Source organism: Mus musculus, chromosome 3 (genome assembly GCF_000001635.26).
Source record: "Mus musculus strain C57BL/6J chromosome 3, GRCm38.p6 C57BL/6J".
In the NCBI taxonomy this organism is placed as follows: Eukaryota; Metazoa; Chordata; class Mammalia; order Rodentia; family Muridae; genus Mus; species Mus musculus.
In genome coordinates this window covers 144,392,132-144,680,489 of record NC_000069.6, presented here as the reverse complement: position 1 = coordinate 144,680,489, position 288,358 = coordinate 144,392,132, and the positions used below count along the sequence as shown (strand labels likewise).

Here is a 288,358-nt window from a genome sequence, read left to right as displayed (position 1 = left end):
CCAAGCTGAATAAGAATTCCCTGCTATATCGTCACTGCATAGATGTGAGGAGTGGGAATGGGTTCAGAGAAATCGAAGGGGCTCCCAGAATGCCTTGCGGTTCTTGATTGGCTGCACTATCAATTTTTAGGCACATTATATATAGATTCAGAAGATTTTGGTGCATGCACCTGGGCGCCTCACCAGCATTTGGAGTTTATGAATGTGCTCTGTGTTTTAAGAAATCTTCTCTCAAGAGACCCTGCCCGAGCTGCTAAGCTGGGCTAGGCATAGTAGAGAGGAGAGTTTCCAGTTCCTATACTGAAGGTTCAGCTAGGAGCGGTCCCGCTTAACTGTGGCAGGTCCCAGAGGGAACAAATACAAGGTAAGGTAAGGAACAAGGGGAAAGGGAGCTGGCTTCTTGGAGAAGCACCCTGGACCTCAGACAGCAGGCGGCGCGGGTGTTAGTGCCTGCGTGCCTTGTCTGTTCAGTTGCCCTGTGGGGGCTGCCGAAGGGATTAGTCACTGGCCCTGTCCATTCTAAACCTCACAGACTGATCTAATGGTCCACCGGGAGCAAGGCCTTGGGAATGGGGAGTCTCTGGCCAGAGCCCAGGCTCTCCCAGGCTGTGTAAGTTAGAGCCTTCATTTCTCCTTCCGTCGAGCACAGAGAAGAGGGATACTCCCATGGGGGCCAAGGGGATGTGGGTGGAACTCACTTGCAGCACAGCACCACTCTGCCCTCCATGCTTCAGTCACTGTGGCTATCAGAATTTCCTTTCTCTAACCTTGCAAGGTTTCTGCCAAGGAGCCTTTTGGGGAAAGGGGTAGGGAAGAGAGACAAAGGAAGTCCTGGACAGACACGCCGACCCTTCCTGTGGTTCTTGTGGGCAAATAAAGCTACTGACGACAAAAGCTAATGTCAGCCTGTTGGCTTCCTAGTGTGGACGCAGGTCTGGCAAGAGTTTGGGGAGTTCCTGGGTTAGTATTATTTGTTCCCTACAACACTAAAGAAAGCTTTTAAAGAGCTTTTGGGGACTAGGGTTATAAATTAATAGTCATGTGCCTTGCCCTAAAAAGCAAAGCAAAACAAACCCTACAAAACTTTGAACGTCTCTGGAAATCAGGGAGGTGACTCAATCGGCTCAGATGACTTCTGCTGAGCAAGGAGGAGGACCCAAGTTAAAATCCCCAGAGCCTACACACAAAGCTGGGTGTGGTAACTTGTGTCTGTAACTCTAGCACTGTGGGAGGACGGAGACAGGAGGATTCTGGCACTCACTGGCCATTAGTTATCTCCAGGTTCAGTGAAAGACCCTGTCTCAGTGGAACAAGACAGAGTATGATAGATGGGACACTAGAGGCCGTCTTCTGGTCTCTACACACTTACACACACGTGCCCATAAGCAGACATACACACATACACACACTCCAAATAAATCAATAAAATGAAAAGCATTTGCATTAGAATGTACGATCATTTGTAGGTAGATGTTCTCTGATCCAGATATCATCAATGGTCTTTCCAGCGTGGAATTAGTGAGCAGATGATTTCTCTGAGTTCAACAAACTCTGTAGTACAGCATTGCTGGGCTAGGAGGACTTTGCTATTCCAACAAAATAAACCAACCAGTGTGATGGCTCACCGGGCAGAAGCACTTGCCAGGCAGGACTGATGATCTGAGATCAGTTACCTGGGAAGGATGAGAATCAAGACCTGAAAGTTGTCCTCTAGTCTCTACAGGTGCAGTGTGGGGCACTCATGCACACATGGCCTGTACATGACTCCATACACACCACACGCACGCGTGCGCACACGCACACACACACACACACACACACAAAAATGAGGATTAAACTTTAAAAAAAAATTTGAACCTACAAAGTCTGTCCAGCTCAAATTTAGTAATTGAATGAGTTCTGTGCTAAGTGTTATGTAGATGAAGCAGAAACGGTAAGCTATTTGCACATCTGACCACAGTTGGCTAGATTTTCCTCTTGCCTGATCGTACCTTCTACTGTCTTCTTTTCTAGGTGTTCTCTGCTGAAGTCAGTTCTGCTGTTGAGCCCTTCCAACTTCTTATTAAGTCACCCTTCTATGCCACTGCTTCTCTTTCTTTCCTCTCAAGGACGTTTTTGTCCCTTAGTCCCCGTGCATCCTTGAGTCTTAGCAAGCTCTCCTTAGGGCAGCTCTCTGGACATTGGTGAGCTCAAGTTTGTAGGAATTAAGGTTAAAGTTAGGGTGGGTGCAGTGTTGGTAGTTAAAGGAGCAGTGGGAGTGGCCACGAAGGGAGGTCTACAGCCATGGCAGTGCATCTGACAACCCACGGGCAAACGGGTGGAGCTCCACTAAGGTCGAGTGGGGTCCAAGAGCCCACATCGTGAAGGAAGGCAGATCACGGGACCCCAGGAGGTTGTAAGGAATACAGGTGGGCAGGTAAGACATTCTTCGTTCACAGCACACGGACTGCTAGGCAGGCAGATGCTGGCAGCCACCTAGACACACGCCTGCTGGCTGGCACATAGGCAGACATGCAGCCAGCCCTACACAGACTAGCAAAGGCAAAAAGTGACCTCAAGGACACATTTATACGGAATCACACAGAGGCAGCATGTTAGCAGGAATGGGTGTGTAACAGATCATGTCACTGTTTACTGCTGGGTCCTCCAGACACAAGATGTCAATCATTTTACACTCACCTATAATCCCAAGGTGCCTAGCATCTGTCATCTTAGTCCATTCTAGATAGCCATATCAGTGTGCTGCTGTCTAAACATCTTCTAGCTTGACTACCCCGCTGTTCCCTTCAGAGAGTGAAGAGGGTGATGCTCTTCACGTGAGCTTCGGAAGAGGAAGCGGTCAGTGCACAAGAAGGGTCAATTGGGGAATTGCCGCAAGGAATGATGGGACTTCTTCCACTAGAGAGCAAGCTTCCTTCTTGAGGCTTCTCCTGCTCCGCTGGCAGGACTCCTGGATAAACAGGGACTATGCAAATTCCCTCTTCCAGACCACTTGTGGCAATGAAATGAGATAGATGTCTGAGGCACTTTGTTCTGTCTGGTACCCTCCCCTTGAGCATGTGATTGTCCTTACACACACATGTGTACACACACACACACACACACACACACACACACACAAACCACAAGAAAACCCCTCTCAGCTGGCATGACCATAGCAAGTTGGAGGGAAGAAACTATTTTTGCTTCTGAACTTGGAGGTAGAATGTCCCCTTGCTTCTGTTAATCCCAAAGATGGGAGGAAAAAGACCACCACCCCAAATCATCATGGCCAAATTCTTTAAATGGAGCTTTTTTATTTGTATACATGAGCTGCCTCCCCCTAAGGTGGGGTTGGAAAGGTCAGCCTTGGATGTGACAGAGACCAGGCTTTTATAGAGCTCAGGGGTAGAGGGGGGGTCCCAAATAGGGGATAATAAGCCAGGTTACAGGAGCAGAACGTAACAGGTGGTCAAAACAAAGTGACCACAAGGGAGTCACAGCAAGCTAGGCATAGGAGGGTCTTAGAACCTTTGAAACAAAGGTAGGTTTGCAAGATGGTTATAAATAATGAAGCAAAGGCATGATCGTCATTCCTGGAACAGAAAGGACAGAACCATTTGCAGTTGAAGCTGAGGGCGGGGGGGAGGGGTGGGGGGAGGCAATAGCCCAGTCCTGGAGAAATAGGTTTGATCATAAACAGGAATGAACCTAGTTTGTCTTTCCTATAAGGTGGCTTTTAAGCCTAAGATGGAGGCAGGTTGGTTCTTCACCTCCACTAATGAAGACAGCAATTCCAGGCCCCTTCTCAGCAACCCTTTTGCGGGCATCACCAATGAGAGACAAATCAAAGGGACTCAGCCCCTGCTCTTGTTTCTGCTTTGGTAAACTGAGAAGTTTAGGCTCAGAAGTTGCGAAATGGAGGGAAGAAGATTGCCTAAGGAAAACACAGGCTCCGAGTGAGTAAAACTGAGAGCGGGCCACAATTTACAGTGAGACCATCTCTCATGGGGCTGGGGAGAGGGCCTAGGACGAAACCAAAACAAACCAGAGGAACTAAGACAGATGCCTTTCCAAAGTTCTCATCAAAAACCTAATGGGCCGTGCTCTGTGGACGCGATGGTGCTTTACAAACTAGACGACAGTCCTTCATGATGTCTAGCTGCAGAGCCAGACCCCTCTTCTCCACCCACAGCCAAGAGAAGCGCTGCTGTCTATGCACCACTGATGTTTCTCTTTGATTGTTTTTTTTTTAAATAGATCCAAGAGGAATAGACATTTGGTGTCATCCTCCCCTGATATATAGAAGCTACAGAGGCTTTTAGAAGATACAACAGACAGATTATATGTAAATCAATAACAATTTTTCTTTTGTTGCTCAAACCATGAATACCGACTAGCTAGGTTTCATGATATCCCAATAAGGTAAGTGAGTTTTATGATTCTGCTCCAATCCAATTATTCTTTAGTGTTTTAATTAGCCTAAATGATTTTCTTTCCCTCTACAGAATTTTTTTTTCCAAATCCCTACGTTTTCATCAAATTGTCTTGCCACAGCTGAGTACAAGCAGCAGAGACAGCTAAGTGCGGTGCAATTAGTCAGACAAAAGTGGAGAAGCATGGGAAGACAGCATTGGCGAGGACTGGCAGGCATAGCTGAAGAGTAGCTGAAGGGACCAACCCAGATGGACGTGTGGGGGAACACCCAGTCAGGTACAACAGAGAAAGGCAACCGACTGATAAATGGGGGCACTTGGTAGCAGTTACAATAGCTGAGGATATCCTGAAGCCAGCTGACATACTAGATTTCTCCCAGAGGGAACATGTGTACCCCTCCCTTGTCTGTATCAGAAGAGTGTTCTCTGCCTGGTGGGTGTGGGCTTGTCCATGCAACCTTCTTTGTACATGAAATGTTAAATGCATTAGGCTTGCTTTCACCGCATACCTTACAATGAGGGCCAGGGGCCTCTCATCCCTCTACCCTCCCAACACCACGTTCTTTCTCTCTTTCTCAGAATAAATCAGAACTAAACTAAAAGCTAAAAAGCAAAAGACAGAAAATAACAAAAACAAAACAAAAACAAAAACAAAAAAACACACAAAACATCAAGTCTATTTGATGTTTGTTGGCCAACTACTCTTGAGCATGGAGCCTGCTCTGGAATGTGGCCAGAATACCCAGTGTCATTCCATTGGAGAAATTTAACTTTCCCTCCCTCGGTAGGTATAAACTGCAAATAGCCTCTTGATTAGGAGTGGGACCTGGTGTTCACTTCTCCTTCCTTGCTCTGGGACTCTGTCTGACTTGAACCTGTGAGGTCCTGTGCCTGCTGCCACAGTCTCTGTGAGTTCATGTGTGACTCAGTCCCACTGAATCTGCAAGGCACTGTTTCCTTGGATTTATCCACCACCTCTGACTCTAAGAATCCATCTCCTCTTCCACGTAGATCCCTGAGCCTTAGTGGGAGGGGTTTGATTTAAAAAAAAAAATCCCATTTAGGACTGCGAGCTACATAGCCCATACCTAAACCACAGCAACAGACTGATGAGCAGGGGTTTGTAGTGTGTTGGTGCCATTAAGCTATGCCTTTGAGGCTTCTGACAAAACGAAGAGAAGACCTGGCCCTGGTAACGCCAGTCCAAACAAGGTGAAAAACAGAACAGACCCGGATTGCATCCACTGCTCAGAGCAAGGCTGAACAAGATTATTCCACCTAGAAAGTTCTTTCTGGCTTCAAGGCCCCACTAAAGCAGCTTCTTACGTGACCGTCTTCCCAATGCCAGTGGTTTTCCGGTCTTCAAGTGGGAGCCTGCATGTCGCTGTCTTAGGGGGTCCTGCCCTGACTGTGCTCCTGTCAAACGTATGCCTACTTTTTTTTTCTCATTTTTTTCTAAATGCACCCAGCTCTTTTTCATCAGAGTTTGATTGTATGTCTTGTTTGTCTCTCCCATTATTCAGTATTCCCTGAGATCCATGACTATAATGGAAGCTTTGCTTAACTCTAGCGTAGTCCTTTCTGTGTAGCAGACATTTAGCACACACGTTTGGAATGAGAGTTAATAAATCTCCCCCTGGTGTATGAGTGGATGATTACTACCCTGATGGCCTGGGGGAGATTTGCATCAACAATGGTAGACTTGCACCCACTACCCAGTGTCAGAAGAATGCAATGACGGTGTCTATGGGTAGGCTTGACCTGAGAGACAGGCATATTATCTTCAAAGCAAAGTAGGACAAAATTTAGTATCTTAACAATTTGCTCTCAAAGTTTTTGTTTATTAAGAACTTGGGAAGAGTTGGGCTGGGTATTTTTGGCTTAGATGTCTGTGATGAGGCTGGAGACTGGTGGTAACGGGAGAAGCTAGGACTAGCAGCCAGATGCATCTCTGTACCTAATAGCCTCAAGGCTATGTGATATTGCTGCACAAATTTGGGCATGGCAAGTGATGGAGATGTACCTCAGTATCTCACCTCATCACAAGAGAAGTCTCAGAGTCACCTGTGTTTCTCACAGGCTTGGCTCAGGTCCTTCTTGGCCTGAACCCCTCCTCCTAACTACAGCTACAGCCATTAAGGAGTTTCAAGCGTGCACTCCTTGCTCTTTTATCTGGTGACTTTCTGCAGAACTGCAGTCAGTCCACAGATCCTACAATCCTGTTGAGGCTTGGTCTTGCTGTCTATTATAACACTAAGTGGGGGAAGCGTACGAGGGCAGGTTGCTGGTGGCAAGACCTAGAGTCTGCACATAGACCCAAGTGACCCTGCCCCCAAATTACTTCTGACTGTTAAATAAAGATGGCAACAGGCAATAGTTGGACAGAAGAGATATAGGTAGGGTTTAGCTTTCCCAGGCTTGGGGAAAGGAGAATGGGGAAGAAGGTGGGAGAGGGAGGAGAAGCTGCCATGGGTTAGGTGAGCCATAAAAACATGGCCCTGAAGTTCAAAGCAGCATAGATGAAACCTAGTAAGGAATAATTCAGGGCTATCGATAGGAAAGTAGATTCTAGTAGCATAGAAGGTAGATATCTGCCCAGCTCTAGTGCTGATTAAGGCTTGTTGTAAATATAAGCCTAATATGTGTGTCTTTTATCCTGGAACTAAATGGTCAAAGGTGGTGTAGAAACCCCAAACTGGGATTTAAAAATGTCTACAACACACAGGGTCATCCAGGAAAAGGGAGTGGCTAAAATCTCCAGGGATAATCTTAGTCTACAGTACATGGGAGCCACTGGACAAATGCCCTAGGGATGGACTGCTCCGGTACCATCATGAAAGACTCGGTGGCACCATCGTCTAAAGCAGGGAGTCCAAAGAGGTGGCCCCATCGATTATATTCTTCCTTCTCCCTGTCCCTTCACACGAGCTTCAGGTCACCTTACAAAGAACGCTATCCCTCCGCACAGCCCTGTCATGAATGCTGCTTTGGGAGAAATTTAACTAAGAGATGAATGTATTGGTGAGGTAACAAAATCCCAAACATGTCTTCTTAGTCATGCAAAATTACTGGCAGGTGCAGGTGCAGAAGGCAGGTTAATGGCAATTCGAGCATCGGTAGACGTGCGCTTTGGTTTGTTGTTGGGAGCTCATAAAGAGGAGGAGTAGGTACTGTCTATGTCTCCTAGGGGAAGGAATTCTCATAATAGACATGATGAATCTGAATATGACTCCCACACACACCGAGAGAGAGAGAGAGAGAGAGAGAGAGAGAGAGAGAGAGAGAGAGAGAGAGAGAGAGAGATGAAGGTCTCCCGGATAGATGGTAAGACACCGAGCTCATAAAACAGAGATTGTTATTCACATGTCTGTAACATCTGCACTCTAGGCTCAAGATGGAACCTGGACAAGTTTTACTCACAGAACGAGTGAGATGCAAAAGTGGTCTGTCCTGCAGACTCATGGAGAAAGCAAAACAGTTAGGGCAAAGACTAGGGCCAGGATGAACATCCTTAGAATTTCAAGAACATAGGCATGCTCGACCCAGAAGCTTGAGCAAGCCCTCCAGTGCGGTCCCTCACACTTGGTTTTGAACACAGTGCCAGCTTCAGACATGAGGAAACAGGTAACCTAGTAACTGCTGTGCCACTGTCCTTGTCCCTTCACTTTCTGGGGTTGTGAGGGCTTCAGCAGGACCCAATGCCTTCCTCCTTCTCCTCCCAGAATGCAGCCGTTTTCCCTCATGACCACGATCACCCCTGGCCTAAAACTACCCTTCACCTCATTTCCCTCCAAAACGTAATCTCACAAATTTCCGTCTCCTTAGGCTTAGCCCACTCTCCAGCAAACCAGATGGATGCATCTGGCATTCAGGGCTGATGATAAGTTACCCTGTTAAGGACCATTTGTATCGTAATAGCACTGTCTACGCCTCAAGCCCTCGAGACCAAGCATATGCTAAGCCCTCGATAGAAAACCCACAGGAGTACTTTGGAATATTTTTAAAATTCCAAGGGAAACACAGAGGCATCTGTCAGATTGTGCACAAATTACTACTATTAAGTTATTTGGATTTACCTACTTAATAAGCACAAACTGTTAGAAATTTGTTCACAGAAGCCGTGGGGACGAAAGTAAATGTTCTGTGAACAGAACGTTTGGAGACGTAAACCTCAAACCTAAGCAGGGGGTGGGGCGGGGCGGGGTGGGGCGGGGGCCGGCGGCCTGTGAGGTTACTTAAATGTTCTCAGGAAAGAGTCTGCAGAAGTACCCAGTCCACAGCCTGGTGATTCCATCCTTCCAGCTGGTCAAGGTCCCTAGCTTTGTCACCAGACTCCTACATCTTCCTAGAGAGTGACTTCAAGACTATCTATTCTAAAGCACTTCCTGACCATGGCCCCAGGGAGAGAGAGAGATACTCAGGGATCATGAGGTTCTGTGGTAGACCTCCATGTGGGGAAAGAGCAGAAAGCAGCTAGGTCCACAGGTTCACGTCTGTAAAATATTACAATTAAACTTATTCTTGTTTAGCTTCAAATGAATGAGACTTAAAACTATGATTTTTATTTATTAAACTCTGCACAATTAATGGGGAATCACCCCCAATCTCTATCACTAGTCTGACTACTACCTCATCTGTGCTCCCCAAATTCTTACTGTTGGAACCTCTCCGGGTTATTTCTGTCTCAGCAGTCTGGAGTCCTGGGGAGACATTTTACTCTGACATATGCTGCTGGTCCATCACAACTAATGGAGACCTCCTGTTCTCTCCATCTTCTCTGAGTGTTCTCTCTCTCTCTCTCTCTCTCTCTCTCTCTCTCTCTCTCTCTCTCTCTCTCTCTCCCACACCCTCCCTCCCTCCCTCTCCCACTTGTGGTGCCTACCTGTGACCCCAAGTCTGGTAACTCAAATCTGCCTCTCTGTATTCCCCCCACTAATTGGCTGTCACCAGTTTCACTTAACCAGTAGTTTTAAATTAGGAAGCACGTCTTACACAGCAAAGGCTGGTGGTATACTTGAGGATCCTCTCATCTTGAAGCAACCAGATCTTGGGGCACAGAATTTAGCATCTGAGTACCAGCAGCACCAGACCACCCACCCACCCACCCACCACCACCCACCCCCGCACGTTTCCATAGAGTCACACTCTTCACTCTTCCAAATCATTTAGTTTGGTCCCATCTTTTCTTCAACGTCTAAGGATAGTCATACTGAATCTACATTAGAATGTAAGTTCCACTGAAGCATGGTGGCATATGTACACTACTGTGCAACCAGTACCTGCTTTACAAGAGTGCCTGTTCTATAACGGGCGCTCAATAAATATGCTGAGTGAACAGAGTTTCACAGAAGAACTAAGCCCTAGCACCCTATGAAATATCTCCTCTCCTATGCATCAAGAATGACGCACGTTAACTCAGAGAAGGAAAGGCTGAGTTCGCGAGCCAATGAGTGGTTGAAGAATTCCTACTCCTCTCAGTAGCCTGTTTTGACTCCCAACCCATGCTTTTTTGCCTCCACTAAATACTCCAGGGATGGAAACAGTTAAGAGCCCAAAGCTCCTGCTTCTAGTGGTGAGCCCTTAGGAGGGCTGCCCAGTCAACCCTGGAAGGTGGGTCGTGGGACCTAACAGCTCTGTAAGCAGATCCGGCCTTTTAAAGGTCTCATGAAAGCAGATGCACACCGTTGAGGCTGCAGTCTGGGTGCTGTCTGGTACTGATAAGGCTGCCTGGGAACGCCCCGTCCTATCCCTACCTCGATCCAAAGGCTCTTTGAGAGGCGGCCAAGCATGTGAGTCCAGCCAAGCAGCCCTAAGTGCATTATCTTGTCTAAGCAAAGCATGAGAAGTAAATTAAGATGCTCGCTGACATCACTGACTTAACAGTTAAAAAAGAAGAAGAAAACAAGCAAACCCCCCCCCTGCTTTTACCTAATGCATGACCACTGCCCTAAAGAAAAAACTCTCCCTTCCCTTAAAGTTGTATTTAACTTAAGAGGAAAAAAAAAAACCTGGGTGCTTCTGCCATCTCATTCTGTAAAGAGCCTTTTAGGTCATCTTCTCTGGCCACTTCTGAACCATTCACTAGAAAGGGATTGGCATTACCTTAATTAACTTAGACCCACAAGATCTATCCTACCCCTAGAAGCTAAGGGTGCAGACCCCTAGGTTTAGGAGGGAAAAGTAGATAACAGAAAGGGAAATGGGGATTCTCTTAGCTGAGAAACCAAGAAGAGGCACCAGTGTGCACCCGCAGTGTGTGTGGCGAAGTACTTCACAGCTCGCATGGACACTGACAGGGGCAATAGCTGCGTTAAATGTTACTATTGTCGGACCGATGTCTCAGACATCCTCCAGCAGCTGCAATGGCCAAATGGCTTAAAGAAAATCAAAAGACACCACGCAAGTAGCTGTTTCCTGAAAGCACTGCTTCACCACTCCTATATGCCATTTGTGAGTGAGTCACACAGATGAGACATGCTGGAAACCACCTCGGGACATGCTGGAAACCCACAGAAGATCCCACAGCGGGGAGAAAATGATAAGCTGTGAGCAAAGCCTGAGGCTGGCCGTTGAACGGGTGTTCCTCCAGTTCCAGGGGATACTCAACAGACTCCACTAAGTGGAACTGGGGCTGAGCTTTGAAAACAGGCCCATCAGCGGGGCTGGGAAGCATTCAGAGAGAGTTGAAAGAATCTGTTGGTTTTTCTCTTGCTCTGTAGCAAGTGACCATAAATTTGGTGGCTTAAAAAATACAACCTCTCCAATAGTTCAGTAGGTCAGAAGTCTGACATGCATTGTACTGAGCTAACAATGACTGGCAGGGCTAGTCCATTGCTGAAAGCCCTAAAGGGGAAACAGTAGCCTCTGCTCACAGGCTTGTGCTGGCATCGCTCACATCCTCTCTTCCTTTATCCCAAGCAGCAAGAGTGGCTTGAAGCCTTTTCATGATGCCATCTTGGTTCCATTTCAAAAGACTCACGTGACTAGACTGGACCCTGGACAATCTGGCATGATTTTCCCATCTCAAATCCTCAGCCTTAAGAATGCCTGCAAAATGCTTCTGCTACAGAAAGATACTCTGTTCTCAAAGTAGATTAGACATGGAAATTGTAGGGTGGGTAATGCTGCCTAACACAGAAAAAAAAGAATCAGACAGCTCACACTGCTCCAGCTGAGAGACCAGGCATGGAGAGGGAGGCAGAGGTAATCTCTATATTTATGACAATTCTAGGTCTAATGTTTTTGAATAATGGATTTTTTTTCTGTATTCTCCATTCATAGTTGTTTCTTCCCATAGATCTTACTAGCCAACAGCATCTTCAAAACCTGAATGAGAACAGTGTGTTGCCCCTTTCTAACTTGGTGACAATACTATCATCTCTCAGTTAGGCTAGGATACATTTTGCTGCGACAATCAGTAAGCCCCAACTCTCAAATGCTTACGAGAGTTTCTCTCTTGATCATCATACGTGTTCACCAGAGGTTGGCTAAGGAGCCCTGCCCCAAATCCCCTCTCTTCAGAGCTCAGACACACAGGAAAACGGTAACCTAAACCTTCCCAGATTCCACACAAAAAGAATGAATTTAAATGGTCTCACACCAGACATTACACACTCCAGCCTAAAAGAGGCACTAGTCCATTCTACCCCCAGTTCATTGGCCGGAGCTCTTCGCACAAGCCCACCTGCACAGATCAGGCAGAGAAGCCCCCTCCCCCACCCCCCAGTGACCACTAGTGAATAGATGGAAATGTGTGAGCCGACTGACAAACGGGTACTTCAGTTTTGCAGGAGTTGTCCCGATGGATATCCTTCAATATCTTCTGTGCTGAGTCATGGAGATCTGTGGCTTTAGCCAATCAGACATCAAGTCTCTCTTACTCTTGCTTCTCACTGTCCTGCAGCTCTCCATTGACCTTGCTTGCCTTGCCACCATGCAACAAAATGGGCTCCGGTGTTTCCAAAACTTGCTTCACTGTGTTTGTTAGACGTCCGCTTCTCATTCAGAACTAATACAAATACACGTTTTTACCTGTGTATACACACCTTTACCTGTGTATACACACGTGTGCACAGTAACTGCAGTCACTCTTATTCACCCTCCCTCCATCTTCTCACTGCGATGACGCTATCCCATTGAGCTGGCTTCATGAACTCCTAAGCTTGACGACCTAGCGTCCCTGGCACCTAAGAAGATGCTCTTTCCTCCTGCCAGCCCTCTCAGTTTTCCTCTTAGATTTCTTTTGTTCATCCCTTCATCATTAATCAAAACTTTATTAAGATCTTGTCACTCCGAGGCAAGATGCGCTAGGGGCTGAAATTACAAAGATGGATAAGGCAGAGCCAGAGTTCTTGAAGAGTTTATAGATTATAAGAGACTGACATACAAATGAAGAGTTGTCGTGGCATGGGAGACATCCTATAACTAAGGATGGAAATATTTTCATGAGGATTCAGAGGAGGAGCAACTTATGCTACTTAAAACCACCAAGAGATTCCTTCCTGGGGGTACAGTCCTCTCTTTAAAGCCTCTTTACCACCCGTTCAGCTGTCCAATTGGCCCTCCCTCAGCTTCTGAACAAAGAATTATCTCTAGGCTTCAATAGGTGCCTAAGTTAATGCCCTTGACATGTTATCTCTGCTTGTCCCAAGATGAGGCTGGAAATCACACTGCCACCCCAGGTTACAACACTGGTACAACCTTAAAGTTCTTGCACATGTTGTTGACACTGGACAGTGTCCTCTTTCCACCTTTTGTTTTTATTTTGTTTTTTTGTTTGGGTGGGTTTTTTTTTTCTGATGATAAATCAATCCTATTCTTTAATTCTAGCTTCAATCCTGCTACTTCAGGAACCTCCCTCAAGTTGTTTCAGCCTAGCTTACTCTCTTACAAAAACCCTAGAACACTTTTTATCAAATTTTATTTTGTACATTCTTTTAATTTACTTTTAGAACTAAGCTTTGTGCACTATACAGAATGTTTCACGTACATCTAAAAGTGTTCCTTCTAAGTTTAATTTTCAATGTATTTTATAGTCCTATTGGCTCAGAATTTTTTAAAAATGTTATATATATATATATATTAGATATATTAGATATTCAATTTATACAGGATGTCTACTATATACTTGGCAAATTCATTTCTCATTGTAAACCAATCCTCAAAACCAGATTTATTTTCAGTCGGGAAGTCTGACTTCTTTTTTTGCAATTCAGATGAGCGTGTGAATGTCCATCCTGAAGATGATGGTCTTGCTTTTCAATTCTAATTCAAAAATGGTTGGATGGGTACCTCACTGGCATGTCCTCATTGGACCTTGCTAAGAGTTTACCTTTGAAATGACATAGGGGAGGCTCCCATCCATTCTTCTGATAGCATTGGTCCTGCAAGGCACACTATAATTGCCTCTATGTTTGCTGCCCTGGAGCAATCCACAGTTTGTGGAAGAGAGATTGTTCTTCACCAAGGGGGATTTAAGAGACAGTGGGAAGAATCAGATAACCATACGCTTGATGTATCATACCAGTTTTAGGAAAGGGCACAGTCAGAATTGAGACTCTAGAAATTAATTCCCTTAAAATTAACTCAGGGATTCATAGAAAGCCATTGTTTTCCCTCCAAGGGGCCAGCATTCCATTTGCACTGAAGACCCCATGTGGAGTCCCTAGGAACCTATGACTCCCTCCTCAATTGGATGGGTGTTACCAGCTCTCTGGTACCCAGTTCAGTTTTAAGCTATTCCCTTGAGATCATCAACTCAGTTCTTCTCATGAAGATCCAAGCTGACCCCAAGAACTCACATGAAAAGCTGCCATGTGTGGTACAGGCTTATAATTCTAGCCCTGGGGACACAGGGACAAGGAGGATCTGTGTGGCTCATTGGCCAAGTTGCCTGGCCTAATCCATAAGGCGCAGGTCCAAGTAAGAGAGCGGGGGATCCTATCTCAAAAACACATGGAGGACGGCTATTATGAGTAACAAGCCCAAGGTTGTTACATCTGGCCTCCACATGTAAACACACACACACACACACACACACACACACACACACACACACACTGTAAAGAGAAGGATGAATAAACAATATTCCATTCCCATCCAAATACACGTTTTCGGGGACACAGTTTCAGTGTCAGAGCATCTGGCTGCAGACACAGGTTTTTAAAAGTGCTATAGTCACAGTGCAAAGATTAACAGATCAGCCTTTGTGCGCACAAATATCACATGTCTGAAATATCACATGTCTGAAATATCACATGTCTGAAATATCACATGTCTGAACCCAGAAGGGCTGACCTCCGATGACTCAGGACCTTAGTTTCTTTTCTTGTGGATGTTTTTGTTTAACTTTCTGATAGACATCTCAAGGTAAATCTTATCTGATTCAAAACAAAACAAAACAAAACACAACAGCATCCCCCAGCCCCCACCTCCGTGCTTCCCAGCAAATATATTAGCCCTCCACCAAAGTCAGTCTAACAATAGAAATGGGGTTTTGCCTATTCTTTGAAAACAAATGTGAATCTAAGGAGAAACATTGAAACATTTTCTAAACCAGCCCAGCAGGCTAAGAAAGAGCCAAGTGAGAGCCCCGCTTCTGTCCCCTCTTCCTAGCCTCTATACCTGACCCAGCATCTCTCCCCTCTCTCCCCCATTTAAAAAAATACCAAAAACATTGCTATGATTAATGGCTAAGGAGCGAGGCAGAAATGTAAGTTATCTATTTTAGGTGTAGACCAGATTGACTTTCCAACTATTCCCTTTTTAAAGCCACACTTGTCTCCCAGTGACAACCACGGGCTCCTTCCATTTTCCTTCCCAGGCACACTCTTGAAAACTCGTGCTCTCTCCCAGGGACCCCCTACGGAGGGATTCAAGCCTGGCTGGCTTCCTGTGGCAGAACTGGATCCACTGCAGCTTCTGCAGGAGCAGCTGCCCTGCCAAGCCCAGTGGCCCGGCTCACCAGGTCACATACTGCTGCACATTCCCGGGCAATATTTCAGAAGCTTACTCACCGTGCCACCCGCTTCCCCCACCCCTGCTCCCAAACAAGACATTAGGAAGGAAACATGAGAGATTGTACTTTAGCCTAATTGAACAATAGCCCTTATTTCATCCTGAGTAAGATAAATGGGCTGTCGGACCTCACTTCTCACTTTATCTGTAATGAGGTTTCTCTCTCAACTGTTTACTGAAGTATTAAAAAGCACTTTGCCGCGCCTGCTGGTATATTCCATCAGAGAGAGTCAATAGAGCAGATGAAGACGTATGAGAAAGCCAGGGAGATAAGGTGCCTTTTATGAAACTTCAGATTCTAAACCCATTAGAAAGAACAACCTCCCCGTGATGAATTCAGAGGGAAAAACAGACGGTTTCTCCCGCAGCAAAGTGACTGTTTTATATGGCAGGACATCGGACAGGCTTTCTCAGGGTCAGACCATGGTGGATAACTAATCGTAGTCATTAACAAGGTAAGAAGGTGCCAGAACTGTGGGGTCCTAATAGGCCATTAGTGCCTGAGAGGAGCACACACTTCTCGGGACCATTAGCATCTCTGCAGCGGAGGCACTTCAGTGGATTCTTCTCAGAGTGATGCCCTACGTCAGTTCTTGCTCAGGCTCTGTGTGTGACTGTCCGTGGGCCACGCTCACATGTTGAACGCTACAAAAGTGAGCACAGGGGATTTTAAGCCTGGGTGTGATGAACTTATATAAGTCACTCACCTTCACTGCAGCCTGGTGTCTTTCTTCCCTTACATCTGTTTGATGGATTGAAATTGTATGGATGAATTAAGCGTGGATTCTTTTGCATTGTATTCTGTAAATGTTTTTTTTTTCCCCACGATGGAAACATCCCATCCTGCTGGAAAGTTCCTTAAGCAGGAAAGTAAACAACTCAAAATAGCTTAGGGAAGTCCCTGAAACTGAGCAGATTCACTAAGCCCCTCCCTGCCTGGGTAAGCCATGTCCCTCTGAGCCTAGGGGAACAGAGTGGCTAAGACATCTCTCGGAGGAGAAAAGCTGCAGATACTCTGAGAGCAGACCAGCTGCCTGGAAGAGGTTTAGTGCAGAGTCAACGGAAGAGAACACTCTCTAACCTGTTGAGCTGCCTGCAGGCTGGGCAATGAGCTCCAGGTTTCCCGGGTTTTATGAACTGTCACTCATGCTAGGGGAGCCTTTGGTGATGCTGCTGTCTTTGAGTCATTTCTGCTCCTGTAAGTAACCTCTCACCCACATTCCTTTAAGTAACCCCAATAAAACTCACCGATTTACCAGTTGCACTTTGGTATCTGTATTTGGGTCTGTCATGAGTTCTTTATCTGGGGTGAATTAGATACACACCTTCCTGTTTTGTCAGGCAACACATTGTAGTGGGCATTTAGAAACTGCTGCTACGAAAGAGCGTTGAATCATCGTTTGGGCTCCTGAGAGTTTAGGCTCCTGAGATTCAAGTTTGGAAGCTCTGTCTCCATCTTGAGGGTCTCTTTCAGTTCTACTATGGTATCTCTGCTGTCTGAGTCAGCTTGTTAGTCACACAAGGAGTGTCTGTCTACCTTGCCTTATCTCCTCCCTCCTTCAAGGCTAAAGGCACAAGACAGATAAGCCAGGAACCTGTGGTCAGTTACATAGGATTCCAGGAAGAGCACTGCCAGCCATTGCAGACTCCCTCCTCAGAGGATGTTAACTATTTATGAAAGCAGAGTTGCCAGCTGGTGCAAGGGTAGGCAGGTCCTGAGAAGCACACCATCTCCTCCAGCAATAAGAACAACTATATATACCATCTTGCAGAATCAGAAGTGTGGCCGCAGTGAACACCCCCTATCTTGATTTTTCTCCATTTATTGTCTCTATAATTGGTGTGTTGATACAGGTGTTGATGCCTACCCCTGTTGGAGATTGGTTCAACTGCTTTGATTCAATTGGGAATCTGTCCACAGGCTAAAGGTCCTTGTACCAAATGGATCAATCAATAAAGATGCCAGCGGCCAATGGTTGGACATGGGGCCGGACCCTTAGAGGTGTGTGGGTTAAGACTCAGAAAAGAATGAGGCAGAATTGCCATGACATGTGGAAGAAGAATGGGATGGATGTAGGAGCTGCAGGAGATAGAGCCAACCAGCCATGTGAGATTTCAAGTAAGTGGCCACTGGCCACTTCCCTAATTGGGCCTGGGGTAGCAGAAGAAGGTTTAGGAGTGCCCAGCCTTTGTGGTAGCTAAGGCATTTTAAAAGTAAGCTAATGTGTGTGTGTGTGTGTGTGTGTGTGTGTGTGTGTGTGTGTGTGTGTGTGCCTTTCATTCGAGGATCCAAAGATATAGCTCCTGGGTGAGTGCACACATGAGATCCTCCTGGAGCACAAAGCAGTGTAGCCCAAACTCACTGCTACAAACCATGTTGGGGCACTGCCCAGTAAAGCAGACTCCCTCCTCAGATGGTGTTAATTATTCACGATGATGAAGTTGCCTGCTGGAGCAAGTATAGGCAGCTCCCAAGAAGCAGACCATCTCCTCAAACAGTAAGGACTAGCTGCCAGAGCCCAGGCTGTGGTCCTGACACTTTGGCTACAGTTCCATTCAACAGTCTGCAGGCCCAGTGTGTCCGTTCACGTAGTGGAGAGGACAGGACCCGACCCGCAGATAAGAACTGAAATGGGTGTGGCTCTTTAGGAGGAAAAGTCAAATATCCTTGGGTCAAGCCCACACTGACTGTTCTTGCCTGCTTCCAGTATCATGCACAAACCGTCGTTCTGAGGCAGATTAAAGTAGTTACCCCCTTGTCCTGTCATCTGCTTTTCTGTCTGGTCTCTTAGATGCTCAGTGTCTAAAGCATGGGGCCAGGTTCTGTTCATGTCTTTGTGATCTTTCCGGAACTGCTTCTGATATACACTTGGTATAATGCAACATTTATGTTCAGCAAATTAAATGGGTGAATAAATAAGTATAAAATATACATAATAAGCTGGGAAAATGGACAGCATAATGAGAAGATCCCTAGATTAGGGACCATATTAGGAAAGAAATTGTTATTATTATTCTGTAAAAGTCTTATAGTGAGCAATGTCTGTTCAATCATTTAGGGTTGGGTTCACGTTGGTAGCTACCGCATTATGCTCTAGGTTCAAACTGAGTCTGTGATGTGAACTAAAACAACTCTACTTGTCTTTCAGTGTAAACTGAGTCAGAAGCTAACAACCTGCACATCTAATGGATTATTTAAGCCTAAGCCAACGTACAATTTGGAACGAACTGACTCTGGTCTGTCAAAACTTGCTATTGATTCAGACATCCAACCTTTTAGGCCTCTCAGATTTTGTCACCTAAAAACATGATTGATGTCCTTGTGTCCCTGTGATGGTTTGAATGAAACTGACCCCCACAGGCTCATAGGGAGTGGCACTGTTAGGGGGTGCGGTCTTGTTGGAGTAGGTGTGGCTTTGTTGGAAGAAGGCTTTGAGGTTTCAGTAGCTCAAGCCAGGCCTGCTGGCTTATTTTATCTTCCTGCCGCCTATGAACCCAGATGTAAGAACTACCAGCTACCTCTCTAGCATCACATCTACTTGCATGCCACTCTGCATCCCACTATCACAACACAATGAACTAAACCTCAGAACTGTAAGCCTGCCTCAAATATTTCCTTTATAAGAGTTACCGTGATCATGGCGTCTCTTCACAGCAATAGAAACCCTAACTAAGAGAGTCCCTATATTATCAGTTTTCTTCTAAGGCGGAATAAAATTACACTACAAATAGAAACAGTGAAGTGTTCCTTAATCTTCCTATAACCAGGGTGCAAAGTCTCCTTTGCACATTCTTGGTCTAATTTATAAAATAATATTCTCGGTCTCACTGATAAAGTAATTTAAAAACAGACACAGAAAAGACCTAGAGGACAATTTACTAGAACTAGAGAATAAACATGTTTTAAGAATCAGGATAAGGAGTTTAGGAAAGGAGAGAAAGAAGGGACAGTCACACTTCTATAGAGTCAAAGTGATCCACCATAGAGAGACAAGTCGGGCACTCTGGAAAGAGAAAGAACAAAGTACTCAGAGCCTTTCTTCTTCTTCTTCTTCTTCTTCTTCTTCTTCTTCTTCTTCTTCTTCTTCTTCTCCTCCTCCTCCTCCTCCTCCTCCTCCTCCTCCTCCTCCTCCTCCTTCTCCTTCTCCTTCTTCTCCTTCTTCTCTTTATTTCTTCTCCTCCTCCTCCTTCTCCTTCCTCTTCCTTTTACTCTCCCTCCTTCTCTCCCTCCTCCTCCTCCTCTTCTTTTTATTTTTTTTTCTTTCCATTTTTTATTAGGTATTTAGCTCATTTACATTTCCAATGCTATACCAAAAGTCCCCCATACCCACCCACCCCCACTCCCCTACCCGCCCACTCCCCCTTTTTGGCCCTGGCGTTCCCCTGTTCTGGGGCATATAAAGTTTGTGTGTCCAATGGGCCTCTCTTTCCAGTGATGGCCGACTAGGCCATCTTTTGATACATATGCAGCTAGAGTCAAGAGCTCCGGGGTACTGGTTAGTTCATAATGTTGATCCACCTATAGGGTTGCAGATCCCTTTAGCTCCTTGGGTACTTTCTCTAGCTCTTCCATTGGGAGCCCTGTAATCCATCCATTAGCTGACTGTGGGCATCCATTTCTGTGTTTGCTAGGCCCCGGCATAGTCTCACAAGAGACAGCTACATCTGGGTCCTTTCGATAAAATCTTGCTAGTGTATGCAATGGTGTCAGCGTTTGGATGCTGATTATGGGGTGGATCCCTGGATAAGGCAGTCTCTACATGGTCCATCCTTTCATCTCAGCTCCAAACTTTGTCTATGTAACTCCTTCCAAGGGTGTTTTGTTCCCACTTCTAAGGAGGGGCATAGTGTCCACACTTCAGTCTTCATTTTTCTTGAGTTTCATGTGTTTAGGAAATTGTATCTTATATCTTGGGTATCCTAGGTTTTGGGCTAATATCCACTTATCAGTGAGTACATATTGTGTGAGTTCCTTTGTGAATGTGTTACCTCACTCAGGATGATGCCCTCCAGGTCCATCCATTTGGCTAGGAATTTCATAAATTCATTCTTTTTAATAGCTGAGTAGTACTCCATTGTGTAGATGTACCACATTTTCTGTATCCATTCCTCTGTTGAGGGGCATCTGGGTTCTTTCCAGCTTCTGGCTATTATAAATAAGGCTGCTATGAACATAGTGGAGCATGTGTCCTTCTTACCAGTTGGGGCATCTTCTGGATATATGCCCAGGAGAGGTATTGCTGGATCCTCCGGTAGTACTATGTCCAATTTTCTGAGGAACCGCCAGACGGATTTCCAGAGTGGTTGTACAAGCCTGCAATCCCACCAACAATGGAGGAGTGTTCCTCTTTCTCCACATCCTCGCCAGCATCTGCTGTCACCTGAATTTTTGATCTTAGACATTCTGACTGGTGTGAGGTGGAATCTCAGGGTTGTTTTGATTTGCATTTCCCTGATGATTAAGGATGTTGAACATTTTTTCAGGTGCTTCTCTGCCATTCGGTATTCCTCAGGTGAGAATTCTTTGTTCAGTTCTGAGCCCCATTTTTTAATGGGGTTGTTTGATTTTCTGAAGTCCACCTTCTTGAGTTCTTTATATATGTTGGATATTAGTCCCCTATCTGATTTAGGATAGGTAAAGATCCTTTCCCAATCTGTTGGTGGTCTCTTTGTCTTATTGACGGTGTCTTTTGCCTTGCAGAAACTTTGGAGTTTCATTAGGACCCATTTGTCAATTCTCGATCTTACAGCACAAGCCATTGCTGTTCTGTTCAGGAATTTTTCCCCTGTGCCCATATCTTCAAGGCTTTTCCCCACTTTCTCCTCTATAAGTTTCAGTGTCTCTGGTTTTATGTGAAGTTCTTTGATCCATTTAGATTTGACCTTAGTACAAGGAGATAAGTATGGATCGATTCGCATTCTTCTACATGATAACAACCAGTTGTGCCAGCACCATTTGTTGAAAATGCTGTCTTTCTTCCACTGGATGGTTTTAGCTCCCTTGTCGAAGATCAAGTGACCATAGGTGTGTGGGTTCATTTCTGGGTCTTCAATTCTATTCCATTGGTCTACTTGTCTGTCTCTATACCAGTACCATGCAGTTTTTACCACAATTGCTCTGTAGTAAAGCTTTAGGTCAGGCATGGTGATTCCACCAGAGGTTCTTTTATCCTTGAGAAGAGTTTTTGCTATCCTAGGTTTTTTGTTATTCCAGATGAATTTGCAAATTGCTCCTTCTAATTCGTTGAAGAATTGAGTTGGAATTTTGATGGGGATTGCATTGAATCTGTAGATTGCTTTTGGAAAGATAGCCATTTTTACAATATTGATCCTGCCAATCCATGAGCATGGGAGATCTTTCCATCTTCTGAGATCATCTTTAATTTCTTTCTTCAGAGACTTGAAGTTTTTATCATACAGATCTTTCACTTCCTTAGTTAGAGTCACGCCGAGATATTTTATATTATTTGTGACTATTGAGAAGGGTGTTGTTTCCCTAATTTCTTTCTCAGCCTGTTTATTCTTTGTGTAGAGAAAGGCCATTGACTTGTTTGAGTTAATTTTATATCCAGCTACTTCACCGAAGCTGTTTATCAGGTTTAGGAGTTCTCTGGTGGGAATTTTAGGGTCACTTATATATACTATCATATCATCTGCAAAAAGTGATATTTTGACTTCCTCCTTTCCAATTTGTATCCCCTTGATCTCCTTTTGTTGTCGAATTGCTCTGGCTAATACTTCAAGTACTATGTTGAAAAGGTAGGGAGAAAGTGGGCAGCCTTGTCTAGTCCCTGATTTTAGTGGGATTGCTTCCAGCTTCTCTCCATTTACTTTGATGTTGGCTACTGGTTTGCTGTAGATTGCTTTTATCATGTTTAGGTATGGGCCTTGAATTCCTGATCTTTCCAGAACTTTTATCATGAATGGGTGTTGGATCTTGTCAAATGCTTTTTCTGCATCCAACGAGATGATCATGTGGTTTTTGTCTTTGAGTTTGTTTATATAGTGGATTACATTGATGGATTTTCGTATATTAAACCATCCCTGCATTCCTGGAATAAAACCTACTTGGTCAGGATGGATGATTGCTTTAATGTGTTCTTGGATTCGGTTAGCGAGAATTTTATTGAGGATTTTTGCATCGATATTCATAAGAGAAATTGGTCTGAAGTTCTCTATCTTTGTTGGATCTTTCTGTGGTTTAGGTATCAGAGTAATAGTGGCTTCAAAAAATGAGTTGGGTAGAGTACTTTCTACTTCTATCTTGTGAAAAAGTTTGTGCAGAACTGGAATTAGATCTTCTTTGAAGGTCTGATAGAACTCTGCACTAAACCCGTCTGGTCCTCGGCTTTTTTTGGCTGGGAGACTATTTATAACTGCTTCTATTTCTTTAGGGGATATGGGACTGTTTAGAAGGTCAACTTGATCCTGATTCAACTTTGGTACCTGGTATCTGTCCAGAAATTTGTCCATTTCATCCAGGTTTTCCAGTTTTGTTGAGTATAGCCTTTTGTAGAAGGATCTGATGGTGTTTTGGATTTCTTCAGGATCTGTTGTTATGTCTCCCTTTTCAGTTCTGATTTTGTTAATTAGGATTTTGTCTCTGTGCCCTCTAGTGAGTCTAGCTAAGGGTTTATCTATCTTGTTGATTTTCTCAAAGAACCAACTCCTCGTTTGGTTAATTCTTTGAATAGTTCTTCTTGTTTCCACTTGGTTGATTTCACCCCTGAGTTTGATTATTTCCTGCCGTCTACTCCTCTGGGTGAATTTGCTTCCTTTTTTTCTAGAGCTTTTAGATGTGTTGTCAAGCTGCTAGTATGTGCTCTCTCCCGTTTCTTCATGGAGGCACTCAGAGCTATGAGTTTCCCTCTTAGAAATGCTTTCATTGTGTCCCAAAGGTTTGGGTACGTTGTGGCTTCATTTTCATTAAACTCTAAAAAGTCTTTAATTTCTTTCTTTATTTCTTCCTTGACCAAGGTATCATTGAGAAGAGTGTTGTTCAGTTTCCACGTGAGTGTTGGCTTTCTGTTATTTTTTTTGTTATTGAAGATCAGCCTTAGTGCATGGTGATCTGATAGGATACATGGGACAATTTCAATATTTTTGAATCTGTTGAGGCCTGTTTTGTGACCTATTATGTGGTCAATTTTGGAGAAGGTACCATGAGGTGCTGAGAAGAAGGTATATCCTTTTGTTTTAGGATAAAATGTTCTGTAGATATCTGTCAGATCCATTTGTTTCATCACTTCTGTTAGTTTCAGTGTGTCCCTGTTTAGTTTCTGTTTCCATGATCTGTCCATTGGTGAAAGTGGTGTGTTGAAGTCTCCCACTATTATTGTGTGAGGTGCAATGTGTGCTTTGAGCTTTACTAAAGTTTCTTTAATGAATGTGGCTGCCCTTGTATTTGGCGCATAGATATTCAGAATTGAGAGTTCCTCTTGGAGGATTTTACCTTTGATGAGAACAAAGTGCCCCTCCTTGTCTTTTTTGATGACTTTGGGTTGGAAGTCAATCTTATCAGATATTAGGATGGCTACTACAGCTTGTTTCTTCATACCATTTGCTTGGAAAATTGTTTTCCAGCCTTTTATTCTGAGGTAGTGTCTATCTTTTTCTCTGAGATGTGTCTCCTGTAAACAGCAAAATGTTGGGTCTTGTTTGTGTAGCCAGTTTGTTAGTCTATGTCTTTTTATTGGGGAGTTGAGACCATTGATGTTAAGAGATATTAAGGAAAAGTAATTGTTGCTTCCTGTTATTTTTGTTGTTAAAGTTGGCATTCTGTTCTTGTGGCTGTCTTCTTTTTGGTTTGTTGAGGGATTACCTTCTTGTTTTTTCTAGGGCATTGTTCCCATTCTTGTATTGGTTTTTTTCTGTTATTAACCTTTGAAGGGCTGGATTCGTGGAGAGATAATGTGAGAATTTGGTTTTGTCGTGGAATACTTTGGATTCTCCATCTATGGTAATTGAGAGTTTGGCTGGGTATAGTAGCCTGGGCTGGAATTTGTGTTCTCTTAGTGTCTGTACAACATCTGTCCAGGCTCTTCTGGCTTTCATAGTCTCTGGTGAAAAATCTGGTGTAATTCTGATAGGCTTGCCTTTGTATGTTACTTGACCTTTTTCCCTTACCGCTTTTAGTATTCTATCTTTATTTAGTGCATTTGTTGTTCTGATTATTATGTGTCGGGAGGAATTTCTTTTCTGGTCCAGTCTATTTGGAGTTCTGTAGGCTTCTTGTATGTTCATAGGTATCTCTTTCTTTATATTTGGGAAGTTTTCTTCAATAATTTTGTTGAAGATGTTTGCTGGTCCTTTGAGTTGAAAATCTTCATTCTCATCCACTCCTATTATCCGTAGGTTTGGTCTTCTCATTGTGTCCTGGATTTCCTGGATATTTTGAGTTAGGATCTTTTTGCATTTTCCATTTTCTTTGATTGTTGTGCCGATGTTCTCTATGGAATCTTCTGCACCTGAGATTCTCTCTTCCATCTCTTGTATTCTGTTGCTGATGCTCAAATCTATGGTTCCAGATTTCTTTCCTAGGGTTTCTATCTCCAGTGTTGCCTCACTTTGATTTTCTTTATTGTTTCTACTTCCCTTTTTAGGTCTAGTATGGTTTTGTTCATTTCCATCACCTGTTTGTATGTTTTTTCCTCTTTTTCTGTAAGGACTTCTACCTGTTTGATTGTGTCTTCCTGTTTTTCTTTAAGGACTTGTAACTCTTTAGCAGTGTTCTCCTGTATTTCTTTAAGTGAGTTATTAAAGTCCTTCTTGATGTCCTCTACCATCATCATGAGATATGCTTTTAAATCTAGGTCTAGGTTTTCGGGTGTGTTGGGGTGCCCTGGACTGGGCGAAGTGGGAGTGCTGGGTTCTGATGATGGTGAGTGGTCTTGGTTCCTGTTAGTAGGATTCCTACATTTACCTTTCGCCATCTGGTAATCTCTGGAGTTAGTAGTTATAGTTGACTCTGTTTAGAGATTGTTCTTCTGGTGATTCTGTTACCGTCTCTCAGCAGACCTGGGAGACAGATTCTCTCCTCTGAGTTTCAGTGCTCAGAGCACTCTCTGCTGGCAAGCTCTCTTACAGGGAAGGTGCGCAGATATCTTGTTTTTGGACCTCCTCCTGGTCGAAGAAGAAGGCCCAAAACAGGGCCTCTCTCAGAAGCTGTGTTGCTTTGGCAGTTCCCAGAAGCTGTCAGCTTCTGTGGTGCAGACTCTCACCTGTGCAGACTAAAATCCTAAGTTCCAGGGAGTCCTGGAACCAAGATGGTGACCGCTGCTGCTGAGGCTGAGGCCACCTCCCAAGCCAGGCGGACACCTGTCCTCTGGTCCGGATGGTGGCCGGTTGTCTGCGGCCCGCCCAGGCTGCTGCCTCAGCGGCTCTGTGCTTCTGCCCGTCCCAGAAGCTGTCCGGTTCTCTGGCGCACCCTCTAACCTGTTCAGACTAATTTCCTAAGTTCTGCTGAGTCCCGGAACCAAGATGGTGACCGCTGCTGCTGAGGCTGAGGCCGCCTCCCAAGCCAGGCAGACACCTGTCCTCTGGTCCGGATGGTGGCCGGTTGTCTGCGGCCCGCCCAGGCTGCTGCCTCAGTGGCTCTGTGCTTCCGCCCGTCCCAGAAGCTGTCCGGTTCTCTGGCCTTCTTTTTATTTTTTAATTTTTTTGGAGTTTTTATTGTCAGTAAGAGCATAAGGTGGTCCTCCTCAGAGAATGGCATAGGCCTTAAACACAAAAGCAGCACTCCACCCTTTTGGTGAACAAGGAGAAAATGTTTAACTTTAATATTATTTAATTTACCACTGTATTCGGCTAGGAACTACTCTGGGTAGATTCGAACTCTGGGAAACTCTACTGTAGGACAGAGTGACAGAATCTGTTGATTCTGTCATTTAACCGTGTAGCTTTTTAGCCAAAGGAGAGTTCGCTGTGTTTCTGTCACCAGGGTACCTTGTAGTTCAGTGTCCAGTTTAAGGCTCCTGTCACTCATTTGTCTTTAACTTGATTTTAGTTATAAGCAGCTCATGTGTCAGTACTAATTACTGAAAGACCAAGACTAGCTGATATTTAATCCAACAACGGAAGCCCAGTATTTGAAAACCAGTTATAAGCAGCCTGGGGATGGGGGTGGAGATCCATCTGAGCACTTGGAATCTGCCTCATCCTTGATCTTCTAACACCATACCTACTCCCTCTCACCCAATAGGTCTGCAGGCAGCTGCCTCTAGGGGTCAAGTTTTAGTGTTTATGAACTGCATATGTCATTAATTTGTGGTTCTCACTGTCTCCTTGTTCATGGCTTCGTTCTGTTTCCCTTTTATCTTTAATCTGACAGTTATGTTGTGAAGCAGATTTTCTCATTAACACAGACAAGGCCCTGCTCCAAAGGCAGTCCCCACTTATTTGGTCCAGACACGGAAGGCACTTACCATGCAGGTCTCTCTATTTTTGTGAAGAGCGCTACTGACCACTGAGCATGCCATTTGTCTCAGTAGAAAACAAGATGCTGGTATTCATGTATCTAAAATGGTACCCTGGAAGCTACAGGGGGCTACTTTATTCCCTATCAATCTCATGTGCTATACTTTTAAAGATTCATTTATTTATGCATATTAACACTTTATTTGCATGTATGCCATGTGACAGAAAGGAGCACCAGACAAAGAGGGCATCAGGTTACATCATAGATGGTTGTGAGGCACCATGTTGTTGCTAGGAATTGAACTTGGGACCTCTGGATGAGCAGCCAGTGCTCTTAACCACTGAGCCACCTCTCCAGTCCCAACTGCTGTATTTTTAACTTGGAGAATAAATATCAATAATAACCCACTAAGTCAAGAACTCCCCGAGGGCAAGAACAGTGCCTGTGTATCTTTGCCTTGAGTATCCAACCAGGGCCTGGAAGACCATTGTATCTGTCCCATATTTCTCTCACCATGTTCTTTAAGAATCCAGTTCTCTAAAGATGACTGACCAGGCTGCAACTGCTCGAGGTCTCTGATTTTACAACCAATCTTTTTAGGGAAGACCTGTATTCCTACCATACTCCTCCACTCTCAGTGAAGCATCACTTCTTACTTTTTTTTTCCCTCAGTTTTAATAGATTATCTGCTTAAAAAACCATTGCAGAATGCTGCTACTTAGTCACTTTTCCTGAAGAATCTTGAAATAAAACCTATACACCCCAGATATGGCACAATGATAGACCAAAGTAAGGAATGCACCCAAATCTAGTTTGCCAAATCCATGAATGCAATTGGAGTTATTTATGGCTCATGAGTAAGGTGTTATTTACAAGAACATGAGAAATGTATGGACAACTACACCTCCAAAGAGCATCTCCTCTGAACACTACAGATATTGCCCACTTATACATCCTAGAGATTGAGAGTGGCCTCTGAATTGCCTTATACACTGTCTAGTATGCTGCTAGTAAGCCCTACCTCACCTTCACATGTTAGTGGGTCTAAACCTTTGACAATAATATATATTTATGTGAATAATCACAGCTGTTCTGAGTTCAAGATGGCAATGGTGAAGTAATGCCTTAAGTAATCATTCAAAAATAGACAGCTTCTTCCAGCTCTTCTGTACTTTCCTGTCTATTCTCCATGTTGTTCTCAGAGTCTTAGAGGGGGTGACACTGGTTAATTATTTTCTCCCATTCTCAGATTTGACAGCCTAAGAGTCCCCAAGGCAAAAGAAGCCACCCTGACCGAGGACAAGTGCAGCAATAATATATGAGCATACACAACACAATTTTTGTAAAAATAAATAAATAAATAAATAAATAAATAAATAAAGCCAATTTTGTAGACACATTGTATCCATGTACCAGAACAATAACAGTAGCTCAATCTTCCCAGCTACAAGGTTTATCTGCAGTAACAATCATAGAGCCCTCCTGTGCAGCTGGCCTTAAATCTGATCCCAAGTCAGTTGGTTGCACTCATTACCATAGTGCCACTATGACATCGGTGGGCACACTTTTACCTGGCATGTTGATAGTGCAGTATGCAGGACCTACAATTGAGCAGGCCTTTTGGTGACAATTCTTCTCCAGAAGACTACATAGGACCTTCTAGCACTGCTAAAGCTCCCAGCTCAATCCCAGCTTGATGTCTCCATATTCTGCAACTAAAGATGATAACGTCCTCAGCAATGGGGCTTTATTCTCTAGCTCTTACTTGTGAACAATAGTGGTAATACCCTTATGGTCTGTAGGACTTCAGGGGCCTCCTAGTCAACAATTTACCAGTTGGTAGGGAAGTAATTTACCCTGGCAGTGGGATTATATTTAATAACCTATGACTTCTGAGCATGCCTTTTCCTATATATTGAATGCTCCTTCTATGTCTAAAATCCTTGTCTTAGTTAGGGTACTATTTCTATGATGAAATGCCATTACCAAAAAGCAAGTTGAGGAGAAAAGTGCTTATTTAGCTTATACACCCATATCGCTCTTTATCATTGAAGGAAGTCAGGGCAGGAACTCAAACAGTGCAGGAACCTGGAGGCAGGGGCTGATGCAGAGGCCATGGAGGGGTGCTGCTTACTCACTTGCTCCCCATGGCTTGTTCAGCTGCTTTCTTATAGCACCCAGGACCACCAACCCAGATGACACCACCCACAATGGGGAGGCAGAAGGCCTAGACAAAGCTTGAAATAGTGACACAATACCAAGATCTTAAGAAGCAGAAAGACCATCCTTGGTAATATGAGACCCAGTCTCAAAATAACTATAAATACAAGAAAAAGTCCACCCCCCCCCAAAAAAAATTGGGTCGGTGGTGGCACATGCCTTTAATCCCAGCACTCAGGAACCAGAGGCAGGCAGATTGAGTTCGAGGCCAGTCTGGTCTACAAAGTGAGTTCCAGGACAGCCAGAGCTACACAGAGAAACCATCTCGAAAAACCAAAAAAAAAAAAAAAAAAAAAAAAAAAAAAAAAAAAAGCCCAACAACTTCAGCAACATCATTAATAGCACTGATACATGCATATGGAAGTTCCAGAAGTAGAATAGAAAGGAGCAGGACATATTTGAAAACATAACTCCAATCCTTCCAAATTTTAGAAAGAAAGTGGGGCTGTACATTCCAGGCTCTCAAAAGCTCAAAGTACTGCAGTTACAATGAATGCAAAAACATGACAATGAATGCTCACATGACACTCACACTGTAACAAGAGTATGGAGAGCCAGGACAATGGTTTCTGAAGAGAAAAGTCTTACCAAAAAGAACCAAAAACTTTGTCAAAGCTATAAGGAAGATAACTTGACGACATTGAAGAAGTTAGACAGTTTCTTCACACACACACACAGAGAGAGAGGGAGGGAGAGAGAGAGAGAGAGAGAGAGAGAGAGAGAGGGAGGAAGGAAGGGAGAGAGAGAAAGGCACGCTTGAGAATATGAAAGAATAAACTTATTTGACAAGGTTCGTTTGAAGAGTTTGCTTTGAGAAGAAAGCACAGCTAGGACAGCCTTTTAAAAAAATATTTATTTATTTATTTTATATGTGTGAGTACATTGTTGCTCTCTTCAGACATACTGGAAGAGGGCGTCATATCCCATTACAGATGGTTGTGAGCCACCATGTGGTTGCTGAGAATTGAACTCAGGACCTCTGGAAGAGCAGTCGGTGCTCTTAACTGCTGAACCATCTCTCCATCCCAGTAGAACCTATTTCTAACTTCATTCTAAGCCATCTTTATAGCCGATAAGTATGGCTCTCACCCCTCATCAAAGAAGCACCTTCTGCAGAGATGGAGACCATCACAGAAATCCACAAGTCAGAGAACAAAAGATATACATACAATACAACCCCCACGTCTCAGGCTGAGGAAATGGCTTGGAAGAGGTGTTTAGAAGATTGCTGGATCACATATTGACTGTGATACTCTAGTGGACTAATACGTATGTCCACGCTTTATCATTTCACCATGCACACCACCTCCAATCATCGGATTAACTGAGAGAACAAAGGTTACTGTAGAAATCAATTGTCAAGATTAACTGAAGCTTGGCCACTAGTTCTAAGCTTAAGATTTATCCTTTCTGTGAAACGTCACATTCCTTCCTTTAAAATATTTACTAGGTTCTATAAAAATAGAGAAAAGGCCATGTGAGACAGCTCTTGCTAAAAGGAGACTATTTATATTAAGATAAAGAATTTTAGGGCTGGAGAGATGACTCAGCAGTTAAGAGCACCGACTGCTCTTCCAGAGGTCCTGAGTTCAATTCCCAGCAACCACATGGTGGCTCATAACCATCTGTCATGGGATCTCATGCCCTCTTCTGGTGTCTGAAGACAGCTACAGTGTACTCACAAACATTAAATAAATAACTCATTTTTAAAAAACAGAAAAGAATTTTAAAAAGTAATGAGAACTAAAACTGGCTACAGGGCATTTCCACAACAAGCTACTGGGTGATTTCATCAAGTTTGACTGACAACATATCAAAAGGACCCTGTAAGATAAACATTTCCAACCACCTCCTTTGCTACAAAACATCATAAGACATGCTCTTGAATTTGTGTTTCTCATCTCAGACTAGTGCCACCTTCTTCAGAAGACGTATTCCTGGGGACGTCAGGAAAGCTGGGAGGTTCCTCAATTGTCACCTGCATAAGCAACTGAGTGCCCAAGTCGCTACACTCAAAACCCTCTGACGTTCATAACGCTCACTCATTTATATTTCTTAAATGTTTTTATATCTTGGTCTTTTGGAATTCGTCTAAAATATTAGTGATTTACCTTGGTATAGTTTTCAATTTGATAAAAACCTACGCTGGCCCTGGTTTCACTGAGTCTGAAATGAAGACGCTAACAGGGCATCCTCTCCTCAGCCACGCTGTCCTATGACTGCCTTCGGCCCCGCTTTCTTTACACCAGGTCTTTATGCCTCAAAAGATTCAAGGTTTTCACGAATCTCATGGGAAAAAAAAAAAAAAAACAAGCAAGCAATAACAACAAAACAACCTCTTTTCTTATTCAATACAATGTAGATAAAGGAACATCCCAGACTACAAACCATTAATACTATTTTAAATCTTCCTTTTAAGAAGACTCAATATTTAGTTTTAATTGGTGTGTGTGTGTGTGTGTGTGTGTGTGTGTGTGCGCGCGCGCGCGCATGTGCACACATGTGGATTTGTGCACATAAGTACAGTGTCTATGGAGGTCAGGAGAGGATGTTTGGATCCTCTGCAACTGGAGTTACAGGCTTCCTTATGTGCTGCTGGGAATGGAACTCAGCGCCTGTACAAGGACATTGTATACTCTTCAACTCTGAGCCATCTCTCCGGCCTCTAAATTCTCCTTTTGGTGAGGGAAGGGAGAATTTTTATTTTAGATGCAAACTCATGGAACCAAAAAAAAAAAAAAAAGTACATCTAACCAGTTACATCACTGTATTACTGCTGATAATATAATTGTTGAAATGTACATACTGGCACGAGGCCTAAAAGACTCTGGGAAGCACCACAGTATCTTCAAAGCTCTGCCAACCTCGAGGTAACTTTGACTTTGTTGATTTTTATAAAAGATACCCCAAAAACGGGAGTTGGGTTCTTTAATCTAAGTTATATAAAAGAAAGTCTCCAATGACAAGGACATTCATGGTGGGGTTTTTTGTTTGTTTGTATTTGTTGTTCTTTTGTTTTATTTTGTTATCTGTTTTTTTGTTTTGTTTTATTTTTTAATCAAAATTGGTAAAAATGGGACCATTGAGATGGCCCAGTGGATAAAGACACTTGCCTCCAAGCCGAACAGCCTGAGTTTGATCCCTGGAACCCATATGGTATAAGAAGGGAATCAACTCCCACAGTTGTCCTCAGACCCACAGACATGTTCCATGGCACATGCATGCCCCCCCCACACACACAAAATAAATTAACTAAAAAATGTAATTTAAAATTTTGGGTAATGGGCCAAGTGTTAGAGCTAAAAGAGACCTCTTGGATGGTATATATAGAGATTAGGAATTTTAACACAGACTACATTTGCTAAAAATAATGTTTAAGGCATATCTTAATTTGAAAGGCTTCTTATTCAAAAATAGGACATGTAAAAATAGTGTTATTTTAACAAGATGGAATTTGCAACCTAAAAGACCATGCCTCAAAAGCTCATGTTTACTGACTAAATAGGTCTTCAAGGTACCCCAAAGTAAAGTTACCTTGAATTTAAAAAAAAATACTAAACACTGAATTTTGCCAATGAGAAATAAATAGGCAATATTATAAAGTAGCTAAGACTTCTAAAGTGATGTCTTCCCCTATTTAATTATGAAAATTAAAAAAAAATTGTTTTGTACACACACACATACACACATACAGGTCTCTGGAATCGAGGGGCTGAGGAGATGGTTCAAACTGTGATTGACTCCCGCATAACTGTAAAGATCTGAGCTTGGATCCCTAAAACCCGTGTAAAAGCCAGCAGCAGAAATGCTTGTTTGTAGCCCCAGTTCTTGTTCTAAGATGGGAAGTGGAGGCAGGAGAGTTCCCCAAAACTTGAGGGCTGGTTGGCCTGGCCTGTGTAATGTACCACTCAAACAAGAAAGAGACCCTCTAACTCACACAAGATGAAGCGTGAGGATCGACCCAGAAAAGGGCGTCCATCCTCCGACCTCCACCCCACCCCCATCTATGGAATCACAATTTCTCATAAGTCTGACATTTTGTTACTATACCAGCCATGAATGGCATATTAGGAGGAAAAGCCAGTTTTGTTAGGAAAAGATTTTAAGTGGTACTGTACTGGCTGGTTTTGTGTGTCAACTTGACACAGGCCATCGTTATCACAGAGAAAGGAGCCTCCCTTGAGGAAATGCCTCCATGAGATTCAGCTGTAAGGCATTTTTTTAATTAGTGATCAAGGATGGGAAGGTGCCCTATGGTTGGTGCCAACCCTGGGCTGGTGGTCCTGGGGTCTATAAGAAAGCAAGCTGAGCAAGCCAGGGGAAGCAAGTCAATAAATAACATCCCTCCATGGGCTCTGTGTCAGCTCCTGCTTCCTGACCTGCTTGAGTTCCAGTCCTGACTTCCTTTGGTGATGAACAGCAGCATGGAAGTGTAAGCTGAATAAACCCTTTCCTCCCCAACTGCTTCTTGGTCATGATGTTTGTGCAGTGCAGGGATAGAAGCCTTAACTAAGACAAGCACCTTACTAATACTTGTTTTCTTACATAATGTGACTTTGTTTCTTTAAACTAAAGCCTGATGTAATACCAAAACAATAGGCCAAATGAAATGAATGGTAAGAAAAGAGTTAAAATAGCTTAGATATTAAAAACCAATCCTTTTAAATATTAGAGCCAGTCCCTCCACATGAGGTCATAACTATGGAACAAACTGGCCAAAAGAAAATGTAATATAAAACAATAAGTTATTCAAAATATGCTAAATACCAAATTCCACATATCTATGAAATGAAATATATCATAGAGTACAAAGACAGTAGACATAAGGTGTGGAGAGCCGTGCCACGAGCAATCGCGTGCGTGCCGTGAGCAATCCCCATTATAAGATGACGCTGGCTTCCACTGCACTTAACTAGTAAACAAGCCTTATGCGCAAGTGCAAGAGTGAACTCACGCCTAGTCACTGCCCATCTCTGCGTAGTAATGGGGTGATGGGCTAGCAAAGAATCAAGAGCTGTCACGCCACATCAGGTGCTGAAACGTCACGCTGCTGGCTATATAAGCAGCGCCATTTTCCTGGTTCGGGGTCTTCCCTCCTGATAAGTAAGCAATAAAAGCTTTGCCGCAGAAGATTCCGGTTGTCCTGAGTGTGTTCTTGCCGGCGGGGACAAAAGCTCGGGATAATAAGGAGAAAACATGCAGTCAGTCTGGGAAGAAGCATTCACACACAGAATTTCTTCTTGGTTAGGGTGTCCACTTTCCTCATCCTTTGCCTAGGTCATACTGTGGTCTTGATCATTTTAAGTAAAATACTCCTATTCATGTTTCTGTTAGATGCAGAAAAAAAGCAATAGAGAAATAATTAGACCTGGATCATGATGGTTAATGATACTGATAAGGTTTGGGTACCTTTCCCTTAATTGCTTGAACGAGTATTTCTTATCCCAGAAGGCTACTGTGCTGCCTAATCAGCCACATCTTTATCAGATCCTAGAAATGAGCCTTCCTAGTACCATGGAGCAAAATATTTGGACTCTGCCTGCACAAAGATAAGATGTAGACATGAAGCATTATAAGATAAACTTCCTGGGGAAAGGAATCCATCTACTTTTGTAGGCTTAAGCAAAAGAACTCAGCTGGGTGTGATCTCCTGTGATCACCACTCCCTAAATCTTCTTATTCCTTCCTTAGTAATTTTCTGACAAGTTAGCTCACAGCACAGCTGCTTTTGTTCTGTTAGATTCATGAAGCCCCTCATATAATTCATAGTGCATCCTTAATTTTTTGCATAGTTGAGAAATTATATATTTTCTAACTCATGTATTTAGAGCTCTTTCCCACAGCCTTAAGGGCTGTCCTGAAGGTCCCAGCGTTTACCATTTTGCTGAGACATAGCCATGCCCTCGACTCCTGGACTCTGTTTCTAATTATCATGGAGTCACTAACATTAACAAGGAAGATGTTCCTCAGAAGGAGTCCTCCACGCTAGTATTGGTTCCAGAAAGTATGTACATTATTACACAGACAAGCCTTCTGACCACAGTAGCCATGGAAATTCACGGTGGCTCACACTGAGGAGCCCTGTCCTAGGGTCAGGAACTATGTCATTCTGTCCCCACCAAGGCTACACTGGGCTCAGCAGATCCACATGGTGAAAAAAGAGAATCAAGTCCTGCACATTGTCTTCTGACCTCCACCCACGCACGGTGGTGCATGTTCCCAGGAAAGGCACATGCACAAGATAAAAATGTAATTAGAAGGATTGTTTGCAGATCCAAAACCAGGTTACCTACAGTGGTTCTACTTACCCTCACTGGCGTTAACGGCCTTCCATGTCCAGGCCTTTGGCTATCAGGTATAGGAGTTGAGATGCATTCATGTGGCTCAGTGATTAAGACCACATATAGCCTAGTCTATAGCGAGTTCCAGGCTGTACGCAGAAACCCTGTTCTCAGTTACTGCTGAGGAACCTGGTTTACTTCCTGCCACACACATAAGGCTCACAACCATCTGTAATTCCAGTTCCAGGCCACTCTTGTGGCCTCCATGAGCACCAGGCATGCAGGTGCTACACATAATTACATAATACAAATATATATGTAGACAAATACTCATATACATAAAAATAAACAAATACATCTTAAAATAAATCTTTACAAACAAAAAAATTATTCTTATCAGACACTAGCTTCCATGGATCCATATGCTACAAGCATCCTCAGACAGCATATAAAACCTACAACAGAGTGTTTCGTTTCTCTGCAATCAGCCTGCCTGGGATCACCAGTAACATATTTGGTAAGTTCATTGATTAATGACTTTCTATATTTTTTAAACTAATAAAATACCTTGTAACTGCCCTCACGGTGTGTTTTGTAACTAATAAAATATCACCTATCTGCTTGCACAGTGGAACCTATCTTTCTTAGCAACCTGACTCTGTGTTCCCGGGCCATGGAATTCACGTTTGGCTCGAGAACAAGGTCTCTCTTCTTCCCTTTGAGATGAGAGCAGTGCTTTGAATTAACAGTGTCGCCTGGGATGGAGAGAGCTGGGTGTTCAGCAGTGGCCATTCCTTTTACACTGGGATTACAAAACATGAAAAGGAAGCTTTGGGGAGCTGTAATCCTGACTGAATTAGTACCACATTTTTATTAGACCTTAAAACAAACAAACAAATCAGGTTTTATATTTAGCACAGTTTCAGATTCCCATAAAAAAAAAAAAGTCCAAAGATGTCTATACACACATGAATGACTCCCCCATTTAACCATGTCCCCCGACTCAAGAATGTGTGTCACACAGCATCCTGGTGACAAATTCTTCACAAGCTTGTAGAGCCATCAGAACTTGTCAAACTGTACTCTTTAACCATATTTAGCTCACTGGATGCCAAATACAAAGATGATTTTTTAAAAAATTATCAGGGGTATAACACCATTTCAAAAGTAGAATGGAAGTCTTTTTGTTTTCCTTAGCACTCCATCTTCTGCCTGAAATCTGACTTACTATGCACCCCAGACAAACATCAGCCCCCTGTGCTATGTTCCTGCTATTGACCTCTGTGGCCAGTGACCAGTATTCTAGACATCTGCTTCCACCCTCAGAATACAGCTCAACAGCTGCTAGTAGGTGGAGCCCATCCAGACCCAAGAGCAACTGTTCCAACAGCTGAGGAATGCTGGAGGGGTGGGCAGAAGTCTGAGAGCCGCTGGCTGGAAGGATAACACACAGCTGCCACAGGAAACCTGGCTGACACCCAGTCCTCACTTGGGGTCAGAAAAAGGATGGCTTAAACAGGATAATAACGTCTGGTGTTGTCTCTGCCCCTAATCTCTGTCCTGTTGACCCTCCAGGCTGTAAAGAAGCTAGCTGCATTGTCTGTCTGTCATTATCTTAAACTATACTTAGAGACATGGGCTATTTAGCAAGCCTGTGCCTGTCTTCCTAAAAGCTGGGAGAATCTTTGACCCTGGCTTCTAAGCACAGTAAACAAGGGCTCCCTTGGTTGCCAGCAAGCTCAAAGTGCTCATTAAGCAAGAAGGTTTCTGGCCAGTGGCTGGAATGACATCATGCTTCCTCCTGGAATCCAACTAGAGGTAAAAATCAGGTCATTCCATTTACAAGGAGACAATGCTCCCTTCCACTGCCTGTTTCTGGGCTTGCTGGCCTTCCAAGAGATCAGTGAGAGAGAGAGGGCTATTTGAACTCGTGCTTTGAGAACATCTCTTAAACCACCTGTCTTCATTCCCCGTGATACATAATGTCATCTCGCTCTGAGTGGCTATGTTAGAGAGCAAGGTGACCCTCACTTAACCATTCCAGACTTTTCAAAGTGTGCACTTGACAAGACATGGCAGCGGCAGCTAGGCCTTGTTAGTTAATGCGGAGACAGCCCTTCACACTCATTAACACAGTACAAGAGGAAGGAAGGAAATGTTCTTTTTTAATCTCTTAATACCGTTGATCGCTTTGATGAGAGGGAGAGAAAGATACTAGAGTCTTAAAAGAGGTCCACTCAAATTTCTTTAAGGTGAAACACAAATGAACAGTTTTCAGAAAGCACTGATCTACAGTCTGCTCTTTTTCTTTTCCTCTTCTTCCTAAAGCTCTCTTCAGAGTTCTTTAGGATTTAACATTATTCAACTCAGAGACCCAGATCTTTTCTGAGTCTATAAAATTTTAGTTTATGTTATGGTATTTGTTCCTGTGATAACATAACTTATCAAACTTAACAATTGTGTTCGTCAGTTTTCTGTTACCGTAACAAACAACCTGAGATGGTCAGCTTTTAAAAGAGTGAAGTTTGGAAGGTTTCTGCCCCTGGTGGGTTGGTTGGTCCTTTTGCACGGGGACCGTAAAGGGAACACATATCCATTTTCTATTGTGTCTAGGAAGCAAGGACCCCACAATAACATTTTAGGGCACATGCCCAGTGACAAAGACCTCTGTGACGGTTAATCTAGTCAACGTCACTGCATCTGGACTCAACTATGAGAAACATCTCTAGAAGCATCTGTGGGGCTGTCTGCACAAAGGTTTAACCAAGCAGAGACACTTTACCCTCAATTTGAGCTGGGCCGTCCTATTGGCTGCCATCCCAGACTGGACAACAAAGAACAGAGTTGGAGGCCAGGGTTCTTCACTCTCTGTTTCCTGACTGAGAACGGCTGTGGTCAGCTGCCTCAGAGTCTTACCACTGAGCCTTCCCCACCAGCTGGACTGTATCCCCTCAAACTGTGAGCCAAATAAACTATTCCCATAAGGCACTACTCAAAAGGAGTTTGAGAAAGCCCAGAGCAATAAGAAAAGTACCTAGTACAGCCTTCACTCCAGCCATTACTTCCCAGTGGCACAGGAGCAGAAGGGAAGCCTTTGTGTACCTTTGGGGTACATTCAGATCCAAACCATAGCAACGATGCTATCGCCTTATAGATTATCCTTCCCCCACCAACTGTGTACATTGAATCACCTACCAATTCTCTCATAAATGATTTGAATAAGACCTTAGCATGTGCCACCTGCTTATTTGAGAATTATCTTCTTAGTTGTTTAGACATTGTGCTTTGACACTCTCCCTGCATTTAACCAAGCTAGAAATAGCAGATGATTCCCCATCTTGAGAAAAAAATGGACCAATATTAGTTTGGTTTCCCTGGAAGTAAATCCTAAGACACGGATTTGAGAGCACTATTGTATTTTGGCAGTTCAGAGACTCCTAGAAAAGATATGAGAAAGTGACAAAGGAACGGAAGGCAGCTAGCCTCCTGTCACTGTAGGCAGCAACAGAGTTCAGAACCACAGCTAAACTGCAACTGTTAAACATACAGAAAACTGGAATACTCAACTACTGCATAAAAATAAGGATGTGACCACCCCAAAGTTTGGAGAAGGTTTTTATTGTAGATACGAGGGAGAGTACAGCCAGAGGTGATGGAACTAGGCGGCTGATTCCAACAAAATCACACACACACACACACACACACACACACACACACACACACACGGGTCTCACGTGGGAGGTTTATAAAAAGGAAGGGGCGAGGGGATGCAGAGGCTGCCTCTGGGGAGAGAAATTGAAGATAAAAGGGTGGGGGGAGGGAAAATGTGGCTCTTTATAAGGACCACAGCACATGCTCAAAGGGGGACATACGACAGAGACAACAACGGGAATATACCACTTCTGGGCAGCAAATGACGATACATCTTATTGTTGCTGGCTTGTCTAATGTTCCTATCATTGCCATGTGGGACTGGCCATGGAGGTTGCCTGATTGCCAACAAGAAGCATCTGGAAAGTCCAGAGCAGGGAGAGAAAGCAGTAGACTGAACAGGAGAGGACAGAAGGGGAGGGCTGGAGAGGAAGAGAAGAGAGTGCAGAGAAAGGAGAGAAGGGGGAGGTGGAGGGAAGAGGAGGGAGAGGAAGAGAGGATACCAATGGCCAAAAATAAAATAAGAGGGAGAGAAGAGGACCAAGATGGCACATGGTCACAAGGGTAGAGTTATCTAGGAATGAGAAGCTGGAGGTAGGGAAGGCCAAGAGCTGGAGAAGGTTAGGGTAGGGCTGGGGCGTGAAGAGCCAGCGGGCACTCTAACTGGCACTTATGGTGCAGAGAGAGCCTGGAGGCCACACTGGCTTTGGTATGCTAATGGGCACCCCAGTCAGCCGTTGGTCCTGAGTTTCTTTTGGACCTGACACACTACCAATTGTGCAGTCCCTCTCTAAGGACTGCTCCTGAGTGGTTCAAATCTTCCAGCACTTTCTGCCAGGTTAATGCTAGCTCTTCCCAGGGCTAGATTACCTTCTAAAACTGCAGGCCACAGGCAACTGCCAAGCCTGGAGATTACCGAGGGCTCAAGGGGTGTAGGCAAGGTGCTGAAGATCTATTTAAAAATCAAACAAAACAAAATGTTCCCATTTCTTAGGAAATAATGTCATCCTTGAGGCAGCAGAATGTAACGTGTGTGCAACGACTTCCACATAGGACAGAGAAACTCTTTCCCTGCAGTAAATATCTATATTCCAATCTTCTCCCCAAGGGCTATTTCTTCTAAAGTAGTCACAAATGCAGGGTACATAAAGTCAGCTTTCTAAAAGAAGCATCTATCTGCTAGCTTTGGGAGGTTCCTGTACAGTACATTTGCCACCAGAAACCAGCAGAGGATGGTAAAGGGCCATCTGCAACATGAGTGGAAATTTATGGTCAAATATTTCAACATCAGGGGCTTGTCATATCTGAACTTTCTTACAATTAAGCAATTATAATTTGTCTTTTGCAAAGTTACAAATTTTCCTCAGTTACTACAAGACCACACAATCCACCAGGTTTGTTAAGAAGAAATTCTAAATGCTCTGGTTTTTACAGAACACTGCTGTGAGCCTAGAGAGTGTCAGCAGTGACCCAGCGCTCTTGTGGCGCTCTGAGGCACCTGGGGACATCTTGGGGCCACACAGGTACCGTCATATGGTGTCTTGAGGACCCAGAAAATGAACACAAACATGGGACAGAAAATGTTTGCACTGTGAATTTTCCTTTGTTCTCTTTACACAAGATTACTCTAAAAACCATTCGTTCTCCCTGCAACTAGAATGCCAGTGCTGTTTGCAAGTGTCCAAAGTACAAGGGCATGAATTTTTATCCAACACCTCCTGCTAATGAACATACACACATACATACACACACACACACACACACACACACACACACACACACACGAGGTGGGATTAAGCTTTTCCCCTTAATTCTTTTGCTTCTGTTTCCTGGTATTTCTAAAAGGGGAAAATCGCCAACAGGCACTCATAGCAGTTGCCATGATGTTTCTTCCAGCTCCATTCCCACCCAACACCTGCTCCTATGAGCAGATGTCAGCGGGCCTTCACCTCTCATCTGAGTCTCATAGAGACTAAACAATAACTCCTTAGATTTCTTTTTCAGCTCAGGGCCAACTAGGGTGGAGAGTTATACTTCCATTATTCTTCTTCCTCCCTCCTCCTCCCTCCTCCTCTTCCTCCTCCTCCTCCTCCTCTTGCTCCTCTTCCTCCTCCTCCTCCCTCCTCTTGCTCCTCTTCCTCCTCCTCCTCCTCCCTCCTCTTGCTCCTCTTCCTCCTCCTCTTCCTCCTCTTACTTCTTTGACGTGCTCTCTCCCATAACTCTTCTCTTCTTTTTGCGATACCTAGTGAATGTTCCCTGACACATCAAGAGATGCAAACAGCTGCAAGCAGCCATGGAAGAAAATGCGGTCAGCACCCGAGGCACTGACCTGCAGCTGGAGTTTCCCAACCTTTCCCCTCTACTGACACCACTGATCACTAAAGCAGCCAGAAACACACCAGTCAGTACCTGGGCTACATACTAGTGCATCTGGCTTCTGTGCTATCATTCAACAAAGCATCCTAAATAAAGCATGCTCTGTGCTAAGGCTGGAGGGAGTCCTACACAATGTTTTCCTGATTTCTCACGTCAGTTCTGGCCACCATCACTCCACTTAAGAGACCCTAATGATCGATTTTCCAGCCCCAGAAATTCTTCATGTTTTGATAGAATAAAACTTCTAACACAACACTCCATCCTAACCCTCATTTCTCTTTAAAAATCTTTAGTGTATGGAGCTGGGGAGATGGCTCAGTTAAATGCTTGCTTTGCAAGCACCTGAGATTGAGCCCAGAACCCACATACATCTGTAAAAATGCACAGTGCTGAAGAGGTGGAGACAGACATTCCCAGGCCCACTCACTGGTCACCCAGTCTAGACTAACTGCAAGTTCCAGGCTGGTGAGAGAAACCCTGTGTAAAGTAGGAAAGAAAGAGGGAGGGAGGGAAGAAGGCAGGGAGGGAAGGAGGGAGGGAAGGAGGGGATAGGCATCTTAGAAACAATGACCAAGGTTTCTGTCTGGCTTTCACATGCAACATATTCATGTGGATACACACACACACACACACACACACACACACACACACACACACACACTGTTTTAATAATTTCCCTAAAAACCCAGCATGTAGCACAAACACGACAAGCCTCTGAGAACGTACTGTCTGCCCATTTGCTCAGGCTTGTCTCCTCGCTGGCTTCCCTAACATCTCCAAAAATGCCACACTCTATGTCTCTGTTCCAAGAGTACTCCCTTCCTGTCCACCTGTTCACTCTTGTTACTCTTCAAAGTTTCAATGATATCTTAGGGTGTGTCCTCTCACATCTAGCTAGGCGAGATTTTTTTGCTTTAAAATACAAAGTTACATCTCCTTTGGGGTTCTCTGATCAACACATGAGATTCACTGTTTGGGGAACCAAGGCTCATTTGCTCCTTTCAGTGGGGCCCCTACACCCCGCCAGACCCACATTTTTTCTATGACCATGTCAGGCTGAGCAGGGACAAGCCAAGGAGATCACCACTCAAGAAAGCTAATTTGCCTCCCTTCACTGGGAAGGCTGGCATAAAGAGTTGAAGATAGCCATCTAGCTTCTCGATCAATGAAGAAGCTAGGGAGCTATAGGGTAGTCATATTCCCTTAGGGGTGGCTTGGGGGCCACAGAGAGCAAAAGAAAGAGCAGCCAAAGAGCAACCAAAGGATTTCTGAGGCTCTCAAGAGGCGTCTGGTTCTTGGTTTTAGCCTCATTCTGACATGTCTCTTTATCCTTATTTTTCTAAATCTTTCTCTTAGGAGATCCCGATTATCTTTGTTTCTGATAACCAAAGGCCAGAGGATGACACTGAGTGTCCCGTTCTCTCACTCTCCACCATGTTCCTTTGAGGCAGAGACCCTCACTGAACCAGGAACAGACCAGTGGCCAGCAAGCGCCACTGACCCTCCCGTCTCCTCCTTCTGTCTAGCACTGATGTTGTAGGTGCACACAGCCATGCCCAGCTTTGATTTACGTGGGTGCCTAGGATTTGAACTTGGGTCCTCACGCTTGCACTGTATGCATTCTTTCCCAGTGAGCCATCTCCCCAACCCAGAATGTCATTAATGCTTATGCTGAAAGGTCCAAAGCTTTCCGGTAAGACTTGAGTCATGACTCGACAATACCATCAGAGTCCCCGTTTCTTTTCTTTTTCCCATCTCTGTTTTTCTCCTAAAGATGGCTTCTGTAAAAGCAGACCCAAAGTATCTGCCAAGAGAAATCCAGGCCTTTCTTCCTGTGTGATTTCTAGCAGGATAGAGAGCACATTTCTGTTTTAATATCCTTAGCAAATTCCTGTGTCTCCCCCTAAAATAATGTGCCGAATAACCACTGAGTCAGTTGCTATGGTAGTGTGTGCATGTGCAGTGAGTCTATGTGGAATCAAAGTGTTAGGCTCCCTGCTGGCTCACATGGAACGAGCCTTTAAAGTCATGTGAGGTGTCCAAGCCTAAATGGGCGTTGTTGACAAGAGGGTCAGAGAACCGCAGGAAGAGACTTTGGAAATTGACTTTGCTCAGGGAGGTCTCACCTCCTTGTCTTTCTGTTGGAATAAGACATTGGCCAGAAGAACTGAGGGGAAGGGAAGGTTTATTTGGCTCACAGTTTATAGTTCATTGTCAAGAGAAGCCAAGGCAGGAACTTAGTAAAACCAGGAGGCAGGAACTAAAGCAAGACTGTTGCTCCCTGGCTTGCTCCCATCCTCGCTGTCAACTACCTTTCTTATACAGCCCAGACTCGCCTGCCCACAGTAAGCTGGGTCCACCTGCATCAGTTAGCAGTCAAGAAAACATCTACAGGCATGGCCATGGCCAATGTGATGGAGCCAACTGTTCAACTGAGCTTCCCTTTTCCCAAGGGTGTCAAATGGGCAACCCAATTCACTCCTAAACCAGACATTTCATGGGGGCAACTCAGCCTTTTAGAATATCAACACCTAAATTTCAATCTCAACCCTGGTGGGAACTTCCAACTCCTGGTACAAGTTTCCTGGACCAGCATTCCCACTTCTCCTTGAGAATCCATTTCAGTGTGGAGCACTGCTGTCCTGCTGTCCTGCTGTCCTGCTGATTCTTAATGGTTCTGAGTAACCACAGCATTGCTGTTGGAAACTAACATGTCCCCTGCAGGCTCATGAACACCTGTACCCTACCTGCCAGTGCTACTTTGGGTGATTGTGGAGGTACCGTCTGGCTGACAGAAATACAGAACTAAGGACTGATCTTTGAAGATTATAGCCTGGCCATGGATCCCTGACAAAACCATGCTTTCTTGTATGCACTAGGTAAATTTTCTCCACCACAAACTCTGCCTGCTGCCAGATGAAATCCCTCTGAAACCCTGAGTCAAACTAAATCTTCCAAACTAATTTTTCATTGTTTCTGGCTGCTCAGAAAACCCCAGGAAGGTTAAATATTAGGGCTCCTCAGACCCCTGTCCCCCAGAATGGGCTTCCATAATGCTCCTTCTCTAAGCCCTATGCTCCACGCAGACAGTGCTCTGCGCCTTGGCCTTTCAATGGGAACTGGGCTTTGGTGACAATTCGGCTTTTGAATTCACAACCTGAATAGTTTGTTTCTTCAGGAAACATGTTCTTCAGAAAGTTCTAGCACCTAAGTTCGAGTGGAAAGTTGGGTAGGTTTCCAGTTTCTGAGTTTTCCTAATAGCACAATGTCACTTTGTTGGCTTCACCAAGCACCTTCAGTCACTGTTCCAGGGCGCTGAGTCTCCACTTCTGCCCTAGCGCCTTTAGCATCAGGGCCACCGGGCTACCTCTCCTTTCTCTTCATTTCTTCTCATAAAGTCACTCTCCTCAAGGGTGCTAAGATTCCTGAGCATTCTATGGACTAGTCATAGCTGGGGCCTTCCACTCCCATGTCTGTGAGGGAGAGACTTACTCTCATCCCAGATAAAGAAAGTTTCTGTGTTCCCCCAGAATCTCAGAGCGAGTGCCCACATGTTTTCCCAGCAGGTTTCGGCTCAGGGCTCCTCTCTCCTGCTTGCTCAAGGGAGGAGAAACAGTTAGCTTCTCATTTACCATGGCTGGCTGAGACCCGGTTTGTCATTAGCTGAGTGTGAATAGATGCTGAGGAACACTGTTCACAGTGTTGGCCAAATGTTAGGCTGCAGTGTTGGAGCATAGACGAGTGGCCTAACCAGCAAACATTCACCTGTCAGGGTTTGAAAGGCTGCAGGTCCCGGGACTGTCATAAACACTGTAGAGCCCACCACTGTTTTGTACACAGGATTTGTTATAGCTTCACACAAGAGGTAGGTGACAGAAACTGTCATGTCTCATTATTACCGTCATTATTATTACTTTTTGAGAATGGCTGGCCTTGAACTCACAGCCCTTCAGCTTCAGTTTCTCAAGTGTTGGTATAAAAGTGCCATTATTATATGGAAGCATAATGTCTCTTCTCACAAAGGGACTAATCTCATTCATGGTGATTCCTCTGTAAGTGCACAGTCTACAACACTGTTTAATAATATCTTGTAACTCATTTCCTTATCAACTCAACTTGACAAGCTCTTATACGCCTATTAACACCAGCCTACTCTAGTCTGACCCACAGATAACGATAATACATCTTGGCAAGTCACATCTCCAATCTTCACTTTCTCAGTTGATCCAGTAATAGAAATGGCTCTCAAGTCATATAAAGAAAGTGTGTGCATGTGTGTGCATGTGTGTAAAGGTACAATTTAAGAAGTAGTTCCCACACCATTGCATACACTAGCAAGCGTTTGCTGAAAGGACCCTGATATAGCTGTCTCTTGTGAGACTAGGCCAGGGCCTAGCAAACACAGAAGTGGATGCACACAGTCAGCTATTGGATGGAGCATAGGGCTCCCAATGGTGGAGCTAGAGAAAGTACCCAAGGAGCTAAAGGGATCTGCAACCCTATAGGTGGAACAACATTATGAACTAACCAGTACCCCGGAGCTCTTGACTCTAGCTGCATATGTATCAAAAGATGGCCTAGTCGGCCATCACTGGAAAGAGAGGCCCATTGGACACGCAAACTTTATATGCCCCAGTACAGGGGAACGCCAGGGCCAAAAAGTGGGAATGGGTGGGTAGGGGAGTGGGGGGGAGGGTATGGAGGACTTTTGGGATAGCATTGGAAATGTAATTGAGGAAAATATGTAATAAAAAAAATATTTAAAATTAAAAAAAGAAAACAATGTACAATCAACCTTACTTGCCTTGGATTTCTCATATAATAAACTTTTACAACCTCAAAAAAAAAAAAAAAAGTAGTTCCCATGGGTCACACCTGTGGCTTTCAGTTAATGTCTGTCCCTGAGGTAGTTGTCATTGTTCCCTTTAGTGGAAGAGGATCCAGAGGCTCAGGAGTGTTGTCTTGCTCAAGGTCACTCAACTGAACTGGATAGAGAGCACCCTGACAAACAGACCTGAGGCAATCTGCTCCAAAGCCATGGCTCCCAAGCCCTGCTTGCTACCACAGCACAAGCGGCAGTGACCAGCCCCATCAGAGTGGCAGGTAACAAAAGCCAATGATCAAAGAGAATTTACCAGACACAAAAGGCTGGCCGACCGCATGCTGAAGATCAGATCCTGAAGAAAACATTTGTCCCATACAAAACTACAACAGGACTTTTCTGAATATTAAGCCTTGTGCAAAGAGCTTTGTGACATTGATGACCAATAGAAAATGCACTTACTCAAGGAACAGGCAGGAAGTTAATCATTTTAAAGAGGCTTTTTTGGTTTGTTTGTTTGTTTGTTTGATACAGGGTTTCTCTGTGTAGCCTTGGCTGTCCTGTAAGTCTCTCTGTAGATCAGGCTGGCCTTGAACTCAGAGAGATCTGTCTCCTCTACCTCCTGAGCACTGAAATTAAAGGTGTGGGCCACCATACCCAGCTGAGGCTTTTTTTTTCTTCTTCTGATGGTTCAGAATTGTTTTATGAATATTAAAGAAATATTATCTCTGATGTGAACAATTAAAAGGAAGCCAGTATTGAAAAAAAACAAATTAAAGCTTTATAATATCTACGCAGTTATGAGCAGGGGGAACTGCTAAATCTGAAATGACAAAAGGGAAACCATCACTTCAGAAAAGGAAAGATCTAGAAACTAGACTTGTACAAGTGAAATGCTCTTCACTGGAATAAGTCTGGGGAACATTTTAAACCTCAGGACTAGGTGTTTGGAAAGCCTTGTAGTGAGAGCCTTATGGCTCTGTGGTTAGTACGAGACAAAGCTGTTTAACCAGGACAATGGCTTCGTATTTCTTCTTTCTCCTCCTCCTCCTTCTCTCCCTCCTCCTCCTCTCCCTCCTCTTCCTCCTTCTCTTCCTCCTCCTCCTCCTCCTCCTCTTCCTCCTCCTCTCCCTCCTCCTCCTCCTCCTGCTCCTGCTCCTGCTCCTCCTGCTCCTCCTCCTCCTCCTCCTCTTCCTCCTCCTCTCCCTCTTCCTCCTCTTCCTCCTGCTCCTCCTTTTCCTCCTCCTCTTCCTCCTCCTCCTCCTCCTCTCTCTTCTTTCTATCCATGTAGTGTGCACTACCCCCCACAAGCACCAAGGGCTTCTCCCTGTGCATAATCACTGTTTTCCAAGACCACTCCCTCTGAGGTTCCTGCTTTTGAATCTCAGAGCTCCAGTGAAACAGACTGACAGCAATGCATGCTGGGTGGTAGGGCAGGTGATAAAGTCAGCCTAGAAAACGGTCTAACCCAGTGTCTGTGCTGTTTTTATTGTTGTTTGTTTTTTGTTTTCCAATTTGTCACAAACCTAGACCAGCCTGGGAAGAGGGAATTGTAGTTACGGGGTGGCCTACATCAGATCAGGGCATGTCTGGTGCATGCAGACATGTTTGTTTTTTGATTGCAACTTAATGTAGGAGAGCTGGACCCACCGTGGGTGTGGGGGAGGGGTGTACCAATCCTGGGTGGGTGGGCCTGGGCTGTGAGGAAGCAGGCTGAGCAAGCCAGAGGAAGCTAATAAGCAGCACTCCTCTGTGGTCTCTGGTTCAGTTCCTGCCTCCAGATTCCCACTTTGGGTTCCTGTCCTAGCATCCCTCGATGATGAACTGTAACCTGTAAGCTGAAATAAAGCCCTTCTCCCTCAGATTGCTGTTGGCCATGGTGATGATCCTAAGCACGGAGAGCAAACCCGGCCAGTATCTATCTTCTCGGTTTGTAGCTAAGCTTACCCTGAACAAATACCAATGATGTCAAGAAATTCATTCCAGAAAAATATATTTCATCTCATACAGAACAGAAAAACAAAAACAGAAGAAACCACCTCCAAACATTCATGTTTCACAGTGAAGAGCAAAAACTTATAATTTTGGGTCTTATAGCATTGTGGTATCTAAGAATTCAGGGCTGAAGAATAGACCCAGGCGGGTCCAGGCACAGCCAAACCCACCCTGTAGCTAAGAATGTCCGGCCATAAAAGATAAAAAAGAGAGTGCAGGAACTAGCCAGGGCTATTAGGACGGACCAAATGGCCATCTGGCAGGATGGCACCTCCGGGTGGCGCCTCCCTATAGCCCACCATAAATCATACATTGACCAGGTGTCCTGCTGACCTCGAGAAGTCCAAGCCCTTGTGCCTCCCTACACCTTAGCCGGCACATACTGCCCTGTTAATTTGTAATCACACCCCCCCACACACACATTTAAATAAGCCAACCATGTTTAACCCCGCAAATTCTTTCGGCTCCCCCCTTTTGGTTTGTGGTTTTTGCCTTTATAAGCCTGTAAGAAGTTTGGGCAGGGGTCGAACTCCTCTGCCCCCTGTGCGGTGCATGAGTTTCACCCCAGCATGCTGGCTTGAGCGCTCCTTTGTTGTTTGTGTGTTTGTGTGCCATTAAAGCCTCGTGTACTTACAGCGAGATCGGTCTCAGCGTCCTACTGGGTGTGCGCGCCTTCCTGAGGTGGGATTCCCGCCGGGGTCTTTCAACAGGAAACCATCGAGGGTTCAACCACAGTCCTGAACTCAGGGGGGAGGAGCAAGGTGCCACAGGCGTTCATTAGGAGTCATTGTTTCTTTTGATCGAATGCTTATTCATCACGAAGATGAATTTAGTCAAGTGTTTGAGGAAACAGAAATGGAGGTGGTACAGGATGGAAGATGATGTGAAGGCCAATCAGAGAGCTGGCAGGCTGGCATCCACCTGTCCCAAGTTCAAGTTCAAGCCTGGGGCGGTTCACGGGGGAGTGTTTGAGATTCACTCCATTGTCAGCTTTTCCTTTTCCCTCCTGGCCATCTCTGAAATCAGGCCCTGAGCAGTTTTAGGGGAATGTTCTGCAAATTATGATCTATCTATATCCTATGACGGATGCTATTAAAATATGGTCTAGTTTTTAGTGCCTTTTGCATCATGGTTTCGAATGCTTAAAACTTCCTTAAGAACCTTATATCATAGAGGGCCCTGAAGGTCTCGTGGAGTTCTAGAGGGTGTTTGGGTGACTGTGTTTATGTTCCCTTGGGCACTGTAGACTAGATCTGTCCGTATCACAATCTCTGAATCTAGTAACAACTACATCGTACATCAGAACGCAACTGACACTTACACGTGGGCAGTGGGGTTAAAGGTCATTTTTATTCCTGAAATACTTTTTCTCTTTTAAGACTGTCCACAACTCTTTTTAATGAAAAAGAGCAAAATATTTAATTTGTAAAAAAAAAAAAAAAACACACACACACACACAAGGAAGCTCAGAAGAAATAGAGTGCTTGTTTCTGACATTTATTGGAGAACTAATAAAAGAATTCATCACTTTGGGGCTAACTAGGAACAAACAGAGAGTAACAAGAGAGAGAAATCTGGTCTTTCTGTGTCTGAAGGTCTGTGATCTCATTTCTATCACCCAGAGATGCCAGTGTAAATAGATGTATATTTTAACTCTGCCCTGAACAGCCAGCAGGACTCCTTAACTGAGCATGCTCAGTAGTAGTCCGACCCATAAGGAACTTTCCCTCACGAATACACACAGGCTCCCAGAGTGAAACCGCGAGGTTTCTTTTGTTCTGGAAGGACGCTGCCTTGGGAATCACTCTCATACTCTCATTACTGGAGACGAGAGCCCTTTCTCCCTGTTATTGTGCTAGGCTGTGTTTATTCTGGCTTTGCCCTCACTGAGATGGTCCCGTTCTGTTCAGTGACAGGGATCCAACCAGAGCCCTAAACACTGTGCATAGCAGCACAGATCTATAATCTCAGAACTCAGGGGACTGAGGCAGGAGAATCAGATGCTCACATCCATCCTGGATCACACTGTGAATCCAAGGCCCTTCTAGGCTACCTATTAGAATCCTATTTTTTTTTTTTTAATGTAAAAACTTTTATTGAACTTTTGAGTAACAGTCGTATTTTTCAAAAGTACTTGGGAGACAAATAGTGAGATAGTGTGCACACTTACTTGCTAAATTTCTTCTGCTAGATTCTTTCTAAGGTGAGTGTGTGTGTGTGTGTGTGTGTGTGTGTGTGTGTGTGTTTATTCATTTGTTTTGCTCTGTGGTCTCACTGTATAGTCTAGGCTAGCCTTGAGAACTTACGGTCCTCCTGCCTCTCCCTCCTGACTGCCGGGATCATAGGTGTGTGCTACCATGCCTGGCAAGTCTTTCATTACTTTTAAAGATTTCAATTTTTAAACTTAAGTGTGTGTGTGTGTGTGTGTGTGTGTGTGTGTGTGTGTGTGTGTGCCTCTGTATTTGTATGCCTATGCCTCTTGTGTGTGTGTACCCTCAGGGGCCAGAAGAGGGCTCTAGAGCCCCTGGAGATGGAGTCGTAGGGCATTGTGAGGAGTTCATTGTGGGTTCTGGAAACTAAGCTTGGGTCATCAGCAAGTGCTCTTAATGGTCCAGCTACATTTCTACCCCTGATTTTTTTGTTGTTGTTGTTTTGAAAACCAGGATAATAAAAAAACCCTGAATAGCAGGGTTCCCTCACAAGCTTGCTGTAAGGGTTAACAGAGATCAAATTGATAGAGCACAAGCCAGCATTCCATGATGTGTGCCTGTATGAAAGCATCAAATGATAGGTGATGGTGATGATGGTGATGATGGTGATGGTGACGGTGATGATGATGTGTCCGATATTTGGATTCTTGAGGGAGGTAGTGACATAGACTAAAAGGAACCCTGAGATCATCCAGGAGCTATTGCTCAACTTTTGCCATGTGAAAAGACTGGGTACAAGGCAGGATCCCAGCAAGACAGGTGATGCGCTCTGTTCCAAGAATGAACTTGAAAGGGCTTGATCAGCAGATCGCTTACTGAGGGGTAGGGAATTAAGCTCCTGTCTCTGTGAGACCCCAGCTCATAAAGAAGAAAGACTATTTTGGCTCACAAGGCCAGAGGCTTCCGTCGTGGAGCCTGAGGAAAAGCAGGTCACCATGACAAAGAATGACCGTGAGTGCAAAGCTACTCACCTTTTGGCAACCAGGAATCAGAGGAGGACAGGAAGTAGTTAGGGTTCCCATACTATACTTAAGGACACACCCCATAACCTAACTTCCTCCAACTAAGTACTAGCCTCTTCAAAGCTCTGTCTCAGCATCACAGACTATCAAACCTTCAGGATATGGGCTTTGGGGAAACATCCATGCTTCAAACCATAGCATGCTGACAGAGCTAAGGGAGCCATCAACAGACGGGGAGGCATCAATAACTTGTGACTGCAAGCCACTGTCAACCACCACTCCTGCCTGTGACGGTCAAGGGCAGGGAGTGATGTCACCCAAACTCAGTAGTGGCTGGAGTCCGGGAAGAGAAGCCAGACCACAGGAACTGTGCTAGCAGAGGAAGTCAGGCAAAACCCCAAATGCCAGCATGGTGAGAAGAAGCAAGACAACAATTCTGAGGGTCTTCTCTTAAGAGAGAAACCTTCTCAACTCATTTTCCCCCTTTGTGTCTGTCAAAAACCAAAGCACAAAACTGAGCCTGGGTAACAATAACACAGATTTGTTAGTGGCTGAAGAAAGAAGTGGGAGCCTCGTCTTGAGAAGTAGCTCACAAGTCGGCTTCTCGGGACAGAAGGAGGTAAAGAGGAATGGGGGAAGGGCAGGCCAGTGAAGGGGAGGAACATTTATAGTCTTCCTGAAATAAGCAGGGCTTTCCCAGAACACTTTCATGGTCTGGGGTTTCCTGCAATGGTGGCTGGTGGCATGTCACTTAGCATGAAATTGGAGAATGATGAAGACTGTGGTCTTCTAGAAATCATTTGAGTGGCCATTTTGGATACGGGTGGTTTCACCTTGAGATCATGAAGAGCAACGTCTGCCCTCCAGGCGTCCTGTTCTCAAAGATAAACACAGACAGGGTGGTAGGCAGCTAGGCAGGCTGTGCAGATAGCAGACTGGGTGTTGGAATAAGTTTCAGCTCCTCTCTCCTCCTGACCACATATTTCCTGCTGGTGTGCTGCTAGCTAAAGTTCGCCAGAATTCATGCTGCAAGGAAGCCAGTGTACCACACAGGGCTGTGAAGGAGAGGGGCAGAGGAACCAGCCCAGCAAAATTGTAACCGCAAATGTTTCCAAAGCTTTGCCTCTTCCCTGGGCGGGTCCGCCTGGATGGAAGTTGTGTGAGGAAGGGCAGTCACTTGGTGATAGCACCCAAACTCCTTTCAGGAAAAAAAGGGGATGAATGAAAAAAGAAAAGATAAAGAAAGGACAAGACTGCTCCTAGGTATGGTGGAGGAGAAGGTTTATTATAGATAAAAGGAAGAGCATGGCCAGAGGCAGACACATTTGGGGGAGGCCAGAGAAGACATGACCCTGTGCCTAGCCACCAGGGGAGAGGGGACTGGGGAACAGAGGGAAGAGAGAAGGGAGGAGAGGAGAGAGGGGAGGGGTCAGAGAGGAATAGAGGGGAGAGGGGAATAGAAGAGAGAGGGGAGAGGGGAAGAAGGAGAGGGAGAAGGGAGAGGAGAAAGGAAGGGGAGAAGAAGGAAGAGGGAGAGGCCAGAAGGGTAAAGGGTAAAGTCAAAGGGGCTAGGTCATCAGAATGGCTGATTATACAGGGAAGAGCCACTGGGGAAAGGGCAGACCAGCCCCTGAGCTCGAGTAGTTTAGGGTAGCGTTGGGGTGTGCCAGCCATATTCTGTAACAGGTAGGAACCAGGGGATGCTGGGGGAACCTGGTGGACAGGTCTGCCTTGATGGTTTAAGTAGACACCGCAGCCATTTGTCCCAGGTTTGAGAGCTAACAGGGGAGCCTATTGATGGAAAACAGAGACCTACCCACGCCAGGCGATCCTTGTGATGTGAAGGGTTCTAAGAATTGGGGAAGCAGATTCTAGCGAGCATGAGCCACCCACACGCAATGGTGTTCTCCTGTGAAGGCACCCGGGAGGCTCACCTTGTTTCAAAAGCCTTTCAAAGCTTAAAAGAAGAAATGAACCCCTTGCCTTTATTAGGATTTCTATTGCTGCAATAAAATACCACAGTCAAACGGCAACTTGGAGAACGTCATTCAGCTTACACTTCCACATTGCTGTTCATTATCGAAAGAAGTCAGACAGGAATTCAAACAGGGTAGGATCCTGGAGGCAGGAGCTGATGCAGAAGCCATGAAGGGGTGCTGCTTACTGGCTTGCTCTTCATGGCTTGCTCAGCCCACTTTCTTACAGAATTCAAGACCACCAGCCCAGGGGCTGTACCACCTACAGTGGGCTGGACCCTGCCCCATGACACTAATAAGAAAATGCCTTATAGCTGGGTCTTATGGAAGCATTTTCTCAATTGAGGCTCCTTTGTCTCTGAGGACTCTAGCTTTTGTCCAGTTAGCATAAAACCAGTAAATCCCCAGACTACAAAGCAGGCTGATGGTCCAGCTGATGTAACAGGCTGAAGGAACTGAGTACAGAGTCAGAATTCTGGGAAGAGAAAGTGAGACACCTTGGTGATCAGGTTGCAGAGGGAGTTTGGAATGAAAGCCTGAGGGAGAGATGGACTCTGCCAGATATTAGGATGTCTCCCAAGAGCTCTATAAATAGAGCTCTATAAATGTTTAAGGCTGATGTGTTTCCGGTGTGAAATGGCATATTGTAATTGTTTCATTCATTCATTCATTCATTCATTCATTCATTTTGTTCTTCTCTGTGCCAGATACGGTGCTGGGTACTAAGGACAGAACAAGGGGACACTCTGCAGAGATGTGTCTTTCTGGTCGGCGAGTGCTTCATGAGACTGAGAATAAATTGGTAAGATTACCCATTATAGAAGGGTCAATAGGATTCTAAGGGAGGAAGACTTCTCCACCTTACAAGATTAGAAAGTAGAGACTTAAATGGAGCGAAGCAGTTTTTGTTGCTTCAGAACCTATCATAGCCATTAATAGCCTGGAAACCTTTACCTACCTGGGGCTTCATCCCTCTGTATTTATTGATTCTATTTGACACTGCACACAATCACACCGGAAGCACACACATATATTTATATTTCTTATACAAGTGTTTCTCAGAACAGTGTTACTCTAAGAAGAGGCCACAGACCAACATACGTTCACAAACTGACAGCAAAGCCAGTGTTGTGTGACAAAACCTTCCCTGGAAAGGACATTCTCTCTTTGCCCCATCTACTGTGAGAATGAAGAACATTCTCTGAAATCAGACTGTCGACATTCCAGAAGATGTCGACATCACTCTGAAAGGGCACACAGCCTCAGGGGAACTCTGCAGAGGGACTTCAATCACATCAATGTAGAGCTGAGTCTTCTGGAAAGAAAAAGAAAAGGCTCCGAGTTGACAAATGGTGTGGTAACAGAAAGGAACTGGCCACTGTCAGAACCATCTGCAGTCATGTTCAGAACATGATCAAGGCTGTTACACTGGGCTTCCGTTACAAGATGAGGTCTGTGTATGCTCACTTCTCCATCAACGTCGTTATCCAGGAGAATGGGTCCTTGGGTGAAAGCCGAAATTTCTTGGGTGAGAAATCCATCCGCAGGGTTCGGATGAGGACAGGTGTTGCTTGTTCTGTCAAGCTCAGAAGGATGAATTAATCCTTGAAGGAAATGATATTGAACTTGTTTCAGATTCAGGGGCTCTTATTCAGCAAGCTACAACAGTTAAAAACAAGAATATCAGAAAGTTTAAGGAGGGCATCTCTATGTCTGAGAAGGGGACCATGCAGCAGGCTGACGAGTGAGACCTCAGTTTCCTGGCTCCAGAAACAAGATCCTGATCACAAGTACAATTTGAGCTCTTTGAGGAAAATATAGGATTTATATATTGGTAAAAAATCCTCCCCTGGGGAAACACGACACACTTCTATTCACCTAGATAGAAAGTCCCATGACAGCCCCAACAGACCAAAGTGCCAAAGTCCTACTTGGTTAACGAATGAATTTCACTGGGGTTACTTACAGGAGCACAAATGAATCAAAAAATAGCTGCATCACCAAGCCCACCCCAGCATGGGTGACAGCTCAAAACTGGGAAAACCTGGAGCACACTGTACAGTCTGCAGGCAGCTCAATAGGTTGAAATGTGTCCTTTCCAGATATCTCAGCTGGTTTCTGCTTCTTCCAGGCGACTGGTTTGGTCTAAATCTTTGCAGCTTTGCTTCTCTGAGAAGGACTCTTAGCTTTTAAAGCTTAACTCTGCCAGGGAGGGGACTGGTGAATCTAGTCAGTTTCAGGGACTTCCTGAAGCTATTTTGAGTTGTTTACCTTTCTGCTTAAGGAGTTTCCCTGTAGGATGGAATGTTTCGCTCTTGAGGAAACTGTTACACAGCACATAGAGATAAGGAGTGGACCTTTTCATGTCAATCTTGTGTCTTTGAATCTAATAATGAAAATATCTACATTTGTATTTTGTAGGTCTGCTTTGTTATCACGTTTTCCTGGTGACACTAATTGTATTTTATAAAAGTCTTGGTCAGTAAATCATGAATGATTAAAAAGAAGAAAGTCAGAGCCAGGCGTGGCACATGCCTTTAATCCCAGCAGAGGCAGTCGGATTTCTGAGTTCGAGGCCAGCCTGGTCTACAAAGTGAGTTCCAGGACAGCCAGGGCTACAGAGAAACCCTGTCTCAAAAAAAAAAAAAAAAAAAAAAAAAAGCACTATAAGAAGTTTAAAAGGCATCACCTGGAAGATGCTTTAAAAATGTGATAGTTCATGGCTGGGGGGTGGGGGTGGGGTTACCAAGTCATCCATCCATCCATCCATCCATCCATCCATTTAATCATTCTTTTTGGTGGTTGACACAAGGTCTTACTATTTAGCTAAGATCAGTCTTCAAACTCCTGATCTTTTTGCTGCAGCCTTCCTAGCTCTGGAATTACAGGAGAGCACCACCATAGCAGGCTTTTGGTGGCCCATTTAAAATCAACTGAAGAGTGTTTTGCTTTGTTTTTTAAAAGCCCCTGGGCAACACTCCAGGTGGTGACGACGTTTCTTCTCTGTCCAGTACGCAGGCAATAAGATCTTAGAAGATCCATAGGTGCTTCTGGTGTGACCCTGGATGAAACCAGGGTATGGTGGGCTCTGAACTCATAGAGAGTAGGGATGGTGGGCTCCAGCTGCACAGAGGATGGACTGGTGGGCTCTGGCTGCACAGAGGGCTCACCAGGATGCCTTTGAATGGACCACCTGACCACGTAAACTTGAATCTAAATCTTTGGTGGTGGTTCCTGGGCAATGATATTTTCATTAAAATGGTTCTAGATTATTTCCAGAGGGTTGGAAAGAAAAACCAGCTGAGGATGAGGTGGATACAAAAGAGGGAGTCAGTTCAGTGCCTTTTCTAGGAGTCAGAAACAGCTCTTCTGAGATTCCACACCTCTTTCCCATCATGGAGCTACAGGGATAGCCGTGGCTGAAGCTGGAGGTCCCTGGTTAAGAAAGCTGGGTCCTGTAGCAATCACTCTGGGCCTCTTCACAGGATCTAGTGAGAAGCAGAGAGGCTCTGGCCACTGCTACTTATGAAGGCTTGGCCAGCCAGGTGCCACGACTCCAGTAGGCAGAACAAAAAGCGGCACCTTGACTCTTTCCCTTAGAAGCGCTGTGACTCTGCAGACAGGGTTTCGGAGGGAGGGGAAGGCTGGTGGAGGTTTGTGCTTGGAGCCCTTTGTGCTGAGCAAACACTTTCATCCTAGCAGCAGCTGCACTACCGAGCGCTCCATCACTTCCTAATGGATCCTCTGAAAGGGTCCAGCTGTTCCTTTCCATCAGGTCCTGAAAGCATGCCTTTCATTTGAAGAAAGCACACATGCATTAGGACTCGATGGTATGAGGGGGTTTCGGAGTGGAGGAAGGCAGTAGACGAGTGTTGACATTTGCTGCTAGCAATTGGGGCCAAATAATTATACCTATTAGAAAAAAGAAAAAAACATGTTAGCGCAGGAGCCATGAGGCCAGCCTGGAAGCAGGCTGCCAGATACAGTGGCAGCTCTCTTGTCACAAAGCTCAGAGATACTTCGTTTTTCTGCCGGTGTAACTGCTAGGGTCTGAGTGGTTGTTCTGTTGAAATCTAATCCTCAGTGTGGTGGCACCAAGAGGTGAGCCAGATAGCCTAATGGTTAGGAGCTCTTTGCAGAGGGCCCTGGTTTGGTTCTGAGTACCCCCCCCCCGTGGTGGTTCACAACCACCTGTAACTCTGGTTCCAATATATCCTATGACGTCTCTAGCTTCCATGGGTTGTTGTAAGCATGTGGTATTAATATATATACTCAGGCACACATACACATAAAATAATAAGAAAAAAATTAAAGGCCTTTGCTCTCATGAAGAGAATTAGTACCTTTATAAGAAAACTGGGAGGGCTTCCTTGCTTGACTCTTCCGTTTTATGAGGCGATACCTAGAAAGTGCTGTCTATAGAGCAGAGTGCCCATATCAGACACAGAATCCGTTGGAAGACCAGTCTTACTTTCCAGTCTCTACATCACAAAATACATAAACAAACCCCCTGATGCACATGTAGAACTATAAATGATAAATAACTTCCGGGCTGGAGCAATAGCTCATTGGTGTGAGGTCTTACACGCGTTCTCACGACCGGCCAGGAAAGACACAACAAACCAGAATCTTTTGCGGCAAAACTTTATTGCTTACATCTTTAGGAGCAAGAGTGTAAAACTTAAACCCAAAAACGAAAGCGAAACCCCGTCCCTATTTAGGAGAGTTATCCTTTGCCTAGGACGTATCACTCCCTGATTGGCTGCAGCCCATGGCCGAGTTGTTGCCACGGGGAAGGCAGAGTACATGGGGTGGAGAAATACCCTTGGCACATGCGCAGATTATTTGTTTACCACTTAGAACACAGCTGTCAGCGCCATCTTGTGACGGCGAATATGGGGGCGGCTTCCCACAGTTCCCCCTTTTCTATTAATAAGAGCAATAGGCCACCCATATTAATGAGAGTGGAGATAGAGGTCAAATCCCCAGTGTGCAGGTAAAGGAGCCATGTACAGGATTAGCTCTTAGGCTCACAGGCTTTTACCCAGAGCAACCCTGACCTGCTCCCATGTCGTTTTACCTGGAGAGAAGGACACTTGGACACTCAACCTTCTTGAAAGATGACATGTCTCCCTAGAATAGGCTCATATATGCCGCAGAGCCCTTCTACTGCAGTGCTTAGCCGTGTAACTCTCTCGGGCTGCTGAAGCACACTCACTCTATCCCGTGCAATGAGACTAGCCTCGTGGTGTGCAAGAGCTGAGTGGCCAGCGATCTATTGCTTAAGCATAGATAACCATAAATCAGGGGAAGCACCATGTTCTAGTCCTGTAAGCGCCTGGGCAATAACCACCTTGTCTCTCCTAGTTTGGGCCTTAAGCTTACAGACCAACCAAAGAAGCAACACTAATCCACAGCAAAGTGTATCTCCAAATAATATCAATCCCACCCATTCTTTAAAGAAGGAAAATGCTGAGGAGATCCAATTGGGTAATCCTTTGGTCAGGGACAGGTCCAAGCGCGTGGAGTTGACCTGAAGTCTCAATTCCCGAAGGATCTGTTCAAATTTAGCCGTCCAATTCTGTAACATATACTGAGAAAGACTTTTTGACAAATTAGCTGTCCTAGTAAATTTCTCATACTGAATGGAAGTAACACACAATCCCGGAAACTTTTGTTCACATCCCAGCTGAGCTATTTGCCATAATACATCTAGTTGTTTCTGGACAAGATCTATGAGTTGATTAACCAGCATGAGACCACCCTGTATCATGACATTAGCTGAGGCCTGTTTATCTATGACTGTAGTCACTGAGGCTGACAAAGTGTTAATAGTGTCAGTCGTCTGGACCTGTCTAGACAGAGCCAAGGCTGTCTGAATCAAGGCCAAACCCAGTTCCTAGTTAGTGGTAAAAAAGCAGGGGAATATTTGAGCATTATACATCACCGGCATTGGGAGTGGAAATGTTGACATTATCCCCCAACGCTGCTCTCTCTTTATTATTGACGCCCTGGACATCACCAAGACGAGGGACATCAGTATTCCCTTGGTCAGTCTGGATTTTTCGGGTGAGTCTTTCTGGTATCCAAAATGGGTTGTCATCATTCTGTGGGAAAACACAAATAGCTCCCCTGGATCTTATCAAAATAGGATCCGGGCCATACCATTTATTATTAAGGACATTTTTCCATTTAACCATCTCATTGGGCCTATCTGGCTCTGAACAATGACGTTTAGCCGCAGTATGGCCATGAGCATCAATATTTTAAAAATTGAGTGTAAAGAGTGCCATAGACACAGACACTCTTGGTACTCGGGGTAGAGTCTCGATTCCCCTCTTCTGTTTTATTAGATAGGCTTTGAGGGTGCGATGCGCACGCTCAACAATACCCTGTCCTTGAGGGTTGTATGGAAGTCCAGTCAGGTGGGTCACGTCCATCTGACGGCAGAACTGCTGGAATTTTTGAGATGTATAAGCTGGTCTATTATCAGTCTTAAGGAGTTTGGGTTTCCCCCAAGCACTCCATGCCTCAAGACAATGTTGAATCACATGTGAGGCTTTTTCACCTGTTAAAGGTGTGGCAAACATTACACCAGAGCAGGTGTCAATAGAAACATGTAAATATTGATTTCTCCCAAAGGAGGAAATATGCGTGACATCCATTTGTCAGACCTGTAATGGCCTGGCATGAGTAGATAAAATTTGACAACAATCTAAAGGCATTATTAAGTAATCAGAATCACTTTCAGTAGAACCAATCCCTCTGGCAGCTCAAGGAATACCAGAGGAAGGAAAACAGCCATGTAGGCTTGGCAAAATTATTAGTTGAGCTATTCTGTCCCTTTGTGATATAGAAAAGACAACTTGAGGACAAGAACAGAGAACCTGAAGTTCCCCTTTATAATCCTGATTTACAACTCCAGGGTGGACAATAAGACTTTGTAGGCTGCAAGAGCCTGCCTCTGTTATTTTGGCCACAAAATCTGAGAAGGACTCCTGAGGTCCCTGGACGATCTTTGTTAGTTGTCTAGTGGCTTTACCTGCTCGGGAGAGCGCCTTTCAGGCCCTAATAGCCTTTTCATCTGATTCAGAACTACTAAGAACTGGCTCCTTGAGCTCATCTAGTGATGAGTATAGGTTCCTTCTCCTAGAAACCTCCGCTAATTGATCTTTTTTCTTTTCTTTTTCCTTTTCCTTTCTTCTAATCTCTCCCCAGGTATTCTTACCTGACCTTAACTTTTTCTCGGGTTCAAGACCCTTGGAAAGGCCTGTATACTTATTTTGTGTACCATATTTCCTCTTTGCTCCTACTCTCTCTCCCGCTTTACTTCTGATAGATTGCCCTGAATTTCATCCAGAATTTTTAGCCCTGCCTTAACCACTTGATAACATGTGAAAAGGAACAAAAAGGCTCCTAACACTAGAAAAAGTTCAAGGCCAAACATACCTTGTAAAGCTATTTCCTACTTTACTTCTGATAGACTGTCTTGAATTTCGTTAGAAAGTTCAAGACCAGACTTACCTTGTAAAGCTATTTCCCACTTTACTTCTGATAGACTGTCTTGAATTTCGTTAGAAAGTTCAAGACCAGACTTACCTTGTAAAGCTATACTTACGGGTACCCTGTTCCCCAGCTGAAGAGTTCTGAATTCACGCAGTTGAATCCTTCTCAACAGTCTGTTTTACGGGAACCTTTATGACCGTGACCCGCAGTTCTGGTTCCGGAATGAGGGATCTTCCTTGCGCCAGTGATGGTTAATTCCCGTCCCGAGTTTTTTTGTTCCGGGTTTTTTCTTCCCGGATTTTCTCGTCCCGGGTTTCGGCACCAACTCTTACACGCGTTCTCACGACCGGCCAGGAAAGACACAACAAACCAGAATCTTCTGCGGCAAAACTTTATTGCTTACATCTTCAGGAGCAAGAGTGCAAAACTCAAACCCAAAAACGAAAGCGAAACCCCGTCCCTATTTAGGAGAGTTATCCTTCGCCTAGGACGTATCACTCCCTGATTGGCTGCAGCCCATGGCCGAGTTGTTGCCACGGGGAAGGCAGAGTACATGGGGTGGAGAAATACCCTTGGCACATGCGCAGATTATTTGTTTACCACTTAGAACACAGCTGTCAGCGCCATCTTGTGACGGCGAATGTGGGGGCGGCTTCCCACAGTGAGGGTCTCAGTTCAGCTCTGAGAACCCACACAAAAGCCAGGCTCTGCGGACCTGATGCTGTGGTTGGGAAGACAGGAAGTAGTGCAGCAGCCATTGCATTAGGCCCTGGAGCTACAATCCACGATGAGCCACGGTCATTGTCTTCTCGAGGTGGACATGTCTGTGGAGATCGTACCTCCAGTAATCCATGGTATTAATTGTATGTCACATGATCGACAATAGTGGCAAGAATGGGCACATTTTTCTATTCTCTTTTTTTTTTCTTGGTTTTTCGGGACAGGGTTTCTCTGTGTAGCCCTGGCTGTCCTGGAACTCACTCTGTAGACCAGGCTGGCCTCAAACTCAGAAATCTGCCTGCCTCTGCCTCTCAAGTGCTGGGATTAAAGGCGTGTGTCACCACACCCGGCATCCTTTTTCTATTCTTAAAACACAGTATTTTTTTCATTTTCTCCCTTTTACCCCCTCCCCTAACTGTCTGAAAAAGGTATCAGGCGAGGCCAAGCAGAAGAGGCAGTGGTCCAGCAGGGCCACGAGCTATGGCAAGACTAACATCCTAGTTAGTTTTATCCGTTAGCTTTAAGTAGTTAGCTCTGACACACCCTAGAGTCAGCTGAGAGGAACTCTCACCCAAGGACCTGGAGGATTGCTCTGTATTGGACTGACCTAGGGGCATGTCTGTAGGGTATGATCTTAATTGTTAGTTGAAGTTGGAGAGCCCACTGTTTGAGACACCATTCCCCTGGCACGTGGTAGTCCTGCACTGTATTATAAAAACCAAGCTGATGGGGCCAGGAGATGACTCAGTGGTCAAGAGCACCGGCTGTTCTTCCAGATGACCCAAGTTCAATTCCAGGCACCCACACAGTGGCTCACAACCATGTGTAGCTCCAGTTCCAGGGGACTGACAACTTCCTCTGACCTCCTAGGGTGCCATTCACAGACATACACACAGACAATCACATCAAAGTGATCCAAAGCCATACCACAGGAAACAGCGTGGGTCACCAGAGTCAGTGCCGTGAAATGACTGGTTAACGTGTTAACGTGTTAGCTGATAATGCATAAGCTGACTAGCCAGCATCAGACGGACTGAAGGCACTCTACAGCTCTGGCTGGAACTGCTTACAATGTCAGCATCTATCCCGAAGTCTAAAATAGAAGCAGAAGTCAGGAATGTTCCAAATGAGGAAGACGTTGAGACTCATGGGAAGCAGAAAAAATGTGTGATCCTGGCTTGAATCCTCTGCTTATAAAAAGCTGCCGATTCCACCGGAAAATCTTAAGTGGACTTGGCTGGAAGAAGGATGTAGGGCAATTCTTTGTAACTATTCTTGTAACTTTTCCACAGGAAACTATTTGAAAAAAAATTAAGTAGTATGATTGCTGTGGCAATACAGCTTATTTGAGCTACTGGTGTGGCTGAGAGAATAACAGGGTGCTGTTGGGTGGGAGATGGGTTGGGGATAACAAACAGGTGGCTCTGAGCAAGAAAGCGTGTTTGTCAGAGGGAAGGAGGATTCATGGTTTGAGCTTCCCTCGTTTGAGCTGTGAGTTTCTTCTTCCCAGCCATGTTGGCCCAAGCACCTTACCTCGAAACTCTCTGTTGCCCTCCCTGCTAGCACTGTCTGTCTACCAGATGCCCCCTGAAAGCACTGTCTACCAGAGGATCCTGAAGATACTGGGAAGCCGAAAGAAGGCTCCTTCAGACACTTAGGAGATATCAGTGCAGTGACATCATATGGCCAGCAGATGGCAGCAGGCAATTCTGGGAAAGAAGAGCCTACTGGAGCAGGGAGGGAGGGCTGGTGAGGCCAGGGCCTGGCTGGCTCCAGCTGTTGGCTCTCTGTGAATTACAGCCTCCTGCCAGGCAACAGAGCCTCCTACAACCCAACCTTGCTCTCTGGAAATAATGGGGGAAAGAGAAGGAGGGCTGAGAGAAAAGTCTTCATTGTGTTTTTGAAGAAAGATGCTTTTATTTCTTCCAATAATGCAGGAGAGAAAAGGAGAAGCCATCATTTCGCAGAACTTGAATGAAATGCCTCAGAGTCCTGGGAGTTAATAGAAAGAGTTGGATTCACTGGTGAGAGGGCGGGACACACCCTCAGTACTCAGGACAAAGGAAGAATACAGACTCAGTTCACTTGTAGTGTGGAGGCAGGGGCTTGAGAATCAGATGAGCCAATCTGTGCATTACAGGGTGTGGTTAAGTATTCGAAAAATCGCTGCAATTGTTGCTACTTATTGGACACTTATTGAGGGCCAGCAAATAACACCCGGCACCAACCCAAGTGTTCGGTGTGTGCTCTATCATGAAATCTCTTCCAGAGTTATGTGTGTGTATGTATTTTGCATATTTCACATTTAAAATTTCAGGCTTAGAGATTGTAACTCATTAATATAAGTTTGTGAGGGTGTTTTACTGTGTGCCTACTGGGGACATACTGACAAGACCAGGGTTGAGGACAAACATGATCCTTCTCTTTTTGTAACTTACTGTCTAGCTGTGAATCCTAGGGTTGAGAACAGAGCCAGGACTTGATTTCAGGTTGGTCAGATACAAACGACTTCTGCTGCCGTTCTAATAACAATAATCGCAATAAAGCTGCACCATTGCTTGCTGTTTAGCACCCCGCTTCCTCCGAGCAGGCCTTTATTAAACCTCTCATTTGTAAAGTAGAAGTTAAAAACACCTAGTTTATAGTTGTCTGGAGAATAAATAAGATAATTCTAATTAAATGCTTACTGTAGTCTGGCATCAAAACTCATCAATAACAGGTCATTGTCATTACTAGGACTGCCTTGGGGTCTGAGATCACACACACACACACAAGTCTCATTAACACATCCTGAGAACTGTCCAAGATTAGACTGTGTCCAGCCTTGAGGTGGAGGAGAGGTTTCATCCCGGAGATGCTAGTTGCTGTTGTTGTTGTTTTGCCTTTGGGAGGGTCACTCCATCATTCTCTCTCCATGTGTCCTGGATGTGGCTGGCCCCAACCCCACCAGGGCTAGACAGATAACTCAGAGCAAGCCGTGTGGGATAATTCCTCCTCCCTGTTGATCATCAATCGAAGGATGAGTATCTCATCCAAATAGCCAATGAGAGTCACTTCAAGGGCTTTTCAAAGAGTTACCAGAAAAGAAATGATCTTTCAACTGAGGCTATTTGCAGGAAGGAATATCAGAACTGAAAGAAGCTGAGAGCAAGGTCACCCGGGAGAAAGACTGTATGTAGTCAATGGATGGCTTGAGAATCCTGATGACATCATCCGAGCCCTGGAGCCAGGGGCTGGCAAGCTTTTACTGGAAAAGGCAGGATCATAAATATATCAGATCATTCCTGCGAGGACCCAACGCATTATGGCTTGAGAGCGGCCTTAGACACTGTGTAAAGAAGTTACGTGGCTTCGTGCCACTAAAACTATTTACAGGAGCACTTGATGGGGCCCGGAGAGATGGCTCAGGGCGGAATGCTTTTCCATAGGGCCTGGGTTCAGTTCCCAGAACCCACATCAGGAAGTTGATAATCCCATATCCAAGGAATACTGCACCCTTTCTGGCCTCTGCAGGTACCCACATACATGTGGGAGACACACATTCATAAGTAAAAATAAAAATTAATCTTATAAAAAAGTCAGGCAATGGGCTAATGATCTCTCTTCTCTGAGGCTGTATGGAAAGCCAGACACCACTGGACTCTTCAGTTAGGGCTGCTGCTCACTTCCTTTCCGGATTAGGCCAGTTTGAGATTTATATCACAACATTGGAAAGGGCTCTGATACAAGCTTCAATTTGATAAAATATGACCTTAATTAATCTGGCATGTTACAGATTACCTAATGGTAAAGAGACTAATTTATCACTCCTATCACCAAGTGGAAACTTTCGGGGCAGCCATTCTTGCTCTAAGTCTATTCTGCAGTGGCTCGTGTTTGAGGGCGCGTGATCCTGCCAAGGAAGTTGAAACATAACTGCCACTAAATCTCCCCAGAGAAGCAGAGCAGGCGTGGGGTAGGGTGCACCTGCAAAGTCTTGAGCAGGCCGTCCAACAAGGGACTACAGTAAATCACCACAGATGAAAGGATCCCAGAAGCTGTCACTGGGCAGAATCTTCTCCAGTGATTATAAAATGAGGGGCTGGGGGTGGGGGTGTTCTGACAGGGGAAGGTCGGGATCTGTGGAAGAGACGGGGCCCAAATGTTCCCGTCCGTGGGATTTATCACCCTTCTTAGGAAATGACTTTGCTGTATGGAAGATTTTGTGTTCTTTGGATCAAGGCTGCTTGTTCTAGCTCTCTAATTTCCTGCAGCTACTCAGACTTTCCTGGAATTAGGCTGATTTATTTGAAAGCCGAATACCGCAGTCCTCATCCTTAGCGCTCAGCAGAGCTCCTGATGGCAAGTTGCAGATATCAGATTTAAGTACCTGCTTCTAAAGAGCGACATGTTTACAGAGCAAGCAGATGTCCTAGGAGTGGCAGAGGATAGCCACCAGCATCTTTACCAGAAGATGGAAAGAACATCACTGGTGTGGGGTCTAATGGGGTGCTAAGTTACACAGCACAGATCTGGAATTCTGTATTCATTACAAGACGGGGGCTGATGTGGGTGAGAGGCATCGAGCAGGCCCCTGGAGGGTGAAGAGTAAGGAAACTTCAACTGGAAAGGATTACTGGGACAATGATCTGGTCCTGAGGATGAACAAGTCATTGCGTTAGATAAGTGTTTATAAAGCTCCTTTGTGCTAGACACTGCACCGGGTCCCACAGACACAGCAGTAGCTAGAACAGTGTTCAGCCTTTGTGACACCTGCAGTTTAACAGGCGATGCAGGCGACACCAAATAAGAAGGAAGACATATTTGCAGCCATTGTGAGAGGTTAGTTAGATGGAAGGGCAGGGGGGTGAGCTGGAAGAAGATGGAGATGGTGCAGTTTATTATGGCACAGCCTGGCGTGGGATGCACAGCACATTCGAATGTGGTCCGTGGGAGGGATCAGAGATGGAAACTGAGAAGTGGTGGCCAGGGAGTATGGGAGTGTGTCAGGGAAAGGTAAACTGCAGGCTTTGGTTATCAGCCCTTGTGTGTCTGCCTGATGCCCTAACAACCTGTGACCTCACTTATTCAACCCAGGTCCATGTCCCTGCTAGATGAAAATCAGTAGGTCTTGTTCTAGATGACATTTTATTTATTTATCATGGGAGGTGGGGACTACAGGTACCATAGGATGTGAGGTCAGACGGTAACTTAATTTTCTCCTAAGAGTCCCAGGGATTCGACCCAGGCTGTCAGGTTTGGTGCAAGCACCTTTACCTGCCGAGCCATCCCACTGACCTAAGAGTGAGTCGTTCTTGAACCAAACCGAACTGGCCCTATTAACAACACATAAAAACAAAGCAAAGAGTGAGGTCTTGCTAATCTCTGTCCCCTATCACTCCTCTGTTGTCGGCTTTAGCAGACCTGAGACTGCTATGGAATGCTTCTCAGGGACTTTATCAGGAACACATGCTCCCGGGCTGGAGAGATGGGTCAGTGGTTAAGAGCACTGACTACTCTTCCAGAGGTCCCGAGTTCAATTCCCAGCAACCACATAGTGGCTCACAACCATCTGTAATGGAATCCAATGCCCTCTTCTGGTGTGTCTGAAGACATCGACAGTGTACTCATATACATAAAACAAATAAATCTTTAAAAAAAAAAAAAGAAGAACACACACTCCTAATGATCAACACTCAGGATGCTGAGACAGGAGGATTACAAGTTCAAGGCCAGAATAGGGTATTTGATGAGATGCCGTCTCAAACAAACAAAAATGGAGCCGAAAGCCAAATCACCCCCACCCCAAAGCATCCCAAGGTCTCTGTGAAGAAAGTGAGTTTTCCTGTCATTTGAGCTCTGACAGTCCCTTCAAGCCACAGACGAATAAAGGCCATAGTAAACTCAGAGTAGATGGCACGTAGCAGAGACCTCTGGAAGGCATGGAGGGGACACAAATGATATAAAATGAAAAGCACTCCCTGGAAAAGTTTGATGGTAAAAGCAATGTCACTTTGTACAAGGAAGTTTGTATGATGCTAATAAGCAGACGAGAGGCTCCAGGGAAACACTCTTTCTAGACTGAAAGCAAATCGTGTCTAACTAACGTTCCTAACTAAGACCTCTGAGCTCAGTCAGGAACATCTATCATTTCGTTATGATGGGACTGAGTGTATACCACACGCCGTGTAAGTGAAGCCCAGTCCATGAAAGGATTAAACGATCAGGGCAATGCTTAAAGTCTTTCAAATAATGGTTTCTTCACACAAGGAGGGTCTTTTCTCTTTGCCAAAGTCCCATCATCACATTCCGTTCGTTCTAGCTGGCTGACCTGACATTGCTGCCCTTTGATTGCTGGTATTTGGACAGATAGGACTTTGAACAGTGAGTTAACCTTTGTGGCAACTGCAGTATCAGTGGGTGGGCCCAGAAGGAGTGTGTTGTGTTTTATAAAAAAGATAAGGAGTGAAGCGATATGTCTGGTGGATGTGTAGTCAGGTGTGGGGGAAGGGGGTGTCTTCATGGGCCCATGCTGGGGTATCCCTTCCCTGTAAGGTACCAGCCACACAACTGACCGTATAGTATAGAATAGAGTCTATTCAGGGCATGGAGAGGGGTGTTGAGAGGGTAGTAGAGACAGAGAAAGGCAGAGAGAGAGCCGAGGAATACAAGCTGGCCATGAGCACGGAGAGAGAGGGAGGAGGGGAAGGGGAGGAGGGGCAGGGGAGGAAGGGAAGGGATGAGAGGACAGAGGGAGAGCAAGAAGGCATGAGAGAGTGGAGGGGGCGAGCAGCCCCTTTTATAGTGAGTCAGGCACACCTACTGTTGCCAGGTAACTGTGGGACAGAGCCTGGACAAAGTGCTAACAGAGTGGACAGTAAGGTCATCAGGAGACTGGGAAAATGGAGCCTAGGTAAACAAGATGCTTCAGCACAGGGGCGGCAGTGGTGCCACAAGTTTACACTGAGTGAAAATGAAGGGTTAGTAATCACCCACAGAAGAAGGGAGGCAAAGCCGCAACAGAAACCAGAGTACAGTTGGGTCAAGCAGTGAAGAGTGGAAAACAGGACTAACAACGCAGTTTTCATTGCATAATTGTGATGCAGACTGGGAAGCCGGCCCACCCTCCCACCGACAAATAGCAAGCATCCCAGACTTAAACATTGCCAGAAAAAAAAAAATAAGCTTTCAGTAATGAACTGTAGCTAAGTTGTAATCCTGGCTCTGGGGCTGATGGGAGCATGTTAACCAAGGCCCTGGGGAATGTCAGAGACGTAAGCTGAAATCATGTTAATTCCTGGGTGTTCCAGAAGCCTCTGTGCATCGACATGATTGTTTGATTTCATGAAACCCTGACTCGTCACTTCTACACAATAAGAAGCAAAGACTGGTCTCAATTTCCTGCCAAGCAGTTTTTAGGTCACCCCTGGCCAGAAACATGTCTGTTTAGGGCTATTTTAATTTGGAAGTGTACTGGTATGTGCCTGATTTATGCTCTTTGAGGAAAAATCAGTATTGTTCGGGATGCGCTGTAGTAGTTAAGACTCAAGGAGCAACGTGGCACTCAGGTCTGGAATGGGGAGACACGGAGAAGGCTGAGTTTTACCCTACCCTCTGTTTTAACTCATCTGGGATTGCTATGACAAAACACCTAACTGAGGCAACCCAGAGAGTGGCGATTCTCAACCTGTGGGTCATGACCCCCGGGGGGGGGTTGCCTAACAGGTATCCTGCATATTAGATACTTAATTAGGATTCAGAACAGTAGCAAAATTACAGTTACAAAGTAGCAAGGCAGTAACTTTATGGTTGGAAGGGGGCCACCGGCATCAGGAAGGCTGAGAAGCACTGTGATAGACATTTACTGGGAGCTTAGAGTTTCAGAGGGTGGATTCATGACCATCACGGCAGGGAGCCCGGCAGCAGACATGCAGGTATGGGGGTGGAGCTGGAGCGGCAGCTGGGTGCTTATGTACTGAGCTTTGAGCTTTTGAAACCTCAGAGCCCACCCCAGTGACACACCTCCTTTAACAAGGCTATACCTTCTTATCCTTTTCAAACATTCCCAGAAACAGTCAACCATAAGAGCCTAAGGGGCCATTCTTATTCAAACCACCCCATCCTCCCTCTGTGTGGCTCTGCTCTTGCCAATCCCTCTCCTCCAGACTCTCGCTCCTGTGTTTGCAGCCATGCTTCTCTATGGCTCTGACCCATGAGCTCTCGCTCATACTGACTTCTGCCTCACTGGCCATCTCTGCCTCCTCCCCCTCCTCCTCTTGCTCATCCTCTTCCTTCTCTTATTCTTCCTCCTTTCCATCTCCTCCTCTTCCTCCTCCTCGTTTGTAAGTACCCTCAGTCTTCCTTTTGGATAAGCCACACCTTCTTTGGCTTTACAGCCAATCTAGCTCTTTCCTAGAATTGTTCTCATTTCTCCAAAAAAAACCCGTTCCACTCTTCCCTCCACCCAATTTCTTTTCAGCTCACGTCTCTGTCACCCTCTTGGATCCTACTGTGTGGCACTGTCGTGGGTTGAATTGTAATATTCATTAGTCCTAAACCCTAGTACCCAGCATATGACTGCATTTGGAGACTTGAGAGAGAGAATTAAATTAAAATCCAGTCATTATGGTGAAACATAATCAATACGATCAGTGTGTTATAAAAAGGCATAATTTGGATATCTTTTTATGCCCAAAGGGGAGACTATATGGTCCAGGAAGTAATCTATGATAGCACACTATCAGTTTATCAAGCACATAGCAAGCAAAAGAAAAAGAACAAACAGCAGCTGACAGAAACAGCAGTCAGAGAGCAAAGTATTTTCAAAACAGAAGTTGAGAACATCTGACAGAGACGAGTGGAAAGGCTAAGACCATCACCGAGGGCTTCAGCATCCTGCAGAAACTGACCGTGAAGTTGAGGTGGTCAGCCGAGATGGAGGGTCTCCCGGTGAATGAGCTTCTTATGGCAGAGCTTCCAGTTTCTCCACCACTGTGGGCATTGTTACAAAGGAGAGTTCAGCATACTGGAAGTAGCTTACCTTCTAGTTGTTCTCAAGGACACAGTGCCTTTTCTCTTGTTTTACTGTTATTTTCCCTCACAGAATTGTGGGGATTGCCCATCCCCAGATGAAGAGCCTTAAAGGACACTTTGAGACCAGTAAATATTTTTGGATCTGAAGTCTGTGTGTGTGTGTGTGGGGGGGGGGGGGGCAACACTTCTTCCAGAACTAGTTGCTCAGTTAGCTCAAACAGCACACGGTAATAGTCACACGTACACACTACCACACTGGACTTGTGAACACACAGAGTGTACAGACTCGAGCTCACCTCCAAGTAAGAAAAGAGGTCTCAGAAGAAACTGAACCAACTAACTTTGATCTCTGATGGCTGGTTTCCTGCTGTGAAAATAAGAAGTTTTGTAAGACAACCAGTCAGTGGTACTTTGTTCTGACAGCCACAGAAAAGCTAATAATGGAGGCAGTCCGAAGGTGCTCTTACCAAGGTCACCTTGTATTAGTTATTTTTCTGTTGCTGCGGTAAAATAACAAAAAGCAACTTAAGGAAGAAAGAAAGTTTATTTTAGCTTACAGTCCCAGGAGGCTCGAGTCCGCAATTGCAGGGATGGCAGCAGGGGCAGGAAGTTGACTGATCACCCTTCATCCACACACAGGAAGAGGAAAGATGGGGGGGGGGAAGAGAGAGAGAGAGACAGAGACAGAGAGAGACACAGAGAGAGAGACAGAGAGAGATAGAGAGAGACAGAGAGAGACAGAGAGACAGACAGAGTCAGACAGAGACAGACAGAGAGAGACAGACAGAGACAGACAGAGGGAGACAGAGAGAGACAGAGACAGAGAGAGAGACAGAGAGAAACAGAGACAGAGAGAGAGAGAGACAGAGAGAGAGAGACAGAGAGAACTAGAATCCTAAAGTCCATTCTAGTGATGTATGACCACCATCAAGGCTGTACTTCCTAAAGGTTTTGTAATCTCCTCAAACAGATGGGGATGAAGTGTTCAAATACACCCTTCCTATGGTTTTCTCTCACTGAGATCAAATAGACAGAACCTTCTATAATCAATGTGGGGGTAGGGGATAGCTAAATGATAAGGAGGGGATATTTTTCACTCAATTCTCAGTTCTCTCTCTCTCTCTCTCTCTCTCTCTCTCTCTCTCTCTCTCTCTCTCTCTCTCACACACACACACACACACACACACACGGTTTAGGTAGAGCCCAGGGTAGGCTCTAACTTGTTTTTTAGCCAAGGCCGTTTAGCTGTGAACTCTTGGCCCATCTTCTGCCTCCACCACCCAAGTCTTAGGATTACACCTGGGACTTTCCAGTTTATGAAGTAAGGGATTAACCCCTGCCTTTCTGTGCTCCTCCCCTGGGGCTCTAGGAAGAGAATATAGGAATATTCTTGCTTCCTTTCTTCCTCACTGGCCTCTCATTCCTTGCTGTCCCTCTCCGACAGGATGGATCCAGTGCTGTAGTACTTCCCCCATCACTACAATCCTCCTTAGGATGCCCTCACTCCTTATGGTTTCATACAGTGAGATCCAATGGATGGAGCCTCTATAGTATCTGTGTGTGTGAGAGAGAGGGGGTGGGGCGGGAGGAAAGGGAGAGGGAGAGGGAAAGAGAGAGATAAGAAGTAACCTATGAGCAATCCAATGTAATAAGGAAACCAGTCAGCATGGCACAGTGTGTATACTAAAGTTTATCCTTGAAAATGCCTTGGGAGAGCACCTAGAACCAGGCATGGCAGGAGAAGTTGCGTATTCACTAGTGTGAGAACTGAGACAGAATGACGATGATGGGCATTTCCCCTCTCACCTACTTCGGGTGGATACACAACTCTACTCACACACCCTCTCTAGTGTGCCAAGTGTGCATGGTTGTGTTTGGACCATTAGATGTATGGATGGTGAGTTGTATTGTTCTAGCAGTTTGGTAAGGATTCTAACCCTTTCCTTTTCAGAGCCCCTTCTGAGCTTCAAACATACACAGCCCAGTCCACCTGAGCATCTCTCCCATCTCAGTTACTTCTTTAACGGGCATGTGTGAGTGCCTGCATGCTCTGTATGAGTGTGCACCACCGATGTGCCTGGTGCCAATGGAGGCCAGAGGTGTCCCAGATTCTGTGGAATTGGAAGTAAAACTGGTTGTGAGTCTCCACTGTGGCGTCTGGGGACTGAAGCTGGGTCCTCTGTAAAAGCAGTCAGTGCCCTTAACCACAGCCATGTCTTTGGCCCCCACCTCTCCTCCTGAACCCAAGGTCAGAGGGATTGTTTTTAATTTCCTCTTCACTGGATAGTTCTGAATGGTTTCAGCATCTGTGGCCCGGTCAAGTCTTCCTTGCACCTGGTCCTATTTCCTCTCCATCCTGAGATTTGGGGGACAGTTGTAGTGGCACACATCTTTAGTCCCATCACTCAGGAGGCAGAGGCAGGTGGATCTCTGTGAGTTCAAGGCCAGCCTGGTCTACATAGTAAGTTCCAGGACAGCCAGAGCTACATAGTGAGATCATGTCTGTGGCTGGGGGTTGGGGGGCTGGTGCTTTGGGTCAAACTCATCTGTGGCCCTAAAATCACATTGGCTTCTATTGAGTCTGGAGAAGAAAAGGAAATTGGTTGCCACTATGTGAAAAATGAGGAAGTTTCACATTTAAAATTCCAATGTCTTATTCTCTTGAGAAACTGTTTGGTAATAGTCTATCTATGCTCAGGCATAGAAAGGCACGAGCTACAGAGAGAGCAGCTATTTTCCTTAGATGGCACATATTCTGCATATGTGGCACTATTAGAGACATTCAACTTCTTGTACCAGCTTCCATGGCTATTGTAACTGGGAACTTCCAATTCATTTTATACACATGTACTAATTACATTATTACATTAATATTTTACTTACTAATGCCGTGCTCTAATTCCGTCACTGCTCTCAGGCTGTTTAAAAAAAAAACCCACACGAGTATTTCTTGTTATTAATCTGGAGCAGCACCTATTGAAGATTCTCGTGCTTTGCTGAGTACCTGACAAGCTGGCTATCCTCACAGCCAAAGTTACTTAAAACACGCATATATGATGGTGTGAAAATGCTGAACATTTGCTCAAGATCCTGCACAGGGCAGTCCTGCAATGTGTTACTTTGTAGTGATTGTTAACAGTCTAGTTAGTTACAGGGGCTTGAGAGAAGGCTCAGCTGTTAAGAGCACGGGCTACCTTTTCAGAGGACCCAGGTTTGATTCCCAGGACCCACACAGTGGCTCCAATCCCCAGGGATCTAGCGCCCTCTTCTGGCCTCCACAGTCACAGTGGCCCAATTGTGCATGGATAGATACACGTGCTGGCAAAACACTCGTATACATTAAGTTAATGTATATGTACAGGGGAAGTGGGGCTGAGAGGGTGAGGGAAGTTTAGTTTCATGCTCTGTACTTTGTAGCAACTTCCAGTGGGAAGTCTAATATACTCTAAATTCTGAGAATCATGGATCTCTAGGGGTAAAGCTAAACATTTCTTTATTACTTTATTAATTATTAATAATATTAATTAATTAGCTCTTAAAAAGTTGTTTGTTTAACTAAACTTTTGTGAACTATGCCATAATTTAAATATGCCTTGGCTTGCAAAGATGACATATCCTTCCATAAAGAGTCTCTCTCTCTCTCAAGCCGGGCGTGGTGGCACACGCCTTTAATCCCAGCACTTGAGAGGCAGAGGCAGGCGGATTTCTGAGTTCGAGGCCAGCCTGGTCTACAAAGTGAGTTCTAGGACAGCCAGAGCTATACAGAGAAACCCTGTCTCGGAAAACAAAACAACAGAGTCTCTCTCTCTTTTTCTTTTAAAGATTTATTTATTTCATGTATGTGAGTACACTGTTGCTCTCTTCAGGTACCAGAAGAGGGCATCAGATCCCATTACAGATGGCTGTGAGCCACCACGTGGTTGCTGAGGACTGAACAGACAGTGCTCTTAACCACTGAGCCATCTCTCAAGTCGGAGAGTCTCTTAAGAATGTAACAACGAAGCTCAGCCTGGCGTGCTCACACCTTTAATCCCAGCACTCGGGAGGCAGGTGTAGGTGGATTACTGTGAGTTCAAGGCCAGTCTGGTCTACAGATTGAGTTCCAGAACAGCCAGGGCCATACAGAGCAGCCCTGTCTCAAAGTAAAAGAAAATGTAACTCCTTTCTAGTTTCTTTGTTTAAAGTGTGTGCGGTGATGGTAATGTGCCACTGACTAACAGCAACAGAGCATCACTCAGGATAACAGAAAAGTCCAGAGAAATCTTTCAGCTCCATCTTAGAGAAGCTTTTAAGGGTTTTCTCTGAGGGTATAGGGAGACAAAGCACTAATGTCCTTTTGAAAATCACCATGTAGCAGATACTAGCCTGGATGGCAGAGGGGTGCCCTGTGTGGATGGTTGGTAACAAGTGTGAACCTCGAGCAAATTTCTAGTCTATTCCAGAAAGGGCAGGGCAGGAAGCAACAAACTCAAGCATAGGCCTGGTTGTGGTGGTGCACGTCTTTAATCCCAGCACGCGGGAGGACGAGGCAGAATCTGTCTGAGTTCCAGACCAGCTAGCACTATGTAATGAGACCCTCTCAGACACAACTGAGAATATAGCAGTAGCAGACACACCAGTGGGGAAATGAGTAAGTATAACAATTCTTCATGGCTGACATCCTCATCTCTCCTCCTGGCTGACTCTAGCCACAGCCACGTCATAATGGAGGCCTGGAGGTACCACTTGCTTGGTTTATGTTGATAGTGATCTAGTGAAAGTTACTGAGAACAAATTTCCCAGCATTCTCAAATGTGTCTACATAAGAACCGAGGTGTTAGATCATGGGTTTGGTTTTTTTTTTTTTTCCCCTAGTTTACTAACTCTGTAATGTCAGGCAGAATAAAATACCTAGCTACACTGAAGACACGTTACATCTATCACTTCCTTCTGTTCTAACACAATAACTCTGTTGAAAAAATTACTTTAATTCAAAAAAAAAAAAAAGAAAAGAAAAGGCTCATTTATTACCCAGTAACTTTTCCATGTCTGTTTGCAAATCAACCAGAAGACATATTTTACAACCACTGTGCGACTTACAGAAACTTCTGAGCCAACTGACATTACTGTTTTCAAACAAAAGATGACTTCCTTTTAAAAAATAATCTGTTGCCTTCCCTTGTAAAGTGTTCAGTGATTGTCTTCTAATTAGCTGTCAGAACATTCTATGTGCAGCCAAACATAAACACAACCCCATGTGTTATTCCTAATGAGGAAAACACAAACGTGGTAAGATACCTTGGGTAGGTGGCTTTGAGGAAGAGCTGAAGTCACAGATGGCCAATCTTGGAACACAGACTGCACACGGAACCTACTGTAATAGTTTAGATGTGCGCTGTGCTTTTCTCTGTAAACCCTTGTACTTGAAGGCTAGTCCATCGGCATAACGTGGCAGGCGTGAGTCAGTATCCTCTGGAGAACCAGAAACAATGGGACATATTATGTAAATTCTATGGACTTCTTTTCTATTTTAAGGAACTGACTCATGTAGCTGGAGGGGTCGGGACGTCTGAAGTCTACTGCAAGCAGGGCAGCCTAGCAGAACAATATTGCTGTCTTAAGTCAGGTATTTACAGAGGAGACTAGTAGTCTAGAAACCCAGGAATGCTGCAGACTTAACACAGAATTCTGTCTGTGTAGAGAAAGAAGCCTTCACCTTTGTTCTAAGGCTATCAAGCATTCTTAAGGTCATTCCCTACATTACAGAGGTCATTTTATAAATGCTAATCACATCCAGAAAGGACCTCAGTGGCTACTTCTAATGTTTGAAGAAAGTAGGTACTGTAGCCTAGCCAAGTTGATACATTAGAAGAGATGTTCAATTGCTACATGTAGATTGTATCCTGAAAATGCTCATTGATAGGAATTACAGAAAAAGTGACCAGACAAGCACAGTTACTGACTTGTGCAAGGGTTAGTGAGTGTCCCACAACACTTGCTCTGCTCTAAGGCTGAGGGCCTTGTACTGAGCTTCAGAGGTATTCATGTTACTCTCTTTAGTAGTTTACTCTCTTTAGAGTTTCTTTAGCAGTTCATAGCTGATTAGGTTGCTTTGCTTACATCAGATCTCTGAAAGATGATTTCTGTTCCTTCTTGCGTCATCAGAGTGCCTAACAAGTGGACTGATCTGGGCTTGCATGTTAGTGACTTGGAGTTTCTCAAGTTCCCCATGGGAGACAAATCCTGAGAGCAAAACCAAACCAAACAATCACGCTGTCCACCCCCAATGTAGTGCTGGCCGGGAGATGAGCAGTGTTTATCTTTTAAAGTGTTCTTGATGGCCCAGAGAGACAGATGTTTCCAGCACCTATATTGAGCAGTTCATGACTACCTGTAACTCCACTTGGAAGATCTGACACTCTCATTTGGTCTCCATGAGCTTCTACACGCGTAGGGTGAACATAGAGCCATACACAAACACATAAAAAGAAAACTACCTTACAGCTGGAGAGATGGCTCAGTGGTTGAGGTCTCACTGATCTTGCAGTGGACCCGTTAGGTTCTTAGCACCCATCTGACAGCTCACAACCCCCTATAATTTCAGTTCCAGGGGATCCAACATCCTCTTCTGACTCTGATGTGCCACATTCCTGTCCATATATATTCATAATTAAGAAAAAAAAATCTTTAAAACCTGCAAAATTTGGCATCCGCTGTACCGTTTGGATCTTGAATGTCCAAAGTCCCAATGCTGAAGGCTGTTTTGTGACGTGTGATGCTCTTGGGAGGTGGTGGAGCCTTTAGGTGAGGCCTGGAGGTAATAAGTTAGATCATTGGCTGCACGCCTGGAAAGGAATGCTGGGATACCAGGCTTCCTTTTTTCTTTCCCTCCCAGCAACCACGAGATGAGCAGCACTTTGCTGGGTGTTTCCTGCCATGATACACTGCTGTGTCAGACTCTAAAGCCACAGGCCAAACACTGTGGTTCACAACACGGGAAACCGTGAGCCAAAGTCTCTTTCCTCCTAGAAGTAGAGCATCTCAGGGATTTTGTTACAGTGCAGAATGCTAATAATCATGCTTCGTCAATAAGTCCCTGCTCTTTCCCTTGAAGCTGGGCTTTGTAACCCTCTGGGGAGATGTGGAATTTCCGGCCCCATGCATTAAAGAAGGGCAGTGGCCTACAAAATAACGTGTTTATTTTGGGAGCCCACTCGACAACCTGGGAGGAAACTCAGGCTGCCTAATGGAAAGACTGATAGCTGTATGGGTTAAGGTTCTCTCTCTGAAGAGGGGCCTCATAAAACAGAGGTGATCTGCTCTCACAGGGCACTCTCACAGGACAGATAGGTGAGCATGACAATCATTTTGAGTAGGTTTTGGAGTTACTGCTTGTAGTGGTTTGAATAAGTTTGACCCCCATAGACTCATGGGTTTGAACGCTTGGCCCACAGTGAATAACACTATTAGGAGGTGTGACCTTGCTGGAATAGGTGTGGCCTTGTTGGAGTGAGGATGTCACTGTGTAGGTGGCCTTGGAGGGCTCCTGTGTCCAAGCTTTGCCCAGTGTGCAAGAGACCCTCCTCCTGGCTGCCTTCAGATCAAGATGTAGAACTCTTCTAGTGAGATGTCTGCCTGAATATTGCCATACTTCCCACCATGATGAAAATGAACTGAACCCCTGAAACTATAAACCAGCCCCAATTAAATGTTTTCTTTTATAAGAATTGCCTTGAAGTACAACCAATTTGAGTTTATCCTCGACAAGCTTAAAAATAAATGAGGCTCAGACTACTGTTATTTCATTTGGCTTTGACAATTACTAGGGAGAGGGGGTAACCCCTAATCTATTCTTCTAACTGCTGGCCTGGCTGCCTCCTCAGCACTGTACCCCAGATAACTTGCTGTTTCTCCTGGCCACGTGCTCACGGTCCATCTCCCCTCGTGGCGGCTTCCTCCTCTCCTCTCATTCTACCTCCTCCTTCTGGTCTCTCCTCACTCCTCTGGCTTTTCCACTCCCAGCCAGGTAACTCAAAACCCACCTGCCTTCAAATCCCTCCAGTAATTGGCTATAGCCAACTTTATTTAACCAATAATTTTAGATCAAGGAACAAGGTTTGCACAACAAAATCTTGTAAATGTGAGAATTCACTTATTAGCCTTTGGGTAGAGAATTTAGCATTGCAATCCATAGCGACAGACCAAACCTCAACAGTGTTTCTTCACAGCAATGGAAACCCTAACTAAGATGCTGCTGCAACAGAAACTTGGCTGTAGAGGGTTTGGCTAGGGATTCAAGTCATTGTTTATAAGCTCACATTGGGCAGGGAGAGGCAGGAAAGCCCTTCAGTCTGGGCTGTAGCCATTTTGGAGATGCTCAAGCCAGGAAGAAAGGGACCAGAATGCAGTGCGGCCAGAAGAGATCTCAGATGTGGGATGGTAAAGAAAGGGGTTCATGATTTAGATCAGACATGACCTGGGATCCTGGGTCGGAACACTGGCTGGGTGGTAGATGAGACGACTGGTGCACGCTTGTAACCAGCACCCAAGAGGCTGAGAGATTCCAAGTTCTAGGTCAGCCTGGGCTACAGATCTTCTATGGAGATCTAGATTTGAGATTCATGTTGGTGAGATGTCAAATGTCTGGAGTGACTCAGGAGGCAGTTGCAGAAAGATCAGTTGACCCCAGAAATTCAAAACCCGCCTGAACAACAAAGGGAGACCCTATCAAAAGAGCAGAGGGCCCAAGGAAGAGGGGGAACAGGCGAAATTCCCTGTTTCACAAGCTAGTAAGTATTCCAAGGGTTGCGCTTATACAAATGAACCCTGGAAACTCAATTTAACATTGATGCTTAGGTTTGTTTTCCTGCAAAGGAAACTGAGTAGTTTTAAAAAGCAAATTGGAAAAAGGATGTGCAGGACATTTGAGGATCTTAACTGAAGAGATTACCTTCCAGGCTTCTGTGATCAATGATTGAGCTTCAGTGATCAATGACTGAGCGGCAGTGATGATACCCGCTGCCTGTCCATGACCCTTATACTGAACTTGCTTTGTCATTGCCTTACTTAAGGCTTCTTGTTTTGAGAACTGGAATACAGCTAAATTGTTACCATGGCACGCACCGTCACCTTTGCCTCCTCTCCAAGGTCATTTCCCATCACTTTTCTTTCTGGGCTGTCAGACATGGTGACCGTCTTTAGGGTATGGGAAAGGCTAGACTTGGGCTGAGGAGACTGCTCAGTTGTTAAAGCACTGGCAAGCACAGGGGCCTGAGCTGGATGCCAAGTAACCTTAAAAACCAAACCAAACCAAACACCAGAAAAAAAACCCCAAAACCAAACCCAGCCAAACAAACAAAAACAGAAACAAAAAAATAAAAACCCAAACAACCCAAAAATCCTGGATGTGGTGGTGGTGTGGTTGCAAGCCCAGTGAGGGGCTACACAGGCCAGTCAGTTCACAGCAAGTGAGGCTCTGTTTCTATAAACAAAAGGTTAGGGACAAAAGGTGGGGTGGGGAAAGGTGACCTCTGGTCTGTACCAGCATCCACTTATGCACATGCATGCACACACACACACACACACACACACACACACACACACACACACTCACACTCACACTCTTACTCCCAGGTCAGAGGGGTTGTTTGTTTGTGCTGACCAGAGGGTATTTTCCATTTACTTTTTCTTGACAGCTTTTGTTTATTCTTTTAGGCTTCAGTTTGCCACCTTCTCAAAGATCCCCAGCCATATCTGTCTCCTTTGTACTTTTCTTCTATTAACTTTATTATTTTAACCGTAATTGTGTGCTTTGATTTGGGCTGTTTACAGGTTGCCTCTGAGCAGAGAGTGAATGCAATCCGTGCAGTCTCACGACTGAAGCTGGGGTCAAGGAAAAGAACAGAGTGCAGAAAAGGGGACCGCAAGATGTAAAGAAAGCCATCTTTACATCTTTACCATAGAGTGGGAAGGAAGGTCTTAACTCAACCATGGGTCCTGGTGCTGTGACCATACAATAAGGAGTATTTCCTTCAAGAAATGCCTGGAAGCTAGGCAAGTCTTAGAACTTGGAAGGTGAGGCAGGCGGATCTCTGAGTTCAAGGCCAGCCTGGCCTGGAGTGAGATTCCGAACAGCCAGGGCTACACTGAGAAACCCAGACTTGAAACAGACCCCCCACCTCCCCCACCTCAGGACATGCAGGAATTGCTGCCTTTCCAGCCGGGAATGCAAAATGGAAACAAGCCACACTGGGAATGCTAACACTTCCTCAACAAGTCAACATCAGGCCAGGAGGCTGGAGTTACATTTTGATGTTAGGGGACTTGCCTAGCATATGCAAAGCCCTGGGTTATAGCCTCAAGCAGTAATAGAGACAAACACATTTCTACTCTCATACTTACGTAAGAAAAATAAAACCCGTCACGCTCAGAACCTAACAGTATATGGTGGAGCACATACAGATTCTATCTGGTTATAAAGACACAAGACTGTTCTTGCACAGATGAACCCTGATGGGACACTGGAGTGGTGTGTGGATGGTGGAGCAGGCATGGGGAATGACTGGTAATGGGACAGGATTTCCTTCTGGAGTGTTGAAATGCAGACAATCCACCCATGGTTGTGCAGTTCTGAACATGTTAAGAGGTCACAGGATTGTGCACTGTAATGGGTGCACTTTATTAAGGGAGTTCCATTTCAGTGAAACTGCCTAGAAGCCCAGCTGACTCCCGTGTTCTGCAGTGTCAGTGAGAAGCGCCTCAGGCCTCACATCTATCAGCCTATGCACACACACCCGTCTACTCTGAGAGCACAGGGCCTCACGTCTATCAGCCTATGCACACAGGTCTACTCAGAGAGCACAGGGCCTCAGGTCTATCAGCCTATGCACACCCGTCTACTCAGAGAGCACAGGGCCTCACGTCTATCAGCCTATGCACACAGGTCTACTCAGAGAGCACAGGGCCTCACGTCTATCAGCCTATGCACACCCGTCTACTCAGAGAGCACAGGGCCTCACGTCTATCAGCCTATGCACACCCGTCTACTCAGAGAGCACAGGGCCTCACGTCTATCAGCCTATGCACACCTGTCTACTCAGAGAGCACAGGGCCTCACGTCTATCAGCCTATGCACACAGGTCTACTCAGAGAGCACAGGGCCTCACGTCTATCAGCCTATGCACACCCGTCTACTCAGAGAGCACAGGGCCTCACGTCTATCAGCCTATGCACACCCGTCTACTCAGAGAGCACAGTGCTTTTGAGTTTAGAATCGCCTTTCAGCTCCAATCTTCTCAACAGGATAAGGCAGATCTTGCTCAGAGGTCCTTATTAAAAATCTCTGCCTAATTTGGGGAGATAACAAAACAGTTAAAGTTAGCAGTAACAAAATTTTAACAGGGAGAAGAGTCACAAATATCTGTGAACTTGAATAAGCTCAACCACACACCAGGAACTGGCTATAAAACGGTGCTTTTTAGAATACAAACTCCTTAGTAATCAGTTTCTTTCTTAAAAAAGCCATTCCTTGATTTTAACTGGCCAAACCCACTTTGAACTGGCCAACTTGAAACTTGTAATTACCATGTAGGACTAAGCAGATACCCATCAGCCACAGCTCCTGGGAGGCTTGAAGCTCAGATACTGTGGGTTCAGCTTCTGTGATCTTTCTACACTTGAAGACAACAGACTTCTCAGGCCTCTTTTCAGCAATTCTCCCCCCTCGGCCCTTGCCCAGTCAGATATTCATTTAACTGGCTCTTCCTGCCCGGAAACCAGTCCAATTTATTTTCTATGTCAATGCCAGACGTTCTTTTTTGAAGTTTCATTCTTCAATACCTCTATTCTTCTGTCTGTGGTGGCAAAGTCTCTGTCCACAACCGGCTTAATCTCCCTCTTGTTCTAAAATAGCAATAACCACCGAGGAGAGGGCACATTCACCAGGACTGGAGCTGTCAAAGCGCCGCCCTCGGCATTACCGCACTGATCAAAAGGAGCGGCTTCTGCCAGAATTTCTTACTCTCTTCTCAGGAGCGTAATCATGCAGGTTTATATGCACTCTCTTACTGACTTTATAAAGACTTGATTTTAGATGTCACAGGACAAAGGACAGCTGATAATTAACAACCAACCTCTGCTTATAACAGACGGTATTAAGTTCCAAACAGTACAGCCATTTTTGTATTTTGGCTTAAAAAAGAGCTTGTATGAAAATGAAGAACATATCAAGAAACACGAAAGGACAAAGCAGACTAATTTAAAATCAAACATATTTGAAAGTTTTTATTTATATTTTGGTCCTATAAGTGAACATTCTTAAATGGAACTCTTCTGTAAGAATACTTTTAAAATAAAAATTTGCCAATTATCAGATCTACACAAGTCCTTAACAAAGGTTTTCTGTGTAATCCTCATTAATGCAAACCTTTATAAGTATTAAATTCGTACTGCAGATCTTCAGTCTGTTCCATAATAATAAGCTACAAAACCTGTATGTGGCACATTCATTACAAACTACAAATACTTGTACTGAAAAGAAAGCTGGGCATGCCAAGAGGCTCTGGGGTGGGTGCTGCTGAGGCGCAGGGCATCCTACGTGTTTGTAGTTTTCTGTCAATTACTTTCAAAGAGCACACAGCAAGGGAGGTGTCTCCTTTATCCACTTCCTCTATTTAAAATTCTGTTGTTTGTAGAACTGGAGCAATTATCACAAACTTATTTGCATAATTACCCAGATGCCTCCTTACAAAGCGTTTCACTGGTGAGAGCAACAAGTGTAGAAGAAGAGAAATTTCTAAGAGCTGGGTTCCTTAAGCTTGCCAGATCCTGATATATTATGGACTGTGGTGCTACTTCAGCTTCTTGTCAGAAGATTAATGATGTACATAAAAAGGATGACCAATGTAAGCATGCAAAACTAAGTTATTGTCTAGGTGCTGTGATAATTCATTTGATTAGTATAAAAACTACTAAGCATGTTTATATGCGTTCCAACTTCTCGCTCAGGAACTCTTCCACACTGTCTGTGTTCCACTTGAGGATGCTTAGTTCTTCAGCAATGTTCCCGTTGTCGTCCAAAAGCTTTAGTACAGGGTCTGAGCCTCGAACATACTACAAAGACCAGAGATAGCAACATCACTGTCTGCTTAGAACGAGGATTTTCACTCTTACCCAAGATCAAAATACTAGATTAATTGTGCTAATAATTTAAGTTTTTACACATATTACAGTCAACAGTCTTTTTCAGCAAAGACCCAAATGTGATTTCATAAAGGACAACAATGAAGAAAACGCCATGTTACTTCAGAGAGAAGAGCATGTGCTGGTACAGGGAAGATTTAAGCTGACTTAAGGCCCATTGTTGGATATGGCTCTCTCAGTTCCAGTAAACTTAACGGCAGTGACAGACAATACAGAACAATGTATTACAATAAACTGAACACACTTAGTGAGATCAAATCTGTTTCCAAATTATGTAACACAACTAAAACGCAGTAATGATGAGTAAGTTCCTAAAGCCCCTTCCAGCTACTATGCTTCTGTTTCTAAATAGTTGCTGAATTATTTTGTTTTTTTGGGGGGTGGGATGGGGGTTTCCAGACAGGGTTTCCCTGTATAGCCTGGCTATCCTGGAACTCTGTAGACCAGGCTGGCCTCACTCAGATATCCACCCGCCTCTGCCTCCCAAGTGCTAGGATTAAAGACATGTGCCATCACTGCCCGGCCTTACTTATTTTGTGTAGTGTATGGGTGAGCGCATGCCATGTCTGGGCAGTGCTTCCGGAGGGCAGAGGAGGACATTGAATTCCCTGGAGCTGCAGTTACAGGTGGATGAGAGCGGCTATGCAGGTGTTATGAACTGAGCCCGGGTCCTCCGCAACAGCAGAGTGAGTGCTCCTAACTGTGGAGCCACTCTCTAGTCCCCACATGCTTCAGTTTCTAAAGCTGTAGCTCTAGGCATGACGTGAGTTCTGGTATTATCATCGTCTTACTTTCTGTGGTACGAGAGCCTTGCAGGTGCTAAGCCCTTTGCTTATTTCCAGTTATTTGTGGGGTTTTGACTCGAGTCAATACTAACAATATTGAGAATAATGCCTAAACATTTCTGATTAGGCTACTATAAACTACTTCTAAAGTTTTAAATATTTATTCTAAGTTAGTCTTTGTCCAACCCTCCAACTAAGTTAGCTAGACTATAATTCAGTTACTGAATTTCTTAACAAAATTATTAGTGGGCTCAAACCAGTAAGGTGTGAGGAACTAGGACTGCTGCCTGCTTAGCACATGCACGGCTGGTATAAATAACACTTGGAAATAATTTGTACACCCCCTTACGATAAACAGGGAAGACAGAAGAACCACAACAGACACACAAAAAGCATTTGACAAAACAGAAACAGAACCCACCTGACTGCCCCCTCCAGAAAAAAGACCAAAAACCAAATGCAGCAACGTTAAGCATAGACCGGCTTCTTCCCCTCAGTCACCAGGCCTGGCTTCTGAGGTCAGAGATGGGAGCTGACTGCTGGGGCGTGTGCATGTGGCTCAGCTACTTCAGAACACAGCTACAACTTGTGACCAGTTCCATGTGAAGGCAATGTGTTTGCTGAGGCTCAGGGTTGTAATCATTGTCTGACTGTCTTTAAAAGCAGACTTAATTTTAAATATCACATGACAAAAACTGTGGGTAAAGATTAATGATCAATTTATTGCCAACAGCAAGAAGTTGTAAGCTTAAAGCCATCTAGCCACTTCCATATTTTGGCTAAAGCAAGCTTATAATGAAAAATGAAAATGTGCCACAAAATAGCATTTCTAAAGCAGCACAAAATGGTGCTTTTTTCAATTTCCGACAATGTACACTCACTCTGCTGTACAACCCACCGTGGTATAGTGAGAAACTTAGTGTGGGAGCACAGGCTCACAGTCTAGGGAAACATGTGACTTCAGCTTTCTCGTGAGGACCCCAGCATGGCCCCTTACCTTGATCTGTAGACCTCTGAAGAGTTTGGGTTTATCACTTCTGACAAAAGCTTAAAAGAGAAAAATATACAAATGGGTCATGTCTAAATCCAAGCTTGCTATGAAATAAAGCAAACATGTCTACTTGAAAACCAAGGGAATTTAAACAGAGATAATAGATGTAGAGGCATCCCTATCTAAACATTTAAGACACTGTTTCAAATTAACCAGCAGCCCAAATCTCAATGGCAGTTTGTGGGCTTGACAGAATGACGGCAAAGCTCGCTGTGAAGAGCTCAAACAGTTCAAAAGGAACACGAGAGATCAGTTTACCAGTGCATGCCCCGCATCCTACAACTGTTACATTAAATCAGAAATCCCAACAGAATAGCTGTATGTGATGAAGGTACCAAGCAAAGAAGTAAGAGTGGAGTGATGGGATGTGCACTGGAGGGACACGTGCACTGGAGGGATGTGCCTGTGTGCGTTATTCAGAGGGAACTGTCAAGTACTTAGAAAGAAACAGGACCTATATTGTCGTATATTTAAATATATTACAGATGAAATGACAATTTAAATTTGCAAAGATATTTATTGGATACTTTCTATGTGGCACACAGCAAAGGCAAAGATACAGAAACATATAATTCCCACCTTATAAAATTTCTAACCTAGTGTAGGAAAAAAAAAGGCAGTAAACCAATTCCCAAGACTCTGGCTAAAAAGGAGGCTTAGAACACTAAAAAGGAGGGGCTTAGAACACTAAAAAGGAGGGGCTTAGAACACTAAAAAGGAGGGCTTAGAACACTAAAAAGGAGGCTTAGAACACTAAAAAGGAGACTTAGAACACTAAAAAGGAGGGCTTAGAACACTAAAAAGGAGGGCTTAGAACACTAAAAAGGAGGGCTTAGAACACTATCAAAGTTTATAATACAAAGAACGCAATGAATGTGAAATATAAAATTCTTCTTTGCATGGTCCTAAAGCAAATGTTTTAGATAGGTTTACATAAAAATAGGAATTTCAGGGCAACAAAGCACTGCCATTAACAAAACTCAAGAGTAAAAATGAAAAAAAAAAATTAAGAGAGATCTTACAGATAAAGAGAAAAGCCAAGTAGATGGAAAATAAGATGTGATATGGCCAATAAACACTGTTTCTTACTCTGGACTGCTTAATCTTATTTGAAAGTCTGCAAAACACTCCCAGCTATTCAAGCCACTTTTCAACTGTGTAAGAAACCACTGTGGCAAACGGACTATCTAAAATCTGCCCTATACACCCAGCAGAGCTATGAGTACATCTAATAGTTCCATTCATTCAAATGTCTTTTAATGGCTGGACTGAGTGAACAGGCTTAAAGGGAATGCCATGACGAATCACTAATGACCAATCCAACCAAGTTTTCTCTTGTGCTGCACATATCCAGAAGCGTAATTCTGAAAGAGGAGAGCATTGTAACAGGCCAGTCATGCGTCACAGGCAGTAAATGAAGCTTTCAACAATCATTTGAGAATTTATATATATGCTGCATTGCACAGACTATATGACAGCATAAGCTTTTTAAGAACAAGAAAGCTATGACTTTCTTAGATCTCCAAGAAATAAAAACCAATCACATTAACTGGATTGATTAGTTGGCCTGCCTCAGGGAGACAGACACTGTTCGCTTGCTTACTCTGGTTCCTAGATTTTGTAGGTAAAACATAACTGAGTCTGGACAGGACACGGAAGTAGAAGGAAAGCTGTCGAGGGGAACCAAGGGAGCACTGGGAGGGGCAGAGGGCATAGGGCGGGGCTGGGTGTGCTCTATGTTCTACATCAGTATGAAAATGCTACGCAGTGCTGTGTGCAAGGAAAATTTAAAAAGAGCAAACAAACCCATGTTGCAGGGTTAAGACTTAGTTCCCAGCACCAAGACAAATAAATGTTAATATTCTCATTCTCTCTGTCCACCCCACCTGTCTGAAGCTGGGGTGAAACCCAGCATGACCCCAGGCTGGCAGTCTGGGTTACCATTCTACTATTAAACTGCACCTCAGCCCAAACGCTGTTAAATTAATATGTAAAATGCACTTTTGAGTTCAGAGAAAGATTTTACTATGTTGAAGTGACAAAAATATGTGTAAAAAAATGGAACTAAAGAACTCAAAAATTTTCTTAAAGATTTATTTATTTATTTTATACATATACATTGCTCTCTTCAGACACACCAGAAGACAAACCCTATTACAGATGGTTGTAAGCCACCATGTGGTTGCTGGGAATTGAACTCAGGAACTCTGGAAGAGCAGTCGGCGCTCTTAACCACTGAGCCATCTCTCCAGCCCAGAACTCAAAATTTAAAGATCAACTTGAAGATAAAATGTCTTTTTTTTAGCATAAATATATATTTTTAAATTTAACCTTTTGTTTTGATTGTTCATGAATTTCCCATCAGGCACCCAATCCTACCCATTTCCCTGAGCTCTGTACTTGCCCTCCACCTTGCCAGCTCCCCACCAAAAGAAAAATAACAAATAAAGTTTCCAAAGGACTTTTCTCATGTCAAACAATTCATTACTAAAGTCTGCCATTTAGTAACAGTCAAAGCTGCTGGGATGGGAAGAAAACTGACCAGATACACTGACTGCGTGCTGACTGTGTGCTGAGGGGTGCAAGACACAGCTCAGCCACAGAGTGTGGCCACAGCATGTGCAGGGCCTGAGCCCCAGCCTTGGCACAGACAAAAAAGTCTGCTAAAAAAGGCAACAGATGTTAGCCCGCAGTCAGCCAGGAATAAAAATGACAGTTTATCAAGTCCAATGCTCTCTGCTCTGAATGCAGTCATGTACTTAATCCACCAATATAAAATATATAAAACATAAAAAAGTGCCTGGTCAGTCAGGAGTAAGGAAAGTCTTACGATGCTTTGCAAGTTACAGGCGAAATTCTGACAGTGAGTTTTTATAAAGGTTGGCATTTGGAAGTGACCTTGTTATCTGCTGTACCCTCTGGGTTGATCACTGCACATCACAATCACGTGTTGTGTGCTGTGTGTTAGATGCACAGGAAGCAGGTGAAGCAGGAAAAGGACGGAACAACAGGAACCTTTTAAGCAGATTTTTATTTTTTGGATTCTGGAAGAAGACATCTAATATCTTATCTTTTAGGATACCAGGAAAACACTAGTGGCCACCACTTTCCCCCTGAGATCAGGGAGCCTACTTTGTACTTTTAAGGCAGTTTCATGATAAATCTTGTAGTAATGAAGGGCAACTGAGAGATGCTACACAAACTTACACACCAGGCATGAACACTGTAAGCTCTGCACTCAGGAGGCTGAGATAGGTGCTGAAGACTTTGAATTTGTGTCAAAACTCAAATCAGATTAGGTGTACAAAAAGAACAGATATGTATTTCAACTTAAAAGGAAAGCTACCTGTGACCTCAACTCTACAACCTCACACAGGAACTACCCAGCCACTAAAAAGGCTACTGTGAGACCTATCAACCAAAAAGGAGTTGTTTGAAAAGGATTCCATTTCATAAGCCTGATTTTCTTTTGTTCCTCTGTGTGTGTGTGTTTGTTGTGTGTTTGAAACATGGTCTCAACAGGTAGTTTTGGCTGTCCTAGAACTCACTTTTGTAGACCAGGGTGGCCTTGAACTCACAGTGACCTTCCTGGTTCTGCTTTTCAAGTGGTAAGAGTCAATTCAAGTACCACCATCCCTGCACATCATAAAGCTGACTCTCAAGGCAAGCATGCAAGGATAAGAGGAAACCCTTAGTGAAGGCAGGCTTCCTGGAGACCTGAGGCTCCATCACGGTTTGATGGCTAACTGCAAGATCAGATTTTGAGAATTACCTTTTAAACATAATTATCACTAAAATTCCCTGTGATGACACACATTGCATGACTCTAAATTCTGTGTTAATTAATTCTCTTCTTGTAGCTTGTCAAGCTACATAGGCCTTAGGTCAATGTTCTGTAACTGACAGTAAAGAAGTCTATTAGAATGTGCTAGAGGAATTCTACTTCTATCTGCTACAAGAAAAGCCTTCCTAAAATTTATACCCAACAGGAGTAAAAGAATGATTTCATGCTCTTTATTTTACATCTAACTTTCATATGTTGTATTTGTTTATAACAAATAAAGTGTGTGTATCAATTCCTACTAAGACTCTACCTCCTGAAAAAAGAATTGGAAAACATTCATATATACTGTTACAGAGTATGTCCTGAAAATCCATATTCCTGGGAATATTTAGTAAAATTATTCTTATAAATGATGACTGTAAATGATTGCTACATACCTTGGACTTGAGGGAACCTCCCCAATTTTCATCCGCAGACTTCAAGGATGGCTCCTGCATACAGCTGTAAAATGGAAACCAGGAAGGTTACAAATTGGAAAGTCGTCATGGAGCTGGAAGATAAGGCTCAGGGAAGACAACCCTTGTCAAGCTTGTGTTTCTCTGGGTTTCACCTCAGGCAGGACTGTGAAGAAGCACACAGTGCAAACCTTGGAGTAAAGCAGCAAAGCAGCTGTATAGAACTCCTTACCAAAAAAAAAAAAAAAAAAGCCAAAGCGCAGTAAGATGGTACAGCTCCAGACCAAGGAGAAGCCATGCTAGAGTTTAGATGCCCCGTAATCAATGGTTTCAGTTATCCTGGCCAAATGCATCCTGAAAATATAAACACAAAATTCCAGAAACAAATGTTTAAAATTAGGTATGCTCTGGCAGCATGCTGAAATACTACGCCACCCTGCACAGGACATGAAACCGCTTGTCCATGGTATCCATGTTACATGTGCTGTCCACTCCTTAGTCACTCAGGAGCTGTCCACAATACAGACAAGCACAAGCTTGTGACCAGCTAACACATGCTCTAGAATTAGGTTACACTTAGTGAATCCCACTAAGAGTCTTGGAATGTACCCCTTATAATAAAAACGAGGCAGATAAACTGTATACTGAATGGCAGAGGAACATCAGCTGTATTTGGAATAGACTGAGACAGTAGGTTGACATTGAGCATGACAAGATAATGACATTTCTTAAAACCTTTTTACTGATTCGTTGTGAGTTTCACACCATGCATCTCTGTCCCCTGGTATCCACCCTCTGCCCTTGCAATCTCCCTCAAAGAGAATAAAACACGTGTGTGGGCACACACACACCCCCAAAGCGAAGCACAAAGAGCATCTGGTCATGGGAGCTGTAGTGTGTCACACACAGTGTGGGCCACAGCATTCCCCTCTGCCCACACACCTCCACTTGCACATCTTGACTGCATGAGTCGCTGGTCTAGTTTGAGGTCTCTAGTTCCTGTTACAATTTAATTAGATGCTTTAGGAAGGCCGTTCAATGCCTTTAGATTGCTCGTAACATTATGTGACAAATGGCTGAGAATTAAAAGTCAAACAGTCAATGTTTTCAGACAGACAGTGTATCTGAGTGTCTGTCACATATATGCAGGTGGCCATGGAAACCAGAAAAAGCCATCTGAAATGCAGGAGCTGGGGTCCCAGCATGGTGAGAGCTGCCTGATGTGGGAGCTGGGGTCCCAGCAAACTGAGATCCTCTAAGGAGCAGTGGCTGCTCTTCTCTCTCCAGCCCCACCCCCATCTTTGAAAGGTACTGACTACAGGCTGTACTGTATAGACACAGGGAAAGTCACTATAGGAGTCACGCAAGTTGTTTTTTTTTTAAAATGAAATTAAACTTTAGCTGACTCAGTGGGCGATGTTACTTCCTCAGATGCAGAAGCTGCACGCTCTCTTTGTAGTAAGAGCTCATCATAGCACGCAACAGATCACTGCTGTGAATAAGGAGATAGAGCCAAAGGGAGACATCACTTTTTCGAAGCAGTCAAAGCCTAGCCATTGTTTTCTAAGATTTATTTTATGGGCAAAAGCGTTTTATGCTATCTTGACATAAACTAGTCATTTAGAAGGAGAACCTTAGTTGAGAAAATGTCCCCATCAGACTGTCTTGTGGATAAGCCTGTGGTGTCTCTTCCTGATTGATGACTGATGTGGGAGGGCCCAGGCCATTATGCGCAGTGCCCCTCTTGAACTGGTGGTTTGGGTACTTAAGAAGGCAGGCTGAGGAAGCCACCAGGAGCAAGCCAGTAAGTAGCACTACTCCATGGCCTCTGCATTGCTTCCTGCCTGTAGGTTCCTGCCCTTACTTTCTTCAATGATGGACTGTGGTGTGGAAGTGTAAGCAAAATCAACCCTTTCCTCCCCAGGCTGCTTTTGGCTATGTTTTATCACAGCTATGGAGACTGAAGCCAGCTGATGCATATGCATATAAACCATATCAGTGCTTAGTGCTCTCAGGTCAGAAGAGGACATCAGACTCCCCAGAACTGAACTTAGGGATGGTTGTGAGCCACCGTGTGGGTGCTGGGAATTGAACTTGGGCCCTCTGTCACAGCAGTGAGTGCTTTTAACCACTGAGCATCTCTCCAGCACCTCAATTATTCTCTTCATAGGCATCACATTGGAAATATAGGGGTCCTAAGAGAAAGATAGCAAACTTAAGACTATATATCACATCCATTTTATTTCTTCTTAGTTTGTAGATTTATTTTTTTATGGTCATCCAAGAATCAAATATAGATTTTATTGTTAAAGCTCTAAATTAGTACCTACTTAAGTTTTTTTTTTTAAAGAAATCATGTAGACACAGCTAAAGGTAATTAGCATTTCCATGATTCTGGGTCGTATTAAAAGTCCTTATATTTTGGGTTATCCCAGGCCCTTGAGACACTGAGGGGCTTTGTTGTGGGAAGCCACATGTGCCGTTGCTGAGTGGCACTGACTACTGCTGGCCACCACGCATAAGATTGGACAAACAACCAATGTGTACATATGCAGTAAAGTTTTTTGCAAAGACACTGCCTGGCCTGGGCATGATAATGAGGTTCTGTAAGGTACTGAGAGAGAGTAGCCAATCAGATGAGGAACATGCAAATGAGGCTTAGTGCATAACCAATCCGGGTGTGAGACACGCCCCTCCTAGGCCTATAAAAGCAGCACCAGTTCTGGGCTGGGGGTCTTTTCGCCTCTACAATCAAGCTCTCCCAATAAACGTGTGCAGAAGGATCCTGTTGCAGCGTCGTTCTTCCTGGCCAGTCGAGTGCGCGCAAGACTTTGTGTAAGCTGTTTATGAATTCTCAAACCACTGATGGATTTTAAATGAAGAATCTGGATGATCTCTCTGGTTCTTTCAATCAATAAAACATTCAAGATTAATCGGATCTAAGTTTATAAAATGCATTTAAAACACAATTGGCTTAATGCTGGTTAGGAATATGGGCTGTATTACTAACAAGGCGGTGAGCAGGCAGGCAGGAAAGGAGCATCAGCAGCAAGGAGACAGCACTGTCCTGTGAGCACGGCTACTGCCAAGAAGCAGGAAAACAGCAGTGGCTGAGATGGTGAAGAATTGAAGCAGTGTGCACAGCTGCTATGTATGGAAACCTAACAGTGGTGTCCAAAACTTACAAGCATTGTCACCATGACTGGAGACTTTACTTTCAGGTGTTTAATCAAAGAGGAGAGAAGAGATACAAGGGTTAATTGTACACTGATCATAGCATCTATGATGGAGGTGACTCAAGTGTCCACAGACATCTCAGATGAAGGCATGATGGAAATGTGGTGTCACATTACTACTCAGCTTTCAAAAGAAGCTCTAATACACGTGGCAAGAGGAATAAACCTTGAGAGAAAAACTGAAGGCAAGCACAAAGAAAAACATCATGTGACCCACAGAGAGTGAAGTTCGGGGAGGCAAGGCTGGACGGCAAGTGCCTGGCGAGTGGTGGGATGTCCCTGTGTAACTAACGGGTATGGGGGGCTCAGTGTGAGAAGATCAGAATGTTAGGGAGAAAGGGAGGCTCCCCAGAAGTATGTACAAGATCCTGTCAGTTGGGAAAACAAGCTAATTAACAAATGGGGAGGGAGCATAGATTTTCCAAAGTCAGAAGTCTGGGTGAAACCCACACATGCAGCAAGCCAAACACTGGCTCTGAATCAAGACGAGCAGTTTGCTGAAGTGGTTGATTTCAAGCTGAGGCCTAAGGAATGTCTTGGAATTTCCACTGCAGAAGTTCTAGAACGTAACGCTTGATTCACTGGAGAGAAGCATCTGGCCAAAGAGAAAGCCAACAAAAGACAAGGCAGGGCACTATCGCTGTGCTCACTGGATTTAATGGCGAGCTGATGCGTGGTCCCTGTGTCCCCTCAAGCCTGGTCTTGTCACTTGGCAGTTTTTCTGTCAGAGAACACACAAGGCTTGACTTCATAGCTTCAAATCCTTGTATGAAATTTAAGACTTAGTCCAATACAGCTTAAATAATTAGTTTATTTCAAGGTTTCTTACAGTTGTGTTCATTGCCATAGTTACTGCCACTACAAAACAATGTTTCCACCACGCATACTGTTTTACATTTTACTTCATTGCTCATTCCAACATTCCCCTCTCCCTTTTTTTTTTTTTTTTTTTTTGCAATTCTGAACAATAAGCTAGTCATACATGGACAAATAATAAAGGCACTATTCTTGAATGCAATAGAAACTTGTTAAGGTTGTACATTTATGCCACAAAACACACTGAAAATATGTACCCCACATCTGTTGACACAGGATCAAGGGAGAGAAGCTGGGCTGCGATTTTAGCAAATCACTTAGCAAAGTGGCCAAACAGCCTTCTATTTCTATACCTGTAAATTAACTACGTGCATCTTAACTATCTGCTGAATTCTTTCCGTTTAAGGAAGCTCATGAAGTTTAGAGCACTGCCCGACACTGAGCAAACACTGTTTCCTTCTGTGTCTTCAGGCCCTGTATTGGGATTGAGAGGCTAACATTGACCTTAAGTTAGGCTCTAGAGGAAGAACTGTCCTAAATGGTAAAATCAATACTACACTACAAAGCTCAATAAAACTAACAGAACATGTTCTCTCATTGCATTTTAACTATGAAAGCTATGGGGACGAGGCCTAGGTTCCTTCAATACTTTGATGAGTAGGATTTATAGAAACATGAACAGAATTTCCCTGTAAATCTACAAGAATGCACAATGGCTAATGGTGATTCTATTAACTTGACAGAACCTAGAGTCCATGGAAGTATACGTCTGTGATGGGTGACTTACATGGGTGGTTAACTGAGGCAGGAAGCGACAACTTCAATGTGGGTGAGATTATTCCACAGTTGGGGTGTGGGACTCCATGAGGAGACTAGCTGAGTACTATCATGGCTTCTACTTGCTTTCCGACTCCCTGCCTCTGTGCCGCCTGTGGTTGCCACTCTTCTGGAAGAGTCCTCTTAAATAGTAATAAGTTATGGGATATAAGTAGCCCTTGTTATGAAGTGTCTGTGTGTGCCATTAGTCAGTACCTCTTGAGCAGTGGTTACACGGATCTGAACTGATTAGTGTTGCCACCACTAGTCAGTACTACCTTACTTTGGTTACAGGGAATCTGAACTGTTGCCACGCATTGCTCCCATTTTAAAATTCCTTTCAGAAGAATGCTTTTATGTAGCACTGAGAATCATCTGCTAAAGATACTTGTGTTTCCTTTGAAGAAGGCAGTTTCAGTGGAGGCTCTGGATGGTAGAAAAGTGAAGCTATTTTAAGCAGCATGAAATTTCTTTAGAGATTACAATGTCATACAGTTAGCTTAGCTTCCTCTTCAGCCTTCTGTTTTCTCCACTGTAGCGGCACTGTGTCTCTGACAGGTCAGCACTTAAACTTGCCACTTAGACAATGTTGTTCAAATGGACTTCTGCAGCATGGCGAAATTGCCTTATAAACCTAAGAGTTATTTTGATGTACTTCTTCCCAAATTAATAAAAAATACCTCATTTATTTAAAAGCTTTTGTTTGGACCTTAGCTAAAGTAAGGACAGGTAATATAGTTTTGAAAAACCATCAAAAGTAACAGGCGTCAGTCACACTGTGGTAAAGAGAGATGGAGATTAGGGAACAGAAACTGCCATTACATTAACTCGTCTTCTTAACTGAAGGTTCAACAGGGGCCTTAAGAAGGGCATCTGGCCTTTCATGTTTAAATCATTCAATCTTTTTACAGAAGCTCTGTGTGGCAAGATTTAATATTAGTATTTTCTAGACGACATCAAACAGTGTTCTGGTTTAAAACTTTAGGATTGCCAGTCAAACTGGGATGGATGAGTCTGGCTCTGGCACCTAAACGCCCTACAACTTTTGGGCAGCCTGTGATCTAATTTGTTTTGTTTGTTTGTTTGTCAAACTTTTCAAGTGCATTACAGGCTTTTTCTGAGGACTAAACCAACAGTGTAGAGAACACACATTAGATACACATTCTCAGGCGAGAGTATATAAAAATAATCATGACAAAACTGAAGAACCTGGGATAATAATGTGCTGCTCAAAGTCACAGTCAGTACAGAGAAAGAGAGAAAGGCGGGAGAGAGGAGGGAGGGAGGAGTGAGGGAGGAGGGAGGGACCTTCAATTCTCTCAAAACCCTATCACACAGAGGGAGGGGATAACAGGTATATGGCAGCTGAGTACTATCATGGCTTTCTACTCCGTCTTGTCTCTGGTCTGCTTAGGATGCATGTAACTCTCGAGGTAGAATATATGCACACCTGGTGAGCTGAAGTTAGTCCAATCACAAAAGCACAGTGAAGCAGACAGAAGTGGACATTCAACTACATTCACAGACGTATTTACTATATACAATATAGTCTACACAGATATTAAAGTGAAAATAAAGCCCTTTATCAGACATTTGAGTGGCTGAGCTATGTTCCAGACAGGAGACAGGTAGGCTCAGGAGCTGGCTATGAGGTTTTACTAGAGTTGCGAACCACAACGAGATCTTTCTCCCAAGCTCACACAGAAGGACTCTACCTCACCTTAACCAGTAAAGTCTTCTTTCAAATGAGTGACTAAATAAACAACACGTCACTCATTAAACAATGCTCTACCGAGTCGCTGTTGAGGCTGGAGATTTAGATCAATACTTGAATGTGTGTTTATGCAAAGACCTGGGATGGTCCCCAGGACAGGAAAGGGAAAGGAGACAAAAGGAGGGGGGAAAGCAAAAAGAAAAGAGAAAAAGAACATAAAAAAGACAACCACAAAATGTCACAAAACAAAACAAAAATGTCCCTCCCCTTAAACAAAAAAGGGATTCAAATTATTCTTAGACCGCTAAAATCTGTTACCAAGTATATTAAAAAATAGCAAGAAAAATTAGACACTGTGGTTAGTTTGATTTCTTTTATTGTTAACTAGTTATTTTTGCTTTGTGATCATATACCTAAATTTGTGATTAGTTTAACTTCTTTTATTGTAAACTAATTGTTTTTGCATTGTGATTATAAACCTAAATTTATTTTTTTTGTGCAAAATGTCACTTGTAGTTTTAAAAAAAGAGTTCTCACCTATTTTGCCATTTGAAAGTATTTGAAAACAGTGTTTTATTTAAAACTGAACTCAATTTCAATTTTCAAAGTATGTTTGTCCTCTAAAGATTAGGCTTTGTGCTGAGGCTGTAGGTTACAATGGAGCTGGCCTAGTGAGTTTGGCTATGCAGTCCAGGTTTTTGCTGTTGCTTGTTTTAAAATCAGGCTGGGTGGTGGTGGTGGTGGTGCACCTCTTCAACCCCAGTACTTGGGAGGCAGAGGCAGGCAGATCTCTAAACTGAGTTCAAGGACAGCCTGCTGATGAATTCCAAGAGAGCCAAGGCTACTCAGAAAAACCCTGTTTTGAAAAATCCAAACCCAAACCAACCAACCTATCAACCAACTAAAAAAGAAAGGAAGGAAGGCAGACAGACAGACAGACAGACAGACAGAAAAGCATAGGGCTAGAGAAGAAGGTTGGAGGTTAAGAACCAGAGGACCCATCACACTGGACAGCTACCAATGTGTACCTTCAGCTTCAGGGAATCTGACTCCCTCTTCTGACCACTTTAGACACTTGGACACATTTGCATATACCCATACAGACACATACACAAAAAAGGATAAACCTTCAAAAAGAAAAATCAAATAGCAATACTGACTCCCAGAGCATCAGCTTAAGAAACTTTCCTAGCAGCACCTGACAATCTTTCATACCAGATCTCAAGTGATCCAAGTGATTCAAAGTTCAAACCATATCATACTCTTTACTGACATCTAAACAACTGGGACGACAGAGAGCATTGAGCTCTCGGTCTGGTAACATTTACACACACGATCTGTTCCACACTGTAGGAGACGCTGAGGTCTTTGAGCTCACAGATGAGCACTAAGGGAACCAGGAATGTTACACACACACAGGTTGATCCTTCCAAGAAATAACCTGTTACCCTCCCGGAAGGCTGGGAGCAGACAGTTAAGAGCCTGCTGAGCCTTTTGCTGTCTGTGTGGTGGGGACAACACCAGATCCTCCCCTAAACCCTTACCGTAAGCTTATCAGTTACTCTCTAGAACCCATCTTTATGGACGGTGTCACATGTCACCAATCTAAAGAACCCATCTTTATGGATGATGTCACATGTGCTTTACAAAAAGTTTCAACGTAGTCAAGTCCAATCTTTATGTAGCTCACTTTGTTCCTCAAAGAGATTTATGTGTGCTTTATTGTGTACACAGCAAAGTTTTCACTGAATTGTGTTGTGCTTAAATATGCCTAAAATAAATGACTTGGGGTCAGACCCCAAAGTTTCAACCTGCCAGGCCCCCAGTCATGTTGCGCTGCCTTCCTGCCTGTGCACTGTGACTCTGCTGGCTGTGGTGGTTGTAGAGAAGCCCCCCACCCCAACACAGCCAGCACACCAAGCGGCTGCAAACACTACTTTGTTATCATAATCTATTCCTTCCTGAAACAACTGATAGAGGAGTTGGAAGGAGAACATGAGAACACCCCGTTGCAAATTTTTATCATTAGCCCATCTAACACTTCATGTTATAGCTATCTATTTCCTGTACTCTGCCAACAGCAATCATTGCTGTGGTATTTCCTGAGTCCTCCACATTTTCTACTGTTTCCTTGCTTACTTAAACACCAAATATGTCCCTTTTAGAATATGCTGCTAGTGTTTTAGCACTATGTATCTGGCAACTGTCTGCAGATCAAATCCAACCCATTCAGTCCTGAAGCAGGAATTAGCCCACAGAGAGAGGGAAGCAACGCGATCAGGTTCAGCTGAGGGCCGACCGACCGCAGCAACCTGGTGCTAGACGAGGGTCTTGACAACTAAGCTCCCTTTAAGATCAATCAAGACAGAACACACAGCAGATGAGTTTAAAACAATCTGTGCATTGTTTATGAGTAATTTAGCTAAGCATACCCTAGTTTTTAGAAGGGTCTCTGAATTGCTAGGTATGGCTTCTGGAGTAACAAAAGATGGAATGCAAGAGTAAACTGAAAGGAGTAAGGTGCTAAAACTGGGGAGCCAAAATTATTTAAAGAAAGAAGAAAACCATGCTTTAAAACTTCAGCAAACCTCAGGGCAGGCCACTGAGGGCTGCACAGGCTCCGCAGCACACCGCGTGGGAAGCTGAGTGGCTGCTAAAGCGCTGAGCTGAGAATGAAGATGGAAGCCCAGCAGGAGAAAGATGAAAACTGATTTAAAAACAATTGATTTTTATAAATCTTAGAAACAAATAAATTTTATAAATCCTAGAGTACACAATAATATTAATAATGATAATAATAACAACAATAAGACACTTGATTTGTATTTATCCTCAGGATAGTCCAAAAAATTTTTATACAAATTATTTTTAATCAAATCATTTAATATACCGGATTATTTTTAAATCTGATGCTCATGTTCACTTTCAAAATAACCTTGGCTGGAATGGTGGTGCCTGTCTGCAATCCTATGGCTCAGGTGTCTAAGGTGGTGGACTATGTATGAATTTAAGGACAGCCTGAGTCAAGGCTCCCCCAACAAATCAAAGCGCTATCAATGAGACTGATGGTCAGCAAACTGTGCTAAATAATTAACACACTTATTTCTGATATAGCCTTAAAAATAAACTATAGAAATGAGAAATTTGTAGTTGTGGCTAACAGTACCAAAGGTTTGCTCTGGGCAACTACTACCACAGAAATAAGTTTCTGTTTCTTTTAAAGCTTTTACTATTTTTCAGAGTATGGAAATAAACGTATTTTTAAAACTATTAAGCAATTTTAAGGTAAGGCTCTATTGTATTTTTAACTTCTAGTATCTTCAAAGGCAGTGTACCACTATATATTTTAGGCTGGCTTCAAACTCAGTCCTCCTGAATTAGGCTCCCAAGTACAGAAATCTAAGGCCTGTGCTACTTTCAATTATTTTTAAAGTAATTGAAAAAAAAATGCTCCGTATCCAATTTGTTCTTGGTGAAAAGGCCTCACTGGAGTGCAGAGACCCGTGCAACTGTTCTGAAGGCTGGGGTTAGAAATACACCATCACCTAGAGTGCAAGGAGCTCAACTTCCTGGCAGACCAAAGGGCAAAACAAGCCGGACAGTAAGTCCACGAATATGCAGAACACACTAGGAGGGGCATAGGGGATATGACGACGGGACAGGGACAAGACAGGACAGGGGACGGGGGCAGGATAACACAGACCACTAACCTGACAAGAGTAGACAAGGGAGGGAGTTGAGCTAAATCCTTTTAAAGGACAGCTCTAGAAAAAGTGGTTTACTGTAAAAATGGGGAACACCAGTGGGACTTATTTAGTATCGTATCCTGCTCTCTCCAGTCTCTGAAAAATGTCTCATTTATATCATCCCTGGTTGGCCTCAAACCCCAAGCAATCCTGTTGCCTCAGCCTGAGCACTACAACCCAAGTGTGTCCCATGCTACCCAGCTCTACCTCGGGTCTTTACCCGAGACAACTCCATCTGTTGCTTTTCAACACACTGTTCCCCACGGCCACCTTGGCAGCCAACGGCTTCTTTCATTATGTCACCACCCCAGTCAATACTGAAAGTGGGGCTGGAGCGATGGCACTGTTGCTCTTCTAGAGGGGCCAAGGTCCTATTTTCAGCAGCACATGGTGGCTAACAACTGACCTAATCTCTGTTCCAGGGGATCTGATATGCATTTTGGCCTCCTCAGCCTGTGTACATGTGGTACAGACAAACATGAATTTAGATAAGTCTTTCCTTAAACTAGCCCAGTGATAGGAACCCAGAAGAACTAGCTGTTTCTCGCGGAAGGAGCTGTAGGTGCCAAACTCAGGCATGGACAGGCACTGCGCTTCCCTACCTCAAGGGAAGTTACCAGTGAGAGTAAAACCAGGAGAGCTAACATGGACAAGTGAAGACAGAAGAGAGCAACTCCCATCCATGATTTCTGTATGACACCCCACATACTCCCCACACTGTTACTACTTAACTGGGGAGTTCATGACTAAAACAAACAAATAAACCCCAAAACTTCACTCCTTTCTTACCTGGCAGGCAAGACTATTGGCTAAGGAAATTCAAATAAAACACCAATGGGAAGAACTTAACTCAGTGGAAAAACGTATTTTCAGTACCTTTCCTTCCTCCTTAAGATTCTCTATGTAAAGCTAAAGTCATTTGTATTGCTTACTAAACACTAATTGCACAAAACACCACTAAAATTCAAGTTATTTTTCTTTTACTACTTTACTTTTTTGTTCTTAAGCACTGACATATGCGCTGATTTGTATTTTAGAATTATTTTATATCAATAAAAGGGCAGGATCTCTCAATTTACCCATAATCACAAAGGGGGCTTGTGGGAGAAATACTGTCACTTGCAATCACCCCTTCTTATCCATCTTTCTAAGTTTGGAGCATTTGTGAATAATCTTTTCTGGATGCACAGTGGATGATGAAGAGATGACTCATCCGATTCCTTCAGCAATCTGTCCTTTGTGAATATCTCACCATAAAGGCAGGAGTCAGAGCAAACCAGTTAAACCTGGCCTTAAACCTCGTTCAATCAAATCAAGTTTTTAAAACTTGTTGCTTAGATTTTTACATACACAAGGCCTACCTCATGGGACTCTAAACATAAACGCACTGTGGGCTTATGCCAACCAAGAAAGTAAAAAGGATGGTGGGCTCTGTAAGCTCATCAGGGTCGCTGGGAACTCAGGGCACTGCACTGTGAGATCATGTGTGAAAGCTAGCTATCACAAGTAGTAGACTTAAAAATGTGCTTCTTCTAAAACGTATAAAGATGTACTTGGTGTTAGAAATAGACTTTATCTAGTCACAGAAAAGCATTACTATTTGAAAGTTTTACAAATAGCAACACATCAAACAACTCAGCGCAGACAAGTGAGGGAGGAAGAAAAGGGAGCCGAGCAAAGGTCTGTGAGATGGTTTCTGAAGCCCCGCTAGGTCTCTCAATAGCACCCATCTTGCTGTCGGTGGGGAGGGCTGATCACAGAACCCGTACATACTAGGTGAGTGTTCTGTTACTGAGCTGCACCTCAGCCCCTCCGATACTTTTATTGGAGAGTACAAGTACTCGTCTCGGGTACTTTACAATGCAGAAGAGAAATCTAAGGGTGTTACTGAAAAACAAAGACGGGGTAAGTTCAGGCCAAGTGGTACACACCTGTAACCTCAGCACCAAAGAGGCGGAGGCAAGAGGGGTGTGAGGTAAGTGCATGGTGGTCCATGGTCATGGCAAGTTCTACAGTGAGACCCTGCCTCCAGATAGTCCACTCACCCTCCCAGCCAAGCAACCCTCCCAGCACTCATTTCGACAGTCGGTTTAAAAAGCAGATTTTATTGGCACAACTACTTTCCCTTGACTTACTTCCCAGATAGGAAAGGCAAAGGTTATAGGTAACAGGAATTTCCAGTTACAGATCTATAAATCGACAGCTCTGCTAATCACATTTATGCCCAATATTATGTACCATGCTATCACAATATTATATATCTTTGCACAACTGGCTTATTACTACAAATACACCAAAGAGTAATTAGTTGCCGTTATTTGGCCAGATACCAGGAAGCCTAGGGCAATGGTGATCCTGTGGTGTGGTCCTGACTTGCCCTTCCCTTGCTGGACAGCCTCAGTGGAATGAATCCTGGTATGCAAACACACTTTCCTTTGATTCATCTAGCAGCCAGGCAAGCACGTGACCTGGATTTTACTGAAACTCGTAAAGTCAGAGACTACTGGTCTAACTGATTAAGCAGCCTGTATTTTACCTATCTCAACTATGAGAAATATACAGAAAAAAAACATTACCTTTTTGGTTTCAAATTGTGCTTCTTCCTGACAGCACCCTCTGCAAACAGGATCCAGTGGGAGCAGATTAAACTGTCCAAGAAGATCGCAAGAGCTGCAGAGCAAGTTGCTGGAGAAACCCAACTCTCTGCATGCCTCTGACGCAAACTCTGCCCCCAGAGCAGACGCCTGAAAATGAAAACCAGGAATGAAACAGGGCCAGGATTACACAAATCTTCCTAAAAGAGACAAACTCTTAGGTACTTTTGAACTTATCTATTTGGTTTATTGTTGATGCTTTGCTTTCTGAGACAGTCTTATCAGGTCCAGGCTGGCCCTGAACTAGCTCTGTGCTGGAGACGACCTCACCCTGATTCTCCTGTCCAGTTCAGGGTTGGGCTTACAGGCATGTGTCACAATACTGGACCCGACAGCTTTTACTTTAGTGAAAATGTGGATCAACAATAAAAGTACAAAATATAATTTTAATGATATGTGTATTACACATCTCTTATTAGCACCCAGTAGCTTACTAAAAAGGAACTTTCTTATAAGGAAGAAATTCTTACTGTAAGAACTTGGTACCTATTTCTATAGATCAATAGAAAGCATTAGCTTATCTGCAAACACACCCCTGCAGGAGGGTAGGAAAATGGATGGGACCAGGGGGTCAAAGGAGACCCCAGAAACCAAACTTTGGTTTTAAGTATCAGCTCCACCATTTACCAGATGTGTGATGGTGAAGTTAGCCTTCGCAAGCTTTAATATCAGACTGACTGTATCTGGTTGGTTTTCTAGAACAAGGAAGGGTCTGTAAGCTTCAAATGGCCTGAAAGGAATTATGTTTTAGTAGTAAAATGGTTTCTCTTACTAATATTCAACTCAGCCACTGCCACACAAAAGCAGTCACAGACAATACAGAAATGAATGTTCCAATGACAGGGTTGGCATACCAACTCTAGTCTGTGAACTTTCTCTTAAACTCATCAGTAAGACTAAAAACCATTGACATTATTAGTACATTTCCACAAAGTCCTGACCACCTCAATGGTCTTTATCAATCAATGCTTTAATCTGGTATCTCATACATTTGACTTTTATCTTCAAGACCAATCAACTATGCCAACTAAGTGCGAGGGACCTATGAGTTTATTGGTGAGTTTTCTTATAGTTTAGCTATAAGACACTTGCAACTTCCCATCAGGAAAGTGACCTATAAGACCTAATATTACACTGGGTAGCTTGAAATTAGGGACAGCAATATGGCAGACTGGGGAAAACTGCATTAATAATGTACATATTACCCCACATCTTATTTCAATGTGACTGGCAGTGCTCCAACATGGAGTAAGTGTGTGTATGTGTGCATGCGTGTGTGTGTGTGTGTGTGTTTGGGGGTATCTTCCTGCTGCACCTCCAACACAGAGCATCAACTTTGGAACTTGGTCACCATGCTGCAAAAAAGCCCAAGTTAGAGGTACAGCATGGACAGAACCATGCAGAGAGTAACTGAGGCCCCCAGCTGACATCATCATGAGCTGCCAAACAGGTGAGCAAAAAAACCTTCAGATTTCAGACTCCAGCCTTTCAGCTGAGGTCTGAAGGGATCATGGGGCAGATGAGTAACTGCTGTGCCAGTCTAGAAACTGATAGCCCACTAAATCTGAAAGCAAAATAAACTATTTACACCACTAGATTCAGGGAATTTGTTCTACAGCCAGTAGCTAAAATATGTTAAGAGCAAACTCACTTTGAAAACTACAACTGCTTAAGAACTTTCAAAAACAGAGCCTGGGAAGATAGCTCAGTGGAAAAAGTGCTTGCTGAACAAGCTGAGACCTGAATTTGGATTGTCAGCATCCACCTAAAAAAAGCTACGGTCTGGAAGGTATACCTGTAACTCTAGCACTGGATGGAGAGTGCAAAGCCAGATGGATCCCAGGACCTCACTGGAGTCTAGGTTAAATGGTGAGGAGGTAATTCTGAACAGATTTCAAATTTGGAGACAAATAGATGATGGGGTTAGAGAGAATGAATCCCAACACACTGGATGCCAGAGCACTGCCATTACTGAAGTTCTTACCGACCACCAGGTATTCTGCTAAGTACTTACATCATCATCCCATTTACAGCTAACTATGCGTCGGAAGGGAGCAGACAGGGTAGTAACAACATTTGTCAAAGATTACACAAGAAGAAATAGCATTAAGATTTCTAATCCTGCCAGGCAGTGGTGGCGGCGCAAGCCTTTAATCCCAGCACTTGGGAGGCAGAGACAGGCAAATTTCTGAGTTCGAGGCCAGCCTGGTCTACAGAGTGAGTTCCAGGACAGCCAGAGCTATACAGAGAAACCCTGTCTCGAAAAACAAAACAAACAAACAAAAAAAATCCTGGGACTGGGGAGATGGCTTGGCTGGTACAATGCCTGCCACATAAATGTGAGGACATGAATCTAGAACCAGAGGAATGGATGGATCCCTGGTGCCTGCTGGTGATGTAATCTCGCCAAACACTGAGCTCTGGGCTCAGTAAAAGACCCTGACTCAGAGCACTAGAGGAGGATACCTGATGATCAACTTCTGATCTTTCCGATCACAGACAGAGAGACACAGAGACACACAGTACACACAAATTAACAATGAGAGTCAAATCTTAGCCTGCCTTTACAATTCCTGCAAAGGTCTGACTGTGCATGTCCTCAGCAAACCCAGGTGGCAGATGCCCAGTTCCTCAGTACACTGCAGTAAGGCAGGGTCTAGTTATCGGTATGGGGCCCTTATGAGTTGATTCATGTAGTTCTTGTGTGGGGAAGTACCTATGTACAGTTTTCTCTGTTTCTCCACTAGGATCACAGCTGGGATGCTTACTAGCTGTGGCTGTCCAGCCTTGTACTGTGCACCCTCCAGAACTGGGCACCACAAATCAGCTGGTCTCAGTCATTGTTAAATCAACAGCAAACAGACTAACCTCTGGAATTCAATGATGCATCTCGGTTAGATCACTACTGAGAAAAATACCAACAACTGTAACTGTGCCATCCACTGCTCACAAGATACACGGAGAAGAGAGTCAAGCTGAACAAGGACTGCAGACCAGTTCTGAGGAGCTTCGTTAAAGAGCTTCTTCAGGTCACACTATAAAGTACTGTTCTAATCTCTACACATGCTCGGAATGTATTTCCAGGTTAAGTCATTTGCTATTATCCCAGCTGTCATCTCAGGGAAATGCTGTTAAGTGCACTGCCACTAACTTGAAATTAGAGGTACTTAGAGGTGCAGACACTGAAACAACTCTCAACTGAAGTATGAGCCAAGTCTCCACTTCAAGGCGTCATGAAGTGGCTTTATTCATTCCTGCGGTTCCAAAGCCGCACTGTGTGACTTTCACCCCTGACAAGTGCGCAGTTTACGTGGTCTTTTCACCAATTGCAAAATCCAACAATTTGCCTAACTTTTTTGGTATTTCCAATACGTCTACACACCCCTTTCCATTGCCAAGGGTTTTGTTTCTTATAAACACAGGTCATTGCAAACAGCAAGCACCACCACAGGGAGTCACGGCATTTGAGGTGACCGCCTACGGTCTTCACCAGGCATCTCTTTACTTTGGGAACTGACCATGGTTCATCACCACTTCACACAAGCTGCAGGATCCTTAACAATGATGGGAGGAGGAACTGGGAGGCTGTTTATACTTCACAGGCTACAAGTGAACAAACCGAGACAGAGAGGAAACTGAGGGAAATGGTGCCTATGTTCCCTTTGGCTGCACCCTGATCGGCAGGAGAAATGGAGGCTGCAGGACTGTGATCTGGCTAAGACCACAGGATAGGTGAAGCATGGGGTTATAACTAGCATGAGAGAATATGAAAGGGAGAAGTTAAGACTTGGTAAGTTCTGCCTTTTGGTCCATCTTTTGCGACAGTCTTGTTATATAGCCTGGGCTGGATTGTAACTTGCTACATGTAGCCCAGGTTAGTCTCAAATGTCTGATCCTCCCATTTCAGCCCCCTGAATGCCGTGATTACAAACAGCAGCTCGGATTTCAAGAGGCATCACCACGCCTGGCTCTCACTTTTTAAGTCTGGGAAGTAGATGAAGTTAAGCATTGTATTCTGGGTAATCACAGAGAAAAATGGAAAATTAAGAATCGGGGTAAATCAATTTGATTTAGATGATAGTTATTAAAAGTTAAAATTTGAAAACATTTACCTAATGTTCTTTTTAAAACTTAAAACTAAACAGCACAGTGTCATGGAGAGAGAGAAAGAGAGAGATTATAGAAGCTGTTTTGGAGAATACTTAAATGAAATAATATAGTTCTGACTAATGACCTATGGTCTTATTTGTATTTTATTTTTCTAAGATAGTATGTACTTATTTGTGGTCCTCATTCACAAAGAACAGAATGAAGTTGACACCTGCCCTAAAAAGGTTTCATTCTAGAACTTTGTATCAAGAATCAAATAATTACCAGGAAAGTTTTCTGAGTGTCAACTAAGGTTGAACCTAACATCTGGATTTCAACACTTCAGTACCATCAACTGTCAATGATGCTTCCAGTTGGGACCACTTGTAACAGACCCGTAGAAGTTAACTGGACTTGAGGGTCAATAATGACTTACAAGTAGGCTCCATCTGTCCAGGATATCCGACCTTTGCTTGTAGATGCCCCAGTTCACTCAGGAAACATTCCACTTACATGACAAGGTACTGTCTTCCCCTCCATGTACGTCAGTACAGACAAAAGGTAACCAGAAGCAGGCACTTCTCTAAGGTGAGATCCAGTCAGCACACTGGGAAAAGGAAGTCTCAAGAAACAATAGACAATTGAAAGGTACCTGAGAGATCAGGTACTGACCACCACTGATGCTGATTTCCTGGAGGAGATAAATTCTTAGCTGAAAACTGAAGGCTGAGGGGTGGCAAGATGTCTCAGGGGGTAAAGATGCTTGTCGCCAAGCCAAGGACCTGAGTTTGATCCTTAGAACCCACATGATGGAAGGAGGTTCAGATGGTAACTAGACGACAATCATTTTTATGGGTGTAGGAGAGACAGCTTCTGAGAGAACGAAGTAAGTGAAATTCACTAGAGCAAGTGTCTCCTGCACAACCCAGCCTGTTTGTTCTCTCAGTAGAACAAGCAAACACCGGGAAATAAGCCTGGTAGACAACTTTAAAGACAAACTCTACCTTAAAAGCAAGTGGGAGTGTTTAAGCACAACAGCTTTAGATTTCAGAGATGTTGCTCTAGATGGTAAGGGCAGAATGAGAAAGAATTAGATGTGGAAGCCAGTTAATGGATCATAGGCAAGCCAATATACTGGCCTGAATAACCAAACTCAACCCAAATGTGCATAGAACACATGTCTAGCTTGGGCAATAAGGAAGTTGATAAAGGCAATTTTTACGTAAGAGTCTCAATGCAGAAAGAGGCAATTCGAAGAAAAGCCAGTGGGCTGTTATTTTCAAGAAGAAAGGTCTCATAGTATTGAACTGGTTTTCAGGTATATTTTGGAAGTAAGAATAAGAAAGGCTAGGTAATTGCCAGTATATGCAGTACATAGGAAGGAGTCAACAAGACATCTGAGTTTGAAGTTAAGATTGGGTGGACAACCACCATGGCATACAGGTAGCCATAAGTTCTTCCTACTCTAGTCCTAGCATGTACTGACATTTCTTTGCAATGCAATTCTGTCACTCTTCCCATTCGGCTGTGGAGTTGGGAAGAGTTGTTCACCTGTGGCGTGGTCTGGGGACTTACTCTGACAAGTCTAATGTGATGGAGTTTGGATCTATTTACACAGTGGGAGGATCTGGCTTTCTGTTTTTAGCCTTGTCTCCCAGGAGGGAATCTGTGATCTCCATGGCAAGGTCTTAAGAGGCTTCTGCTCTTTTGGAGTATTGTCCTGAGACGGCTGTGAAAAAGAAGTCAGTCATTTACTGGGAGATGAGTTAGCAGCAGAACTGAGCGGTCCCTGTTAATGGCACTGACTAGAACTACAGTAGCTTTGGGTTTTTAGTTAAATTCACCAACTAGCTCAAACAGTGCATCCATGAGGGAACTGCTTCACTAACATAAAGGATGGTTAAATTGTTTAAAAACATTGATTGGCAAGGGGGTGGGGGCAGGTATTTACAAAGCCATAGCCTACTGAGATTTTGAAGATAGTTTGAAAACATTACTCCTTTGTTACTTTTGGTAGTGGTAACACATTCAAACGACTACAATGGGAGGGAAAAGCCAACAATTTACTTATGTTTCCAGTATAAAAGTTTAAAGGGATGTTCCCTAAGTGTTTTCTGAAGTACCAGATGTTTCAAAACAACATTGTATTGCAATGTAAGACGCTAAGAATCCACTCTTTGGACAAAGTAAGAAAAGCAGAGACAACGTTTGTGAACTATAAGACCTATGAAGAACAGAGTATTTAGAGACCTACGGTATAATTTTAACTTTCCAAAATCTTGGACAAATCACTTAAGTATCCTAAGTACAAAGACATGTAAATATGGGTGGAAAACTCCCATAGAGGAATTTACCAAAAATACAGTTGCTTCATGAGTAGCTAAGTAAGTCAAAACCAGGTTAACTCCTTTCAGAGATTTAGAACCCGTGTCGTCTGGTTAACGAGGAAAACCGCTTGTCTGGACCAAAACCCTTTAAGGTTTGGGAGTTTGTAAGCAGCGGTAGTTTCATTCACTTGTGTCTCACTCAAAGAAACGTCCCTCCTTTCTAAGCATTACTGACTATGTACCCTCTGTGCTCTGAAAAACCGATCCTAGCTGCCTGAAGCGAGGAAACCATCGTCTCTAGAGCTCCGGCTGGAATTCTGCCACGTTTCATTCCGGATGGAAGCGGCCGCTAAGGCAGCCCGTTCCACGGGCGGCTCCCAAGCGTGGCCCCGGGTTTGCCCTTCCACATCCGCGCTCTCCGACCAGCCTTGAGGCAGCCCCAGAGGCGGTCCACACTCACCGCTTGAAACGCAGTCGCCAGCAGCAAGCGCAGCCCCAGAGCGGGCCGCAGCCACCCACCCTGCCCTGCCGCCATCCCTGCGGTCTGCCGTCAATCTTCAGGGGTCTGAGGACCCCTGTGCCGGGGACGTCCACTGCACTGCCTGACGCGAAACCCGCCGCGAAAGGCCACTGCTACAAGCCTATTATCCCACAAAGACGAGTGTTAGTTAGGCGACCATGGGAGCCTGTAAGTGATCGATTGTTAAACAGTCCTCAGGTTCTTTTAGAGATTCAAATTAGGCATTTTCCTAAACTCCCCACACCGGGGCTTCTTATTCACGACATTCAATCGGCTATCCACGAAGCCCCAGCTCGGCCATCAGTAGCCCCGCCTCCTCCAAGTTTACCCAATCGGACAACGCCTTGCTTGAGTCCCGTGACAAGGAACCCAACCGTAAATCGAACCGAAAGGGCGAGAAGCGGCCTCTCTTCGGACCAATGAACACCACTGTACCGGAGGATGGGGGTGGAGCCTCTGGTTGCCGGGCAGCGTGCGTCAAGGCGTGCGCGTGGTGGCCGAGGGGGAGGGGAGGGGGCGGGCCGAGGGCGGCGCAGCCGCAGCCGCATCGCCACCGGAGGAGCGCGCGGCCGCGAGCGACCGAGGGAGGGAAGGGAGGAAGCGAGGGAAGAGGGCGTGCGGCCGTGGGGTCCCGAAGCCAGGGGGCAGCGGCAGCGGCAGCGGCAGGAGGGCGCCAGGGCCGTCGAGTGGGCCGGGGAGAAGCGTGCACCAGGCGGCCGGCGCTGGCTCCCGCGGGCGGGAGACCGGAGAGGAGGAGGGGGTCGCTGCGGCGCGGCAGTCCGCGCAGCTCCCGGGTCGGGGTCTCCTCCCGGCGCTTCGGTCGCCCTCGGGGCCCCGCTCCCCGCCCCCCGCGGTATGTCTTGATCGCGAGCGGCGGGTTTCATGGGGCTCCTCAGGATTATGATGCCGCCCAAGTTGCAGCTGCTGGCGGTGGTGGCCTTCGCGGTGGCGATGCTCTTCTTGGAGAACCAGATCCAGAAGCTGGAGGAGTCCCGGGCGAAGCTAGGTGAGGCAGCCGAGCGGTGCGCCGGGGCCGGGCTGGCGGGTGGGCATTGCCGGCTATAGCAAGTGGGCTTCCTCAGGGGGCCTCGGAGAACCTCGAGAGCTGGGACCCGGGCACGTCGAGCTCCCGCCACCGGGGAGGGAAGCTGGGCTGATGAGCTGCACGCGCGAGGTCTCTGGCCAGAGGGCTGCCCCGTCGGCCCTTCACTGAGAGAGGGGACCCAGGTCTGCCTGGAGCTGGTGCTGCTGGAGGACACAAACGCTCCCTCTCTCTTCTCTTCCAAATCGTTCTGCAAAGCCCCAGTCATGTGCAGAGATGGGGACTGGAATTTGAATTAGGGGCACCTGGGCACAGGATCCTTTGGGGATGGTGGTCGTGGGGAGATTCGTCGCGGGGAGATGGGTAGAAATGGAAGGAGACTCCGGGAATGATGGGGAGTGAAAGCGGCTCACCGTAGTGAGTGGCAGGCATGCCTGAGCCTAGGGCAGTAAGGGACCTTAGAACTGACAGCTTTGGTAGGCTGGCGGTGTGGGACAGCGGAGCCGATGATGGCACGAAAAGGAGACATCTGGGGGACTGAAGTTCTTTATGAGTGACGCTAAACTGGTTGATTTGGGCTTCAGAGTGGGGTCGTAAGTTTAGGCTGATTGCATGTACAAGAGGGGAACGTTGAGGGTTTGGAATTGCAGGGTTTACCTTGTGAAAGGAAAAGAGTGGGGAGAGTGAACCATATGGGTCTCTTAAAGCGTCTCTCTCAGTGCCCGAATGGAAAAGGGTGCTTGAAACACAAAATTGGAGTGCGAACTTGTGCAACAGCAGTCGAAAGCGCGGATAGTCGGGTGCTTCCGGATAGTGGAGAACTTTGGTATTTGGAAGTGCTCTGGAGACAGGGACTTAATCATTGACGCGTTTTGATTTAAAAATGTATGTGACACTTGAAAATCAGCTCAGAGAATGTAATTTGAATATGGGAAACAGCTTTTGCATACACTTTGACCTTGCCTGTTTCTTAAACACGATTTAAAGTTACCTTGAGGAACAGCTAGATGCAGCTTGGGGGTGCGGATTAATTTTCAAGAAAAGAAGTACCAGAAAAGAATTTAAATTTTATATATAGTAGATATTTCCAAGTTTTTGGTAGATTTTAAGGAAGCCTTGAACACATTTTAAAGAATAGTGTTATAAAAGCAAGAATCGTTTGATTGATGTCCAGCTCCGTGTGAAAGAGAAGCCAAAGGTACTTGCAGTCCAGTCCTCCTTTCTAGAGTGAAATTTGAAGAACTACTGAATGTATGTACTGGATTTAGAAAGGTTTTATGTGCTAAAAGTTATTCAGTTTAAATATTGAAGGTTGAACAGTATCTCCTTTTGCCTTTCACGTGGCTCATCTGTACAACATTTACAGTCAGAGTCTGGCCTCATTCATGATCCAGTTTTACAGGAAAGAAAGTGACTCAGCTTACAATAAATTAAAAGTTGTTAAAATGAGCACTTGTATTTACTATTTCTTCAATTGGCTTTTGGAATTCTCTAGCTGTAGAGGCTCAACCTGATTGAATGTGCCTATTGTCTTCCTGACCTAACAGTTTCCTCTCCAGCGCTTGGAAGCTGTTTGTGGACGCCACCAGAATAGCTGAGGATATAGAACACCACAGGTAGAACCATGCGTACCCTCATAGTTTTCATAAATGGGAAAAAAAAAGTCCTGTCAGGAATAAGTGCGTCCAAATGAGTATCTATGAGGGAAACAGCAATTATGCGCCAGAATAAATAATTCTGAGAGATAGGCCAGGGCTGACCACGGTGGGCCAGGCCTGTAGTTCAGTACTCTAAAAGCTGACACCCCAGGATGGTGAGTTCAAGACCAGTATGGGCTGCTGCATAGCATTATCCTGTCTTAAAGAAAAAAAAAAAAGAGAGAAAAAATAGCTTTCAAAGTAACCCAGAGATGCCGGCATGACAGATAATATAACTTTATATCAGCTCATTAATCTTCTGATTAGATTTTTTTTTGTAAATATTTTTATTTTTAAAAGACACAGGTGTTATGTTGTGTTTCCCAGGCTGGGCCAGAACTCCTGGCCTCAAGTGTTCTTCCTTCTTCATCCTTGAGAGAAATTGTAAATGTCCTTCACCTTGCCTCCTTCCCACTCCCACCCCCTTATAAAACCAGTATTGCTTAAAAGTCAGTACTGAGACACTGACCGTTATCCGGACTCCCCAGGAAAGAGACAAAAGACTCAGGTCGTGACTGGATAACTGTTGTCTGTGATATTCTTATCTAATCTTCCAAGAACTCCAGAGATAACTATTTTTCAAATACAGAATAATCCTTAAATTATATGATCAGGCCAGGATTGTATCACCAGTAAGTAACTGGTGGAGTCAGAATTGGAAGGCAGGTATGTTTGCTTCCTAATTGAGGACTCCTGTAATTACACAAGCGGTTTGAGACTTTGTAGTGGCATTCTACTGCAGTTGAGCTCTTTGAATAGCATTTATAAATTGTGTTATCGATGCATATATTGCTGAGAATGAATATTGTTCTGAGAAAACTCAATTTCTGACACAAAGGAATTGCTATAATGCCTTGCCCTTTGCTTATATCCATGTAATGAACGTAATTATATTACTCAGCGAAATGGGCTAAAATAGCTTGTTCCTGCTATTGAAGAAGAAAACCTTTGGTTGTTTGGTGTAATTGTAAGATGCAGCATTAAAAAGCATTTTTATTTTGGCATTGGAAGGCTATTGAACATTTTACCCTTAAAAATAGTTTTTATAGTTTTTTTTTTTTTTTTTTTTTTTTGGCTGTAGAAGATTCCAAAGGGTTGTAATGTCTGTTAATGACCGTAATGCAACCTGGTTAAAGTCAACAATATAGATGGGGAGATCTATCTCCAGTATAGCAATAGGTGTATTCAAAACTAAGGCATCGTTACTGGCCTCTTGGGAAATTATCTAAATAGGAATTCCTAAAGCTCCCAATATTAGTTTTCTACTTTATAGTTTATTTTTTTCTTAAAGGAAATATTCCTGCAGCTTATTGTTATATATTATCTTCCAACTTGCTTTTTTAAATTTAATATTATAAATCTTTTTCATGTCATATCTGACATGTTCTGACTTATTCTAATAGCCATCTAATATTCCAAATTATGTATGTATCCTAAATTATTATGTCAGTAATAGTTTGTCTCCACAACTTCCCCACTTTTAAGTCTTGTTATTTATTTTCTTGATATTATAAACAGTGTTGCTGGTATCTTTAGGTGATGTTTGAATAGGGGGTATGTCTGGGTCAAGGAAACATGTTCCTTACCAGTGTTTACCCCAGAGGTTAAGGCACTGGATGTTGCCAGAGCACACACATGCTCAGGTTTACATTTCTGACACTGAGGCTGTGAAACGATGCTGTTAAGTCAACTAGTAGTTCCTTAGTTTGTAGTTAAGCCTTTTACGTTGTTTATTGCTTTCTACTTGTTCTTGTTCATTTGGATAATTTACTACTTTTTAGTTATTTGGGTTTTTAAATGTTAATGTAAATAAATCATTTGTTCTTTATATCTGCTCTTTTCTAAGTCTGCCTTTGTCTCAACTGTGGTATAGTTTATACAGAAAGGTTAAAACTTTACACAAATCTTAACAATGTAGGCAAGTAGCTTTCATTTGAGACTTTGCTGAACCAAGGTAGTATAGTCTCTGTACTTGAGTAGAATACTTTATAGTTTTTATTTTATATTTGCCCTTTAAACCGTTTGTTTATGCACAGAGATTTACTGTGTTTTCTGATAAATAATCATTTATGGCAAATGTATTCATAAATAATCTGTCTTTTCTCATGTAAACCCTGTTATTCCTATGCTAAAGCTTTGTGTTCTCTCAGCTCAGTTGGTTTCATAGTCCAGTCTTTTTCATTAACCTGAAGTTCTTTAGACATCAGGAACATGTGTGTGTGTGTGTGTGTGTGTGTGTGTATGTATGTGTGCACATATATACACATACATATGCATACATCAAGATGTGTGAATTTTCTAAAACTATATATAGCTCTTATCAGATTTATAAGGGATGATGTGATTCCCTATACTGGTTTAAAAATAAATCACCAATATTTAATAGTTTAAGTAACCCAAGACAGAAGTTTTGAAAACCATGCGCTTCCAGGTCAGATTCTTGGATGCTGCTACGCTGCTGTGATAAACACTTGCACACCACGGGTCACTTTTTGAATGCAAGCACACTGAAAGCTTAGGCTCAGCTCCAAGCGATTACTCATGGTACATAGGAACCCGTAAGGAATTTAGGTAGAGATTTGGGTTCTCTCTCTTAAGTTACCTCTGTAAACATTCCAAAGTCAGAGAAACACTTGGGGTTCTGAGTTTGTGTTTCGGCCTGTAGATATTAGCTGGTAAATAAAGCAAGCATAGTTTTAATAGTCATGTTGACAGCCTTTGGCTCATTGTTGACATGTGCAAGATAAGGACCATAGTTATGAAGAGCTTTCTCTGGGAAGTTACGCTTGAAAACGTTATTCTGAAAAAATGCATTCCTGATTGTCTGGCTAGATGGTTATGTTCAAGATGGTGTGGTTGTAGATCATATACCTAATTTTCTAACAAATGTGAAAGAATAGAAGCGAAAATTAATGTAGCCGTGACTCAGAACTGTAGCCTGCTGGGCATGGTGGCACACGCCTTTAATTCCAGCACTTGGGAGGCAGAGGCAGGTGGATTTCTGAGTTCGAGGCCAGCCTAGTCTACAGAGTGAGTTCCAGGACAGCCAGAGCTACACAGAGAAACCCTGACTCAAAAAACCAAAAAAAAAAAAAGAAGTTGCTGTTTGTGAAGAATAGCTAGGACTCTCAGGAGTGTGCCCATTGCTGGTGATGACTGATGGAACAGGGTCACAAAAGCTGCTTTTCCTACAGAATCAGAGAGTTAAGACCTTCTTCCTATAGGGCGTAAACATTTTAAATAGCATATGTGAGTCACACATTTATGAAGCCACTCTGGGCTTATGGATGTGTGAGGGTATGGTCCTTTGAGTGAGGAACATGGTTCCATGTAAATTACGCAGTTGTTGACTTTGGTGAAAATTGTTAAGTACTGTTGTCTCAAAATTCTACCGAAGAACTAATTCCAGGGTCACCGCTGAGACTGCTGTTTTGGGATTTGGTAGTTTTCGAGAAATGCTTGAAACTATGCAGATGCCACCTGTAGGCAAATGGAGCAGTAGCTACAGGTGAGAGGTCTTGATTATCAGGTTAGCAGGGAAACAGGAAATTTTAGAAATGCTGGTTTGATGCGTCACTTACCGAATCTTGCTGAAGATGGCCGGAAACATCACTTGAAGTAGCTGATCGCATGGTAATTCCAGGTGGTCTGTTTCTCGTCCTGGTAAGCTTTCTAATAGTTCTGTTTAGCATGTAGTAAGACCAGGTTGATAACAAATATCCAAACACTGTTCTCTGGGAAGCACTTCACAAGAGCGGATGTTCAGAAGAATTTGATAGGGTTCACAATAACTTCATTATTCACTGTTTTCTCTCCACCCACCAGCGCCTGTAGTCAACGCCCTCTTTTCTGCCTGTTAACTACAAGTCAGTGCTCCAGTTGGGTCACGTGTGCATCTGATCCCACCCTCCATGTCTCAGGACACAGTTCTAGAAGTTTTCTGTTGTACTGTCGTAATCATGCACCCACCCCCCGCCCCCCGCCCCTGCCATTCTTCTGGATTCTTTGTGAACATATTTCTCTCCAAGCCCCAAATTAGAAACCACCCAGCTAACCCTTATTCCACAACCCTGCTCCCCTTCCCAGAACTCTGTAGAACTCTCTTTAGGTACAGTCGTCACCGTGGCATTTCCTGAATGCTGTTACCGTTTGTGTCTTCATCTTAGCATGTCAACAGAATTGGATACAATTCTGGATACATGCTTCATAGGCATTGTTTATTGGGGCCCAAGACGCACACTGTTAGTTGTGTGGGCCTCCATTTCTGTCTCCGGGCCCCCTTTCTTCCTACTCGGTTTTGAGAGCTTTCTGATTCTCTCTCAGCTGGTGCTTTATATGTTGACAGTTTATAAATGCAGTAATGCTCTTAGCTCAGGCCTATTTTCTAGGCATTAGACTTACATAATTCAGCTTCATTGACATTTTAGTGGAAGGGGGGGTTAACAGACTTTTCAAATTCATTATCTCCAGAACTGATCATCTGATCTTTCTGTCCCTGTGTCACCCAAACTCAGTTTCTTTCCTTCTCATTTTGACGAAAGCCCCATCCCTTAAGATTCTCAGGTTTCCTGGGACCTTTGCTTTTTCTCTGCATCTAATGTATCAGAAATGTCACATTAGGGCTGGTGAGATGGCTCAGTGGGTAAAAGCACCCGACTGCTCTTTCGAAGGTCCAGAGTTCAAATCCCAGCAACCACATGGTGGCTCACAACCATCCGTAACAAGATCTGACTCCCTCTTCTGGAGTGTCTGAAGACAGCTACAGTGTACTTACATATAATAATAAATAAATCTTTAAAAAAAAAAAGAAATGTCACATTAGCTTCACTTTAAAGTACTTGTAGACTGAGCCTGATGTCTGTCACTTTACCGTTTCCGCCCTATTTAAAGATGCTGTCGGCTCTCCTCTGGATCACTGCTCTGTTTTCACTCATCTCTGCTTTTACACAGAGCCCTTCCCAGCTCAGTACAACATAAATAAATGAGACAAATCTTTACCTTTTAAAGGCAGGGTCTCATGTAGCCCAGGCCAGCATCAAACTCATCATATAGCCAAATATAAGAATAGCCTTGAACTTGGGATCCTCTGCTTCTACCAGGGATTGCAGAATGTCCCCCAAGTCCAGATCTATACAGTACCAGGAATCAAATAATCAGACCTAGGGCTTCCTGTGATCAAGGCAGTCTACCAACTGAGTCCATCCCCAGCCTGAAATTTGAGTTAAATCTTGTCATGCAGAACAGGAGAAGATATTCGCAAAACATATATCTGATAAGGGTTAGTGTCTAAGATGTTTAAGGAACTCAGCTCAGTAGTAAGAAATAATCAGAATTAAGTGATCTGAGAAGATATTTCTCAAAAGAAAATTACCAATTCTTAACATATGCAAGAGCACTCAGTATTATTAATTGCCAGGGAAATATGAAATGAGATGCTACCCACATCCCTTAGAAAGACTGCTAATGGAAAGGTGGAAAACAACAAGTGTTGGGAAATCGTGGATCAAGGAAAACCTTTATGTTGGTGATGGAAATGCAAATTAATATACCAGTATTGAAAATGGGCTCAGCCGGGTGAGGTGGCACACGCCTTTAATCCCAGCACTTGGGAGGCAGAGGCAGGCGGATTTCTGAGTTCGAGGCCAGCCTGGTCTAAAGAGTGAGTTCCAGGACAGCCAGGGCTACATAGAGAAACCCTGTCTCGAAAACCAAAGAGAGAGAGAGAGAGAAGAAAAAAGAAAATGGGCTTATCAAAGAATGAAACCAGGAACTGCCTTGTAATCCAGTCCACCATCGCTTCTAGGTTCCTAGAAAATGAAGTCAGTGTGTCAAAAAGGTTTCTGCATCATCCTGGCTATTGCAGAGTCATTTTACAGCAGCAGACATAAGCAGTCAACCTTAGGGTCCATGGATGGATGGATAAAAACACATTGTCACACATGCACAATTGAGTGCTACTTAGCCACGAAAAGAAAGCAAGCGTGGCGTTTGCTCCTGCACACAGGAAGAAATGAGGTTAGGTCGGATAAGCCAAGCACAGCAGGCAAGCACTGCATGATCCCGAGTATGTGTGGGATCTGAGAAAGCTGAACTCCAGGAGAGCAGAGGGTGGATTGGAGGTTCCCAGGACTGGAGTGTGAGAGGTAAGGGCTGGGGATAGAGTTAGAGAACAGAAGTGTCTGTGGTAGCTCTGTCAGTTCCTTTTCCTGTCGCTGTCATAGAAGCAGCACAAGGGAAGCGCTCACTGCTGGCTCACAGTCCGAGGCACCGTTCATCGTGACGTGGAGGCAGCCGATCACACCCACAGCCAGGAGACAGCCACGAGTGCTGTTGCTCAGGTTGCCCTCTCCTCACCCTGTCCGGGGTTCCTCAAGGAATAGTATTCCTCACAGCGATGGCCCTAATCTAGATCGTCACTCACAGGCAGCTCAGAAACTAGCGGAATCCAGGCGGCCCCGCCGGGCGGAGGCTGATTTAATCTACATGATCCCTGCTCTGATGCCTTGGTCCTGGTGATTCTTGATCCGATCAAGCTGACCGTAGTGACTATAACCCTGTGACTATAATGAATGGCAGTGTATTGTATACTTACAAATTTGGTAATAACCCAAGTAGGTCATAACAGAAAATAAGTGTGAAGTATGGCATGCGGTTTGGTGGCTTGAGTTAGCAGTTTTACAATGCTTTGAACAAAAAATGTAGAGTTGCACTTACCAATTTAAAATGTACTGTAAGCCCCAGATATGTTAGTGTGTATCTGTAATCCCGTTTGCTCGGGATGCTGACCCAAGAGGCTTGCTTAGGATGTGTTTAAGGCCAGCGTGGGTGACCCAGAGAAACTCGGACTCAGAATGCGTTAGACGAGGACAATTTTCAAAGAAAATGATAAACTTTCTCGGTGTGCAAGTGAGTGTGAGGAAGTTTATTCTGTTACAAGTGGTGAGTGCTCTCCGTGTCTGTGGTGCTATTCAGGCCTCCTTGACTTGTGTTTTTCTTTCTGCTTAATTTGCCCTGTCCGATTTTGAATTCTTTTTGGTGGTTGTGGATAGCTGTCTCTTCTTTCAGTTCATTTTGCTTAATCTATTTTGAGGTACTGCGATGAGGAGTGTAAATGTCTAAGGATCGTGTCTTTGTAGCCAGCCTCTTTCAGTCTGAGTAACTCCATCCTTGTTAATATCCTTTGCTCTGGGACAAGTGTGTGTGTTGGAGAAGCCATTCCCGAGCAACAGCATTGGGGGTAGTGTGCTCCTGCTACCCCTCACCAGGCTGGCACCAGGCGGCTCCTGGATTTTGAGCTTCCCAGACTTCACGAGTTTGAGGAAGTAAGATTTCCTTTAGAGATTATCCAATCTCGGGGGTTTTGTTGTAACAACACAAATTGGTCCAAGTCAGTCGTGTACTTTGTGTGATGTTAATGTAGATGCTTTTCTTTCGATGGGCGTCAGTATGGTGTGTTTCTTCGTCTTGTCATTGGAAGCCAGAGGGTGCCATGGGACGTCTGGATCATTTGCTTCTCAACATTTTTTAAATCCTTCTTTTCATATGTTTGAGTATGTAGTGTCGAGCCTGTGTGTATTCATATGTGTATGTGGATGCGTGGGTGCACGTTTGTGTACAGGAGCATGTTTAGGTTGTGTGTGTGTGTGTGTGTGTTCATGTGGGCGTCCAGGGTTAATATTAAGATCCGCCCTTCTATAGGCTATTGCTTCTTTTGAGTCAGGTTCTCTTAGTCCTGGGGCTCACAGATTCAGCTGGTTTTACCACCTAGCACTAAAAACATCCCATCCTTTCACTTTGGAGGCTGGAATTACAGGTGGACCACGGTGCCTACCAGGATTCCCATGGGTTCTGGTGATCTGAACTCTGCTCTGCTTGCTTGAGCCATTTCCCCGTGCCTCCGCCTTAGTTTTGGAGATAGGATTTGTAGTAGTCAGGGTTCTCTAGAGGAGCAGAGCTGAGAGAATGTGTCTGTGTGTATACACACACACATACATACATACATGCATATATACAGATACATGTATATGGATAATACATATATACATGTATTAAAAAGGGATATATTAGAGTGGCTTACAGGCTGTGATCTCCCTAGTGCAACAATGGCCGTCTCCCCATGGAAGAGACACGAATCCAATGGTTGTTCAGTATATCTTGGAATCCTAATGAAGTAGATTCTGATACCAGCAAAGGAATACCTCAGCGGCAAGGTAGATGAGCTTGCCGACAGAGCGAGGCAAGCAGTCATGCTCTAGAAGCTTCCTTCTAGAAGCTTGTTCTAGAAGCTTCCTTCATCACGTCTTGTTTGTGGGCTGCTACCAGAAGGTGTGGCCCAGATTTAGGATGGGTCTTCTACCACAAATGATCCAATCAAGAAGCCCCTCATGGTGGTGCCCAGCTGCTTGCGATAGCTGACTCCAGATGTGGTCAAGCTGACAGCCAAGATTACACATCACAGGGTGCCTCAGTGAGCCTGTAGGTTTATGAGTTGCTACTCTGTCTAACCAGTGAGCCCTGGGGCTCTGCCTGTCTTCCTTCCCAGTTCTGGGCCCTTGAGATGTCTGTGGCTACACGATCCTTTAATCTGGGTACTGGGATTCAAACTCAGGTCTTCCTGCTTTCTCAGTAAGCACTTTTCCTTTGATACATCTTAGACACTTAAAGATTGGTTGTAGGCAGCATATAGTTGAATTTTGAATCTAATTTTACAATCTCCTCTGTAAGTGGAGTGTTTAAAGCATTTGCTTTTGATGTAATTCTTGATGTTGTTGCCTTTAAATCTCTGAATTGCCTTTGGTTTCTTTGTTCCATCTGTTCTTTTACTTTTTCTGCTTTTAGGCTGAAAGCTGCTCTCCCTTCCCCCATTTTTTCTCATTGAGTGAGACACTAGCACTGCTTTGTGCGTGTGAATGTGGTTTCTTTATGAATTATGGTATAATATGTACCATAAAGTTTGTTAAAATTCTTAATACATCTGCAGTACATTATTTTTGCTTTATGTAGCCGATTATATTTTATGAAGACGCAAACATTCTCAGGCGTTTTAAGTTTCACGTGTGTGTTTACTGTCTGTGGTATCTCTGATTCCTCTGTGTTCATGCAGATTTTCATTTTTCTTTCATCCTATGAGATTTCTATATCATTACTTATACCGAAGAATCTGGTCTGAATTCTTTTCATTTTCGTATGTCTATAAAAGCATTCACTGCCTTAATGGTTGAAAACATTTTTGCTGAGTACAGAGGTCAACATTAATATGTCTTGTCAGAGCTTTGAAGATTTGGTTCCACGGTCTCAGCTATGATTTGTGTTTTTGTTCCACTGTATGTAATACATTGCTTTCTCATGTTCGGGGCTTGTGTGGTTTCTCACTCGGTTTTAAGTGATTTGATTATCATGGCCCTTGCTGTTGCTCCCTGTGGTTCAGCTATGAAATAGTCTCCCCTAGCCATGTGTTGAGGACTTGGTACCCAGGGCTGAGTTTAGTTAGAGGTGTGGCTTCTGGGGAGTGTTTAGATCACGAGTTCTCTGCCAGACACGTAGAGTGGTTAGTCCACTGGTGGTTTCAGTTTGATGGCTGCATTGGAGGTGCTGGGAGCCAGGACACCAGGCTTCTTGGGGCATGTGCACTCGGGGTGGGGAGTTAGTGTGAGCCTTCAGAGGTTGACCTTGTTCTGGCTCTCCCCTCTGTATCTCTGTGCCATGGCTATTGTGAGGTGCCCAGCCTTGCTTTCCCGTGCCTGCACTTTAATGTGCTTCAGTGCAGGCCAGGAGAGCGGAGTTAGCCAGCCATAGGCTTCAATGTCTAAAGCCTGAGCCAAAAACTTGTCTCTTCTAGTTTGTTTTTCTCAGATGTTTTCACAGGATGCAGAGTTGACTAAGACCCTTGGGGTTTTCGGACTTTTTTGGACATATGAATTTATAGTTGATATTATGCTTGCATATTAGGGCTGTTATTCTTCAAATGGGTTTTCTGTGTTCTTTTCCTTCTCCTTCAGAAACTCATATGTGTGTTGTGTTGCGTGGACTTGTCCAGAACTCAGTGATGTCTTCGCATTTCCCCAGACGTTTTCATATTTGTTCTTTTAAATTGCTTTGGTATTGTCTTCTGTACTGTAGAATCGGCCTTTTTCCCAGGCAGTACGCCCTTCTCCCTACCAATCCTAAAAGTTCAGTTTGGATGTTTAATAAATTGTTTTCTGTCTACAGCCTTAAGATGTGCTCACTTTCCTGTCTTTTCTTTAACAAACGGAACGTTGTTATCATTCTTCTGTTTCCTTGTTTATTAAATCTGCCTTCCCTGTCATCTCTGAGGTTCTTTTTATGGACTGGCGTTTCTGTTTCTTATGAACAAGACTTTCTTACCTCTATCCAAACTATCCCAATGATTTTTAACTGGGAGCCTGGCATTGTGAATTGTCTTCTGTTATATATTGCATATTTCCATATTTTTGTAAATACTCCTAAGCTGCATTTGGGGGCATGTTCAAGTTATCTAGAAACAATCGATTTTTTGTTTGTTTGTTTGCTTGTTTGTTTCTTTTGGTTGTGTACAGGGGATTACTGTAGCCTTTAATTTACAGCTGACTCTGCCCTGAGCAAAGGCAGTATCTTTGTTACCTCCTCAGGATTCTCTGTAATGTTCTGTGCATTGCAAGAGTTTCCCGTGTAGCCCACGGGAGCATTGGTTAAGACCTTCACCCGGGTCTTGAATGCTTCGTTAGTTTCTTCTCAGCCTTACACTGCCCGGCTCTTTGCTCATTCTGAACTGTGTCCTCCTTAGTACTCTGACCAGCAGACTCACTGCCACGGTTTCCCTGCGCTCCACCTCCAGCCAACCCCTCCCGCTTCTTCTTTAGCTGAAAGTCACTCGGCGGGAGTGATTTGCCACAAAGCACTGCATGCTTTTACCTAGATGGCTTTCCCGGTGTACCTGCAGAGGAAATGAGTGGGACCCCTGGAATCTGGGAAGATGGGCAGGAGATGACCTGTAAGTCAGAAGTCAGGCTTTCCTTGTGACCCAGCCCAGTAAGGGAGATGCTGCCGATGTGGTAAGTTGAGTCCTCAAACGTACGGTGAGAGGAGCCCTCATAGGGCTTCTTTAGACAGACTTGAGAGGACTCAGCCCCCCCACCCCCCAAGATCAAAGGAAGGCAGCCTCTCTTCTCCCTTTGTTTTGTCTGTAGGCTTCTTATAAGCCGCAGCTGCTGCTCCTGCCTGCTGATGCAGCCCAGTGGGCTAGTTTGGACTCCTTAATTAAACTCCGGAGTTGAATTCTCCCTCATGTCCTACGGTCTGAAAACTCTTCAGGCTTCACAGAGGATCCACCTCATTTCCCTTCTCTGAGAAATCACCATCCTACACTGATTTTCTGTTTAATATGTAGTGTCTGAAAATTGTCTACTATGTTTTAAACACTGTTTTAAAGTAAGAGAACCTGTTTTTCTGTCTTGGTGAGAGGTGAGAGCTGGGTACATCTTGGTGTATTCCCAGGTTCTCTTAGGATAAATTAGTAAAGTAGGGTAGTCATTGTTATAATTACAACTAAAGCCAAAGTTATACATTCAAGAGTGAGCCCTGCTTTGGTCTTTTAAGCCGTGTGCTGAGTCTCTTTGTAAATTTGAAGCTCAAAGGCAGAGGTAAGACTTACTCATAGCCCAACTTCACTTCTTGTACGAATGGAACATGAGTTAGTTCATGTAAGTGCTATCAGTTTTATTCTGATCTCAGGAACCAGCTAAATGGATTCCTTAGACACAGATGAATCCAAGATGGGGATTTTCAGACTAGCCTGTGAAGCACTTGGGTCGGGAGGGTTTCTGCTTTTTCTGTGAGAGTGGCTTATTGCAGGGTATGGGTAGGTGACTAGTTTTCTTCAGAGATGACGTTTCTGCCTTCCTTTAGTAATGGTAATTCCATACTCAGTAGTAGAGTAGGAAATCATAGAAGATGGTGGTGCCAGCTACAGCCAATGTGCGTTAATGTGCGTACTGTATAATGACCATTGCAGCTGATATGCTGGACATACAGAAAACACACATGGGTTATCTTAAGGAAAACATTATTATAGTTCTCAGATGCTCCACTTGTGGCATAATTCTAGACAAATATAGAGTGTATCAAAAGTGATTATGATAGTGTCGGGGATGGTGCTTTTTAAACTGGGATTGTTGGGTCTCTCTGTTGGAAGGTGGAGTTTGAAGTTGTATATTGGTTTGGCAGTTTTAACATTCCATTTATAGGCTGGAGAGATGGCTCAGCAGTTAAGAGCACTGACTGCTTGCTCTTCCAGAGGTCCTGAGTTCAAATCCCAGCAACCACATGGTGGCTCACAACAATCTCTAACGGGATCCGATGCCCTCTTCTGGTGTGTCTGAAGACAGCGACAGTGTACTCACATACATGAATTAAATAAATAAATAAATCTTAAAAAAAAAAAAAGATTGCATTTATAGGGGAAGGTAAGTCTACTTCCCTGTCTATCCCAGTACAGTTTAGAATGGGTCCGTTAGTATTGTCCTATTTTTCCCTAAGTTAGCAACATAGCTAAAAATATGGTAAGCACCAAGAGGACTTTAGAGACCCTGGAGGTGTCTGCTGGGAAAGGGGACTCTTGTGTTGGCAAACATGTTAGGGCTTGTTCCAACCCTGCGGCTGGGACCTGCTTGTGCTGCTTCAAACCAACTTGGCACCGTAAGCTCTGAGCGTACATTGTTTGAGTTGGGATAATGAATGACTTAGGCGTGTTATACTCTGGTGTGTATTTTCAGTGTGAAATGGGTCAGTCAGTCTAGTATTTTGTGCTAAACGGAGGAATAGGTTTTGGCTTTGTTATCAGGAGCTCTGGGATAAACGCTCCTTTGCATCGGGTTTTCCAAAGAGTGCATGATGTGCTTATCCCTTGTACTTTCTTAATGACCTTAACTTTTTTTTTTTTTAAGAACTAGCAATATAGTGTACACATATCAAAAGTCTTGCTGACTTATGAGTTTTATTCAGTATCTGAAAAAGCCTAAATTCTCTACTCATCCTAAGGCTCTCTGTTGTTCCTTTGGGTTCTAAGGTACAATGCAACACTTAGTTCTTAAATATTCTTAAATATTCAGTTCTTAAATATTCAGTGATGAGAAATATTGGCATGAGATTTGGAGCTTGGAGTAAAATTGAATTATTAGCTTGAACTATAAATCCTAGAGCCTGCCGTGACAGCGACAGCGCACCCAGGGCCCATGCTCCAGGAAGCTGAGATGGGAGGACAGTGAGTTCGGACCTGCAGGCCCCGCCCCCACAAGGGAAAGACCATGGGCAAAGTCTTTCCTCAGCCCTGCTGTCACTTGCTGCTTTACCTGCGAGGACAGTGGTTCTGCAGTCAGCTTTGACACGGAGACTCTTGATCAGAGGATCCACACTTGTGGATGCCCTGCATTCGGATGCTAAGAAGCTGCCTCCAATTTCCAGCATTTTCAACTGCAGCGCAGTTTTAATGCTTTTTAATGGAACATGCTCAGGTCTTTCATAAAATGTGGGATGTTCTTGGTGTATTGTATATCCTTGGCAGAACACCAAGTTAGGCTAATCGTTTCTTCCATAGAAGAGCTAATTAGGAAGACTGGCTTGACATGATCTTAGGTGTGTTTTAATAGCTTCTTCATTTTATTAAAGTGGCTCGAATAAAAACCACTCACCATTGCACTCAAGGACATAAATTCTTATGCTCATGTTTTGAAGATTGAAACAAATAGAAGCAAACAGCCCTGTGTGCTGATAGTTCAGCTCCTGGAATAGGTTTCCTAGTGTGGGGAATGAGAGGAGTGTGTGACCTTTGCTACTGACGGACGCTGGCAGTTGGTTGTGGAGTGTCGGTCAGATTTAGTAATCAGCCTGTCTGTGGTGACTGATAGGTTGGATGGCACTAAATGCCCGTTTTCTTTGTCTACGGCTGGAACTGTGTGATTAATTAATCCCGAGACTATTTATTGTCTGTTCTTCCTCATGACTGTCCTAACTCCCCTTTAGTCCTCTTTTCTTTGTCATGACTCTTCATTCTTTGACCACTACCTCATTTTCTAAAAAGTGGTTTTCAGTTTTTTTCCCTACTGTGACCTTTGAAGATTTATCTTTATACAGTAATAAGTTGGCCACTGTCGTCATATATTATATTTTTCTTTTAATATACATAAGCATTACTTTTTGAAGTTGCTATAAAGATCAGTGAATGTGAAGATGTTTGAAAATATGAAATAATATACTTGTGTTATTATTAATAGTTATATTAGTGAGCTGACCCAATGTATATGGGCATTGCTATGAGTCTAAGGACCTCAGCTGTCCTCTAATCTCTAAATACTTGAAGGGGAACATGCTCTCTTTCTTCTTCAGTAGATAAATAAATATAAAGATGTAGTCATAATAACATCCCTACTTTCTCCTTATTGTTGTCTCCATGGTTCAGAGTAATTTAAAGTTTACCTTTCTTACTAGTGTAGGCTGTCTGGTGCCCCGATCACAGAGCTCTAAGCTAGAATCTTAGCTGTTCTTCTCTAAGGCAGAAGCACTGATCCGGGCGAGTCCTATCCTCTCCTGTTCCTAATGATACATAGGAGTCCACTTCACACATGTTGTAGGACACCTTAAAGGATAGTACCGAACTCCCATCACTGCTTCCTCCTCATCCACGCCAGCCTGGCAGTTCCCGGATGGAGCTTTGTAGGTTACAGATTGAGCTGAGATGAGGGAAGTGTTGGGTGTGTATGTGTGTACAGTGTTTGGTTCCTAAGCATTTATGACAGCTGCATTAGTGGAAGAAGGGAGAAGCCCAACTGATTCCCTAATGATAGCTGTGTTAGTGGAAGGAGGGAGAAGCCTAGCCAAACCCCGCTTTAGAAGGGCTCCCTGAGTGAGTCCTATTAGCGGGCTCTCAGTTTCCTGGTACTCACTGTCAGTCTCACAGAGAGACAAATGTGCAGGTATGCTCTGTGCCTTAAGTCTAAAGTTTAGGAAGTTCAAATACAGAATATCATAGGTTGTACCATTATATTTATTGCCAAAATTATGAGCATAATTATAGAAAAGAACAAAATTCTTTACTCTTACAGTTTTAAAAATTCACAACTCAGGCGAGGGGCCTGTAAGTCACTACCTTTAGCTGAAGAACTGTTGATAGTTGATGGCTTTTGGGGAAGGCAGCAGTTTCTTTAAGGGTGTGGCCCTGGTTGTCCCACCATGCACTTGTGAATGGTCTTCCATCTAGGAGTATATGGGCAGTACAGCTCGGAGTCCATAGGGTGTGTGTGCGCGTGTGCGTGTGCATGTGTGTGACAAAATTGGGATGAGGTGGGAGGTGAATGCAATCAAAATATAGTCATGTGTCCAACACTCAACTCAAGGAAGGTCATAAGAACTGTAATAAACTATCACACCAGGTCAACAGTTATTCGCCAGTCTTAAGTCAGAAAATTTGGGAGATTGGCTGGCTGTAATTGGGCATGCTTTAGCTTCAGCTGTTGGGCGGGTGGGGTAGGAAGATAGGTTCTAAGAGTTTGTGACTAGCTGGGGAGCAGAGACAGTATGACCTATTGCTCCATGAAAAAAGGGAAAGCAAGAAAGAACACTTGGGAAGGTTAGAACGCAAAACTGTGAGAAGTGAGCTGTGTGACCCCCCTCTTGAATTTTGCTGCTACTCTTTAAGTCAATATAGCATGATTCTGAGGTACAGGTCACCCCCTTAATGAAGATTTAATAGATGATTGCAGGACATAGTTTTGTGTGTAGAATGTCATTTGGTTTGCATGTGATGTTTTATGGTTAATACTTTGTATACTTTCCCTAGTTAATGGTAAAGCTCTGTGAAAGAGATCCTTGTTTTTCCATATACTTGAATTTTAGCCGTATTTTAAGACTTTTTGTTGGTACTGGGGTAAAGCGACTTAAGCCCAGTGGTGGTGACGGTGCTTTCTTAGTGACTTTAGACTGTAGAACTGAGGATGACAGGATTTGAAAACAAATGAATCTTTTACATTTCACCTATCCTTCCTCTTCTTCTACCCCCTCCTTTTTTGTGTGTCTGTGTCTGTGTCTGTGTGTCTCTGTGTGCGTGAACATGTGTCACGTTCATGCCTGGTGCCCAAAGAGGTCAGAAGAGGGCGTTAATGCAGAGGAACCAGAGTTGTGGTTGTTGCAAGAGCAGCCAGGGCTTTTAACCATTGAGCCATCTCTCCAGGCCCTCCTCCCTGTCCCCATGTGAAATCTAGACCTGTGTGGTGAAACTGTGTCTTAATATTTATTTCTGTTCTGAAAACGTAAGCATCATTAGTCTGGCTTTGGGCAATTATCTTTTCTCCAGAACAAAGAGGCCTTATAATTTTCTTGAATGTATGCATGTTATGGGGGAGGGGCAGGCATACTTCCTTTGCGGTTTCTGTGTAAACAGTGGAGCAGGAGGCCGTTCTCCCCTGGTCCCTATGTTGGATCACCTTCCTGCCTAACCACACATGTATGATTTTATGTTCTTAAATGAATTTTAAAAAATCGCTCAAAGGCCAAAAATTGAGTTGTTTGTTCCATGTTCTATTCAGCTAGGTGGTTTTGGTAGTATTGGACTTGGCAGATGTGCGAGAGGCAGAGCTGAGAAATCTTCAGACTTAGTGCGTGAGAAGATCAGAGAGTCACAGCATGCTCAATAATGCTTTCTACAAAGTCACCAGGCGGTTGGTGGAGCAAATACTACTTTGTTTCCATGGAGAATATTCTGTGAAGGGAGAGGTAGTTAGGAAGCACTAAGGAAGGACAGGTGCAGTCTTGCAATGCAGTTGTGTGTGATGTTAGGCACACAGCACACTTGGAGAGCTCCTTTTACTTATTAGTGGGTCTCAACCTTCCTGATGCTGCGACCCATTAATATAGCTCTTTATGTTGTGCTGACCCTCTCCCAACCATAAAATTATCTCATTGCTACTTCATAACTGTAATTTTGCTACTGTTATGAATCATAATTAAATATCTGATATGCGATTCTGTGAAAGGATTATTCGATCCAAAGGGTTTGCAGTCTGACAGGTTGAGAGCCACTGAATTAAATGGTGTTGAGTATAGTTTGGAAAGAGCAGCTATGTGATCATCAGGAGCGAGTGTGGGCACTGTAGCACTAATGACGAGTGATGTCACTGCTCTTGCTAGAATGCAGAAGACTGAATTAGCCATTGCCAGTGTAGCTTCCATCCATACAGAATAATGTCTGTAATAGCTACTGAGTACCCTTTGACAGTTTAAAAGACAATGTGATTACTTAGAAAAATACGGTGTATAAATGACCTCTTAGAGCACATTTAGCTTCCAATTAATAGTAAGACAGTAAGTAGTTCACTGAAAAGTTGCTTCTTGATATTTTTTAATTTTAGGAAAAATCTCTCTACATAGTTCATAGTTTATATAGCTATGATTGTTAAGAAAAATATGGTTTAAGTTGGCTATTCTAAGGCATAGTTTTCAAATATTTAAAATATGTACTGCTAGATTAATACTAAAGGCTAAAGAGGGGAATTGCTGAAGCATAAAAGATATTTTAGGAAGGCTGTTGGCTTTTAACTGTTTCTCAAGTCATCCATAGCATACTGAGCACAATTTTCATATATGTATTTATTTGAGAAAGGTTCTCACTAGTCCTGACTGGCCTGGAGCTTCCTGAAGCGGTGGCCACTGCATCTAGCATCGGTTTTCAGCAGCTAATAAGGTGTGCACACTCACTGCGCTAGCAGCCAAACCTTGCCTTGTGTGTGTCCTATGCATAGCTACTGCCAATGGCAGTGGAAAGGGAAGAGTTATTTTAGCTCATGGTCTCAGATTTCTCTCCTCAGTGCTTGGCTTTTTATTCTGTGGAGAGGAGAGCGTGTGGATTACGAGGCTCTTCACCACAGAGTGGGCAGGAAGCAGAGGAAAAGGAAGGAATGGGACCAGGCACAGCTTTCAGAGGACCCATCTTAGTGACCCGCTTCTCTCTGCTGGGCTCTCCTAAGATTTAGTGGGAAGAGAGTGCTGCTAGACGGTGGGTCAGCTCGTGAGGAGGTGGGGACAGGTCCCACGTTATTCTTTCTGAATAAAGTGACGCCAAAAAGTCACAGATCCTTGATTTTAGGGTAGGGTGATGATGATACATACTCATCTGTGGTTTGTGAAATTATGATTTCTGACTTAATACATCATGTCACCTGCCTGTCCTCTTCCCATATTAGTGTTAGTGATAGGATGTCAGCAGGAGAGAAGCTAAAGCACTTGCCCTGTCAGACGGGCGGCGCTCTTTCCAAGGCCAGCTCCTCAAGCAAGGAGACAGAAGAGTGTGCGGCCTAGAGACTCCATAAAGACTTGTGAACACAGTTCTGAGGGGAGGGAGGGACATGTGATGTGCCCCTCAAACATCAGAACAGAGAGGTAGCCATTATTACTGTGTGGCCTTTATCACATTCCCGCGTGTCAGTCCTCTCTGTTGTCCCTCCCCCTTCCCTGTGTCCCCAAGGGATGTTGGTCATCTTCAGCAAGGCGCTTTGCTAACAGACAGGTTAACAGCGGCCGTTGGATGCGGAGGGAATGACTGTTGTGACATGTGAGTCAGATGTGACTGACTACACATTTTGTCAGTGACAAAAAAAAAAAAAATACACTTGATAGGGTTGATTTTGAGGCCAAGCTCCAGAGGCCATGTCGTTTTCATCGCGTTAAACTAATATAATTGTATTTGCTGATACCGTTGTTTTGTTTTTCTTGATCATGCCATATTTCTTTGGCTACAGTGCTAAGTTGCATTATTTTGAACATAATTGGTTTTGGGCTTTAACAGGAAAATTAGCTACCGTGTGTATTACTTGCTGGTTTCTTTAATATCTATATTGGTTAATACAGATAATATAGTTCATATGTGAGTTCTTTTACTATGTTTAATACATCTTTGCATTATAAATCATTTCATTAGTTTGTATCATCTTCTGAGGGATCAGGATGGTCTCTGTTTACAGGGGCATAAATGGGATTAACTTCATTAATTTAGTTGCACAAGGTTACATGGCGCAGAACTAATTCACACTGCAGTTTGTGTGTTTGCATCCAACACAGCCTGCACCCACACACATACACATGCATAGGTGTGCATGCGCACAGACAGCCATCGTCTTGTTGTCCCTTGGGCACCATCTGCCTTCACTTGCTTGTTGGTTAAGGTTAGGTCTTTGATAGCTTGGAACTTGCCAGTTAGGCTAGACTGGCTGGCCAGGGGCCTTCCCATCTCACTTCCCCAGCCCCAGGTCCCATAGCAACCTGGACCTCCCCTCCAGCCCACACCCACATTTTATTAATTTTGTATTTACCCATTCTTTCATGCTAGTTAGATGGATTTGTGTCTGGGGCAGCCATCTGTTCCATGGAAACGGCATGCTGGAGTTAAGTCAGGCTAGATATTGCTTGCAGACTAAAACTGCATTGTTTTAGTAGATGTGCCAAAGTGCATGCTTAAACTTTGATCTGTTACAGTGCTAAACCTGCCCTCTCAGCCTTCTCATCCTTTCTTCTGTCTTCCTCCTCCCTCTGACCTCCTTTCTTTCTTCGCTTGTTGAAGAAAACAAGCTCCTGCCTCAGCTTCCTGCGTGGCTTGTATGACAAGGCTGTAACACCAGGCTGTGCTTTACCTGTTCTAGTCCTACCCTTACATCAGTAACGTCAGAGAAAACCTAAAACCCACACGCGTTTGTGCTCTCGGAGCTTAGCCTCAAAATAAACCCTATCAAATGTATTCTACATTTGTCACTGACAAAATGGGTAGTGAGTCACATTTATCCTTGCATGCCAGTAGGTACAGCTAGATGCACAACACATGCAGTGGGTATAGGTAGATGCACAACACATGCAGTGGATACAGGTAGATGCACAACACATGCAGTGGATACAGGTAGATACACAACACATGCAGTGGGTACAGGTAGATTCACAACACATGCAGTGGTACAGGTAGATGCACAACACATGCAGTGGGTACACGTAGATGTACAACACATGCAGTAGGTACAGCTAGATGCACAACACATGCAGTGGGTATAGGTAGATGCACAACACATGCAGTGGATACAGGTAGATGCACAACACATGCAGTGGGTACAGGTAGATTCACAACACATGCAGTGGTACAGGTAGATGCACAACACACGCAATGGGTACAGGTAGATGTACAACACATGCAGTAGGTACAGCTAGATGCACAACACATGCAGTGGGTATAGGTAGATGCACAACACATGCAGTGGATACAGGTAGATGCACAACACATGCAGTGGATACAGGTAGATACACAACACATGCAGTGGGTACAGGTAGATGTACAACACATGCAGTGGGTACAGGTAGATTCACAACACATGCAGTGGTACAGGTAGATGCACAACACATGCAGTGGGTACACGTAGATGTACAACACATGCAGTAGGTACAGCTAGATGCACAACACATGCAGTGGGTATAGGTAGATGCACAACACATGCAGTGGATACAGGTAGATGCACAACACATGCAGTGGGTACAGGTAGATTCACAACACATGCAGTGGTACAGGTAGATGCACAACACATGCAATGGGTACAGGTAGATGTACAACACATGCAGTAGGTACAGCTAGATGCACAACACATGCAGTGGGTATAGGTAGATGCACAACACATGCAGTGGATACAGGTAGATGCACAACACATGCAGTGGATACAGGTAGATACACAACACATGCAGTGGGTACAGGTAGATGTACAACACATGCAGTGGGTACAGGTAGATTCACAACACATGCAGTGGTACAGGTAGATGCACAACACATGCAGTGGGTACAGGTAGATGCACAACACATGCAGTGGGTACAGCTAGATGCACAACACATGCAGTGGGTACAGCTAGATGCACAACACATGCAGTGGGTACAGCTAGATGCACAACACATGCAGTGGGTACAGGTAGATGCACAACACATGCAGTGGATACAGCTAGATGCACAACACATGCAGTGGGTACAGCTAGATGCACAACACATGCAGTGGGTACAGGTAGATGCACAACACATGCAGTGGGTACAGGTAGATGCACAACACATGCAGTGGGTACAGGTAGATGCACAACACATGCAGTGGGTACAGTTAGATGCACAACAGTCATTGCCTGGCATCCCTGTTAACCTGTTTAGTTTGCAGACCTTGCACTCATCTGCTAATGGGCTATTGGCACTGTGCAGTCCTCTGCAGAAGGATAAGAATTCATGGTGTTTCTTCTACGGGGCTGGAGAGGGGAAGTTGTTACATATGGGGTGACAGCCGACACAGCTCACTGGGAGAGGAGCGTGTGTAAGCTGTCCAGTTTCTGCTCTGTGGTTGGAGATGGCTGTGTAGAGGTACCTGCGTCCTCTGGGTAGGGTTCTGAGTAGAGAGGTTGGGAATGTGAGCTTATTTTCTTACAGAAGTCACCTTGTGAAGCTTTGAAAGAAAGCTTGCAGTGGCTCTTCTGTGAGGACTAAGAACTTTGTGGGCTCCATTAAAGCAGTTTTATCTTCTTTTTTTTTTTTTTTTTTCAAATGATGGGGTCCTTTCCTAGTACTTAAAATGCCAATCACTTTCAATTAAATTAAGTTGCTGTGAATAATTCTTCATGCCTCCCTTTATTTTCTTCCCAATTAATTATTTATCCCTCTCTCTTTGGCAGCATTATTACTTTGCTTTCTTTTGGAAGGCAGAACTCCCTGTACTGCTTTTGTGATAGCCCTGTTATAAAAACAGTGGGATAAATGTTCACATGCTATAACATTTCTTTTGGGGGGCTTCGGTGAGTAGGATTAGTGAAAAACATAAATAAGCCAGTGAATGTTGGCAGGCGTTCAGATACTAACTCCTTTGTGCACACAGTAGTAACTTCTTACAAGTAAAATTTTCACACGGTCTCTTTGAAAATTAACGGATTTGAGATAAAGTGTGAATAATTGATTAGCCTTCACCCTGCAGAGGTGTTGGATGCATTACTGAGTTGTTAGGAAGCCCAGGAAAATGTCATACTACAAAGGCAGATAGATCACTGTCTGATAGCCAGTTTTGAAACTCATTGGTAAGAGAGGGCTCTTTAAAGGAGGTGGGATCCTGGTTTCCATTTCAGCTTTTCCCTCTGACTCTCAGTACATGCCTGAGGTCCGGGCATGTGTGTAAAACTCAAGTAGTGTTGTTGCTTTTAAATATAGATGTGAAGTATTTATGCAAATGGGTTTAAATTTCCTGTCACATAAAATGTGCAGGAGGTCCACTGGAAACTCACTGGAGGTTTGTCTTAGCTTATTGATAGGGATGAATCATTTTCATTGTCATCACTTGGACTTTTAAAAATACCGATGAGCAAGTGTTATAAGAGTGCTTGTCTTCCCAATTTGAAATGAGAAATCACGCTTATATATATCTTTTCAAGTATTGGAGGGGTTTGTAGTTTTCTCTCAAGGTTTTTTGGTCTGGGAGCTAGTATGTTACAGGTGGGCTGCCATTCCACTCTCTGGAAGTTGACTTTGAAAATTCCCCACATAAGCTAGGGTGCTGAGTTAGAGTTACAGTCTTGGGAGCTTTGCCAGCCAACAGCGTGGCTCAGTGGGTTACGGAGCTTTGTATACAAGTCTCATGACTACAGTTCTAACCCTGGACCCCACATAAAGGTGGGAGGAGAGACCACTGTGGCATGCACTGACATGCTCGCGAGTGCGTGCGTGTGTGTGTGCGTGTGTGTGTGTGTGCACCTACAGCACAATAATAAATAGTGAAAACTAAAATGAACCTTTTTAATAATCCAATTATTTTGAACATTTTTACCACAGTTGACTCAAAGACTAGACAATAGGAAAATGCAAAGATTAACCTAAGTTTACTACTGAGCTATCATTTTCTTCCAGATATAAGGAGAAATAACAAGATAGGTAAAGAAATACCACTTTCTTAGCTCGGGAGATATTTTTAGAAAATGAATAAAATCCCAGCTGCCTTGTTTCCTGCTAGCGGCATTTTTATATGGATTTTAAAATCTCTACCATGTTATTTGCCATACCTCTTCTCTCACATTCTCACAAACAAAAATTTGAGGTTGCATTGCATGTGTTATTAAAATAGACTCATTCTAATAATTGCTATTTAGGTGACTTCATGTTAATTTTAAATTCATTGGGCTATAGATGAAAGTCCTGTTAGATTTAACATGACACTTAATCTTCTACTCAGAATAATTGAAGCCAGATGGGGTGAATCTGATGGTTATCTTATTTGATCATATTTATATAGAGATAGGTAAAGCCCACATTCTCATATAATTTGGGAAAATAATGATTTTAGAACTCGCCGTGAAGTAGTACATCTATTTCCAAATTACCTAAATAAAGGTGTATGGCCCCGACTCCTGCGATATACTATAGACTGTAAAAAGACATCATGGACAATTTTAGAATAATCACTTTATAATTTGTGATCAAGGGAGATAGATATCCTTGGTCATTTTTGGTGTTTGCCTGATTTCTGAAATCCTGCTTCTCTCTTTCTAGTGTGGTGATATGTTCTCTATAACATTCCTTGAATAAAACTACCCAGGTCTGTCTTTTTGTGAAATATATAATATGCCCAAAGTATTTCTTCTCCTTTGACTCAATTTTTTTGTTAGTCATGGAGTTCCGTTTGGCAGGAAGTTGTTTGGGGTCAAGAGGTGGACAAGGTGACTTACACAATTTTCTTCTCAATTGTGCGGTCCCAGTAAGCCTGTGTACTGTGCCATGGCTTTATTAAAGTGTTTCTCCACATAGAAAGTGTGCCCAGATAGTCAGTATTGACCCCATTCCTTCTTCTCCTTGCGCAGGTAGCCACTGTATTTATCTTTTGGCAGACCTCCGTCCCCCTTCCCCTGCAAAAAATCAGCCTCTTTAGTAATGGGTCAAAATCAGTGAGAAGAAGTTGAGAGAAAATTTTATAATCAGAAACTTACGGCCCTATTCAGAAATTTAAACAGTTTTGCATCTGGATATTTTTTCTTCTATATTTTAATGTTGAGTACTGGTTATTTCTGGGGCCAGGAAGTGGTGGCGCACGCCTTTAATTCCAGCAGAGGCAGAGGCAGGCGGATTTCTGAGTTTGAGGCCAGCCTGGTCTACAGAGTGAGTTCCAGGACTGCCAGGGATACACAGAGAAACCCTGTCTTGGGGGGGAAAAAAAAGACGACGGCTTTTCTGTTAAAAATTGTAAATGTTTGCAATCCTAGACTAAGGGGACACAGACAATGGATTATTACGCTTTGTCACAGTCTGCTAGCGTGTGTTGTAATGTGACTGTGGCTTGTTGACAAGGGACCACTGGATGGTAGGATTTCAGTGGTGGGCAGGATTAGCACTGCCAGCCTCCCTTACCCAGCTGACTCCTTCACCTGTGATAAACATTCTGTCACTTCAAATGGCAGTCCTTTACATTTTAGCTAATGAATGGAATTTATTTAAATAGGATTATTGATTAGATTATCTTGGTTTTTTTATCCTGTTGTGTTTGGTGTAGATAAACAAGGGGCTGAGGTAATACTGAAGGATGTAAAGATGGCAGAAGCATTTTTAGAATCTTTCCATAAAAGTAATTTGAGAAATAATGAATTTTTTTGAGAGAAAAATCAACTTTGAGAGAGATTCTACTTTTCTTGAATACTATTTAACTATTTGTGGCATGGCTCAGTGGTTAAGAGCCCTGACTGCTCTTCCAGAGGCCCCGAGTTCAATTCCCAGCAACCATATGGTGACTCACAACCATCTATAATGGGATCCGATGCCCTCTTCTGGTGTGTCTGAGGACAGCTACAGGGTACTCATATAAATAAAATAAATAAATATTAAGAAAAAGAAAAAGAGGATGGATTCACGTGCTGGGTGGAGAATGAGAGGCCCCAGTGCTAAGTGAGGCACTGACTAATAACCTTTCTCCCCTCATCCCCTACGCGTAGATAAGCTCTTGTTCATAAGGTAAAGTTAGTGTTGTAGTTTATTTAAAAACAGCAAGAAGACTGTTACTTTATTCTTTCTGCTTCTAAATTAGCACCCTGTCTGAGTTCTCCTTCAATCAGGGATTTCCTAATGTTTCCATACTTTTCCTTGGGGAGTCCATACTTATGTGTGTAGCAAGCAGGGTGGGCCAGGGTTCTAGCTCCAGAATTTGCTGTGTAGACTAGGCTGTCCTCCAGTTAATTATCCTCCTGCCTGAACCTCCCAAGCTCACACACACACACACACACACACACACACACACACACACACACACAGAGAGAGAGAGAGAGAGAGAGAGAAAGAGAGAGAACAAGAGCTAACTTTTCTTCATGGCAAGAAAGATGATTGCTAGAAGGCTGAGGCTGTGGTGACCCTCCAGCAGTGTCAGCAGTTGAGGATGATCCCAGGTCCTGAGTCTGTATCCATCATAAACCATGAAGGATGATACTGTCTCTTTGAGCAGGGTGTACTGTAGCCCACGTGGGCTTGGAGCCAGATCTTTGTCCTTTTCTTCATCAACTCTGATAATCATGAAGCAATGCCTATGTTTGCTAGACATTGTTGTCTTTGCCCTTCCTTCATTTTAAGTTTAGCTTCTAGCTAAGGATTATTTCTTTGGTGTATTTCTGGTATTCAAGCTGCTGCATTCTATTTTCTCCAAAGCCAGTTCTTACTGTTTTTATAGCTCCTTAAAATGTCCTTGTGAGGCTGTGTAGTGCGCTTCCCTTTGGAGTACCGCTGGCAAGCAGCAGGAATCTCAGAAGAGCCGGTGTCTGAAGTGCTTTTGAAGGCAAATGGAATTTGAGTATGGATTTTGAGAATGGGTAGGGATTTGATAGGAGAAATTGAGGTAGAGAGAATGGCATGACAAAGGTATGAAAATGGGGTGCACAGTGTGTTCGGGGTCCAAGATGTGCTGGGATGTAGTAGGAGTGCAGACTGCTGCCGTGCTAATGTAGTGAGTGCCGTTGGAGAGAGAGAGGAAGGCAGGATTGTGAAATCTAGTCCAGGTTAGGTAGTAAGACAGCTATGCTCACTGCAGGTCCTGCCTCATTAGGCCTTTTACGGAAAAGTCTCATTTGATTTTTACAAGCAACAGTTTTGTGTGGTGGATAGTCTCAGAAGACTCGATTTGGGGACTTAAAGGAACTCATATCTCTTTAAAAGTTGGCTGTCATCCTAGCTAGCTCTGTCTAATCAGTATCGGCATCCTGACCTCGGGACTTTACAGACAAACTTTAAACAATCTTAGACTTGTCCTTGTAATAATATTGGATTGTTTTATTAGCAGAGAACATGATTATTAGTATGTCAGGTTTCAGAAGAACCTCAGCCGTAAATCCATCATTATGGTAGCATGAACCAAAAGCCTGAAAAAGAAGATTCCATTTACTCTGCTGTCTGAGGCTCTGTATATGCTGAGCAAGTGCTGTATACCCCCAGCCTGTGAAGATCTTGAAAGCAAAGTTAAGGGATGGTGGTTTTACTCAGTGGTAGGTTCATTGTAAGTAATAAACCCAGGATCAGTGTCTAGAACCAGTTTTTGTTTGTTGTTTTAAAGTCTGTGTATCAGATGTTCAGTGCTTTGTGTGGAACTACACCGTTTACACATTAGTAAGAATGTGCTTTTACAAGAGCTTTGACTGACTCTTAGTAATTGTCTAGTGAAGTCTTGTACAAATAAGCTAAGGCCAGGTGCGATCAAATGCAGCCTAGAATTGGATGAACAAGACACTAACTGCAGTTTCTCAGTTAAACTGCTAGGACCAGCCTGGAATGCTCTGTCACCAAGCTGTTAATTCCAGTGTTTTTAAAATTCATAGCACACAAGTCGCTTACTGGTTATGAAGCTGGGTTGCCTAAAGCTCTGGTCATCGTTGGCTGAGAGAGACCAAATCTCTGGGGAGTTTTCTTTTGCAGAATGCACATGCCAACCCTTCCCTGAAAACCACTTAGTCAGAGAGGCCATCAAAGCAAGAGTGTTTAGTTAGTAAGCACAGCCCTGCACTTCCAACAATGTGCAAACTGTCTCTGCACCTTAGAGACAGGTGTGTGGAGAGTGTGCTACCTGCCTGCCTGGTGATAGAGCATCAGAGGTGCTCCCCACTGCTCACTGCAGAGCTTACAGTGTGCATCCTTAAAATTGGTCACCGAAAGGTAAGCTTATGAAACCATAGCTTTGTTTAAAAAAAAGATTTTATTTATTTTATATATGTGAGTACACTGTAGCTGTCTTCAGACACACCAGAAGAGGGCATCAGACTCCATTAGAGATGGTTGTGAGCCATCATGTGGTTGCTGGGAATTGAACTCAGGCCCCCTGGAAGAGCAGCAGTAACCTCTGAGCCATCTCTCCAGCCCGAAGCCATAGGTTTTATAGTCTTGGGTTTTTTTTAGAGATAATTCCCCCTTTCACCAACTGTAGAGGGTCTGAGGTAGTTTTGTGTTAGCTTACTAGCATTTTCATGAGTTGTGGTAATGAGACACAGGGTCAACACTGTTGTGCCAGTTTCCAGCCATGAGGTGACAGCAACACTACCCCTGTAACACATGACAGTGCTGTACCCCTATAACACATTGTACCACTACAATACATATTACTCAGGAATAACTTGAGTGTGGGGAGCTTGCATTCTGGCTCTGCAGCGGCACTGTAATTTCCAGTGTTGTTGCTGTCTGACTACCTGACAAGGCAGACTTGAACACAGAGCATCAGTACCTGGCTTTCAGGGCATGGAGAAAGGTGGGACCAGTATATGTTTGTTTTCCAGGAAGCATCTTATTATGACAAATAAACCAAGTCATCTTTTTTTCCTTTTAGTCTATATGAAATAATACGAAGAAAATCTTTTTAAAAACTTTTTTAAAGGCAGGGCCTCTTTCTTCCTCAGGCTGACTTGGAACTCATTCTTTAGCTCCCGCGGGCCTCCAGCGCACATCGTCTTCCTGCCTTATCCCCACAAGTGCCATATTTTAGAAAGTTTTTAAACAAGATGTCAAGAGCTGGGCCTAGTGGAGCAGGCCAATAATCTGAGCTGGGGGGTGAGGGTGGGGGACTCGGGCAGGTGGATGGCAAGTTCCAGACCAGCCTGCACAGCCTGTATGAGACATTGCCTTACTTAAATTAGCCAGAAGAAGGCTGGGGATGCAGCTCAGGGGCAGAGCCCTTGCTCTGTGGTTCAGTCCCTAGTAACCCTTGACCCCAAGTCACTTCTGTGCTCTTTTTATTTTTATTTTTAGATTTATTTTCTGTGTATGAGTATTTTGTACCATGTGTGTGCCTGGTGCCTACAGAGAGAGGTCAAAAGAGGGCACTAGACACCCCCAGACGTAGAGTTACTGCTGGTTGTGAGCTGCCATGTGATTGCTAGGACTTGAACCAGGGTCTTTGGGGAGAGTATCCAGAGTTCTTAACCATTTACCTGTCTTTCTGGCTCCACTGGTGTACTTTTTTGTTCGTTCCAGAAATTTTCTGTTTGTACATTACACGTCCAGATAACATGGAAGTTAATTTTTTCTCTTTCCCCTGGAAATTGCTGTGTAGATTAGGCTAGTCTCAAACTTGTGGAGGTTCTCTGCCTTCATAGCATTCAAATTACAGATCTGTGCCCCATGCCTGACTAATTCGTTTAGTTTTGGTGGAGTATTCTGCTGACTGAATTTCTATCCAGGACCTGGGATTTAGCCAGAACACTTACCCTTGTGTTATTTTAATTCCAGCAAGTATCAGCTGTCAAGTTCCAGATACTATGTGCTGTCTCCATAGCTGGGTGGGAAAGGCTGCATGCTCCTGTACTCTGACTCAATACACACTAGATGTACTTTAATTTTTTTTTTTTTAGTGTTGGAAGATAATTTCATCAGCGATATAACAGGTTGGACGTCTAACATAAAATATGAGACAGAGTTGACCATGAAACTTTTTGTAGAAGTATTTTAGTTATTATAAAGCAAACAAAAAGGAAATATCAGTTAAATGAAACTGTCTATTTGCAGACCTGGGTCTGGTGAACAGTGTTATGTTAACAAAAGAATATAAACAGTTGTTACAGTGTGAACATTGTAGTGATTATGTAAGCTCACATGTTTAAATGGTGCTTATTGATACTAATGCAGTGTCAAGACACTGGAAAGTCATTTCCAGATAGTTCAAACAAAAAGAATTATGAGTGTAAGGAGAGGCACAAAAGTGGCAGAGCATTAGCAATTGGGGGCACTATTGTTCCTATTGAGACTGGATGATCCAGATGTTCTACATGAACGAGCTATTTCATTGTGCCTCTTTGCCCCTAACTTTTATTTTAGGTGTGAAAAGTTTCAAAACAAAAGTTGGAGGGGAAGAAGTAGCCTCTTGTCTTCCCAGCAGAAGTTCCTGGAGGTGCATCCCTCTATCTCTGCTGTAGGAAATGATCTGTGTAGTTTCAAAGGAGCAGGTTGTGTTGAGTTGAGCATCTGATGACGCTGTGAATTGGGTCTGCTGGGCAGTGGGAAGACAGGCATAGACTGGGAAACCTGAGTGAAGCCATCTCATTAGTCCATGTTTCCGGATTATCTGTCAGACTTCAGTAGTGGACTGCTCACACTTGTTCTTTTGTACAGACTGGAAGGCGTGTGAGGATATGTGCACACTCTCTGACAGCCCTCACCCCAGCCACAGGGCTTTCAGTGCTGCCAAAGGTTGGTCCTGCAACCTGTTAGTAAGGGATTGTTTCTGCTTTGTAACTCTCTGTGCACACCTGGATTGATTTAGAGTTCTGTTAAGGCTCTTGAGTTGGGATTTTAAGATGAAACATTTCTTTGAAAATAGTTGTCTCCTTGCCTGTTATTAATATATTTATTGTTAATATGCTCACCAGGTTTAATAAAGCAAAATTCAGTTATCAACTAGCATATGAATAACTCTTCATGCAGTAATGCTGGTAGTGCTGGTTCCATCTTCCCTTAAGCAGTCACTGTGCGCTGAGCCGTCACTTTCGCAGTTTGTGGTGAAGACTTCAAAACCAGCACACATTTCTTCTTTCTTCTTCACAAGTTTATGGATTTGTTATTCCTGTAGATTTACCAATCTTAGTTCATGTTTCCCTTTCCTCATTAAATGAGAACTCTACCTGAATTGTTGAAAGAAAGCCATTTTAATGTTTTCATTGACAATTCTGAATCTTCAGTGTTACTATCAGGTTTGATAAAGTAGGATTACCAAGGTATAAGCACCAGTGTGACACCATGTGGATCTGGTGACCAAGGCAGCTACAGAGTCATAGTGGGCAGGCAGCACACAGTGTGGACACTGCTGAGTCACTTAGGGGGCAGGCAGCACACAGTGTGGACACTGCTGAGTCACTTAGGGAGCAGGCAGCACACAGTGTGGACACCACTAGTTAACAAGGTGACATATACTTTACATTAGATAAGCTATAAGGTGAGGTGTCACTTTGAACAGCTACAGTTTAAAACTATTGAGTGACTTGAAGATTTTTCTGTGTAAGGTTTCTCAGCAGTGGCTAACTTAGCTAACTAAACACAGAGAGTGAAACTGGGAGGAATTGCAGTGTTCTATACATAGCTCCTTAAGTGTAGTTACAGTTCTACACAGCAGGCGCTCTAACTGACTGTGACATGGGAACTGTGGCAGCAGGAGATTGTTTCTGAACACACAGTAGCCAGGAGTTGATTCACAGTGGAGTAAAGAGTCGGATGTTTCTGACAGCACACCTGTGCGGGTCACTTGACTCCACTCCAGCCTTGGATCTGAGCACACAGCACATGCACTTAGCTCTGTGCCCAAGCCATTGCACCATATGGTGCCAACGAACGTTCCTCAAACACGGGGCTCAGATTCAAGACTGCTATATATTACAAAACTCGGTGTAGTTTCTGGATGTGAGATTTTTTTTTTGCTCTTATAGAAACTAAAGGTTTGATTACAGAAAATGGAAAGTTAGTGTTTTCTATTGTCATTATTTAAGTATCAAATTAGTACATCATTAGATGAATTGTGTTTTAATAGAATGTTACAGTGTTGAATTGCTGTTTGTATTGTTGGCTTTTATTTTTTAAAATAAAATCATTAAATAAATTTTGGCTTGGGAATAAGACTTCTAAAGTAGTCCAGCAATTTCTAAAATTATCTTAAACATACTTCTGCTATTTTTACTACATATTTATGTGAAATGATGTTCTCAGCATAGAGACTTACAACATCAACATATTGATCAACTTGAAGAACATGGAAGGGCCATAGGGGACTCAGAGCTTAAGAGTGCTGGTTGCTTTTCCAGAGGTCCCGAGTTCAATTCTCAGCAACTCCATAGTCTCAGCTCATGACCATACATATCCTCTTCTGGCCTGCAGGCACACATGCAGGCATGTATCATGAAAATAAGTCTTAAAAAAAAGAAAAGAAAAGGAGGAAGAAAGAAAGAAGAAGAACCACCCCCACCCTGAAGATGCTGCACATCTTGCAGTGTAACCCAAGTGTATTAGTTAGGGTTCTCTAGAGTCACAGAACTTATGAATAGTCTCTATATAGTAAAGGAATTTATTGATGACTTGCAGTCTGCAGTCCAACTCCCAACAATGGTTCAGTCTTAGCTGTGAATGGAAGTCCAATGATCTAGCAGTTACTCAGTCCCACACAGCAAGCAGGCGAAGGAGCAAGAGTGAGACTCCCTTCTTCCAATGTCCTTATATTGTCTCCAGCAGAAGGTGTAGCCCAGATTAAAGGTGTGTTCCACCACACCTTTAATCCCAGATGACCTTGAACACGGAGATTTAATCTTCTGGAATCCATAGCCACTCTGCCTCAAGATCTCCATACCAAGATAAAGATCAGAAACTTCTATCTCCCAGCCTCCAGATTAGGATCACTGGTGAGCCTTCCAATTCTGGATTGTAGTTCATTCCAAATATAGTCAAGTTGACAACCAGGAATAGCCACTACACCCAAGTTTTCATTCTTGTTGCAAAACTAAACAAACTCATCCATTTCATTAGAATGCAAGTTTGCTTTCATGTATAATAAGTTGAAAGATTATATATTTATCAAACAATTCCTTTTAATTTTTTAATAATTTATCATCTGTAGATGCTTGATCTGATTATCTGTTTTATACTTAAACCCAGGTTGTGTAAAAGTTTCCCAAGCAAACGGGTTTAAGAAGCCTCGTCAATGCATACACATTTATGCCTAGCTCTGGGAGGCAGAGGCAGGCAGATCTCTGAGACCAGCCTGGTCCCCAGGGCAAGTAAACATTTCTCAAAAAGCTAACTGAGAACAAACAAGCAGAAAGAAGCCCATGAGGACTTCCTTTGTTTAGGAAGTCAATGATGATAACTAATTTTTAGGATCCACTAAAGCAAAATTCCAGGTTGCTACTTTTTCTTATGTATTGCAGAGCCTTTCTGGTTTTGTTTGTTTGTTTTTGTTTTGTTCGGTTTGGTTTTTTCCTCAGTATCTCAGCAAGGAAAAATAATCTGATCAGGTTGAGATGTGTGTTAGATGATAAAGCAGTGGAGTTAAGATTAGAAAGGCTAAGTCATTTACAAGTCGAATATTTTTATTTTTAAGTTGAATTATAATTTGCCTTAAGGAAAATGTACATATTTTAAGTGTACAGCTTGGAGTCAGTTCTGAATCTCTGTCTGTGTGAAGCTAAAAGCAAACCTGGCGAGCAGTTTTCTTGCAGGGACCCACATTTTCTTAGTGCTGACGTGGTTGGTGGTGGAGCCATGAGTGACATAGGTGGCTTCATAGATGTTGCTTTAAGGCATTTGAAGTGGTGCCAGTTCTAGTGGGACAGCAGGGGACAGGGGAAGGCAGTGATATGGTTTACAGGGGGCTCAGTGATATGTATCTGTAAAGAATCCTATTTACCATGCAGCGACCCATGGCTCTAGCTGCATATGTAGCAGAGGATGACCATGTCAGACATCAATGGGAGGAGAGGCCCTTGGTCCTGTGAAGGCTCCATGCCCCAGTGTAGGGGAATGCCAGGGTGGGGAGGCAGGAATGCATGCGTAGGGGAACACCCTCATAGAGTCAGGGGGAGGGGAAACTGGGAAAGGGGAATAACATTTGAAATGTAAATAAATAAAATATCCAGTAAATAAATAAAAGGAAAAGAAGAAACCAAGTTCCATTTTCATACACGTTTATGTAGCTGTCCTGTTATAGCTAATGAATCATGGACACATGGACACGTTTCTTTGAATGCATTTTTTTGTTTAAAATACTGTATGGGCTTGTGTGTGTAGTTAGATGGTTTGGTGGGCTGGTTCTCTCACACTATGTGGGTCACAGATCCAGCTCAGGGTGGGGATCAGTCTCTGACTTGTCAATTTTAGCATCAAGTGGCTTTATCCAGTCCATCTCTCTGGCTCCTGAGTGTATTTTTCGATAAGAACTGATCAAGTAAAGGCCTCAAGTTACTAGGGTAGATCCATTGTTTGAGAAAGAAACAGGCGGTAATGCTGACTCCTTGTTGGAAAGTTTGCACTCACAGAGATTTCTGCTTTGTTTATGGTGCCTTGAATTGCACCCAGGTTCCCACCCTCCGTCCAGTTCCAGTGCTTAAGGTGCTAGCCTAAGTCTGTACTGAATCCTTCGCCCACAGCCCAGGGTCTGGCCTTTGGGTATATGAACTACACGCTCACGGAGCTGCCCCGTTCCCTCTGTCCTAGTTGGTTTTTTGTTTTTGTTTTATTTGTGTATGCGTGGGAGGTGGATACACAGAGCGTCACTTTATAATTTAAGCCTAAACTGACTTGAAACTTGCTGCAACCCTCCTTCCCCAGTGTCAGAGCTGGGATTGCAGGGGTGAGTACGCCATTCTTGGCAGGATTGTCCCACCTTCAGAGGAAAGGGGCCACTAGGGAACCTAGGTTAATTCAGGTTTTCATAAGGAATAATTTGTCTGATTCAGTGGCTGGAAAGGAATCAAGTCCTTAAAAATGCTTTACAACATACTAAGGTCTCTGTATTTTGAGCTGCAGAGTTTAAAACAAATATTTCCATGTGGCAACTTTGGCCGTAGAAAAATATCTGTATTGAAAATCTGGTTTGACATTAGGTGGAGGGAGGGGAGTCTTTCAGAAGAGGGTGAGGAAGAGGTAAGAGCCGAGGGGTCAAAGACACCAAAAGAAAATGGTTCATGGAATTCATGGAATCAAACAACCATGGATCCTAGGGCATCCCAGAAACTGGGCTACCTACCAGGGAGCCTGTAAGGGGCTGACTTAGGTCCTCTGGGTATTCGTTATGGTTGTGTAGCTTGGTGTTCTTGTGAGATTCCTAACAGTGGGAGTGAGGGTGTCTCTGACTCTTTGCCTGCTTTGGGGTCCCCTTTTCTCTTCCTGGATTGTCTCGTCCAGTCTCAGTATGAGGGCATGTTCATTCTCTTACTGCTACTTGATGTGCCCTGTCTGGGTGTTATCTCTAGGAGGAAGGAGGAGGAGGAGGAGATCTGTGGAGAGGAGAGAGGGTGACTGCAGCAGGGATCTAATGTGTAAGAAAGAAATTCCAAGAGGAATTTTTAAAATTCAAAAGAAAAAAGGAAAGACAGACAGACAGACAAACCTGGTTTGAGCAATATGAATGTACACAGAAGGAAGCTGAAAGAGGCCCACTTTCCTCTTCAGATCATCATTTGTTGCTTGCTACTTTGATCTGGTGCTCCTTAGAAAAAGCTGTGTAATTGCTGCTTGTCTTTTGATGTAGTTGTATCCTGAAAAAACCCTTTGTAAGTAAGAAAAAGCTCTACCTAGTATTTGCCTGCTAGGTACCATAAGAGCAAGCTGTAGAATGTCAGTTGTTTACCTCCCGTGAGTCAGCCTGCTGGGGATTGCTTGTCATCTGCACCATGTATCACAGATTTTAAAGTGTACTTTTTCTGGATGCAGCACTGTAATATTTAGAAATGGTAAATCAGTCATTGTAAGTTGGAGAGCAACCTTATGTGGTGAGAAAGAACTATTGATTGTTTATTTTGTTTTATAGGCTGCTATGAAAAAGACTCTTATACCAGAAAAACATAACTGTTATACTCTGCTACTGTATTTTATCATAAAATAGTTTGTTTTTGGAGAGGTTTTTCTCACTTGAGACTTTGGGTCACTTTTTTTTTTCTTCTTTTTTTGCTAGTTACCTACAGAGGTCCTCCTAATTAAAGAATTTGACAATATATTGGATTCTATCAAATGGAGCCCCTTTCCTATCCTTGAGTCTTTGGCCTAGATTATCTGGGATGTAAGAGCAGACACTGAAATCATCCCCAGCTCTGCCATTTGAAGTTGTACATGGGATGCTGTAGGTGGTGGTGCCCTGGAGTCACAGTGAGTGCTCACCCTGCATGAAGGGCCAGGCTCGCCCAGGATCAGCACCCTGCAGAGCACTCAGCCAGCCATGGTGCTATACCAAGTGTCAGATTCACATGCATGAGTGGATAGCATTGGGCTGACCAGGATGTGGTGGCCAGCTAGATATCGAAGATCTCGGATGATGGCTAACTGACTTCTGAAGTCGTGAGTCTCTTCTGGGGCTCAGCTCTGGAAAACCTGGTGCAATGGAAAGGGGTCTTTTTTATGTTGGAAAGGGGCTGTATAAAGTTTCTTCCCATCTCAACCCCTTCCCTCCCTCCCTCCCTCCCTCCCTCCCTCCCTCCCTCCCTCCCTCCTTTCTTTCTTTCTTTCTTTCTTTCTTTCTTTTTACCAAAAACATATGGTTGGTAGCTAGCGCCAGGAAGGCTGAGCTGCAAGGATGGAAAATTCGAGACCAGCTTGTAAACCCTGCCTCCTAAAGGTTGAGAGGAAGGAGTAATACATATGTGCTCAACAGGCTTTAAGGCTAAATGTATTTTGGAGTCTCTTCTATAAGTATTCTTTACATACACACGCACACACATGCACACAGTCTCTCTCACACAAACACTCACTTAAATGAATAAGTTTAAGAGGAAGCAGTAGTCTAAATGTGCAGCTCCAGCTAGAGAGTGCAGATTGGTTTGGTTGGATGCTGAAGAGCAGTAACAATGGAGGATGTAGAAATACCATCTGAATTATACAGCGGATGGCAGAACTGTGTGTGCATCAGCTGCGTTAGCTGTGCATGGAAGTCAGGGTGGGTTTGCACAGCTATTCCTGTGCTGGTTGACTCTTCACTATTTGTCTCACAGTTGCAAACTTCTAAGTGATCTAAAAGCAAAGATTAGAAAACTCTGGGTCATATTTTAATGATGTATTCTTTCATTTTTAATTATGTGTATGTATGTATGTATGTATGTGCTTTTGCCCCCAGCCCATGCTGTGCTGCAGATCGGTGCCATAAGTGCCTGTACTGTAGCAGCCACTCGCACACAGCCCAGCACCTCCAGAATATTAAGTTTCCTTTCCATTGCTAACGTCATAAAGCTTTGATTTAAAAATGAGGACCTTTCCTTTCCATCAGACATGCTTTCCATTGCTTCTTTGTGTTGTTCTGTCCCTAATGTTCTTTCACTCTGTGATTCCAACAGTTCCCGCTGTAGCTGGGTTGCTCCTGAGGGTTAAGCTTCAGGAATCGCTCCAGCTCTTGTCTTCTTTTGTAGTTACCTCCTGACAGGTGGAGGAGGCTCTGCTCTTGGACTCTCACCACTCTCACTCCTGCCAGGCACGTCCTGACATTTCCTGGCTGACTCGCTTGCTTCTTACAGGTCGCTCATTACTTCTCACTGGAGGCTGGCAATTTCTCTGAGAATATCTGAGTCTCTGTGGGCCTTTCCCGGAGAACACTCTCTACTTTGTACCTTATAGTTATTTATATATTTGCATATTTAGTTTTGCAGAATAGCTACCTGCTGCCCTCTTCTGGCTTCATATTAGTTTGACCTTAAGTAAATTTTAATTATTGTCTTGGAGAGACCCATGGTTTCCCAAAACTGACTTGATTGAGAAAAATCACTTAGGTGAATTTTTCTTTTAAATTTGCAGTACATGGTTTTCCATTTTTAGAGATTCTATTTAATTAAGTATGGGGGGAGGGGGGTGGTTATTGGTAGAGTAACAAAAACAACACTTGGTGTTAAAAGTCTCCAGCCAGTTATTAAAATCTGACTGTAAGATAAGGAGGTAGTCCTTAGACACCTGGAGATGTAGTCCTCACACTTTAAAATGTCACAGGTAAAGAAATAGACAAGGAATATAGGACTTTACCTTCGTCAGAAAAAAAGAAAAACAAAAACAAAAAGAAAAAATGAATTTGGCAGAAAAAAAGGCCTGCTCCTGCCTGTGTTGGTTTGGTAATTTTACTCTAGTGACAGTCTTGGGAACTCTCAGCAATATTTATAGCAGCCAGGACTAAGGGACTTTGACACAGCAGCCAGGACTAAGGGAAGTTGACACTAATTTTATGGAATCTTAACCCACTATGTTTTGTTTTTTGAAATGCAAAGACAAACAGAACAAAAACAAAACAAAAGCCCTCTGATGCTAACAGCTTCTGGGGCTGTTCTCCAGCAAACTGGAGTTTGGGAGCACAGGCCCCAGGTCCAGCAGCCCAGCCACCCTCCAAATACACCCGCTGAAAGGATGAGCGGAGCTGAAAGGTAGAGGACAGAGATCTAACATGTTAGGAGGAACAAATGAAGGGCCCAGGGCCCCTTGTCGAATCACTGGGTACCAACATGAGCTTTGCATTCCTATAGAGAGGAGTTTTGGGGACACATTTGCATACTCAAGCACTTGTGGCTGGGCTACGGGCTGGTTGATTATTAGTTCTGATTCTGCAGGATGCCCAAAGAGGTCTGTACAACTGACTGTCAGCATGGCAAGATCAGACTGGTTCCTACAAGGCGCTCGCTTCTGCTCTCTTGTCCTTAGTGGTATTTGTCTCCACGTTGGAGAGTCTGTCCTTGGAGGATATGGTATTCTCGGGATCCAGGTCTTGTGCTGTACCTTCAGCCTTGGAAGGGGATGAGATAAGTTGGTAGACACTCCTTGAGAGATGCTCTTGCCTGTGCAGAGTGAAGTAGGAGTTCCATCCAGAGGCAAGGACCTAACAAAACAGTCATGCTAGGCTTCATTGCCTTTTAAAAAGTCTACTTGGTGACTCAAATGAGAAGTCAGTGTTTTTGTTTTTTTTTTTTTAAAGAAACCCTGATGAAAACATACACAAACATAACAGACAGAAAAACAGATTCTGCGTGTGTTTCTGTTTTGAAGTTCTGGCTCAGAGATAATGGTGTTTATATGGCTTGGGATTCTTTGTTTCTCTTTACCTTTGGTTCACTAACTGTAATTCTCCAATCTGAAGCATATGGATCTTCTAAACTCGTCTATGTCTGTAGACTGTTTAAATGCCTTTGATCTGCTATATGCTTTAAAATAGATAAATTCACATCTTGTGTGTATAATGTAAAACGTCTGTGTTGGCAGTCATGTGGTCAGGGCTGATGCTGCTTCTTGGTGTAGAAAGCTGCTGGACATGTATGGCTCCCTGGGTTTCCTCTCAGCACCACAAGCATGAAGGGTCATGTTTTTTGGAAAATTAATTGCAACCCTGTTGAACTCATTTCATTCCCTTTTATTTGCATGAAGGATATAAAGGTATTATCCAGTTGAACAGTTTATAAATTAATGTTTATAAACTGAAGGAATGTAATAATTTTTTTCTCTTAAACTTTGGTACTAATTGCATTTAAAGTTGTTCCAAATATGTGGTGTTTAGATATATACATTTTCCTTAGGAAACTACTCCTGCTTCTCTCTCATCTTAAGCCATCTTCTCCCTGCTATTCTTCCTCCCTCTGAGATTATTTCCTTAATGTTGTTAATACAGACCTCTCTCCCCACCTCCCACCCCTGCCCTGCCTGTTTAGCCTGTCCTACTCCAGAGGCAGAGCGAACAGTGGTTAGCTGCTTCTGATGCAGACAAGGCTGGGCGAGGCCAAGGTGGGCATTGGAGTAACTGGGGTTCTTGACATTTTCCTTTCCTTTTTGTCCCCTTTTTGTTCCTGAAGCCCGTTCTTGTATGTGCTGTTCAGATGTTCTTCCACTGAGCCCCGCCCCATGGAAGATAACATTTGGTTTCACACTGAATCTAGTATTCTTTGATTCCTGAACTACTCTGAAGTATCTTGTCAGGGTTGCCAGGCATTTTACTTAAAAATTTATTTGTAAATGACATCCCTCTGAGGGGTCTTGCTTGCCCTGTGCCCATCTGGCTGTCTTTGGGCGTGAGCCATTTCACCTGCTTGTTTCCTATGCAGATTGTGTGGTTTGAGGCCGCAGGGCTTGGGGACCTGGAACTGGGCTGTTGGGAATTGGTTCTAATGCTTTTGTCTTACTTTGGCTCCCAAAAGCTAAGCTTCCAGACCTGAGGGTCCCTGCCCCCAGCTGGCTTCAATTGGTTATAAAGAATTGCTGTACAGCCAATGGCTGGGCAGGGAGATGGAGTAGGACTTTGAAATTGTGCGGGCAAGGGACTGGGAGATGGGAGGAAGAGGAGAATCGCCATGACTTGAAGGGAGAGTGGTCAGATTTAAGAGCTGCAGGAGAAAAATCATCCATCAATGTAGGTGGAAAGGGAAAGTGACCCTATTTGGAGCAGGGTGGGTGCCCAGAAGATAACAGGGTGGCAAAGATAAAATATAGATTTAGAAGATGTTATGCCAGGAATACTGGAGGGGTGTGTGTGTTAGCTGCAGAGAAGTTAGAAGTGTCCAGCCATTGAGCTACTCAAGGCATATCAAAATTGGCTGGTGAGTGAGAGAGAGAGAGAGAGAGAGAGAGAGAGAGAGAGAGAGAGTGTGTGTGTGAGTGTGTGTGTGTGTGTTTCATTTGTGAATCCAGAGCTCTTGGGCGGGCGCAGTGTGTGGAACCGGCTAGGAGCCAAAGCAGATTAACTAATTTGCCTGCGCACTTGGCTGTGTGTCTTTCATCTCCTGACCCAGCCTCTGACTTCTGCAGATGATACCTGTTCATTGTTCCTCTCGTGCACAGTCAGCTAGCACCTGGTCCAGAGGACACGAGAGCCTAGCAGTATAGCGCAAGTTATGCTATACATATTACTATACATAGACAGTACATACTACCTACCATGCATAGGAGTCAGATCACAGTTCTCCCATTCCCACAGACTTACAATAAGGTTCTTTTTCATTTAATTTCTAAAATTAAGGAAATAAAATTTCTTTCCTTATAAACTTATCTTGCAGTCCTAGTGCTTACAAGCTATTGAGCATCCAGAAGTCACTGATGCGGCACTTGGAATGGTGGTGGTGCAAGCATCCGAGCGGGAGGTTACTTTTAACCAGCACTCTGTACTCACACATTACACCTAGCATCTCAGTATGATAAATAACACCGAGATAAAGACCTGCTTACATAAATGCTTGTGTCTCTTCCATCAGTAGGCATGGTATTAGTTATTCAAGTGTGTTTCAAAAGTTAGAGCTGGCATGAAGGACTTTAGAGCTGTCTGCCTTTGGGTTGTCTCGTTAGTTTGTGGCCTTCTCCAGGGATGAGGGATTGTCTGAGAAATGCCAAGGCAATGTCCTTATGGAATGTAATGAAGAAAATAAACTCTTTCCTCATCTACTAGCTAAAAACTCTTAGCCTTCCAACACAGTTACAAACTTTAAGTATTTTTATGTCGATATTTACAACCTAACAGGTTTGTCTAACCTAACAGATAGAACACAAAGGTAGTAAGCAACTTTAGTAATTTACCCTTATGTTGTATAACTAAGCAATATAAGGTGAACGGCCTTTGATGGCAATTTGCTTTCTGAAGTCCTGAGTATACAGTGGTGCCATAGAACATCCTGAGTATACAGTGGTGCCATTGAACATCCTGAGTATACAGTGGTGCCATGGAGCATCCTGAGTATACAGTGGTGCTGTGGAACATCCTGAGTATACAGTGGTGCCATGGAGCATCCTGAGTATACAGTGGTGCCATTGAACATCCTGAGTATATAGTGGTGCCATAGAACATCCTGAGTATACAGTGGTGCCATAGAACATCCTGAGTATACAGTGGTGCTGTGGAACATCCTGAGTATACAGTGGTACACTGAAGACAGTTTTCCCATAGATTACCTCCTAAAAGTCCCTTCTTAAAAACCATTTAAGTTTTTACTTCTTAGTTTTATAAGTCATTGCTAGGTTTTTGCATCCTCACCTAGGTGGTCTTTTAAGGAACAAAATGCCTTTCCTAAGAAAGCATCCTGTTTTCTTCCCAAGGAAAGCTATTCTGTGCCTCTGTCTTCTCCACTTTCCTGAGCTGTATGTATATGAAATGCGGCACAGCTCTTCTCAGGGCGGGCCAGAGAATCCTTCTCATTTAAATGTTGGAATAACCTAGTGGTTTCTAAGGGCTAGACTTTTGTAGTAATATATGTTAAGTCAGGTATTACAAGTATACATTAATATTTTTGAAATTTAGAATTATTATTTGAAACAGAGTAGTTAACTTAAAAATTTATAAAAAAACAACTTGATAAATTATTCTCTACTTAATTGGCTTTTTAATTTAATAGTTAATCAGATTAAATTTATTTACTGACAGTTCTTTTAATTAAAAGTGCTTTAAATCATAGGTAAAAAGACAGTTTCAACATTTTCTAACAGAATGATTAAATCTTGTTTAGGTTATTCTATCAGTACACATTTTACAATTAATGTCTTAATGCAAATAAACATGATTAAAACAGTTTCCTATGTCAGCAATTTAATGATAATGAGAAGAGCTGGAAATAAATACATGTTGGTTGTGAATCAAAATGCTAAATGAACCCATCTATACAAACAAATCATTTTAAGCCTGATTATTTTTTTGGTCTACTATGGGTGGCATCAGCCTGTTACTTTTGGAAAAAAAGAAAATTACACAAGTAAATTAAGACATGGCACAAATATACAAATTTGGAAGCCTTTGCAGTATTCATAAAAGCTCCTTTATGCACTAGAATAATATGTATATTAAACATTTTAATATTTACACACAAATAGATGTTAGTTAGCACCATTAATTTTTTTCCCTCAGCAAAGCTCCCATAAATAGCTTCACCTAATGCTGGCTCAGCTGATTGATCCTCGCATGGACACGTGTGGGAGGCAGGGCCAGTGAGAGCTTCTCACCAGGACTTTATTAACTAGGTTTTCAAGTCTGTTCCATCAGACGCATTTACTAATGGTCAGTCGTATATTAGTCACTATTCTAGTTCTTGTGGACGTGGGCAGGAAATGGAGTTGAACACCTACTCTTTTGAAACCAGCTCAATGGTAGCAAGGTGTGGGAACAGTGGCCACTGAGATACAAGGCCCAGAAATATGGAATGGAGAGCTTTTAGAACTCGGGGCACATACTAATTATCTCTAGGCATGAAACAAATTTACGAAGTTAAAAAGTAAGCATTGATAAGATGTGGTCAACTTTCTGGAGAAAATGGAAGGGAATGTGTACTGGCTAGTTTTGTGTCAACTTGACACAGCTGGAGTTATCATGGAGGAAGGAGCTTCAGTTGAGGAAATGCCTCCATGAGATCCAACTGTAAGGCATTTTCTCAATTAGTGAGCAAGGGAGAAAGGGCCCTTGTGGGTGGGACCATCTCAGGGCTGGTAGTCTTGGTTCTATAAGAGAGCAGGCTGGGTAAGCCAGGGGAAGCAAGCCAGTAAGGAACATCCCTCCATGGCCTCTGCATCAGCTCCTGCTTCCTGACCTGCTTGAGTTCCAGTCCTGACTTCCCTGGTGTTGAACAGCACTATGGAAGTGTAAGCCAAATAAACCCTTTCCTCCCCAACTTGCTTCTTGGTCATGATGTTTGTGCAGGAATAGAAACCCTGACTAAGACAGAATGAGAATTGTTGGCAGAGATGAAGAAGACTGTCTGAACCACGAAGCTGTGTGATTGGGATCAGGAGTGGGGTTTACAGTGGACTCATCTTAGGTCATGTGTCAATGCCTAGACCTAACTAGATGTGTGGCTGTAAAGATGGAGGATTTGAATGTATGGTTTTTCTTTGCAATTCCAATCTTACAGTAGAGGAATGAACTGTTCATAGCAGAAAGTTTTTCTCTGGCCTGACAAAATAACAAAAATTAAATCATACAGAGTTTTGTTTTGGGATTGGTTTACATGTGTTCATTATTGAAAAATTATTGCGTTTGAGAGTCAGAAAATATTCAAAGATGACTATCCACTTTCTAAAGAAGAACCAGTGTTAGTTATTACTTTATTCCAAAATGTAGATGAGGAAGAGAGTCTTCCAAATACTTTCTGCTGGGTCAGATTTACTTATTCCCAGGCGAGGACACATGTAGGCACAAAAAGGCCAGCGTGTCAGAAAATCTTGGGAAAATGAAAATATCTGTAAAATGCTTTTATCTACAGTATAGAAAGAACCACTAAGAATCCACAATAAGAGGCAAGCATGGTGGCACATACAGCTTATACAAGCACTCAGAAAGAAGTCAGGGGTTCAAATACAGCTGAGTGGTGTGGTGAAACCTTATCTCAGAACAAACAAAGCCTCAGTGATAAGAAAACAAACAATCCCATAAAAAACAAGCAAACCACCCAAAGAAGCAGTTCACCTAAGAGGTCACACAGATGCTGGCAGGAGTGGTCATTAGAGAACACGAAATTCAAACCCTACTCTACTGGTTAGACTGCCTGAATCTCCTGATGCTGACCTGGGCATGAAGCGGTAAGTATTCTTCATTGCTTTTGTGAAGTAGACACCTGCACGTCTGTGTCCACCTCTGGGGAATGGGAACAGCATGTGGCCATGGTTGATGAAGTTGTGGTACACTCGGAATAGAGTACTGTTGAGCAGTGAGAATGAAATGGTCATTACAGCAATGTGAACAGAACCAGAGAGAGAGGTGTTAAGTGAATAGACCAGACTCGGCAAGACGGCACTTAGTGCTCACATTGGAGAATCTGAAAGGGTGGCTTTGTAAAAGTTGAGACTAGAATGATAATCCTACACTGAATTACCTACACTGCAATGTCTATTAATGTTTTTGTGACTGACAGAATATTCCACTGCAGCAGCTTAGAGTGGAGGCTCTGTTTCCTGAGTTCATATTCCTTAGAAAAGGAGGCTCCATTCCCTGAGTTCATGTCATTACACAGATGTGAAATGAGCAAGACCCAGACTCTGCTTCTGAGGGAGAACAGTGCACTTGCCCTTCTGTGCAGGGCTGCTTTGGTTTAACCCAGCAATAGCATGCAGAAGGCCTGACTGGAAATCCTAACCCGGCCTCCTTCAGGTCTTTGAAGTTGTGCAGATTGCTTGACTTCACTGAGCCCCAAATTACCATGAATACATACGGTCACCCTTCACAAGATTAGGGAAACTCTGGTCTGTAGTGACATCACATTGTTGGTTGCCTGGATCTGAGGGGAGCCTGCTTGGGATGCTAATTTAAAAGGACTTTTCTGAGATTAAGAAGATACCATGGTTTAAGTCTGGAGAAAGGGCTCACTCAGTGAGTAAAGCATTGAAGACCAGAGTTCCAGTCCCCAGAGCCCATGTAACATCCAGGACAGTGGCAGCCTGCCTGAATCCCAGCACACTGGGACCCAGTCCCCAGAACGTTACCAGCCAGAATGAGCTAGTCCTAATGATGGTGGGCTCCTGGTTCCAGGAGAGACCATGTCTCCATGTATGAGATGGAGAGTGAGCTGTCCTCCACATGCGTCCACACATACTGCATGTGCCCACACACTTGCAAAGAGACACATGCATCCAAAACAAAAAAAAAAAAAAAAAACCCAAACCACTAAAAAAACTGCCTATGTTAGATATTCTGTCAAACTCTTTCTGTACACTTTTTATCATGTATACATTATACCTCAACCTGGGTAGATTTTAAAGCCAGCATGCTTGTCCTTGAACCTTGTTTTCTTTCATTTATGTTCCCAAAATGTGAATCTTGGAGTGAAGTAGCTAGAGATTAGAGTTAAGCTCTGTCCCGTTGGCTTTCTTGCATATTTATGTAACTCTCCGCTTAGTTCATCCTCTTGTTTCTCAGGACTTTAGGGGAGAAGTGACTTTCACTTGTGCACCATTTTGAAATCATCTTACTTCCCATGTGATTTGAGAGTCAGTCACACTGTGGAACTGAGAGCAGTGTTTTCCAGTTTCAGGTTTGTTTTTAAAAAGGGTTTCCTATCTTGATGTTAGACAGAGAAGGATGCTATAACTTATAGTTATCAGAATACTAACTGACTACATAAAAAAGGGAATGGCAGAAAATAAAGCAGTGGAAGCACTGTGTTAAATAGAAATTCTGAAGCTTGGAGGGGCCTGATGCCAGTGATGTTGAGACTGAGTTCAAGGGCATTCTGGGCTATGTAGTACAGGCTCTCAAAGAGAATAGTAATAGTAATAATGATAATGACATTAATAATAGTAACAGCAACAACAATAATAATACATCCGAGTCATGGGTAAGCTGGTCAGTTAGATTCTTTAAAGCCAAGGGCAGAGCTTTTCACACACACTAGCTCCTTTTTAATAAAAATGTTTATGACCTCAAGGTAATCTTCAGCTGTGCCAAATAAATTATAAATGTGTGCTTTAACGTGAATCTGAGGGAATTTCTTGTTAAGGAATTGCTTATTCTATACCTTTTCCAAATAATGCTTTTTGTTTTAGGTTTATGAGTTTTGCCTGTATGTGTGCATATGTGCCACATACATGTCTGATGCCTGTGGAGGTCTGAAGAGGGTATTGGATCACCTACTGGACTTAAACATAGTTGTTAACCATTATGTGTTGGGGAGGGGACTGAACCTAGGTCTTAAGCAAGAGCAACAATTGCTTTTAACTCGAAGTTACTTTTCTAGCCCCTTATATTTCAGTGTGTGTGTGTGTGTGTGCAAACTGGAGTAGAGTTTTCTGAGACCACTGGCTTCAGCTAGTTGTGGATAGCATCAATTCTTCTTGATTAAAAGCAGACATGATAAAGCAAGAACATTTTAAAGAAGAAAAGTATGAGCTAAGTGAGCAGTACTCTTACTAAACCAGATGAGTAGCGTATCCAAATTATATGCTGGGAGAAGGCTCATTCCATTACCTAGACAGTATGTGCCTACAGATGAATTGATCCTGTTCTTATAAAATTGTGTTTTGTTTTGTTTTGTTTTGTTTTGTTTTTTAAGTAACATGCTTAGCGTGTCTCTGCTGTTCTCTTGACCCCCCCAGCCCTCATCCTCTTGGAAACTCTATGGTAATAATCTGGTTGCTATCCCTCCTCAGTTTTTCTGCTTTTGTTGGAGGCAGGTTCCATTTGTGTAGCTCAGGCTGGTCTCACATGTTGCAGTATATCTCTGTCTTGGCCTTCATTGCTGGAATTATAGGGATGAGCCAGCCTGCTAGGTCTAAGTGATTTTGAAGACATTTAATTCATATTTACTTTAAAGCTTTTTATGTGTGTGTTTATTGATTTTGCTTATGTGGGTACTGTGTATGCACACACAGGTGTATGCACCCGCAGAGGCTAGAGAGGGGTTGGATCCCCTGGAGCTGGATTTACAGGTCGTATGCCACCTGATTTAGAAACCAGACTTGAGTCTTCTGCAGGAGCATCAACTCCTAACTATGGAGCCAGCTCTTCTCAGACTCCTAACTAAGGTGGATTCATAATAAGGTTAGTACCCCAAGCTAAAGCCGACTCTCCCCTGATTTGATTTTGTCATTAAGCAGTGCACACGTACAGGAGACTTGTCTTAGTTCTGAGAATGGTCATCAGATGACTTACTTGGGAGACCTCTCTTGAAAAATTGCTATTACTGTTTACCACACACCCTGAATTTGTGTGCCTTTAGCTATTAATGTGTACCGTGTGCTGTGTGCAGTGTTTGTGTGTATCGTAAGTGAGGCTTGGCACGTCTGTGATTACTTTGTGGTATTTTCAGATCATATTGACTTGGCAGAGGTAAGACAGTACAGGTTTGCAATGTCATAGCCTAGAATGGCGCAGACATTGTGGTGACATTTACTGAGACTCACCCTGAATCCCTGAGCGTGGGAGCATGGGGACATGGGAGCGTGGGGGCGTGGGGACATGGGAAGAGCAGCTTTGCCCTTAATAATCCAGACTTGAGGTTTCAGCAGCCCTGCAGTTACGATGAGTCTTTTACCCTAGTCCCTCTCCAAGACAGTACTATAGCACTTAGTAAGCAGCATCTTTCTAATCTACCAACAATTTGGTAACGTTTTTATGGCTCATTATTTTTCTAGTCACTGAGCTACACCTGAACACCTCAGCAACAGTTCTCGGCCTCCAGTGAGGCAGAAGTACAGAGAGTGGAGAACGCACGAAATAGAACAGAGCTGAGAGAACACACTTAATGCATCTGGCTCTAACACGCATATAAAAGCCAATCAAAAGATCATAGCAAACCAAAATTTTTAGAGTTTTTGAGAATTTTAAGAGTTTATCAATTCTTATGTTCTATGCCACTAAGATATCTCACTGAATATCAGACAGTGTTTCAAGGTAGAACACACTGCAGTGTGTCTGTCCTAACTCACATCTGACCCAGCAGCACCATCACCTGAGCAAGCATTCAGTCAAAGGAAATGAAGTTGTGACATCTGCAGGAGTGTTCACAATAGCCAAGGTGTGGAGTCAACCAGAGTGTCCATCACCCGGTGAGTGGAGTTTTAACATAGCATGTAACACAGTGGCATGTTACTCAGCCATAAAAATGGGATAATCCTTCAATGCCTGGGAGAGTGGAGCTTCAAGATCCTGTATTCAATTAAACAAGCCACACACTGGACAGCAAATGCCACAAAGCAGCAGTCATTAGTGGGAAGAAACTACAGGCTCCATTCATAGAGGGAAAGCAGAAATCACTCCAGAATGACACACTGGGGAAGTGGGTCGTGGGAAGGACCGAGAGAGGAGCAAACAGATGGGAGAAACTGGTTCTCGGTAGACAGTTCCCAGCAGTCCCAGACACAGCTCAAACACAGAAGAGTACAAACCTTCCAGCACATGGGAGCGCTGGAGGAGAGGACTGTCATCTGTCCTAATTGATTATCATTCATGTGTCCAGATTCTGTTGTTATCGTTAGTGAACTGCATCAGTTAAAAAGAAGAGTAAAGAACCTTCAGTGTGCCTTTACTGGACACGTTTACTACAGAAGATGAATAGCAGGCACTATCCTCCGCCTTGTTAGCTCTGAGCTCCGGCTTTGACATGGCGTTGATGAGAACTGTTCTTTTTCTATCAGCCTCCTAGCATCTGTGGCCAGGAGTCACATTTGCTGCATTTAAATAGACTAGTGTCTAAATTATCAGATATATTGTAGTTAAATGTTGAGTAAAATTTGTGGCTGTGGAATTTCACATGTTACCGGGTATTTAAATGGTGAAGAATGTTTTATTATAGTTAAATAGCAACTATGTAGTTAGAAATGCATATTAATATAAATTGTTTAAACTGATAGTAATAGTGAATAGCTGTTATGAAATATATGAGTTTATCTTACTTCACTAAGAGATGAAGTGTTTTCATTAGAAAATACTAATTCTTAGGGGTTTGTACTTAAAAATTTTAAATGTATTTACTTTTTTAAAATTGTGACAAAAGATTCATAGCAAAATTTACTATTTTCAATAAAGGCAGATATTGGTTTTAGTGAAGAAAAGAAAATACACCTTTTAGTCCTTGACTCCCAGTCAGTCCTTCATCCTACATTACTTGTGGTGTAATTCATACTCTTGGGGTCTCTGAAGAGACAGTGAATTATTTCCCTTCCATTCTTAAAGAATTCGCTGGCTACAGCTCTGTGCTGATACTTATCTCGCTAATGTGTTTGCATAGTAACACAGTAATAGCGTTCAGTGTTTATAAATCACTTCCCGTCTAGGTAGTGAAGCCACTGAGTATTTCATCCTAGTGATGCAGAGTGGTATGTACTTACTGCATGCATGTGGTAGTGTGTTACATGGAACATTGTCATGTTAGTATGTAATGGACTCCTCTCATACAGTTAGTTCTCTCCTTCTCTTTATCTCCCCCCCCCCCCCCCCCGTCCAGTCCCCTTTGTTCTCCTAGTTTGGCGTCTACATTTATGTCAGATGTACATACATAATTTTCTGTATCTTTATTATGTCTAGGATTCGTATATGAGAGAGAGCATGCAATATCTGTCTTTCTGAGACTGACTGATGATATTCTTACTATGTCATTCCCCATTTCTATCCATTCTCTTGCAAACAACATTTTTTATTGTTCTCTCTGGCTGAATAAAATTTCTGTGTATATATGTGTGTACATCATACTTTCTTTATCCATTTCTTTGTTAAGTTTATGTCTATTCCTAGGCTGGTTCTATAACTTAGCTATGGTGAATGTCAGCAGTAAACACTGACTGCTGTGTAAGTCTTTCTGTGACTTACTGACCTGAAGTCCATTGGGTAAATACCCAAGGTGCTACAGCTGAGTCCTATGATAGATCTAATTTTAGATTTTGTTTGTTTGCTTGCTTGCTTTTGTAAATCCATACTGATTTCCGTATGGCTGGATTAAGTTCTCTTTCTACTAGGAGTATATGAGGATTTGTTCCCCTGGTTCCACATGGTTTCCAGAGCTGTTATTTCTTTTTCTTTTTTTCTTTTTTTTTTTTTTTTCGTGACTGGCCATTCTGACTAGAGTAAGATGGAATCTCAACATAGTTCTACTTTGCATTTAACTGCTAGCTAGGACATTTTTCTCATGTGTATTGTTCATTTGCACTTCATCGTTTGAGAGCTGTGTTCAGTGCATTACCTACTGTTGACTGGTGACATCGAGTCCTTTGACCCGGCAACCTTTACCACTTGTCTCCTCAGCAAGTATCATTGTGCCACTCAAGAACTCTCTACCTATTGGCCAAACGCTCCCGCTCTTGGTACAGACTTATATTCTGTGTCTCTGTGGACCTAAGGTTTGCAGGTACTCTGTGGGGAGAAACCAACCATGCAACACATGGCCTTAACACTGGCACACCGTTTGCAGGTTTCATTCATGTTCTAGTGTGTATCAGAATTCTGACACTTTGGGCGGGGGGGGGGGGGGGGGGATGATTTGAGACAGCATCTCACTTGGTAGCCCAGGATGACCTGGACCTCAGGGCATCCTCCAGCCTTATCCTCCCAGGTGTTGGCATTACAGGTGTAAGCCACTGCCTGGTAGAAGTTTATTGTTTTAATGCTGAGCACTGCTGGATTGTGGGTCCATGCTGTATTTTGTTTACCATTGTTCCAACAGCAGCATTTCTAACCTCGTAAAGTGGATAGATTACAGACAAGAATCAGCCTCAGGCCGGGCGTGGTGGCACACGCCTTTAATCCCAGCCCTCGGGAGGCAGAGGCAGGAGGATTTATGAGTTCAAGGCCAGCCTGGTCTACAAAGTGAGTTCCAGGACAGCCAGGGCTACACAGAGAAACCCTGTCTTGAAAAAAAAAAAAACAAAAACAAAACAAAAAAAAACAACAAAAAAAAGAATCAGCCTCAGAAGTCACCTCATCGGTCCAGCCACCTCAGATACATGAGATTAGGCAGTTATTACAAGAAGAATGTCAGACGATGCCAGGAAAGCCTGGAGATGAATGTTTTATTTAAAATTAACAGCTACATGTTGACCTAGGTGCCTGCTTTACAGTATGGCTTTACAGTGTGTGTTCATCTTCCCACTCAGCATTCTCCAGAAAGACACTTCTCCAGAGCACCCCCAGTGCAGCGGGGGGTGGGGACCTGGGGGGTTCTATGTGTAATCATTCAATAAGAGGAGAGAGATGAGGGGGAGGCTTATGCAGCCTGATCCTATTTCTTAGAGGATGTAAGTAGCTTCCCATGAGCTGCATGCTTAGGAGAAATAGTGATACTGTGCCATTTCTTACTTGGCGTAGTTTATCTGATTGAACACAGCTATTTTAAGTATCTTGTAAAAATTTACAAGAGATTAAAGGGTGCTAGGAACTCCCTGGTGCCCTAAATATTGGCCTCCTGTCATCCCTTTTACAACTCAATACTGGTGTTCATTAATTACAAGTTAAAGACATTGGAGCTTGGGGGTGTGCTTCTTGATGCAGTCATTGAAAGGCAGGATCGAGCTAAGTTTCAAGATTTCAAAGCCTTAGCCCTTGGTATCTTCTTCCAACACATAAGACCTCCTGACTTCTGTCTACCTCAGTACACACCAGGTACAGTTTGGGTCTGTGACAACCACAGGGAAGAAACCAACCACAAGGAAGGGAAGAGCCGGCACCTGCTTCTGTTTTACTGTCTGTTCATTCGTCCGTTTGTTTTAAAGAAAGTAGCAAGAATCTTCTTGCTTTATGACAGGCACTAAGTTTAGGAGTTCCGTCTGGCATGGGAGATGATCCTTACTGTGTGTTTGAGTGTGTGTTTAAAGATTTATTTATTTATTTATTTATTTATTTATTTATTCATTCATTCATTCATTCATTCATTTATTTATTATATGACTACACTGTAGCTGTTTTTTAAACACACCAGAAGAGGGCATCAGATCCCATTACAGATGATTGTGAGCCACCATGTGGTTGCTGGGAACTGAACTCAGAACCTTTGGAAGAGCAGTGCTTCTAACCTCTGAGCCATCTCTCCAGCCCCTATCCTTATTGTTTGTAATGTAGTAATGAGTTTGGCTTCATTCTTTTCAGAGAATTTAAAAGGCCATTTCCAAGATCTTTAGGTTTTGTTTTGTTTGCTTATTTATTATTTTTAACAGCAGACCTAATTTCTCCAAATAAAGGATATGTTCTCTGGTATGTTTGGTGAGTACTGTTTGACTTTAGAAAATCATTTTATTAAAGTGGGTTTGTAAGTATGGCCCTCCTTCCTTCTCCAGCCTCCTGAGTGCTGGCCTAGAGGCAGATATTGGTATGGCTGCTTAAGAGAGCAGGATAGTAAATGCTCTGTAATGCACAGTACCAATGGTGTTTGCTGGACCTTGTTTGCTGTGCTCTGTTTAATTTCCTAATTTCAGGCCCGTTAGTCTTCTGGTAGGTGTCTCAGTGACACATTGTTGTGTCCCCTGCTACAGTCCAGTGTTTTGATCCTTATCCATGGGATACAATAATATACCCCCCAAAGGTGTCCAAACTGTGAGCCTTGGATTTACGGATATGTTTTATCTCCTGAAAAAAATTAATAGCAGATGAGATTAAAGTTCTTAATCAGGGTTTTGGCAGTGCTAGGTCTGTTTCCAAGGGGCTGAGAGAAAGTTTGAGAATATTTTTTAAAAAATTAAACAAACAAACAAACAAACAAACAAACAGCAGAAACAGAAACAAGGGAGGCTTGTGGTTTCCATAGGTTATCTAGGTCAGGCCAGGGGTCTGATGCTTATGTCGGGTCAGCTTTCGTTCTGCAAGGGCTGCTGGAGAAGGTGGCATTGCTGGGTCACTGTGGAGTGGATGTGTCCCTGAGATGATTGCTTCTGTTCTGACGTGCAGTCCATCATAGGTGATTGATCGCCCTCATCTGGAAGCTGGCCTGGTCTTGGTCAGGAGTCATCAAGACAGTTACAGATCAGTCTTGTATTCCTGGACTCCAAGGGAACTGCAGAAGAGAAAGACTTCGAAGGAAAAATATTTTTTAAAATGGACATGAACTTTAGTATAGGGACGTGTCCTCTAGCTGATTCCAGCAAAGGAGTCACGCTCTTGCAAGCAGCGCTTGACTTTGTATCTGGTACCCTCTCTCAGGACCTGGAAGGTGTGTGCTGCTTACCTTCAGCGCATCAGTCAGATGACACTATCGAGATGAAATCTTGACTATCCTGATTTAAGTTGTAGTACCGTCCGAGTACATTGGATTCCCTGGCTTGATTGTGCTTCCCACTGTTAGTCTTTTAATATAGTAAGCAGGTCTCTCACTTGGAGTGTTATTAACTCTCAATCTACTAGGGGGATTCTTTTTATTCCTTCATGCAGTGTCAGTTGCTTAGAACAGAGTCAGGACCTCCTCTGTGTTCTGTGAGAATCTGAAGGAGTGAGCACAGCATCCTGATGTGCTTTGTGTTTCAAGAATGAAAATGTTAGGGTGGTCCATGTCTATAAATCTATTAAGATTCTTGATTCTAAGCATAATTCCCACTGACTATCACTTTGCTCTCCAGATAATTGATTATTACTATAAATAGCTCCCCAGAATATTGTATGATATTCATGCTAGAGGGTCTTCTTTAAGTTTTACTTCTGCAGTAGCAGAGTGTATGTACCCTCTGCAGGTTAGTCTTTCTGCTGAACAGAGTGGGTCCCATCTCAGTCTGCACATGATACACAGGCAGCCTTCAATTTCTCCTCATTAGTGGGGAATAGGGATGTTTCTTAGTATAAATTGCCGAAAAATACAGCAGTTAAGCATACATGTCGAGAGATTTTAAAAGAAAGTACACTATTAGATGCAGATATCCTTTAAAATGTGTTTGCTTACTCTGGAATAAAGATAAACAATATCAACTCATTTTATAGACAAATTAAGTAGACCGTTGTTCATTTGCGGACTGCTTGTCCAAATTGTAGACTTTTAAAAATAGAAACTCTTAGTTGTGTTATCCGCCGAGTATCTGCATGCTGTTTCCGGGGTCCAGAATGAATGCTACTGGGAAAAATCTCAACCTCACACCCTGTAAGCAGTGCCGATGGAAGGTTGCCATCGTCACGTCATGCGCCATTGATTTAGTTGCAGGAAATGCTTGTCTCTTGTTCTCTCTCAGTTTCTTTCACCAGTTATATAGTATAGACTTGACGGAGCACTTTGCCTTACCTTCTTTATTTCTTAAAAATCTGCTTGCCCTGGAAGCTATGCTATCTGTGTAAGCCATGGAATTAATGATCAGAAACAAGTTTGTTCCAAACTTCCCTGAAGTACCACTTGACCAAATGATGAAGCATTTACTGCCGAGAGCTGTGTTCCACAAGCTACTCAGAAAAGGAAAGAGCACTTCTGGTCTCTCTCCCTCACCACTGCTTCCAAAGCCAGGTAAGACTGATGTCAGTATTGCAGCCTCTGCGAATGTGGTTGGCACTGAACACCTGTTGAGAAGTGTCACACCATCCGTGCTCATTGTGTGGCTAAGGGGAGAAAGCTCTAGTGGCCTTGTGAAACAGCAAAGGCTTTCTTTATTCCCACCACATAAGCAGAGTCACTGATCGATCCCAGCCACCAGGTGAGGACTCTGGAGCCTAGTAGGGGTTGAAGCAGGGTTTATACGCCTAAAACCTGCAAGCCCCTGGGCCACCAGAAATGGAGAATTAGGGGCTTTTCCAAGTGTTTGATCATTGTCTGTTGACAATGAACCTAAATGTTTGTGCCCAGTCGATCAAGTTAATTTTTTCTTTCTGTGGATAGGAGAAGGCATTATGTTTTGGGGAACCATTGTTGATTAGAGAGGGAGTTGGTCAGCTTAGGTAAGATGGAGTCTGAAGTCCAAGGCAGCGCCTAAGACAAGTTCCTTTTATCTGCTTCCAATAAAAGTTTGTACTTCAGTCTGGCTTCACCAAGCAGCTGTCTTATAAGGCGTCACGGTGAGTCTCACGCAGTAAGAATTTCAGAAGTAGTACTTCAGCTTTATGTGCTTCAAGCCCAGTAAACACGAGTCTTACTCCAACCTTTCCAGACACGTTTTCAAGCAGAGCTTTGCTCCTTTGCACAGAGCAGGCGTTGCTCAGGCTCAGCGCTGGTGTGCCTGTGAGTGTTGGTCTCTTCCCTATGGAGAACCTTGCTCGTCCTTTTCCCTGGGATATATCAATGCTACCCCTGCCGCTTCTCTGCTGAGACCTAAAAGATTATTCCTGGGGATCCATCCTTGCAGCTGTTGCAACAGGGAACTCATTGGCTCAGCTTCTGAGTGTGTGGTCACTCAGATGAGTGCACACAACCAGTCCCTTCCTAGCCTTGCCACTTTTGCCACTTCCATGCACCCTTTTGATTCTGAGACCACTGAGTCCTTTTTAATTATCCAGATTGCCAGGAAGAGAGCCACTTCCCATACTGCCCCAAATAAAGGTTGCCAGTTTCCATCACTGCAGCTCCACTTGCAGTGGAGATCAGAGTCTAAGAGAATATCCCACAGTTCCTTTTTTCATTATTTCATTGCATTTGCATATTCTCTCTCTCTCTCTCTCTCTCTCTCTCTCTCTCTCTCTCTCTCTCTGTGTGTGTGTGTGTGTGTGTGTGTGTGTTTCTGTACGCCCAATGGAGGAGCTAGAGAAAGTACCCAAGGAGCTACAGGGATCTGCAACCCTATAGGTGGAACAACATTATGAACTAACCAGTACCCCGGAGCTCTTGACTCTAGCTGCATATGTATCAAAAGATGGCCTAGTCGGCCATCATTGGAAAGAGAAGCCCATTGGATACACAAACTTTATATGCCCCAGTACAGGGGAACGCCAGGGCCAAAACGGGAGAGTGGGTGGGTAGGGGAGTGGGGTTGGGTGGGTATGGGGGACTTTTGGTATAACATTGGAAATGTAAATGAGCTAAATACCTAATAAAAAATGGAAAAGAAAAAAAAAGGAAATATAAATGAGGAAAATACCTAATAAAAAATTAATTCAAAAAATAGTGTAAAAAAAAAAAAAAAAGAGTTCTTCCTGTTTCCCAGCACAAAAGAAAAGAGCCTTTAAAAACTGTAGCGTGGGGCTGGAGAGCTGGCTCAGCAGTTAAGAGCACTGACTGCTCTTCCAGAGATCCTGAGTTCAATTCCCAACCACATGGTGACTCACAACCATCTGTAATGGGATCCAATGCCCTCTTCTGGGGTGTCTGAAGATAGGTACAGTGTACTCATATACATAAAATAAATAAATATATCTTTAAAAGCACTGTAGAGTGTCCTTTGCCACTCCTGATTTGTTTCCTTGATCCTGTTCTGACCTTTCGCTCAGTCCTTCCAATTCAGGTAATAGATTGATTACAGTCCTCTGGCATACACATTTGTTAGAGATAGCTGTAGTTTGCATTTCCATATCACCAGCACATGTTGGGTATGAGTGTTTTGTATGCATGTGTACCATATGTATACCTGTACTTATGGAGGTCAGAGGAGGGTATTAGATCCTCTGGAACTGGAGTTAAAAACGAATTATGCATGAGCTGGGAAAATGGGCCTGGGTTCTCTGAAAAAGCACCAAGACCCTTGACTGCTTGCATCAGCTTTCCAGCCCACCACAAACACATTGAATCTCTCTGTAAATGTGTGTCAAATAAAAGCTGTATTAATAAGTACTTCTAAAAAGGAAGCAGTTTATCTATCAAATGTGTGTGTGTGTGTGTACACATACACATTTGATAGTGTTGAAGGAAGAAATGTCTTTGTTTTTATCCAGCGTAGATTCATTAAAAGACAGTTATTGAGAGAAAAGCATATAGGAGAGAAAATGTGACACAGGAACTTCTTTGTGAGTTTCTTCTAAGAAGTAGCTGAAACTATGTTTTTGTTCTAGGATTGACTAGGTAGAAGGTTATAGAAGGCTGTTCTAGAATAGGTATGGACCGAGTGTCATAAATAGTCATTTGCCTTGTCCCCTTGGCTTACATTCCTCTTGACATTCATGTCTGTGGAGATAAGGCTACTCCTGTCCTCTGTGTAGGTGTCACCCTCTAGCTGGGGGTCCTTTACTTGATGTAGGTGGAAGTCACAAGTAGGTAAAGTAGTTCCTAAGGCACTATTAGATTGGCCTCAGCCACTTGTGGTAGGTAGCTCATTGGCAGCTGGTGGCCCGTGGTTGTCTCTGTCTTCCAGCAGCCAGAGCCTTTCATTACCTGCAGCTCCTGCTGACCAGTCTCCAGCCTCCGCAGGCTGCTCCTGGTCCTCAGGAACTTTTCAGCTGCCCTCTGGATGCTTGGTCTGCTTGCAGCCTGCAGCCTAGTTATTCTCTGGTTCAGCTCACTCTGCCTAAAATAAATGACGCATAGACAGTAAAATCAACCTGATACAGAAGTTTAATTGGAACCTGAGCTGTAGAACAAAGAGAGGCAGTGCCCAGTGCACAGAGGGTGGTCTCCTAGACTGATCTGATGGGTGTGAGCAGAGGGCTCCTGGTCTGGACAGCCATGTACAGGCTTCTGCTGGCTCACTACAGACTTCGTCTTCACTCTATCAGTATCTTGCCTGCCTATGGTCATGGGAAGTCCTCCCCAATAGAGTGGTAACGTGTGCAAGGAGGGTGAGTACATCCAGGGCAGTTGAGGGCTAGGTCTTCTGCAACATCTATGGCTGAAGTGATCTCTTAAAAGGGAGGTTTTCCATCTAGTGTAGTCTTCCCTGGGGCACCTTTAGCTAGCAAAGACAGCTGGCAGACAGCTCATGGGGTCACCAAAGAAGTGACTGCTTGATTGACAACTCCTTGAGCACATGCAGAAGGAGCGGGATTGTGATTGCCACCACCTTGAGTGGCTCTGAAAGAGTGACAGCGGCAGTGTCACATACAGTGTGGCCAAAGCCAAGTCTAATGACACACACGCATGTGTGCGCTTGCACTTCCCCTGTGCCTGGCCTTAAACAGTGGTGACTGGGTTCGACAGCTCTCAGGCAGGCAGCTTGCCCACCTTTGCCAAGCTTTGACAGCTTTAATCACTTACAGAAATGACCAAAAAAAAAGTGCCTGTAACTAACATTTAATGTAAAATGTACACATGGGTAGAATATCTGTGAGGTGCTCTTATGGACCCTGTTACAGAGAGAGTCAGGGAGCCTATGTGCTGTTTCTCGGATTCCTTCAGGTTACGTGTTCTACATACCAGTTGTCATGGTTTCAGCTGGCTTTCATTTCAAAAGTCTTTTAACCTCTTTGATAAGAGGCCCTGCTATCATATGCAGGCTGCACTGGTTAGCTTCTTTGTATTTGGTGGTAGTTGCGTAAAGGTTTGGTTCTTTGAGAGAGTGTCTCACATTGTAGGTCAGAGTGGCCCAGAACTTGAAGAGATCTGCCGTTCTCCATTTCCTGATTGCTGAGACTCCATGCTCCAACATGTCTTATGCTGGATAGTTTGTTTGCTTGTTTTTTGTCAAGTTGGCACAAGCCACAGTGGTCTGGGAAGAGGAGACTTTGGTTGGGAAAACACCTCCAGAAGATTGTTCTGTAGGCGAGTTCATGGGACAGCGTCCTGATAGTGATGATGTGGGAGGGTCCGGTCCACTGTGGGCGGTGCTACCTCCAAACAAGCGTTGGATGGTAATAGTGATGATGTAGGAGGGGTGAGTCCACTATAGGTGGTGCCACCTCTGAACAGGGATGGTATAAGGAGGCCAAGCAAGTCACGAGCAAGCCAGTGAGCCATGCTCCTCCATGGTCTCTGAATCAGTGCCTGCCCTGACTCCCTCAGGGTGGGTAGCAGCTGTCAGCTAAAGTAAACCCTGTCCTCTGCCAGTTGATTTGGTTGAGATGTTTTACCCCAGCAATACAAAGCAGACTAGAATGTAGACATCCTTAGAGACCTACAACCCAGGTAGATGACTTCCTCTCCATGACCTTCTTGTCCAGTGCTGGTAGTCGACAGTATTTCCTCTGAAGAAATACAGTAGTGCTTTTTAGGGAACTCTTACTCATTTGTCTGCCAGGACATACATTATCATGTTTTTATTATCTTTAGTTTTAGGTAATTTTAATTTTGATTAGAATCTACCCTCTTGGATACAGATACAACATACAGATACTAGATAGTTTTATCACTAAAATAAATGCTTACTTTATATCACCCATTTAGATTCTATGTAGATAATGCCACTGGGTCTTTAAAAGAATTTTAATTTTTTTAGAGATATTTTACTTGTATGGGAGTTTTGCCTACTTGTCCGTATATACATGTGTGTACCTGGTACCAACAGAGTTCAGAAGAGGGCGTTGGATTCTGTGGAACTGGAATAAAGGATGTTTATGAGCCACCATGTAGGTGCTGAGAAAAATGAGGTACTCTGGGAGAGCAACAAGGACTTTTAACTGGTTAGCCATCTCTCCAGTCTAATGTCACTGTATCTAACAGTACTAAAAAAAAATACTATATTGACACTTAACACTGAATAAATGTGGTGTTCTAAAAAAGATGTTTTTAAAGTCCCTTCCATTTCTGTGAGAGAATTTGTATCTGTGAAGCATCATTACACATTTACATAAATTCACATTTGCCAAATTATACCAAGAGGGAAAACTTAATTGAATCATTTTACAATCATATAATCTATTCAATATGATTGCATTTGCTCATGATGCAGTTTGGTAAACGGATGATTGTTGAAATGAATGATAATGTTTCACAGATAATGTTTTTTTTCCCCTCTATTTGGGGTTTTAATGTTCTTCCGTTAGCATGTGTATGTGGTGCATGGCTCTCGGCTAGTGAACTGCAGTGGAGCACTGTATATATGCAGTGTGTTCTGGGATATGCAAGAGCTACATCCTCGGGATGGTACTTGGAGTACCCATAGGAAGGGGCTCCCAGGTCAGTCAGACACCATGGAGGGGAGGGCTCTGTAGCAGGGACAGAAGGCATCAGTCCTGTAGTTGACCACTGACCAGTTTTGTAGCCATTTATTGAGGGAAGAAAGGCCACCCCCAGGTGTCACTAGCCAGAGTTAAACACTGCTCTCTGGGGACTACCCAGAGTCCAGCTTTGCCACGGTGGGTGGAAGAGGAGCTAAGGGTGAGGTTTGACTCTGAGTGGTCACTGCTCTACTGCAGTGAATAGACTGCATAACCAAGGCAACTCTTATAAAAGAGAACTCGTAAATGGGGGCTCGGTTACAGCTTCAGAGGTTGGAAGAAGCCAGTCAGGGTGCTGGAGCAGTAGCTGAGAGCTTAATTGACATCCTAATCTACAGACGGCAGGCAGGCAGGCAGACACACATACACACACACACACACACACTCTGCAGATATACAGTCGTCCTCCTCAGCTCACTAGCTGAGAGCCGTGCACCACAAGCCTCCTAATCCTTCCTGAACAGTTCTCCAGCTGGGCTCTAGGCTCCTTTTCATTCAAAACCACCACAGACATTAAGAACCAAAGCCAGCACATTGAGCAGGGCAGGACACACCTTTGTTGTCTTTTCTGGCCCCCTTGTAATTGACCAAACAGTGCAAAACAGTTTCTATTTAGTTTTTATCTATTTGTTTACTGTAGTGCTAAAGATAACCCAGGGATAGCTGGACTTTTGGCTGCTTTGTCTGTTCGTATTTTTACCACTTTATCCCTTCCAGTCCCACAAAACTAGGGAGGAGAGAAAAAAGGCTGGAGGGGAAAGTGGGCGTCAATATTGTTAAGATGACTTCCTGCTGAGTAGGGGTGTCAGTTCCTTCGGGCAGTTTTGGTCTTCATCAGGCTCTCTCTAGCCAGCTACCAGTGACAGCAGGTGCAGCAGGGCTGCCCCATCTTGGGTGCCAGCATTTCTTTCTCTACCCTTTCAAGAGTCCCTAGAATCCCATGGGTCATACATTTGCAGAAACTGTCTGCGAGTGGCAAAATCATGTCCCTGCCAGAACACAAGGCAAATCATAGTCAGCTGCTGTGGACAATCTGAAGCAGCCCATGTCCCACACCTGGGACCAAAACAAACTACATTCTTGTAACGATTCTGTTTTTTACACTCTGTCACCGAGTTAACAGCCCAGCCTGGAGCAGTTTGAATAATGCTGCATATTTAACAGAGAATACATTCTTAAGTCTCTGGTAGATCTCCTCTTAAGGTTCATTCGTAATAGCCAGCAGGTTTCTTGTTTGGGGCATAGGGTAGTAAGACTATGGCTGTGTGGCACCAGCTTTTACAGTGGCTTCCTGTAACCTAACGCCAGAATTGGGTCTCGGTGGGAGCTGGGCATTTATTTGGTCAGCCTGGGAGTCTCCCAGCTCCTTGATGTACACCTGCCAGGGAAAGAAGCTGCTTTACTGAAAATAAAAGGAAAAGCTGGTTTTCTTCACGTTACCCACTAGTGGGGTGTGGGTACTACAAAGAAGGTAAACAAACACTGAGCAAGAAGAGTAACTTTGAGAACCCAGAGATGCCATTTGGCAGCAGACTGCAGACTATACCTTCTCAGCATTGATCTCAAACCGATATTACTTAGTTCTCAAAGATGCTGACTGGAAGCCAGCTACCCCCAAAGGTCCCAGGTAAACATGGCACAGTGTCCACCTAGAATCTGAGGCACAGCCTCTGCGCTTACTGACAGAGATCCAGGGTGGCTGTGACAGCTGTTGTTAAACTCCAAGGTCTTTAAGTAGGGACACCAGGGCAGTCTGCATCACTGTTCGTGAACCCTAGGCCCTTGGACTGAAAGAGAATTGTCACAGTGTCTTTTTCTTTCCTCTCTCCAACCTAACATAGTGGCTGGTATGTCACTTGGTGGATTCTAAGCATCAGTGAATGAATGGCACTGCCCCATTGGTTTGAGATTTCACTGCAGCTTATTTTTAACACTCAGGAGCCCAGCAAAGGAAAGCACCAGCAACAGCTGGCCAGTCCAGACAGGGAACTTGTTTATCCCTAACTGAGCTAATGCTGAGTCATGTTTGCCTAAAGATCCCTCATGTCAGGTGCCCAGCTGGGATTCCCAGCCTTCTGGGGAGAGAGAGGCTCAGAGGGAGAGAGAGGAATTCGAGGTGGACAATAAATTCCTTCACTTAGATAATGAACACAAGGCTGCACAAAGCTGCGCAGCTCTCAAGGGGAGCGTGCCCCTCACCCTGGCCACTCCCTGTCTTGCTGTTGAATCCAACTCTAGAGGAAGCTTGGTGTCAGACTCGGCTGCATATCTGAGAGATGGTGATGTGTGTGTTGTGCTATGCGGTGATGGGCAGCCTGCTTTTGACTCTGTTTTTCCTGAAGTCAGGGCTCAGTTGGAGGTAGTGAGAGACCCCCAAGAAAAGCAGTCACTCCCATGAGTCCTTTGACGCCAGGCTAACTCTCCTAATGTCAGTCAGGTCTCTTGACACTCAATTCCCTCTCTGGGATATACAGGCCACAGTAGAGGACAGACTGGGAAGTAACAACCCTATTGCTAGGCTTGTACTCTCATGGAGAATTTCTCATAGCTTCAACAAATAAACAGTTCAAGGGAACATCCATTTACCATACTGGAGTCTGGACCTAGGAGGCCCCTTAGGAACCAAAGGAGGAAGCAGTAGGATGGAGAACCAGATGGTTTGGTCTGAGTCTGTGGATGGCCCAGGGGGTGTGCATTGGTCCTCAGGGGCATGTGAGAGGGTACAGTGGTGAGGTGGAGGCATCCTGCCCCCTCGCTCCCCAGCACTAGGGAGGCTGAAGTTATGAAGTGGTTCAACTTAGGGGCCTCATCTCCAGCCGCCCTATGGCTTTCCTGGATGAAGCGCAGAAAGACTAACATTTTAATTTTTCTATTATGTAGACAGCGTGAAGACTCAAGGACAGGAATTAGATTTAGCCCCTTGGGATTGAGCTGCTAGAAACTACAGGTTTAAGGAGAGAAAATTAGATGAAAGGTTTTGGGGAGACAAGTACTTATGGCAATATCAGATTTATAATCTTACAGGTTTTGTGTATTTTTAAACATCTATTGGAATAATTAAATAAGTCAATCACCATGCTGGATACATCCTAGAGGAAGATGACAGGCACAAATACAGACATGCCTCCTGCTTCATCGGGGCTTACAGCGTATCCAGGATAGTAACCGAGGACCCAGGTCAGGCTCCCACAGTGGCGATGCAGTGGGGGAGCAGAGGTGGTGCAGCCTGGCTGGGAGCTCTTTCAGATTCTGTGCACAGGGAGGGTCTGCAAAGGTGAGCACCAAGGCCATGAGGAGACACCATGGTGGATCCTTGAAATGTGAAGAGGAATTACGTCAGCTTTTCCCCCTAGAAATGAGTGAAACGTACAGAAGAAAATAATACTTTAGTGTTTTAAAAGCAAACACTGAAAGATAGCCAGTGCTTACACAGAGCCCTGAAAGAGCCTGAGAGGAGGAGCTGCCCGTGCTTCTCGAGATTGTTCTGCGTGTGCTGCCTGTACATCATTTCCACCGGTCTTCCTCCCATCACCTCCACCCGTGCCTCCCTCCCCTTCCTTCACTGTTATTGGGGTGGGGTGTGTGTGTGTGTGTAAAATCTGCTGAGTCTAAGTGTTGCTTATATGCGTATGTGTTTAAAGGTGACTGGTTGAGATTGTATAACTTACGGGGCCACCCCCTCTCCTTGTTTCCTTCCCTCCCTCCCCTACCCCATCCTCTGTCTCCATTGATCCTGTAGCTCTTTATCTAGAGGTGGGACCCCGTGAGGTTTTCTCATCACATCAGCTGCTGTTGTCACTATGCAGGGTCTTACTATATTGTTTTGAGAACTCACGTAGCTTCCCTGTCACTTATTGACGATACCACCTAACAGCAGACCAGGGTCTCTGGCTCTTACAGCCTTTCTGCCCCTCTTCTGCATTATTCTCTGAGCCTTATGTGTAGAAGTTGGGTTGCAGATGTACCAACTGGGGTTGGGCACCCCATGGTCCCTTGTTCTCGGCATTCTGACCTGTTGAGGATCTCCATAACCATCTCCCATCTGCTGCAGAGAGGCTGCTGTGACAAGGGCAAGGGCTGTACTCATCTCTGGCTATCCAGCTAGGTGTTAAGAATGCAGTTAGGAAAGTGGACTTATAGATCCTCCTCTAAAGTCCATGACTTTAGCAGCCTTGGTTCACAGTACTAGACCAGAATCCTCTCCTGTTGAGCCTGCCTTAAGTCTTAGATAGCTGTTGCTTACCCCCGAGGTAAGAGAGCCTTTGCTGTACCTTTTGGGGAGGGCTACCCATTGTTGTGGTCCATGCGCTTTACAGTTGGCTAGGTTGGTAGTTGCTTTTCCTCCTGGGCAGCTTGCATAGCACCTTCAGATGCTAGGAGAGCTTCTAAGAGGGATGGCTGTAATGCTGAGCAGCACAGGAAGACAAACTGGAAGGAGAAGTTTAGGAGACATGACAGAAGTGTGGCCACAGACTGCCTTTCACATGTAACTGCTTCACAGGTCTTTGTAGCCCACTGTCTTAGTCAGGGTTTCTATTCCTGCACAAACATCATGACCAAGAAGCAAGTTGGGAGGAAAGGGTTTATTCGGCTTACACTTCTATACTGCTGTTTATCACCAAGGAAGTCAGGACTGGAACTCAAGCAGGTCAGGAAGCAGGAGTTGATGCAGAGGCCATGGAGGGATGTTCTTTATTGGCTTGCTTCCCCTGGCTTGCTCAGCCTGCTCTCTTATAGAACCAAGACTACCAGCCCAGAGATGGCACCACCCACAAGGGGACCTCCCCACTTGATCACTAATTGAGAAAATGCCTTTCAGCTGGATCTTGTGTAGGCACTTCCTCAACTGAAGCTCCTTTCTCTGCCTGTGTCAAGTTGACACAAAACTAGCCAGTACACCCACCTTGGCCAGAGATCATCCTGTCTGAAGTATCCCCTAAAACAGATATGAGCCTCTACAAATAAGTCTCACTCTCCTGGACTACAGTGTTTATTTTTAACCGAATAGTCTAATAAGAATAACAAGGCATATAATGACGTAGACAAGTGATCAAGACCTTGGAAAATAAGTAGTGAAAGCCAAGTCCACAGACATCAGGTGCTGGTTATTAGACATGGATTTAAGACGGCCACATGGAGGGATCGTGACACACACAGATATCTGCAAAGGTAGTCGTCGTCATCAAAAGTAACAGCTTTAGTAACACAAATATAAATGGAAGCCATAATAACTAAAACTGAATGAGCCTTCTGGCTTGGCCTGTATTGAGGGCTTATCAAATGAATATTCCTGCCTATGCGTAATTAAAGCTAGCCCTTATTAATAGAATGGATCTGTGAAAGGCTACACATGAGGGACCTGGCTTCTTGAGAAAGAGAAGCTTCTAAAGTGATTTTGCTATCTATTCATTTTGACTTTCTCTTTGAGAGATTTTTATAACTCTTAGTGCTGGGCGGAACCTAAGTAAAAGTAGTTTTATGTATCTCAGAAGTCCAGAAGGTTAGGCCTCAAAGCTTTGTGCTGCAGGGCTTGGAATAGTTTACACATGTTTACATATAAATCTTCCCCAAGCACGGTAAAACTCCAGGCACAGAGTCCAAGTGCAAAGCCCACCGGTGAGCAGGGCTGAGAGGTGGCCTCAGGGGTAAGAACACTTTTCTCCTGCAGAGGACCCGAGTTCAGCTTCCAGCACCTAAATGGCAGCTCACCACCTATTCATACCTTCAGTTTCAGGGGAGCTGATGCGCTCTTCTGGCTTCTGTGGACGTATAGCATATACATCTAGCAGGAAACACATGGTACACTGCAGCGTGTATCTCAGGACACAAGACACACATCTCCAGATATATTCACACTCACACACACACACACACACACACACACACACACACACACACACAGTCATTTTGTTCCTATGGGCTAAAGCTAAAAGAGAATCTTCAAAGAAATACAGTTTAGTCCAGGGAGTAGTGTTGTTCATAAATACATGGAAGAGCTAGGATGCTACCTAAACAGAAATAATGTTTTAAGTGTTGGATCTTATGCAAGTGAATACATCCTGCATCTCTTACCAGAATGAACATGGTTCTTATAGGAGGCTAACATCTCTCACAACTGGGAGACAGCCTTGTATTTGTCTACATATAGCTCTTTAAGTCATAGCTGTGTTTTTATCTTGCTAAAGGTTTCTAGTATCTATGCTTTTATATGGATCAGTCTTTTAAGTGGTTAGGGAAATGTGATGTAAGTACTAAAGTGTCTTCAGGATCGACTGCTGCACTTAATGCCTGGCCAGATACATTCAGTATCCACGGGAACACGCAGCAGCCCGGGAGCATGCTTCACACAGGTCACTGAATTTCCTTCCAAGCCAAGAGTCACTTCTAAAGTACTGTCTCAGTACGCTTGTCTAAGTCGGTAAGTGCACTGCACAAGAGAGTGGCTGGGCAGCCAACAAAGCAAAGCTGACGAATTGCTCTTGTGTTGGATGCTGTGTCTATTTTTCTTGCCTGTCTGTGCACAGTAATTTTACCAAGAAAGCACAAGTTGTCGCTTTTTGTGAGAATTATTAACGCTGGATTTTTTTAAATGGGATGGATGTTATTCAGTTTATTTTTATGTTTCTGTTCCCATTCACACATCCAGTGTCGCTACTGAATTACGAATGCCCATTGGGACCTGCAAGATGGCTCAGTGGATAAAAATACTTGCTGCACAAACACGACAACCTGAGTTTCTTTCCTGGAACCTTTGATGAGAGGAGAGAAAGAGACACCCAAAAACTAGTTGGATGTGCACAGATGCCAGGGCACATGTGTGCCCTCTTAAATACCTCTCCCTCTTTCCCCCTCCCCCTCTCTTCCTCTCCTTCCTTCCTCTCCTCCCTCCCTCCCTCGCTCCCTGCCTCCCCCCTCTCTCAAACACATACACACACAAATATTCTACATGTTTGAAAAAACTAATGCCCTTTAAGCCAGATTTTAACTTTTTTCTGTGTTTATAACATATCTGTTGAATTGTTCGTTAAAATTCACAAAAACTAGTATCTTGTTACTTTTTTTTTTTTAACCAAAACTCAGTTTAATATCCAAGTCAGCATTTAGAAATTCAGGTACAACTTTGGATTGGTCTTCTCTGGCTGTCATCTTGAGAGATATTAGAGATACAGACCCTTTGAGCCCCACCGGAGACTATCCATACAGTGTTTCAATAAGCTCAAGTGACTCGTGAACACATTAAAGTTGGAGAAGCATTGATCTGAACTCCGGCCCCCTGTTCCCTAGTGCGTATATTCCTCCACCCCTTAAAGGTAATGGGCCTCCTGCTCTAAGGAGTGTGTGGCAGTTGTCACAAGTGGAATCTTGTTCAAGTTTCCAGGGACTCTCTCGGGCTCGTGTGAGCACTCTCCGTTGCCCATTTTCCTCCTGACGGTTGTGCCACGTCAGCATTTGCACCCTTGCTTTGGCTTATCTAATGTGCTTTTACATCGTCAGCTCTCACATGTGTACTTCTGCAAACTCATGTGACCCATGTGGAGACTTCATGTCTCTATTTGGGCATTTACATTTTGTCATGTCAAAGCATAGAGTATAACGTTGTCTCTCCAACTATGGCGTCTCCAGCTCCCTCTTGGTAGTCATTACTCCATCTCTGCTGGGCCTAATAAAGTCCCATTCCCAAGAGTCTTCTAAGCCTTTCCCTCTATGCCGCCATCTCGCCTTCCCTCTGGTATAACCTCCTTTCCGTCTTCTGTATGACATGGCCAGGTTCATGTTTCTAGGGCGGCTCTCCTCCTCCTCTCTGTTTCTGTTTCTAGTGATGGTTCCTGAGAGTCACATCTGTGATTGGAATGCATCTTATAAATGTAAAATATTGCCGGGCAGTGGTGCCGCATGTCTTTAATCCCAGCGCTTGGGAGGCAGAGACAGGTGGATTTCTGAGTTCAAAGCCAGCCTGGTCTACAAAGTGAGTTCCAGGACAGCCAGGGCTACACAGAGAAACCCTGTCTCGAAAAACCAAAAAAAAAAAAAAAGTAAAATATTAAATCACTAAGTTGAAAATAGTAATGCCAACAAGCACACCATTTAATAGTTTGACTAAAACATTAGTTTTAATGTTTCTGTGTTTTACAGTTAATTTAACCGGCATAAGTAATAATTAGCCATTAACAAAGTTTAGCTCATTAAGAAACTAAAGCTGAATGAAAGATCCAGGAATGGAACAGTTGCTATAAAGTAGAAATCTCTCCATCTTTAAGTACATAAGAAAGGGAATTATGTTTAATGGTATAATATTAAATGTAAACTAGTTTTTTTATCATCATTATCTTGGTCTTTTGAGGCAGTCTTGCAATGTAGCTCAAGCTGGCCTGGAACTCACTGTATGGCCCAGGCTGGCCCCAACCTATAATAACTACCTGTCTAATCCATTTAAGTTACAGTCATAAGCTACTGTGTCTGCCTCTCTAGGCCATGATTTCATGACATGCATTAATTTATACACGTTTAAGGCCATTTTCGAGTGCTAGAACCGTGTGCAGCAGCTACATGTCTTTTTGCTGTGTCCTGCTGTGTTGTACGCAGAGGGCACCTTCTAGCTTTAGTTTAGAAACGTGAAGATAAAAAGTGTCCACACTGGGACAGGGTAAGGATGCTTGCTGATGCCAAGCTTGAAGACTTGAGTTCAATTCCTGGGCCCCACACGGTGAAGGGAGAGAACCTGCTGCTGCATCCTCCATGTGTCCCTGACTCCTACATGGGGATGGAGACCCCGCCACGCCCACCCACACACAGTAGTTAAGACTCTAAGCATCCAGATTGTGTTGGAATCTAGCTTGGGATGAGAGTCGGGGCTGGGACTAAATGGCACTTGGCATCAGAGTAGGTGGAGTAGCTTTTATATAACGAGAGTTCACGTTCCAAAAAACAACCCCAAAAGTACAGTGTACGCAGTAGTCTGCTACACTAGATTAATGGGGACGTGTAGAATTGCGTCCTTAAAGCTAAGGGAGTTTGCCAAGTCTGACTTGGTGCATTTTCTACTTCTTTCTTTAAAAGGCAAAACATTTCATCTTCCAGAGCTCCGTGTGCTGCAGCTCTATAGCACAGTGGGGATGTTCTTAGCCCTGTAGCACAGTGGAAATGGACTCGGTTTTACCATGGAGAAAATACTACCCTGGTGTACTGTAGTATTACTACACAGCAGTTTTAACAAATTTGCTAACAGTTTCTGTTGAAAAGTAGCCATGGTCCTGTCATTTTAAAGGTATTCAAAATGCCAGTCACTCAGGATCTGACTACTGACTTATCATTACTTCTCTGCAACCCTCGTTTCCAGGACTTTCCCCTTTGTTCTGCAGGTCCTAGCAAAACTTTGCATTTATCCAAATAGACAGAACCTTGATAACCCTGCTGAACTGCTCTGGAAAGGTAAAGTTATTTGTGGAAAGTAAAATCAAAACTACTTAAATGTCTTCATGTCTTCGTGCTGACGTAATTGGTGAGCCTCTGCGAAGCGATCTGCAAGCACTTTGGGCTTTACCACGTGCACACATTCCTTGGAGATCTGTCTCCAAAATGCCCATTCATCTCTAGGCTACACTTTATTAATATCATTAAGAGTCAGTCCTCTGAGGAGAAGGCCATTTGAGAGGTTGTTTACCTTGTCCTTGTACTAATAAGGGGTCTCTATAAGGAAACTAATCTCAGAATGCCTTTGAAATCTTTCAAGATGATGAAGAGGAAGTACCTTCTGCAGCTGAAACTTGAAATGAGAAAACCTTCAATATAATGTGCAATAATAAGATGCTGGGGAAGGTGACTATTGTCTAGTTCCTGTTAGTGTGCGTGTAGAACACTTTTTTCTAAGTCTCTTGTAAATGTTGATCTACTTTATAACTACTGTTTAGATTCTGAGATGTTGAAACCCGTGCATCTCACCAAATCTCTCTCAAGTGTTTCTACACAAAATTCCTGTTCTTCCTCTTCTCCTTTTTAGAAAATGAATATCATATTTTTCCACTACGTGGCCTTGTTTAGTGTACTTGTTTGGCCACTAACAGCCCTAAAACTCCCTTTTTAAAATGATGTTTTAATATGTATGTGCCTGGGTGAGGATGTGCGCATTGCATGTGTGCAGGAGCCTGAGGAGCTCAGAGGGCATCCCAGTCCCCACAGCCAGGGTTAAGGCAACTGTGAGCCGCCGTGTGGCTGCTGGGACTTGGGTCCACTTTTGGCAAGAGCTCTAAACTTCTGAACCATCTCCAGCCCTGAGCCCTCAAGATTCTTACATGACCCTGATTGGGAGAAGGATCATCCCAGGGACTTTCAGAATCACTGTTCAGCATGGCATGTAGACTGAACAGAATCAACATTGTAGTGATGGAACTCAGCGTTTAGCGTGTACAAATGTACGGCACACATACTTACCAATCTTTTAAAGCAGAAGCCGTGTTTGGGCTTTGTCTGCTGTTGTGAGTAAGGAGTGTGTGACCCAGGCATTGGTCTAGCCCAGCCTGGAATGGCTCCCTAGGAAGGGTCAGATGAAAGAAGGACCTGGAACATAGAAGCTTGGTGACACTGCCTCTGCGTTTCTAAGGAGCCTCTGTTGACTGGTTAGACTTGATTTCCTAGAAACACCGTCTTTAAGTCAAAAGCTGTTTGAGATGCATTTTATCTGTTTTCTATTAGTTGTGATAAGATTTAGGATAAAACAATTTTATATACCCTTGACAGTGGATAAAAACTTATTAGAATTCACAGAAAATGAGATTTTTTTATAGACAGATTACAAACTTTTAAAACAATGTGCGAGGCTGTGATGTGGGTTGGAGTAACTGCATATCCATAAGGCCTTGAGTTAGTTCTGAGCACAGCAGTAATAATGGTAACATTCTGATCTCACAGTTCATAAACGAAAGTCATTGCGATTTTCTTCTCTTTGAAATAGCATTTTTTGTTTTGTTTTTAAAACGTTTGTTTTAATTTTATGTTTGTATGTGTACACGTGTATGGCTATTCAGAAAGACCAGAGGAGAGCCTCGGACTCCCCTGGAGCTGGCCTTCCAGGAGGCTGTGAGATGCCCGTCCTGTGTGCTGGGAAGACACTCCAGCCCTCCGCCAGAGCAATGACGGCTCTGACTCCTCAGCCGCTCTCTAGCTCTCTATAGAGATTTCTGAACTTAAATATGCAAATTATCACTGATTCATTTTATCTAGCACATGTAGGAATGCAGCTTGCTGTGGAGCAGAAATTGCCAGTCTGATACCTTGCTTTTTAGACTTTTGAATTTTGCTCACTGCTGTTACCTTGGTGTGCGTTGTTGAATTTGTAGTTGTTTTATTCAGCAGCAGCTAATCTTTTGTGTTTCTTAGCAGTAGACTTCTTAGGGCTGGTTAAAGAGAGTGTTGATGTTACCGAGCAGAATTCCTGTATTGTTTTTTGGTGTATGTCATTGTTTGCTTAGGCAGTGGTTGCCATGGGATGAATCACTCAGAAGCCTTACGACATCCGTGTGTTTATTTGGGTGGATGCATGTCATCACACATGTGTGCAGCTACCCAAGAGTCCAGGTTCCCCATTTGCTGGGTGGGTTTCAGGCATAGAACTCCAGGCACCAGGCTTTACCCTCAGCCATCTCCCTGGCCCCCAATATAATTTGTAAGCTTTTACAAAATCAATACTTACCTAATATCGTGTCATCACCTGAAGAATGAAGAAATAAAATTAGATGCCAGTGTATACTACTAATTCAATAGGATTGGAAATAGTCCTTCCCGGCAGCACCACCATTTTGACCATTTTGTCAGTGGTAAACAGTAAGGGTGCTTCCAAGCTCAGGTGTTTGAAAGAATATTGAGAATCAGATTGAGGCTTAGATGGCGTGTAACTTCACACGAGTACAGATGCCTATTTCATATTGCTTTTAAGGGCTAACAGCGGTTCTCTAAACACTTAGAGGTGGTACTGTTACTGAAGAGCAGGCTGTCTCAGTTTACGACACCTGTGGATGATCGGCTGGCCACTGTAGCTCTCCCTGCTTATTGTGGGCCTGGTTTTGAACAGTGGGCCAAACTTTCAGTCTGATCGAATCTGACTTTCCACAGGATGGCAGTTGGCATCTTTCAAGGTACTGGTCGTGTCTCTCCAGTAAGCTTTGTTCCTTGTACTAATATTGCTATGCCAAGTCGCTATAAATCTCGAATTCAGAAGGATTTTTTTTTTTAAACTATGAATTCTTTTTGCCTGCTGAGAGGAGGAATTGCCTTCTGTGTATGTCAGTGTCTTAGTTAAGGTTTCTTTCACTGCAATAAAACACCATCGCCAAAAGCAATTTGGGGAAGAAAGACTTTATTTCCACTTACATCTGTCAGGTCACACACTCCATTACTGAGGGAAATGAGAGCAGGGGCTGAAGCACAGGCCAAGGAAGGATGCTGTGCATTGGCTTGTATAGCACTCAGAGCCACCATCCGAGGATGACACCTGTCACAGTGAGCTGGGCCCGCCCACATCAATCACCACTTAAGAAAACACCCCATGTGGTGGGGATATTTTCTCCATTGAAGTTTCCTCTTTCCCAAATGACTCTAGCTTGTGTTGCGTTGGCATAAAACTAGCCACACACTTGGTTTATTATTTTACTTAAGTTGTTCTTGTGTTATGTCGTGATAGCTCAAGGAATTCTAGAAGACCTAGTCCTGTGGACAACCTACTTCTGTAATTTTTTTGAACGTTGAAATAGGTTAATCCTGATGCCTTTTTAAAACTATAGTCATTCATATTCGTTACATACATACATACAAATTAATGTGAGGCAGTGATATTCCATACATACCTATGCTAAACTGTGTGTGTACTCCATGTCCCTTACTCCCACACACGAGATAAAATATACAGTTTTTTACTTTTCTGTGTCTAGCAATGTCCTTTTCAGAAACTTACATTATTTCATTGTTTGTGGTGTATACATACCATGCTTATGTTTTTCAGTCCGAATCATCTTTTGACAGGCATATAGGCTGATTCTTGGCTGTTGTGAATAGTATCACAGTAAACAAAGCTACACAGGGCTGTAGTGATTGGAAAAAGGAAGACAAAAGTTGAGTGATATCAAATCCAGAGATTAAATAGATGTGAGTGATTGGCACTGTTGACAAAATACTGATATTACAAAACAACGCTGCTGCAGCAGTGGTGGGCTCAGTAGAGATTGGAAAAATTTATTTTTCTAGCATCCCTTAGTAAATTGGAGAAAACTATGGGCAAGGAGGAGTTGAGGAAGATGCATAGACACAGTGATGGGAGTCTGCACCCCAGCAGCAGCTGCTGTACAGAGGCCTGAGTGATGGCGTTCCTGCCCTGCTGCTCCTCCTGCCTTCTTACTGGGACTGTGTGAGTCAGATGCACATGGCTAACAGTGTGCATCCACTCAAGTCTTTGTTTCCAGTGCAGAGGTCAACTGTGATGGTCTGATGGGGTTGTGGGGAGCCTTGCACGCTGGCTCCTGCCCTCCACCCACCACTGCACAGTCTCAGTGTGTTTGCACGTCGTGAAGCACCCTATGTGGGATGCTCTGGAATGAGTGTAATTACAGAAAAGGCTCCATTTTTACTCGTGATTTTGGAGAGCAGCGATGAGCACCCTAACCTTGTGTCTATCCGCTGTTTCAGTGTTGACAAAAAATTCCAGTGCACACTTAAATAAAAAGAAACATACAGTTTTAGAACCTTAAGACTTTAGTGTGAAAAAAATAGGAGTTAATACTATTTAGTGTTAGGCACAAAGTGTTACTCCTGTTAAATTCTGCTAGGAAGACACAGTTGTGTAGGAACATTTTAATAAAGTTCTTCAAACAAAACTGGCAAGTAATAGACTATGTAGTATTCCAGTGAGGTCCAGAAAAATGTTTATTGGTTTGAGTTTTGTTTTGTTTTGTTTTGTTTTTGTGGTTGTTTTGTAATTTTGTGTTTTCCATTTTGTTAAAACACACTACTGATGCCTAGAAAGAACAGTGCATTTAACAAAACAAACAAACAAACAAACCACATAGCTTTAGCGTTAGAGTGACTACTTAGCTTTTTAACATTTTTCTGCCTAACTCAGAAGCAGACACTTGGCTGTCCTGTGAGCCAGACAAGTCGCTGACCTGGCTCACTGTCCACAGCACAAGCCAAATCTGTGAAGCAAAGGTGTCCACATAAAGGGCGCACCGAGCCTTTGGTAGTATAGGGGTCCTGGTTTGCATATATAGGCGGGGCATGAATATTGGCTGCTGATGGGTCTTTTATCTGGAGATTGTATTCATTAGAGGGATCAAGAAGTCATCCTGAGCCAGGCATGGTGGCGCACTTGTTTAATCCCAGCACTTGGGAGGCAGAGGCAGGTGGATCTGAGTTCGAGGCCAGACTGGTCTACAGAGTGAGTTCCAGGACAGCCAGGGCTACACGGAGAAACCCTGTCTCCGAAAAAACACCAAAAATAAAAAATAAAAAGTAATCCTACACAGAGATGACTAATAGCAAAATAGACATTTTAGCTCCTATCCCCAAATCACTCAGCTACCTGATCCGTACTCAAGTGAAAATTCTTACTGAAATGAATCAGATTTTGTATTGATTTATTATATATGAAACTATTAAAGCTTAATTAAGATCACAACTTAAAGTATGGTATAATTATTCCAACTATAGTTTGAGTCTTTAGTTAATTCTCAGTATTAAAAAACTGTAATCAGAAATTGATCTACTAATGTTTGCTGTGCTTATTATTCTTTTTTTAGCAGAAACTTTTGTTCACTTCTGAGTTAAAGACAGGTCACGGTTAATATTGTATTTATAACTCTTCTTTTTCCTATTATTGTTAACTTTTGTCTTCAGTATGGTTGAGTAAACAGCAGTCTTATAAAAGAGAAGGCATTTTAACTGTTTTTAAAGTATTATCATTGTTTTTATGGATATGCATGCATGCCTGTAAACCACCTGTATTCCTGGTACCCGTGGGGTAAGAAGGTGTTGGAGCCCCTGGAACTGGAGTTATAGACAGTTGTGAGCTGTCATGTGGGGGCTGAGAATGGAACTTGGGTTTTCTACAAGAACAGCTGGACCTTTTACCCTGTGAGCTCTCTCTCCCGTCCCTGGAACTAGTTCTTAAAAAGAAAAGGGGGGGGATGTTATTTGTGGGGAAAAGGGTTGAACTTGCTTTTTGACAACAACAATAGCTTGTTGGTCAAGCTCTGTGGAAGTCCCAGTTGAATAATCTTGCAATCTCTTTCTACTCTCCTATGATTACAAAGAAATAGATTAAAGTCACGTAGAAATTTGGACTCATTGATATGTTAGAGATAACTTCTAGATACTAAAAAAAGTTATATTCTAGAATACTGTTTTGATGTACACATCCTAACACTCAGCCAGATAAGATCCTAAGAACTGCATGTATTTGTGTATGTTTATATGTATATATTTTGTATCCACCTTTAGTCCCCCCACCCCAAGACCGTGCCTCACTTTGTGCCCTTGGCTAGCTTGTAATTGGCTCTCCTTGCTGTCCTGTGCCTTGGCTACCTAAATGCTGAGTACAGGTATGGGCCATTGTATCTGGCTTCTGCCTTTACATTCTGTGGGACTTGGATTCCTGACATGTGTATAATAATAGCCACCAGACTTTTAATTTGTGGGCCCTGCCACCATCCCACCATGGTTAGATTTTGCCTGTGGGTATTGTAGAGGCACATCAAATCAAGCATTGTGAGAACTTTGCTGATACTATGTCCTGCCACTGTAACGGGGTAGTTTAAATGAGATGCAAATACCTGCATCTTTTCCCCACACACAGTTAAGTTCATATTAGGGTTGTTTGGTTTGGGGTGTGTGTGTGTGTGTGTGTGTGTGTGTTTCCCCCAGTGTAAAATACTTAACACTTCTGATATTGCCAATGAGACATTGAACTTACAGTTAGGTTTTTCTTACTAAGCATATTCAATAGTCATGGCTTTAGAGTATTTAAGCCATATGCTTTAGTGTGACATAGTTTATATGTTGCTCTCTCTCAATGCTCATATCTCCTAGGTAAACCATGCATTGAATTCTGTTTCCTGCTTCCTACATGGTTCTTATATCCATCTTAAAAACTCCCAACATTCTCAGCAGTCATCTTAGCCTTCAATGGAATGGAATGGTGTAACTCATTTCTATCTAATAGCCTTATTGAAAAATTAAAGGAAAAGTTTGCAACTTTTAATTGTAACATGGCAGCTAGAAATGTATTAAGATTTCTGAATTATGTAGAAGAGAAACCAAATATTAATAGGACATTACTTACATCAGGAATTTCAGACTGTTCTGGCTATAGTCTTCCTGGCAGTGATTTAAATAGAATGTTTTCTGTATCAGATATCACAGAAGCCAAGTCCAGCTTGCCTGAATTCTTCCCTAAATTCGTGTATTGACAAAAGCATATAAGACTATTCCAACAACTTGTATGCAGAATTCTGTCTTATTAATATTCTTTTCACAGCTCATGATCTTAGAACAAAATAATGTATGACATGTCAAAATATATATCCTATTAGTTAATAGCTCATATTGGAAATTTCATAATTACACTGTGTATAGCATTTCACCAGAAACGAAAGCTTATTGTTCGTGCTATGTTTTAACAAAACGTGTACATGCTGTAATATTCTGAAATACAATTGATCGGCAAAGTGACACATAAAAGCTTGTGCAGCATCTCTCTACGGTCATTATCCAGAGGCTCCCATCAGGTCTTAAGTTTGCATGTAAGCAGCACGGAACCTTTAGTACAGCTTAGAACTCTCGCCTTACAAGCTCTTAAAGAGTGAGGAGAGCCAGAAGTGAGTGGTAGAGCAGGGCTTGGGGTCCATCCCAGGTCTCCTTAGTTGTCACATTGTGTGGCAGGTAGGTGAACTTAGCAGGAAGCAGTGTGGGTAGAACTTAACCTTTGAGTGAGCATGAGGGCTTTATAGTCTTCTGTGTAGATGCAGGAGGCTTGGCAAGTCCTTTTCAGCTAACCCTTTTCATCTAATATGTAAAAACTTTAAGCCTGGGTAAGAATTTTCTACCTTTCTAAGTACCACTGCTGTTCACAGTGTGCATCGTCGGTTCCCATCCTCAGTGTGCATCATGGGTTCCCATCCTCAGTGTGTATCATGGGTTCCCATCCTCACTCTGCATCATGGGTTCCCATCCTCAGTGTGTATCATGGGTTCCCATCCTCACTCTGCATCATGGGTACCCATTCAGTGTGCATCGTGGATTCCCATCCTCACTGTGCATCATGGGTACCCATCCTCACTGTGCATCGTGGGTTCCCATCCTCACTGTGCATCATGGGTACCCATCCTCACTGTGCATCGTGGGTACCCATCCTCAGTGTGCTTCGTGGGTACCCATCCTCAGTGTGCTTCGTGGGTACCCATCCTCACTGTGAATCATGGGTACCCATCCTCACTGTGCATCGTGGGTTCCAATCCTCACTGTGCATTGTGGGTTCCCATCCTCACTGTGCATCGTGGGTTCCAATCCTCACTGTGCATTGTGGGTTCCAATCCTCACTGTGCATCGTGGGTTCCCATCCTCAGTGTGCATCGTGGGTTCCCATCCTCACTGTGCATCGTGGGTTCCAATCCTCACTGTGCATTGTGGGTTCCAATCCTCACTGTGCATCATGGGTTCCCATCCTCAGTGTGCATCGTGGGTTCCCATCCTCACTGTGCATCATGGGTTCCCATCCTCAGTGTGCATCGTGGGTTCCCATCCTCACTGTGCATCGTGGGTTCCCATCCTCACTGTGCTTCGTGGGTTCCCATCCTCACTGTGCATCGTGGGTTCCCATCCTCACTGTGCATTGTGGGTTCCCATCCTCACTGTGCATCATGGGTTCCCATCCTCACTGTGCATCGTGGGTTCCCATCCTCACTGTGCATCGTGGGTTCCAATCCTCACTGTGCATTGTGGGTTCCCATCCTCACTGTGCATCGTGGGTTCCAATCCTCACTGTGCATTGTGGGTTCCAATCCTCACTGTGCATCGTGGGTTCCCATCCTCAGTGTGCATCGTGGGTTCCCATCCTCACTGTGCATCATGGGTTCCCATCCTCACTGTGCATCGTGGGTTCCCATCCTCAGTGTGCATCGTGGGTTCCCATCCTCACTGTGCATTGTGGGTTCCAATCCTCACTGTGCATCGTGGGTTCCCATCCTCACTGTGCATCATGGGTTCCCATCCTCAGTGTGCATCGTGGGTTCCCATCCTCACTGTGCATCATGGGTTCCCATCCTCAGTGTGCATCGTGGGTTCCCATCCTCACTGTGCATCGTGGGTTCCCATCCTCACTGTGCATCGTGGGTTCCCATCCTCACTGTGCATCGTGGGTTCCCATCCTCACTGTGCATCGTGGGTACCCATCTGTAGTTTGTATCGTGGGTTCCCATCCTCGCTGTGCTTTGTGGGTTCCCATCCTCACTGTGCTTCGTGGGTTCCCATCCTCACTGTGCATCGTGGGTACCCATCCGCATCCCTTCAAGCAGTGCAGCAGGTGTGCTCCTTAGAAGTAGTTGAGAGCAAAAATAAGTGATCTCAAATTAGCTGCATTGTCATACATTGGACATCTAAAACAATGAAATTAAGTGGCCTTAGTATTCCACTAGACACATGTAACTTGTCTGCTCATGGCAACACAGAAAGACACTTTATTTTCAGTAGCCTGGATATATACACACAGAGAACTTTTCTTGATGTCTGTTTTATTTGTAATACCAATCTTTTCTCTCAGTCGCTGTAGTAATAGTGGATAACTCAAATGTCAGAGGTTTATTTATTTTCATATTCTGGGTATAGTACTCCGTGGATCTGCTATGGTCTCTTTCTGCCCCACAGCGTGAGGACATGTGGAGAGAAAAACTGCGGTGGTAGAACTTGTGTGATTTTCTGTTTGAAGCTAACACACTTCACTTTTGCATACTATTGGGAAATGCAGGGCAGGTGAAAGTAAGAATGTAGCTTTTCCGTAAGATAAGACCCAGCAGAGCAGATGCTAGGATGTTCATAGAGCCCATCCCGTGGTAAAAGGCATGTCCATCTTCCAAAGGCCGCTGCCCACTGCCCTGCCTTACCTGTCTGCGCCGGAGAAATGGGTTGGGTTTGCTTGTTTGTTTATATCACTCAGTTTTCTTGTTAGTTGTTTCTTTAGAACAGGAAATAGGACCATTAAAGTTAGTGACACCACTCATATCTATGCTGGTATACTGTTGTAGTTACTACAAAAATAAGGTGATAGAAATATAGAAAATATATTTCTCTCTTTTTTTTTTGTATGCAGTGACTTTCTGATGATTAAGGAACCAGTAGAGAAATTTCAAATAGCACATTGTTTATATCTCACGATCAGTGTGTCATAAGGAGACCAAAACTAGGCCTCTGTGTCACAGGGTATCTGTTGCTGAGATAAAACACTATGAGCAAAAGCAGTGTGTGTGTGCGGGGGGGGGGGGGGGACTGGAAGGGTTTATTTCAGCTTAACAGTTCTGGTAACAGTCAGTCAGTGAGGGAAGTCAGGGCAGGCACCTGACAGAACACCTCAAACAGGGTGTTCTCATTCAGAGACTCTAGCTTGTATCAAGTTGGTATAAACTACCAGCATGTTCTGGTTTGGGGCTCACTTGGCTATGAATGTGAAGTGTTATGAAGCAGTGATGTACATCCCTGCCCTAGACATGTTCTCACTATGCAAACAGCCTGTCCTTGAACTTTGCACCAGTCATCCTGCTTCAGCTTCTCAAGAGTTGAGGTCACAAGCATAGAGCGCTGTACCAAGCATTGAGCGCTATACCAAGCATGGAGCACTTTACCAAGCGCCACAGCCTCTAAAACAAGATGTGTATTCACTTAAAGTGCAGCCAAAACATAAAGATAAAAGCAGACCTAAGTGTTTTCACTTCGATAAAATAATAGAGAGTATACATTGTTTTTCTCCTGAGAATTTGGCCTTGTTTTGGTTTTCTGCTATTCTTTAAAAGCTGCTCTGCACTGTGTGGTCATTACATATTGTTGTAGGAACAGCATTGAGCTACTGTGAACTGAGTTCACGGTATTGTGTGCATCTTCTTGGTTAAGATGGGGTGTATTTGTTACCCAAGCATTTGTTCTTGCTGTCTTTAAGAAGATGATGCTCTAATTTCAGTGAGTGCCTGTGTCAGCCACACAGGTCTAGTGACTAACTGATGAGAATCCAAGCCACTGTTCCTTGGAAGTGACAGAGCATCACTGTACTACATTGTTTGAAAGCACACTTTATGCTGCATCTCAGTATATTAGGGGACTGCTCTATTGTGTAGTGTGGATTTAGCTCCAGCACTAGAAAAGTTCTCTACCCTGCTTTTTGTTGTTGTTGTTTTGGGGTTTTTTTTTTTGGATCATGTTCCTTTATCTGGTTTGGATATCCTGAGTTTATTTATAATTTGAACAATTATTTTTTGATTTTGTGTGGTCTGTCTTTGGAAGGTAGAATCTTTCAAAAGTGCTTTGTATAAAACTGTTCATTCATTGAGCAGTCTTTGCTGTTTGTGGCGTTTTGATTCCTAGATTGTTCCTACCTGTGAAAACTTGGCTGTCCAGAGAGTGTCGAGTAGTAAACACACACTGTGAGTATTACCACGGAGGTTTGTGTGGTTTATATAGTAATCCAGGTTCCACCTCCGCTATAAAGATTTAGAATTTGATAACACTATTTATAGCCCCATACCTCAGCATGAGCTGCTCAAAGCTACTTCATTAAGAGGTTGGCCACTGAGGTCTGAGACAGTAATACCACATGCAAGTTTCCAATACTCTTGCGCGCCCCGACTAGCCAGCAAGAACAACGCTGCAACAAGATCCTTCCGCACACGTTTATTGGGAGAGCTTGATTATAGAGGTGAAGTGACCCCGAGCCCCAGAAATGGCGCTACTTATATAGGCCTAGGAGAGGCATGTCTCACACCTGGATTGGTTATGCATGGGTTATGCTTACCACCTCATTTGCATGTCTCACATCTGATTGGTTAACATGTCTCTCATCTGATTTGTTAACTTCTCTCTCATCTGATTGGTTAACTTCTCTCTCATCTGATTGGTTAATTCTCAAAACCTCATCTTGGAAAAAAAAAAAAACTTTACTGCCTATGTATGTGTGGTGGCCAGTGGTAGCCAGCGGTAGCCAGCGCCACCCTGCAACGGCACATGTGGCTTCCCACAAAGTACATCTGTCTCCCCACTGCAAAGGGGAAAAGCACTTCTCATGTGTGCACAGATGAATGTAACTGTGGTGTTCGGAGTCACTGTGACAGGAGAGAGACTAAGGACTTGATCGGCTGGGCCAGCCTCCCCTGCTCACTGCTTGCCCATCTTCATTGAGATAGAGAATTCTGCTCATGCTTTTTGTCTTTCAGGCAGTTTCCTCAGCTCAGAAGGAAAAAAGTCTCAAATAATTGGAGTGTGTTGAAAACAAAGCCAGGAACATCAGAGTCACCTTTGAAAACCACATTTTAAAGTATATAATTGGGATTTTTGTTGGTATTTCAGTTAAAATGATGCTAACACATTTCAAATGTTCTGATTAAATAATAGCGCTGGGTTCTGTTGCAGGTTGTTGGCACAGGGTGGTGCCTGATACAGTCAGTCTTCTCCTGCAGTAGAATTCCTCCATTCCAACCTACCTGTTCTGCCTCACTGCAGAACACTGTCAGTTATTCCAAACTGCTTGGGGAAAATAATTTATTCAATGTATTATAGTAAATGTGCAAAGAGCAACTTGTATAGGAAGGAAGATCATAAAAATATACTACAGTAAGCGAAAAATATACTACGAAAGCAAAGGCCAGAAACAGAGTATATCCTACATAAAACAGTCATTGTGGATACTTGTCAGACAACAGAAGCAAGTCCAGAATTGTGCAAATGGCTTTTTGCAACTGTGTTTTTAATTATGCTGCCTAGAATTACAAGCATATCACAGTAAATATTTGTCATCTAGTGACTTTGTAGGTTTTAGGCTCTAGAATTTAAAAATGACAGAGTGATAATGAGACACTGAAGAATGACGGAATGATAGACTCTTCTGTTAGCCTCTTTGTACTCCGTTTTCTTTTAACTGGCTTTTGTGGGAAGTTTGGTATAGTACATTCATATTATATATGAGAACAAATGCTAGATAAATAAAGTGCCAGTTTTACTAGAACGTAACACTAGACTGGTAAACTTTACCGTACTTATTACCCAGGAAGAGAGAATTGTATGAACATTGTATGTGTGATTCCAGAATGGTTGAGATTATCAGGGTCAAAATAATAGAGTTTAAAGTTTACATTTGAAATCAGTAGTATATGATTATTACAGTCTATCATAGAATTATAAATCATAACCTATTGCCCTATTTTTGTGGGTGTGTGCACATGTGCACACATGTGCCCTGGCACGCATGTGGAGTTCAGAGAACATGTGTTTGGCACTCAATCTCCTTCCATTTTAGCTTGAGGGAATAGACTCAGGTCACCAGGCTTGTGTAGCACGCCTGTCCCTGTTGCACGAGCTCGCTGGCCCTCATTGTAATTCTTCAGAAGTAAATTGTGACTTTATAGTTTATAATACATGTTTGTATGTGCCATCTCACCTAAGAAATAAGTCGTTGTACGCTGCACCACCCGCACTGACACCTCTGTTACAGTGTCTTTGCCTTTTCCAAGCTTAATCCATGTGTATCTCCAACACAGGATCACACTAGCTCTGTATGTGTTACTCTCTAAGCGCGAGATCATTAAGTCATAGTTGTATGCTCCTGAGATCTAGAAGTTTCTTCCCTTACATGACTGAGCCGTTCTCCTCACAGACTACAGTAACTCCCCATTTCCTCCTTGCACCTGCCTCTGCCACCCACATTTCTACACCCTGCATCTGAGAGCTGAGATGCCTGTTTAGATTCATAATGTCATTGGCGTCATGCTCCAGTTGTCTTTTCTCTGTGTGCTTTATGTAGGGTAATGGTCTCCAAATCTACTCATGTTGTGTCAGACGACAAATAACTTAGTATTACGCTGTATGAGTATATCACATTTTCTTTATCAATTGGCCCATTAGTGGAGATTTTCAAGGCTTCTGTGTTTTGGCTATCATTAGTGCTGCTGTAGTGAACTTGAGAGTGGGTATCTTCTGATGGTTTTTACGTTGAATGCCCAGATATGGCATTGCTAAGTCATATGGGAATGTTATGTGCCATATTCTCAAAAAACCTCCATACTGTTTTCTATAGTGGTGTAGAGTGAAGTTTTATTTCATTACAACAATCCTTGGCTTTTTACTCAACTAGGATACTACAGCATCTACTTTTCACTTGCTGCATATATTGATGTTCAAAGTAGTCTTTCTGGTGGTGGAAGGGTCGGGGAAGGACCGGGATTTACTGTTCTACTCCCATGGAGTCCACTCTGACACTGCAGTGTTAATTCTGAACAGTGAACATTAATAAAGTGCGTACTATGTGCTGGGCTCAAGACTAGACACGTGAGTTACAATGATAACTAAGGACTTGTGTTGTCATAAGGACCAACTGCTATAGAAATACTGCATGTAAGATGACTTCTTTTACCATCTAAGTGAGGCACAGCTGTTACTTATATTCGTAGGGAAAGGATGCCATAAAAGAGATGAGTCAGGGTGTTCAGAAAGAGGGAGTAACATTTAAAGAGGAGGAGTTCATGCGTGTGTTTACATGAGATGGGAGAAATCTACCAAGGGCAAAGAAACAAGAACAAGTAATTGAGAATAGTATCCGTGTAAGATCACAAAAAGAATCATTTGGAGGCAGAGACAGGAGGATCTCTGAGTTTGAGGCCAGCCTGGTCTACAGAGCAAGTTCCAGGACAGCCAGGACTACATAGAGAAACCCTGTCTTAAACAACAGCAGAGATTCATTTGCTAAGAGAGGCATTTAAGTTTTATCTTGTGGTGTTAGTGGGGGTGTGGTGGGAGTTTGGTTTATTTTTACATAGGATATAGAAAACAACACAGCGGGCTGGTGAGATGGCTCAGTGGGTAAGAGCACCCGACTGCTCTTCCGAAGGTCCAGAGTTCAAATCCCGGCAACCACATGGTGGCTCACAACCATCCGTAACAAGATCTGACTCCCTCTTCTGGTGTGTCTGGGGACAGCTACAGTGTACTTACATAAAATAATAAATAAATCTTAAAAAAAAAAAAAAAAAAAAAAAAAAAGAAAACAACACAGCTGTTTCTCTCCATATGTGTTCAGAAGAAGAGTCTTAGCCACTCTTATGGGACTAACATTTACTGTTTCTCAGTGAAGCAGTTGTAAAATTCAAATCAAGTATGAAAAAAGTTGTCACTGTGACAGCAACCTTATATATGACAAAACAGAATATTGATTAGGCTAAGAATTGCTAACAATAAAAGCAGGAATGAGAAGTTTATACAGTCCTTACAGACTCTGCAGAACAGAACTGTGGGAAGGCATAGGGGCAGCAAAACAGGAGATACAACCACAGAGTGTCCAGCAGAGCTCTGGAGACATTGAGGAGGAAGCCTTAAGAAAATAGCACATGTCAGTCGTTTGCTCTAATTTTCATTTTGTAAACCTTCATAATGAAAGAAAGCAGAGAATGATGTAACCTCTGAATTGCCAAGGTGAATGGAGTTCCATGTTGCCCTGACTGGCTCTGCTCGAGCCCCTACAAAACACCCAGCAGTGCTTAGCACACAGCAGCATATCCAAGCCAGCTGAGAAGACCAGACCTGCAGAAAGATTCCCAGGTCGTACCAAAAAGGTTTGAAACATTTGCTACTGCTTTATACTGTAAAGTCTGTTTCACTGCTAAAGTTGCATTTAACTACATCTATCACCTTTCCTAGAAAACTAACTGCTATTGAAAACCATGGTGCTGGATAATGACAAAGAGCCAGAATGCTTATTTCTCTGCTGTGCCGTGCTGAACCAAGTCCTAAACATTTCCATGGTGCACTGCCTCATCAGTGAGTACCAGTGAGATGATGCCCACCTTTTAAGGATGTTCATTCAGGCTTTTGAGAAAAAGTTTAGGGTAGTCTTACTAGTAGCCAAGTGAAACTAAAAATCAAACTACTGTTTGCAAAGCCATGTTTAGGATGTAGCAATAGCGGCATTTCTCCTGGTTACTTTTCTGTTACTGTGATAAAATACCACAAGCAAAAGCAACTTAAAGAGGAAAAGGTTTGCTTGGCTTGTGATTCCCCAGGATAGAGTGCATCACAGCCAGGAAGGCGGCAGGAAGCTTCCACACAGCATCCACGCACAGGAAGAAGGAAGAGCTGGAGTGAGAATTTTGGCTTCTTTAAAAACACAGAAATATAAAAATATTTTGTTTTAATTTCAGGTGTGGGATTTGGGGCTGCTTCAGATTGTCAACTGCAGCTGACTCTGATTTGCCTTTTGCTCTGTCAGGGGCACGATTTTGCCAGCTGCAGATAGTTTTATGTGTATGTGATATTTAGAATTCTGGGGGCTTTTCAGAGGATATCTAAATACAGGAGCCCCCAACAGAGGTTGGCCGGTTTGTTAAGCAGTTGTGCACAAAGAAGAGATGAGAAGAAGTTAGATACCCTGATGGCAAAGATCAAACTTGCTGCAAGGAACTTGACACGCCGAATCAGCACAAAGTTGTCTAAGGTTATCTTCACACACACACCCCTCCTTTTTTCTTTTCCACTTTGTGTTAGGGGCTTGAAAGGGTGGAAGAAGAGGTGCAGAGAAAGGTGGAGAAAGAAGAACCCACAAAGTAGCCAGAGGTCCGGTTACAGAGACCTCAACCCAGGCTGTGAACCCTCAGTCACACACCTTCCCAAGCAGGTTCACTAAGTGGGACTAAGTGTTCACATACATGACCCCTGAGGGACAAATATTCCTATTAATAAACATAAAATCCTTCTGAACACACAAAAGAGACCCTGGGCCTCCTTCATATGAAGTCAGATTTCTGTTTAGCAAGCATTGACTTCTTTATCAAAAATGTGGCCCCAGAATTCTTACTACTCCTTGAAAGGCTTGGCCATATGAGCATGTCTGTCTCCTCTCCCTTCCATCCTTCCATTTGCTCATGGGGAATAGAGTCAAGGCCTGGCATCCTGCTCCATCTGTCTTAGCTAACAGGATCAACACAGTTTAAATCTCAGCAGCGTGCTGAGCGCCCTCTCCAAGTGAGTAGACAGAATTCTCTGTAGTAGGACTGCTGTCCAGAACCAGAGGTAGTTTGTCAGGATGACAGATCTAGGTCTAAGATGCGTGCTTACAAATTGATGGTCTAAGTTTCTTATGTGTGATATTGGAGAGGAAAGCATACCTAGAAGGGATTTGTCTCAGGAGCTGAGGAGGGTCAGCCTGAAATCTGACTCAATCATTTTTAAATCTGCATAGTAACATGATTACCAGAGTTTTCCTTCGGTGTGTTCAGTCATTCAGTCATAACTAATTGATTCCTCCTACCACAGTATACCTTGCAATGCTCTGAGCGTGAAGCGGCCAGTGATGCTGCTCAGTGTCTCACAGCTTCTCCCCCCTCCCATGCTGCTCAGTGTCTCACAGCTTCTCCCCCCTCCCATGCTGCTCAGTGTCTCACAGCTCCTCCCCCCTCCCATGCTTCTCAGTGTCTCACAGCTTCTCCCCCCTCCTATGCTTCTCAGTGTCTCACAGCTTCTCCCCCCTCCTATGCTGCTCAGTGTCTCACAGCTTCTCCCCCTCCCATTCTTCTCAGTGTCTCACAGCTTCTCCCCCCTCCCATGCTTCTCAGTGTCTCACAGCTTCTCCCCCTCCCATGCTTCTCAGTGTCTCACAGCTTCTCCCCCCTCCCATGCTTCTCAGTGTCTCACAGCTTCTCCCCCCTCCCATGCTGCTCAGTGCCTCACAGCTTTCCCCACCCCCATGCTGTTGAGTGTCGCACAGCTTCTTCAATTATAGGGTCACTTCCCACCAGTATTTCACCTCACTCAGAGCAGACTTTTCTGTCACTGTCACTGTCCATTTTGTGAAATGACCATTCCAGAACATCTATATAACATCTATATTACTCAACAGAGCATTTCTTCACTATGTCTTAGTGGGAATATTTTTAGGACATTTGAAGGAAATGAGCAGTGCATCTTATTCAGAGTTACAGTCATTGCAAGCACTATATTTACTGTAAACCCGTTGAAGACATTGTTTATTTTTATATATAATTGGACATATGAAAAAGCTCTGAGCTTTCTTTGGGAAAATCCTTATAGACGTTGAGGGTCTATTTTCTCAATCTTGGTTATAAAGATCGATACTTGGGTGTCTGGAAATTGATTTGTTTTCCTTCTGCCTCGGGCACTTGCGAACCTTGAGTTTAATAGCAAATATGTTCACTTTTAGGATAGACAGTTGCTTTCTTTTTCCTGGTTCACTTTTTTCCCTTTTTATTGAACCTATTGAAATATGTTTTAGAAATAAGCTCTTTGGAAAGAGAAGGCATGCGAAAAAGCTCTGAGTATTCGAAAGTAACAGAGCTGGAGGCAGAGAGACTCTGCAGACTGTGGCAGTACAAGCCAGGGTCTGTGTGTGGTGAGGATCCCCTGGGGATGAAGGTCTGCTGCAGCTGTGAGAAGATGACTTCAAGTCCTCACGTCACGTTTATGTATCTGGTTCTTTCAAACCTGGATGAGGAGCAGAACTGAAAACAACATTACTAAATTTGGTTTCATACAGACTAAATTTCTGGTATGCATCGAACTGTTATTTGAGGCTCTGTTTTCTCTTAACCTGTTAATGTAGTAAATTATACCAACTTTCCAATAAGTAAATTATTCCTAGGGTAAACATCATTCCTAGAGTAAACTTTGCTTCATTTTGGCTTATTATTATTATTATTAACATTGAATTTAATTTGCTAATTTCACTAAGCACTTGTATGTTTGCATTCATTGAATTATATCAGTATTTATAATAAGTCTTTCATTGTACTATATGAGTCTAGTTACTGATGTTGGAATATGGCATTATTCCTCATAAAATACACACACCCCTTCTTGTATGGTTTGACTCATTCAAAGATAGATGAGGTGAATCCATGTATTAAATCTGGATCACCTCTTTAGAGAAGAATTAGCTGCTGTGGCTAGTATAGATTTTTTTTTAAAGATTTATTTACTTATTTAGTTATTTCATGTATATGAGTACACTGTAGCTGTCTTCAGACACACCAGAAGAGGGCATCGTATCCCATTACAGATGGTTGTAAGCCACCATGTGGTTGCTGAGAATTGAACTCAGGACCTCTGGAAGAACAGTCAGTGCTCTTACCCACTGAGCCATCTCTCCAGCCCCAGCTGGTAGAGATTCTGACATCAGATTAATTTCTCAGATGGTTATTGTTTTTTCCCAGCATTCTCCCTTGAGGGGGATCGATATATACAACATTTTCCTAGGAATTTGGTCATTTTGTATAATTTAGTATATTTAAGATGTCTTCAGAGTCTAGAATGTAAAAGAAGTTAACTGGGAGATGAAGAATTGATCATCAGCATGAGAGGAAGTTTGATCTTTGGGCTAAAGCTATAAAACTAAGAGCACAAGGCACCAAGAACAAAATTTTCAAGAAGCGCGGAATTTCTCACCTCTGCTTACATTTATTGTGCTGTAGGTTTTCTGTTATACTCATAAAACAACTGATGTGAGTATTGGCTCAGCATGCCGGGCAGGCATGGGAGCAGAAGGGAGGTGCCGGGGCAGTCAGGATTCCAGAGGAGCTGGCATGTATGTTTAAGGTGCTGGTGACGACTCTGTACAGTAACTGATGTAAGACAGTGTTGGGAATAACTTCCAAGAGCAGCTTAGGAGAAAGTGGGCTCCTTCTGGCTCCCTGTGCTGTCCCAGGCTGTCCTGGTAGGGAAGGTGTGGCAGTGGGAGTGGCCTGCAGATGAGGTTGGTGCTGCCCTGAGTGGGGTCAGGGGTCAGGAGGCAGAGAGGGGCACTGAGCTCAGTTCCCTCCCCACCCCATCCATCTCAGGACCTAGCTCACGATGCGGGTGGCTCTGCTTACAGAGATGCAGAACATGCAGAACAGGTCTCAGTCGAGTTATTCTCTCTGGAAGTACCACACAGACGCCCAAAGATGTGCCCACAGTTGGGAAACAAGAAGGGTAATTTCTGGCTTTTGTGAAGACCATGCTCTCTCACCTGCCTTAAAACACGTTTTAGAACACAGAAAAACAGACTGCAGGCAAAATCTTTAACTTTTGTGATATTAAAGATCAACAAAGGTGCCTTAACAGTAACGTTAGGGAAACAAAGATCCAAGAAATAATTTTAGCTAAAGTTTTCCCACACTTGTCTTTAAGGTGAATTAAAGGTTAGTTTTTCCTAGTCCTAGCTGAGTTTGCCACTCATCAATTTATCATCTGCCCCCATCTGACTAAGCTCTCATTGCCCACTTTAGGAAAGTAGAAGTGGGCCTTTAAAACATCATTTCTTCACTGTGGGGTAGAGGACACTAGCGTGCGCCACTGCAGGCGGAGGGAGACCGTCCTTCCTGATCCGAGGGTGCTGCTTCTGCCTCTCCCCGTTCCCTGAGGTGCCCAGGAGTTACCAACACTCACCATTAGCTTCCTCTGCACCCAGATTTCTCCTATCCAGACAGCAGGATGCCTCTGCTTCCGCACTAAGATGCCTCGAATCGCCCGATCTCCAGGTCTGCTCCATCACCCCGAGACTTACCTTGGGAAGCTCCACTTTAGCATTTTCCTCTTCCTGCAGAAGGCTGCAAAGCATTACAATGAAGGCATTTATAGTCTGAGTCACATTACCATCGCTTTAGCTTACTAGATAGGATTGTGTTTCTAGTTGGTTGCAAATGTTGATTTTTCTTTTCAGTTTGCAAAACTGTGTGACAGAAAATCTGTAGCTAAATATCACTTTATGATTTCCATCTGTTCGAGTACAATGGTATTTATGGCATAGTCCAGATTGCAATGTCATGGAAATATCCTATTATAGCAGATAGAATTTAAAATGATCATTGTATGTTCTAATGAGAAAACATTTTTAAACAAGTGCTTCACTTAATTTCAGAGGAGACTAACTGAACGCGCAGCTTGATGACAGCATCTGTTCTTCAGTGTTTGCGCTGTCAAAGTGAAAACCTGCCTGACTTCAGTAGAAACCAATCAGCTTGCTGCTCGCTTGGGAACCTGTAGTGGGAGTGGGGTAGGCAGAGAAGAGAGTATTGTTAGAGTCACTGGGAATAACCTTGCGGTTTTATTAGCATAGACATTGCCTTCCATTCTTTCTGGAGGAGGTAGGGTTGCAGATGTTATTTTGGCCTGTGACTGTGATTTTTGACAGATTTTCTTGTGAGAGAAGGTTCACATGTACCAAATAAAAGGAGTTCCCATTATCACAAATGACTGGTCGCGTCAATCTCGTTGGCTTGAAACTGTAGGAATGCGGGGGTGGGGCAGTCATGCTCCGTGGAGTGTTGTGTTGGGATGTTAGAGTGTGCTTTCCACAGAGCATCGCTCTTGTGTCTACACCTTCATGGGGAGGTGGGTGGATTAAAGATACCTGCCACCAACACCAAGCCTGATAACTCGGGTTCTGGACCTACATGGAGGAGACACACAGCTCCTGAAAGATGTCCCCTGACCTCTATGGATGTGTGTGCCTGCAAACTAAATAGGTAACTTTTTAAAAAGAAGAAGGTGATGTTCTGCTTATTAGAGGGTATCCAAGCTCACACAGTGCTTAGAAGGTAGACTGCCACACTGTGAAACAGTTGATGGGAATGGAGGGACGGGCTAGTGGACACAGGCTTCACACAATCCTTTGAGGGACTAGAAGAGCGAATGGCAGATTGTTGTTGAACATTTGTTGTTGGGGATTGGATTCAGCGCCGATGGCGTAATCATTGGTTCTTCCCCTGCTCAGCCGTAACCACGAAGCCAATAGATTATCTTAGTTTGAAAAATAGTAGGTGTCTTAGTCAGGGTTTCTATTCCTGCACAAACATCATGACCAAGAAACAAGTTGGGAGGAAAGGGTTTATTCGGCTTACACTTCCATACTGCTGTTCATCACCAAAGGAAGTCAGGACTGGAACTCAAACAGGTCAGGAAGCAGGAGCTGATACAGAGGCCATGGAGGGATGTTCTTTACTGCCTTGCCTCCTCTGGCTTGCTCAGCCTGCTCTCTTATAGAACCCAAGACTACCAGCCCAGAGATAGTCCCACCCACAAGGGGCCTTTCCCCCTTGATCACTAATTGAGAAAATGCCTTACAGTTGGATCTCATGGAGGCATTTCCTCACCTGAAGCTCCTTTCTCTGTGATAACTCCAGCTGTGTCAAGTTGACACAAAACTAGCCAGTACATTAGGCTTAATAGAATAAATGGAAAATATAGGGTACTTGTATTTTTAATTTTTGTCTTTAGATTTATTTCTGTGTGCGAGTGCTTTGTCTGTGTATATGTCTGTTTACTACATGTCTGCCTTGTACCTGTGGCAGTTAGAAGGTGTCCTGTCCCCTGGAACTAGAGTTACAGAAGGTTGTGAACTGCTGTTGGGGTGCTGGGAACTGAACCCAAGACCTCTGCAAGAATAACTGCTCTTAACTACTGAATCATATCTCTAGCCTACTTGTAGTTTTAAGGATAATTTTTTTCTTGCATAAAAACTTACAATTAAAATGTATGTTGAAAAGTTTATCGTCTCTCATACTGTGATTTTTAAAGTCACTGTATTAGTCAGGGTTTTCTAGAGTCACAGGACTTATGGGTAGTCTCTATAAAGTAAAGGAATTTATTGATGACTTACAGTCTGAAGTCCAACTCCCAACAATGATCAGCAGCAGCTGTGAATGGAAGTCCAAGGATCTAGCAGTTGCTCTGTCCCACAAAGCAAGCAGGCAAGGGAGAGAAAGAGTGTCAGTCTTCCTTCTTCCAATGTCCTTATGTAGGTCTCCAGCAGAAGGTATAGCCCAGATTAAAGGTGTGTGCCACTACACCTTTAGTCCCAGATGACCTTGAACTCAGAGGTCTCCCTGTCTTATTCTTCTAGAATTCATAGCCACTATGCCTCAAGATCTCTATGTCAGGATCCAGATCAGAAACTTGTATCTCCCAGCCTCCAGATTAGGATCACTGGTGAGCCTCCCAATTCTGGATTGTAGTTCATTCCAGATAGAGTCAACTTGACAACGAGGAATAACCACTACAGTCACCAACACAGTTTCTGTGGTTAGAGAAAACAGGTGTTCTCATATTTGAGAGAGTAGCTTTCTGGAAATAAGACTTTCGATTTAACGAATCAATCTTGAAATATGACTCACTTTTGCTGCCGTAAGTTTATTATTTGAGGAATGTTGCAAGTGGGACTTACTTTGTTAAAGTTAGAACAGAATGGACCTGTAGAGAGTGAGCTGCATCTGTGATGTAGAAGGTGCTATTTTTAAAAGTAAAAACAAAAAGAGGCTGTGTTCTTACGGGCCAGTAGGCCACAGCTGTAATTAGGAACAGTGTGTACTTTTATTTTTGTGATAGTTTATATTGGCATGGTATTGGCCATAAAGACAGACAGGTTGGTCAATGGAATTGAATCGAAGACTCAGAAATAAATACACCTATAGGCACTTGATTTTTTTTTTAACCAAGAAGCCAAAACTATACAGTGGAAAAAAAAAGAAAGCATCTTCAACAAATGGCGCTGGTCTAACTGGATGTCTGCATGTAGAAGAATGCAAATAGATCCCTGTCTATCACCCTGCACACAGTTCAAGTCCAAATGGATCAGAGACCTCATCATAAAACTGGGTACACTAAATCTGATAGAAGGGAAAATAGCCTTGAATTCATTGGCATAAGAGACAACTTCCTGAACAGAACACCAGCAGTGCAGGCCCTAAGATCAACAACTGCTAAATGGGACCTCATGAAATTGAAAAGGTTCTGTAAGGCAAAGGACACCGTCAATACGACAACACACCATACAGCCTAGAGAATGGGAAAAGATCTTCACCAGCCCTACATCTGACAGAGGGCTGATGTCCAAAATTTATGTTAAAAATTTATTTGGCTCAGCTTTCTATGATTATACATTTGGGACTTTATTTTGTCAGTATATAGCATATATGGGTTCCTACATGAAATTATCTCACAGGAAGTGATTTTAGGTTATTCTAGGTTGTCTGTGATCCTCACTCTCAGGTTAATGTCCAAAGTACTCTGGATATTTCTTATCCATGATTCTCCTTACAGTTCACCTAATTTTTTTTGTTGTTGTTGTTTTTGGTTCTTGAGACAGGGTTTCTCTGTGTAGTCCTGGCTGTGCTTGAACTCACTCTGTAGACCTGGGTGGCCTCAAACTCGAAATTCTTGTGCTTCTGTGTCCCAGTGACAGGATTGTGTAATGCTCTTTTCTTAGCCACTTTTGACACACTCTTATTGGTCTGGTGAAGATGGGCCCAGTGGCACATCACAACAACACAGAAACAACCTGAGGAGTACGTTTGAAAGGCCCGTGTCATTAAGCATCGGTGCCCACAGAGGTTTCACTTGACCATCTGTGGTTACTGTCCTTTGTAAAGACAGTTTTCCTCCTTCCTAATCTGTTTTGTTTATTATAACTTCATTTTATAGTCCGGATGGGGCTCTAGAATGAAGAATAATGGTGATGATGACATTGTTTAAATGTTTAATAAATATTAGGAACTGAGCTTTTTGTGCACTTCAGAATCATTACAGATATATTCAGGATATAAATAGGATTATAAAGTGGATCCCTATATCTCTCACAAGCTTTGCAGTCATCAGCTCACACTTGGCCATATCTCACCTGTATCTTTACTTGTTTGTGGGATATCTCAGGCTTCATACCATTTTGTTTGTAACTGTTTCTCAAGGGAAGAAAAACTGAGCAGATGAAGTTCAAGAATCCTGTGGATACTCACAAGCACAAAGTACTGGGCCGACTTTGTAGGCATCGAGTTTTCCTTTGGAGTGCACAGGCTCTCACCTGGCAACCGTTCTAATATTCTGTGTAGCATCCTCTCTGAGGACCAGCTTTCATGGTACCAGAAAGTGCCCTGCAAGGGTCTAAGGAAGGGAAGCACCCAGAAGTCCTTCCCATGGGCGCAGTGTATGCTTGAGGAGTTCTATTTTCCTTTTCTATTTCTGTGATCTGGAGCCACCAAGATGATTATTACAAATGGTTTTCTCAGATTTCATAGTGAGGAAAATAACAGTAGGTTGATAACTCTGTTGTACAAGTTTTATTAATCGTTTTCATTATAAGGTTGTAGTTGTAAATCTGAGGCGGGGGCCGGGTGGCATAAGGGTTAAGAACACTTTCTGTTCCTGCAGAGGACCAGGCTTAGTTCTCAGCACCCACATGGTGCCTCACACCACCCGTAAGCATACATGTGGTACACATGCAGGCAAGACGTTCATATATTAAAGGAAATAAATCTAAAACTAATTTTAAATATTTAAAGTTGAGTACAATTCTTCAGTTACAAACATGCCAACCAATGTGACTAACCAAGGAACTCTCATTTCTAAACTATCACTATAGTGTGGTACAAGTCTCTTAGAAACCAGAATCATATTTTGAAAGGAAATCAAGGTTTAAAATGTTGAGAAACCGATACAGTACTGGTATGTGTATTAAGCTTCTCCCTTTATTTAATTAATATGAAGAATCAATAAATAACTTTATAAGGGAGCTGAGCAATGTGTGATCTTAACATTATGTTTTAGAAAGCTATGCAGTTACTTCCTTTGCTTACATATGTATGAAATAATCTCAGTAGGTAATTAATAACCGTGGTTGTCATGGTGACTCACAACCATCTGTAACAGGGTCCCATGCCTGCTTCTGTGTGACTGAAGACAGTGACAGTGGACTCACATACACAAAATAAATAAATCTTAAAAGAATAATGATGGCTATATATTGTAGAGGTTACAAACTGGGCAGATGGGGCCAGACAAGGGAGAAACGTCACTGCATACACTTGTAAAAATACTTCTTTAGCGTCTCCACACTAGGGAAGCTGGGGCCACCTGTAAACACTGAGAAAACACTGTCGCAAAGATAATTTATATATGAAATGATGGGGAAATCTCTCATACTTGTGGATTGCTTTCCCATGTATTTAATTCACTTGTTTCTTTCCCTTAAAATGATTTTCTCATAGCATTATATAAATGAGTCCTTTATCGTCATATCTTTTCATTAGCATGTTTGTCTATGTGGTGAGTGCGCATGATGTAGAGGTCAGAGGTCAGCGTGGAGGACCTGGTTCTGGTTCTCTCTGCTTTAACTCTGCATGGGTTCCAGGGACCAAGCTCAGGCTTAAGTGTCAAGCACCCTTACCCACTGAGGCAGCTCACCAGCCTGTGCCTTTTACTCGTAATATATAACTATCAAGTTTAGTATTCGTAAAATGAGACTTGAAAGTATGAGTAATCTCATTACATAATTCTATCTCTATAAAATTTAACGTAAGGTTACTGTGTTATACTTAGACATATTTCTAGGTTATCTTAGACCACCCACCCACAATTAAGAAACTGGGAGTACATTAAAGATAACATGAGAGACTGGAGAGATGACTCAGCAGATAAGAGCACCTGCTGCTCATGCAGAGAACTGAGTTCAGGCCTACGCACCTACACCAGGCATCCCACAGCCCTGTAATTCCAGTTTTAGTCTGCTAACCCCTGTCCTCTGCAGGCACCTGCACACATGTGCACATAAACATATGCAGACACATACTCCTAAATATAAAATATATAGAAATAAAAACAAATAAATTGAAAATAAGATAGCTTCCAAAAGTAGAGCTTTGTATTAGAAGGCAGTCGATGTCATGAGTAGCCTTGGTTTTAGATTTAGCTTGAAGTTAATAGGAATATCTCCTAGTTATAGGAAAAGAAGAAATGAGAGTGCACTCTTTGACAGATGCTGCCTGGAAATGTTGATTCTTGGGTATTCTTGGACCATCAAACCAAAAGTCAGCTCCCGAGAGTGTGATATGCCATTTCTTAGGCCATACATGAGTAGCTAGTGAGTTGGAGACCATGATGGAGGCTCACATGGAGAACCTCTGCCCTGGAGTGTGGTGCGTTTCAAACTCTGGTGAAATATAGAGCTTTCAACATGCTCACTAATTTCCAAACAGCTGCGGCATTAAGTTTTCGATAATGAGCCCAAGCCCAGCTGGAATTGAGTCCTAGTTACTCCTTATTCTTGTTATTTACTAGTGAATGGAGTCCCAGGTGCAGCTGCTGCTCTGTGAAAAGAATTCAACTTTGTAGACAGTCCTGGCCTTCCCTCCTTGAGTTTTGAAAAGGCTTTCATCTTCAGTGGTATTTATCTCAACAATCAAAGTACATATACTTAGTGGGAATTTGTACTTATGCTAAAAATATAAAAAAAAAAATCTTTGAATCCTTTTGCCAATATAATATCAAAATGAATATTTTAGCTGGATTACAAAGCTTACATTTAATTGAATCCCCACTGTTGTGTCTTTCCACTGGCGTTTGCGTCGTAACAACCTTCTAAGTTTCTTCCCAGCGTGATTTATCCGCATTTTTACTTGCAAGTGGGGTGGTTCAGCACTGGAGCTTCAGGTTGGCTGTGTGCAGTGCGCAGCAGTGAGGGTCCCTGTGCCCTCATCCTAAAGCAGCTTCAACAGAGCAGCCTGTGTGTTACATAGGTGCTTCTCTGCCATCCTAGAATAAATGTGGGTGTTAATGGTGGGCAGCATCGTAAAACTCGCATCTAGATATGAGCAGTTGTGGTGAGGGAGGTGGAGGTCTTCAGCCCGGAACCCTCCTTGAAGCATTCCATTCCGACCCCACCTTCAGGAACTCATTCACAGCTTTGACATGAGCTGTGTTGGGACTTTTCGTGGTCTGTCTTTAGGTCAGATGTATCCTGAGATGTTTTATCTGCAGACATTCACACATTACCATCCAGACATTTCTTCATCTAAACCCCTTAATCCCATTTCCCCCACTCACCCAGAGAATGTGTGTGGGGTCTGATGTGACATTAAGAGGCTGTTTTTTGTTTGGTTTGTCTTTTTTTTTTTTTTTTTTTGGTCTCGAGCACAGATGTTTGCATAGGGCCTCCTTCTCCATTAAAGCGCCGTTCTGGTGGAATCTTCCCCGTCCTCCAATCTCGTGTGAGCTTTCAGTAATGAAAGAGCAGAATTCCCTCTGCAGCGAAGCATCTGCTCAGTCACCTGGTTGTCCACAAGCTTCCATCTCTAATCAGGCATTATTATCCTTGCTGCTGCCCCGAGAGAAAAACCGTCAGCGCCGCAGCCCCGCATTGCCAGCGCTGGTGCTGTGCTTTCTGAAGAAACGGCCCTGTGCTCGGACTCCTTTCAGAACCACTGATAGACACTGCTTTGAGCCTGCTCTGTGTGCCCTGTGAAGATTCTGTAACTGTATTCTACATATGCATTTCACCTCACAGCCTGCTCAAAGGAGGGTTGTGGTGAGTTCAAGGTCAGCCTGAGCTACATAGTGAGTTTCAAGCCAACCTAAGCTACAAATGTGAGACCTTGTTTAAAAACAACAACAACAACAAAGTGAGAAACAAAACATATTCCTGGTTTGACGTTTCCAACACTGTTATGACAATGACCCAGCCGACACCTCATGCCTCACTTCCTCCTTGTCCCCTCCGCCATGCCCGGGCTTTCTGACAGCCACTTCCAGGGCTTTGCTCAGGCTGTTCCTTATGCTTACACCGTTACTGCAAACCTGCTCCAACCTGACCCACCCCTGTGTCCTTTGCCTGCTCTTTTCAACCCTGTCCCTTTGCAGCCTTCCTGTGTTTGCAGCTTCTGTCATGTGCTGGAGACTTTCTCATGGACAGTGTGTCATGTTCCCCAGGCTGATGGCAAACTCCCTGAGCTCCAGAGGTGCTCCCTGCCTCAGCCTCCCTGCCCTGCCTCTAGGCCTACAAGTGCACGCGGTTGTGTTGGCTCACTCACACTTTTATTATAAAAACCTCATCAGACTTCCCAAGGATAGGTCTGTCTCCAATATCTGAAGCAATAATTAGTTAATAAGCCTGGTACAAAATGACTTGATTATAAATGGTCACAATGTCCTCATCACTTAAAGCGGCACAGAGTGTCATGACTGCCCAGTTCCTGGAATTGCTAAAGTTATCGTGAGAGCAGTCTTCTACACACAGATAGGTCTTAGGAGGCAACTTTGGAGTTTAAGAAAAGAATTTAACACAGATGTAAGCATGGACATTGGGAACAAGAGGGAGGACATGAAGTCTGGCTTCTCAAGCTGAATTGTCCCAAGATGGTGCAGTGATTTCTGCACCCACTCCCTCCTGGTTACCTGTCATGGGCCCACTTTTACTTCTGGTTCTGTCGTGCTTTGCTTCATGGAACTCAGTGTTTATTTACCCCCAGAGAGTCCCCATTTCAGCTCTGTTCAAGCTCCTTTTGGCTTTATCCTTTGGCCCTGTGTCTGTGCCAACAGGAGCTAACAGCCTGACCCCACCCTGGCCTCCTGGAAAGCTTGCCTTTACTAAAGACCTTCCGGCGTGCCGGTCTACCTAGGATACTACTACAGAGATGGAGGCTCCCTGTTCTTCAGTCACTTCAGATAGCTCACGATGTGTTCATCCACTGTAGACTCCCTAACCGCTTCTCGTGTGCAGCATGATGATCTAGTTCACACACATTCCACATGTACGCCAGTTAGTGTGTGCCTGAAATGTCACACATCCCTGTGCCATTGAATACAGACATCATAAGAACTGCCCCTTCTTGTGATTTAAGAAAGCAATTCCTGCTGTCCTATAGTCCTGTGAGCGTTAACAGTAATGGAGATTATGTATTACCTCCACCCTTGCTTTATGCCTTCCCCTCTGTCATTGCTACGATTCCCACCCTTGAAGGCTCAATTGACACAGTGTGGTTCCCAGACCACCCCTTACCCATTCTCGGATTTGATGGTGTTTTGTTCTCCTAGCATTTGTTACAGTGACATTCATTCAGTGCTGTACAAGATGGCAACTGAAGTGGGAACCCTTAAGACATCCCTAAAATTGGAAAAATAATTTGAGATGCGATAGCTTGCTAAAGGTCATGAAAAAGAAACAGAATATCTGAACTGGACTTTATCCAGGTCATTGGAATGAGGAAAGATCAGTGCTTGAAGTCAGCACTTGAATTTTACAGTATTTTACATTTACAAGATATGTCTGCGGCACAGTTACTCTGGCAAAGAGGCAAGGAAGGGTCAGGAAGACTCTTCCTACGTTCAGTATCTGCCCCTTCTCCTGCCCATGCAGTAATGCACCACACACTGGAGAAACCGCTGACTCGTTCCCTAAATGCTCCTGAGTGGTGATTAGAAAGTTATGCAGTTAATGGATTATTAAAGTGGTAGGAGTTTAAGAATTATGTTGCTTTGGCTTTGATTTTTTTTTAACATCAATTATTTTTGAATTAATGATACACTAGCAAGAAGTTCCAAAAATAATACAGTATTCCTTGCTTTTTAGTCCCTAGAAAACAGCTGAGTACTGTCCATCTGTCTCACTGTAATAGCCACAAAATGCTTGGAAAATCCCAAAAGAAAGCACTTTCTGTAAGTGGGTTTTAAAGAGTATACCTCTGAACTATGTCCCATAGTAGTTGGCTGTAAAGTCGTGCCCCCTTCTTCTAACTACAATGAGAAAAAATACTAAATTTCAACCAGTATAAAGTGGAACACAGACTCAGGGGTCAGATTGACCTGGAATTGTGTCCTCGCACAGGTAATCAGCCAGCGGGTACATCTGTGACATTCAGTTCCTGACTAAATGGAGATAACAATGGGCTTTTAAAGTTCATTCAAGAATAAAACGTGAGATGGGTACAGGACAGAGATGCATGCACACTGGGAAGTAGGCAGATCACAAACTCAGGGTCAACCTGAACTACTATGGAAGGCCTGTCTCAAAACAAATGAATAAACACATTTTATAAATTTTTAGTAGTTTTCTTTAGTAGTTTTCTTTAGTAGTTTTTTATATTACTAAAATGAACTAATACTTTAAGATCTGTAGTTTGTTATTTTTGATGTGTTTTTAAGTGAAATTCACATAAATTAGCTATCTTAGAGTGAGCAGTCGCCAGCATCTAGTGTGTTCAGTGTTGCAAGCACTACCTCTGTTGACTTCCAGAGTATGTTCATGGCCCTGAATGAAATGCTGTGACATACAGGTAAAGAGGTGCTCCCTGGTCCTCCTCCTCCTGTGGCAGCTATCAGTCTGCGTTCTGGTTTTATGACTTTCAATATCTTACCCTTTTCACTTATTTTGAGATGCATGCTTTATTCTTTTTAAGGAGGAATAGTATGTTCCATGAGTATTTACCTGTTGATGAATTTCTGGAATGTTTTCGTCTTTTGACTGTAGAGAAAAGTGTTATTATTGTACATAAGTATTTGCTTAAATGCCATCTTCAGTTCCTTGAAGCATACCTAGAGGTGGAATTGCTAAGTCATGCTTTGTACTTAAAATTTTGAGGAATGTGAAAATGTTTTCCATTGTAAATGTACTTCCAGTCCTGTGAGCTATAACAAGAGGGCCCTGATGCCTCGACTTTCCCATGAACACTGTTTAATAATAGCTGTCCTAGTGAACACAAGGTGGCGCTTCACTGTCCTTCTGATCTGTATTTTCCCGTGACTGTTTCAAGCATCTCTTTAAGTGTATCGTCATTTGCATATCATCTTTATTAATTGTGATTCTCGTATGTGTGTGTTTGTGTGTGTGTGCGCGCGCGCGCATTAGATCTCTGCTCATATTCTACCTATATCTCAAATATTGATACTTTGTTTCACTTTTATCCACTTTAAATGTATTTTTAAAATTCTTTTTGACACTTTGTTTTCTGTTCTGGGTTTTGTTCCAGTGGGCTTTGTTGTGTGTCCTTTGCATTCTGAAGTATTTTTTTTTATGATTTTATCCTAGAATATTTAGAGTTTAGTGTCTTTGCATAGCTGCTTTCTAGTATATCTTCCTAATGGATACAAACATCATGTTTCCTTTACTGATATAATTTTACAAAGTCACAGGAAGTGTGGGAGCCACTGGTCCACTTAGTCCTTTGTAGTCTCTGTTTAGAACATCCTGTTAAGTATTTGTTGTGCATGAATTTTTAACCAAATTCCATATTATAATTTTGCTTTAGTTGTTTAAATACACTTTCAAAAACTCAAAAGGGGGAAAGTTACATTGTGCTATCCATATTTATTTAATTATCTTTAATCTTTTTTTACATTCCAGTCACTATCCTGCTCCGGGTCTGCCCTCCAACCGTTCCTCATCCCATTCCTCCTCCCCATCTCCAAGAGGATGTCTCCACCTCACCCTTCCACCCCACCAGGCCCCCCTCAACCCCTCCTAGGGTCTTAAATCTCTCCAGGGTTAGATGCATCTTCTCTCACTGAGGCCAAACCAGGTAGTCCTCTGCAGAATATGTGTCAGGGCTCAGACCAGCACCTGTGTGCTGCATTCATTCATTCACTCATTTAAAACCAACCATTGTGTGTAGACACGGGGGACATGCGTACCTCAGAGGACAACCTATAGGAGTTAGTTCTCTTGTGTGTGTGTGTATGTGTGTGTCCTGGACATTGAACGGGGTCTTCAGGCGTGGCAGCAGTGCCTCTGATGGAGCCTCTTTACTGACGCCCGGGTTAGAGAACTTTTAGAGCCAGCCTTTTAAGCTAGTTCTATCAGTGAACATTTTAAATGTGTTTTTTCTTTCATATCTACAAGAATTATCTTCGTCTTCATTCTTGAAAACCATATTCTCCAGACACAGGGTTTTCAGCCACATTTCCCATTACCGTGCACGCCCACGTTGTGGTCCCCGATGGGAATCATGTGGTTGACAGTTCTCCAATTCTTTTGTGGGTATGACTTCATCTCCTCAGGTTGCTTTCAAAATTTTTTGTTAATTATACTAGATGGATATCTTTGGGCTTTATCTTATGGGGTTTCTTGACTCCAAATGTCTGTCTCCTGCCAGATGTTGTTTTTAGCCGTGGTTTGTTGAGTTCCGTTTTAGCTGTCCCCTTTCCCCTTTCTTAGACTGTGGCATCACTGTTAGATCACAGCCACCAGCATGCCTGGGTATTGGCACATTTTATCACCTAAGGAGTAAGCAAATCCTAAATAGATTTTTAAAGAGGTTTCTATAGGATAACTTCTTTTCCAAGTATATTTTATTTGTGAATTTTCTGCATTTTTAAAAACTTTTCCTGTTGCTGTGACCAAGCACCTGACAAGAAGCAATTTAAGAAAGGGTTTGTTTTGACTTACTGTGTGAAGGATACAGTCCACCTAGACAAAAGACCTTAGCAGCTGGAATAAGAGCCTGTTCACATTAGCATCTTACCTCAGGAAACAGAAAGTGGAGCCTGCCCGTAGAAACCCTAAAAACCCACCCAGCCAGGTTCCACCTCCTAACCCTGTAACTTTTCAGAATAGTGCCACTGGCTGTTCGAAGGCAGGAGCCTACTGGGGACATTTCACAGTCCAGTCACACAGCACACGGTCTGCTGTGTGTTTGAGGATTACTTGAGGCAATGAGAGCTCCGTTAGGACAGATGGTGACTTTGGAACTGTGAAGTACACTTTGAACTAGTTGTTCTTCTGTTCTTATTCTGCATCTTTCTGTCCTGTGGAAGAAGTTCTGAATCCTTTAACAACCATTCTCCCTCAGGCCTTGGGAAGGAAAAGTGTTCTGAGCTGAGGCTTATAGAAATCATAGACTTATACCTTATAGATTGTCTTCTTAAACTCGGCCTGCCTTGTTCTTCTGCTCTTTGTTTTCATTTTCTTTTGTTTTTCTCTCACCTTATGATATTCAGAAGTTATCTGTTCATAATTTTGTAATACTATCAAGAACACATTCAGAATGGCTATAGAAAGTGTATAGACATTCGCTGGGATGTATAGACTTAGGGTGTGGTGGTTAATTTTGGTGTGTGGGGTTTTTTTTTAATTTGTAAGGTTATATATATGGTAAAGTTTGCAAAAATGAAAATTTAAAAGGTAAAGAACTTTCCTTTTCTTGCAGAAAGGGCAATTGCAAGGCACGAAGTCCGAGAAATTGAACAGCGCCATACAATGGATGGCCCTCGGCAGGATGCAACTCTGGATGAAGAAGAAGACATAATCATCATTTATAACAGAGTGCCCAAAACTGCAAGCACCTCGTTCACCAATATAGCCTACGACCTGTGTGCAAAGAATAGATACCATGTTCTTCACATCAACACTACCAAAAATAACCCAGTAATGTCATTGCAAGATCAGGTAATTACCATGTAGGAAATACACAAATACTTTCTGATATCTCCTCAAATTTGGTATTGCAAGGGATGAAGTGTTGTGGGTGGGGAGAAGGTAGGTGGCAAAACTAACTCTCTCTCTCTCTCTCTCTCTATATATATATATATATATGAATTTATAGCTTTCCTACACTTGACACATTTTCTTGCATCTAGTCTATAGTCAAAAATTTGTGAAATAAGTAAATTGATAGATAGCTAGAAGTATTAGACAGTTTTTATATTCTTCAGTTCGGAATCTCTTTTTTGTTATTGTTTGTTTGTTGAGACAAGGTCTCTCTAGGTAGTAACTGGTTATCTGGAGCTTGCCACATATACCAGGCTAGCCTCAAACTCACAGACATCCACATCATGCCCGGCTTAGCATTGTTTTTGGCTTTTAAAACACTTGACAAGATTCCCACTGCAGCAGTTGTTTATTGTCTCACTTTATGATGAGGAAATGTTGGCTCAGTACCTGTACCCGTTCTGTGCCCTCCTGAGTGCCATCTTCAGTAACTCGTGTCAATACTAGTCATAAATCAACCTGCTGGAGAGCAGATGGTGGCTGTGTCTTTAGCAAAACCTCACCTTTTAATAGTCAGGGGTCTTAGATGAACGAACGGGAGTTTAATATAGAGGATACTGTGAAGCGAAATCTAGTTTATCCATTTCTATCAAAACCTGGAATGGTGACTACAGTGGTAAAGTTCACCTTGTACATATTAAAGGCCATGGGTATGACCATCCTAAAAAGACACTGGAATCCGAGTTAACCGCAGACGCCATATTGGCGAAGCTCCACTAGAAGGTATCCCTCCTACCTGCTGCAGCGAGGTCTTGAGCTGTTTGGAAGCGGTGGAAGCTGCTCTGTTATAAACTGACTGCTCCCCACTATTAGCTCATCGATAGCACTTACACTGCCCGGGGAATGAAGCTGACTTGTTCTTGCCAGAGAGCTGCTTTTGAAGGCTAATGATTATCACCACCCATCTGCTTTTGACTACCTGGGATCTGTGGGATCGTTTATTATGTTTGTATAGAACCAAAAATATATGTCTGTTAGCCAGACCAGGTAATACTTCTGTAGATGAGAAGAAACATGAGCTTTTTAAAACTGTTGGTCTTTAAAAAAAGAAGAAAACCGTTCACTGTACATCTCAGGGGGCGGCACACTGAGTGTCACCTTTGCACACGGTGTAGTAGGTCTGTGTTGGTGCATTGCAGTCAATACTTGATTTCAAAGGAACGTGGCCTGACCCTCAATAATAGCTTCAGGTTTCCTCAGCAGTACTTTTTTTTTTTTTAAATGCTAACTTGTTTGTTCAATTTTTACTTTTTTGTATCCAACCTTCCAGAGTTTTCTGGCAGCCACAGGTATCTGGCAATGGCATCCGTGGTTTTTTCCTTCATGAAATGCAAGTGTGGAGATGCTCAGCACACATGACATTTATCAGCACCGTGTAGATGCATTTCCAGTTACATGTGAATGGGACGGACACAGCTTGTTTTCCGTTCAGCGGCTTGGCATTTATACACTGGAAGAACCCAGCCGAGAAGCAGACTCACAGCCCTAAAGCAGTTGCTTTGTACAGCGAACAGCACCGAGCGAGGCCTTCTTGTCTAGAACACTCTAGGGAAGTAGTCTCAAGCGTTAAATGGCATACTCCAAATGTCAACTGGTAGTTCAAAACCGGGTCCTGATCAGGCGTGGCTTACACAGGTGTCCTCTGATACCGATCTCATGTACAGAAGCCATTTTCTGAAAACAAGCCATGTCCAGCTCCCCATCCTTAGCACGACGTGTGTAGAGGGTCTTTAATTCAACCCAGGAAGCTTCGTCTGAATGTAAACTGAAAACTACCATAAGTTCAGAGTTAGTGTTCCAATACCTCCATCTTCTGTACTATACTTTTGCTTTGATGGCATGCTTTTGCCGTGCTGATGTATAATTTTCAGCCGAGTCATAGGAACTTAGGATGGTTTCACTATTCTCTGAGCAAATAGCTTCAGGTTGATGCCTGGCTCTGTTAAGTGAGCTGCTGTGCAGAGCCTCCGTTTACAGCCCAGTCCGCTCGTGAAGAAAGCCGGGGCTGCAGCAGGAGACTCATGTGTCAGCTTCCTCTCCAGCAGCCTGTCAGCACTGCACTTCCTAGACACCATGCTAAACTGCTTCATGCTCACCTACTTAGAGTTCAGCAGCAACGCTCCAAACGTCCCGGTCTGACACAAAGCTTGTCCAGCGAGATGACAGCAGTGCCTCGCAGCCAGAGACTTGCAAGTGTCTCATTTACCTTACTGCACAAGGGGTATATATACAAAACTTGTGCCCCATTCCTTGGGAGGGAGAGATACCAATAAAGTAAAAGGTTAGCACACGCCTCTCAAGGAGCTTTCTAGTATTTGCTTGGGAGTCTAAGACAGAGAGCCAGAAATTGAGGATTATTAAAACATCAGTGTATGATAATCTCACTGAAATGTTTTATGTGACGAAACCCAAAGAAAGCACATATTCATATCGTAGAACTTCCTGCAAAACAACTCTCCTTGTCTTTTCTAAAGTTTAAGTGTCGTGACAACCAAACAACCTGACAGTGCTAGGTTGAAAAGTCAGGCTTCAGGAGACTGAGGGGCACAGACAGCAAGGACGCGGTGTGATCTATAACTGTCCTTGTTCATAAACCGAACACGGTGTGGCATTTCAGAATCAAGTGTGGATGTGTGCCATCCTCAGATATGTGAGAACAGTAGTATGTCTGGACGTAGAGAGAGAGGCCATGTCCCAGCAGTTGCACCCTCCTAACAGAGTCTAGGTAAGGGTCTGCGGGTGCTGGCACCGTACTCTTTCTACTTGGGTAGTGGAAAGGCTGTTACCGACTGCCCTTACTGCCCAGGATGGGCGTAGTGTATGCAGGGATGTCTGCCCAGCCTCCTCTCTGGAGTGAAGCAGCTGGAACAGAGAAGAAGAAAGGTTTTTGAAGGAGATTAATAGAATATACAACACAAGAAATTAAGTAGTTACAATGAAGTGACTTTTGCTACTTAGGTTTTTGAGGTGACCCTTAATTTAGATGATATAAAAAGAATTGTCAAGGGTTAGAGAGGTGGCTCAGTGGTTAAGAGCACTGGCTGTTCTTCCAGAGGACCCGAGTTTGATTCCCAGCACCTACATGGTGCCTCACATCCATCTGTAACTCTAGTTTCAAGGGATCCCAGTCCCTCTTCTTGCATCTCTGAGCACCAGGCATACATGTGATACACAGACACATGCAGACAAAACATTCACACGTAAATAAAATAGATTTTTTTAAAGGAAGTTAAAAAACGTTTTGACTTTAGAGAATATTTTGTGGCTGTTCCTAGTAGGTATGTGGTCTTTCTTAAATCTGTGCTGTTCTCATATTTTTAAGTTTATGTGACCAGTCTTGGTTTAAACATTACAAGTATCTAGCCCCAGCGGGCCACATATAATATAAATCTATTCTCTGTGTGTGTTTCTTTAACTTACTCTCAAGCTGTCTTGTATTCATTGTTATTAGAGCTTATTATAGTTTGCGATGTGCCACAGATACTTGTCAGAGCAACAAGCTAGCTAACCCTTTGCAGCCTATACTATATAAGCTAAATATGGGTTCCAGTTCAGCCTCTTACTGCGCTGGACTGAAATGGAGCTTGATGTGCGTTCTTAGGAAGCTACTTGCACTTGACGGAAAGACCTTGCATGTTAAGATCTTCCTGGAAAGTTTCACTTACCTTTAAATTAATGTTCTTGCTTTTCCCTACAGTATTCACATTTCTTATCCAGGCCAGTACACCGGTTCTAAGGAAGCTCTTAACTATTGCATCAAGCTGTCACCCAGTAGATGAAACGGCCTTTGAGCTCATCAACCCTGACAAGCCGTTCTCCTTCCTACACATCTGTTCTTACCATTTTGTAGAGTGCATTTCTTCTTCAATTGTTTTCATGCTATGTGTTTGGTGTTTCTTGTTCAGTGACAGGCTCTTGGACCTGGCCTAGCCATCCTGTGTTAAGTTAAATACCACTTCCAAGGTATTGGGACCACATCACTCCTAGTACTGGTTAGTTTATTCAGTTACCTTGCATATTAGTTTGGCTTCTCCCTGTTTTCCTCTATTGTAGTGTAAGCCCCTAAAGGGCAGACATATTGTTTGTCCACTGTATACCTCATGCCACATGCCTTGAATAGTGACCAAGGCATGGAAGGTACTTGATACATTTTTGTTACTTGATGAGTGTATAAGCAAATCAGCCAGCCTAGATTTTGGTAGTGGTCCCTAGCTGTCCCCAGTGCCATGGCTACAGCTATAAGCAGAGTAAACCCTCTGGCTGATGAGACTTTACCTCCCCCTCTTGAGTGATTTAGAACTCACCCCCCACAGCAGCTCGGATCTGAACCTCAGTCCCAGGGCTGTGTGCCAGAGGCCAACTCCTTACTCCTTATCTGCACATCACGTTTCCCCTTAGTGTAGAAAATCTTCTCCCTGGTTTAGACTCAAAAAATATGCCTGTGGCTATACAAGAAATATTTATTTAAAGTAAAGTTATCAGTAGGAGTTGGTGTATAGTAATTACTCAAACTAATAATAGTCTTCATCTCAATAGATAGTAATTACAGAGTTGGAAGTAGGCCAGGGCATTCAGGACTACTCCTACTCCTTCAGATACTGGAAATGAGTTCTTTTGTGATCTCGGATATCAGTGTAGAGTTGAGCTTACTGAGAATGGAGGCCAACATTCTTGCGATGGTGCTGTCTTGGCTTTTTCCTTTAGTGTTGGTTCAGGTCTGATTCAGCAAGTAAATAAATCATGTCCCCCCACCTCCACGGCTTATGTTTTCCCTAGAGGTGTGTTGTGATTACTTGCTAGCCCAGCTCTGCTGGAGTTATACAACCTGACAGAAGTCATAGTTTAGCATCCGCTCCAGGCTAGCCATAAAAGTGTTATTTTCATGTACTGTATCTAACTACTCCTTCTGAGCCATCCTTCTTGATAGCACGCTTCAATCAGAGTGTCGAAACTCTGAATTCTCTCTTTTATCTTTGCCAGTGTCCGGTGCTTTCAGCCTCCTCAAAATCATCTGATGCTGTTGGGTTTTATTGCCCTTCACCTGGCATGCAAGGCAGAGTCTGTGAAGTGTACTGGTTCCTGTGGGCCACATCCCCGTGGCAGAACACCAGAAGAAAACAAAACATGCAGGGCAGGAGTGAGAGGCCGAAAATGACAGATGCAGGAACTGACTGGACGGGTTAGCGGATGGAAGTGGGCTGGAGACAGGGAGACAGTTAAGAAAGAAGATGAGCATTTACCGTGGTTGAGAGGGAAAGTGGCTCAATCGATATTTTAAAAGGGAAGCCTTCAGAACCGCCATTCTGAAAAGGCTTACTTACAGCATCTCCATGGAAACCGGCTTTGAGGAAGGGTGTATGAGAGGTCTGGCCATAAACGCACTCCTGCGTATCCCAGGTGCTTTCCAGAGGAGAAAGTGAAGCCCTGCGCTGAGACTTCGTTTACTCACACTTCCTCTGCGCTGGAGAGAAGCTAAGCCACAGCCCCTTTTCTTTATTGCAGATTTTCTTTCTCTTTGCTTCTGGTGACAGGAACAGCTGTTGTTCCCTCTGGGTGCACTGTGGTCACTTCAGGCCTAAAACAACAGGACTGATTGATTATAAACTAAAGCTTCCAAGTTAGAAGGCAGAATAAACTTCCCCCTTGGAAAGTGACTGAGTTATCTGTTAAGGAATAGAAAGCTGACCAGAACACGTTGTATAGAAAAAGAGATCCTGTGTATCTGGAAGAGCTCAAAAGTAACAGTCTGGGGAATTTAAAAGCAGTAATAATCCACCAGATATTGCCTGAACTGTAATGTAAGTTTAGGTAAAGCTTAGAGTCCTACACAGATACCTGGACTTGGTCTCTTGGTTTCACTGCTCAGTGACTGAAAACAGTGAAACAAGCCCCGATGAGTGCTGAAGTGTCCGTCTGTGGGGCTGCGGCGTGGTGATCGTAGGGGATCGGAAGCCAAGTTGTGATGGAAGGGATGGGTAAGCTCATAAGGAGTCAAGAATATGGCGACAGTGCTTTGAGACTGTCGAGGGAGAAAATTACCTACTTGAATGCTAGGGGTCAAACCTAGGTGTCTCAGATGGTTAGCTAGTGATCTGTGGGAGTTTGAACAGGTATGGCCTCCATAGATTCTCATGTTTGAATGCTTGGCCCATAGGGAGTGGCATCATTAGGAGGTATGGCCTTGTTGGAGTATGTGTGGTCTTGTTGGGGGAAGTGTGTCACTGGGGGTGGACTTTGAGGTCTCCTATGCTCCAGCTATGCTCAGTATGGCACATAGTCTCCTTCTGCTGCCTTTCTTTTCAAGATGTAGAACCTCGGCTCCTTCTCCACATCCATGTCTGCGGGTATGCCACTGTGCTTCCCACCATGATGATAATGGACTAAATCTCTGAAACTGTAAGCCAGCCCTAATGAAATGTTTGCCTGTATAAGAGTTGCTTTGGTCATGGTGTCCATTCACAGCAATCAAACCCAAACTAAGACACACTCTTCCCTGATTTATACTCCCAGTCCAGTGGTGAATCTTCGATTGCTGAGGAATTACCATAGAAGTGAGCAAAATCTGACATTTTCTATAACCAAGTTCCATTGGTGTCCTTTTGATTTCATAGTACCAGGGATTAAACCCAGGGCTTTGCATATGCTAGGAAGAAGTCTGTCACTAAGTCCTTCTTAGTCCTTGGGAAGTGATGTCTGTTGTTGTTGTTGTTTTTTTTTTCCTTCAAGTCCTTCTTGTTTGTTTTTCTGTTGAAGTTGTTCTGTGGTAAGTGGAGAGGTTGGGGATAGAGTTGCTGAGTTGATGGGACAGTTGCCTAGTGTCTGCAAGACTGTGTCCAATGTCCCTCCTTTAACCACACACACACACACAAACACCCATATAATTAGCTAGTTGCATGGGCAAATGATTGATGGTTTTCAGTGTCTTTATAAAAGTGAAGGCTATAGGATTTCCTTGATCTCTTCCATCTCTAAAATTCTGATTCTGCTAGTCAGTTCAAGATTGCTTATAGCATAATAGTCTGCCTTTTCTTCATCTCTAAGAAACTCTTCCTCTGTCCAGCTGGAAGTAACTTTAATTTGTGAACCGTTTTTGAAATGCTTGCATCTAGTGCGCTTCAGGCATCGCTGGAGCGGTGGCAGAAGCCAGGGTCACTGCTTCAGCCTCCTCTTTGTTTTGTGTACTGCAGTACTCAGGTGCCTGTTTTATGTACTGCAGTACTCAGGTGCCTGTTGCAAACCCTGCTGGCTTTCAGGGTCAAGGTGCCCAAGAGTTTCTGTAGCCCTCAGACCTGTGTTGTTAGGGCCACAGAAGAAGCCTCATGTTAATAAGGTTAGGAGCTGTCTCCTGAGCCCACATCTTCTGAAACAGTGGTCTTCATTTGGTCCAGGAATGAGTGACACCACTTCCTGAAGGCTTATTAGAAATGCAGAATTCCAGGTACTAACTGCTTCAGACCTGCTGTGTAGCTATCTGTCTCAACAGGAATTCTAGGTGGTTTGTTTTTTGCACTTTGAAGTTTGAGAGGCCTACAGCAATCTAACCCAGCCTCCTGGGCTTCCCCTCCTGTTAAAGGACACAGGTGGGATGTGCCAGTCACCCTCAGGATGCTTCACGTCCATGTGGCCCATCCTCAGGAACGTTTGGGGGAAAGAAAGGGTGCCTGCAGTGTTCACGTGACTCCCAGTTCTGTGAGTCTCTCACATCCACTCCCTATTTATATGCTCTGTCCTGTCTGACATTTGCAGTCTGCCGCAGCGTTTCCGTAGAATTTAATCTAGCACCTTTTTCATTTCCCTCCTGAACCATCCTGTCCACAGGAGATCCCGGCTTTGGAAAACAAAGCTGAGTTTCTGAGTATGCCTCAAGCTCTGAAAATGATCACCTCTTTGCCACCCCCACCCCATGTGTGTATGGATGTACTGCCTGCATATATATATGTCTATGTGGCATGTGCATGGCTGGTGACCGCAGAGGCCAGAGAGGCCATCAGATGCCGTGGAACTAGAAGTACAGGTGGTTGTAAGCCGACATGTAAGTGCTGATGACCCAACCAGGTTCCTCTGAAAGAGCAACCTGTGCTCCAGCCACTGGGCCATCTCTCCAGCCGCTCTTTATTTTTGGTTAGAAATACTGTAGTTGGTTTTCATAGGACCCAACATAATTAACAATAACAAGTACATTTCATGTCATCGTGCAGTTTATTCTTCATTCACTATTTTGTATTTTTATTCTGCCTAGTACTGAATTGAAAGAATGAATAGGAAAGAACACAATACCTCATACACACACTTGCATGTATTTGGCTCATAGTGTCACTACCATTTACATCAGTGTATCAGCCAATAATGTAGCCCCTTAAACCTAAACTGTCCCAGAACTGTATTTCCCAGCAGACACACTAGCGCATGACTGCATCTGTCCTGTCCCTAACCCACAGCAGGCCTTCTGTAGGAAGCAGCTGTAATGCTGGTAGCCTGAGGTCAGTGCTGTAGAGTAGGTCCGTGTAATTCAGATCTAAATGTTGGTGAAAGACTGATACCTCACTGTAAGTGTAGGCTCTGCCTCCCGGGACTGAAGCTGCAGCTTGGTTCCCTGCAGTGTAGAGGAGTGGGCCCTGCCATCCCTCTGTGTCTGTCTAGTCTCCAGAAGAGAGTCCTGACCAGCTGTTGTTTATTGTACAGAGAAATTGTATAGCTGCTGGCACACAAACAGTTTAAATTAACTACTTGTTTTCTTTTTAAAAATTCTTTCTCAATTTTTTTAAAAAAATAATTAATGGACACTTACAGAATTTCTCATGTTAGCTTTTTGTATACTTCCAATTCCAGGAAGTTAGGAAGCGCTTGGGAGCTGGAGCGTTGCCGCAGCAACCAAGGATGCCCACTGCTCTCTCATAGGGCCTCAGCTCAGTTCCCTGACCCACACCAGGCAGCTCGAAACAGTCTAACCCCAGCTCTGCGAGGGGCGACCCTGTACTCACCCGCAGTCACACTTATATTGCACAAACCCACACATTAAAATTGAAAGAGAATTTTAGATACTTGACTAGCTTATATGTTTTTATTTGAACAAGCTTATATATCCACCTTTAAAAATCTTACAATCATCTTTAGTCATTTTGTTAGTCGTATTTCAATTTGCTGAGGTATAAAGAAGAATGTCCTTTAAGTGATTGCTTTTCGAATGCTGTGTCAGAGAAAATATGTAATATATAGAATGAGCTGGTATGGTGGAACTCTGTATGCCCAGGCCTTGGGAGGCAGTGGCAGAAGGACCAAGAATGTGACGTCACCCTAGATGTGCTGGGCGTGAGGCTAGCCAGGGGTATGAATCTCTGCTTGTATAATACATGTATTCATATGCACACAGAAAGAATTCTTTAGATTGGAATGTTGCTTGCTTTTTCAGTGTGTATTTTTGATAGGGGGTGTATTTTTTCTGTGTGCTGGCTATTTGTATGTCAACTTGACTTAAGGTTGGCTCATCTGGGAAGAAATCTTAATTAAGAAAACACCTCCAGAGGCAGGCGGATTTCTGAGTTGGAGGCCAGCCTGGTCTACAGAGTGAGTTCCAGGACATCCAGGGCTACACAGAGAAACCCTGTCTCGAAAAATCCAAAAAAAAAAAAAAAAAAAAAGAAGAAAGAAAGAAAAGAAAAGAAAAGAAAAGAAAACGTCTCCATAGGATTGGCCTGCAGGGAAAGGGAAAGCCCACCTTGAACAGGTGGTCCAGACTGTTTAACAAACTGAACATGTCATGAGGAACAAGCCAAGAAGTAGTATTCTTCAGGCCTCTGCATCAGTGCCTGCCTTGTTTGTTCTCTCAGTGACTTTTCTTGAGGCTGGACTGTCAGTGAAATAACCCTCTCTCCTGTGTTTGCTTATGGTCATGGTGTTTTCTCACAGCAATAGAAAGCCTAAGGAAGACAGCAGGGTCCTCTAGAGAAACAGTAGGAAGAAAGAAGACACACACATTTTACATTTGTATTATGGATGTGCATTATAGTTAAGGGGAGTGGTTTGGAGTGGATCAGGGATCAGTGGTTAAGAATACTTGTTCTTTAGATAACCTGAGTTTGGCTCCCAGCACCCCCTGTGGGCAGCTCATATCACCCATATCTCCAGCTCCATATCTTATGGCTTCTGTACATATATGTATAGAAACCTGCAGATACATGCACACGCGTCCATATAAGTAACCTTATAAAAGAGAGCGAGTGTTAGAATGTCTTGCACAGTGCTGTCTGGGTAGTCCAACAAGGGCTACCTTCACACTGAAGCCACAGAGAACCCTGAAACTGCCTAGTGCACAAGGCTCAGGGCCTCAGGAGCCCCAGTCTGGCTCTGAAGGTCTGGAGAGTTCCTGAAGAGCAACTTACCGTCAGTTCAAGTTTGAAGCCCGAAGAACCCAGGTTCTAATGGAGCAGCGGCTGCAGCGGTGCAGACAGCTATAAGATAAATGAACTCTGTCAAGGTGCAAAGATAAAGGGGCAAATACCACCTTTCCCCGGCCCTCCTTCCATCTGTGTATCCCTCCTTCATCTGTACCTCGTGCAGCTCGTCCCACTGCAGACAAGCTCATCACGAAGTCTCTTGCAGCTGTGCCAGCCGCTTATCTCTTATTGATTGTAACGCAGTGAAGATGGCAGTGATGATTTGCCCTCATGGGGGTGAAGTACACCCCTGCGTCCACCTCCCGCCCTGTGTAGACTGTGTATACTGCACTGGTCATGGCCGTGGTAAAGTAGTGCGTTCAGACTCCACTGACTGCTCTTACTTCAAACTGGCCTTCCAGCCCCATGAATGCGGGGACTGGGTCCCGTTCCTGAGTGGGAGGTCTTTTGTTGATGACAGAGTCTGCTTTCTTTCCATTGCAGTGAGGTAATGAGAATGTCCTCCTCTTTTAGGTGCGCTTTGTGAAGAACATAACCACCTGGAACGAGATGAAGCCAGGCTTCTATCACGGACACATCTCTTACTTGGATTTTGCAAAGTAAGTAGCATCCAGAATGATGTACTGAAGAGTGCTTTGTCTGTCCTCTGCCTGTGAGCAGTGTTAGACACACTGACAGGCCACTTGTACACTGATGATTTAAATATTCCTTCCAGTGCTTTACTGCCCTCTAGTGGTCATAAAAGGACACGTCTCGAGCTAATTATGACAGTTCACATTCTGTTATGTTAGGGACTTGTGGCAGTTTCTCACCTGTACTGGAGGCCGGCTGATTACTCCACGAGTGTGCGGTCAGTCAAATGGGCTCACCAGGTCACTGACAGAGAACAGAGAAACCCCCCTCAGTTTCTGGTACCCTAATATGCTTTTCCTCGAACCACTGTGTTTCAGCTTTGAAATTATGAGATATAAGGGGAGACTTTTTAAAAACTAAGAATTTTCTTTTATGTTTGAATATGATTGTATAAGTCACGGTAATTTTGTCTTAATTCTCTTAAAGAAAAGTTCAAAAGACTGCAGAATACACAGTGTTCAAGCATTCTGTGGCCCCCTTGGGAGCCCTTGCATCTTTAAAGAGTAATCAGAAAATTGGTTAAAAGGAATAGTCTAAACATAAGACCCGTTTGAACATTCTCCATGGAGCACATGGCGCTGTTACAATAAAAGCCCACACGCACGTGCTCTGCTGATAACCCTCTGCTGACTTCAGAGACGACGGAAAGTGACTGTCCACAGTGGGCATGCGCAGCCTGGTTCTACCTTAGCAGCGGTGTCTGCTCTAAGAGAAGCTCGCTCTGTCTCGGTTTCACTTTTTAGGTTGGAAAAGGAAAAGGACAGAACAGCGTGCCGTAGGGTCAGACAGTGGGACATCCTAGCTTCTCTGGAAATCATATAATTAAAGAATTGCCTGAATATTACACAATAAAGTGATATATCTTGATTTCCCTCATAATCCCTAAGATCTTTTAGTAACATTGTAACTTTCAAGTTAAGTGTACAGTTTTCTATAAATAATTCATACTGCAATATTGAAAGCATTTTATAGGCGGCTTTAAAATAAACTAAAAATTCTCTCTGCAGAGGCCCTGAACCAGTTTCCTAGACTTCATTCACATGTGCGTGTTCCCTGAGGGCTACGCTACCCTTCACTCAGAGTGTCTTACCTTTCACCTAGTGGTCTGGGGCTTTTCTTTCTCTACATGGCCTGGATTCTAATACTGTAGGTTTTCATTATTAAAGTTATACATTGAGTGCCTTGGCTTTGGGCACAGTCTTGTATGTAGAACAAGGCTCTGATGTTCACCGAGGTACTTGAACTTGAAACGGATAAAGCATTTTAAAGAATAATCTTATTAAACACTGACAGCCACACTGGGTTTGAATATTTTCATAGTGGCTCATGTTACTGGAAATAATAATATATTGTAAAAATTTTAATAGAATGACAATTTTAAATAAATAGCTAAATGGAATCAGTTAGAGGAAGTTGTTTGATGTGTTCTACTGTATACAGTCAAGAAATATTGTAGATGTGACCATTCCTTAGCTTGATAGTCATAAACTCCATGATTGAGGAAGGAAGAGAGAAACATCATTTGCCAATTTAGAGTACCTTATTCTTCAAAACATGTTATTGAACTGAGTGTGGTGGCGTATACCTGTAATTTTAGTTACCAAGGAGACTGGTACAGGAGGATTACATGTTTGAAGCCAGCCCAGACAACTTAGCGAGATCCTATCTCACATTTTAAAGTGAGGGTTTAGGAAGACGGCTCCATGGGTAAAATTGCTTGGATCACAATTGTGAGGACCCAGGTTTGAATCCCTCGAACCCATGTGGAAACCAGGTATGTAGCTCAGGCATCTACATATGGTCCCAGCACTCATGGAGAGATGTAGGGGACAGAGGCGGCTCACCAGCCAGTGACTGCTGGCAGCAGCAGTAAAACCCTGTCTCAAAGGAGTGGGAAAGGAAGGATGACAGGAAAGATCGTCCTCTGACCACCGTACACCGTGACACATGTACTCCTGTGTTCACACGCACAGCAAATGCACAACACAGCTAAATGATTTTTTGAGTAAAAACATGTCTCTTGAGCTGTGGCTCTGTAGTAGAATAGTCACCTAGTTAGGATAGAAGCCCTGGGTTTACTCAGTCCCTGTACCACCACACACAAAATACTATATGTGGGTGATTAAGAGCACTGGCTGCTCTTCCAGAGGATGTGGGTCAGGCTCCCAGCATCCACGTTGTGCCTCACAGCCAGACATGGTACACAGACATTCATTCAGGCAAAACACCTTACACATGAAATAAAGAAGGTCTCAAGAAAGGGCAGAGAAGGAAGTACAGGTTCCTGCGTCCTTGGCTCGGTGTGATTCCCTAAGTTACTTGCTGTAACTTAGAAAAAATGGTAAATTCGTGGGGGGGGGGAAAGATGTTTAATTTTCCAATTTATTAGACAGATAATAAAAATTGAAACATAGTTGAGTTTTCTGGAGACTCAGGGAAAGAATGTGGAAAAACAACAAGTGAAAGATCCTTTGTGTTTGTACACTCTAGTACAGACGTCTCGATCAAGTCCTGCCTTTGTATTTTCTCTACAGTATTAGGATAGAAGAAGAGAAATGTCTTTTTACCTAGCGGCTTTGATTGGGGTTCTATCATGTGCCCTTTGTTTTAGCCTTGTGGTTTCCTGAAGCACCTCTAAGTGCTCAGTCCTTGTTTGTTTTCTTCCTAGTGATAAGCAGTCTTCAGAGAGTTGAGCGATGACAAATTAATGCCATTGACTTTAACATTCCTTTATATAGGGTGGACATTTTCAAGATGCCAGGATTAATATCAAATTGAATAGTTGTAGTTCTTGACTAAGGATAGGTTCATCAAAACCCCCTTTCTTTCTGGAGTGAAGAGACTATGCCTTACTAAAATAGACAGTATTTATAACGGTCCTATATAAATGTATGTTGTTCATGTATCAGTAGCATTTATTGAATAGGAGTTGCCCTAATAGATCAGTTGTCCTTGATACCACAGCATCATTATCAGTGAGACGAGCAGATGCCAACAAGTCACTCATTTTTTGAAACTAAGCAAAGGCAGTCTGCCACTAGTATGAGCCATTTGTGGCCAAGAGTCCCACCTAAATATGTACAGCACGAGATATGACATAAGACTGTTTCTCGCCAGACTTAAGCCAAATGAATGGCTAGCAAGAAGGCTCGGGATAAAGGCGCCTGTCCCCATGACCCACGTGTGAGGAGAGAAGCTTTTTCTGCAGTTTCTCTGACCTCACACAAGCACAGCACACACGGCACAGCAACAACAATAATGGTTTAAAGATTGGCACTAAATCTAATGCACTGCAGAAGTCTCGGAATGCAGTTTTTCCCCAAGGCTGTCTCCTTCCAGCCCCATTGCCTCTCTTTGAGACTCCAGCCAGTAGATTAGGCTCCTTGCAGATGCCCTGCGTGTGCCCGGGCTTTTAAAGCTGTTCTTGGTTATTTCCTCCAGCTATGCACGTGTGCTGGTAAGGAAACGATTCTAGTGTTGCTCCTTTTGTGCAGCACATAGCTGACATGCATAGATGTCTGAAGTGTCTTCTAGAGAGCCCGCTGGGCTGGCAGGTAGATGTAAGTGTAAATGTGTTGGAAAATTGTCACCTCACACCAACCAAGTGGACTCCTCTTTCCAGGGGGATCATTCTTGCCGGTCAGTAGTTTACTCTCCTTGAACAGAAATACATTTCTACCCTTCTTCCCTGGCCAGGATTGACGGAAGAGTCTCCAACCATGGAACTTGCTTTTCTCCCCATATAAGCTGTATAGTCAGCAGAGGTTAAACCGGTAAACCCTGTTAGCTTTGTCTCTTACTCGGCTGCGCTGTGTGTCCCAGATGCCATTTTTACTGTGCCCATTTTCTGTTCCAACCCCTTGCCTCCAGTTCTTTATGCCTATATAACCCTTCCGCAGGTACAAGTAATGGTCCATTCCTAGTTTCAGAATGAGTTCACTGATCATCTCATTAAAGTTTTGCTTCATACATAACACCCAGAATGTTGTCAGACAGCTGTACTTTGAGTAGAGAAAGGTTTGTAATATGCTGTGTCCTGTTTGCTACCCCACCCCCTGGTCCATGTGTCCAAGCCTAGGGAGACAAGGAAGAGTGCAAGCATTCTGGAGTGAGGTCTGGCTCACAGCTAATGGGACATAGAGGAGTTTCCCAGAGAGCCCGTCTAAGGGCCGCCGTCTAAGGATGCCACCGTGCCCTGTGTTCTCCCTCCTTGCAGCTTCTCTTATGTGACTGTCTCTAAGCTGAAGTGTTTCCTGTGTATTGCTGGATGTTCTCTCACAAAACAGCGTGACTGGTTAGATCCCATAGTCTGTCCACCCCAGCTAATTAATTCCTAGCCCCTGTGTGCTTGGCCATGGCCGCACTTGTGATAAAGTCCCAGACAGATGCACAACAGCCACAGCCATTCTGTAGCCTCCCCTACTCCTTAGGTCACAGTACTTGCTACACAGTCTACAACACTCGTTTCCTCTTTAATGGTTGCTGCTCTCTGGACACTCAGAAGACATCGTGCAGCTGGGGCAAGCATTAGCAAGACAAGCCCAGAGTTGATTTTTACTGAGCCTAATAGCTCACAGGTACCGCAGGTGTCTGACAAATAATAGCACTGTTACACAGTGGTCATTGGGGGTCACAAGAGTGTGTCACAACCCTCTTCATTCTGAAACAGTAGCCACCCACCTCTGAAAAGATGAATCATCGGACTTCTCTACTGGAATCCTCCAGTGACCTCACACGTGACTCACAAAAATGAATGCTTAGAGCGGTCTGCAAGGCCCACATGCCTGCACTCCCCAAGGCCTCCCAACCTCTCATCGCCATGTCACCTTGTACTCTCCCTGATGCTTCCGCCAATTCTTTTTTCTCCAAGCAGCCAGCACTAGAATCTTCAAGACCTTCATTCTTAGGGTTCCCTCTTCTCAGAATGCTTTTCCTTACCACATATCTGCATGTGTCCCTTGTATGTAACATCAGTGATGGTTTGGTGGAAAGTGGCTCTGGGCTGTGTGCGTCCTCTGGCCCCGGCCCTGGTACCCTCCTCTTGTCTCCCTGACATGCTGCCGTCAGTATTTAGCCATCAGAGCTCACCGATACGCACTGTCTCTGCTGCCAGGAAAATGTTAGCTCCAGAAAAGCAAGGGAATAGGAGGAAAAGCCAGCCAAGAGCAGCATCGTAGATACGGGTGAGCAGAGTGGCTTATGGGATGTGGTGGACGGGCAGCTTGCCTAGAGTAGAGTTCAAGAAAACAATAAGGTGGCATCTAAGATGTAAGACCAACCAATGTACGATGACTGAGGAGTTGGGGCGCGGTTGGCGCCATTGTTATTTTCATGGTGCTAGGGATGCAGTCTAGAGCCCTGGACATGCTAGTCAAGCTGTATCCCAAATCCCAGACATTTGGGGTTGATTTCAGCTACCAACGAGATTTATTTCAGGTTTCTGAAGAGCAGATGACTAACAGATGGTGTTTTAGGAAAACAGTTGAGAATTGCCAGGTGAATAGACAGGGGAGACCCTGGACACAGGACAGCCACCCAGCGCATTGCTGTCTTCTATGGGCACTGCAGAGGTCAGGTCCATTTCCTTGGGTTTTGGTAGGGGTTGTTCCACTTCTCTGCACTGCTGCTGTGCATCGGGCAGGTCATCCTCCTCCCCATTTTGCAGGCGAAGAGTTGCCTGGCGTTGAGTCCGAAGATGTGTGTCTCAGGCTGGTTGGTTCTCAGAAGAGTCTCAGTGTAGTGTTGATACTGCTATTTCAGCTAATCAACGTTTGTTATCTTCCTATGAGGCTTGTGGGGTGGTACTAACAGATAGAAGGCAGCTTTCTTAAGAAAGCTGGGCAGCTACCCTTATAGCTGGTACAGTACATGCAGCTTCAGGCACGGGACACCTGCCAGTTTCTACTGATTACATGGTAGGAGGTCTCCGAGGTCGCCTCGGCAAGTCAGGCACAGTGAATGTGACCCCATAGGATGGCACTCATGGTTTCTAAAGGCTGCATGGCGTTTGAATTGTTCCCGGGATACACAGTGATGGGTGGGACATGTGTCCGTGTCTGAGTGCCACACAGGACTCGTGAATGAGACACTAGTGATAGGCTCCCTGGGATCTGGTCTCAGCATAGGCTGTGTGGCTGCTTAAACTCCTCAATAAACAGAGGCATAAATATGCCGCTGAGGCACAGTGTGGCTGGACAGGGCTGCCAGGGCCGCCAGGGCTGCACTCACCTCCAGGGTGTCTGCTAGGCCTAGTCCCTCAGGACAGGACACCTCCTTACTCTTTGAGGGCATAGGTAGATATTCTCTATTGTTTCTTGAATTATTTTTATTTGCTTTGTTGCATCCTGAATATGAAATATTTCCCAGTCTTCACATACTCAATTTTATTTTAGTTCACTTATTTTATTATTTCTGTATACCATGAGTACTTTAGATTTTTGCATATAATTTCAGGCCGTGCCTGAACTAATGAGAGTCCTAACCCCACCCCTGGCATTCTGCTCTTTCAGATTCGGTGTGAAGAAGAAACCAATTTATATCAATGTCATCAGGGACCCTATTGAGAGGCTAGTTTCCTACTATTACTTCCTGAGGTTTGGAGATGATTACAGACCAGGATTAAGGAGACGGAAACAAGGAGACAAAAAGGTAACGCGCTTGCTGCTGGTCCTAAGTGTACGCCTCCTTTACTGTGGACATTTTGGAAGGAGCTCAGGACTGTACAGAAGCCGCGTTCTGTGACTGCGTGCGTGTCTTCTCGCAGTCCTGCTCTGTAAGTCACTCTTCTCAGCACCGTGACAGGAGCAGCTTGAGGAGCGGTCTGAGACAGTGCGTGGGACGGGGAGATGTGTGGTGGAAGAGACGTGTGCCAGAGGAGGCGCCACTTGCACACACGCACGCGCGCGCGCACACACACACGCACGCACGCACGCACGCACGCACGCACACACACACTATGAGGCGCTGCTACACATGTTCAGTTATACATCCCTGAAGGTGCCGCCACAAAGCCAAAACTTTGTCTACAAGGTGATAAAGGTTGATAATCAATATTGACCGTTACACCTGCCAACAATTTTCTAGGAGGCCATTATCAGTGAACCTGTTTTCATATACTTTGGTTCTTAGTCTTAAAATGGCAGTCTACATTTCCTTGTAATCATGAGTTTATGAAATTGTTTCACTAAGGCAGCTTCAGGCAGTGTGAGAGTAACGAGTACAGCAAGTATCTCAGGTACAGACCCGGGGTTTCTGCATCGTTTCCTCCTGGTGTCACCAGAGTCCAGTCCTCAGAACCACAGTGGTTTTGCTCTCTTTGAGTGGAACACCTTTATAGCTTCCTTTGCTCAAACATTTTCCGGGGTACGGCAGAGAGGTGGGTTAGCCACTGAAGGTACTTGACCACCTGAGTCCATTGTCTGGTACCCATACAGTGGAAGGACTGGACTGGCCTCTTGCTGCGGTGCATGTGCACGCACGCGCGCGCGCACAAACACACACACACACACACACACACACACACAATGTAAATGTATTTAATTACCTAAGATGTTCTTGGAACTTATTATTGCTTCATACTTTTGCTCAGTAAAATCCCCGTTGTTTACAGTTAAGATTGAACTTTGACCTTACCTCTGCCGTGGCGGCTTCTGAGCTGAGTTACTCACTTCCGTTCAGATCTCCACTTTAAAGCATTTACTTTATGGCATTCAGATTCTGTGTATATATTATGTTCCCCAAATGTGGTAAGCTTTGTGACGCTTAAACCCTAAAGTTTAACACAGAGCCTACTTTACTGGTGAATCCCCAAGCACCCAAGGTGTGTGCATATTAAAGTGCTGTAGAGTTGGCGTAGTGTGACAACTTGTATATAGCGTTTCCTAAGTCAAGTGTTAGCTCTGTTGCCTGAAAATAAAGGGTCCAAGAGAGATGGCTCAGTGCTTAAGAACACCTCCTGCCCTGTGAGGGCCCTGGTTTGGTTTGCATAACTTAAGCTTCATAGCTCACAACTGTGTGTAATGTCAGCCCCAGCCAAGCGTGTGCATGTGTGTGCAGTATGCATGCTGTAGGTGGGGGAGAACACATGCATGTGTAAGCACACTCATGCATGCACACACAAATATTAAAGAAAATTAGGACCCCAGAGAACTTTTGTTTATGTAGCCAACTGTTAGCGTTTATCAGTATGAGTAAACTCATAGTTTACATATATAATTTTAGCTTGTTTTATTTTCCCCATGTATTTTATATTATTTTTGAGAAGGGTGTGTGTGCCACAGAGCGAGCACATGACAGGGGACAGCTTGTTGGACTTGGCCTCTCACCATGTGGGTTTCAGGAGTCAGACTTGGGTCCTCAGGCTTGGGGCAAGCACCTTTACCTGCCAAGCCATCTCACTAGACAGAGGGCTTCCTTAAAGGGTCATTTTAGGACACCTGTCCCATGGTAACACATAACATCTGGTGTGAAGAAACCTCCTTCCTACCAAAGCGAAGAGAGTGCCATTCACTTGCACTTCTTTTGGTTAAGTACATAAAGAAAGAAAATCCAGCTTTATGCAGGTATGCAATTGGAAAAGAGAGCTTTAATAGCCTTTCCCAAAAATTAAGGCTACTTTTTAATACTACAGTGAATTTGATAACTGGAAGGTCAGAGTGTAGAGTATGAAGCTACAGTGAACTTTTACACACTAAAATTTATTAATGCATTTGATGTTGTACTTGGAGTTGGTCTGTTTTCAAACATCCTTCATTGTTCATACAGTAATACACAGGGCTCCCAAGGGTTAATGCATTTGATTACAGTGTCAAAAGTTCACATTAGTCCCACTGCAGACCACTATCAGCAAGAGCTGTGAGAAGTTGCATTTTGGAAACTTGTACTTGTCACCATAAGCCTGCAGTTCACCAGCACTCAAAGCTGTTGCAGATAATGCCTGTGTAGAATCTGTTATTAGCAGCAAATCTGTTACTGACAGGGATGCTCAATGCCCTGTAGATTGTAGGCTGCTTTAAGGAGTATGGCCTCTACTTAGTAGCATCTTCTACATCTCAGATAAGAGCTCAGCACATCTCCAAGCATGGCCAGTGTCATCTGAGAATAGCCAAAGCTACCAGAGCCCAGCACAGCTCAAGGTGAGGACCATGCACTGATACAGTCTGGCTGCTTCCTTTCATATGACACAATTGACTCCTTTCAAGAAAGCTTCGTCAAACACTCAAGCTGGAGTCCCACTGAGTCTCAGCTGTTTTTAGCAACTTCGAGTGGCTTCCAAACATCTGGCAGTGCTAATTCTCACCATTTATAGTTTCTACACAGCATTGCCCTCAGGCTACTGTAGCCTCAGGCTTTCCCAGCTACACCCAATTCCTGAAGTATTAACACTGAGACTTACTATCAATGAATAATTGCCTAGGTCATAAGCTTGGGAGTGTTCCCCAACTAGCTCATAACTTAACCTGTTTATTCTATTCTAGGATAGGTCCTGACACATGGCTAGTTCATCTCCTCAGGTTCATGTGACCATCTCCATTGTTGGGGTGAATTTCTTCCCACAGCTGATTCTATCCCAGAATCCTCTCTCCCTGCCAGAATTCCCGCATCCTTTTTCCCGCCTAAGCTAGTAGGCCAACAGTGTTCTAATTGATGGGTGATGCTTCCATACAGTACACAAAAGATCCTCTCCACATTTCCCCCTTTTAGTCCAATAAAAGTCTCTTACTCTTAACAATAATAGGCCATATATAATAATAACAATTATGAAGACTAACAGGTAAGATTACATTCATGATGTCCAGTCCATGTACCTTTGGACACCTTGGACAAAGTAGTCTACTCTCTGTCCTATCTTTTTGAGTTCAGAGTTCTGTACTTTCAATTTCTATCAAAGCTTGCATTATCAACCTAAAACATCTTCCTAGATTTAAAAACAGTTTCTTAAATCCTAAATGGTAAAACTATAACCATCTAGTCTTCACTTCCATCAGAGAACTGAGAAGGAATACATATTACTTGAGTATGCAGGAAATGCAAGCAAGCAGTTTCCAAAACTCTAGGAATGATGAAGTTCCTGAACAGTCCCCCAAATGTCTCTGTGTGTTGGAGCATCATCTTCAGCCTTCTGGCCCAGAATGTCTGACAGACTTTCTGTGAAGCAGGAAATAGGAAGGACTGCCTACCCTGTTGTAGCAAAGCTCAGCAGTCAACTTCCCTGCCTCGCTTGTCCAGTGTGCACAGCGTACTGTCAGCTGTGGCGTAATGTTACTGTGCACTCTGTAAAGCCTATCCTTGTATTATTCAAATGCTGATTTTTCTGCCCCCTCATATCTGGTTGCAATCTGGACAGGACCTTGTAATGCTTATTCTAAGAATCTCCTGCCTTAGTGTTGTGTAAACAGTGCTGCTTACTTACTCTCTGACTTGTCAGTTGAAAGCTGATCAGCCAGTTACTGAGCAGGGGAGACAACAGGGCCGGACTTCTGATACCAGTGAGGGGAGAGAGAAAAAAGGCGAGAGGATTCACCATGCGGAGAGGGTCTGGAAGACACCATGAGAACATATTTGGAGCAGAGAGAGTCAGATCAATACTAAAATACAAGTATCTCAGGGATTTTTGGCTGGGAGGTAGCCAGATTAATTTAGAGAATTAAAACAGATTAATAGCATTGCTCAGTTATTGTGCTTGGAATCTTTATTAAATAAATCTAGTAGTTTCTGTCTTATTTATCTGGGAGCTAGTAGGATAAAGGAAAAACGACTACTTAGAAAGTTGCTCTACCCGTCAGCAGTTGGCCTTGCCCAGTGGTTAGCTGGCCATTTTACAGCTAACTCCATCTGGAGGTTCTTCAATGCTCATCTTCTTCTTTGAAGTAGAGTGGGGCGCTTCCAGGAGCTGACATGTCTAGTTGTCAAAAAAGGCCTTTTATTAATAAAACATCTTTAAATGTCATATTGTGTAGATCTCTGGGGTTTTTAAAGCCTGTCTGTCTGTCTGTCATATATCTGAATAGGCAAATATTGCTTGTGTCTAGCTATTTACTATCTGTTCAATCTTGGAAATACATTTCTGTAATAAAAACTAGACTAGTATATAACATGACCATAAGTTTGATTAATGATTAGCTTGCATTTCTTAATATCCTAAACAGTTTGTAATAGCAGCTTTCAAAAGGACTAGAACTTAACATTGCATTTTTAAGAAGTACATAGAATTACAATACCTTAAAATAAGTTGATGCATAGTGTGTTATAACCAAATATAACCGTAATTTTGTGTGAGTTTACAAAGACCTATACCAGTGTAAGAATTTTGGCTTGAGGTAGCACTGTATTGTATCAGTAGATTCAATAATCAACCCTTTGTTCCTGTTACTCCTACAGCCTCCCTTCTTTTCTTTTCAACTCTTCTCCCCCCTTTTCCCTTTAGCATAAGAAAGAAGGATAGAGGAAAGAGAAAGAGAGAAATCCCTGAGTCAAGACCATTAACAACTTGTAACCAACCCATCTTTAATGACAACAACCCATTGAACAATCAAAAGCCATCAGCCTGCCTTTTAAGAATGGGGCATCACTCTCTAAAAATTGCTTCCTGCTGATTTGGGGCATCACTTTCCTTTCGTCCCCTCTCCCCAAATGATATTGGTCAGTCTCCAAACTAGCTATAGCATTTGCTGTCCAGTCTCTGCGTGCTGAGAAAATTCAGGGTTTAAAGTCCTGACTGGGCCAGTCTATGATGATGGACAATTTAGCTAATCGTTTTGAAATTGTCCTGGATGCAGAATTTTAAGAAAGCAGCATTAAGGCAGTCTGAGGTCGGCTCAAGCAGGATGCTGGAATAAATATGTCTCAATGTCTCAGCATCTCTGAGGGTAAATATTATCAGAGCAGCATTGACTTGATCGGTGCCTGTAAACACATGAACTCTCACAGGTAATATATACATTTCTGCAATAACATATGTATGGAATGTACAGTGTACACAATTCTGTTAAAGATGATTCTCCGCTCTCTGATGATGCTCTGGGTAAGGTATTTGTTTTCTTTATAAGTTAGTTTGGATTGTAAAACTAAGCTGTAATATCAATTTCTGTCTATGCCATTTGAAAGGATGGTGTGATATGTCTTGACAGTTGTGTAGCCAACAAGATGTATTGCCTACGTATTCATAGCTTAAGTCTGTCTGGAGACATTGTCATGTCTCAGACAGTCTCAGTGTTGTTCCCATGTAGAGGGATCAGCAATACAAGTTACCTGCTTTGTTGGTCTCTTTCTTTTCTGTTAACAGCCAAGGTCTTCAGGGAGTCTCCCCCACTGTTAAATCTGATGTTTAGGGTTTTGTTTTTATTTTATTTTATTTTTATTAATTTGGAAGGAATTCACAGCTTTTCTTTTCCTATGGAAACAGAGACAAAGCCTCTCCCCAGCGTAACACATTTCCATCCCTCCACATATAAACAGACTAATTTAGTTCAACAATTTTTTTTGATAAGCCAATGTATTTTAGCAGTTGTTACTTGTTTCATTGGCATCCAAAAGAATTAAAGTCAATGAAGCATTATTAAACTATCATTGGGAGACCATATCCTCAATATTCTGTGAGCATTTCCTTTAAAGTCTTGTTAGATTTCTCCATACTTGCATCTGTCTCTGTGATAAAACACTGACCAAAAGCAATGTGGGGAAGAAATTTCATCTTAGATCTTGTAGTACATTAACCAAGAAAGCCAGGGCACGATCTAGGCCAGGCAGGAACTGAAGGCAGGAACTGGAGCAAGAGACCATGAAGTACTGCTTAGTGGCTTGTTCCTCGTGGGGTACTCAGCCTGCTTTGTTTCCTGCCTGCCCCCCTCCCCCCCCCCATTGATTGATTGATTGAATGTATGTGTAGCTGTCTTCAGACGCACCAGAAGAGAGGGCATCAGATCCCATTACAGGTGGTTGTGAGCCACCATGTGGTTGCCGGGAATTGAACTCAGGATCTCGGGAAGAACAGTCAATGTTCTTAACTGTTGAGCCATCTCTCCAGCCCTTCAGCCTACTTTCTTAAAGGGTAGCACTTCGCACAGCAAATTGGACCCTCCTACTTCAATCATCAATCAAGAAAATGCACCACAGACTTGCCCACAGGCCACCCAGGGGCATCTTCTCAATTGAGATTGAAAAGATCTCTACCTAAAGGACTTTAGCTTTTGTCAAGTTGACATAAAACTAGCTAACACAGAGAGCACAATCTAACCATATTTCCACATTTGATGAGTGAATTACATCATATGCTATAAAGCAAACAATTCAGTTAAGATGCTCACATAGAAGCCTTGGGAGTAGCCCTGCTGTCCTGGAACTCACTGTATATTAGGCTAGCCTTAAACTCACAGAGATCCACCTGCCTCCACCTCTCTGCCCCACTACCTCCACCTCCTTAGTGTTGGGGTTAAAGTCATGTACCACTACACCTGGCTAACTTCCTTTTTAAAAAAGTTATTATTGTTTTGCTTGTCGTTATGTGTTTGTGATTCAGTGGGGTCTCTCATAGCCAGGACTAGCACCAAACTCAGCTGTTGTAGCCTCAAGGATGGTCTTGAACTTCTGGCCTCCAGCTCCCACGTGCTGGGGCTGCGTGCATGTACTTAGCACTCCTGTTAAGATCTAGACTCTTGAGGAAGCTCTGTGGCACGCTGTCCGTCAAGTGCCCCGTGTCCTCATAGATTGCTGTCTACTGTTCCTCTGGACACCTTCATGCTTTGTTGAATTCAGGGCATATTACATCTGCTCTGTGGTCCACTGGGAAGCAGGAAGGGGAAGCAAGTGGTTTTCTCCGAAGCAGGTGGCCCAGAAGTTGTCCATGTTTGCCGTCAGTCCACTAGCAAGCCTGTGACCGTATGGCCACACTGAATCCCAAGCAAGAGAGGCTACCAGTTCTGGCCCACAGAAGGTTTGGTTTGAAGGTAACTTTAGTCTGCCCCAGTCAGGTAGCAGATTTAAAACACTGCCTAAAAACAGACTTGAAGATGTTCTAAATTTTCTTTGCCTGGAGGACTAAAATACTTGAAGAACACAGGAACTAGGAGTTTGCTAATTAAAGAATTGAGTTAAAATAGCCATCCAGTATGATTATTCAGTTTAATTAAAATAGTATGCACGAAATCTCCAGAGTTGTCTGCAGATAGTCTGCACTGTCTACATACTAATTGTGTGGAAGCTTTTAGTATTGCAGTCTCCTTAACATGCCACTTTCTTATAGGTAAGACAACCTTTTTAATGTGCTTGGATGTCACACACACAACCATGTGGCACACATGGGATGGTTGTGGGGATGGTGAGGCTATTTAATAAGTTATTCATCTTCTGCCTTGTACTCTAGCCTGGTACAGTCATGAAGAAGCAGAGTGTGTGTACTGAGGTACAGGGAACATGCCACAAGCTACAGCCTGTTAGAAACAGTCATGGGATCAGAAACTTTCTAACCTGTCACACTTAGTTCCTTGAGCCACACTCTTTGTGAAAATTGGGGCACAATAGAGATAAGTGGAGACGTAACATATGCTTGCTTGATTTTTTTTTCCTTTTAAGCTAACTTGCCTTATGGTAAAAACCATTTTGGGGGTTGGCTTCCAGCAGGAGATCTAAACCAGAACTGTCTTAGGTTCTTGTCCTGTTGCTGTGACAAAATATGCTGACAAAAGCAACCTAAGAGGAAAGGGCTGGCTCACAGTTCCAGGTCAGAGGCATCATTTCCCGGGATTTTGGGTTGCAGGATGGCGTCTGTAGTCAGCTGTAGCAGACGGTTAGTTAACCAATGCATTCATGCTGTGTTCAGCTCACATTCTAGTTCCAATAAGTAGTTTATTTTCCCCTCTCCTTTCCTCCGTCCAAGCCCTCCTACGTGCCTGCCCCTCCCTGCAGCACAGTCAAGCAGGCCTTCTTGCCTCAGTTACGCATCTGAGATAACCCCCATAAGCACAGCCAGACACCAACCTAATTTAAACACATTTTACCCAGCACGTGGGAGGCAGGAGCAGGCAGGTCGCTGAATCCAGGGACAGTCTGGTCTAAGTCGTGAGATCCTGTATTTAAAAAAAAAAACAACTCGCCCTCACACAGACCGGCTAGGAAAGGCCTAAGTAATGCAGTGGCCAAGGGCACTGTTTTCCACTTAGACAGATTGCACATACGTAATGCGAATCCAGGGAAACGGTGAGGGCGATCTCATCTGTGTCATGAAAAGAGTGGCCTTGTCTCCAGCTCACCACACTTCCTCTAGTATTGCCATCCGAAAGGAGGTTTCTGCAGCAGCACTTCCGTGTGCTAGTTCTGCCTACAGTCGTGTGGCACCGCACAGTGTGCTCCGGCATGCAGTGTGCACATGGCTGTGACCATAGTTGAGGAGCAGGACACATGATATCACTAGTCCATGAAGCTTCCTATGGACATAAAGGTGACACGTGCAGACAAGTATGTACCCTTCCTCAGGCTGTTAGCAAGGCAGCATATACAACTCAAAAGAGGAAAAGCGCCTTTCCACCAGAAGGCTGGCCTCATGTAACCTCGGTTAGAAGAATCAGTCTACCAAGGAAGAGCATTTTAGGAGAGTTACAGAGATTTGGGGTACCTTAATATGTTGAAGAAGCCATAGGACAGACTAATATGGTAAGGGCAGATGCTCCTTGTCAAAAGTAAGCAGGACTTGCGCGGGGCAGGGAGCGGGCGCTCACTCGTGTTTCTCACTAGAGGTCAGATGTGTGCGTGGTTGGGAACCATGTGTTCGTGCTGGGAACTTAGCTCGCTCCTCTGCAGGAACAAGTGCTCTTAACCACTGGGCCATCTCCCTCATCCCACACACTTGCACTCGTTCCTTCCTAACTTACCGTGTTACCCATTTGAGAGCTGCAGAGATGAGTCACTGAGCAGAGCACTTGCCTTGCAGTGTGGAGACCTGGCTTCAGCTCCCTCCGACATGTAGAGCTGGGTGCCATGGTGACCATCTAATCTCGCAATGGTTTTTGGTGAGACGGGTACTGTGAGGACAAGAGGATCCCTTAATCTTGTGGGCCAGGTAGCCCAATGCCCTCAGCGGCAGATAAAAGACCCTGTTTCAAACAAGAGCTAAGGCAAGGGCCGATGCCCAGGGTTGCTCTGACCTTCCTGCACACCATGGCATCCTATGCTTACAAGCACACGTGCCTTTAGAGAGTCTTTTGACTTGCCCGCGCTCTTGTCTTTGCTGCAGACCTTCGATGAATGTGTGGCTGAGGGCGGCTCCGACTGTGCTCCAGAGAAGCTCTGGCTTCAGATCCCGTTCTTCTGTGGCCACAGCTCAGAATGCTGGTAGGACAACAAACGAAACTAAATAATAAACTTCTTCCTTACCTCCATAACCCACATCCCATGAGCCGGGCTGGGGTAGCCAGGGCTGGATAGAGAATTATGAGAGTCCGAACCTCACCTGACATGTAAATATCTAGATTTGTTTTCTCTAAATGGTTTTAAAGGTTCACTGTCAACATGCTCTCACGGTGTGGCTTATCAACTGCAGTTATTTTTGCTTTGGAGTTCTGTTTTGCTGAATTGCAGCAGAGGATCTTAGAGGTCAGAGGTCATTTCAGAAACCTTATTTTGTCCTAAGTTTACTGCTTCAAGTAGATCAAACAAAGCCAAGAAGTATTCATCTGATTTTATTGTTAAACTTATTTTGAGTTTTTAAGTATCCAACAATACTCTTATAACGTGTGGTTGTAATCTAGTCAGCTAGTAAACACGAGGTAAGAAGGGATTTTAATTTTAAAAAAACCTTATATCCCCAGAATGTCCTGTGTCCAAGTTCTTTAAATATTTGTACTCATTTATTTATTCTAGTCGACCATTTATTTTGGGGGCTCTAAAGATGAGATCTGGAGCCTTGCACAAGCGAGGCAAGTAGTGTATCACCGGGCTGTGTGCCCGCCCTTTGGTTTCCTGAACTTGAGACGCTTGCCTCAGACTCTGCAGTGCTGGGAACAGACATGCACTGCCATACTTGGTTTATTCAATCATTTTGATAGAAAAATACAGAAACAAAATCCATTCTGAATTAGTATATTTCTTAAACTATAATGGGAACTTCAAGAGATTTCTAAATTATCTGAGCAGCGTAGATTGACAGAAAGTTTAAGGTCCTGCCTGTAGGCTGCTCCAAAGCATCTTCATAGAAAGAGAATTGGAAACGCTGGGAGAGTCTTTCAGGTTTTAGCCACTTTCTCTGAAAAGGAAACTAATTCAATGGCCCAGATATGGCAGAGAACTTGCGTTTTGTAAATAAAGCTTTATAGAGCACAGCCACTAATGCTGGTGCATTTACCATCTGCTGAGATAGCAGACTTAAACAATATGGTTTAAGCCATATCGCCTACAAAGCCTAAGACATTTACTCTCTGCCTTTTGTAGAAAAAGTTTGCCAGGCCCTGCTTTTGAATAATGAAAAGTATTGCCCAATTGAGTTTTAAATAGAGAGGATACTTCATATATTTCATACACAGCTTGGGGAGACCTTAGAAATCAACTAAGCCCTTCTTTCTCCCCGCTTTAAGGTTCTTTTGAGGTAGAATCTCTTGTAGCCCAGGCTGCCCTTGAACTTGTAACCCTCCTGTCTCCACTTCCCATGTGCCAGGATAACAGGAATGCACCACCACACCCAGTTTTTTGGCTTGTGGTTCTGACTTTGTTTTAATAGTTGAGAAAATAGAGTGAAGCCACAGCCTTGGGATCACATTGGCACTTAAAATGCAGAGCCAGAGTTAAGCGTAAAGAATGTTGGTGCTAATTAGATCCCAGAAGTACAGTCTATTTAGGGTGAAACCCGTTAACAACATTAGCTCACACTGTAAACAAAAAGATTGTAAGCAGAGCCTCTTCTTACCTACTTTCTGTTTCTCAGAATTTCAGGAAACACTAAAGCTTATGGAAAGAAAAGACATGGAGTTTACAAATTAAGATAAACAATAAACACAAATTGCTTCTACTTTACCAAAGGGGCTCTCAGAATGAGCAAAGTTTTAGAGTAGTTTTAAAACACATAGTGCACACTAAGTCAGATAAAGGACGTATGATCCAAACAAACCGTCCTTAAAGTCAGTTCATTTCCAGAACCCTTCAGGAGCGTCTGTCTGTGTGGCAGTGGGGAGAGTTAGAATCCAGGTCGCCTTCCCAGAGGTGCCCTCTAAGGGCGCTGCCGCTACTGTGCTCGCCTGCGCGCCTGCCTCCCTATTTCCTCCACAACACTTAGCAGATTTCGTGACCGAGTTTTATTCCTTTTCTGTGGTCTCAGGAATGTAGGGAGCAGATGGGCCATGGACCAGGCTAAGTCTAACCTCATTAATGAGTACTTCCTGGTGGGAGTCACCGAGGAGCTCGAGGACTTCATCATGCTGCTCGAGGCAGCTTTGCCCCGATTCTTCCGGGGCGCTACCGACCTCTACCGTACAGGTATGTGTGTGGGAGGTTGGTTTCCACGGCCCTCACTGACTTGCTCTGTGATAAAGTAGACTACGGTTCTAGAAGAGGGGTGGGGTGGGAAGGCTAAACACAAGAACAGCCATCGTGGGCTGTATTTCTGCAGTCGCTTGTCTAAGGGCACGTCCAGACCATTGTGAGTCCATCGATATTGATGGTTTTGTGTGACAGCTTACCTCAAACTCCCCTAGAGTTTGCATCTACCCTCCATTCTCCACTATTGTAGCAAATATAGGTGGTGGGAAGCTAGATAAAGGCTTTATCGGAAATTTTTTTTTTTTTTAAATAAGCAAGGGCCAGCAAGCTAGCTCAACAGTGTGAGGGCACTTGTGGCAGGAGCCCAGATATGTGATAGGAGAAAAGGACTGACTCCAGGGACGCACACACACACAACTGGACACTGGTAGTGGTGGTTGTTTAAAAATAAGTAAATGGTTCTTAGAGTGGAGAGGGTGAGAGACTCCACTTACTGAGTGGAGTCTTGCATTTACTACTTGGGCATTTTGTTGGGTCTTTTAAGGATTCACCTTGTAATGGTGCTGCCTCGGATGAGGTTAGCTTTCTGGATTTTGCTGGATTATGTTATTAATGTTATAGGGTAATGTGTTACTTGCCCTTCACATTGTCTTATTAGCAGAAACCACTTCTTCAAGTAAAGAGGCATGTCTGTGTGTGTTCTGTAAGAATTATTTATGTTTCCTGTCTTTCCATCGTAAGTAGGAAAGAAATCTCACCTTAGGAAAACCACAGAGAAGAAGCTGCCCACCAAGCAGACTATCGCGAAGCTGCAGCAGTCTGACATTTGGAAGATGGAGAATGAGTTCTATGAGTTTGCTCTGGAGCAGTTCCAGTTCATCCGAGCTCACGCTGTCCGCGAGAAAGACGGAGACCTCTACATCCTGGCCCAGAACTTTTTCTACGAAAAGATTTACCCTAAGTCGAACTGAGCGCAGGTGTGGCCAGAGCACTCCTGCCCCGGAACTTGACTGTGTCACCACCCTTCTCAGCCCCCTGCTGATGCGTGTGCGAGCTGTGAGCCACGCTGAGCTGGGGACAGACATGAATGTCAAGGAGTGAGATGCTGGCGGGCTGGCGGAGTCCTGTGGAGTTTTTAACTTTCTGGCATTTTTACTTTTTTGTTGTTTTATTTTCGTTTTCATGATAGTTATAATCTTCTCCTGGTGCAGGGACATGGGGACTTACATTGCCTAAAATACACACATGGACGTTTAGTCAGATGGCTGAATACCATTTCAGAAGAGGTTTGCATAAGCATTTCTTTGCCTCTCCTTGAATGAAGAGGAGTCTGTTTGCCACTTACCCTTCTGGAGTTTGTGCCGCCACCTCTGCTGGATAGTGCTAAAATATGTTTGGCAGTATCTGATTTATTTGTATGAATCATGTCTCACAAAGTTTATTAGAATGTTTGATCGTGTTTTCCCAGAACATTTCTGCTACAGTTGGGTTTGCCCATATTTATGTAGGCTTTATTTTATTTTATTTGATGATCATTAGTGTTAAAGAAATCAACTTAAACCATGAATAATACTGTAAGAAGGTAAAAAGTTAAAGCAGTATTCCTGACTCCTGTCACCCCAGTATCCAATATTGGAATGATATTTCTAAGAATGTGGACATTATCTGAGGCTTTCTTAAGGATTTCCACATATCAATATCAAAAAATTGAGTTTAATACTTGTTCCTTCATGGCGTATCTGTACCCCTGAACACTGGCATATTGGTGACCGCACATGGCGACTCCATCAGTGAGCTGTGATGTGGGTAGGATTTGCCTACTCTGTACTTTTACCTGTAGACTATTTTTACTACGGTGCTTTATAATGTGTTTTAAAGCATTGCATTTACAAAAGGAAAGTGCTGTAAATATTGCATATTTTATGTATTTGGACCAAAAAGTTACAAGTAAGTAGACAACAGTGGTGTTGCACCCGTTTTATTATGTCGAGTAAAGTCGTCAGACCTCCTATCCTATTCTGGTATTTCTCGTTTAACGTTACTGTTAGGATGTCACTAAAATGAGCTAACGTAGCCTTTCAAGTTTGATAGAGAACAGTGCTCACCCCTGAGGCAGTAGTGGTCATAGAAAAGGTCGTAGAGTCTGAGGGTTCCATCTCTGGTTCCAGCTCTGCTGTCACCTTCCTGCTGTGTGACGTTAGGAAGTCACCTGACCTCCCTGCCTCAGCTTCCTCATCTTGATATCAGGACACTAAGACCTTCTCTCCCTGCCTCACAGGGATGTTGTGAGGACTAAGGAAGATGGCATGGCGAAGAGCACTTTAAAACTGTGGCGTGGTGTTCAAATGTGAGGTGTTGTCACAGAAGTATCTCTAGCTGATAGTTTCATAGTCTCTATTTTAGCAACAAAAAGGGAAAATCCACTTTTAAGCTTTATGAGAAAAAAAACCCCTTCCTCTTGATATAAATTTGTGTTTGATAAATATCTTCTCAGTGTTTTATCTTCTGTGCTTAAGCAACTATTGAAGTGTGAACGGCTTATGCACTCGAGAGACTCAGACCGTCACTAGCTGAGGAGCAGGAAAGCCTTCTATAAACTTGAAGGATGTTCTTGTTTGTATCTAACTTTGTCATCCGAAAATGGTGGCTATTTTACACTTGTGCTTGTTAAAGTGTCCTTTGTAGAATTTAATTTCTCTATTAATTCTTCACCTACTCCCTCTTTACAGCCAGGATTCAGATTCCTCTCAGACACACTTTTCTAAAGGAGTAATTATTTGTATCTTTAAATGTTTCTAAACAGGACCTCATCAAACAAAGCATTTTCAACAGAAGACTTTAAAGTATTTATTGTGTAATAGGAGGAGTGAAGGACACTGTATATCAGAAAGCACTTAGGAAGATTAAAGGAACGACTGAGTCACAGGCTCCGCCGAGATGAAAGTATTAGGGGAACATAGCAACGTTTCCCTTCCCCCTCCGTCCTTTCCAGTGCAAGTTTCTAGGTCCTGCTAAAAGCAAGTTGTTTTCTTGTCCAGGCAGGCATCTGGCTGTTGAGTAAATCTGAGGTTATTCTTGAGAGTTCGCACTAAACTCTTAGGTAGTTAAGGCAGCACTTAGAACACTAACTGGGACTTTCCCTAAACTGTCCTCATAAAAGACCAGGTAATGAGTCAGGTCTCTGTACAGCTCTTACTGTTGGAAAGTCGCTGTCACAGACAGGAGAGGCAAAGGGCCGTGGTTAGAGCTTAGCAAAACCTTTATTTACAGAACAGAAGGCATACTAGATATGAACCATGAGCCGCAAGCCCTCGCTCACCCTGTGAGGGATTGTCATGGAGAAGCCCTGTCTGTGTCCGGACCACGTTCCCCAAAGAGTTCCTCTACCTCCCATGTCTCCCAGATCGTGACCCCAAGGACTGCTTTCTGACTCAGTCCCTCCCCAGCTTCCTTCTGTCTTACCTTGCTGTCAGGTGACTCGTTTTCCTAGCTCACCTGTACAGATTCGGGACATTTCTTTTATCGCTTTTTGGAGCGAATGGATTCCAAGTGTCCTTTCTGGAGACTAAGAAAAGGGTGGGCTTGCTTCTCTAAGAGTCCTGGGAGCCTGAGTCCTTAGAACATATAACTGTGTAATCAAATGAATAGAACCACTGAGACAATGTGTATTTTTTACATGTGGCAAATGCTTTTCTTTTTTTGGCCTTTGTGCTTTTTCAGTAATTTGACCTTAGAAAAAAATGGTTTTTATATGATAGTAAAGCAAAATAACCACTTTGAATTTTAACGATAATGTCAATGTGTGTGTGTGTCTATGTTTATTTCCTACAGAAGAAGAGGTAGCTTTGTGTGTTCAGCTTGTACCAACCGTCTTCTTATTGCTGAGAAATGGCCACTATTGATAAACCTTTCTGTTTTAAAATGTAGTGGGGAGGTTATGTTTTGATCTCCTCTGGCTTTAATTTCTAGTGTCACTTGAATATATCTGGTAGCAAACCTTGAAGCACCGCATAGGAGCTGCTTCTGTGTCCCCTGATAGTCACACAGTCCCTAACATCCGCTGCTTCTGGCCTCCTGAGCATTGGATTTAAATATCCAAAACCCTCAAAACTCCAAGTTGCCAGCTTTTTAAACACTTGCTTTTCCCTTCTGTGCTGAAAATCCAGATAGCACCTATAATTTGGACTCTATTGATCTTCCTCATTATGTGTCCTGTTGGAAACCCCTAAAATTGTCTGCTCCATCAGGGAACTTACCAGAGTATTTTGATGTTGTATTTGCATAGATGGATATGAAATAGTTTATAGATGACAATTCTCTTTTTTGAATAAAATGAAATTTTTGAAAAATCTAAAAGTACTAGAGAACTTATCTAAAGCCCAGTTCCCTAATGCATAGCTAGTGTTTTAATTTATGTTAAAATTCTGCTCAGAGACCATCTGTGTAAGTCATCTTGCCAGCTTTGCCAGCCATCATTTTCAAACATAGCTATGGTCCCAGGAGCCTTTATTATGGGAGTATCTGGAACCTAAGACTTCTATGAAACTTGTGTTTTAGGAACTCAAATGCTTCTGCTTCGTGACATACTAGTGCCATTGCTGTCAAGTCTTCGCATCGTTGTACCTTGGACAGAGTTGCTTTGTGCAGGGGGTGTGGGCTGGGGGAGTACAGACAGACTGCTCTGCGGGCAGTCTTCTGAGAGGAAAGACATTCAAGGGGCTGGGTGGCCATCTGGTCACATTCATCCTATACTTTAATGCCATGTGGCTTGATGACCTTTGCAGTGCTATTTCTGGAATGGACCCTGATTGTTATGACCTGTTAAAGGTGAACTCTCGAGCCATGTAGACATGCTGTTACAGCCTGTCCAGAGTGAGGTCATGGGAGCAGCTCTAAGTCAGGGTCCAATGTAGCTTAGAGACACATACATGGTGAATGGCGGCTTTAGCTAATCATGCCCACCCCTTCCCTGCCCTCTGTCCCCTTTCCCCTCTCCTCCCCTCTCCCTGCCCTCTCTACCCACCGCTGTCATTTATGCTACACTGACCAACTTAAAACGACTTTGTCACATCCCTTAGAGAGACAGTCACCCCCTTTCCTCAGCATTCTTACAACGCTGTGCCGCTTAAGTGTTCCTGTCTGATACCTGGAAGAAAAGCTATACAATCAACACTGCAGGAAGAGGGAATGTGGCTCCACGGCTGCGTGTCCTCGTGGAACGTTTTCTTCTGCTGCTTTGATGCTAAGGTGACTTGGTGTTTGGTGTCACCTGAGAGCTCAGATACTGTCACCAGAAAGCCCTGGGTCATCACCCATCTACAGAGCTTTGCTAGCTTAATTTTTGACAAGTTTGTATGCGTTTTGTCTTTGGTTGCCTTGTGTTTATTAGTCATCGGTGTTGACATTTCAAATTGGAGATATATAAGGTATACTTAGGCATTCAGTTAGCAAGAGGAAGAAATAAAATGGGAGCAGGCTGTTGGGATAAGAGGATGGGGTGTGCAGGCCTGGTTAGCACTTGGAGCTCTCTGTCTTCAGGGCAGCCCATGGCCCTTACATCCTGAGAACAACAGCAGCGCCACCGCAGAGATCGCCACAAGTTCAGCATTTTGTTGGTTTTTTAAAGATTTATTAACTTTAGACTTTCTCTGGGTCTGAAGCCATTCTGGTCAGTAGAGTAAGTTCCAGGACTACATAGTGAAACTCTGTCTTTAAGAAAAATCAAAACCAAGAAATAAATTTTACTAATTTTGTCTGGTGTAGTAGTATGCGCCTTTAATTTCATTTAATTTCAGAATAGCAGGACTAAGTAAGGCTTGTTTTATTTTATATGTATGAATATTTTGCCTGAATGTATGTATATGCACTGTGTGCATGCCTGGTGCCCACAAAGGTCAGAAGATGACATCAGGGTCCCTGGACCTGGTATCATGGACGATTGTAAGCCACCATGTGTGTGCTGGGAACCGAACCAGCGTCCTCTGCAAGACCAAGCTAAGCCAGCTCTCCAGCCCTGATACTTTGTCTTTATATTTAAAAATAATAAGATTTCTTTCTTTTTTCTTAATTTTCCTTTGTGAATGTGTGTGTGTGTGTGTGTGTGTCTATGTCTGTGTGTGTGTGTGAGATTTCCCCAAGCTGAAGCTTACAGATAGTTTTAGGTTGCCATGGAGATGCTGGTAATGGAGCTTGGGTCCTCCTCTTAATACTCACGGGGGCAGAGGGAGGGCTACATTTTTTTCCTTCTGGATAACCAGCCTCTCCTGTAATTTCGTTTGAAGTAGGCCAAACCTTCAGAAACTGGCAGAGAGGGAATAAGTCACATGTTATTCCAACAAGTGTAACCAGAGACTTATTTCTCCTCCTTTTAAATTAATTTAAAATTCTCCAGAGGATTAGTAAATTAGGTCTCTAGACAGACTGTGGTAATCTGATCAGATTATGGAACCTATAAACAGTAATACTTGGTTTTTGGATCCACCCAGGGCCTGTTTAGAGGAGGCTGTGGATATTAAACTCTGATGCTCATTCTGTTTCTGTTGTATTTCCTGGCGGGGCTCTTCAAAGAACACCATAGATGGGAGCAGTTTAAATGCCAGCCAGTTATATTCTGCTTCCACCGCCCTGATGGCTCCATGCATGGGCACTGAGACGGATGCAGACCCAGATGGAGTTAGATGCCCTCTGCTGCAGCCATGCCGTCAGACAGTCTGTAGCGTTTGATATGGATCTTCTGAGTGGACAAGATGAGATTAGATTGGTCTCTCTGGGAGCCAGCACTATTCATTTTGTAAGAAAGTTCTGTTGGAGGCCTGAGGACTGCCAGGAGCAAAGTGGAAACAGCCCAGCTTTCTCCTCTTATCAAGATCCACAGCTGGTTCCACATTGAGCTGTGGAGCAGACCGTGGTAAAAGGATTTGAATAATGAATTAGATGGGAAGCCAAGAAGGAGGTCCCTGCCACCCACGATTGCAATACGAGCTTCATATGTTATAACTTAATTTCCATTTCTTGATGTAATGTGTGACAAAGGCTGGTGTCTCCAACCTAAAGCAAATGGCTATTTTTCATTATTGGTGGGTTTTGTGTTTTTGTTTTTTAAAATAACCCTACTATGTGCTGAGCGCTGCAGTACAGACTCCGCTCCATTGCCTCTTAACAGTTATTATACTCCTCTTTACTCCAGTATGCTGGCCTAGAACTTTAGGACCTCACAGGGTACTTTGCAATCTATTCCCATGAGAGGAGACCACCACTCTCCTCATTGGACAACTGCTGGCAGACAGAAGGTGATTTCTGTCCTGTTTGTTATAGTCATCCCTTTGAGAGGGCAAGGACTTTATTCCTGGCCACTCATGCCCAGACATAAGTCCCAGCCAGTCAGGTGGTTCTGATCCGGGGTGAAGCCCAAGAACTACTGGTTGAAAGCGGCAATTCAGTGTAAAAACTTGGAAGTCCAGCAAGTTTAACCTAGCTGGATAGATAACTAAGACTACTCATAGCAACGCTACTGTGACTTGAACCCAGATCTATCTGGCTCCAGTATTCTCTGTTACCTACATGGGACTGCCGTATAGGCTACAGTCCATTTTCCATCTCATTCTTGGTACTTGCTTTCTAAAACACTAGTTGGGGAAGAAGAAAGCAAGGAATTAGAAGAAAATGTCTCTGCTCTTCTGGACGTGAAAGTTCTTTTTCTTAGGAGTTAGACGCTCCAAACAGTTTCTGGAATGTCTATGAAAGGTCAGATAGGGCCGCTGCAGCCATCTTCCAGTAACTCGCCAAAATGACGAACACAAAAGGAAAGAGGAGAGGCACCCGGTACATGTTCTCTAGGCCTTTTAGGAAACATGGCGTTGTTCCTTTGGCCACATACATGTGAATCTACAAGAAGGGTGATACTGTAGACACCAGGGGAATGGGCACTGTTCAAAAAGGAATGCCCCATAAGTGCTACCACGGCAAAACCGGAAGAGTCTACAATGTCACCCAGCATGCCGTGGGCATCACTGTCAACAAGCAGGTTAAGGGCAAAATTCTGGCCAAGAGGATCAATGTGCGGATTGAGCACATCAAGCACTCGCAGAGCAGAGACAGCTTCCTGAAGCGGGTGAAGGAGAACGACCAGAAGAAAAAGGAAGCCAAAGAAAAGGGCACCTGGGTGCAGCTGAAGCTCCAGCCTGCTCCAGCCTGCGCCACCCAGAGAAGCACACTTTGTGAGGACAAATGGAAAAGAGCCTGAGCTGTTGGAGCCCATTCCATACGAATTCATGGCCTAATGGACACAAAGAAATAAAATACCAGCACCAAAAAAAGAAAAAAAGAAAGGTCAGATAGATAGCTGAGGACCCAAACCAACCATCCATTGAAAGAACGCTGCATCTGTGTCTTCCTTGTGGTGGATGGGTTTGGGTCTGGTGTTCCTTGTTGTACCTGATCTTTGACTCTGATGAATTGTATGGCTAAGGAATGTACGGCCTGGCCTTGGCCGTCTCCTTAGAGCTCTGAGATGCTCGGTGCTGTCCTCACCAGTAGTGATTCACAGCCAATGGTCACAGTGGAGTGAACATCTGAGTGGCTTACACGGAATTTACTCACTTGGTTATCACAAGTCTCACCTGCCTTGGGTTTTGTGTTTGTTTTTATTTTTATTTTAAATGAAAGCCCACAACCTGAAATTTAGTGCACTCCTCAAGGACGGACCAGGTAACTCGAAGCGTCCCCATCCCACCAACAGGCTCCCTTCCACCTGTTCTCAGGAGAGAGCACAGAGAGGCAGGCCACCTTGGCCAGCATGTCTCCCAAGCACGCACGTTCTTGAAAGAGAAAAGCTGGGCTAGAGAGATGGCTCAGTGGTTAAGAACATGTGACTGCTCTTCCAGAGATCCTGAGTTCAATTCCCAGCAACCACATGGGGGCTGACAACCATCTGTAATGGGATCTGATGCCCTCTTCTGGGGTATGTGAAGACAGCAACAGTGTACTCAAATATATAAAATAAATAAAACTTAGAAAGAAAAGGAGAGAAAAGCTATTTGGCCATGTACTGCTTCTCACATGTAAGCGCTATGTCTTTAGCATCTTGCTTCAGTCTCTATCTTCTGAGAAAGATAGAGCCATCTGCTGCATTTGGCAGGTAAGGGAAACCAGGACACTTTCTCAGACACATGGCTAGAAACAGGTAGAGCCATGCAGGCTGTGGGAGCTGTGAGAAGCAGAGGGGACAGTTGGCTTTGAAAGTCTTCCCATGTGTCTTTGGTAGGGCTTGGTAACAGATATGGGGCCTGGTGCTGTGGCACTTGTATGGCTTCCAGCTGGGGCTGTACCTCAGAGGTGTCCTTCAACAGAAAGAAACTGGGAGGAGAATGTGGGGGCCCTTTGTGTTTCCTTATTGCCCTTCTGGTCTCTTCCTAACATCACGCATCATTCTCCAGTGAGTATATGATAGCATTATTCTTGTTGCCATCTGATACTGAGATTCAGGGCTGGAACATGGCTCTGTGCCCTTGGCTACCTCAGGGTGAAGGGGGCAGGTCCAAGCCCTTCATTCCCAGGATCAGTTTATGAATTCTCTCCATTCAGTTTTATCATGGTCTCTACATTCAGAACTTACCTTTTGCACAGCAGTCATGACGGCAGGAGGATGTCCAGGCTGCTCTTAGAGCTTAGAGATGCTGTGAACCTGGGAATTGTATGAAGTAGACTGGGCCCAGCTTCAATGTGGGTACCCATCAGAGTGCTTGTGGCCCTGGGAATCTCCTTGGTATCTACCTCTCCACTCTCCTCTGAGGCTTACCGCTCAGTTTCGGTCTCTCATCATATGCCCACAGTCTTTCAAAAGAGAAGTCCTGAGAGACTCTCACCACCTAAGCTCTACAAAGAAGGCAGGAAGAGAAGACTGTAACAGTGTATAGGAATCAGGCACATTTGCCTTTGGGGAGTCCAAGCATCCTAGAACAGGGAAGGGTGGCGCAGGGGCCAGTGGGTAGGAAGGATGCTGCCCCAGAAATCTTTATGAGTTTAGGGCAGTTTCCCAGCTTCTTTCTGGCTGACAGATTGGGTCCCTCTGAGTCACACAGAGCCTCCCATTTAGTCACTTAGCCCTCTGGAGTCTGGGTGGCCAAGGCTTCCTGCCAAACCCTACTTCTGCTAATAGCAGTACTATTATAGTGGCTTTTATACTTAAATTTCTCTTCTTCCAGGAGCCCCAAGGTCTTTAACAAATGCAGGAATGATGTTGCAGGCCCCAAAATTAGAAACTGAAGGAAAATAGACACCTCGTTCCAAGTCTAGTCTTTTCAACGGCTTGGCCTACTTGCTTTTAAGGCTGGATCTTTAAAAATGTATAAACCTGGGTGGTGCGTGGGGGTGGGTAAAAGGAGACCAGAGCTTTGCTTATTGCTTCATGCTGTCTCGCAGCTTCTAGCATCTTCTTTGTGTGATGTTGCAGCTGAGCATCTTCAGTGCTGCATCTGGATGAGCTAATGGCTGCATCCGGGAAGCTGAGTTCAACATGTGTGTCTGAGCTTATATGCACAGGAGCAAGAGAAGGATGCCTGTGTCCCACTCTGTCACTATCTGCCTCATTCTCTCAAGGCAGAGCCTCTCGACCTGGAGCTAACTGGGTGGCCAGCAAGCCCCAGCAACCCTTGTGTTTCCACCATCTAACAGTATGGGGCTTATAGGCACGAATGTTACCAGACACAGTGTTTTTGGCTTTTTAAACATGGCTTCTGGGAATTTGAGCCCAGGTCCTTGTGCCTGCACAACAAACAGTTTCTAAGCCATCTCTGCTCCTTGTATTAGTTTTATATAATTTGCTTTCTTTATGACATTTTCACACACATTTACAGTCTGTTCACACCTCATTACCCTCTCTTGTCTCCCTCTGACTGTGACTGATTCTATGCCTCTTCCCAACTAGGCTTGGCTTCTACTTCCATGTCCACTTGTGCATTCTGTAGAGGGCTGTGCCCTCATCAGTCAGTTCTCAACAAGTTGACAGGTTATAGGTCTCTAAAGTAATAGTCACCATCACACACACACACACACACACACAGCTCCTCTGACCAAAGCTGACAGTAGTGCTGATCTAGCATCATAACACATAGTTAGAAGGCAGTTTGATGAGCACACATGTCACCAGCCTGCTCACATAGAGGTCTAGCAAGTGCTAGTCCAGCTTTTTGTCATGTGGCTCCGGATAGGCTAGAATGGCAGATGCCTTGAAGGACAGTGGCATTCTAAAAGGCAAGAGTGACATTTGGACTCCATGCTTCATTTACATCAGTGAAGACATCAGGGGTGATATAAACCAACCTCCCTTTCTTCTGTGCCTGGCCATGCTGGTCCAGGGGGAGAAGGAGGTGCTGGAGCCAGGCTTGGACAGCGCCACAAAGCTTTGTTTTCTTTCTGTTGGGAGAGAGTGCCATTTACATATAGGCTGAGCATCCCTAATCAATTGTTGAAAACAATTCATTGTGGAAAGCCACATGTGCCGTTGCAGAGTGGCACTGACTACTGCTGGCCACCACGCATAAGTTTGGACAAACAACCAATGTGTACATATGCAGTAAAGTTTTTTGCAAAGACACTGCCTGGCCCGGGCATGATAATGAGGTTCTGTAAGGTACTGAGAGTGTAACCAATCAGATGTGAGACATGCAAATGAGGTATGATAATGAGGTTCTGTAAGGTACTGAGAGAGAGTAACCAATCAGATGTGAGACATGCAAATGAGGTATGATAATGAGGTTCTGTAAGGTACTGAGAGAGAGTAGCCAATCAGATGAGGAACATGCAAATGAGGCTTAGTGCATAACCAATCCGGGTGTGAGACACGCCTCTCCTAGGCCTATAAAAGCAGCACCAGTTCTGGGCTCGGGGTCTTTTCGCCTCTATAATCAAGCTCTCCCAATAAACGTGTGCAGAAGGATCCTGTTGCAGTGTCATTCTTCCTGGCCAGTGGAGCGTGCGCAAGAATTCATCATTGAAATTCATCATTGAAAATGTATTTGACAGCCGGGCGTGGTGGCGCACACCTTTAATTCCAGCACTCGAGGGGCAGAGACAGGCAGATTTCTGAGTTTGAGGCCAGCCTGGTCTACAAAGTGAGTTCCAGGACAGCCAGGGCTACATAGAGAAACCCTGTCTTGAAAAAAACCAAAAAAGAAGAAAAAAAGAGAAAGAAAATGTATTTGAGTGCACACACGATGTTACATGTTACAAATTCTTACATGTCACAAGTATTGAAAGAGGCAGACTTGGCTCATCACCCTGTTCTGCCCCTCACCGGCCATGTTGCTTTTGGGAAAGCACTCATTTGCTTGCTTATCCTACAAAAAGTCAGGACCAAACTCTACTTGTCGTGATGTACGGAGTGAATGATGTCACATATAAGATGAGCTGAAGAACGTAATAACATTGGTGTCTCCTCATGCTTCCCCTGTCAAGGGTGTCAAACCTGCTACTGTGACATGATGTCATCGCCTACAAGGTTCATGCTCAAGAACCACTCAAGCATCCTGGCGTGGTGGAGCACACCTTTAACCTTAGCACACGGGAGGCAGAGGCAGGTCGATCTGCCTTCCAGGCTAGCCTTGGCTACATAGTGATATAGTGAGACCCTGTCTCAAAACAAGCGAACAGAACCACCAGTCCAACCACACACAAAGCAGGACACACACACATAAAATGTACTTTGTTTTGTTTTGTTTGTTTTGTTTTTTAATTGTTCTGTCGATTGACATAGGATATCTCTGTGTAGCTCTGGCTGTCCTGGAACTTGCTATATATGCCAGTCTGGCTTCCAACTCAGATATCAGCCTACCAACAATGTTTTAAGTAAGTTTATGATTGTGTGTTGGGTCTCATCCGAGGTGACCTGTGGCTGCGGGTTCCACACACCTGCTGGATCATGTCTGCCTGTCTTTCTCACTGATGGCCAGCTCAGCAGTGGACCAGTATGGGCCATATTGACAAGTTCCTCATTGAACCTCAACGTCATCTCTGTGTATAGGTGCCCACTCCCCAGTCACGTGATGCGTGGAAGCACTGAATGTCTTGGTTCCTCAGTTTCTCCATCTGGACAGTAATTTAAAAGCAAACAAAAAAAAGAACAGTCTAGGCTTTGAAGAGAGCTCCTGGGACAGAACCTATTGCTAATTGGAAAATAAATAGCTCTCCGTTGAGCTCCCTCCTTCTCTCGGGGACCCTCCTGCGAGGTGGGCTGGGAGACAGCTACACCTCCTTTGAGGACAATAGTGACTGCCCCAATGCTTTGGGGGAGATAAATGAGACAATACACCTGACAGCTTTTTAAGCTCCCCTGAGAAAGCTACCCTTGAAATCCAGCATCCAGGTGTGCTTTGCCTTGACTCGTGAATTTGGGGACTTTATGAAAATCTGAACCTACCAAACAGGCAAATTAAGGGTGAAAATTAGCATCACAAGCTGCCTCTTGGCTTGACAAAAAGATTCACAGCAGGATCCCTTTAAATAGCCAGCTCCCCTGGTGCATTTAAAATATGACTCAATTTACAAAGATTTTGATTTACATATACCCAGTCAGGAACAGTCTATTACAGAAGGAGCACATATGTTTTCTATAATAAAGATCGATAACTGTGGGATTTAAAAAATACAAAATAATTATTCTCATCATCTCAGTTGTGCAGTTAACACTTCCTGTGCTAGGAAGCCTCTCTGAAAGCTACAGCTGCTGCTGAGCCAGAAGGCGTGGACGGGGTGGGGGATGAGGGAGGGGAGGAGTGGGCAGGGGGGAGGGGAGGAGTGGGCAGTGGGGAGAGGAGGAGTGGGTATGGGGACTGGAGGTGGGGGGTCCTGAGCACAGCTATAGGGATGAGTGGTGGACAGGCTAGGGGAGCTACGCTGTCAGCTGTTGCCTGCGGAAACAAATACCTGGCTCAAGGTTGCTTCCAAACGCACTATATGCTGCTCCAAAATGAGGGTAAATAAAGTGATTTCCAAGTTAATGGAAGATTAAAATCAGTGGGTAGGGGATCTCTGATGTCTGTATAAGGCCTTATATAGAGAAGAGAGACAAAAATCCAACAGCTACAGAAGGCAAGAGAAATGAGTAAGCCCCTTGGCCCACTTTTGGGTCTAGGAGCGCATTGAGGATGTATATGCGCGCACGTGTGTGTGTGTGTGTGTGTGTGTGTGTGTGTGTGTGTGTTTGTGTGTGAAGCAGTGCTTGCCTGGCTGCGTTGCAGGGAATGTGCTGGTCAGAATAACCGCATCCCCAAAATGTACACTCAATACCTAATCTCTAAGATCTGCAAATACTCTGATATTGCTGAGGACAGATGAAGACAATGGATGGGATTAAATTTACTGAGCATCTGACCCTAAAATATGGTGATTGTAACTTAGATTATCCAGATGGGCCTGTCTCACACAGTATCACCACAGGAGTCTTGAAGAGGTGAGAACTGGGTGATGTCTCATCCTGCAAACAAGAAAACCTGAGTTTGAGCCCCAGGATACCCCAAAATGATTCACCATGGAAGCCAGGGAGGATCCCTGGGGCTCATTGAACAGCCTGTGTTCAACAACAGCCTGTTGAGCTCCAGGCCAATGAGAGATCCTGTCTCAGAGGAGGCGGATGGAATTTCTCAGGACACCCAAGGCTGTCTGTCCTCAGGTCTCCACGTGCTCTTGCATGCACATACACATTTTAAAAAGATGGAATGAAACAAATGTTTCCAGGTTTGGCCTTTGGCTGTGTTAGGTTTTGGATCTAGATCTTCCAAGTGTTGATTTGCTCCCAAGTGGTTGGCGCTATTTTAAGAGTTTAAGAAGTTGGATCTAGGGCCCGGGTGTGGTGGCACACACTTTTAGTCCCAGCACTTGGAGGCAGATGCGGGGGGATCTCTGTAGGTTCAAAGCCAGCCTAATCTATATAGTAAGTTCCAAGACAGCCTGGGCTACATCAAGAAACCCTGTTTCGAAGGAAGAAGAGTGAGATCTTACCTCAAAAATGTACCTCTGAACCTGGACACGATCTCAGAAATGCTTCAGGCCCTGTGAACCTAAACCCCCATATTCTTAACCCCCAGGCAAGAATCAGAGAGTAAGAAGAGCGTGGGCTGGCCCTCAAGCCTTCTGAGCCACCTAAGCAGGGAAAAACCGGGATTCTCCTGACTAGATGACTCCTCTTCCAGGTAACTTTCTGATTGCAGGGAAGCTCCATAGAGTCAACGGCGCCTCTGAGCTACCCCACGATCCTCCCTGCCGTGCTGGACCTTCCTCACCCCTCAGCCCCTCCCGGTTCTCGCTGACCAACTGGTTCAGAACCCAAGTCTCTGCCTGCCCCTCTGCCCCTGGTATATGCTGTAAGCTGGCTGGCCAGGAGCGGGAGTCCAGGGAGAGGCAGTGGAATGCTGTCTCCTGCACCTGGCTTCCCTCCTGTATGCTAGCTACCCCATGTAGCCAGTATGTTTGAGCCCTGTCTTCTCTGTTAGTGGGCCTCTGGCTGGTAGAGATGTAATTGGGTCCAGTTGGCTCAGAGGACAAAGGCAGAACCATGGCTTTGTTCATTTTACTTTCCAACCTAGCTTTCAGGACTAGCAGATGTTTGGCCCTCGACTGGTTCTAAGCGTACACTGTGGAGGGGTATAATTAATTTACCCCTACAGTTTTCATGGGCATCTTACTGATTGACTACTCCAAACTTGGGTTGCATCTTTAGAATATGGGTAGAATAGTGTCTGCTTCCTGGTGTTGCCCTAAGGACCAACCGAGGCTCTTTGGTGAGTTCCTTGCCTATTTGCTACATCACGGAAAAGGAGGAGCAGCTCCCGTGGTTTCTAGTTGTGTTGTTAACAAACACCAGTAAGACGGACCCTGTGGCCCTACTTTCAACTGGAGTCTTAATGTGATCGAAGTTAAATTCTGGCCGCTTGCCCCATGACTGGCCGATTAGGATGTAAGGCAAGGTTTCCAGACAAAGAATGCAACCTTAGTCAAGAAGCTTCAGAAAAGGAGGGCAAAGCAGGCTGGAGAGGTGGCTCAGTAGGTTACAAGCAGGAACTGGCAGGGTATGGTGGTACCTTGCCTTAATCCCAGCCCTGGGGAGCCAGAATCAGGTAGGTGTCTGTGAGTCTGAAAACAACCTGCTCTGCTGCACCCGTTCCCTTCTGTGTCGTGTAAGCAAGGGGACAGAGAGATGACTTGGAACTGACTGATCCACGGGGTGGGAGTGGGTGGGAGGCGGCTTTTATTATAGAGAATGAGAATGGGGGGGGGTACCAGAGGCTTCAGGGATGTCCAGAGCAGCCATGACTACCTCTCCTGGCAGAGAGAGAGGAGAGGCAGACATACCTCTCCCGAGAGCAGGGGGAAGAGTGGGAGGGAGTAAGGGAAAAATCTTTTGGGTTATAGAGGAAAAACCAGTAGCTCCAGGGTTCTGGGGCAGCCTGGCAGGGACCTGAGAAGCTCGGAAGGCTGCATTGGCTTTGGTATCCACCATGGGTTTCCTTCAATAGGGAGCCAGATGCCCCCTCCTCCAGGGGAAAGGGATAAGGAAGTGTGTCTCCCCAGGAGAGAGAAGTTTCCCACTTCCTCAGGGATGCTGAAAGTATCCAGCAGTAACCCCTGTGCTTTTTCTGTCAGCGTTCACAAACTTGGGGGAGCTAAGTTTATCATGTTCGACATAGTCAGTGTCTTTTTGAGGTGCTTTGGGTTTTCCTTCAGACCTAAGGTACAGGACAGTGGATGCTCTTATAGAACTGTGTGGGTGGCCCAGAATGAGTCTGTGTGTCTGGGAACCTGAATCAGGTGGTGTCTGTTTAACTCTGAGTGTGGAGGAGGGAGGGGTATGAGCAGCGGGGCTGCAGAGGAAGTGGGTCCTGGACAAGTTATGGTTAATTGGGGCAACTACTAGATATGTTGCCCTGGATTTATTGCTGTCTGTTTTGTTCTGATGTATTTACGAAGCCTACTCGAATTCTCAAGACTGTCTGGGTTTAGATAGTAAATTATAGACTCTGCCTCGGTGGTGACCAAGAGGCAATGGCAGAATGTGCTGACTTAAATCTCATTTCCACCCTCTTCCCTCTCTCCTGCTGCATTCACCCCAGATGGGCTTTGGTGAATGAGGGAAAGCGGGGAATAGAACCGTGGGTCCCGGTGTGGAAAGCAGGAAAGGTTAGCATATCCTCTACCCCTCCCCCACCTTTTGCCACTGCTTGAAACTCTCTTTAGTTGGAGGTTGGAGACATAAATTGGTGTGTTGGTTAACCTGATACTGTAAGACTCAGCTTACTGGGGACCCCCTGAGTGAACCACATGGAGCTGGATGCAAAAAGCAAGAGGGATTTATTGCTCCAGTGCACTGGGGTCGTCCCAGACCTGAAGGAGAGGCTACGACCACCAGCACCCATTCAGCGAGTTTTTATATGGTTTCCAGGGACAGAATAGAGCATCAGCAACTAGGCACAATATGATTGGCGGAACAGTGCACCCTTTAAACTGATTGGTCTTTAGGGAACGAGGTGACAAGGACTTCCCTTGTCTGAATGTGGGCAATGGTCAGTCCTGAGGAATGCGTCCCCATCTGCAGGTTGGTTCCCGTCCTGTGGTGTTCTGAGGAGTGTTAATTAGCCTCTCCTTTCCAGAGGGGCAAGTGTTTCATGACCTTCCCAAAGTTCCTAAGCTGACCTTTTCAATACAACCTAGAGTCCTAAGAAGTCAATGGGGGAGGGGGGGCTGGGGGGGGGGATAGACCCTGTTCAACCTCAGACAGCAAGAAGAGGCAGAGTTTTAACTAACCTGAGTCCATCTTGGCTCACACAGACTGAACCGTCTGCACTAGTGTAACAAGTGTGCACCTCCATCTACATGTGGGACTCCTAAAGCAGGAGCAGGGCTGTCTCTGACTCTGTTGCCTGCCTTTGGTCCTGTTCCCCTCACTGGGCTGCCCTGTCTAGGAGAAGAGGCGCCTAGTCCTACTGCAACTTGATGGGCCAAGGTGGGCTGATATCCATGGGGGGGGGGGGGTGTCTCTCCTTTTCTGAGGAGAAAGGGAGGGCTGGAGGGTGAGGGGAAGGGGAAGTGAGAGGTGGGGACTGGGGGGAGAAGGAGGGAGGGGAAGCTGCCATTAGGATATAAAGTAAATAAATTATTTATTCATTAATAATTAATAGTAAATTAATTAATTAAAAAGAAGAGGCAGATTTTTATTGGTCTAAGAAGTAGCACCCCCAAAATCCCTGTGGGTGGACATCTGAGGGTTCCAGGGGTTTGTAGTCAGAAGGTAAAGAAGGGCGAGTGCCTGGGAGAGACCCAGACACTGCTTTTTGTGTAAATTGTCTTTTTAAACTGCAGATAAAGTCAAATCTCTGCTTTGTGCTTTGTGACCCGCTGTTCTCTAGGGTGTGTGATGGGGGTGGGGGGTGGCTGCTTCCTATAATTCCGTATAAATAGAAATCTTTTTGTTGTTGTTTATTTTTTTGTTTTTGTTTTTCGAGACAGAGTTTCTCTGTATAGCCCTAGCTGTCCTGGAATTCACTTTGTAGACCAGGCTGGCCTCGAACTCAGAAATCTGCCTGCCTCTGCCTCCCGAGTGCTGGGATTAAAGGCGTGCGCCACCACGCCCGGCTATAAATAGAATTCTTAAAGTCTTGGGTCTATTTTATAGTGCTAATTTGGGGGAGGGGGATCCTATAAGACTTGCGTCCATCAGATTGGCCTTCGGTAAGTGTGTAGGGCATTTTCTTGAATGACGTAGAAGGGCCCAGTTTGTGTGTGGTTCCACCCTGGGCTGGGGAGTCCTGGGGAAATAAGAAAGCAGGCTGAGCAGCATGGGAGCAAGCTGGTGCGGTGCCGTGGGGTGCCTTGCGCAGCGCTCCTCCTGCATCGGATTTAGCTCCTGCCTCCAGGGTCCACCTTGATTTCCTGCCCCAACTTCCCTCAGTGACAGGTTACAACATGGAACTGTGAGCCAATAAACTACTTCCCTGAAACAGAAAACAAGCAAAGACAGTTGGCTTTTCTCTTCTCTCTTTTCTTTCTTCCTTTCTTTTTTTTCTCTTTTGGAATCACTGTTCTAATTTGATGTACTAGTTCCTGTGGCTAGAAATGAAATAATCCAAATTGAGCAAACATTTTCTCTACCTGGAAGTCTCAGCTGATGGCTGATAGGCCATGATAGGCCACAGTCAGTGTGAATGGGCAGTGTGAGCAGAACAAATAAAGTCTGCCCTTCCCTCCCCTGCCTGCCTCCCTTCCTTCCCTCTTCCTTCCTCTCTTCCCCCCTCCCTTTGTTACTTCCTCTCTCCTTCCCTCCCTTTCCCACCCCTCTTTTCCTCTCAGATAATCTCACTGCTGTGTTGTCTGGGCTGGCCTTGAACCCCTATGTTCAAGTGATTCTCCTGCCTCAGCCTGAGTAGCAGGGGCTCCAGGCACACTCAGTCAGGCGTAATGATGTGATGGTGCCCTCTCTTGCTGACTGGTCAGAGACTCTGTTTATGCTGTTACATCATCTTCCTCCATACACAATCTCTCACAAGAACTGTGGCCTCAAATTACTGTTTTATCTTCTATTCCTCTGAGTTGCCAATGGGCCTCGTGTAAACATCTGAGAATTATTTTAAACTGAAAATGTAAAGTGTAGACTGGAGCCTAGAGATGCTGATTCAAGGATTAAGGAAAGAGAGAGCAGGGTAGTGGTGGCTCATGCCTTTGTCCCAGCACTTGGGAGGCAGAGGCACACTGATCTCTGGGAGGTCTGGTCTACAGAGCAAGTTTTGTGGTAGCCAAGGCTACACAGAGAAACTCTGTATTAAAGCAAAAAAACAAACAAACAAACAAAACAACAACAACAAAAGAAAGAAAGTGTGTGTGTGTAAGAAACCAACCTTCCCCACAACCCCAAACAGCAGGACATGGTATACACCTTTAATCCCAGCACCCATGAGGCAGAAGCAAGCAGATCTCTTTGAGTTTGTGGCTAGCCTGGTCTACAAGTGAGTTCCAGACAGCCAGGTCTAGAGAGAGATGGGGGTGGGGGGGGGGCGGGGAGGAAGGAAGGTAGGAAGGAAAGAAGGAAGAAGAGAAAGAAAAAGGAGGAGAAGAGAGAGAACATATTAGCAGAGTTAGTCTGAACTGCTCAACATGTGGGAGATGTGAGTTCTTAGGTAGGGATCAGACTTAGTCAGGAGCATCTGGGAACACGGAGCAGTTCAACCTCAGGGATCCATCTTTGAAGGGTCATACTACTTTTATAGCCAGAGAATCAGGAACAGATCAGGAAGGCAATACCAGCAGCAGATTCTTCATCCTCTAGGCCGTGTCTCCAAATACCCAAGAAAGTCAGAGTAGAGGAGGAAGGATTTATTTCGGCTCATGGTTTTAGAGATTTCAGTCCACCGTCCTTGGTTGCTCTGATTCCGAGTCCACGATGAAGCAGAACATTACAGCCGTGGTGGAATGTGGAGAGGAAGCAGTCAAACAAAGAAGCATTGGGGACAGGAGACGGCCTCTAAGGACACAGAGTGATATGCTTCTGTCTGCCAGTCAGGCCTACCTTCTAAAGTTCCTAGGGCTTTCCAGAATAGCTTCATTGTTCTGGCCCCAAGCATTCTACACAGGATCACAGGGCACACCCCATATTTAAACTGTAACTTCTTACCCAGGACAACTCCAAAGGAGCAGCTCTGGGCGGACGATGACAGGGGAGAGTCTAATAAAAATAGAGAACTTCCTCCTCTGATTCTTTCCCCATCTTAATGAATAAAATGATAGAGATTACCCAAATACGAATTATTCATACCCTCATAGTTTCAAAGTTTTGTAACAAAAGTAACAATTTCACGAAAATACTTACAAGTGTCTTACAATACTTACATACTTACTACAATACTTACAAGTGTCTATAATCACTTGTCATCCCCGTCAGTCACGTCAGGATCTATAATCACTGGTCATCCCCTGTCAGTCACCTCAGGAAGCCCACTGGACCAATCTCCTATTCGGTGAGTTTGGGGATACAGTAAGCATCTGTCAGGATGACTTCAAAGTCCCATTTCAGACCTTCCAGAAACCTGATGGCATGGACAACCGAAGTCGGATAATTGCTCTGACCACAGCCAACTGGTAAGTGTAGCGGCATGGCAGGAGCAGGGCAGATCGCAATGGGAAAAACAAGAAATTAAAATAGATAGTGATCCTGAGACAAATGGATGAATCAAACCAGAGACACAGTCAAGGAAATTCATAGAGCTCTTGAATATTCAATGAGATGCTCCTTCAGGGCTGGAGGGAGGATTTAGACAGTAAAGAGCTTGCCACGGAAACCTGCAGAGCTGCATTTAACTCTCCCAGGCCTGTGTAAAACCTGGGCAGGGGGCCTTTGGCTGTAACCGCACGTCTAGGGAGGTAGAGGCAGGTGGATTCCTGTTGTTCCCGGTTCAGTGAGAGAACCTCAAAAACTCAGATGTAAGGACTGGCGAGGTGGAGAGGTCAAGGGCACTTGTCTTGGCAGAGGATAAAGGTCCTGTTCCCAGGGTTCTCTGGGTGGCTCAGGACCATCCCTAACTCTCCTTCTAGAGGATCTGATGTCTTCTGAGCTCCGTGAGCTTCTGGCATCCGCATGGTGCATATACACACACATAGGCAAACTACACATTAAAAAATACACATTAAAAAATAAAATAGAGAATGACCCAGGCAGACACTTGAAGTTGACTTTTAGTCTCCACTTGCACATGCACACACATGTGCACACACCCACATAACTTGTGCACTCACATACGAACACATACACACTAGCATACTATACATACAAAATTAATTAGTTGAAAGAAAAAAAAAACTTTAAATGCCCTATTTGTACTGTTGGCTGGGAAAGCAAAGACTGAGATGCTGTTCTGCAATCATGTGATTAAAAATTTCCAAAGCAAATGATGTATTTCTTTGTTCAGACTAAAAAATTAATGCATGTTTATAATGGTGACTTAAACTACATTAAATATAAAACCTGAAACGCTCAATTATATGATTTTTTTTTTGCCTCATAATGTCAAGTTCATACCTTTTCTGCCTCTTGTTTATTATAAAATGGAGCCATTTGAAGTGTCCCGTACAAGAATTAAATAATGAGGACTTTCTGCGGGGAACACCAGGATCTTTGCTATCCTCTTTGCATATGGACAGCTAGCTAGTTTCACCAAGGTCAGGACCTGGATGAGACACTTAACACACATCTGCATGACAGGGGAGTCACTGAAGGAAATCTCTAGAACAAAGAAAACCTCTGCTTCTTCTTAGACAAGTTTACATCCCTTGCATTTTTCATTGTCTTTATTTGCATGTCTTTGCTTAGAAAGCAAACAGTGCCCTGTCACAGGAAATACTAAGCCCCTGTCACTCCAGCTGCCCGCAGTTGCCTGCCCCCCTCACACAAAGTGTGGTACAAAAAGGCCTCTTAGGCTCTGACAACCAGATGCCAAGCCCAGAAGGGGGGGGGGGTGCTGGCGGGCGGGAACACCAGGGGCTAAGCTATCCTCTTTGCATATGGACAGAGGGTTGGTTGCCTGCGGTGTCTCTGGACCCACCCGTTGCCTGTTGTCAGTCTTCACAGGTGTAAGCCATTCTACTTGGCCGTTCCAGGGACTTTGCTCCTTCCTTTCAAATCTGCACGCGTCTCTACCCTTTCTCTCTCAAACACCAGCCCACTCCTGACGACTACATCTAGGTTGTTCCCCCCACCCCCTTGGGATAGAATGAGGTGAGGAAACTCTTTGCTTTAGAGCATAGCCTAAACCACAAGCCACATCAGTTAGCATTTTGTCTAAGCTCCGCCCCACAGTTACCTGGCAACAGCCAGGTATGCCTGACTCAGTAGCCCCCTCCTCTCTCCTCTTTTCTTGCCTTCTTGCTCCCCCACTCTGTCCCCTCTCTCCCCTTGTGCTCCTGGCCGGCCTCTTTCTTCCTCCCCTCCCCTCCCCTCCCCTCCCCTCCCCTCCCCTCCCCTCCCCTCCCCTCCCCTCCCCTCCCCTCCCCTCCCCTCCCCTCCCCTCCCCTCTCCTCTCCAGTGAGTGCAAGATGCTATCTTCCCCTCGTGCAGAGAGAGAGAGAGAGAGAGAGAGAGAGAGAGAGAGAGAGAGAGAGAGGGAGAGAGAGAGAGAGAGAGAGAGAGAGAGAGGGAGAGAGGGAGATCCATACTGGGAAAAGTAGGGTCTACCCTCGGTGAACCCACAACTGCAGGCATGGAACCTCAGCGTGTCCCAGTGTGTCCCACTCTGTTTAAGCCCGCTCAGTCCGACTCAGGCAGATGCCCTCACCTTTTGTAGCACGGTACTTGACAGTTTCACCTTTCCGTGAACATTTATCTGGTAAGGAATCACTGCATGTTCCGAGCAGTTAAGTTTATCCAACATGCAAATCTCTTAAAACCCATGCCCTTAAATATTTGTGGTCCTGTGGGATGTGACCAGCATCAGGGATGGCAGACTTGAAGGCACTCTGGGTCAGTCTGCTTTCTTTAAGTCTTCTCCAAACACTAGGTTTGGCAAATGAGTCTTGTGTCTTGCCAACCCACCACCACCCCACCCTGTGCCTGCAATTTGTAAACCTCTGTGTATTTTCAGGGAAATGTAGTCCATATGTTTCTGATTGATTTACACTTAACTCATCTAAACGTTGCTTTGCTAGTGTTATTTGATGTCCAAAGGGCCTTAGAGTCTGTTTACATCTGTCTAAGCTGCTTCCCCCCCACCCCCACCTCTGAGGCTCAGGAAGATCTGTTTTGCCAAGAATAAACTAAATTGAACCACCCTACTGGCCCTCCCGTCTATGCCCCCCCCCCAAGTTGGAATAGACTCAGGTTGAATCTGAAATAAAGATCTAAAGAAGCTGTGTTTGAAGTTGACCAAACACTACTGCATACTTCTCTAAGAGGAATTGGAGCCCTAGGCATCCCTGCTGGGAGCTGCACCATTGTTGACACCAGCTCCCAGGGGGTAGCTTTCTTTTCCAACCCTTTCCCTCTCAGCCCTGTTCTCCGCTGCAACTGGCCAGCGACCTGCCTCCATTGTCTCTTCCCATAGGATCCTGTCACTCAGAAGAATGGAATAGATTTTCTACAGTGAACAAAGAGATCCAATTCTCCGATTCTCCTGCCAGATTGGTGATAACATCTTGTCAAGCAAGACTGTGGTTTTCAAACAAAACAAAAGCAGCCTTCAGTGAGTGCTCTACACCACTGAGCCCTAATTTTAGGTAGTTTGCATTTGCCTTGCAAATGAGCCCCCAAATTACTAAACCACAACCATTTAGAGCCGTCCTGCCCGGTGCTGGAAGGATTGGGTAGCATGGGAGGAGTGACTCAGTGCCCCCCCCCCCAGTGGAAGTGGGTAGTTAGACTGCTTACATTCAGAAGGTGCCTGTAGCTCTGAAAACAGAACTGGACTGGGGACGGACACACTGCATCTTGGGCGTGCACCCTGGAGGGGAAAGTACTTAGTTGGGGTTAGGGCAAGCACAAGTCAACCTTGGATGTAATTGAGACAAAGAATGGAGTGATTTGACATTGACTTCTTGATGTGTAGGTTCATCTCGGATGTTAATTTTACATGTCCATTGCTTTCTAGACCCCCGAAAGGTATCAGGAAACGTGTCCTCAGCAGAGGGAACGTTGACGCATCCATGCGGAAGGAATGGTTCCTGGTGCATCACAGCCAGGGCTTAAAGATCTGTTTCTATATTTAATTACTTTTTATTTGCATTAAATTTAAAAATGCTTTTTATTTATTCATCGTGTGTGTGTGTCTGTGTGTGTGTGTGTCTGTGTGTGTGTGTGTGCTCCATGGCATGCCTATGGAGGTCAGAGGTCAAATTTCAGAAAGTGGGTCTCTCCACCATGCTGGTCCCAGGAATTGAACCAGAGACATCAAGCTTGGTGGCAAATACCATTACACAATGAGCCATCTTGCTAGCCACAGATAAATTCTGTATCTGTCAGTATCAGTTGTTCAGTTTTGATTATTCTGCCCTCCAGTAACCCAGAGAAGTCAGAGACTTGAAGCAGGCATTGGACCACCCAGGGCAATGAATGTGACATGAGGCTAGGAGGCCCCATCTCTGCTCTGTGGATGAGACCTCAGGGGTCCTCAACTGTATGTGGAAACAGCACGTTCTCAGGTCGGCTTCTCAGTATGTATGTAGTTATTTGAGCCTTTGGGGGAGAGCCAGGTTGTGAAGCCTGGGAACACGGGATACTTGCTAGAGCTCACTGTGGCCCGTGAGGACACTTGCAACACTCATGTAGGTTGTGCACATGGGTGATCTGACACAAGACACCCTCAGGTGAACCAAACCAGGGGATAGGTAAGCTGCTTTATGAAACCTCGTGAGATAATGGCCTTGTCAGCATCCATAAGGGACCAGTGTGGTCCCCGGGCTGTGTGTTACATCCTTTGTCCCAGCTGTACTCTGTGCACATGCCAGTACAAGGCTATAGGCATGTGCTGAGGCCAAGGAGCAGGTGACTCTCAGCAGGAGCTGAGCTGTCATTTGATAATTCAAATCTCCTTGGGCTCTGAGGAGAAACTTCTCATCTTATGGTGGCTCCCAAGGTCCTAACTTCTCATCTTATGGTGGTTCCCCAGGTGTATGCAATCTTAGACATCCTCAGGTGTAGGGTTCAGTTGCATTAAATACAATGTTACTGTTGTTGACCATTACCCATCCACCTCCATGGTTCTCTCCTCATTCAGAATGACTTTTTTAAATTTTACTTTTTTTTTTTATTATGTACACAGTATTCTGACTGCCTGCATGTATGCGTGCAGGCTAGAAGAGGGCACCAGATCTCATTACCAATGGTTATGAGACAGCATGTGGGTTCTGGGACTCGAACTCGGAACCTCTGGACGAACAGCCAGTACTCTTAACCTCTGAGCCATCTCTCCAGCCCAAGGTTCTCTTCTTAAACTGGGAATCCAGTGCCTTCCCCTGAGCTCTTGCTTGGGTAGTGGGTTAGTCTGATGCTGCTTGTATTTTAACAATTAATACTGGTCCCTCAAGATATTCTCTCTCTCTCTTTCTCTCTCTCTCTCTCTCTCTCTCTCTCTCTCTCTCTCTCTCTCTCTCCCCCCTCCCTCCCTCTCTTCCTCTCCTGCTCTCTGCTATCTTGGGGCAGTTGACCTACTCCAAACTCAGGTCCACAGAATACCATCCCTCTGCAGAAGAAATGGGGGAGATCCCCACATTTTCAAGCCTGGCCAAACCCCTGGCCTGATTCCAGGCCCACCCAGAGGTCATTGGAAGCTTTGAAGTCTGAAGATCCACCTACCCTGGCTCCATGCCCTGGTGGGAGTAAGAAGGCCAATTCTAAAGCCAGGCACTGTTGTGTCCTCAGCCCTCTCTACCTGTTCTCCTTTTTAGTCCTTTAAGGCCCATAGTAGTTTCTTCTCAGTGCGTAGTGTACCCTCACATACTCAACTGATGCCATGTGAACCTTCTCCCCAGCTTAACTAGTCAGTGTAAGGCTAGCCTGTGACTGGGCAGTGGAAGGAGAAAGTGGAACTGGAAATTTGGAAGAGGGGGTTGTAGGTAGAGAGAGAGATAAGAGGAGGAAGATGGAGGTAGAGAAAGCTGCCATGGATGAGAACGGCTTGGCTAGGAGAAGCAGCAAGGAACAAGGGGGGTGTATAGCTGGGGAGTAAGTTAGCATAGCCCTAGATCTGCCCAGTCTAGGCTTATGGCTTATAAATAAAATATCTGGATTGTGTTGTGTATACAGGCTTATAAGGATTGAAATTTCTTACTCTAGCTGGGGCCTCCATTGCCGTCATTGCACTTCGTCTCTGAATCTGACTGTTCTAGAGCCTCGTGTAGGTGCCAACACACAGTATTTGTCGACTGGCTTATTTTATGGCCCTGCCATGTTTTTACCTTATGGCCACCGAGTTCCCTCATGAGTCAGGTGTTTCCCTCCCCAGAATTTTTATTTTGAAACCTCAGCTAGAAAACAAAACCAGACCTGTGCCTTAGCCAAAACAAACATGGGGGCAGATATTGTTGCTGTCTTGCTCTGCGTTCTGTAGTCTGTGCAAAGCCTGGCAGTTTCTTTGTAACTTGTAACTACCAGTGACTTCTCACGTAGTCCTTTCTGTACGGCATCTCCAAACCCTTGTAATGAAGGAGTGTTTACAATCCTTAAAGGATTGGACCCAGTGCTTGGGACTGTGTTCTCAAAGGTACTGGCATGCTTACCCCTGTTGGGGTCATCATGACCATCGGACTCACCATGGTTGGCTCAGGCAGTAGGTACCATCACTGCTAGCTAGTCTTGTCTTCTAGATGCCGCTCTCCCCTATGAGGTTGTGGTCTTAGTTAGGAATACTGTTGCTGTGAAGAGACACCGTGACCAAGGCAATGTATAGAAGAAAGCATTTAACCGAGGGCTTGTTTACAGTTTCAGAGGGTGAGTCCAGGGTCATCGTGGTGGGGAACACGGCAGCAGGCATGGTGCTGAAGCAGTAGCTAAGAACTTATGTCCTGACCCACTAGTTGAAGGCAGAGAGATACAAAGAAAGATTCACCAAGATACTGAGAGAGACACACAAAGAGAGATAGGCAGAGAGACATGGGTGGAGGGCAACTGGCATAGAGAGGGCTTTTGAAACCACACAGCCCACCCCTAATGACACACTTCTTCCAACAAGGCCACACCTCCTAATCCTTCTCAAAACGACTCACCAACTAGAGAACAAGCTTTCTATTTGAACCTTTGGGGCCATTCTCCTTCCAACCACCACAGTCTTTCTGGTATGGAAAGCCATAAACCTTTATGATCTAAACTATTAAGTCTCTAAAAGGGACATGTCTATTAAGGGACTCGTGGGTCCTTTGGGGATAACACACACCCAACACCTGTTCTCACAATGGCTCTTCATCTGGGTGTGGGAAACACAGAATGTGTGGGGATGCACCAGGGTTGAGGACAGAGTTATAGTTGGGAGGAGTGGCTGGAGCCAGACAGAGCCCAAACAGTTCTAAATTTAAACCGAACGCTAGCAAGCCAGAATCAGAGTTACTTTTCTTGGAGCCATTCTTCCACATGGGAGTTTGGTGGTGGCTTTGGGCCCTGAGGAGTCCATGCCTTTGACCTGTGCTGGCCTGGTTCATCTTCAGAACCATGAACCCGTGGTAAGTGGATGTGCAGGAGTGCTTTCTGGGCTTCTCCTTCTCCTCCACCCTCTGCTGTCTAACTCCTCCAGTGTTTCATTTAGTCCTCAGTCACGGAGCTGTAAGGGTTGTGTTTGTCATTTGTGGTCAGAATACCTGAAAACTGATGCTTGATGTCACTAGTGGTGTGCAGGCTGTTTATCCCCCCCCCCCCCCCCGTGATGTCACTAGTGGTGTGCAGGCTGTTTATCCCCCCCATGATGTCACTAGTGGTGTACAGGCTGTTTATCCCCCCCATGATGTCACTAGTGGTGTACAGGCTGTTTATCCCCCCCCCCATGATGTCACTAGTGGTATGCAGGCTGTTTATCCCCCCTGTTATGTCTCTAGTGGTGTGCAGGCTGTTTATCCCCCCCCCCCCCCGTGATGTCACTAGTGGTGTACAGGCAGCTTATCCCTCCCACCTCGTTCCCTTCTTCCTTGCACTGCTGACTCCTTTTTCTCAGAACTGACAGATGAAGTGGGGTGAGGTAACCACACACTTAATGACCTGATACAACAGAGATTAAGACGGAGATCAACTGATTAGTCTACCTTATCCACTGAGAATGTGGGTGGTGCCCAGTTCTTCTACATCAGCTCTGTGAGTCTCTTTTCACCTAATGGGGGGGGGGAGCCCAAAGAATTAGTGCTGAGGGGTCCTAAAACATGGTCAGGTCCAGTGGCCCTGAAATCTGGCTGCACATGAAGAACTTTGAATGACATTTAATTTTGATTGCTTTGGTGTTTTTGAGACAGGATCATCCTTTGTAACTCAGGCTGGCCTTGACTTCACGATCCTCCTGCCTCAGTTTCCTTAGCGCTAGGTTCGCAGGCATGTGCCACACCAGACCGGGCTTCACAGGCGTTTCAAGTGGAGGCTAGAGTCTATTTTGGGTAGCTTTCCTAGCGGTTTGGCATTGTTCATAGTGGGTGTTTGGGTGAGCCGTGGTCTAGACATCTCTCTGCCATAGCAAGAAGGTCTTTCTGGTGTTCCAGGGAGGTGTCAACGCATCTGTGTTTACAGACGTCACCCAGGACTCCACCCAACTACGGAACCCTCCCGAAGTCTGATCGCCATTTACTGCCACATTCTTCCCTCTGCAAAGATTGGGACTGATTACCCTGCCTCCCCCCCCCCCCCCACCTTCTGGGTCTCCTAAATCCCTGGTCCCTATCGCCTACCTCTTCTTTGAGAGCTGGGCTTCTCATCTACTGTTTCTTGCTATTCTCTGAGGTTCTTGTTTTCTGCAACTCTGACTCCGGCTCTTCACTCCGTACACTTTCTCCCATCTGGAGTCTGGGTTTATTTTTCTTCCTGCCTAACTACTTCTAATATACTAAGTCAATAAACAGATTCTCTGTGGTTACATATGGCAAACAGCTGAGATTTACAGTCGAGAGTAAAATTTCCTCATTTGGGGGAAAAAAAAAACCCATCATTTCACAGATTTTAAAAGTGGTCATTCTGATCTCCAGGGCAAATAAGAGTGTTTTATAACCTTTCACAAATGCTTATGCCTTGATTAAATTTTTATTATGAATTATTAATTAAACCAAGGAAATGCAGAGGCCCAAACCTTTGCTTAAATTTGCTCCAGATTGAGACACAAACCAAAGGCGGCGAGAAAGCCTGAAGGGAGGTTTAATGATGAGCAACACATAGAAGCTACTCCAGCACTTTCATCCGCCAAGAGGCTCCAAACCAGCCATGTAAATGAGCCCACGTGCCCGGCCAGAACGGAGCTGGAAAGAGGCCTGGAAGAAACAGGACCTCCTTAGCCGCAGCTGCTCTCTTCCTGGCCTGTGTGACAGACTTCGGTCTATGGAGACACTCGGGTTGGGGTTGGTGCGTGGGTTCCACGGAGTGTTAGCCTTGTAGAGACCCTTGAGCTTTTTGAGTGAAGCTGTGAATGGGCAGGGGAGAGTAAGCAGGAGAAAAGAAAATCACCTTGGTGAATTGGAAGGTGAGCTGCAGGCCAAGTGGGTTCAGGTACAGCTCTCCAGTCAAGTGATTGATTCCACAGGGCCATCCGATATGGCTTCATCGGTTGCTAGGAAGCAAGTGCATGGACAGATGTGGGGATACAGCTCCTACACCCTTCGCCATTCCCTTCTTGAAGAAAGGACCCTTCAGGCCTTGCTTGGGGGCTGGGGGGAGCAACAGAACATACAGGGATGTGTAGGGAGATGGGTCCGCATTCTCCCAATAAGGGAGTCTTTTTGTTTGTTTGTTTGAACACTGAGGGGGTTGAGGGAGTTGGCAGCCTGAACTTCAAACAAGAGATGCTGGCCACTGAAAAGCTCTTGAAGGCTGATGAGGTGGTTCGATGTGTAAAGGCACTCGCTGGTCAAACCTGCTGAAGTGAGGCCAATCCATGTATCTCATGGAAGGAGAGAACCCATTTCTAAAAGTTGTCCTCTGACCAACACTTACTTATCACACATACATACACACACACACACACACACACACACACAGAGAGAGAGAGACACACATACACTCACAGAGAGAAAGGGGAGACAGACAGACAGACAGACACAACCAAAGTGCTGTCTGTAACTAAGGGAAGCCATTAGTCTAGTATTACCACACACTGGTAGCAAGTACTGTCTTAGACCTATCTTCATGGTACCCACACCCTTGGGATGGGCAGCAGGAAAACAGGCTTTCTTGAGGAAGCCATGGAGACGAGGTCTATGGTTGGTTCCTTGAGTATCCTTCAAGGTCCAGGTGCTAAAGGCTTGGTTACTGCTTGGAGTTATTGGGAGGTGGCAGGAACTTTAAAAGACCAGGTCTAGTGGGAGTCCTTTAATGGGATGTTCATGGGAACCCAGTCTCTTCCTCTCTCTTTTCTTGCTAGCCATAGTATCCGTCACACACTCCCACTGTGGTGGCTTGTTTTATGTCACTCTGACATAAGCTAGAGTCACCTGAGAGAAAATGCCTCCATAAGATCCAGCTGTAGGGCATTTTCTTAATTAGTGATTGATGGGGGAGGGCCCAGCCTGTCGTGGGTGGTGCTATCCCCGGGCTGGTGGTCTTCAGTTCTATAATAAAGCAGGCTGAGCAAACCTGATTAAGCAGCACCCCTCCATGGCCTCAGCTTCAGCTCCTGCCTCCAGGGTCCTGACCAGTTGGAACTCCTGCCATGGCTTCCCTCAATAGATTGTGACACTCACTGTGTCAGCAAAACAACCCCTTTCCTCTCCAAGTTGCTTTTGGTCCTGGCGTTTCATCACAGCCACAGTGATCCTGATTAGGCCACCTACCATGATGTGCTACCCTAAGCCCAAAGAGGGACAAGCAAACATGGACCCAAAAACTCCCAAACTATGAGTCAAAATAGGTTTCTCTTTATAAGTTGATTATCCCAGGCATGTGTTACACTAACAGAAAGCTGACTGACTCAACAAGTCTTGAGAAATAAATGGGTGGGGGATGGGATGTCGGGAGTGAGAGGCCATTGAGGGCACATGGGTAGCACAAGAGGAAGACGGCAACAGAGAGGGTGTCTGACCAAAGAGAAGAAAGGCTGGCTGGGCACAGAGGCCTTTAACCCTAGCATTTAGGAGGCGGAGGCAGAAGGATCTCTGTGATTTCAAGGACAGCCTAGTCTATACATGAAGTTCCAGGTCATCTAGGGCTGCATAGTGAGACACTGTCTAAAAAACAAAGAGAAAAGAAGGAAGGGAGGGAGGGGAAGGGAAGGGAAAGGGAAAGGGAAGGGAAGAGGGAAGGGGAAAGGGAAAGGGAAGGGAAGGGAAGGGAAGGGAAGGGAAAGGGAAAGGGAAAGGGAAGGGGAAGGGGAAGGGGAAGGGGAAGGGGAAGGGGAAGGGGAAGGGGAAGGGGAAGGGGAAGGGGAAGGGGAAGGGGAAGGGGAAGGGGAAGGGGAAGGGGAAGGGGAAGAAGGGGAAGAAGGGGAAGAAGGGGAAGAAGGGGAAGAAGGGGAAGAAGGGGAAGAAGGGGAAGAAGGGGGGGAAGGGGAAGGGGAAAGGGAAGGGGAAGGGGAAGGGGAAAGGGAAGGGGAAGGGGAAGAAGGGGAAGGGGAAGGGGAAGAAGGGGAAGGGGAAGGGGAAGGGGAAAGGGAAGGGGAAGGGGAAGAAGGGGAAGGGGAAGGGGAAGAAGGGGAAGGGGAAGGGGAAGAAGGGGAAGGGGAAGGGGAAGAAGGGGAAGGGGAAGGGGAAGAAGGGGAGGGGAAGGAAGGGAAGGAAGGAAGGAAGGGAAGGGAAGGGAAGGGAAGGGAAGGGAAGGGAAGGGAAGGGAAGGGAAGGAAGGAAGGAAGGAGAGAGGGAAGGCAGGCAGGCAGGAAGGAAGAGGGTGGTGTGAGTTGTCTGAGATGTGAACAGCCCTTGCTCCAGTGCTAACTTCCCCCCTCCTCCCGTCCTCTGGCCTCTACGTTCAGTAGGAATACAGGACTAGTTCTGCTACGTGTCTTTTATGGCACTCAAAAATGAACTTCAAAACTGGGTATGGTGGCTCATGACCTAGTACCTGGGAGGCAGAGGCAGAAAAATCAGAAGTTGGAAATCAGCCTTGTATATATAATGAATTTGAGGCCAGCCTGGGCTACATATAACCCCATTTTCGATTTTTTTTTTTTTTTTTTTTTTTTGGAAGTGAAGGATGGCCATTTAACGCTTTGGCTGTGGACAGCCCCTTCAGGACTCTGCATTTCTGAGCTGGCTTCTCTTGGGGCTGTGCCTAGCAGGAAGCTGACTTCCATGACATCAGCAGACAGGAGGGTAAAGAACTTTCCACCTGCCCCAGGAAGCAAATATCCCCCCTCCCCTGCCCCCCATTACTGTTAACTGGTCCCTAGTTGTGCCCACGGGAGTCCTCATGGAGAATGGCATTTGTTTGGAGCTTTCCTATATTGAAGGCGGTGCTTGTGGCAGATTGGTGACAGCGTGTCCGTGTGTGACATCACATAAATGAGTTGTAAGAACCCTGTAAAGATAAGAGCGGTGGTAGAAAGGATGAAGAGGGCCATTTCCTTTCTAGTATCTGCCGTGAATCACAACCCAAAAGGAAGACAGAAAACAGGCTGGGGTGTAGGGGTGAGGATCAGAGCCGCGGCAGAGGTGGGGCTCAGAACCAGGCAACATTGTTGCCAGAGGCTGGGTAGAGTGGGAAATTGGAGGCAGTAGAGCCCCCCTAAAGGGTGGGGTTGGTTGGGGGGCTAGCCTTGGCTGGTATCTAGTTTCGTAACTGATTACACACACTGTGTAAATCTGTCAGCACCGGCACCCACTCAGTTTGCCAGACCTAATTAATAACTACTGTCAGCCCAGAACCAGCTTGAAGCTTAGAGGAGCAATGAGCTCCTACCCGCCCCCAATAAAGGGATGACCTCAACCCTGGAGGACTCTGTCCAGGAAACTCCCCCCTTTCCTTCTCCTCATCCCCAAAGTGAAAATTAGGGCAGCGATTCCTAGTTGGAACTTCTTGAGGTAGAAGAGTCTGATCAGAGAATCTGTTCTCTCTTGTGCTTTGACGGTTCTTTCCGTAGCCGAGCTACTGGGCCTCCCAGGTTCTCCTGGAGGGTTTCAAAATAGTGGGATGGTGTCAAGCCAGGGTTTGAGTAGGTAGACTGTAACTTTTGGTTGCTACCTTACATGTGAGACATGGAAGGGCTCATCTAATTGAGGGCTAGGCAATAGGTCCAGAAGGTCTTAGACATTATTTAGCTCAGTCCACTATGGTGCTGAGTTTGGTCACATGGTGAGTTTGAGGCCTAGCAGTGCCTGGGAGCTTCTGAGCTATAGTTCATTTCCTGTCTTAGTTGGTAAGCTTTCACTTTCCCTTCCTTTACCAAAGCAAGTTGAGGAAGGATTCATTTTAAAGCGGGCTGTGTTAGAGGATCTTGGCTTCGGGGTCCCGTTTCGCATTTCCTCCATTTATTTACTGACTCGTCTGATGTCTTGGGCAGGTTAACTGTAGGGTTAGCAGGGAGGGTAGTTATAGACAAGCAAGGCCCACTTGGCTTGCCACTGTGCACACTTGGCTTGCCCCCACTTCCTTCTTTCAGAGGTGGCCGTTGCTGGACAATATGACCCTTGAAGGAAGAGATCAACTGCCTGAGATAGGAAAGTTTTATCTCTGAGGTTATTGCAAGTGTGCTCCATCTGCTTCTGTCCAGATCCGAACCGGTAGCCAGATAAACTGCTGTGTTTATCAAGGCTAAACAATCGTCAGAATGCAATTAGCCTGGGAGGCCACTGGCTCCCGATAAGCAATGCCTGCAGCTGGACCCTGCTGAGGACCCAGTCCCACTGCTGAGGACACCACACTATCGCTACCCCCTAATATACTCCGAGTCTCTTTTTTCCCTGCCCTAAATTTTAAAGGGGATTTGATGTCCTAACACATTTGTTTTGGTGTTCTTTGCCCATATTGGGAAATAAAACCCAGTAGCTTTTATAGATGGATAAATCCTTTTAAAAGGCCCTTTTGTTATCACTGTGGGGCTTGTGTGCACTAAAACAGAGTTTTAAGGGACCGATGAAACCCTATAATCACAGTTTGCTATTTCTGGAGTGGACCCCTTCCTGGTATAGACAGAGAATCACAGCCCAGAGGGCCTGGGACTTGTCAGAGGAACATGTTTGTGAACTTTGGGCAGATGTGGGTTGGAAGTTTGGTGTGGCCACCGACCTGGGCCTGACCTTGGATAAACTCCTGGAGCCGCTATTTCCTCGTCTGTTCAGGGAAACCCACAATCTGAGCCTCGCAGCATTGTTGGGAGAGAGGAACACCGTTTCCCTTGGTCAAGGTCACACAGATAACCGAGCAGGGCCAACGCCAGAACTCTAAAAGCACATCCTGGCTCCCAGGTTTCATTCTTTCCACTTCAGGGTCTTCTCTCATCTCCCATTTTCCATTCAACAAAGTGATCTTGTCCTTTGTCCCAGAGTTCAGCACACTTCATATGCTGCACCCCCTGATGGCCTGAGGCCCCATTCTGCTCAGGGACTCATGTTTATACGATGACAGCATCTATATTTTTTTGTCTGGATGAATTAATAACCGGCTTGCCATTGTATTGAGGAAAAACCAGACATCACCTCATGGTCTCAGAAAGGGAGTGTCATTTTTCCTGTACCTTCTGGCAAATGTGCTACTTAGATTTAGTGGCAGCAGAAGAGATTTTACACGGGCGTTTGCCCAGCTGGAGAGTGTCATTGGTCTGTCCACAGCCAGGAGACACCCCATTCCTACCCCAACCTGCCTCATAACATTAAAGATTGAAGTTCTGACTCTGAGGTCCTAGATCTGGCCTGAGTTTGAAGCCTTTGCCTGGGCATCCTCTGAGCCTTGGACACTAGGTGGCGCCACAGGAACATTTGAGACACGTTGTCCACTGGCTAGGACGCGCGTGGCCCTGGGAAATCCTTTGGCTTTCCACCAGCTGCCTCTACCAGATTCCTCCCTCCATCCTGTCTTAGGACCTTCATGTGCTGCACTGCTGGGCGAGGGGGAATTCGCCCTGTGGCTACGACCCAGCATTCGAAACACCAATGGGCTAAGCTCTTTTGTCCTCTGTTACCCTCCTCTCCCCGGAGTCGCTCCCTGCCCGATTATTAATTACTCATTTGCTTTGATTGGCATCAGCTAAAGGTTTGCGTGTTGAGCAAGAGGCCGTCAAAACCCCCACGGCTCCTGCGCACTGCCTGCCTGGGACTATGCTGTAGTTGGGGGGTAACAGCAGCCCGGTTGTCACTAGCTTCAGGCACTGTGTGTCCCACCCCTCCCTGATGCCCAGTACACCACTTGGAGTCGGGCTTTCTCAACTTTCTGTTCACTTCGGTTCTCTTTCCTGGGAACCGGGATTCCCTGTTACATTTCAAATCACAAGGTGGTTTCTCCGGGTCACCTGCTGTCCTCTGGCCTTCCTGTCTGCATCACCATATCCTTTGCCCCATTCAGGCAGCTATTTAGACTCCTGGGCCCACAGACTCGATCGATCCCTGCACTCTACTACAGAGCTCCTACTCTTCACTGACGGTCCTCTATCTTCCACTATTGAAACTCTAATCATATTGAGCCTATAGGTCACCATTGTGTTCCTTCAGAATACCTCCCTGCGGAGAGCTGATGGAGGACACACTGGAGTGGAGATGTCTCCCAGCCCACCCCATGCTGCCTTGTCTTTTGTACTCTTGAGAACATGACATGAATTCTGGGGCGGTTGGTACATTCCTGCCTCCTTTAAGCTGAAAGCACACAAGGGCACACTTGTCAGGATGTCGAAATGGTAGCAACTCGACTTCAGAACAGGTTTTTTTTTTCCTTCCCTAGAAATTCTTCTGGATTTATGACATCGGTGCTAGAGCAGGGCTGGGTGATGCTGTTGGCTGGGACCACAAACCCAGCGACAGAATTCCAACACGCACTTTGACTGCGAGATCAAAGGCGTGATAGGCAGAAAACGAAGGGTTGAGTTGGCAGAAGAGAAAGAGAAAAGGAAGGAAGGGTTACAAGACCAGGGATGCCATGTAGCCATCTTCTGGCCTCTGCTTCACCCTTCTGGCCAATCACATGCTTAATGTCTCCAGCATCTGTCCCCTGCCACTACCTAACCCACAGGAAGTTTGATCTATACTAAAATAACCCTAGTGGCAAATCAAAAGGACTCAGTAAACAGTACCAGTTGCTACCAAGTCTAAGACCTTGGCCCAGACTTTTACCAAACTGCAGAAAAATTGAAAGGCACGTTTTATATACCATGTTTTTAATTCGCCCCCAGGGTGGAAGAGAGGCTATCAGAGAGGATGTGGCCATGCATAGGAGATAAAACATGTGAGCATACTGGCTTCCTTATTCCCACAATGGAATTTTCTCCAGATCCTTGCCTTCTGAAATGAGACACCAGATGCAATTGCACTGTGATACCACTAGGGTGACTCTGCCTGTGGCGGCACATTCTTACCATTGCCTTGTGTGGAAATCAGTGCAACGGTGGGAGACCTGGTCAAACACCCTTCGGCTCAAACCCACATATCCCTTTACCTATAAAAGCCTCTATTGCTGAAACAGAAGAGTCTATCTACATTTCCGGTTTCTTCTGCAGGATTATCCGTGTGCTATTAGGGAATGCCTGCTTTTGATTCAAGACTTGAAATAGCAGGACTGGAATGGAGCTCAGTGCTACACTGTCAGCCTAGCAGGTGCTGGGTTTGATCTTCAGAGCTGCCAAAACGGGCGAACCTTCAAATGCTACAGGGAGCCTCGCTGGTCCACGGATGAAGCCAGTGGACTCAATTGAATTTCCACCGGGATCCTTTCCGAGACGGGCAAACCCTTCTTCAACTTGGAACTGTGAGCACTCTGTAGCTCCGAGAGCTGCCTGTCTCAGGTGGACAGAGATGGTTCTCACAGCTCATTTGGGTGCCCTATCCTCTGGTCCCTGGGCCGTTTACTAATGCTATGAATGAGGCTGTAAGTGTGAAAACCACGGATTAGTAATACCTTCCTTGAGGAAGCCTCTTTGCTTGCTAGCCAGCCTCAAGCAGTGTTATTAAGACCAGCTTGATTATTTTGAGACGGTGGCCCAATTAGAAGCTATAGACTCCTTCGACATAAGTGTTTATACATAGTGCTTCAGATAAAATACATATTTATAAGTATGCGCATGTTGTGTGTGTGTGTGTGTATGTGTGCTTAGCAACTTAATTACCTGGACTGAATTGCTAGAAGAAATATGCAGAAATGAGACCCCTTTTCTGGGGCTAGATTCAGAGCAGAGGACACGCCAGAAAGGGATGGTGCTGTTGGCTTCTCCATGACTTCACAGTGGACGTCCCAAGTGCACAGAGCACTGCCCCACTGTCAAGAGATGGCATCTTTGGCACAAGTTGATTCTGCCCTCTGCTGTGCACCCAGGATGTCCCTTTTGTATTGTGCAGTGTGGGTTGGGGAGCTCGGGGACAAGTGTCCTTGTCATAGCTCCGGAGAGACATCGACTTCAGTCTCCTGTTTCCGGGGCTGGTTGTCTATCTAGCCTTCCTAATGAGCGAATATGTTCTCTTTAAGGAAACAAACAAAGCAAAAACACCAATTCATCTGGATTTTCTTCATTTGTCTTAAATACAAACAAACAAAAGGAGGGTGGTTGTTTCTGCACCAACTATTTCCAGTGCAAGTTGCCTCATGGCTCGAGGTGCTTGGATGGTGCTTGTCACCACAGACCCACAGGGCCAGTTCCAACTGTTACTCAGTGAGACTTTTTTTCCTTCCAAAAATTCCCAACGTTCCTTTAAGGCCTATTTAGCTGCGGGTTTTGTTTATTCTCCCGGCAATCAGCATTTAAAATAAGACAAACAAGCATTTTTCCCGGGCTGTGAATCCCCGCCGGCCAGCCTCCACCTGCACACCTGAAACCAACGTGTCCAATTGAATTTCTCAGTAACCCAGAGCCTCTTCAGAGACCTGCCCCCTCCGTCGATCAGGCTGGGAGTAGGGAACTTGAGCTGCGTAAACGCAATTTTAAGAATTGCTAATGACGCTAGAAATCTGCAATGCAATTAGCGTCATTGGATTTGGCTCTCCTCCGCAGGCACAAACCTCCTTGTCGTACTGCGGTGGTAGAAGCGGCAAGCGGGCCCACGTGCTCCCCCGGCCCACCCTGGGTATGTTGGCAGCCCCTTCGCACCAAGACTGAAGCGGGAATTGGTTCCCACCCTTTCGCTGTGTAGCTGTTGACTTCTTTGTCTCTTTTCTGGGTCTTGAGGTGTGTGGAGGTGTGTGTGTGTGTGTGGGGGGGGGGTTTAGATGGAGGGTTGATTGTAACCTTCGAGATCCAGTCTTCCAAATAGAGCCACTCACTCTGTTATCTAGGAAATTGGGGTCCACTTTATGAGCCATTTTGCTCCCTAGGATTTCCGTACAACCTCAATTCCTCCTGTTCTGAACCAGTCATTTTGGCTGGGGTTCATCGTCATTTCTGTAGTTATGGGGACTCTCCTACCACCATTACCCACCATAGGCAGTCCATCCGTCCGTCTGTCTGTCTGTCTTTTTCTGTCCCCCTCTGATTTCCGTATCTTCTTCATGCTCCACAGGTGAGAAGGGTAGAAAATATCCCATGAAGAGAGACAGAAGTACAGGCAATTAGGGTGGGGTCTGAATGTGAATTATTGGATTAAAAAACAAACCTTACTTTTCCATAGGAAAATTATTTTTGCTTCCTGGAAAAATAGCAGGGGCCAAGCATGCGAATCTTGTTAGCTCCCTAAAAGGCTGCCAAATGCCACAGATGATCTTGGTGGGTCTGTTTAATTCAGCAAAAGTTTCTACTCTGGGGATCTTCTTTCAAATACTGAGGCCCAAATCAGAAGCTCGCAGAGGGGAGCTGCTCTTCCAAGATTCCAGATGTGTCTGTGAGACAACACGTTACGGGCCAAATTGATTTCACCCTTGGGAAACCGGAGATTTTTCAAAGTTATGTCTGCGAAGCCAGCTAATGCAATTCCCCATTAGTACATTAAAGTGTGCCCTTATTAATTCAAACATAAAGGCAACAAAATAAGCTGTTAAATTTAAAATATAATACATATATAATGAGGAGAATGTGTGAAAGCCTTATTCAAATGAAAATACAGGAGTGTTTGAACTACTAAGGTATCTTTTGTATTGAATTATGAGCATATGTAATAGATTTAATTATTAATTTCCCCATTGTTCTATGCATACAGACAGGGTTCAAGGCACAGTCATCTTCTGGCTTTCATAGATCTAATTTGTATAATTATTGCCTGAATAAAGAATTGCTCCAATTCCTAGCTCTCTTTCTTTCTTTCCCTCTTCTAAATACTGTTTCAATGCTGCATTCCAAAAGGCAAGCACCTGCCACTTCTTCAAAGTCAGCTGATCACTCGGGATGATGGACGGCGAGGCCGCCGATGACGTCTCCTTTCAAGTCTCTTTGTCTAAGTGAATTATCGTGCGTCCTTTTAATTTTATTGAACAAATTACATTTGTCAAGGTCTATCTTTGTAAATAAATGATAACTAGAGACACATGGATGCGTATTTCTGCCGTTCAAGGGCTCTCGTTCCATTTCTGGAAGCCAGATGAACATGGAACAAAGGAGAAACTTTCCTCTAAAAGCAATTATCTTTCTGCATTTCCCATCAGCACAATTATATTGCAGGGAATTTTAAGGAGCCGTAGAAGTAGAATTGAATGCTTAAAACTGTGTTTGCCGAATTGCTATGCAAAAGTTGAACAGGCTATGCGGGATCAGACAAAATAGTATCTCTCCCCTGGCCACATTTCCCCAAGTTCAGAGTGTGCTTCAAGGATGGAGGCAGTGTGGGGTGACCTCGGCCACGTTTAGGGGTCCTGCATTTCTTGAACAGAATTTGTAATGACATTTCTGAATCCTGAGGGCTGTTGGCAAGGTGACTGGGAACGCAGACAATAAAACCATCCACTTCCAGTTTATTTGGAAGGCTTCTGATTTGCTGATTTCGCTCTGCCCGGAAGAGAAACCTACTAGCTTATTAAGTAATCCGTGAATGGGGGTGGAGTAAGGAGAGGGCTGTTTACAAGTGGGGTGGCAGAGCTTACTCTACCTCCTAAAGCAAACCAGCAATTTGGAGAGCAACTGAGCGTGGTTTGTGTGGCTACTCTGTCAATAAGGCATATCAGCCAGGGTCATTTCTTCATTGCTGGCTTCTCCACAATTTACTGAACTGTAGCTAAGACATAAATTGTACTATCTTATCAGTGATGGCTCAGAAGTAGTATGGATGTGTGTGTGTGTGTGTGTGTGTGTGTGTGTGTGTGTGTGTGTGTGTGGTGTTTGCACGCACATGTGCACATGTGCACTTAGGTATCTTTCTTTAGGATATACATTTGGTTTTTAGTTTCATTTTTGAGACAAGGTCTCTTGCAGGCTTGGGATTTGCAAGTAGGCTAGGCCAGTGATCCCAGTGATCTTTCTCCACCTCCCCACCACTATGGCTGCTATCTTTCTTGCCAATTTTTGAATTGACATTTTGGGATGGAGGTGGGTGTGAGAGGCCACCATAGAAAACATCAGGACTGTGGCCGGTCTGGTGACATGGTCATCAAACTACTAGGCAATTGATGGAATAACATTGTAAGCAAGAGACCCTGAGGAAAAGAAATCCAGGAGCAAGGGTGACCTTGTGTCTTCAAGGAGAAATGGACAAGGGGGTGAATCAATAGCCTGGAAACAAGATTCCAAGTTTCAGTAGGCTGTATGGGGCAGGGGGTAGAGCAAGGGCCGATGGTGGGGTCTGGTTGCAAGATGAAGAGTCTGAGCTGGGTGATCAAATGGCTTGTATTTAGATGCTGTGACTGTGGTCACACATCTCTGACTGAGATATTGGTCTCCATCAGGAACGATAAAGGGAAGACCCCGGCCCTGGGATTACATTGCTAACGCTTCATAAATCTGTTGAAGGGGAAACCAAGTTTATTCTCCTAAGGAAACAAGTCTGAGGTTTTTGTTGTTTGTTGTTCGCTGTTTCCCTGTGGTTTCAGCAGTGTTAGTAATAAGCAACCCCATGAATCAAAACCAGAAGCAAGTGATCCACATAGTAGGTTTAAACATCTTGACTTGGGCAACTCTCCTCTGCCAGAAGACCACGAACACCTCATCTGATTCAGAGCACTGCACTAGCTGGCCAGGGATGGACATGGGTCACACTCAGCCAAGAATGGAATCTGGCCCCCATTAAAAAGCTCTGCCTGGCACTAGGAACAGACGTTCCCAAGTGCTCACAGTGCGTGGGTCGGAGGGGGAGACCGGGTAAGGGTGAGGCTGGGTAAGGGGAGTGATAAGGGCCATGGAAGAAAGTGAGGCTCGAGTTGATGCCCAACAAAAGTGGGGAAGGGAAAGGATAGTAGAGGAAAGAATATGGGATACCAGGGGCATAGAGAGATAGGTATCTTGGGGAGCTTCTCTTGCTTCAAGATGGCCTGGAAGAAGGTAAGGATGACCAGGAAGGGAGGAGCAAGGGGAGGGAATCAGTCTGTGTTAGATGAGAAGGGCTAGGGGTTCAACCTAGAAATTTCCACCTTCTATACTCAGCTACACAGTGAGTTTGAGGCCAGTCTGGTGTACACAATGGTAGGGTAATGCTAAGGAGCCCCTGACCTTAATCAGCATAGCATCCACAGTTGGTTACTGGGGACAGAGCCAAGTGAAAACAGGGCTTCTTACTCAAAAGCTAGGAAGAGGGTCAGTTAGAGGTTTAAGAATGAGGTAGGCAACAATATGAACTAACCAGCATCCCCAGAGCTCCCTGGGACTAAACCACCAACCAAAGAAAACACATGGTGGGACTCATGGTTCTAGCTGCATATGTAGCAGAGGATGGCCTAGTCGGTCACCAATAGGAGGAGAGGCCCTTGGTCCTGTGAAGATTCTATGTCCCAGTATAGGGGAATGCCTGGGCCAGGAAGTGGGAGTGGGTGGGTTGGTGAGCAGGGGGAAGGGAGAGAGGATAAGAGGTTTTTGGAGGGGAAACCAGGAAAGGTGATAACATTTGAAATGTAAATAAAGAAAATATCTAATAATAATAATAATAATAATAATAATGATAATAATAATAATAATGATAATGAGGTAGGATGGAGGAACACACCCTCCTCGATCTGTGCAATACTTTCTCATGAATACGGACACTTATTCTGTCATGTAACCTGTCAAATTGGTTATTTACATTGTTGGTGCTGCACTTTAAGGTGGGTAAATAGCTCAGAGACGCCAGGTCTTCCCCCCAAATTCTTTCTGTAGGCAGAAGACACGGAACTCAGCCTAAGGCATTTGATATCATCCTGCCATGACCCCTTTCATTCAACACAGGTACCTGTGTGGATGCTGGAGACATACTAGTAAAGGGGTCAGATGTATTCTGCTTTCTCATGGAACACAGAGTAGGGACCAGGAACGTGAAGTTAAATCAGAAGTTCCTTTAGGGTCAAAGGGTTAGTGGCAGACATTATTTACTTTTTTACATTCTGTCTATCTTGCTGGCTTTCTCTGTGTGAATGTCAGAGGTTAACTCACCTAACAACCTATATCACGTTTGTTTGTTTGTTTGTTTTTGTTTCTTTGAGACAGGATCTCACAGTGTAGCCCTCACTGGTCTGGAA

At 44.2% G+C, this 288,358-nt stretch overlaps 3 protein-coding genes, 2 long non-coding RNA genes and 2 pseudogenes across 8 annotated transcripts; 6 read left to right on the top strand and 1 right to left on the bottom strand.

The window, feature by feature from the left end:
- Rpl9-ps8 (ribosomal protein L9, pseudogene 8) lies at positions 54,493-55,174 on the top strand (annotated as a pseudogene).
- On the bottom strand, positions 82,813-110,063 carry Selenof (selenoprotein F). The gene is made up of 5 exons (NM_053102.2): positions 109,691-110,063; positions 102,737-102,904; positions 89,815-89,878; positions 85,540-85,589; positions 82,813-83,667 (listed from the first exon to the last, which is right to left on the bottom strand). The coding sequence occupies exons 1-5, from the start codon at positions 109,763-109,765 to the stop codon at positions 83,536-83,538; spliced, it is 489 nt and encodes a 162-aa protein (NP_444332.1). The 5' UTR covers positions 109,766-110,063; the 3' UTR covers positions 82,813-83,535.
- Positions 110,064-110,273: 210 nt separating this feature from the next.
- Hs2st1 (heparan sulfate 2-O-sulfotransferase 1) lies at positions 110,274-250,789 on the top strand. 3 transcript variants are annotated; one of them, NM_011828.4, is made up of 7 exons: positions 110,274-110,756; positions 215,205-215,443; positions 226,453-226,538; positions 233,082-233,220; positions 242,798-242,895; positions 244,871-245,028; positions 245,776-250,789. In NM_011828.4, exons 1-7 carry the CDS (start codon positions 110,633-110,635, stop codon positions 246,000-246,002), a joined length of 1,071 nt encoding a protein of 356 aa, NP_035958.3. In that variant the 5' UTR covers positions 110,274-110,632; the 3' UTR covers positions 246,003-250,789. The 3 variants fall into 3 exon arrangements, with proteins under 3 accessions (NP_035958.3, NP_001342163.1, XP_006501513.1); NM_001355234.1 differs by having other exon boundaries at positions 245,773-250,789; XM_006501450.4 differs by lacking the exon at positions 110,274-110,756 and adding an exon at positions 110,774-123,540 and having other exon boundaries at positions 245,773-247,042.
- Positions 123,547-139,724, top strand: Gm46829. 2 transcript variants are annotated; one of them, XR_001784021.2, is made up of 2 exons: positions 123,547-133,584; positions 133,645-139,724. It is a non-coding gene; the product is annotated as a predicted gene, 46829 (long non-coding RNA). The 2 variants fall into 2 exon arrangements; XR_001784020.2 differs by having other exon boundaries at positions 123,547-133,614.
- Gm43560 lies at positions 145,592-163,141 on the top strand. Its single transcript, XR_003954573.1, has 2 exons — positions 145,592-159,165; positions 160,067-163,141. It is a non-coding gene; the product is annotated as a predicted gene 43560 (long non-coding RNA).
- On the top strand, positions 168,299-196,295 carry Gm43707 (predicted gene 43707). The gene has a single exon (XM_017319867.2). It carries the CDS (start codon positions 189,485-189,487, stop codon positions 190,625-190,627), a length of 1,143 nt encoding a protein of 380 aa, XP_017175356.1. The 5' UTR covers positions 168,299-189,484; the 3' UTR covers positions 190,628-196,295.
- Positions 250,790-251,552: 763 nt separating the features above from the next.
- Gm5857 lies at positions 251,553-253,938 on the top strand (annotated as a pseudogene).
- The last annotated feature ends 34,420 nt before the right edge of the window (positions 253,939-288,358 follow it).

Coding starts and splice junctions, on each gene's coding strand:
- Hs2st1 (NM_001355234.1), top strand. CDS start 110,633: ATGGGGCTCCTCAGGATTATGATGCCGCCCAAGTTGCAGCTGCTGGCG. Junction 110,757..215,204: donor GGAGTCCCGGGCGAAGCTAG/GTGAGGCAGCCG, acceptor CTTTTCTTGCAG/AAAGGGCAATTGCAAGGCAC. Junction 242,896..244,870: donor GGCCACAGCTCAGAATGCTG/GTAGGACAACAA, acceptor CTGTGGTCTCAG/GAATGTAGGGAGCAGATGGG.
- Gm43707 (XM_017319867.2), top strand. CDS start 189,485: ATGGGTACCCATCCTCACTGTGCATCGTGGGTTCCAATCCTCACTGTG.